This window comes from Poecilia reticulata, chromosome 12 (genome assembly GCF_904066995.2).
Source record: "Poecilia reticulata chromosome 12, P_reticulata-male-v2, whole genome shotgun sequence".
In the NCBI taxonomy this organism is placed as follows: domain Eukaryota; kingdom Metazoa; phylum Chordata; class Actinopteri; order Cyprinodontiformes; family Poeciliidae; genus Poecilia; species Poecilia reticulata.
This window is the reverse complement of record NC_088841.1, coordinates 1,833,036-2,088,985: the sequence shown is the minus strand read 5'-3', so window position 1 is coordinate 2,088,985 and position 255,950 is coordinate 1,833,036. Positions and strand designations below refer to the sequence as shown.

Sequence of the window (255,950 nt, the reverse complement as noted above, 5' to 3'; positions counted from 1 at the left end):
ATCTAACACAAAAGCAATAAATGGTACCAATAAATATATACATGCATGCAAATCATTATAACTAAGCTAATCTAAGGTCAATGTAACTTAATATAACTCCTCAGAGTTATATTATGCTGCAGGAGCTTTTCAGCAGCACCTGGAGGATTTGTCTCCCTTTGCTGCTCCATGCTGCCGTGGAGACTCCAGGATTGGTGAGCACTCAAACAATTGTTGTACTCAAATTAAATCAACAGAAGTTCTCAAAACACAGTATCATTTTCCCCACATTCTCCCTATACAGGAAGGAAGGCCTGTCCCCCTGGTCTGAAAGAATGTTCAACTAAATGTCACAATGAAACTGAAATAAAAAAATGAAACAGAAAACAAATAAATAAAACAACATAATATCAATATCACATATACGACATTCTGCACATGTTCAGCTGTAAAAGAAGGCTGTATTTCCTGGTTTGCATGTGCTGAACCAATGGGACTGCACTGGATATTAGACCTGCATTCTGTGATTGGTTGTTTGTAGAGGTAACAAAGTTGAAAGTCTCTCTCATATCTATTTATTAATTCCAAAAATGTACTATTTTGTCATTTTCTCTGAACATCCTGAGGAGCAAAAGTCTGAAATTGGATGAGTTTTTCTCTTCCTGTGATGTCTTTAGTTTCTATTTTTCTAACTCAACATTTCAGGATAGAGGACGCTGTTTGATGCTGTGCCTGGAGGAACAGCGCAGTGTTCCTCTCGCAGTCAGTTATTTTTGATAGTGAGCTGTGTAAATAGAAGTGATTTGATTCAACAATCCAAAACATGTTCCTGCTCCGACCCTGGAGGACGTCACCCTGGAGGGTTCATGAAGAAGCAATCTCAGTGCAGCCATGAGAGTACTGTGACTTTAATTCAATTTGAATCAGTACAAAGATCAGAACTTCCTGGAATAAGGCAGCTTTGGCATGAGGCCAATAATTCTGTTCAGGTCTCTTAGCAGCAGCCAATAGGATCCCTTCATACCACTGGGCATCCATAAGCAGCTACTCTGTGGCTTTTTCAGAGTCGTCGTTTCAGGGTTTAAAGCAAAAGAAGACTAAGCACCGCACCTGAAGCAGGAAGAAAGGAAAATTGTAAAACTCACCTCATGACCAAAGCATATCAAATCTATGACGGTGTATTAGAGCCGATAGAAAAAAAAACAACTCGGAAATTTTTAGATAAATTTCGGATTTTTTTTTTTCATTTTTTTTTTAGAAAAGCTTGGAAATTTATGAGTTTCAAAAGTAAAAAAATTCTTTCAAATTTCTGAGTTTTTTTAAGGACATTTTTACTCAGTTTTTTCTATCTACAGTGGCTCTAATATGCTGTTGTACAAATCGAATATGATTGTCAAGGTATATGAAGAATATGTTTATCTTCTAAAAGTTATAAGTTATGTTAAAAAAATGTTTGTGGACACATAGTGGACATAAAGTGTTTGCCCTTTCTTCATCTCCAATTGGGTATATTTATACAGATATGCTGTCAGGATGCATTATTTATGGCTATGCATACACATAAACCATTTAATTGTACAATTAAATTGTGCATTTTATTCTGAAACCCTTAAAGGCCATTTTTCTCACTCAAGTCCCAGTAGGAGCGTACCTGTTCCCCTCTCTCACCTGAACCAGGCAGCCACTGTTCTGGTCAGTAATCAGATTACTCTCTTTCTCTCCCTCTGCTCTCTTGTTACTTCCCCACTCTCTCTCCTGTACTGCCATCCCTCAGTATTTGTAAGTTTATTGTCTTTTTCATTTAAAGAACTAACTACTACCTTCCGCCTCCCACTCTGCCTGAATTTGGGTTCAGCCACTGCAATATGACAATCATAGAGCAACTACTGGATTATTTAAACAACACATGTCAGTATTTCTTTGTCAGAGTTGGAAGGACTTGTTTTTCTCCAACATGTTGCTCTCCGGAGAGGAGGAAGCAAACGGTGTTTTACACATTTCTATAAATGTTTATTATTGTCTCATCATCTGTGTGAACAGGTTCTACCCTGAAGCTTTGTTGGCAGCTTGATGTTTGTGCTTCATGATCCGTGACAGTTTCCACGCACAAGTTTGATTTGCACCGACATGGTTGGTGCATCTTTGTTTACTGTGGGAAGGAGAAACAATGTCCGCCCTGCACTGGCTCTCCACTCAAACCAGACTGCTTCCCCCTGCCAAACTCATTTATGTCATTTTGTTTTTAATAATAATAATAATAATAATAATAAAATGCTCCATGAAGGTTTGGCATGAGAGTCTGCTGTTTCGTTTTTAGAATGAAATACAAAACAAAAATCCCTCTCATTCTGTGGGTCTGATCTTTTTATCATCACGTTTTAACACTTCATCATTTCTGAGTCCAACAATGGTAACTATCATCCTCATGACAAAAAAATTCATATTCAGTATTTAAATATGATTTTAAATACTCTGCCTCTGCTTCTTGTTTTCGAGACACCAGTTTTCTCATGTGGAGGGTTAACACACACAAGTTTTTTCAATACAGACTAAAATACGTCAAATGTGTTTTGTACATTTTTATGTTCATGTAATTAAGCTTCTTAAAATCACATAACTAAAATGAACTGTTTCATGCTTACGTAACTTTCACTGAATAAAGTTGTTCCATGCTAATGATGGATGACATCAGCAGTCAGTCCCACTCTTAACCTATTGAAGACATTTAGGATGAAGTTAAATAAGTGACTCAAATTGTAGCATTATTGTTCTAAGAAGGTTGAAACAGCAAACACTTGTTCAACACTTATAGTCACAAGCTCACTCTCAGTACATTGCCTATGTTGGGTGAGACCTGCCTACCCTATAGGCCTAGTATTTAGGTCAGTTTTTAATCAACACAAGACAAGCACCAGAAAGAAAAAGAAAACTTTAAACAAGATTCAAATCATTAATAACTGATAGAGTGTCCTACAGATAATGACTAAACCTTTGTAAAAGGAACATGTAGCTGACGATGCTGTGATAAGTGCAAAGCTTGTAGTTTTCTCTTCGTTGTCTCATTTTCTTACATCCATCCATCTTCATTTACACCCAATTTAACCACAGCAAAGAAGAGAATCTTAAAACCAATCAAAGTAACATCAAAGACTCAGAGATTGCAAACAGAAAATGAGCTACGACATTTAGAGAGAAATGAACAGATGATATTCAAAGCAGAGACAAATATATTACACACACAGGAGACAGTTATAAGCTCCAAAAGCAAACACGAGCTGATGAATAAAAAAGGTAATATAAGTGGATTGAATGACAGCAATAAATATATGAAAAATATAAATTTAGTCTGCAATGTAGATTAGATAAATAATCACATTTATTTTCTTGCTTATTGTTTGATCAGTGTCAAATGAGGTCATCAGAGCGTCTGTATTGTAATAAATGTTGGAATAACTTCCTTTCCTTTTGATAGCAGTTTGCTTTTATTTGTTCTTTCATTATCAGCATCTCAGAGGCAGAATGAAGACTCCTGTCCACTGTGTCCGCCTGCAGACATGTTTATTTTCAGAAAATGAGACTCCAGCAATTTACACTCTGAGGAAATAGAAACCAGTGGGAGCCGAGCACCGCTGTTATTCATTTCAAATATGCAGTCGCTCAGCAGGAGTGCTGAAGCACATGTTCAGTGAAGCCTGCATCGGGTTATGGTTCTGTTTCAGATCACTGAGGCTCCTGAAGCCTGCTGCAGAGACAGCGCCCCCCAAAGCTGCTCAGAACCCTTCAACTTTTTTACACTTTGCCACCACACCAAACTAAAATGTGTCATCTTTTGTTCATTGAAAGCAGGAGCAAGATGCAGTCATCTGTGGCTATGCTAACTAGCTTTAGCATTCTTGGCAGGCTCTGTTGTGCTGAACCAGCTGTAACTTAGCAGAAAGCTAGGGGGAAGGGTCAACACAAGAGTGATTGACAGCGCTAAGACCATCCTTCTGGCTCTGGTTGGTTGTTTCTGAATGAGTTGTGTATTTCTGCAGTTTGTAATATGTGACATTTTTTTCACAGATTGACAACATAATGATAATTTCTCATATCAACATTTCACCCTTTTGTTTGTCAGTAAACTTGATATGAGAAAAGTGTTAGCCAGCCTTTTGTGTCAGACATGCACTAATAACTGCACAGTGTAATAAACATTTTTCTATACAAGTTGCATGATGCAGTTATAAAACACGGCTAAAATAAACATATCAAAATGCAAATACTGGAAACACCAAACAACCCAGAATTATCATAAAAACTATCCAGTGCTTCCTCAGGTAGAAATGGCATTTTATGTAGATAAAATGTTACATCTAATTGACTCAATATTCTGAAAAGAGCATCTCATTTCGGGGAGGAATATCTGAACTGCTACATGACTGAAGTGTTAGTCCCACCGGAAGGAGGCCCAGGGGAAGACCCAGGACACGCTGGAGGGACTATGTCTCTCGGGTGGCCTGGGAACGCCTTGGGATTCCCCCGGAGGAGCTGGAAGAAGTGGCTGGGGAGAGGGAAGTCTGGGCCTCCCTTCTGAAGCTGCTGCCCCCGTGACCCGACCCCGGATAAGCGGAAGAAAATGGATGGATGGATATTTTATTTTATTTTTTATTTTATCCATTCAGTGGTGGACGTGCTGGTCCACTTGAGCTCAAACTGACAGATTTTCCATATCGAGCCAGAATGATGCACTTTCTAGGCACACTGAGCCATTTTACAATAAAGTAACTATTACCTTGAGTTGTCGTAAAAATGCTCTATATACAGTACAGACCAAAAGTTTGAAAACACCTGCTCCAGTGGTTCTTAACCTTTTTTGGGGTACCAAACCCCCCAGTTTCATATGCGCATTCACCGAACCCTTCTTATTCCCCTCCAGCCCCCCTCCCTGACAAACAAAATACTTTGCGGTATTCTGATTTAGTAATGTAATTATATTAGTTGTGTTACCACCCCCACGCCACTAGAGGCAGTAGCAACACCGAAAAGATGCGACTAAGGAGCAGATTAAGGCCCCGTTTACACGACAACGATTTCGGGGGAAAACGGAAGAGTTTTGTTGCGTTTGTAGTGCGCATTTACACCACGGGTGTCAAACTCCAGTCCTCGAGGGCCGGTGTCCTGCAACTTTTAGAAGTGCCTCTGCTGCACCACACCTGAATAGAATAATTAGGTCATTAGCAAGGCTCTGGAGAACTGAGGAGGTAATTAAGCCATTTGATTCAGGTGTTTTGTACCTGTGGCACATCTAAAAACTGCAGGACAGCGGCCCTTCAGGACTGGAGTTTGACACCCCTGATTTACACGAAACCACCGAATGTTTTCTCTGACAACGGCAGATTGAAAACGGGTTCCAGAGTGCGATGTTTCTGAAACGTACCGTTTTCTGTTGTCGAGTAAACAGAAAACGGATCTTTTCTTCCAGAGAATCCCCAGCTCATGCAGAGTATGACGCAAAACATAGCTGCTTCCTACAATCCACAGAAGAAGAAGAAACTACTCACAATGCTGGTGTTACTGTTTCCCCATCAGATTCGGTTCCCTCAGCGTCTCTTCACCGCTCCGCTCCGCCCAGATGGCAAAATACATGGCTGCTTGTTCAGCGCTCTTATCTAGAGAACTACGGACCAGGACCAGCCCGGCTCCAGACGAGTTTAACAGGAGGGGCATCGACTTATTTTGGGGGGCAAAATGAATCTATGTAGCTGAACATAGACAACAACATCAGTAGCATACAGGCTACTTGCTAACAAGCTTAACGTGCTGTATTGATATTAGCTAGTCATCTTCTAGCTATCATCACCTGCATCCAAAAGCTTTACTCAACTCAGTCGGTTAGTTTGGGGGAAAAACTGTGCAGTTATTTACGTTTTGCTGGTTTGCTGCCATGATTCTAACACACACCTGCGCAGCAGCAGCAGGTCTCCTTCGCTGCCTCACAGGTGTAAACCCAGCGCAAGCGTCTCAGCTTTCATGTTGCGTTTGAAGGCGGCTCGGAAAAACAGGTTACGACTTGTTAGCGACGGATAAAACTGTTTTAACTGCTGAAAAAGGTAACAGAGGACACGGATATGGGAAGTGTGTGAACTCCTATTTTATCAAATTGATTTAGGAATAACAGACAGTTGGCCATTCCAAGGTAAAAACAATAAACAGCTTCCAGTCCGGGGCTCGCTACGGACACCGTGAAAGCTCAAACAAGGTGTTTCAGCAAAGTTATCCCACTTTTTCCAACTGCATGCGCCCTAATCAAACGCACACAATGCGTGTTTTCTCTCAATCTATGGGAGAACCGTACCTGAGGGGAAACGCGAATCCACATGCATTCAAGTATAACTTTATTTTAAACACATGCGCACTTTCAAAGTTTCATAGAACCTAGCACCAACTAGGCGCAGCGAGAGCATTGCACGTTTTCAATGTGTACTGTTACTGTGTGAACACAGATCATAATTAGCACGTTTTCGTGTAAACGATCCAACAAAAACGGAACAAAACTTTCGTTTTTGTTGGATCGTTGTCATATAAACACCCCCCTAGAATTTGGTAAAAACGGTGAGTTTTGCTGAAAGACACAGGCTCAAATCCATGCTGAGAGTGGAGCTCCTTCAATCAGGGCTGCTCCGCAGCTCTGATTGGCTAAGCAATGTGACGTGATCCTCTGGAGCAAGTGATGGCAAAGCGGCGTGTCATCACGACTTTACACAAGTGTGTCTTTACCTCTGCGGCAGAGGCTCCACCGAACCCCTGGGGTTCGATCGAACCCAGGTTAAGAATCACTGACCTACTCATTCAATGAGTTTCCTTTATTTTCATGACTATTGACATTGTAGATTCACACTGAAGGCATCAAAACTATGAATGAACACATGTGGAAATATGTACTAAACAAAAAAGTGTAAAACAACTGAAAATACGCCTTATATTCTAATTTCTTCAAAGTAGCCACCTTTTGCTGTGATTACTGCTTTGCACACACTCTGCATTCTCTTGATGAGTTTCAAGAGGTCATCACCTGAAATGGTTTTCACTTCACAGGTGTGCCCTGTCAGGGTAATAAGTGGGATTTCTTGCCTTATAAATGGGGACCATCAGTTGTGTTGTGCAGAAGTCAGGTAGACACACAGCTGATAGTCCTACTGAATAGAGTATAGAGTGTTAGAATTTGTATTATGGCAAGACAAAAGCAGCTAAGTAAAGAAAAACGAGTGGCCATCATTAGTTTAAGAAATGAAGGTCAGTCAGTCCAAAAAATTGGGAAAACTTTGAAAGTGTCCCCAAGTGCAGTCGCAAAAACCATCAAGCGCTACAAAGAAACTGGCTCACATGAGGACAGCCCCAGGAAAGGAAGACCAAGAGTCACCTCTGCTGCGGAGGATAAGTTCATCCGAGTCACCAGCCTCAGAAATCGCAGGTTAACAGCAGCTCAGATTAGAGACCAGGTCAATGCCACACAGAGTTCTAGCAGCAGACACATCTCTGCAACAACTGTTAAGAGGAGACTGTGTGAATCAGGCCTTCATGGTAGAATAGCTGCTAGCAAACCACTGCCTAGGACAGGCAACAAGCAGAAGAGATTTGTTTGGGCCAAAGAACACAAAGAATGGACATTAGACCAGATCTGTGCTTTGGTCTGATGAGTCCAAATTTGAGATCTTTGGTTCCAACCACCGTGTCTTTGTGCAACGCAGAAAAGGTGAACGGATGGACTCTACATGCCTGGTTCCCACCGTGAAGCATGGAGGAGGAGGTGTGATGGTGTGGGGTTGCTTTGCTGGTGACACTGTTGGGGATTTATTCAAAATTGAAGGCATACTGTATCAGCAACCACAGCATCTTGCAGCGTCATGCTATTCCATCCGGTTTGCGTTTAGTTGGACCATCATTTATTTTTCAACAGGACAATGACCCCAAACACACCTCCAGGCTGTGTAAGGGCTATTTGACCAAGAAGGAGAGTGATGGGGTGCTGCGCCAGATGACCTGGCCTCCACAGTCACCGGACCTGAACCCAATCGAGATGGTTTGGGGTGAGCTGGACCGCAGAGTGAAGGCAAAAGGGTCAACAAGTGCTAAGCATCTCTGGGAACTCCTTCAAGACTGTTGGAAGACCATTTCAGGTGACGACCTCTTGAAGCTCATCAAGAGAATGCCAAGAGTGTGCGAAGCAGTAATCAAAGCAAAAGGTGGCTGCTTTGAAGAACCTAGAATATAAGACATATTTTCAGTTGTTTCACACATTTTTGTTAAGTATAGAATTCCACACGTGTTAATTCATAGTTTTGATGCCTTCAGTGTGAATCTACAATTTTCATAGTCATGAAAATGAAGAAAACTCTTTGAATGAAAAGGTGTGCCCAAATTTTTGGTCTGTACTGTATCAAGTATGACTTAAACGAAATTACTTCATAATTTGATGCCTTGAAATTGGGCCTCTGTCTCTTTAAAAACTCCTGCTCTTTCTGAAACTCCTCCTTCAGGAAGTCGTCACAACAGGATTGATCTAATGCCCCGCTCCCATGCATTTTAAAAAGACAAATAAGTGGTAGTGAGTATTAGCGTATGTCACTTTGACCGGCAGAGGTTCTGCATTCAGGAAGGAGGCAAGGCAACAAAATGTAGTCGAGGTAGATTTATTTGGAGCTGCAGCAGGTCACAGTTACACCAACACCAATTTTCCCAGTGAGACAAAGAAGCTGGCTTTTTATACTTTGGGCAAAATCACCACTTATACCAAGTAAAGGGGTGGTCCATAAAGAATAAACGAGAAACAAACACTACTTACACAAACCTAGCAAAACTATAAATGGTACCAACAAATATTTACATGCATGCAAATCATTAGAACTAAACTAATCTAAGGTCAATCAAAGAATAAATGTAACTAAATATAATTCCTCAGAGTATTACCCCTATTAAATGTAATGGTATGCTCCAGGAGCTTTCCCGCAGCACAGAGAAGGACCTCGCTGCAGCAAACAGAAAGGGTCGGGGACGGACCACCATAGACATAATATAAGAGTAGACCCCGCATTGACTGCTCCGGCGCAGGAAATACGGCGGCCATCTTGGAGCGGTAGTCCCTCCTACTTTGCTCAATCAAAACAGCAGAAGATGCCTCAGCACTGAGGGATATTGTTGTTCGGATCTATGGATTATTGATGTGAGGGCTCCACAGACAACATTTCACAAGTAAGATATTATTGTGTATATATTGTTATTAGAATATTACTTTACTGTATTTATGTCCACTGGCGCAATACTCCTCTCCTTGGGCTGCCACCTTATTGTGGTGGAGGGGTTTGAGTGTCCCAATGATCCTAGGAGCTATGCTGCCTGGGGCTTTATGCCCCTGGTAGGGTCACCCAAGGCAGACAGGTCCTAGGTGAGGAACCAGACAAAGAGCAGCCCGAAGACCCCTTATGATGGACACAAACTTTGGACTTGGTTTTCCCTCGCCCGGACGCGGGTCACCGGGGTCCCACTCTGGAGCCAGGCCTGGAGATGGGGCATGATGGCAAGCGCCTGGTGGCCGGGCTTTTACCCACGGAGCCCGGCCGGGCTCAGCCCGAAGAGGAGACGTGGGTCCCCCTTCCGATGGGCTCACCACCTGTTGGAGGGGCCAAAGGGGTCGGGTGCATTGTGCTATTGGCGGCAGCCAAGGGAGGGGACCCTGGCGGTCTGATCCTCGGCTGCAGAAGCTGGATCTTGGGATGTGGAACATCACCTCTCTGGTGGGGAAGGAACCGGAGCTAGTGTGCGAGGCTGAGAGGTTCCGGCTAGAAATAGTCGGCCTCACCTCGACACATGGCTCTGGTTCTGGGGACTCCCTTGTTCTACTGGGGGACTTCAACGCTCACGTGGGCAATGACAGTGAGACCTGGAGAGGCGTGGTTGGGAGAAACGGCCCCCCCGATCTGAACTCGAGTGGTGTTCTGTTGTTGGACTTTTGTGCTTGTCACAGATTATCCATCACGAACACCATGTTCAGGCATAAGGGCGTCCATATGTGCACTTGGCACCAGGACGCCCTAGGCCGCCGTTCAATGATTGACTTTGTCATCGTCTCATCGGATTTGCGGCCGTATGTATTGGACACTCGGGTGAAGAGAGGTGCGGAGCTGTCCACTGACCACTACCTGGTGTTGAGTTGGCTCCGGTGGTGGGGGAGGAAGCCGGTCAGACCTGGCAGGCCCAAACGTGTAGTGAGGGTCTGCTGGGAACGTCTGGCGGAGACCCTGTGAGACGGAGCTTCAACTCTCATCTCCGGCAGAACTTCGAACATGTTCCGGGGGAGGTTGGAGACATTGAGTCTGAGTGGACCATGTTCCGTGCCTCCATTGCCGAGGCGGCCTATCAGAGCTGCGGTCACAAGGTTGTTGGTGCCTGTCGCGGCGGCAACCCTCGAACCCGTTGGTGGACACCTTCGATGAGGGATGCTGTCAAGCTGAAGAGCCTTTTTGGCCTGTGGGACTCCAGAAGCAGCTGATGGGTACCGGCGGGCGAAACGGCATGCGGCTTGGGTTGTCGCTGAGGCAAAAACTCGGGCGTGGGAGGAGTTTGGAGAGGCCGTTGAGACAGACTTCCGTACGGCGATTCTGGTCCACCATCCGGCGTCTCAGGAGGGGGAAGCAGTGCAGCACCAACACTGTTTATAGTGGGGATGGTGTGCTGCTGACCTCAACTTGGGACGTTGTGGGCCGGTGGGCGGAATACTTCGAAGACCTCCTCAATACCACCAGCATGCCTTCTGTTGAGGAAGCTGAGCCTGGGGACTCTGGGTTGGGCTCTCCAATCTCTGGGGACGAGGTCGCCAAGGTGCTCAAAAAGCTCCTCGGTGGCAGGGTCCTGGGGGTGGATGAGATACGCCCGGAGTTCCTTAAGGCTCTGGATGTTGCAGGGTTGTGTTGGCTCACACAACTCTGCAATATCGCATCTGCTTCTTACTCGCATCTTTTCGGGCTTGCGACTGCCTCTAGTGGCGTGGGGGTGGTAACACAACTATTATAATTACATTACTAAATCAGAATACCACAGCTGCACAGTGATGCAGTTGGTAGAGCTGTTGCCTTGCAGCAAGAAGGTTCTGGGTTCGATTCCCGGTCTTTCTGCATGGAGTTTGCATGTTCATGCGTGGGTTTTCTCCGGGTACTCCGGTTTCCTCCCACAGTCCAAAAACATGACTGGTAGGTTAATTGGTCTCTCTAAATTGCCCCTAGGTGTGAGTGTGTGTGTGCATGGTTGTGTGTCCTGTGTGTTTCTGTGTGCCCTGCTACAGACTGGCGACCTGTCCAGGGTGAACCCCGCCTCTCGCCCGAGGTGTTGGCTGGAGATGGGCACCAGCAACCCTCCCAACCCCACCAAGGGATAAGGGTGCAAGAAAATGGATGGATGGATGGAATAGCACAAAGTCTTTATTACTTATTATTAATTCTGGCATTACTGGCAAAGTATTTTTTCATTTTCTTAAGGATTTAGAGCTAATTAAATGACAAACAATACTTTCATACATTGTAAATAATATCTATTTATCTCCATCAGTTATGGGAGGAACAAAAGACATAAGGAGACATGAAAAACAACATGATCAACTATAATAAAAAGACCATTCGCAGTGTATACATAAGAAATTTAATTGAGCAAAAGTCAACAACAAACAAATGAACTAGAAAATTCCTGCAGAAATTTTAAAGGGGCATGCCAAAGTGTGCCCGTCGGCTTTGACGCAGCGCTATGATGTTAAAAATTAGCATTAATGCTAAAGAAAGCTGCAACGTAGTCAATAACTTTTGGAGAGGCAGAAGCATGTTTAATAAACTGTAGTTGTACCATTCATTATGTTAGAATTGATGCATAAGCTAAAATTAGCCAATATGCTAATGTTAGCTTAAATGCTGGCAGTAGCATGTGGAGCAACACGACCATGTTGTTTTAATTTTACTACTCTATTCAGTATACTAAACATGTCTAATTAATGAGAAAATTAGGTAAAAGCTAACTTTAGGTAAAAGTGCTAGTGCACTAGTCATAGACAGTGAAATGCTAACTTTTGTACAAATGCTAATGAACTGCCTTGCTGAGCATCACCGCTCTTTTCCTACGAATCCTCTTCTGCTCTCTCTGTCAGGTTTGTGATCTGTAGCATCGCAGGCGCTGCGTCTGTGCCGCTGGTTCCTTAAAGGAGCAGCGACGTTATTTTCTGTCCATAGACTTTTAATCAACTATTTATTCTTATTTATGTCAGATTTTAACATGGGGGGACATATGTGTAATGGTTATAGTCTTGAATCAGTAGTATAATGCTGAAACACAAGCAGTTGTAAATACCAGTAAACCCTACAGTGCAGTCCTGGGGAGCTGCAGTTCCAGACACTGTTCTGTTGCTATGGTAATTAATCCCCTGCAGCTGTGAGAGCCAAAGAGCGGGAAAATCCTCTTCAGACACAGTTTCTATACTTGGGAGACACCAGGCGTTAGTCTGAAGGACCCTGACAAAAAGCATAAGCCCTAGCAAATTTTTGTAAACATTGTACATGAGCAGGCATGTGTATCTATGTTATGACCAACTTTCAGACCAATAGGGCGATATTTATGCCTGTGAGGGGGATTTAAAAAGGGTTTTTGAGTCAGCCATAAACAGTCCTGTGTGTGTGTTTCATAGAGAAAGATTACTGATTCTGTGAGACACAAAATCTCAAATTTTTTCGTTTTTATTAATTTATGTAATCATTTTAACTCCAATCCCCAATAAAAATAATAGCTCCCTTCTCGGCATCGAGCCGCACGATTTGATACCACTTTTGTGGGTGGGCACGCAGCGGTACGAGCCGCATTAACGGTAATGGAAGAAAAATAAATAAAGAGACATTCTATTAGGTGTAGAACAATAGGTGCCTGCCATGCAATGCATGGAGGCAGTACTGACTTGCTTGTCAGTACTGCTCTCCTTATGCATTGCTATGGCATGCCCCTAATTAGGTACAGAAGAATAACAACCCAGGTTGTTACAACCATGGTTGTTAAACAAAAAATCAAATTTTTGTTTTTACAGTGCCATGTAAATCCGTGTATGGTTTGTTCTTTGGTTTTTTCTTTTCAAAATAAAATTGAAAAAACAAAACAAGTATGTGTTTTTTTGTTTTTTCGTTTTTAAAATGAAATTAAAAAAACGGCAATTGCAAAAATAAAAAATAAGACGAGCTGTCAATTTAGCTTTTCATTATTTCATTGTTGACAATCGGTCTGACGCGGAAGTTCTCTCTGTCCGGTTTACACAGGGGCCGTATCACACAGACACATTATGCTCTGTTCTGCACACTTTGTTTTTCTACACTTGTCCAAAGCGGCATGTAATTAATTTGATCATGATACTTTCACACAGATAGCCTTTAACTCCGACTTTGTTTTATATAATGGCTGCTAAATGCAGCTTCCCATTCATTAAATATCTAAAGGGCTAGTCTGTCCAATTTTTTTTTTTACAAACCTTTAATCTGCTCTGGTTTAAAAATACGCTCAAGCTGCGACTAGAACATTCTGCCAGTCAGGCACGTGCAGAGGGGGGAGCTGGGGGTGCTTGAGCACCTGCCCTTTTTGCTCCTTGCTCCCAAGTGCCCTTTTGGTCAATTTTTTATTTTTTATTTTTTGGTATTATTTCCTAAGCCCTCTTCTGACACATAAAAACATTTGCTAAAATTCTTTGCTTTTTTGTTTCTTTTTTGTACAATAATTGTTACCTTTGACCTTTTGGCCGTGACGCATGACGCAATTGCTTCTCGCGCAGTGAGATAAGGCGTCTAACTGCGGAGCTCAACTTAGTGAACGTTCCAACATTTTTGGTGAATAAAGTGGAGTAGACTTGCTACTTGTCAGCTGACGGAAAACGTTTAAGTATAGTTTCTGCTTCAGCTCGGAGTCGCGGTTTAGCAGAGAGGTAATGAAATACAACAGACACTGACAGGCCTCTGCGTCTGCCTTTCTCTGAAGAACTACTGAGCGGGAGGAGACAGCCAGGTGAGGAGAAACTGTTCTTATCTATCGATTCACTATTTTTATCATTGTGCTATTAGCTAGCTGATAGCTAACGACACTGCACATAAGAAGCCAATCAAAGGGAAGAATATATTTAACACACACAAATAATATGAATTTACAAACTACAAAAAGATCAGAGGAAGGGAATATTAGTAACTGGTATTGGATGATGTCAATGTTTAGAAGATACTAACATCTTCAGAAGTATCAAACTCTCCAGAGAGGAATATTATATTTTGACACACGTATCAAACAGTATATATGCAAACACATTAAACTCTTCATGTGTTTGCATATGAAGAATATGTTCATCAATTTCAATATAAAAACGATCAGAATAATTTTTATCAAATAAAACATTGTGCTCTTTATTCAGAAATGCCCCAAAACAATTAAATAATCACATCAAAAGTTAGAAACTTTCTCTTTAGTCATCTCTTTGATTGCCAAATATATTAATGTGTGTGAGAAAATGTGTCAATGGCAGGTGTTACTTAAAATACTTTGTAGAACGGCACTTTATAAAGTTTGGTCCATTCACTTGTTGGCACATATTCCACATTCAATATGGCGGACACTGTTACGTATCGCAGCAACGGGCCGGCCCGCTCCATGAGGGGTCAACGCATAGACATAATATAAGGATAGACGCCTCATGGACCGCTGTCGCCTATTGTCGCTGACCAGATTTAGGGTGGCCATCTTGGAGCGGTCCACCACTCCACTCAGCTTATGTGTTTAGCAGCACAATGACGTATCAGCGCATTTAATCGATCATAACACGCTTTTTTGTTACTGGAAACCATATTCAAACATCTATCAAAGCTACATTTATAAACAATTGTATTTTTTAAATATGTTTTTAATACATAGTTCAGCATAGTGGCTATAACAATAGAATAGGAATGGAATATTCTGATATTGATGTATGATGAGCATATTACAAAGCACACAGCCGTAATTTATTTAATAAATTATTTATTAATATCAATACATATTTATATAACTATACAAACACAAATAAATAATGATTAATAATGGCACAAATAAATAATGATTAATACTGAATAATATATATTGGATACATGTTTATATGGATGTCTGTATGTGCATACATATATATATATATATATATATATATATATATATATATATATATATATATATATATATATGTGTATATATATATACACATATATATGTATATATATATATATATATGTATATATGTATATATATATATATATATATATGTATATATATATATATATATATATATATGTGTGTGTGTGTGTGTGTGTGTGCGTGCATGCGTGTTTTTCAGCCGATGAGTTCTAGCTTCAGAGTGATTCAGTAGCTGAGATTGAGTCCAAAATCCGATGTGAGATTCATCCGTGCTGCAGTGAATCCGTCTCTCTATAGATATCTCCCTCTTCTTCCTCACATCGTGTCTTTAAGAAGCTTTCAAAACAAAAATGGAAGATTTGGGATGTATCTTACTAGTGAAAAAATTACATATAAATAATAGTCTTTACCACCTGTGTAAACTTTGCTGGTGAATGTTATAACACATATACAAGTTTTATAATATGTGTTATATTGTTTCATTTCTAATATAGGCTGTTGTGTCAGATAATCTAAGTCAATGTTAGAGAATAATAAATTTTTTTAGATTTACGAAATCTCAGTTAGCCTTCATAGCGGGGCTGAACCCGTATTACACCAAGTACTGTAGCTAATATTAGCTGGTCTCTCGCCAGTGGACATAAATACAGAAAAGTAATATTCTAATCACAATATATACACATTTCTTACTTGTGAAATGTTGTCTGTGGAGTCCTCACATCAATAATCCATAGACCCGAACAACAATATCCATCAGTGCTGAGGCATCTTCTGCTGTTTTGATTGAGCAAAGTAGGAGGGACGACCTCTCCAAGATGGTGTTATAGGATGAATTTTTATACAATTAAATTTAGCAAAAAAAATTTGGCTCTGATTCTTCCTGTTGATCCCGGGTTCTCTCGCGTGGCCACGTGTGGGGACAGAAACACAACAATGCGTGTTGACGTCTCAGAATTACAGAATTTAATCCAATCAGAAGAAAGTATAAGATAAAACAGGAAACTGGAGAAACACAGATACAAACATTGTCACCTGAGACAACAAGAAGAGAAATATCAAGGACGTCCTTGGAGAAAGAGCTGGTGCAGAAGTAAACTAAAATCAGCTTTTTCTGAATTATTTCCCTTGTGCACAAACTTTTATACCTGTAGGTGTGTTTTCTTCTTTAATGTATTCAAATAAATACTTGACCAACTGGAAGGCATCTCTGGCTCTTTAGAAAAGTCCCTGTAATTTGTTCACAAGATCAAACACCTTTTGTTAAATAAGGTAGAAGCAGACTCTCTGAATTCATGGTGGTTTATGGTTTTCACAGATCAGTGTGAAAAGCTGGAACTTCCTACTGATTGTTTCCAGACAGACAAAGAGCAGATCAGAGATCTTAGCAAACAATCTGCTTTAACTACAGTAAAATAAGGATCAATAGGTCAGAATATGTTATAAATTTTAAAACTATAATTAGGGTATTTCAATCAAGTCATGTTAAATGTTAAAACTAACTTATTTTAAATTTATTTTCTTAACACTATCCGGCCTCCTGCGGCTCTACAGCCATCTGGGCAAAGAGAAACAGATGCAGGAACCTCACAGGTAGCTGTGAAATTCTGGTTTCTCTCCCACTCTGCCAGGAACAAACCTTTAATACTGTACTTTTAATTCAATAAAAAGTTATCCAAAAACCCAATTTGTTCTTCTGCACTCAGCATCTCCAAAGTTTAGTCCTGATATCAAACAAAAGTAATAGATAATATCAATCAGAAAATAATGAAGTACAATCCCTGTTTCTAACCTAATATAATATTCAAAATAAGAATTAAGACATTCATTCCATATAAACCTAAGTATTTTCTAATACTAAACAAAACATTTTCATTTGATTCTAATATAGCCAGAAATAATACCATTTCAAATACATTCATCATAGACTAAATTAATTCTAAAATAAGATAATACAATTTTTAGTCAAAACATGTTATTAATAACTAAGAAAAGTATCTAACAAATTAAATGTTAGTGATTTAAATCATTTTATGTTATATTCAGTTTTTTGCACCATGTCAGATGTTAGTTTTGGAAGACTTCTCATCCTGGAACCGACCAAAGTTCCCTTTCTCACAGTAATTTAAGTGATACTGTCCTCCACCTTCCTGCATATGTTAATTTATGACCTCCTGTCTTTAATGATAAGACCCCAGGGGTCTGAGCCAAAGCTCTCCTGCAGATCTCTATTCAATACTTAGCCAGCAATAGTTTTAGTTTCAAATCACTAACAGAAACCTGTTCAAAATTAAGAAATTTGTTTTAAAAGGTTTAAACTGTGTTAAACACTAAAAATAGTCATTTTTCCTCAACAATGGCTGCCGTGTTTCCTGCGCCGGAGCAGCCAATGCGGGGGTCTACTCTTATATTATGTCTATGGGTCTACGTATTAATGCCTATGGTATATGCCACAAGAGGTGGTGACGCTTCTCCTGTTTCAGAGTTTTGCGCGATGTGCACCTCGTTTGCGCAGCGTTCGGGAAGCGTATCGATGGGAAAAGGCAGACTGACATAAACCTTTTAAAACAACGGAAACAATTGCGGTATTCCGATTATTGAAATTTAAAAGTGTGTTGTTCTATCACCCCCATTTCATACCGGACCACTTACAGCACCGGTGTTAACGCTATAAAATGAACGCTCTCTATCGTGGTATCACCCATGGAGGGATTTCTTTATTTAAATGGGTTCATTTTTCAGAGGGATACAAAGTGAGGGTATCCTGATTTTAGTAATTACATGTTTATAAGAGCAATTTTCTGCTGTCCTGCATGGAAGCGGGCAGCATCCAGACGGACAATAAAACTCTTTTTAATATAAGTTGCTGCTTAACATGATCACAGAACTGCCAAAACATATGTACAAAAATACCAGACAAAGTGAATCACAGCAACGTCATCAGCCGGTGTAACGCTGAACTGATGCGGTGAAGCTACTAGCAGGAACAGAGCTGCGCCAAGAAGCTACAAACACTGAATAGAAGAAGAGCTGCCATTGATACAGTTGCAGCCAAGCATGATTTAATGTTACACAATACAGTTTTACCAAGTTGCTCAAAGTCTAAACTGGTATTGTTCTGCATTTAAGGTGTAAAGTTTACCTTCGACTAAACGCCCCCCAAAGGAATCCCAGCGCCCCCCTTTTGTAAAAATGTCCGCCAGCGCCCCCTGCCGTCCTCTGAACGCCCCCTGGGGGGCGGTACCGCCCACGTTGAGAACCGCTAATTTAGACTATAATAAGTAGATTAACCCAACGTCACACGTTTTTTTGTAGCTCTCTCTATCAGTATTGTATGTTTTCTAAATCAGTCTACAGAATATTTTCCCCAAAGTTATCAAGACATTGTTTGTAAAATGTGAGACCTTTGTTCTTTTTGGTCAGCTGTGGTTTTGGTCTTGGAACTGTCCAAGCGAGTCTCTTTGTGTTGAATCTTGAACTTTGACCTTAACCGAGGCGTCTTTTATCATGTTATCATGTTTGTCTGGCTCTTCAGAAAGGTTCTCCATTGTTGATGTGAATGTTTCTTTCTGTGGCTCTCTGAACATCCAAAGACTTTAACATAACCAAAATCTGTGTATATTTTTGATTTAACAAGAAGTCAATGACTTTGTTCATATGGGGCCAGTTTGGTTTGGAGAGCTGTTTTACTTTATAAATAAAATCTTTAAAACTTATTTTACTAACTCATGTAATCTTTGTTTTGCTACAATTATTTGATGATTTGAAATATTTAAGTTAGTTAAAAAAAACTAAAGAGAATACATATTAAGTGAATTCTTAAAAAAACCAGATTAGCAAAACAAAGTGAACACAAGGTTTATATTTCTCTATAGAAGATATTTTCTTGTTTCAAAAATAACTGAGCACCAAAGATGATCAAATCTAGATTTTATCTTCTACAAGTAGCAGCTCCTACAGTTTGGTCTGTCACTGAGGTTTTTAGTTTCAGGTGATTTAATTACACTGTTGCAGGAAAAATAGGAAAAAAAATGGTAAAATTATAATGTTCAACATTTCTCAGTCATGTACATCATGACTGGATGATATACTCAAGAAACCTATTACTTCTGCACAGTAACAATATCTGGCCCATCAGAGATCTGACACACACGCACACACAAGTACACGCGCGCACACACACACGCACACACACGCACGCACGCACACGCACACACACGCACACACACACACACACACAAGCACACACACACGGACGGACGCACGCACACACACTCACACACACACACACACACACACCCACACACACACACACACACACACACACACACACACACACACACGGACGGACGCACGCACACCCATGAACATTGAATCCTGAGAGGAGATCTCACTTCAACAGTATATTACTTTCCTGTCCTCAGGCTCAATTCCAATCGAAGCCAGCTGCTGATAAACTGGCTATGATATCAACTGCACAACACACGCCTAACAGACATGCACACGCACACACACATGCACACAGACATGCATACGCACGCATACACAAACTAAAACACCTTGGCTGCCACTGCAGGCATACACACAGAATTACCCACAAAGGAAACTTTTACTTCAAAAGCACATAGGGAAATAATGCAGGATGTACAGATAGTCTCTGAGGCAGGCTGGGGGTGAGGGTCGGGACGTGGGGGCTTGGTTCATTTCAACCCCCATCTGCTTGGGGGGGTAGGAATGATGGAGTCTAGATAGAGCACAGTTTGGGTGGAGCAGGAGATCATGGAGATCTGGGAGGTGGAAAGATGCTGCGGTACACACAGAGGGCAGACATGATTTATGAACAAGTGTTAGTTCTTCTAGATGTTTATCTTGCATTTCGCCTTCACATTCAGTTACCATCTGGTTCATCATCTGACGCACCAGCCTCTGTTCGCTTTGGATCACATGGTTCAATGCATTTCACCAAATGTGATTAAAAAAATCTCCCTTCTATCATCAGAAGATGAAAAACAGTGAGATCTGTCTTGGACAAACTGACAAGAGTTTTCTGACATCAGACATTTTGGTGGTGTGTGAATGAAGTAACTGCTGCTCTGGGTGTGGTGGTGAGTGAATCTTTTGTTTTTACACAACTGCATTTTATTAAATAAAGAATAAAAACATAAATTTTAATGAATTTTTGTATTTATGTCATTTTACAATCTCCTGAAGGACAGAAGGCGTAGAACATAAAACCAGACGTTAAGGAGATGGTATAATTAGTTTTTAATATGATTGTTGATTCAAAAGATATCAGTGTTTTATCTAAAATCATTGTGTTTATGAGCTGCATTCATAATCACCACAAAATGAGTGTAATGAGCCTGTCTTTCTTCTTATGAGAGCATTTTAACAGTTTGGTGAAACAGCCTGACATGAGACAACGACAGGAGCGTTTTGTGAGTGAGGCCTCGAGTACTGAAAGGTGATGAGGACGGAAATGAACCTTGTTTCTACAGCAATCAGGAAAACTTGTGGAGCTGCAGCTGCTTCTTCATCCTGCAGGCGAACATTTGATGTTTGCCTTCATGAAATGATCATAAACTTTAGCTTAGGCTGATTAATTAGCTTTGATTATATTCATCATGTGTAATTTATATATAAAAACGCATCTTCATGCCTATGCATTTGGGAAGGTGATGAGTGACAGAGAGCCTTTACAATGCACTCTGGACATTTTGAACACCTAGTTTTGTCTTAACTGACGCCCCAGTATTTTTCCAGGCACTAGTTAACGATGTCCTCAGGGACATCCTAAACAGATTTGTCTTTGCCTACTTAGATCAGTTTTTCCCAACTCTGGTCCTCAAGGCACATTCCCTGCATTCCTCTGCTTCAGCACACATGACTTCAGTTGATGGTTGACTAACAGGGTGTTACTGAATTGCAATCAACTGTGTGGGGTGTGTTGAAGCAGGGAAACATCTAAAACATGCAGGTCAGTGTGCCTTGAAGACCGGGGTTGGGAAAAACTGACCTAGATGACATTCTGATCTTCTCCAACTGTTTGAACTAATACTGAGAACATGTCAAAAATGTCCTCCAACGACGACTCAAAACCCTTCTTATGTGAAGCCGGAATGAACATGAATTTTATTATTACCTTTCTGGACTTCATTTTATTTTTACTCGGTTCAAATGATGTTTTTGCAATAAAAACTTAACAAGTTTGGAAGGACCTTTGTTAAGGTGTTGGTGCCAGATGTTAGAGCCATGAAGGACTGAATAGAGGAGGCTGGTGTAAAGACTGTTAATCCCACAATGCACTACATTAATTGACTTTCAGTTTCAACAGGAAGAGGAGTCCAGAAAGCAAACCTGTCATGAGGAACTTATAATAAAGGACTAAGGCAACAATCGTTATCTTCCCGTGGCCCTTCTTTGGAAAACACAAAGTGTGCAACCTGAAACCTTCCTTCACTGGCTCCTGGTCACTCCTTGTCCAGGAGCGTTGGATCCAAAACACAGGTGACTGAATTTTATTGACTGGCCAGAGGAATGCTTGCAGAAGGAGGAAGCAGGTAAGAAATAAGGACGCTATGACCAAAAAATTGTGTTAGTAAAGGGATATTTGGAAGGCAATTTTATAATTTTACAAATGTATATGCCTCACCAGGATCAGGGTTTAAATGTTAAAAATATATTTGAATTGATTGCAGTGGAAGCACAGGGCATTCTAATATTCTGTACTCCTCAAATTCACACAAGTCGGTATTAAACAAAACTAAAAATATTAAAATTAATTATCAAAGAATCATTACTCCAATATATTTGGAGAGAGCAAAGCCCAATAATAAAAAAAGATTATTGTGGTGGATGCTCCTACCACCACATTGTGTTAGTATTTATTTCTTTATTAGTATAGTTTATAGTCATTTCATTTGACATATATTTTCTAATGGGTGCACACTTTAGTTAATGTCTGTCTGAATGGTTCATTTATACTTGTGTTTTTGTTTGAGGTGCCACTTATAGGAACCAGCTGGTGGAGGAACCTGGAGCAAACCATCTACAAATTTGTCAAAGACTGAAGGGGGAGCCCCGGAGGAGCTGGAAGAAGTGGCTGGGGAGAGGGAAGTCTGGGCCTCCCTTCTGAAGCTGCTGCCCCCACGACCCGACCCCGGATAAGCGGAAGAAAATGGATGGATGGATGGATGGATGGATGAAGGGGGAGACTTCAAGTTGTTTTTATTTAATTTTGTCACTTAAATATTCACTTGTTGCTTGTGCTAAATTAAAGTTAGTTTTGCTTTATTTGTTTATAGAATGCTTTAGTTAATTTTGTGTTTATTTGTTCTTTTGTTAGGTCAGACCTCCCTCAAGTGGTAGGTTTAGGTCACTCCACCCCTATTTAAGCAGCCTTTGTTATTTGTTTGGTAGCTCAGTTTTTGTTTGTGTTCAGTTACAGTTCAGTTGACCTCAGTTAATTTGGATCCAAATTTGTTATTTATCCTTTGATTTATTCTTGCTTTAAATCTGTATGCTTTGTTAATGATTTTTTGAAGAATTAAATTGAAACCTTTTTCTACTTTGAACATTTTGTGTCCTTGTTTGAGTTTGGTCCCTCACAATTATGCTTTTTTTCTTTCACCCACATTCATGTTACTCCAGATTAGATTTTTTTTATGTTTCAGAAGGACTTCAATAGAGTGGCAAATTGCAAAATAGGAGAGATGGACGTATCAGATCGCTCTACTAGTGATTGGAAAAACATAGAAACATTTTTGGACATTAAATACAAGCTTTATTCACTCGTTCACAGAGCAAATATCTCTGAAGGGGGCGAAGGCAGTAAGAGTCCGCCTTGCAATTGTTGGATCTGCAATTTGATTCCCGGTCTGCCCGCCCTTTTTTCATGAATTTATGGTTTTTGTTCTGCTCTGGCTCCCTGTGGGGGTTTTTTTGTAAGTTTTTTCCTAAATACTCTCAACATGATCCATGCTCTCAGTTCCTGTCTGCATCTTGGTCCATCCACAAACTCATTCCTCTTGACAAAAACTATTGGCTTACAAACTTAACATGTCAAAAATGAGAAAATACAACCAATCAAATAAAAGACCATGAAAAAGGGTATTTTAGGTTGAATTTCTATGCTTATTTTCAGAAGACCTATACACACAACCAGAAGCAGGGGAAAAGTGTATTTTTTCTAAGTGCATTAAATTGACCAAAAGTGATTGAAAATCAAAACTGATGAACGGAAGGTTGGAGATTTATTGGAGTTTTTAGCAGAAAGATAATGGAGCAGAGTGCAAGAAGGTGCTGTTACCGTAGGAACAACTCTTTCATTGGCTCTCTTCATGATTTTTAATCCCCTTAATCTGAGCAGAGTCAACAGGAGACTCTGCTCAGAGTCTCCTGAGCAGAGTCTCCTGTTTTGATTTTATAGGCATGTGTGTATTAAGGCTGTTTGTTTGCACAGCTGTGTACATGCAAATGTGAGTGAAGTCAGAGATTATCGTGAGAAAAAAAGGAGGAAGTGATCTGGAAAAAGTGTTGCGGCAGGAATGAATCCGTTTATGTTTGCCAAGTTGAGAGCTGAAAGGAGTCGTCTTATTTCCGTGGCTTCCTTTCAGCTGCCATCATTTACCTCTGTGGGAGTTGCAACCAAAGACAACATGAGGAGTTGCTGCAAAACTCCAACCTGTCCTACAGGTGAAACAGACAGACAGGCTACAGACAGCCAGTCTAAAGGAAAAGGCTTTTACTGTGACTCATCTCCATGGGCCGCCCCTGCTGGCTGTTTCAGCCCCTTGTTAAAGTGGATTTCTTATCAAATTTGTTTTTCTCTAATACTCTGTCGGCAGTGCTTCCAGCATTTAGAGGCACTGCTGTCATGCCTTTCATACTCTGAAAAGAGAAGAGGCATTTTTTACATTTGACAGAAGCTCTTTCTAAATGAGAATACCTCTGCCTCAGTCAGAACGGGCTGGTGTCATAACGTACAACTAATAAGATCTCTTCATGCTCCAATTTGATTAATATTAGAACTCATAAAAGTCTTAAGGTTTGACTTTCTACTGTGATTGGTAAATTTAGTTCATAGAGTTAAAATCTCTTTGACCTGATTTAATGGATGGTTGTTATGCAGCAGGAGAACACAACACACACTATAATCTGCTCAGCCTTTGTCAGGGTAGAAAACATTCAACTCAACAGGGGGGCACGGATAACTAGAGGGGTATGAATACTTTTCTAAGTGCCAATTTAAGAGAGCAGGAATACTTGTAAGTTCAGCTGTGACTCAGTGGTTCAGATAAACACAACCAGCTGGGTCCGACTGGACAGAACTTCAGCAGATAACTGGCCCACTTAACTGCCTCTATTCCCATACAGCGGCAGAGAGAAGACTCCTTCTGTTGTTCTGAACAGTGCCTAGACAATGTATGCTGATAATAAAGTGCATCAATTGAGGATCTATTCAGGGCATCCACCATATATGTCATACCATGCTAAGTATCACAGATGTATCTGTTTAATGCAGGAAATAAATATGGAACCAAAGCACTATGTTTACTCTGCATTAAATGATGCCTTGATAATCTTATTGGCACAATCATCCTCTGCAAACCGGCAGAGTACAAAAATCTGATGAGACAAAAATCAAAGAGACGGTTACAATAGTAACAATCTTTGTGTTACAGTAACAATATTTTTGACGGATAATAATTTAGCTGTTTGTGAATGAACAGCAGGAATCTTCAGGACTGACGAAATGGCAAGAACAGACAAATTTAGCTCCAGGGTCATTAGATTGTGTCTGATGCTTTTCATCGAGAATTTATATCCACCATCCTCCCACCACCTTTTGCTCATGCACAGACACACACATGCATGCACACACCAAATTGGCATGATAGGAAGCACCCAGTGTGTGTGATACGGGGAGCAGCAGGTTGGTGTTGATTCAATAAGAAAGCTATTTTCTCCCCCTCTGCATCTGGGCTGGAAACAATCAGTCTTCAGGGTGATGTTCCTCTTCCACCTATTGATTTTATACGCACATGCGTGTGTGTTTCAGTGTGTGTGAACGCCCCAAATAATCCTCATTCATCCTCTCGTTCCTTCTCGCTCTGGTCCAGCTGAGTTAACCTACCCAATTGCAAAGAGTGCAATCAATGAGTGTCCACACACACACAAACACACATACTTGGATCAGTGAGTTTAGCTATGCATTGGTTCGGCAGACTCAACGATGGCCACAGTTTGTGTTTACACTGCCACTGCCTGTTGGCGCTCAAAGATTTATGACTGGCTCTCTTGAGACCTTTTCCAGCTTCCTGCTGCTCGCAGACGGCTGAAGGTTGGAGGTTCTATCGGATTTGTTTCCCCTACAAGGCGGCACCGGCTGCGTTTCCATTAACAATGTGCAAAAAATTTTGTCAATATTCCACTAGTGTCCAAAAAAATATTTTTTGCAAATGTGGTGTTTCCATTTAAGGAGAAACAGAATTAGAACCACACGTGAATAAGTTTGTTCATGTCATAAGTCATTAAAAAACATGAGGCCATGATTATCCTTCCTGTCATCTTCTTCTTCATGGTTTGCACCAGTGGCAACATCCAGTAGTTAATCATGTGACTTGTGTGATGGGAAAAAAAAGTGTTTCCGCTGCAGTTTTGCAAAATAAACAAATTTCAACATGGTTAAAAACCACCTCATCTTAGCACCCAAACCTTTCAATCAAAAATGTAGGAAATGTATTTTTGAAATGGTCAAAGTGTCATGATTTGTTGTCATTGAAAAGGAGTAGAGTGACTAAGATTTACGGTGAGGATGAAAACACTTCTTTAAACTCACAACTGTGATCATGATCAGACACAGAGTCGTGAACTAGTAGCACAGAAAAAAAAATCAAAATTTCCAGGAGGGACTCACATGAATGACAGACAGACAGTAAGTGACAAAGGACCAGCAACCACAGAGGACAAGACGAAAGATGTGGACATAATCAGGGAACCAGACACAGTGAGTGCAATCAAAGGTAAGACACTGTATAGGGAAAAACAGAATAGAGGACTGAAAGTAACACACAATCTATACAAAATCCTTAATTCCCACACTTAATTTCTTAATTCAGGATTTCAACCAAAGCTAAATGACAGAGCTGTTCTAGCTCTACCATTTGCCCTTTATGATTTGTAAGTGATATGCTTCACATAATCTGCTCAGTTTTCAGTAACATGAACCACAACATCTAAAATGGTCCTCTGACAGCACCGCGGCCAGGAATCTAATGTGAGCAGTGACTTCATGAAGAATGGAGTCTTTGAGTGTCTCTGCTCTGATCAAAGTGTCATGGTTTTTGGTGTGGTATGAGCTGCAATGAAGTTCACATATTCGTCTGCTTTTTTCGCAGCACGTATACTGTCACTTATTGGAGATGGAATCTGGTGAAAAGACATTCAGTCAGCAGGGATGTTGACTTCCTTTCTGAACGACTTTAAGATGAAGCTGTAGGGCTGAAGCCTCAAACCCCATCTTTCAGTCCCAGCTGTTGGTTTTGACCTGGGATGGTTCCATATGATTTCTAGAACTTTGTGTGAAGGGATGTCCAAATATTGTATGTACAGGTGAAAATGTTCACAGAGCCAAAGAATAGCAAGTGCCTTATTTTCAATCCTATTGACGTCGCTGAGATAACTATCAATGATTATAAGAAGCTTATGATAAAATAATAGGAATTAAATTGAAAGGAATTTAAAGGGAATTCCAAGAAATGCTAGGAAAATGAGTATCAACCTCCCCTCTAAAATGTCTTAAATGATCTTGCTCGTCATTCTGATTACTCACTTTCACTCAAAATTTTCATCTCATTTTCATCCATCACAATTAAACTAAAATAAAGACTGTCTTTTGTAGATACATATTTGTTGCTGTATGTAATGCTAATTTAAAGCTTCTGCAGATAACCTCTGTCACCAAACCAAAGGAGGCCTGCAGTGAAAATCAGAAGGATTTATGTGGAGTTCACCAGTTGGTTCTTTCTGAGAGTAACATGTTTTGGTTCACATCTCTGCAGCTCGCTGGACATTTTCTCTTTCAGCTAATTTTCTGCAACCTGAGGCAGTTGATGTGTGAAAGTCCCAGTAGATCAGCACTTTCTGGAATACCCAGACCAACGTGTGCTAATTATCATATCTAAAATCTCTTTCTCCACCACCCTGACTGCTCACTGTGAACTTCACTGGGTGACATTTGCCCTGTTTAAGTGAATAACTGCACTGAGTAATTTCTATGTGATTAATTATGTTATTGACAAGAGAGTCTATGTTGCTACTTATGTTGAAAACATTAAATTGATCAGTAGTTGAATGGCTAACTAATAAATTGTGAGTTAAGAGGTTCCTTTGTTTTTCAGTACTTTGTCTGCAGATGACATCCCTGCTCTGGATGCCTGTGAGTGGATGGGATCAGGCTGTGAGCAGCGCCTGTACCATGGTCTTCATGTTTACCGCAGCAGCATTTACAAATGTCAGCTTATAATATGAAAAAGCAAACAGTGTTTGTGCGCAGCAGCGGCAGCCATATTAAAATGCTGAGCGCAAGGAAAAATGAAATGACTTATAACCTCCACAGGTTTTCGTCCTTTCATACAAATTCCCTTCAGTCAAAGTCTCATTAAATATGCAGGAGTGGAAAAACAGCATAAGCTCACAAACTGGTCTTCCTGCGTGTGTGAGCGGCCCAGTTTGAGTCCTGAGTGACTGAAGAAGGGCCGGTCAGCGAGACTCAGCGAGCTCTGATCCACTTCGCAAATCACCGTTTTAATCAGCCCAATCAATCTTCACTCTGTCCCCGCTCTCCATACTAAATACACACTTGTGTGCCTCCTCGCCTTCTTCACCACTCTTTGCTGGAACATTTATTTGCGGGTACTTGACTCCCCCCTCACGATGAGCTGGTCTACAAGCAGGCTAATAAAGCGGTTAATTGTGTGGTTGTCAGGGCGGGATTGATTTGTCTGTTTCAACACTGATAACACAAGCAATCATCGCTCTCTGTGAAGCCTCCACACGCCACCGTGCTCTGCCGTAACCACTGACATTTGACAGTTTTTCGTGTGTGTGTGTGTGTGCGTGTGCGTGTGTGTGTAAGAAAAAGACACGCCCTTCTTCAACAAACTCACAATGGCAAAAAGGTCAAATGAAAGTTTATGATACAAGTGGTGGACACACATTAAAGCTGTGGTATGTAACTTTTATTGAAATATATATTTTTTAGATATATTTGTTGAAACTGTCACAGTATATCATGAGACATCATCTGAAAAAATGGACATTTACTTTTTTGCCTTTTCCCAGATTATATCCAATCAGATCAAATCTCAGTCAGGGCCAGGATGAGGGTCTTAATGCTGCCAATCACCCCTCTGTGGCGCTGCTCATTCCCCATATCCCACAGCCCCCTTGCTTTCTGGTACATTGCAGCTAGCACGGCTTGTCATGAATGCTCAGGCAAGTAGCATAGCTAACGATGATGGTGAATAAACGGTTTTCCTGTAACTGTAAGTTGTTTTTACACCTTCAGGACATTTAACAGAAAGTACTTGAGGATGATTGACAGCGTTAACCCCCCTTTCCTGGTCCTGATTGGTTGTTTTTGGTCAGGAGCGGTGCATTTCTTCAGACAGACAGTAACTCATACTAACTTAACAGGGAGAAGATGGAGGAGGGCAATCTTTACATAGATTATCTGTCTCATAACATACTGTCACAACAGGGTGACAAATATATAAAACAGATATGCTTTATAAGATACATACTGCACCTTTAAAACATAAAACTGTAAAGTACCAGTACCAGAAGATGAAATCCACCCCACTTACTTTAGAGACATAACAGATATTTTCTTTTCAATAAACAACATATTCTTGTTTGGATTCAATAAAGTTGGAAACTAAATCATTATAAATATCACCAACTTTTGACTATACAGTTAAGTCAAAACTTGACTGTACAGATTTAACTATACAGTCACTATAGCTAGCAGCATCCACAAATCAACACACATCCATCCATCACACTTATCCTTGCAGGTTGAGAAGGGTTCTGGTGCCTATCTCCAGCGGTCATCAGGCAAGAGGAGGGGTCAACCTGGACAGGTAGCCATTCCATCACAGAGTTAGACAGGACAAATAACCACACGCACACACACACGCACACACACACGCACGCACGCACGCACACACACACACACACACACACACACACACACGCACGCGCACACACACACACACACACACACACACACACACACACACACACACACACACACACACACACACAGGGAGAACATGCAAACTCCATGCAGAAAGACCCCAGGCTGGGATTCAAACCCAGGACCTTCCTGCTGCAAGGCAGCAGTGCTACCAACAAAGACAAAAAAGACCAACAGTTCCTTACTAATTTGTATGTCAGTATGGCATAAAATTAATATTTAGTGCACATTAAAATGATCTCTTGATAAGTTATGTTCTGTGACAGATACATGTCATATGATATCTCAGTGAGTTTGAAGAATGACTGACATTCCACTTGTGATGGAATGTTAACAACTCCACTGATCTCCACTTTACAACTGACTTTAGCAAATTAAAACATTTAAAGTCAAAAACAATGACATAAATGTCACACACTCTTTACCAGTGAAAACAACACTTTCTTTCACACAGGGCCATGCAAGATTGCATATTTTCTCTCTTCATAATAAGCACCATTAAAAACTGCGTTTTGTGTTAACTTGTGTTGACTTTGACCACTTAATTACTTAAATTGGTTTGATGTTCTGAAACACTGAAGTGTAACAAACATGCAAAACAATAGGACATCAGGAAGAGGGCAAACACTTTTTCACACTACTGTATGCCATGATCTCACTTCAGAGGAATATGACTGATATGCTCAGTGATATTGATACAGATTTTGCTGTGAGTATAATATGAGAAATATGAGACTAGATGATTTATTTTAGCCACTGTTCACCTGCTTTGGTTTCAAGATGATCCACAATGAATTCAAACTGATAAAACCAAGTCTGGTTTCAAAGCTTCATGGACAATGTGTCTTATATTATGGGTTTACTGTGAAAACAAAGAATAAATTAAACTGATCATAAACATTTTAAGCTTCTGTCTTGCACATGATGAGTGAATGTAAACCTCTAACCAGCACTTATGTTAATGTAATTGTACTTTGAGCCTTAATTTTTTTTGCCTTGTAGATCAACAGTTTTTTTTCTCCCTTTCTACAGAGATTACAAAGTTGACAATGTTCTCAAACATTCCTCTGGGCAAACAGTTCTCTCTGCCTCATCAGTAATAATATCCTCCATTAAAACATTTATCTCTCTCCATCCACCTTCAATGATCTCTAAATCAAGTTGCCTCTAAGTAGAGATTGTCCTTGCTTTCATTTGTCTTTATTATTTCTTTCCCCCGGCATCCTTCCTGCCTCTCTTATCCATTTTAAATGCTTATCTGAGCCTGACAGGTATTTCCACAGTGGAGCTGCAAATTGTTATGCTGCTCAATCGAATATAATCAAACACTCTCCAGCATAAATAGCTTATATGCACAGTTTAAGGGGCACAGCCACTAACATACACATTGTCTGGTTTGTTGCAGGACATGCAGGAAGGTGCAAAATGAATCCTTATATAAAAACTGGGGATAAACAATCTTGAGAAGCAGACAAGAGGAAAGATGTACCAACTTCAAAAAGCTTCTGCGATCTGCATTTTCATCCGTCCTGTTTTGGATGAAGGTTGAGCTGAAATGGGCTCTGTGAACCGCATTTCCTTTTGAAAAGTCGCGCTAATTAAAATCACCAGAAAACCAAAGAATCAAAAGAAAAGGCTTAAAATGGCTCATTTTCCCTGTGCAGCTTTGAATACAGATTAGCTCTGTAATCCTTTTGTTGCACTGTGCTCAAGCATCACATTGATGGACATCTTGTTTCCATTTTTTACATCAAGGTGTGCATATTTACCTCAGCTGTGAAAGCCTGGGAGCCCTGTGGGTGTGGGAGGTTAAGAACAGATGCTTCCTCCAAAGAGAGATTTTGGTTTTGAAGATGAAAGTGAATTGTGCCGATGAATCTGGCTGCTTTTGTTTTACCTTATATTTACTGTGACAGTTGTCAAAACCAGAGGCCTATTTCACAAAAGAGCTTATCTCCCCTCAGGGAATCCCTTTAAATGCCTCAGAGCGTTTAATTTGAACCCATAAACATTGAGTGGGAAAATGAGATAAGAGAGGAACAACATTTTGCTGTTTTTCTCGTGAAGTCCATCATGTTTCAGTACATTAATCCTGGGGTAAACGGTGGTTGAATACATTTAGACTTTATATCTCTCTAACTTTGCAGTTCCATGGACCGTGTCCGGTCTGACTTTTGGTTTGGTGTCAGCTGAACAAAAACTGATGCAGACCAGCTCATCAGTCCATTTTGAATGTATCAGAATGCAGTGAACCATCTGCATCAGACTGAGATGTTCCTGTAGTTTCCAGGACTTGTTGTCATTTTAAAGAATCGCTGATCTGAGGGATTGAGACCACCAGCAGGCTCAGCCAGGGAAAGTTCACATATCATCACCTTCCTAAAATAATGGCCTAAGTCACCTTTTGCATAAAGAAATTCTGCTCCCACTAAATCATCTTTTAGCAAAAAATGAATGTGCCATTATTTTAGGAAGGCGATGATGAGGACTTGTATTCCCTACAGATAGCCAATCCTGACTGGCTGAAGGGAAGCTGAGATCTGGAAAGATACTGGAACTTAAGCAAACCGATTCATTACAAGGAATGAACAGAAACTCCTTGACAGATATACTTTTGTGTCTGAGTTATGTGTTACTTAATAACAGTAAGTCTCTGTTACCAGGAACTACTGGAGATATCTGTGAAAACCCTTTCACAGGTAGTTTCATACACTTACATCTTTTTGGGCCCTTTGTTGTGACTAAATATTTCATTATAGTTTTATTACTAACAATTAGAGCTTTCAATTTGCCATGGAAAGTTTCTCTCTGTTTGGATGAAATGGGATTGATTTGGAATACATTTAAAGTGACATTGGACCTTTTAAACACTCATGTCTTAATTGACCAGAATAAAAAAAGTGTAATTTCTTTCACAGTTCATGCACACAGCCCTTCTCTTTTAGGTGGCATCAGATAATAATTCGTCTTCTTAGGCAGATCTGTCATCTGCAGGCTCTCTTTCAATGTCACGTCTCTAATTCTTCCCGCATGTACAGCCTCATACTCTGACTGTTCCTTCTCCATGGCTCACTGTCAGGACATTGTGCTCAACGTTGTTGTCCTCCAAACATGCAGAAGCCTGTCTGAGTTGAACAAATCAACTTTTTTCTGGCCAAACCATGAGTGGCTGATGCCCATTGGGATTCATGTTCTTCAGCAATCTCTAACTTCCTGTTGAGTGCAGAGCAGGGAGCAGGTGTTTTACTTGCACATCTTCCAGACAGGCTAACATGTAAAAACTGTTCAGGCTGAATAAAATTAGAAAAAACTTTTCAGTCTGTTTTCCAGAGACGACTTTTGAGTCTGTGCTCTCTTGATAACTATCTGTAGATATCTGCCTCCTGATGTCAGCTGTTTTCACTCATTTTCCGGCAATGTTTAATACGACTATCCTTCCTCATTTCTGTGACATCTCAGCATCATGTGTGTTGTGTCCCCTGATGCCCCTTTTTCACCCACCTGGAAGCAGAACTTTGATTCTCAAAGTCAGTCAGAGTGACTTTGAGTCAGTGTTTTCTGAGCCTATTAATAATGTAAAGAGGATGCGGATCAAAACAATGTCCCAGTCAGAGAATAATCTGCTTTGATTCCAGATCTGAAATAAGAAGACTGAGTTTAAAAACACCTCATTTCACTTTGTAATGATTTTATTTTTTACCTCCAACATGTGTGGAAGTCATTATTCACAGGTTTTAGAGACTTTAGATGAGCTAATTATCGATTGCAATCTCAGGCTTATCTCATATACAGTATATACATATATATAGATCACACATTTGTGCCACTGCTACAGAACGTTTTTGTTACTTCTCCAATGACACAGAAATGACCCGATGCCTTATGCCTGCCCGGGTTTTTATAAACACTAATATCACTGTCGCATAACTTTAATAAATAATATTGTACATACGGGATTTGATTCAGAAACGTTTTCATTCACACAAACCCACAAAAATCTGCCCTTGGGCATCGTTTTAAACCTGCCAAACCCATACGTGGCAATATAGTGCAAAGCAAATGTCCACCAAACAGATTGCTTCAAAAAAACGTTAAGAATTAACATGACGTCTGAAGGTGTGATTGTGGACAGATATAGGTTGGACAACGTTTAAATAACGTATTAGATCCGTGTTTCTCTACCCTGGTCCTCACTGCCCCCCTGCTCTGCATGTTTTAGATGTGTCTCTATTCCAGAACAGCTGATTCAAATGATTGCATGACCATCAAGCCCTGCAGAAGTTTGTTAATCACCCAGAGATACAATTCAGGTGTGTGGCAGAAGGGAAACACCTAAATCAGTGTTTCTCAACCTTTTTTGACCCAGCGCCCCCCTAGCCTTTATCCAGGTCCCTCACTGCCCCCCACCAAAGAATTTGCAGGCTACTTTGCACTGACCATTATTTTATCATTAATATTACTATCACTATTGTAGATGTTTTGATTTTTATGCTTGTTTCTGTATTTATCATCAAAAATAATTTCCCAGAGAACAAAAAAGCCATGAGAATAGAAATTATTTTCACAGGTGTCTACAAAAAATGCAATGAACATTCAAGTTAAAATCTGTAGGCCTAACAGCAGCCAATCAGAGTGTAAACAATATTCTTATTTTGTGCCATTTTCTAGTTGTTAAATATTCCACAAAATGACCAGATAAAAGATGTTCAACATGCCAGTTTAAACTTTGAACTATTTGCAAAACGACTGAGCTCTGCAACATTAAAACATGGATAGAACTGTAACTACATTAATCATAACTCTTCTTCTCTTCAGTGTTTGTCAGTTTCTGGTGGTGCAGCTCTGTGCTGCCTTCAGGAGAATGGGACATCAGAGCATCATCCATAAAATTTCACCCACATGGCATTTATTGTGTAAACCAGAGCTTTCAGTGGTAAAACAAAAGTTCCAGGTCCTTTTAATGCCATACAAATATGAGACAGAAACATGGATTATATCTTTATATAAACTATTGATTTATAGATTAATAGTTTTACTGGACAGAAATTACAAAGAACAAATCTGGTTCTTAATCAAATCCTAATGAGTCAAATTGAAAGTGTCATGGAGTCATCAGCCTCAGGACATTAACACTGACATGAAAAATAATATTGAAGAAATAAATATATCAAATCTAATTAAAAACATAAATAAGTGATCAGTTCTTTACTGTTATGGTTTGTAAGATATATTTATTCTCAGTATTGGATGTGGTCTCAACAAACCCATGACACTTCAACAATATTATTTTACCTTTTATCTGGAAATAGTGTCTGTTTATTCTTGCCATACAGTCTCTGTATTAAGTATTGCTCGAAAGGTCTTGCCATACCAGTTTATTCCTCTGTATTTACTTTAGTTTCTTAGTTTATTGTTGCATTTTGTTCTTCATTCATTTCCATTTAGTTTCCTTTGATTAGTTTTATCCTCTCTTGGTTTATTGCTATGTCCACTTTAGTTTCTTTCCTGTTGCTACATTTATTTTATCGTTTATTGACGCTCACCATCAGTAATCTCCACTCATCACCTGCTGCGCCTCCTAATTGCCATGTTTTTCACATCATGTGTTGATTTTTCACTGTTCAGCGTCGGATTCTCTGTTTTTATGCCATAATTCACATCTAGTTCGTCGCTCCGTTTTATGTCCCGCTTCTCCGGTTTCAGAGTTTTGCGCAATGTGCACATATTTTTTTTTAAGCCCCTTAAGGTGCAGGGCGGTCGGAAAGCGTATCGATGGGGAAAAGGCAGACTGACATAAACCTTTTAAAACAACGGGAACAATTTCTGCATTCTGATTATTGAAATTTAAAAGTGCTGTGTTGTTCTATCACACCAGTTTCATACCGACCACTTACAGCTCCGTGTTAACGCTATAAAATGAACGCTCTCTATCGAGGTATCACCCATGGAGGGATTAATTTATTTAAATGGGTTCATTTTTCAGAGGGATACACACTGAGGGTATCGTTTTAGCTACCAGTAGAAGGAGCGGAGCTGCGCCAAGAAGCTAACAGAAGCTACAAACACTGAATAGAAGAAGAGCTGCCATCGATACAGTAGCAGCCAAGTATGGTTTAATGTTACACAATACAGTTTTACCAAGTTGCTCAAAGTCTAAACTGGTATTGTTGTGCATTTAAGGTGTAAAGTTTACCTTTGACCAAACGCCCCCCAAAGGCATCCCAGCGCCCCCCTTTTGTAAAAATCTCCGCCAGCGCCCCCTGCCGTCCTCTGAACGCCCACGTTGAGAACCGCTAACCTAAAACATGCAGGACAGGGGGGCGGTGAGGACCAGGGTTGAGAAACACTGGTTTAGAATATGCAGTTGATAAGACATGGTACAATGTTGATTGAAATCATGTCAAAGCAACGTGTGGATATATTGGAGCATCATTTGTAATGCTCAGGACCCCAAATCTTCATTTTCTCATGTACGCACTCCATCACAAACATGGAGTTCTCTCGAATCTCCACTTTGGTTGAAGGTTTTGTAAATAATTTTTAGTGATGTTAAACTGGAGTTTTTGTGTGGATGAAAGACCACAATACATAATAATGCATTATGTTTTTACAGATATCCAGCTATGTATGGACTAGACCTTAATCTGTGTGGACCCTCAGTCTGCTCAGATCTGCTCACCTCACTATGCAGTATGACTAGAGAGGCTCCAACTAAGACAAGCCTAACCTACTTTCTGAGCAATTTAGTAAATAATTCGATTTTTATCCCCATGGAGATTGTTTATACTTATGTATGAAATATCTAAAATGACACAGTGTTCAAAGTAACATTCTCTTACCTAATGCAGTTAAATGCTGTGGATTCTACACCCTTTATCACAAAAAACACACTATATACCAAATGGGTTCACATGAAGAATAACATACATCCTTCAGTAGATTGACAAGAGTTTTTGTCATTTCTTCAAGTTTGGACCAATGTAGCACATGTTTATGATACACCAACATGCATGACAATACAGAAGTCCCATAATTATAATTTTCATATCAAACTATTGCACATAAGTCCTTAGTTTTAAATAAGACATGATTCATAAAAAAAAAAAAAGTCAGCCAGAAGCAGCAGGTAGCGGGTGTACTCGGGTTTCTTCAGTATTTTGTGACTGTGTGAGTCTCCCTGTGTGGTCAGTGGGTGTCTATATGAATCACAGAACAAATGTATATTCGGTTTCAGCATTGACTCAGTTTGCTTATACAGTCAGCTGACAGAGGTCATGCAATCCAGATGCTTATTTCTTGGCATCTCATCAGCTGCTAAGCTATTTCAGGCAGGGCTAACAAAGCTCCTGATATGTGACACACAGAAGGTCCTTCTGTACTGCAGAGTCCAGATCAATGTTGGGGATCATATTAACCACAAGTGGAGACAGCCGAGGTCACTTTGGATTCTAACTCATGTTGCTCATGTTTCAGACTGCTTAAAAAAACACTACAATATTTTGTTGCTAATTTGTAAGAGTGCGAAAAAGTCAGGAACATCACCAGCCAGATTTATTTCATTTTTAAATTGACTGATGAACATGAACCACTTCAGGATAAAGTCTCCAGTGAGCTCCACATCAGGGCCTCGTTTCAGAAAGCAGGATAAGTGAAAATCCTGAATAAGTTCTGGGGTGACTATGAGTATATCCTGGGTGTTTGGTTTTCAGAAAAAAGATATAGAAGTTATCCTGAGCCAGCTTACTGCTGAAACTTACTCCATGAACCAACCCTGCATGGTCGCGGTACTGTCTGAGCGAACTATGAGTTGGTCCTACTTTCTAGCTGAAATCTGGCACAAGGAAAGTGTCTGAAGAGGTGCGTCTCTTTCAGGGCGAGCCTGTAGATGTTGGAGAGTAAATGTGCAAACTTCCATCAGAAGAGGGTGTTCACACCCTGATTGGATCATTTCTATGTTAATCTATTTTTGAGCATTACTGTTTTTCGCCACATTCAATTTATCTCTATTGAATTTCAGTCCACACATCTCTCTTATGACACAGTGGACTTTATTTTAAAGCCAACAGGATCCTGTCAGGAATGTAACTGTAGCATCTAAACTGTTAATATATAGCAGAGGTCACCTGTGACAGATGCCTAATTAAAGAGGTGGCTGTGCCTCTCCTCTGTAGCTGTGGGCTGTTTGAGATGAGACACGGGGGTTCAAAGATGATCTTTTTTTCTTGTTTCTGTTTTACTTTAGTTCAGTCCTTTCTTGTTGTTTCTAGTTTATTATGTTTAATAGTTTCTTGTGTCTCTGTTACTCTAGTTTAACTATGATCCTTATATCTAGTTATTGTTTAATATTAAATTAATTTCCCAGGCCCCAGTGTTCTCTCCCTCGCCCCCTCTGTCACTTTTCTCTCTCTCTCTCTCTCTCTCTCTCTCTCTCTCTCTCTCTCTCTCTCTCTCTCTCTCTCTCTCTCTCTCTCTCTCTCTCTCTCATCAGTCTGCCTTCCTACTATCACACCTGCAACCTGTTAGCTAATCAGCCACTCTCCCAGTTCTCTCCTTCCTCTTCACTGGTTCCTCCCAGTTATCTCTCTCTGTTACCTCCTTGCTCCAGGGTGCCTTTGTTTTTGTTCAGCTCTGACTCTGTGATTTTTGTAAGATTTTGATATCCATCCATCCATCCATCCATTTTCTTTACACCCTTGTCCCTAATGGGGTCAGAAGGTGCTGGTGCCCATCTCCAGCTCACGTTCCAGGTGAGAGGCGGGGTCACCCTGGACAGGTCGGCAGTCTGTTGCAAGGCAACACAGAGACAGACAGGACACACAACCATGCACACACACACTCACACATAGGGACAATTTGGAGAGACCAATTAACCTGATAGTCATGTTTTTGGACTGTGGGAAGAAACTGTAGTACTCAGAGAAAACCCACCATGCACAGGGAGAACATGCAAACTATGCAGAAAGACCTCAGGCCGGGAATCGAACCCAAGCAAGGCAACAGCTCTACCAACTGTGCCACTGTGCAGTCCAAGATTTTGGTAATCTTTTTTCTTTTATTTTTCTGTAACCCATTTAACCATTATAATCTACTGTTCTAACCCTAACCTCCACTGATCTCAGTTGTTGCCTGTGCTAAACTCTTAATCCCTGTACCATCATGTCAGCTCAGCATGAAGAACTGCTGCAAAGTCAGCAACATGATGTCTGCGATTCTCCAGACAGTAGAACTCACATCCAGGAGGAGCGAATGTTGCAAGTCAGTAACCAAATGCAATCTAATGGGTTTCTTCAAAAAACTTTTAACCAATTTAAATAATAAATTAAACTTGACTGCATTGGTCGATAACTACGGTCAATTTGGAATTCATGCAGTTGATTTGGAATCAGTATGCATGATTGGATTGAATTGTGATCCTGAGGAGGGTTTTTAATGTAGCAGGAAACAGCAAGACCTGCTGAAAGGAGCCACTGATTTCACTGAGCTGTCAGACGTTAGGGTTCCAATGTTTCCTGTCTTCTAAAGATACATGTGATTTTCATAAATTCAACAGAAACAAACTAATGCTTCATTGTATCATTAACTCGCTCAGCAAATAGCTGAAATCCCCATTTGAGATACAAGCCTTATTAGCAGAAGAATTGCTTTTTGTTTAGCTGGTTGAGCCTGGAATTATAAAAATAGCTCCTGACTCACATTTCAAACACAAAGCAACAGGAAAGTGAAGACAATTACAAATCCCAACAGATACAGTGAGTGTAGGGTTAGTTTGTGGGCATGTTTCTTATTGGTGTGTGTACAGATTGTAGAGCAGTGTAACCTTACTGTAAACACAATCTGTAAACCGGCTGTACGTCTCCCACAGGGAGCAATCAAAAGTCATTCACTTTTAGTATTAAGCCAAATCAGAACAATAAAGTTACTGGGGTGCATTCTTCTGGGAGAGGGGAATTCTAGGCTTAAATATGAAAGGCCGAAAGGCATAAAGTTAAATAATTACATTGTTAATTAAATATGTTAAAAACTTGTGAAACATGTCTTTTTAAACCATATATAAGATGATACTAGATCTAATTGTTTGACATTGATGGCATCTTTTGTAGTCTTGTTGATCTATTCTTTTATTTTCTTGTGCTAGATAAATTCTTTTTTTGGCTAAAAAGCCTTTTCTACAAAGGATTGTTTTAAATTGTGTCCCATAAATAAAGAATTGACAAATAAAATGAATGAAACAATCAAAGTTCTGCCATGATCCTGGCAAGATATTTCAGCAAGACATTAAAAAATACATATCTATTAAAACCATGGATTAGGCCTTAAAAAAATACCAACTGAATTCAATGTTTATGTAGAAAAGAAACAAGCATATTTGTTTGCATTTTGTCAGCTTTTCACAAACCCTGACATTACTGGCTATCCGCCAAAAACACACACACAAGTGGAACCACGTGAGCATGTCTATGTGCGCATGCAGATGGTGATTGTTGATAAAGTATTTGAACTCTTGGATGATGCCGATGGAATAGAAAAGAAATATTAACTTGTCATGGTCACAACTTTTTACATCACTCACACTTCGGATACTGTAGAACCGCTTTAAGATCAGTCATCTGCTTTGTTGCCATGATCGTCGTCAAGGCCATTATGTGGAAGTGCAACACAAACTTCATCTGGTTTATTCAGTCTCTGTTACAGAAACAGAGACTGAGCCATCAACAATGTTTGGTGGCGGTTATCACATGTAGCTCCTGAGCCTATCCTGGCTGTGGTGGTCAGGTTAATAGAGCTACCATCACCAGCCACAAGAGGCCACTGTAAGCAAACTAATGAGAGTTTTGTATATAACAGGAATATTTAAATTTAATCAAAACATAAAGAAAATTTTAAAAAATGTTATAAAACAAGCAGAACATTAGACGTAAATTATAAGTTGTGACAAGACTCAGAGGAAGCAATAAAAATTTATTAACAAACAAAAACCTTTTTTATTTTTGACTGGAACTTAAAATAGGCAAAATCTACATTAGTTGTAGTTTTGCCTTATTTTGCTGCACGTTGAACTTGATGCTATTTTGTTGACATAAATGACTTAAAATGAGTGAACAGAAAGTTTGTTATTTTGAAAGTCCTGACTTCACAATGGAATTCCAGGATCCTGGATGTGAGAATGACTTTGGGATGACCTTATATTGTTACTTGGAATGTCCTTCCCCACCACTTAGCTGGAAGAAAGAGTCCACAAGATGAAAGGAAAATGCTCACATTGTAGAAAATTAAAAATCATCATTAAGAGCCTGTTTCACTTTGTTCTCTGATTGCGTCTTTCAGAAGTTTTTCTTTGTTACACAGTCAAATTGCTGTGATAAATGCAAGAGATAAAAATCTATTATCTGATCAGTGTGTTCAAGGGAAACTGTGCTGGTTAAATGTTAGTTTCTCAGCTTTTGGTTTAATCTGGCCCATTTTCCTCCCAACTCTCCTCCCCTCCATTTATCCACTCTGTTGGATTTGAGCATAGCTCACAGAAAACACACAAAGTAAATGTTTGCTGAGCAGCCTCTCTTTCTCACCTCCGAGGGATGCGTGTTAGACTGACGGAGCGCAGATTTGTTTTCATGTTTCTTCAAGCACTTTAAAGAGACGTCTTTAAAAGAATTGCACGCTAAACAGGCAGTGGTAGTTTCACAGCTATTAAAGCGGTTGCTAGGAAACAGGTTCATCCAGTTTTTGTATGATATACACAAAATGTATTCACAAACAGGCAGATGGAACTACACTGATATAGGCTAGCTGAAGTGTGGAGTAATCTCAGCATTTGGAAAGTAGGGAAATACAATCCACAGGAGAAAATGGGATCATAAATATGAATCATAAAAACTTCCTGGCAAATGCAGTAATTTCCTCTTTAAAACATTTTATCAGCCTTGTAGCAGTTCACCTGGTAAAACGTGTCCTTCTGACATCCAGTACTCCAGCGTTAGCATTGTGTTCCATTCTGATCAACCATTGTGAATTTCTCTTTTTTCATCTGTTGTATTTATTTTGTTAAGCCATTCCTTCAGGGATTTCTTAAATTTAAATGCAGGAAGTCGGCAGAAAGAGACCAAAAGCATTTTGAATTTGGCTTTAATCCGAATTTCTTCCTACAGCAGCCTGAGTCACTGAATCAGAACAACAGTGAGGTCTTCTCTTCCTCTTTCCATCTGATACTTTTCTTCATGGCTGATGGGGTCAGAAGTGATGGAATTGCTCACCTCTTATGTTGTGATTTTACAGAATATTGCTGTTTATTTTATGGGTCTCTTACTTTTTGTTAATCTTCAACTATTTGAGGAACAATAATTAAATGGGGGAGAAAATACAGTTTAAATATTTCATTCACCTTTCTGTAAAACCAGCATCGTGTGACAACATGAATCCCAAAGAATTTGAGTATTTAAAAAGAAAATATTAAAATGAAGATGTCAGGTAGGAAGGGCAGTGAAAAGCTTCTGGTCCAGTTTTAAACAGGCTTACAGTCAATCCATCTTTTCTAGTTTCAGACTTATTTCTATTAACAAACAAATAGAAGAGCAACTTTAACTGAAAACATGTTTGAGCACAGAATGTTCACTTCCTATTTTAGCTCATCGACTACCAGATGCAGTTATATAGTGTTGTTCATTTACCTGTTAGTTGTCATAATTTAATGCCTGGACAGAGAAGCCTGTCTCCTTTGACCTGCTCTTGTTTCTTGCTGTTCTTGAAGCTAATAAGGAACAGAGAAAATTAGTTTTTCTTTGAACTTCTGTAAGAAGAACCTGGAGAGGCAGACAGCCCAGTTTCCTCCCTCCTGCTAAATGTTCTGCCCCCACACACAGCGGGTGCTTGCTGCAGGTTAACAAGCGTCCTTCCTCTTCACGTCCTTGGAACTTCAACACTGAGGAATTTGGAAAAGGCTGCTGACTCAAATCCTATTAAGATTCACCAGGTTGTCAGCTTCTTTGTTTTTTTTTCTCCTTTGATTTCTTCTCAGTCTGTCTCTCACGGTGGGACAGGATCCGTCTTTGCATGGAGAGTGTTGCTTAAAGTTAGGCTTTCATGAACTGGGCCATGTCTACTTCCAAGCCCCACCCACCTCCCACTTCCTCCTTTAACAAGGTGCTGTAAAGAGAGAATACTTTTGAATGTTTAAACAGCAAATGACAATATGATTTTTATTGTGCGTAATATTCTCAACTCCTTTTATCACCTTCATTCTGTTGCCTTCATGTGATCATTGTTTGAATACATCAGTATAACAGAATACTGGGGAGCTGTGAAGTCAAGCTGCGATTGCATTTCATTGATTTGGTGTTGAAAGGTTAGCGTTATGCTAACTGCAGATCTGTCGGCGACTAATTTGATTCGGTGGGTTGCAGAAAGATGAAAGGAGAGAGCTGCCTCCGGTTTCCTCCTCATGATGAGATCTCATTGTGACAAAATACAAAATGCTGTTGAGAGGATGGGATACTTTGCATGCAAAGTGTTTTGTATTTCTTTATTTTGGCAGGTGAGGTCTGAACAGTCGCAGTGTTCAGACCTGCGACAGAAATGATCAAAGCTGTTATGTTATGGATCAAGCGAGTTGCTAAGAATTGCTCGTACGTCATTTGATAGACATACTTATAGGCTGAAAGGTTTTCTTAAAAAAAGAAAAGTAATGATATTCAAGGAAAAAAAATCTGAGGCATTTCAAAAAACCCAAAGTTTCTCCTTCAGGTAAAATGGTCATCTGTTCTTTTGCCCATTTTTCAGCCTCTGAGCTTGATTTATATTTAAATCTTATATGTGTACATAAGAATCATTGTGTAGAACAAAACACACGGAAGCATGAACATATTGTTAAGGATGAGTGTGGAGGAACATATGAAGCTTTAAGTGATAGTGCTCAACACTGATGACTCTTACTCAGCCTGCTGTGTAATCACTGGTCACTTTAGTTTTACATAAATGAACCAGACCAGCAGAGAATCACAGACAATTCTTTTTAATCCAGTCAGATTATCCATCCATCCATTGTCTTTACACCCTTGTCCCTCAGTGGGGTCAGGAGGGTTGCTGGTGCCTATCTCCAGCTAACGTTCCGGGTGAGAGGCGGGGGTCACCCTGGACAGGTCGCCAGTCTGTCACAGGGCAACACAGAGACACACAACCATGTACACACACACTTACACCTAGGGACAATTTGGAGAGGTCAATTAATCTGACAGTCATGTTTTTAGACTGTGGGAGGAAATCAGAGTACCCGGAGAAAACCCAAGCATGCACAGGGAGAACATGCAGACTCCATGCAGAAAGACCGGGGCCGGGAATCAAACCCAGAACCTTCTTGCTGCAAGGCAGCAGCTCTAACCCCTGTCAGATTATTTGTAGTGAAATGCTGCACTAGGTAGAATTAAAAACAACCAAACAGGAAATCAAAATACTGCATAAGAAGACCAATATTATGCAACAAAACAAGAGAAAAAATGTTTTAAATAAAGACTTTTAATTTTATACCCAATGAATATTTAGGTAAACATACAAATATACTTAGGGTACTTACTTTGTACAGCTTAGATAGGCTAGTACTTCTACATTTTTCAGCAACTATAACGTGTAAAAAAACGGTCAGCAAACTGATCCTATGATTTAATGTATTCTTAAGAAAGTTCTGGAGTGACGTGGCAAATCGAGTCCTGAATAACCAGACTGCCATGACAGGCAGAGCCACTCAGTTTGTTATCTTTCACACAACCTCAGCAAAATACCTTGGAGTTTGTGTTTTTAATATGACAAAAAAAAGCGGAAAAAGTTTAAGGAGTAAAAATATTTCCTCAAAGACACGGGATGCTTACACACATTCACATGTACAGAGATGTGAAAATAGCTAAAAGTGACAAGATGAGCATAAAACCCTCATGAATCATTTACTTATGTACAGAGTGGAAATTCTGGGTTTAGTCGTGTATAACACAGATTGTAAACAGCTGGTGGGCAGATAGAATATTGAAACAGAGGGCAGATAAAGGACACAAACAATCCTCTGACAGGAATTATTTCAATATTTGTACCAAAAAATATCTCTCAGATCTAGCAAAGTACTTATATATTTGCTATATTTAACTGTTAATAAAATTAACATCTCTTGCTCTTGTAAATGGTTTTTCAAAATTAAATATATATAATATGGAAACAACTGAATTAATATCACAGAGATATTAAAATGACTTCTTTCTACATCAACATCTGCTTTTCTTCTGGTGAGAGGATGAAGTTTTAATCTTTGTCAGGCGCTTATACTGTTCTCAAACATAATAATAATGATGATGATGATCATCATCATCAGATCTCCACATTCATGTCCTGAGGGAGGGCAGCGATCGGCATCACAATGAAGACAGTGAAATGTCCTGACTTTAAACATTGACTCCTCCCAAAGCCATCTTCCTGCCATTTTCTAAAAGGAATGTAATTTCTTCACAAGTCAAAACAAAAAGCCAAAACAAATCTCTTCGGAGGCAATTTTCAGCTATTTACTTGTCAGCCTGAGCTTTTAAAGATGCCAGACGACTCAGACAGCAGCAGACAAATTACAGACGGACACTTGAGCTGCACACAAAGTAAAGACAAAGATGAGCACAAAGTATTCAAACACAATCAGCCAGCGCTGCATGCAAGCATCATTGAGTCAATCATATCATTGACTGCACACTGCTCTGGGACAATGCTGCACTCACGTCACATCGTTCCAAAACAAAATAACGCTCATTTGGATTTGGACTTTTAGAAAAATCCTAAGAAATTTTTTAAAAAGGAACACGAGTGACGTCTGAAAACATCAGTCTGTATTTCTCAGTCTGGTCTGATTTTTATCATTAACAGATCAAACTAATCTGATGGCAAAATGTCAAGTAAAAACAGCAATGTGGGGCCCTGATTGGGTCACACTTCCTCTGTTTTACCAACAAAGTCATGGAGCCAAGACTGGAATACACAGTGCATCCTTAACCGCTATGCGGACCATGTCCAAGCTTAACACCACATGGCACCAGTGGTTAGCCGCTCTAGCAACCTCTGATAAACACTAACAGCCTGATAGAACAAATCTTGATGCAGACTTGTTGGTCAGTAACTTGGGGAGAGGAGATGAAAAGTTAAAATACTCTCCAACAATTGTCTTGTACACAAGTTCTAATTGACTAACCCCAAGATCACTAAGTCTTCTTAAAAGATAGAGTCTCTAGAACCATTTCTGAAAAATATAGTGATTGTTTTCAGGAAAGTTGAGCTGACTGTCCAGGAATGATCCAAGATATTTAAAATTTGCCACAGTTCCAACAAGTTGGCCATCAAGTGAAACTGGAACCACTTTCAGGTTTTGTTTAGGTCATTTAATTAGCTTCCCTTAGACTTTGGGGTATTCTGATTTAGTAATGTATTTATGTTAGTTGTGTTACCACCACCATGCTGCTAGAGGCAGTAGTACCCCCGAAAAGATGCGACTAAGGAGCAGGTTGTTATGTTTTGAGTTATTCCTGTGTTGTTTCTTTAGTGTGTAAATGTACTGTTTATGTTTTGGTGCAAACAATCAAAAGAGTTTGGGTCGTTGACACCGCGACATTCAATTAAAGCTCTGCAACACAAAATAACTCAGTTGAGTGGTACAGTCGTTACGCAGTGCTCGTAGACATCCATGTTAGAAACGGTCATCTCCTCAGCTGTCTGATAACGTGATACTTCCCTAAGAACTCCAGTTCTCCCTGGATCTCTTTGTCATTGATGGAGCGATACTGACCCCTACTGGCGAATTACTCACACAGTTACCAAACAGTGACTGATGATGAATAACATTGTTTTACCAATATTTTTACTTTTAATTTTTATTTATTTATAACCAAAATTCGAGTTTTTTATGCTCTAACCCCAAAAACACAACTAGTAAAGAACACAGAAAACACCAAACAATGTAAATATACATAAACTATTATAATATAAACTATATGCCATGTTTACATAAGTTATTGTCTACCTGCATACTTCTATATTTGCGCCTTTAAAATTTGCTTTGTCATTTTAAAGATATTCAAGTGTAAATATTCCTAGGTCATGCCTCCTCGTTTCTAAGGAGACATGACCTCCTTAGAGATACCTAAACCTGTAAGTTTAGGTTTCCCATGAAACCCTTTATCAGTCATTAGCCTCCCTACTTCCTGTCACCCATCTCAACAAAACATGACAAGTCATAAATAAAGGCTGAGGCTCGGCAAATGTAAGTCCATTTTGATTGTTTATAACAACATGAAAGCTTTCTGCTTGTCACTCTGAGTGATGGATTGTGGGGAAATCATCCAACTCAGAGGCAATGGACACATGCAGCACATTTCTTGTCAGATGTACAGTAACCTGCAGTCTTCAGCATCCAAGTTATATTGATTATGGATGGGCTTAATTGAGTTTTTAACAATTATTTGTACCATTTCCATTTTCGGGGTGGAGCAAAATGGAAATCACTGAACTTCAGTGATTAAAAAATATGAAAAGAATTAAGTGTATTGAGTAATTTGAGTGCCAGAGTTTGAGTCTATTGTAGTTTTTCTATAATTCACACAAGTTTACACAGTTCTGTAGTTTTGTGGATTACGGACTTTCTGACATCCTTGGAACACAGCAAAATCTCAAGAATAAGCAAAAAGGTTGCAAAAGATGGAAGTGATTTCACTACTGAGCTTATCTGTTTTTGTTTAGTTCCTCTTAGTGGTGCCCAGCCAGGTGCAGCAGGTGTCTGACTGATATTCTGGGTGTTCCTGTACCATCAAGTCTAGGAAAGGTAACAACACCCAAAAGAATCAATTTGTTGCCCCTGAGTGGTGTGTGTGTAGGTGTGTGTGTGTGTGTGTGTGTGTGTGTGTGTGTGTGTGTGTGTGTGTGTGTGTGTGTGTGTGTGATGGAAGTGAGTCCCTGCAGCTGCACATCTGTCCTACTTAGTAAATTTGTTCAAATCAAGTCATTTCTTTTTTTTTTCTTGCATGCTGTGACAGTCCTGATGAGGAAACGAAACCTTTCTGATTGCTTTCATGAAATTGTCAAAATGTGAACAGTGTTGTTTCTCCCTGCCTTGCCACAGTATGATAAAAACATAGCATTTTCACTTTGAGAACGAGCAACATGTCTAAGCTCCCTTTATCTCCCTCTCAGCCTTCATATTTATTGTGAACGTTTCATCTGAAACCAGCATTGCTGCTGTGTTGTTTCTGTGGCTGTGCGTCATGTTCTCTTGTGTCTGCTACCCTTGAAGGATTCAATAACACATTCATTTTGACATAAAGCAAAAGTTCATGTTTTGTGTGCCAATACAAAACTGTCAGTGGGAAAAGAGAGAAAACCTCCATTACTCTGTAATCCCTGCTTTTTACTTTTCTGTGTTTGAAGAATCACAGCGATGGACAAGAACATGAAACTTGTAATTCCATGAATGTCCAAGTCAGCAGTGATTTTTATTGAATCCTTGTCTGGATGTTATGGTCTGCTGTGAAGAGACAAATGTGTCTTAAGGAGGTCATCATTTCCCATCTTTACCTCTTTGATCAATTCTTTTTATACATTTCAATCTTGACTGACCCCTTCAGATCCAGTTGTCTTCTACACATGCCTGCAGGTTTATTTTAAAAGCTCAGCAAAGATCAGAAGGTTTTATATCCTAATACAGAAAGAAACTTCAAGGAAAGAAAATACATGATCATTTTATGAAGTCAAAATCAAGCTCACAATTTGATTTTGACTTCTGTGGCAAATTCTGAGCATGAAAAAAAAATTGTGAACTTAAGTGTGAACTTAAACAGGATGTTTAAACTTGATCTTTTTAAAATGTGATTAATGCAGCTGCAAAATACCTCCACTGTGATGTTGAGGACTGTCATCAGGGGCAACTAGCATTTTGTACTACAGAGTCAAAGTGTTTCTTGACACTTTGACTCTGTAGGATATAATAAATATATAGTTAAAACATTTACATGTATCTATGTTTCAAACTTTCACAATGTAAAGTGTTTCTCAGTCTGAATATGATTAGATTGGCGTTTTGATCTTAAATTCTGACCACTGTGAGTTAGCATTGGAATCAGAGGTCAACTACCTGCAGTGTGCACACCTTCTATCACTGGTTTTCATTTTAATATAGTTGTACGTAGGGAAAATAAAGATTTTGGACTGAATAGCTGCAATATAGCCATACAAACATCTCGACTGTAAAGTAAAAGTATGAGAGTGTTTGGTCTGGTCAGGCCATGGATGACTCCACTGATCTGCTGAATGTATTTTGAGTGTTGATACATAAAAGCCACAGTGCAGCTTTTGCTTTTATTGTCTGTCTCCTGGCTGTCAGCTGTAATTATACAGCAGTCACAGCATCAGTTCTCGGCTCTCAGAGCAGATTTAAAAGCTGGACTATATCCACAACTGCCATCCAGACTGTGTGTGTCAGAAAACATTCATGTGCGCGAGTGAAAAAAGCTTCTGTCAGGACTGTGAGTCGAGATAAAGGTGAAGAATAATGCTTACGTGTGGGGATGAGAGACACATGGTCAGACACAAGGTGAGACTGAAAGACAAACAGGAAGCAAAGTGGTGCTTAGTGAGACAGAGACAGACGGCTGAGCTCGCTTCACTGGAATGCTACGGGAACATAAGGGTAGCATTATAAAGTTAAAAGAGAAAACCTAATTAATGTTATCTGAACGTCCCCTTGGAGGGGAGTTAAAATTAAATTAAATTAAATCAGTGTCAGCACAGTGGAGACAGCGAGAAAGGACCCAATTACAGCTCAAAGCTTTACCTAACGAACATGTCCTACACTGATACTGCTGCACAGGTGGGCTCTGCAGTGTGACACACTGAAACCTGAGGAAAGAACTTTCTTCCTCTGCTCACCATGAAAGGCTTCCATGTATAAAAAAATAAATGCTTGTTTTCTGTGCAGTGGATTCAACATTCCAATGAAGACAGACATAAGCATGAAATAAACTGTAGCTGACAGTAAAGAGATGAAAGTCACATTATGGAGCTGAGAATTCAGGCTTTTCTTTTAGTTACATTGCTGAGTGACTGCCTCAGCTTTCTTGCCATTTAACTGTTTGTTTTTTTTGTTTGTTTTTTTAAATGACTACATCTGAGTCACTTTCTGGTCTCTGTTAGTTACCATTATCTGTGGAATAAACCTGGAGAGAGAAAGGGGGCGGAGCATGTTTGGGGCTTTGGCTCCTCCATAGCAGCTCTTGCAAAATCTTAGTTCATCTTTTTAGGACATTTATCCACTCTTAATAGCTGATTCCAACTTAGTTTAATTTTTCTCAGAACAAATAGATTTCTACCTAAGATCAATCAATCAGACATCAGCCTCAACTCTATAGGAAGCACTAAAAGCAGAGGGCAGATTAGTGCATATAATAGGAAGATGTACTGTAGGGATATTATGGCTGAGTCCTCTAGGATCAAGTCTGTTGTTGAACTCGTATCAGTGTCTGTGACTCCTGACTTGATGAAAACCAGGATATCCCCTGAAGATGAAGCTGATCTATTATTGTCCACTGAGGCAGAGAGGCTTTTATTCAAATCTATACTATAAAATGGGGATAAACATTCAAAATGATTGGCTGTCCAGCTCCACCACACAGCTGCATCCTAGTCTATACCACATATTAGACAGTCTGACTCTTTACTAAGTGAAGATCATCTGACAATAAACAATCAGTTTAAAGACTTTTATTTAGAAATATATACAAAGGAACCCAGTCAGGATCAACAACATTTGGATAATTTCTTCTCTAAATATAACTGAATATACCAACATTGAGTCCCAACTGTGAGGTGAAATCAGATGAAGAGCCCCTTACAGAGCAATAACATACAGAGTGGCACAGCACCAGGCCCAGATGGGTTCCCAACCAATCCTGCATTAAGTATTCCTGGAAGCTTGGCTGTTCTCAACGGATTTGGGAGGATTTTGGGATACAAACTTAACTACAACCAAAACCGCAAGCGGCATTGGAGGCAATCGCAGCGAAGCGCGCCTCCTTAAGAGACTAATATTTTCATTTCAGATTATGTGTTATGGTCATTTCCATAGCAACGACTAGAAGCAAGCTCACAAGGTGAGCTTGTTGATGATGGCATCACAGACTCAGACACAGACTCCCTTCAATCATTCGTTCAGAGTTTCAAAGATTGTCTACAGTTCTCTGTGGAAATGGATAAGAACATTCCAGTCATATTCTTTTTGCCAATCGGATTTGCTTTAGGGTACGTAGTTACCAAAGACATGCAAAGATTATGGGATTATTTCTTACCTGGGAAGGTTTTGGACCAAAGTTGTCCTGGTAGTTCCACGGTTTCGGAAGGACAAACTGATCAAGATGACAGTTTTTGCATTTGCATCGAAGATCGGACAGACAATTTTTGCATTATTAGCTAAGGCAAAGACCAGGACTAAGACAAAGATGACAAAAAGGCTGTAAATAGGTCCTATGACAGGGAGATAGATGTCGTTGAAGGAAAAGACAATTTGAGCATGAAATCAGAGCAGGCGGCTCCCTGCAGCATGCTTGATATCTCTGAAGAACCAGGCAATTTGAGAGAGGAATCAGAAGACGAAACTGCAGACAGGAGAGACAGAACCTTCAGAACCTCCACAGGTCTGCCCTGCAAAGCCGTTCATTATTGATGTCTCAAAGCTGAGAAAGAAGAAGAAGAAATTAACTGACATGTGCTTTATATAGATACAGGAGAAAACAAAACAAAACAGAAGTGGGTGCACAGAGGCTGGGATGCTGCTTCTCCTTGGTTCTTTAGTTCTGGGGATGCAGACCATGCTAGCAGTCCAAACAACATGGCTCGGGTGGTTTCTGAGGCAAAAACCCAGGCATGGGAGGAGTTTGGAGAGGCTTCGAGGCGATTTTGGTCCACTATCCAGTGTCTCAGGAGGGGAAAGCTTTGCAGCACCAGCACTGTTTATGGTGTGCTGCTGAACTTGACTTAGGATGTTGTGGGTCAGTGGGTGGAATACTTCGAAGACCTCCTCAATCCCACCAACAGGCCTTCCATTGTGGAAGCTGAGCCTTGGGACTCTGGGTCAGGCTCTCCAATTTCTGGGGATGAGGTCACCGAGGTGGTTAAAGAGCTCCTCGATGGCAAAACCCCTAGGGTGGATGAGATTCATCCAGAGTTCCTTAAAACTCTGTATAGGTGGTGTATTTGACGTAACTCTGCAATATTGCGTGGACATCAAGGGAAGTTCCCTTGCACTGGTAGACTGAAGTGCAGGTCCCCCTGTTCAAAAAGGGGGACAAGAGGGTGTGCTCCAATCAGTGTTGTAATACTCGAGATCGGTCTTGGTCTCGAGGCCATTTTTTGATGGTCTCGGTCTTGTCTCGGTCTCGGGCGCTGAGGACTCGGCATTTTATTTCAAGACCAGTCGAGACCGCAACTGTGAAAATATCACTAAACATGCAGCATACTATCCAGTTTATTTGTTAACATCTTTGTTTTCAGTGGATGCAAAACGCACCGATTAAAATCCAACCAATAACGTGACTTGCCAATTATGTGTTTATATTACTCCCACTCCTCACCTTTCACTCGCACGTGGTGCTCCAAGACATGCACAGTGGTTTTCTCTCAGCTGCAGAAAATGTCTGTCTAATCATCAGTAATATAATGGCCCTGCATTAATCATAAGAAATCCGATGGCCACAGCTAACTCAGCAGCGCTTCGCTTTCACAGACGGTGGGGACTACGTCTAACTTTTTTTGTCACTTAGAAAAGTATCTCAAAGAAAGGTAAGCTCCGTTGACGTGATGTTAGCAAAGCTAGCTGTATAGCGACACATAAGCATTGTGATGAAAAAAAGTTGTCACTCACCGCTCTGAATTATTGTGCGGAGGTGTTGACTGACTTGTCGCACATATCCAAAAGTCTGCAATGTAGTGATGCGACATTCAGGAGCAGTACAATTCTTCTGCACGGGTCTTTGCTTATTAGATAGGACTGGAGTGTCACTGAGAGTCGTTGTTCTATCAGATTACCATATGCTGTCAGAATAGCATACATCAGAGGTTCCCAAACTGTGGGGCGCCGTGCCATTGCAGGGGGGACGTGGGAAGCCGTTTGGATGAAAAAGAAAAACAAAAAAACATGAACGCTGTATGCGTTGGGTTTTTACTAGAGGTGTGCCGATCTATCGTCACCGATCATAATCGGGCCGATTTTCGTGAAAAAGTGCATGATCGGTGATCGGCGATCATTGGCTCTTGTTGTTGATACCGATCACCTGCATCTCATTTCGCAGCCTGCCTGTGCAGCTGGTCTCCTCTTTCCTTCACACTGCGCAAACGTGCAGCAACAAATCCTAAGCGATGTGGAACTACAGCACTGAGTGAACGGGGAAGTTTGCGTGTTACAGCGGAAAATTGAAACACGTCAAAATGCATCAACACAACGAAGCTAATAAGACATAAAATCAATGCCATACTTGACGAAGTTTAGCTACATCAAGGATCACTGCAGTGAAAAAGACATATGGAGGATCAGATAGCAGGTAAAGCACCGCACAGCTACAAACACTCACCAGGATTAGCATGACGGTCAGAAAGCTAAACAAATAACCCGCAAAATTATTTAAGTCTTCGAGCTGCGATGTAAGACGCTGGTTCTGCTCTCGCTGTTGAACCGCTGCTACGCTACAGGTAGCAGCGGTTTCACAGACGGAGCGCCGCCATGATTCTAACACACGCCGCTTCTGCATCTGCTCCACGTGGTAGTGACTCTCACACCGAACCTCTACTTAAAGCTGCAGCATCTAACTTAAAAAAATACATTTTACATACGTATTAAAACTTTTGCTGTCCTAACATGAGACAGATAATCTCTAAAAAATAATCGATATCCTCCCTGCTCTGCATAATTACTCCGCTCAGTCAGAAACAGCCACTCAGAACTAGTAGTAATCAGCTAGCCGCCATGCTATCAGGAAGTTTTCTTTCAGTAACTCAGGATTGTTTATTGTAATGGAACCTGTATTTGCCTTTGAATGTTAAGTTTTATACTTGAATTTTTTTGGCAATGTTGAGAGGTTTTATTTTGGCTCTTTGCATTATTTAGCCTCTTCAGAGCCTTCATATGTTATCAGTCCAACACATTCTCACTCCCAACTCGTCACATATTGACGTTTTTTCAGGTACCCTCGGCGTCACATATTGACGCCAAGGGTACCCCCTTGGCGTCAATATGTGACTTGAAGGGTTCTCCCATTGAATGTTGTACGGTTCCCTGAGCGTCCGATATTTACGACTTAGGAACGAATAAGATGACGTATCTATTTTTTAAAAAACCTTTATTTACAATGTGTGTGCTAGTTTGAACAGGATATTAATAATATTTACTACATAAACGTTCATAAAACTTTAATTTGGTATTTTAAAATAACTCAGTAAAATATAAAACCGGAGGGTTTTTGTTGTGGTTGTTGTTAAGTTGATTTAAAAGCTTTTTTTTTTTTTTTTTAACTTGATTTAAAATCCTTTATTTTAAATTTACCAACTTAATTTAAGAAAAAATAAGAATTATTTCTTTTGTTATTTCATGCAAACAGTTCTGTGAACGTTTTAATATTTTTGATTGAAATAATAAAATAAGTACGTATCCGGCAAAAACCCATGAAGAAGAAGACGCTGACGTCATCGCATGCGACGCTGTGAGTACAAACCTGAATCTGTCCAAAATGTTTCTGTACTATAAAACTAAAAAATAACTAGAGTGTTGCGTTATAAAGTTGATGATTGCAGTTTTAGGACTTAATGGCAGTCGGACTGTGCCGCGAGTGGTTGAAGACATTTAGACACGTTTGTAACATTTATAAAAGAAATTTACCGGAAGAACTGGGCGGGAAGCTAGCTACATTAGCCTCTTGGAGTCCATAAGCTTCAACTGAACCTGCACTTAATACATTTAATTAGCCATGCTAGAGTCACAGAATTCTTTATAGTCATGCTTGTTGTAAAATTTGAGGATCGATATAAACGCCAGTGACCCTAGGCTGTAATGATCCTTAAAAGTTTGTCTATGAGCCCCTGCCTGTTTGAAGCTAGGCCATTTACTTCCAATTAAAACGAACTTGGATCATTACAGGGAAAGATCTCTCTACCTGTCTATTTTGTTTATTGCTGTTGCAACTTATAAAGAGAAATCAAGAACTTCCGAAATCTGAACATTTCTTTTTTTTTATGTCAACAGGTTCTTCTTTGATCTCATCACCTCACGTATATTTCTGCTCTTTTATATAGCACCCACAAAAGGCACTTTTAAGAGCCACATCTGTTTTATCTGTTCATCATCTTTGTGTCCTTAATTTGTGTATTCTTAACTTGTCAACAGTACTGTCTGTCTGTCTGTCTGTCTGTCTGTCTGTCTGTCTGTTTGTTTCTCCATCTGAAGTCTTTGTTGGTCCGTCCGTCCGTCCGTCTGTTTGTTTCTCCATCTGAAGTCTTTGTTGTTGTTTTTTTTGCACTTTGCCATTGTTTTTTAACTATGACACGGCCCAAATTCAGGCCATGCCCAAAGTGTGAAACGCCTAACCAGGCAAACAGAAAAACGTGTTTTGTCTGCCACCAGAGTCTTTCCACCAAAAAAAATCTAAAAGAAAAGCTGCAGATTTTTGACGATCAGTGGAGGGAAGCTGTTTTAAAGAACAGAAACGTTTCCAGAGTAATATGTTCTACACAAATCGCAGTAAGTATACATTTTTAGACTGAAAAAGTTCTGTTAATGAGCAAAATGTACCCCGTACTCCTCTTGTTAACTTAAACATTCTTCTCTGACTTTTCCATATGAAATAGTTGAGATGTTAACACCACAAAACACACATGACTTTGAAAATATAAATTATTTTATCAATATGTTGCTAAAGATGAAAAACAACTGCTCTAATAGGATGGTGTGTTTAAGTAATTTGTTACATGTTCTTATCAATCGCAGGTACGCAAACTCCATGCTTTAGGCTTCAAGCCCATTTTATTTTTCGCGAAGCAACAATCATCTTCAAGCAAGTGGGTTGCTGACATAACTACACATTTGGAGACCACGGATACTACAAAAAATTTTTTGGATAAGATGCAGAGGGCTTATGAATTTCTTCTCTCTGTTGGTAATGCATGTATGTTTGTGTGAGAGTGTGTACACCTGTAGTGCCTTATATCAGAGAGCGAGAAATACTTATGTATTTTTTCTTTAAAATTATGTCTTTCCTAGGCACACCTGTACCAGTGCAGCCCCAAACCTCTACAGAAGATGCTTTTACACACAAAGAGCAATTGACTGGTAAAAACGCTGAGGACTTCATTAATGAACCAAAGGAGACCACAGCTGAGGAGCAGATAAAGACCTCACCACAAAACCAAGAAGAAACTGTGATTGTGCTTGATCTGGTTCCTGTTCCTCCTCCTCCTATTGTTCCATCCTCATCAGCTTTCCAGACGAAAAGGGCCCGAAGCCCCTCTCCAGCTGCCTCTCCCATAGACCAGCCAGATCAGGAGTCATCTCAATCACCTGCTGCTAATGCCATCTCATCAACTCAGGGTGGCCTATGTGACACTGACAGTAAGAAGAGAAAGCGTAAGTTTTGTTTTCCTCAGTCCTGTGTCTATTGCTTTTACATCCATTGATTTTCTTACACCGGGGGGACCAACTACCTACTTAAGGAGTTCAGCACTAAAATGCTGCTGCTGCCTATCTCCAGCTAGAGGAGGGGGTCACCCTGGACAGGTCGCCAGTCTGTCCAGGGTGGTGACCAGGGCAACACAGAGACAGACAGGACAAACAACCATGCACACACACACACACACACACACACACACACACACACACACACACACACACACATCTAGGGACAATTTGGAGAGACCAATTAACATGACAGTCATGTTTTTGGACCGTGGAAGGAAACCAGAGTACCCGGAGAAAACCCACGCATGCAGAAAGACCCAGGGCCAGGAATCAAAACCAGAACTTCTTCTATCAACTGTGCCACTGTGCATTTAATGTACATTTCAGCTATACTAACTTCAAATTCTCAATTAATAATGATGCTTGTCTTGACCTTGTTTGTGAACCTGTGGACAAGTACACTGTATTTGTTAGTTAAACAAGTTTAACTAACTGTCCTGAAATCATAAACCAAGCCTTTGCAAATTTTACACAAGTGGGGAGAATGAAAAGACACTGCTGGAGATGGAGATTAACAAAGATAGCGACAAAGCTTATCCACTTTGTTGCTATGTTCATTGATTTTTTCCTGACTCTTCTACTGACTGGTCAAAACATCTAGTGATATATGTAGCAACTCTTTTTTGTTGTTGTTTTGGAGACTCTTAAATCAGCATTGCTCTGTCATGAGCAAGCAGCATAGGATGCTTAGATTCCCCGTTGCTCCTAAAAGGACCTACAGTCAGTCTAACAGTTGTCTGTCCTGCAGAATTCCTTTGGCAGTAATCAGAGCAGAGCAGGCCCATTCCAATTTTGTCAATATTACAAAGAAACATTTGCAAATGAGAATAATGCTACTATCAATACAGTCTACAACACTTGCTATTCCAACTCATCTCCCCACTGCCCCGCTGCACCGTGTGGGGCAGTGGGACTGAAAGAGATCGTCATATACCAGAATGAGTGCTGAGTGACAGGGCTGTGGTATTATTTCATATTTTAATGTTAATGAATTTCACTGTAACTATTAGAAAAACCCAACTACCAACTTGAGGAGTCAAGTATTGAAGTGTCAAAATTTTCACAGAATCAGAAAATAATTATACAGTTTATAAGTGACAAAACTTATTTTGGGTTTAGTTACACTTTAAGTATTATTTTTCAATTTCTTTGGCCAATAGTTAAATAATATTTAACTATTAGTAGTTAAAAATTAGTAATATTTAACTACTAATAATATAACTTTAACCTCTGAAATAATTAGAGAAAATGTGTAAGTCCATGTAAAGAAGATTAAAGTTTAGAATGATTAAAAGTCACCACACTAGTTTTCAGTTTTTCATTGTACACACTTAGGCTGTATTTCATGTTTTGTTTTTATAATTTTTTTCTTTTCTTGTCATTAAGGTTGCCGGAAATGTAGTAGACAAAAGGTGTTCCTCTTTGACTCAATCACCGGGCATAGGACAAATGCGGTAAGACTAAAATTGTTACTAATACACCCTCTCAAAGTACATTCCCACCCTAGTCAAAAATGCCATGATACACCAAGAGACATTGCCACATGTGGAGATGAGTAGATGGGGGCAGGGGTGATAATTGGGACTGGTCTGCAAAAATAAGCACATTTGTTTACTCATAAACTTTTTGATCATATTTACTTACTCTCAAGACTCAATTGCTTTCTATTTTTCTTTTTTTATTATAAGGATAAAAAGGGGCATTACAATAAGTCAGAGCAAAACAATTTCACACAAAAAAGTCAGCATTGGCACAGTAACAGAAGCATAGAGATGGAACACCAAATCACATAATTAGGCATTTTATTATAAAAGCCATGATTCACCACTCATCCTTCAATACTGACTGAAGACTCCTTCCACGCTTAAGTATTTTAGAAACACTTTATGGACATGTTTTTGATGATTGCTTTAATTAATTGATTTCTCTTTTATTTTATATGCTGTCTAGGGAAAAGAGGAAGTAAATATTCATTGGTTACCCTGCTCTGCTTGGTGAGAAGTGTTTTTTGCACCTATTAGAAATATAATCTTGCTATGTCATGGGGAAATATAATGGACATGTAAAATTTGGAGATGTATATTACGTTATAATGTCATCAAGCTTTTTGTGGCCTTTTGTCACAAGAGCTTTTCCTTAGGTTTTCAGTCTAGCTGAGATGGCGCCCTACAAAGCATACCTCCCCTGATGCAATCCCTTAAGGCTAATGGCAGCTGCAATTAGCAAACGCCTGCTGGACCAGCTCTGCTGAGCTCATTTTGGGGATTGCTTCTCAGTCCAACGCTACTGAGAATGGCTGTAAACCACTTAATGAAGGTGTGATGACATCCTAAAGCCAGTGTCAGAAGAGGAGGTGCTTCTTAGAGAAACAGTGACCCATTTTGAAAATGGGTCTCCAGTAGACATTGGCTTAAACATGGCTACTCTTCCTGGGTTCTATACATTAAAGTGTGTAAATGACAAAGTGACATTTCTTTTAAGTCTTATTTGATATGTACAACATTTGTATAACAACTGAAGGTAACAGTCTTACTTTATTATATTATGAAAAGGCACTATGGTCCTAGAAATTATTTAAAACTGTTCTTTTTATAATTGATACAAGCTGGAAATTAAATCTGAAACTGTCACTTTCTTTGAGTTAGAATTTTTGGTAGAATTTTTTCAAAAACTAAACCACTATGAGAGATTTTTCTTGTTTGTGTAGTGGTGAAAGTACTGTGCAGTCAGTTTGTCATCGGACACTTAATAATTCAAGATAATATTGTTTGGGACACAACAAGATCCTGTTGTGTCCCAATAAGCTGTTAATTGGGGCAGGGGGTGATTTAGTCAGGGAAAAGTATTTGGCTACAGAAACTCTCTTTTAGAAAGAGAAAAATGTTTACCTTGCAGTACATAAAAATTCCATAACTTGATTTTACTGTTCATCTTTTCTAGTGGGAAAATCTGGGAAGACACATGGGAACCTGCATGTCAGTTCTCACATGTTGCTGTCCCCCAAGAAGAGCCACTTCCTTCAGACAACAAACAAGCAGGATGATGTTGCTTTTTCTTTTTTCTTTTTTTTTGTATTACAAAGTTCTAATTTTCATTTTTTTCTATAACTGCAGTTTCACTTTAGTGAGACGTTTTTTGTTTTATATTGTTTTTGTCATTCACTGAAATAAATGTTACTGTTGTAATGCAGTAGTAATAAGATCATCTTGGGCTGTTCATTGATACGTTTTTGTCATATTCTGTAAAAGCCTTAAGACATGCTGTGACTGGCTGAGTCACTGCATGAACTATTTACTTTGCCTGTATAGAGGTTTAAAATTTTGAACAGGACTGTTTGTACATAGTAAAAGTTGACAGTCTTAAATCCTTTAAACATGGCATTTTACACATTTGTTTTTGAGTGTTTTGAAGGTTGATATGGAATTCCAAATTCAAGTCCATAAAATTTTGTTAAAAAAACATTAATTTCAATATAACTTCTTGGAAGTGTTTTATGCCAAGAAGCTATAATTTCACCATCTGCTTTTTTGTATCATGTATGTTGTCTATCAATATTGTATTTGTAAAATGCTTTAATAAAATTGCTTTCAAATGCAGTACATTTATTTTTGAACACAGCTGCTTTAAGTGCAGTTACTGATGAAGTGGACATTAAAATACCTTTTTAATGTCCAGATCAACTGACCATATAACACATCACACATATATAAATTTAAATAAACCTATGTTGCAAATGTCATGCACATTTTGAAGAACACACATTAATTACTAAGCCTGTAATATATATATATTAACCATTTATATATTCCTGCTCTGACCTGTAACTACAAAAGAAGTCCTTTAAGTCCCGGATGTTGCTGGCTACATTTCCTTAAATGATCCAATGTTATCAGCGCCAGTTTAAATAAAGCTGTTTAGACTAAAGTACCTTGAGGAGAAAACTTTTTCAAACCTGATCTTCCATAATGAAATATAGTTAACCACACAAAATATTTTTGAAACATCACAGCTCCGCAAACTTCTATAAATTCTTACACGGCTGCTCTGCGGGAATTTGAAATGGAATTCAGCCATTGTACGGCAGACAGAGTAAAAGAATAAAGGGACACATCGAGCTCCATCAACACATTGTACCTTACAAGACTATCTCGGGGGACAGGGCACAAATGATCTTTGACAACTTTATGTGTCGGTTGTAAAATCAATTTAGTGGTCAACGAGAAACTGAAATGTTCCCTCAAACTGAAGTCAAAATGTGCATTTGTTATAGTAAGAGTCATAAAGGGATTTATAAACTTTTTTTTGCGTTTGCCCTTCTCAGTGCCTGTCAAGCTGGCCGCCGTTCGAAGTTGGTCAAGTTTGCCATATGTATTGTCTTGAAGGCATGAAGCCAGATTAACTCTACAACCGATTGATTTCCTCTACACTTGCTAGTAGTGTGTGAAGCTATGTTATGTGTTTCATAGATAGAGGATTAGTCACCAGTCTTTGTTGAAGAAGGAAAGAAATTAAATCATAGATCGTGGGAAGTGCAGAGCGAAAACTAATCAAACTAATCACACATCAAATGGTAGTCTAAAAACATCACTATCAATCAATATAAGAAAAATATCTGTAAGAGTATAATTTGTGATCTCTGGAGCAGGCGCTTTGGAGCATCTTGCGCAGTTGATGCGCTTCTGCGATCATTTTCTCCTGCTGTGGAGTGTGTGCGGCATCAGGTCTTATCGACTTCTGATTACTTCATTTTGTAAATAAACCTTTTTGAAATGTTACCTGATCTCAAAAATATTCTTATTGTACAGAAAAAAAAAATTTCAGCTTGGCGACTACAGCATTGAAATAAAATGCACTTAGTGTCTCTGAATCATCTGATGTTTCAATGCCTTATGGTGTTCCGCAGGGCTCAATTTTGGGCCCTCTGCTTTTCTCTCTATTTACTGCCTCTGGGTTCTATCCTTAGGATACATGGGATGATTGTCAGATTTATTTGCCCATGAAGCAGAAGGATGTACATTCTATAAACATCTCTTTGAGTGTCTAGGTGCTCTCACAACTGAAGCTGGTTAGGATGCTGCTGCACGACTTTTGACAGGAACTCGAAAAAGGGAGCATGTGACTCCTGTCCCGGCCTCACTTCATTGCCTGCCTCTATATTGTAGGATTCATTTAAAAATTCTAATGTTTGCTTCAAATCACTGCATAATCTTCCCCCGGCTTACCTCTCAGAGCTTCTTCACCCCTAAATACACTATCGGTCACTCAGGTCAGCAGATCAGCTGCTCTTGGAGGTACCAATATCTAGGAGGAAGCTTAGAGGGGGCAGGGCTTTCTCTGTCATGGGTCCTAAGTTATGGAACGACTTGCCTTTGCAGGACAGAGAGGCCCTTCACTGTCCACTTTTAAAGCTCGTCTTAAACCCATCTATTCTACTTGGCTTTCAAATCAAGCACGATCTAGTTTTTAATTGTACGTTCTTGTTTTTAAACTTTAAGTTTTATTTTTTTATTGTTATATTGTATTTAATGTACAGCACTTTGTATCAGCTGTGGTTGTTTTAAAATGTTTCATAAATAAAATTGGTATGGTATGGAATGGTTAAAAGCCATCATTGTCTGACGCACTACAAAAATGTATCTGCTCCAAATGAACATTTTAAACCTTCTGTCCTTCTTCATTTGTTTTTTCTTTTTAAGATGGAGGATCAGAAAATAACTTATTGGAGTTTTATAATCAACACCTGGCATGAAGTGTGCTTTATCTTCTGAGTTGCACCGCAACACAAGAGGAACATCCAGCAGAACTGTATTGGCTCGCTTTTATGAGAACAATTATAATGGAGGTTCTCGCATCTGTTACAAATCAACTTATATTATCACATGGCCTTAGTTTTATACATTTTATTTGTATGTATGTCTTTAAAATAATCTATGCAATTATAACTAATTTTAAAATGTTCTCAAAAAGTACATAAAAGCTGAAAAACAAATTTCTTAAAATCAGTTTTTTTTACAAACATTTTAATGTGCTCCATTACTGGCTTTTAATAATGCCAGTAATAAATTTATTTATTCAGTAATAATAAATTCATCCGATATCCTACTTAGTAAAGTGTCCACAAAGGTAGATCCATTTTAGTTTATTAAATCATGCTTGACCATTTTTGTGTAAATGCATTTCATTAAAAATCAGAACCATGAGTACTAAATTATCACTGACAAGTATTAAAACTTTGTTACTCATTTTTCTTTTTAATACAGAAATTGTCAGAAAAATTGGAACAGCGCCGATGTCACCAAAGACAAGAAATCGTTAAACCACTATACACTTTGTTTTTTCATTGACTTCAGAAATAACTCAGAGCTGCACATGTTCATAAAAAAAGAAAAGAAAATTAGAACATCCAGAAATATGTTTCTGTTATGATGGTACAGAATCACTGGGACTGCTAAGTGTAGTCTTGTAGTCATTTTTTAAACTGCTAAACAGAAACACAAAAGTTATTACTCCATTTATAGTTAAAATAGGAAATAAAACAATTACATACAGAAAAATCACTTTTACTATTACATGTAAATACAGTAGACACTCAGAAACAAAAGTGAAAAAAAAAGAATGACATGCCAGCCTATGTAATCACAGCTCTATTAAGCCTTTGTAGAAAATAAAAAGGCACAAACATATTAACTATTTATAAAGAAAAAGGATAAACAAAATGAAACAATACCAATTTGTAAACATGAAAGCATAACAACAAAGTGGATGGTATGTTTTGGTGATTTATAAGCAAACAAACCTTACATGTGACATATAAGTCAATCACAAGGAGCTGAACACTGTCACACCAGTGCAGGTCTTTGTCAGCTGTACATGCAGAAATGATTACAAACTATTATCAGAAGCTTCTGAGTCACTATCAAAGTCATCATCAGAAGTATCGTCAAAGCTAACACTCTCTGCTCCAGACAAAGTCTGTAGATAATATTCTCTTGCCTGCAGCTTCATCTGTTTTAAGTGCTGCAGCTCTCTAAGGATGATGCTATGGAGACCTCTTAGACCTTCATCGGTTAGGGCACAGGACGAACCTTTAAAGTTGAACATAAGTAAAAATAACAATTAATAAATTTGTTTAGATGCTTTAACTATTAATATGTTTATACATCTCTTAAACACATACTTTGAAATTTGCCTCTCGATGACAGGTGGGAAAGGTCCTTCAGAGTGTCTTCTTGGGATAATAGAGATTTCCAATGATGGTCCATCTCTCCTACAAGGATGCTCTTTTCCTCTTCCAGTCTCTTTACTTTCATGAGGCCATCGAATGCCCTTCTTTTTGTGGAAAGACTTACAGAGTCTGAAATACATTCATGAAAAACACAAATCAACTCAGTTTGAATTTGTAATTGAGTTTAGGTTTACACCTGGAGTATGTACTGACATTATCTGTCAGGTATGATGACAGTATAAAACATATTAGTGTATGTTTACATACCACTGTGTGATTGCTGCCATGGTAATGTTGTGTCGCCGGACAGGATGTCTTCCAAAGACAGTGCTTCTGTGCCTGCAACAGTCTTGTATTCTTCCAAAGCCAATGCTAAAATGTTTTTCTCATGTTGTATTTTGCGACGAGCCTTGGCACGAGCTTTGTTTCCGTCTGTGTCTTTGTAAAGACGTTGAGATCGCCTTTTGATGCTTGCAGCCAGAACCTCGATTCTGCCTGCCAACGAGTCTGGATCAGTTGTTGTAGATGTTGCTGATGATGATAAATAACAGAGATGCAGTTACATATAAGTACTTTTGGAATGTACTCTAATTTTTAATCTGTAAAAGCTCACCTTCTGCCCACTTCTTAATATCATTGACCCAGTCATCAAGTTGCATCTCAGTCACTGAAAGCTCAGTTTTTAAGGACACCAGATTGTGATGCTGTTTTTGAAGAGCTTTTGTGGCCTGCATTGACAAGTAAAAAAAAAAAAAATCAGAGCACAGCAATTATAGGAATGAACAAAAATCAAAAATTTCACTACCTTCTGGTATTGATGAGTTAGTGAGGTGGCCAAGTTGTCATGTTTTTGCTGGTTCCAGCGCATGGCCATAAGGGTCAGCATATCTGTCCGTCCTGTAAACAGAAAGAAGCCCACAATAGTAGAGTTTTCAGTTATCATAGTTACTTATAATTTCAGGAAACCAATCTTTGGTCTTCTCACCAGCTTTTGACATATGTTTTGTCGTAACAGCGATCCTTGAAAGAAATGCATTGCACTGTTCAACTTCTTCCCCTAGAGTCAAACCAGCACCCTCTTGATATGCTCCACTCCATTTAACCTAAATAAAAGCATGCAAACACAAACAATTTCAACAGTCAAAGATGTTCATGCATTTATGCAAGGTTATTCAATGGCTATTCAGTGTTCCTTACCTCACATTTGAAGTCATGGGCTTTGGCATGGAACACTGAGAGAAATGGCTTCATTTGAAGCAGGTGTTGGAGCTCAGGGCAGCTTTTAGATACTTTTTGAAGATATGGCCAGTACTTGCATGTTACATCCATGCAAAAAAATGTGATCTGTCTGTTGGCCAACCTTTGCTGCAGGTACAAGGGTATGCAAATATCTCACCCCTATACATGTTCAGGGCACAAAGTAGGACCCCATGTCTACACACTGCTAGCTCCAATCCCTCCTCGTCCAGCTTGCTGCTGGATCTGTGAGACATCTCCCTGGCTGCTGACCATTGCCCACCACAAACACCTCTTCCAGAAATCTAGAATGCATAAAATTAAATCAGACATGCTGTCATTACAAGGTATAAGGTTACTGTCATTATAAAGTTATAATCTGCAGTCTTACATGTTTGGTTGATTTGTGTATATAGTCCACAAATTTTACTACATCTTCATCCTTGGCTATGAAAAGGTCCTTAAATATAGCCTGCTCCTCCGATCTGGGAAAAAAAAAGGAATAAAAACACTATATAGGTGTTATGGTCCACAGGTAGTGAACATCACTAACTTATACAAAGAATTGTTATATTGCACACATTATACAATACCCTGATGCATTCTTGAAACGGTAATGCTTGCGGTTTCCATCCACTGAAAGTGCAAGCATATCTGGGGTACAAGCTTGACATTTGAAGGGATCCTTCCTTAACATTTTATCTAACTCATGTCTTACAGCTTCCCACTCGAAAAAACTTTTCAGGAAGCTGTCAGCCGAGATCTTTCCTGTCTGATTTAAGATGAGAAACAAATTTAAAAAAGAAAAATTACACAAGGACATAGGTGACCAAATCCAAGGCATCAAGAATAGGTGTTCTTCAAGTTCTAGGTGTGTCCTTTGCTAAAAACAACTCATTCAATCAATTTTGATGTTATCAGGACTTCCGATGATCTGAATGCTGAATGAATGAGGTGATATTGATTCAAGTGTATGAAACCAGTGACATCAAAATGTTGAAGAACATAACCACTCAAAAATGGAGTCAGACAGACCATCTGGGATATGTACGTTAAAGTACTCACACGGCCAAAGCGGACGGTTCGTTGGTCCAACATTTTTAGAAATGCTTGACAGGAGAGACCTGGTGCTGCCATCTTCATTTCTTCAAATGTAAAAAGCACATCAGTTGCATATAGAGTGGAAAAGTGAAGGGTAGCTGGCCAGTAATCAGTTAAATTTAGGTCATGTACTCCACATGTCCAACTAGCCTCACATCCCTCACAACCCAGCTCTGGCATGCTGAGATCATAACGACCTAAAACACCAAAAAAAATGTAAAAGTTGTAATACTTGGTTATTGTAATGTCAGGTTGACATTGTGTCACAAACAATTTCTTATGGTCTGCAAAAAAATTACTAAATAATTACATTTTGCTAACATTGGTTTTTAATTATATTTTGGTTTTGATTCATGAAAAAAATGAAGTTATTCATACCATTGATTGTGACCACAGTGACTGCCTTTCCTGGTTTGATCCTCAAACACTCTGATGGACAATCACAAATTCTAACTGGGATCTCCACAGGTACGAATCGTGCTAAAGAGATTGACATGTTTAAAATATGAATTCACATAATCTGCATATAAGATATGTAGAACCAGATGAACAAAAAAACAGAACATTCAAAATACAGTCAAAAGTTAACAGTAAGAAAAACACTCTGAAGAGTGTTTAAACAGTACAAATAAAAGCTTACCATCATTACAAAGAGTTGTATTTAAAACATAGGTAGTTGGAGGTAATGGCTGGAAGAACCCAGCTATGATGGTTTCTCTGTTGTGGAAGACATGTCTGGTGTGCATCATCACATCACATTTTTCACAAAAGAAGGGTTGTGGTAGGCAATCACGACACCGAAGTGCAGATGGATTTTTTCCACATTGTTGGCAAAAAGGGGCTGACACACTGTGCTGAGCTGCTATGGTGTTAACCAGGCGGGGTCTTTCTGCTTTCCAACTCTCTGAAAATATGCTTTTTCTTGTGCTCCAGTTAGTGGAAGCCAGAGGATCTTTTGGCACTAGTGGTTGACCTGCAGCATCATTCAGCGAGCTCTGGAGTTCTTGTAGAAAAGACTCTTTTAAAAAATAAAAACATTTTTTAGATGTTACAAAAGTATAGCACATAGAAGCTTATTATATAGAAAAAATAAAATAAGATGTACTACTGACATACCAACAGTCTCTGGAGCAAAGGCAGCCTCACACTGAATGTTAGAGGGATGAGAGGGACATCTGGTCTTCTCACTGTGGGACGCTATAATAATGAATTAAACAAATATAAAAGTAAGGAGTATATCTAACATCTTACTTAAATCCACATTTGGATGTCCAATTCCAATTTAATAACTGTCTTAAATTCCCATATCTCAAGATTCAAATTTGTAGTAGAAACTATTAACTAAAAATTAAGAAAGTAATTTAGATTGTCAGACAAGTGGAGGAAAGACACATTTGTTTGTAACCTTTTGTAATAAGGTATGGTTAATGGATAGTGAACCATTTAAATTATGTTGCCTAAATTATCCAAATTTGTAGGCTATTTTTTGTAAATTATTTAAAGGATGTTGCAGACTGTTTAATAATATTTCTCTATTTTGATGAGCACTGGTGGTTTGTATTTTGTTTTGTTTAACTGTATTTGCACTTTGTAAAGTTTTTTTTGTGTTATGTACCTCATGGGCTGCCGTAGCTAAATGAGGGCAGGTCCAATAAAAGCTGGCAGAATCACTGTATCAATGAACATTCAATGACTTGAATGAACTGTCAAAAGTGCTTGGCACTATCAACACTTAGTCGTCCCCGGTGAAAGCAGAAAGTTTTCACGGTGACTAAAGTAATCAAGGTGACTATGGTGATCAAAATGATTGAGTTGACCGATGATCCACATCAAAGAAAATAAAAAAAACTTGAAATTAATACAAGTGCTGGGGGGCTGCTATGACTAAATACATGTACATCAACTGCTGGAAAAGCACTCACTCTGTTGCAACCACATTGTACTGTGTGTCAAAACAGTAAAACTCCTCATTTTTGTTATATAACTAACCTGTTCTTTGTTATTGAGTAATTTCTAGTCAACATACTCTTACCGTATAATTAAAAACAATTTTGTGTTGGGGAAAGATATCAAGCCTTTAACAGATAAATGTTTTACATCCACTTCTCTGGATGTAAAAGCAAACAGAATTAATTACTTGTTAGAAGAAATATATTTTGCCAAAGTATCAATTAGCATTAATTTACTAATATGTGTAAAAAATAGTCTACATGTGTCAGTGATCATGTTTTGAAAGAAGTACTTACTCTTAGGTAATTGATTTCTTGTTGATCTTGCCCTTTTATAAAGTTTGTTACCATCTTTATTCCTTTTTCTCCACCTTACTGTTGGTTCAGGTATCTGCATAGGTACTTGATCTTCATCTTTCTTAAGCTCAACAAGCAAGTCATCAAGTTGTTGAAGTTCGAGATTTATATTTTGCTGTTGTATCTCAGCATCTAGGACCATTAATGGATCAGATATGTTTGAGACACTCATGGTGAAGGACAGACAGACGGACGGACAGACGGACGGACAGTACTGTTGACAAGTTAAGAATAGACAAGTTAAGGACACAAAGATGATGAACAGATAAAACAGATGTGGCTCTTAAAAGTGCCTTTTGTGGGTGCTATATAAAAGAGCAGAAATATACGTGAGGTGATGAGATCAAAGAAGAACCTGTTGACATAAAAAAAAGAAATGTTCAGATTTCGGAAGTTCTTGATTTCTCTTTATAAGTTGCAACAGCAATAAACAAAATAGACAGGTAGAGAGATCTTTCCCTGTAATGATCCAAGTTCGTTTTAATTGGAAGTAAATGGCCTAGCTTCAAACAGGCAGGGGCTCATAGACAAACTTTTAAGGATCATTACAGCCTAGGGTCACTGGCGTTTATATCGATCCTCAAATTTTACAACAAGCATGACTATAAAGAATTCTGTGACTCTAGCATGGCTAATTAAATGTATTAAGTGCAGGTTCAGTTGAAGCTTATGGACTCCAAGAGGCTAATGTAGCTAGCTTCCCGCCCAGTTCTTCCGGTAAATTTCTTTTATAAATGTTACAAACGTGTCTAAATGTCTTCAACCACTCGCGGCACAGTCCGACTGCCATTAAGTCCTAAAACTGCAATCATCAACTTTATAACGCAACACTCTAGTTATTTTTTAGTTTTATAGTACAGAAACATTTTGGACAGATTCAGGTTTGTACTCACAGCGTCGCATGCGATGACGTCAGCGTCTTCTTCTTCATGGGTTTTTGCCGGATACGTACTTATTTTTATTATTTCAAACAAAAATATTAAAACGTTCACAGAACTGTTTGCATGAAATCACAAAAGAAAATAATTCTTATTTTTTCTTAAATTAAGTTGGTAAATTTAAAATAAAGGATTTTAAATCAAGTTAAAAAAAAAAAAAAAAAGCTTTTAAATCAACTTAACAACAACCACAACAAAAACCCTCCGGTTTTATATTTTACTGAGTTATTTATACCAAATACCAAATTAAAGTTTTATGAACGTTTATGTAGTAAATATTATTAATATCCTGTTCAAACTAGCACACACATTGTAAATAAAGGTTTTTTAAAAAATAGATACGTCATCTTATTCGTTCCTAAGTCGTAAATATCGGACGCTCAGGGAACCGTACAACATTCAATGGGAGAACCCTTCAAGTCACATATTGACGCCAAGGGGGTACCCTTGGCGTCAATATGTGACGCCGAGGGTACTTGAAAAAACGTCAATATGTGACGAGTTGGGAGTGAGAATGTGTTGATCAGTCTGTTAAATAGTATTACCGATAACAGTACAATTTGCAGGATGCCTGTTTTGTTTAGTTTTCTTCTTGGAAAAAGTTATTACAAACAAGTTTTTGTCTAAATTAAGATGAATTCATGGTTCCTTTATCCACACAATGTAACCGGTAGTGTTTATGATTAAAAAAAATAAAAATAATTATGCGATCGGTATCGGTATCAGTGATCAGCCCTCATGGGTGATCGGTATCGGTATCGGCAGGAAAAAACCTGATCGGCACATCTTTAGTTTTTACCTTAGAATGGCCAAGTCTCTGTTATTCCTCTGTCAATTTGATACAGTAGGAACTTCCACACTTCCCATATCTGTGTCCTCTGTCACTTTTATCAGCAGTTAAAACTGTTTAATCCATTGTTAACATGTGGTAATCTGTTTTTCCGAGCCGCCTTTAAACGCAACATGAGCGCTACACGCTGGGTTTACACCTGTGCGGCAGCGAAGGAGACCTGCTGCTGCTGTGCGGAGCTGCACAGGTGTGTTAGAATCATGGCAGCAAACCAGCAAAACGCAAAGAACTTTTCACAGTTTTCCGCCCAAACTAACAGACTGTTTAGTAAAGCTGTTTGATGCAGGTACAGTTAGCTAAAAGATGACTAGCTAGCTAATATCAATACATCACCTTAAGCTTGTTAACAAGTAGCTTATAGGCCAAGTTGTCTATGTTCAGCTACATAGATTCATTTTGCCCCCCAAAAAGTCTATCCCCCCCTCAAAAACACATCGTTCAACTACACAGCTATTTGTAGGGGGTGGGCAGGGGCGCAGGACAAAAAGTTTGGTTCTTGCTTGTTGGTCCTTGGTCAGTGTTCATAGTTGAGCGTCAGGGCATTGCCTCAATTGCTATGTTTAATGGTGCAGACAGTGGTGGTTTCTGACATGAGTAAACACCCAGGGCGTTATCTTTTTAGGGATGGCATGAGACCACTGCGGATCGTAGCACAGAGATGGAAGCAAGCAGAACAAAGAGTTTGTAAAATTTAATATTGGTTAAATTTATTAAGTATTTAATATCTATGTGTTTTTATGGGAATATGGATCTTTCAGATCAATTTGAGAAGTAATTTTGATCATATTTCACATTTTATCATATCATGTAGAGCGCGGCGCTGGTCTTGGTCTTGACTCGGTCTCGACTTCCCTTGGTCTTGGTCTTGACTTGGTCTTAGACCCTAAAAGTCTTGGTCTTGTCTTGGTCTCGGGTTAGGTGGTCTTGACCACAATACTGGCTCCAATTATAGAGGAGTTACAGTCTTAAGCCTCCCAGGCAAGGTCTATTCAGTGGTCCTCTAAAAAAAGTTTTCTGTTTCCAGGTTTCTTTCCGGGTACTCCGGTTTCCTGCCACAGTCTAAAAGTATGACTCATGCTGTGAAATAAAGGACACTAGAGCCAAAAAATACAGACTTTAGACTTTAATATAGACTTTTTTTCTTGATTCAGGGGGATCTACCTACGTACCGAGTTTCACATCTCTAAGACCTACGGTTTCCCCTATCTCACATTAGGGGGCGCTGTAGAGCAGTTTGGCCACGCCCACTTGCGATTCCATTGGAATCCAAAAATTTTCCTCGGGGGAAAATGTTGGTTCAAGTTTGGCAAGTTTTTGAATATGATAAAGTCTCCAAAAGGCCGCATAAAGTGGCAGAAAAATAATTTAAAAAAGAAGAAAGAAAAAATCGAGAAATCTTGAAAATGCAATAGGCCTTGCAATAGGCCCCGCTGCTCCAGTTGTGGAGCAGCGGGCTCCACTCCAGTTGTGGAGAAAGTACTCAAAAAATGTACTTAAGTAAAAGTACAAATACACAGACAAAAATGTACTCAAGTAAAAGTAAAACTACCACATTAACATTTATACTTAAGTAAAAGTAAAAAAGTCCTGGCTTTTCAAAATACTTAAGTATTAAAAGTAAAAGTACTTGCTGAATGCATTACCTAATCCCTTATACAATATCATTAAGTGAACCGATCGTATTCAATTTTAATACATTAGAAATGTAGCATTTTAATGAACAATGCCACAAATAAAGCATATTTTTATTGTGTTTACTTTGTAACATAGTTTAGACTTAGATATGTGATTCTATGCATCATCATTTCAGGGATGGAAACATCTTGTCTCCTGTCCTAACAGCATGAACTTCACTTTTTTTTTTAAATTAGTGGCTTTTATTTTGAAAGAAAACCAACAGAAAGGTGGGGGAGGACATGCAACCGAGGAGCCACGTAGCAGAGTTGTAGTCAAGACCACCTACCCAAGACCAAGTCAAGACCAGCACCCCGCACTACGTGACACAAAAAAATTACGTTTTAGCTATCAAAATTGTTTCTCAAATTGATCTGAAAGATCCACATTCCCATAAAACACCTAGATATTAAATACTTAGAGCTGAAATAAATTTAATCAGTAAAGATCCGTCCAGAAGAATCGGATCGTTCCTGAATGTCATATCAATGCAGACTTTGGTCACAGTGTTGTCCCACATTTGAGACTCCTCAGTCAACATCTCCACACAATAATTCAGCGCATGAGTGACAACTTTCTTTCATTGCGGATGCAACATGTGTGTCTCAGTCAGTACAGCTAGCTTTGCTAACATCACGTCCACATAGCTTACCTTTCTTTAAGCTTCCCTTCCAAGTGATGCTATAAAAATTGGACGAAGTCCCCACCATCTGTGAAAGCGAAGCGCTGCTGATTTTACATGTCGCCATATCTTATGATTTATGCAGCGCTATTATTACTGACGATTAGACAGACATCTTCTCCCGCTCAGAGGAAACCACTGCGCATGTCTCAGAGCCGCATGCGAGTAAAGGTGGAGGCGATGGGTGACAACAGACACTAAGTCACGTTATTGCTTGGATTTTGCGGCGCCACCTTAAGTCCCTGAACTTCACATTTTAAAGGACAAATAGAGCAACGCGACTTGGATGCAACGAGTAACGCGACAGTTTTGTAGAAATGTAGTGAAGTAGAAAGTACAGATACTTACTGTAAAATGTAGTGGAGTAAAAGTAGAAAGTATCCATTATTAAATCTATTTAAGTACAGATACACAAAAATTGTACTTAAGTAACGAAGTACGTTACTTCCCACCACTTCTAATAAAAGTTAATTTCTGCCCAGGAATAAACTGGCTGAAAACTATCCTAACTTACCTTTCAGATGATCAGCTTCTTCCATCTTGGTGTATTTTCACATATTTCAAGCTATACCTGTGTTCATACTACTATCTCTTTTCAAAACATTTAATTAATTAATCTCTAAATTTATCTGGAAAAATAAATCAGTATGTATAAGAGAATTTGTAGAAACACCAAAAAAGCTTAGTGAACTCTCTTGACTGAGCCTCAGCTCATATTACTGAGCTGCCCATATGAATGTTACTCATCTGTGGTTAAAGGAGCAGTTCACCCCCAGCTTGGCTTCAGATTGAATTTACTACAACCAGGCCATATTCTCTCCTTGCCTTACTTTGTGCTTCCCTTCCAACAACAATTAACGATATGAAGGGGGATATAATCATGAGCCAATCTCTGCACATCATAAAGCAATTTAAGAAATGTTTAGGAATCCACAATATCTCCATCTATTCTTCAATAATAAACAGCCACCATGGCTGTGTACTTCAGGCCTGGAAAATCAAAGGTATTTGTAGAAAATACCTTTGCCAGCTTTGAACGACTCTCTGTTAAATACATCAAATACTCATTTATCTTTCTCTCTGCAAATTAGGGATGTCTGGGAAATTTGTCATTTTCCCAGACATCCCTCAAACATTCTGGTTAGACTCTTAGCTGAAGGTCAATCTATTAAACAAAGGAAAAGTGTCTGATATATAGAGAGATTATATAGAGAGATAATAGATTAAGTCAACCCCTCTGTAAATGAAACAAGGGAAGAATTAATTAATGACATGGGGGTTTCATTCTCTGATGTGGAATGGAAGAAAGGTCTTCATAAAGTTCACACATCATCTATCTGCTTGTGATATGTAAACACTAACACAGTTTAAAGTCATAAACCGCCTCCTGTATGTCTGCAACGTGCCTTTTCCTCCCTGCTGCCTCAGCCGGTTATTCTTTTTAAATGGAAAGACACAAAACCGTCAACATAGTCACTGGATTAGAAATCTAAAATTGGAAGAAAATCAGATGCACAATGAATGGCTCTGCTAATAAGCTCCATAAAATATGGAAATCATTAATTCAATATGTGAATATATTACCTGGTCTGGAGTTAGAGATATGCACATCATTTCATATGCACTGTTGATGAGTCCAATGCTGAATTATAAGAGTATACCCTAAGCTTTTTAGTTTAGTTATTTGTTTTGTAGTTGATGTTATATTTTTATAACCCTCATTACATCAATATTAACTTCAAGTCTTTTGGGGTAAAGCTCTATCAGTTTGCATATGTGAAATTTTCTGAAATTTGCCCATTCCTTTTTTTAAACAGTAGATTATCAATTTGAATTAAGTCTGACCTTTGACTGGACTGTTGTAGCTATTGTTGCACTGATGGCATGTTAATAGTTATCGTCCTGTTCAGAGATGAACCTTTTTTGCAGCCTCTAGCAGACGATTTTAACAGGGGGGGGCAAAATGAATCTACGTAGCAACAATAATATTACTCAAGTAAAAGAAAAAGGTACAGTGCAGTAGAACTACTTTTATAACTACATTTTTCCCCAAAAGAATTACTCTAGAGAATGTAACAAGTACTACCCACTTTTGAACATAAACAACAACATCAGTAGCCAATGACCTTTTTGTTAACAAGCTTAAGGTGCTGTATTGATATTAACTAGTCATCTTTTAACTAACATTATCTGTATCCAACATCATTAATCAACTCAGTCGGTTAGTTTTGGGGAAAAAACTGTGCAAAGTTCTTTGTTTTGCTGGTTTGCTGCCATGATTCTAACACACCTGAGCAGCTCTGCAACAGGTCTCCTTCGCTGCCGCACAGGTGTAAACCCAGGGTGAGCGTCTCAGCGCTCATGTTGCACTTAAAGGCAGTTCGGAAAATGGATTAAACAGTTTTAACTGCTAAAAATAAAAGGGACAGAAGGCACAGATATGGGAAGGGCAGAAGCCCCTACTTTTTTCCACTCTGAGGTAAAAACAACAAACAGCTTCCAGTCCAGGGGGCACGGCTGATTCTGTGGGCGGACCACCCATGCTGCTGGGCCTGCGTGTTGGTGACCCCTGCTAGAGCAGGTGACAGCAACAGGATCATCACTGGAGTCTCTGATTGTAAATCAAATGCTGCCTTGTCTTTTTCACAGTGCTGTAAAAGTTTTTAAATGACTTATTTCTGACTGGATTTTTAAAAAAGTATATTTATTTTAAGTTTAAACAATGCATTGTGCTTGTGGACAACATGCCACATGTAGAAATTCTTTTTACTTTTTACTTGTATATTGAAAACACACTGATAAAAAACAGGATAAATGTGATGGTTTTCAGAAACAGAATGAAACCCATGCAGCTCCCAATTAAAATAACGGTTTACAGCTACAGCATCAAACATCTGGGCCAATACCTTTTTCTTCCTCATAGCTGAGGATGTGATGACGACAGTCTGAGTCACACCATGTCAAACACACCTCACCTTTAAGAAACTACAGAATCACATCAGCACAGGATGTCCTTACTCAAAGAAAGAATAAATTGGGCATTCAAATTTAATTTATTTGATTTGATTTTAGATTCACTTCAAAGAAAATTAGATTGGTGGAGTCTGATGGGACAAGAGAGGATATTAAACAAGCAGAGAACCGCACAGTGGATGTCTACATCTGTAGATATAATTACACCTTCATTAAGTGAACAAAGCAGTGTGTAACAGGAAGTGACATCCAACGTCGCGATACAGATGTGACCGGGCACATCAGCCGTTTGGTCTCCCACTGTGTGGACGTGATGGGGGTCCGTATGAAGAGATGAAGCTGGGAAATGAAAGTGGTTCGGGAAAGTTGCTGCCTTCAATTCACAGTCAGCTGAAGAAAAAAAAAAAACAGCTGCGACAGAAAAGCTGCAGAATCAGTTTGGTTGGAGCGTCTGACTCCAGCTGGAGATCATGTACCTACATAATGTCTCATTAAGTTGTGCAGCTGCAGCTGTAAGGCAGCAACACTCCTGCTTAGATGTAATCTCATTACTCAATTTGCTTGCTCATTACTTTATTATTGCTCTGTGTTTTGTGGACTTTGTCTTTGTCTCACTGTGAAACTTTAGTTTCTAGTGCTAGTGACAGAAATGCAATAAACTGTTCAGAATTGTCTTGTAATGGTTTTAGTTTGGACCAAGTATCATCTGTTTTTCAGATAAAGAAATACTGCAGTGAGTAATGAGTAACCTTTTGGAAAAATATGTGTGGTAACACTTTATTTGAAGGGGTGTGGAAAGACTGACATGACACTGTTAAAAACATAACACCTGTCATGAACATAAAGAAATCATGAAGTGTCATTCGGTAAATAATGACTTTTAATGCAAAGTTGCTCTAAAAGTTGCATTAAAGTCCATTAAAAATGACAACTTTGCATGATTTTGTAAATTACTACAATAATTTAATGCAAAGTTGGCATTTTTAATGGACTTTTAATGCAACTTTGCATTAAAAGTGTCATTATTTACCGAATGACACTTCATGATAACAGTCATAAACATTCATAAAGACTTCTTTATGATCATGTTTATGACAGCGTCATGTCAGTCTTATGCACACCCCTTCAAATAAAGCGTTACCATATGCGCTTTTATGAGTAGTTTTACTTAAATGTGTTGTTATTATTATTATTATTATTATTATTATTATTATTATTATTATTATTATTATTATTATTATTATTATTATTATTATTATAAAGAATTGCTACTTTTGATTTAGTGGCTACTCTAGCCACCATGTGTAATTCCACTGAACGAAAAGCAGATGCATATTTAAAGTTTATGTCAAAGTGAGACTTCTTGTTTGTACTCAAGCTTTTTTGCTCTAATGCTGCTGAGCTCAAGTGAATATACAGTAAACATCATACATTGTCACTGAAGGTACTTTACACTGTTCTAAAATACAGAAACATAAACTATTCAGAATTAGGTTTACATAAAAAAATGTGGAAAAAAACCTGCAAAACCTTCTGTTTAAATCTTAGTTTGTATAGTTGGTGTTGACTGTATTATTTCTTTCATCTTAGTCTTTCAGAATTTGCATTTAACTCTACATTTGTTGTCTGTCTGATGAAATCCTTGTAAAAATAACTCAAATGTCATGATTAGTTACTCAGTAATTGATTAGCCTTTTGACTTTTTATTACTTGGGCAATTTTATTTGGAGGGGAGTAATTTTATTTTTACTAGCATAAAAATATCTTGAAGCAGAACTCGTCTTTTTTGAGTAAAATTTTTGACTTCTCCATCCACTTGTCAATACGAAACTGTATTTTATTAAGGAATAATATATGATAAGATCCAATACGGTACTGTACTGCTCTGTATGTGGCAGAATATGATGCACCTGTTAGGAAAATGTGTCACTTGTATTTTTCTCACAAATGTCAGACAATTTAAAGTGGCTTTTAAAATCAACAGGTTTTCCAATTGTAGATTTCTACAACAAAGAATTTCTGGACTAAACATATTTTTTGCACTTTTCATGCTCAGCATGAAAAGTAAACCTTTAAATGATAAGATTATTTTAATCTTTTATAAGCTCTCTGCAAACTCTGGCTATAGCTAAAGAATGCACATGAGTAAATGGCAGGAAGATTTTAGTAGGACACAGGCTAATGATATTGACTATAACTGATTTTAGGTGTGTACCAGAGAGGTTTGGATGCTAAAGCTAATTGGATGATTGACAGCGCCATGACCCTCCTGCTGACTCTGATTGGTTGATTCTGACTGAAAGACCAACTGGTCTATTTCTTCAGATGGCTGTGGGATCATAGAGAAGGCAGATTATCTGTCTCATACTATACTGTCAATACATAATGACGCTTTTAACAAGTATGCAAAACAAAACTTTTATAGAAGTTACATACTGCAGCTTTAAACAAAGTGATTCAACAAAGTTTGATTTTTAGGGTATGTACACTTATTAAACCAAGTTATCTCTTTTTTAATCTCTTTTTGTAACATTTTTAGTTACAATGCCACATACAAGGTGGAAACTTTTGCAAATGAGTCACTGGTTTCACGAACCTGATGTTTTATCAGAGATATGTAGACTTCTAAGAGCCACTGTACAAGATGAAAATATGCAAAGGGCAGTATGTGCTGTGCTTCTTGTATTGCAAACAAGATATATTTCACAGATACCATATACAGATTCCCTCACACATGAATTATTAATGTGGTTTAGTTTGCAGCAGGAGACTCCCAACCATCTGCAAAAATTTGGATTCATGATAGTATAGTAATGTCAACAAGTTTCACAATTTAGCTGTTTCTCGTATTCACACCCATCAGACTTGCCCAGGGCTGCTGTGGCTACAATGTAGCTCTCCAGCATCAGTGTGTGAATGAATGAATGCATAGCTCTTTGGAGTCCTCTGGACTTAATAAAGTGCTTATGCAAAACAGACAAAGGTGCTTTGTGAAAAACCCACAGCTGCTGATTTAAGTCAAACTAAAGCCTTTCATTAAAACTTTAATTAAAACTCTTTAGTCCTGCACTGTCCTTCCAAAACTTACCTTGGCAACGAGGAATGTGTACCAACACACGGTTGAGCACACTGAAAGCATGACTTAAGTCCCTCTTACAGGTTCAGCTATAAAGATTTCTGCCAAGCGCTTTTCCCTTTTTACATAGATTGTAACAGCAATCAACTATAAATACTCAGCTTATCTGTCTAGAATATGCTGTTTAATTAAATATGGATGATGCCCTCAAGCAAAACCTCTGCTCATTGAACCTAGATTGAATTCATGTCAAGTTGAAACGAGTTTCACTTCTTTAGTTGTTATCTGTGGTTATCAGAAGGTCAGTTTCAAAACGTGTCTTTTCTCAGCTGAACAGCCTTTGCATTAACGATATCTGCTCAACTGAGATGAGTCGGCTGTCTGTGGTACATGACTCAGCTAGAGCTTCAGAGCAGCCTTCAGTCCTTATTTTAGGCAACATTCTGGTTAAAATTTGACCTCACTGTCAATGTTTCTCTGTCTCGTCCAGGACAGTCGCTGTTTATCACTGGTCTTTGAATCCTCAGGGCTCGGTGATGAGAACCCTTCTCTTTATAACGTAAACTGGCTGCATTTATGCTCAGTCATTACTTTTGCAGCTGTGGCAACGCAGTTTTCTTTCAAGGAGAAATATTCTATATTCTGTTCCATTCTGCATATTTTAAAACCTTAAATACCTTTTGAACTTTAAGTAGTAGTGTGCAAAGATGAATAATCAGTTATATCTATTTTGATCAGACTTATCAGATTTGTGCTACAAAACAAATGTATGTGCACAACAAACATTGGTTTAGTATTTAACTTGCAGAGAGGGCCAGAGGAATGAGCTGCTTTCTCTAGTTCCAGTTGTTCCTCTGTCACCAGCAGTCACAAACCGTGGTGACTGCTGAATCAGAGCTATCATGTAGTAAACAGTGTGGCCGTTCATGCAGTCTCCAAACAGAAAATCTGTAAAAAGCAAGAAAATGAAAACATATTTGTCCAGATAAAGTCAGGCCCATTGTGTGTATGAAAGAACAGGAGAACACAGAAACACAACACATCTAAAATAGACTAAAAACAAGAAAAACATGGAGTCGCTGAAGCAGGCTGCCTGTTCTTGTGGTGCCAGAAGCAAGATTATTATTGCTTGTTTCATAATTGGTTTTTGTTTTATGTTTTTATCATATAAAGCACTTTGAACTGGCTTGTTGCTGAGATGAGCTATACAGATAAGCCTGACTTCACTTATCCTTGATTATTGACTCAAGAGCTCCTGTTTGATTGCTACATGGTACACATGAGTATTGCAATAATGCCTGTGATTTAACATACAGCTTTTCTGATTCCTTTGATTCAATCAGCTATTTTCACTCTTCTTACTCTGTATGTAGATGTAATTATTACTGCATTTTATAAAATGGTCTATGCTGACTTGTTAAATGGTGCTACATGAATAAATTGACCTCACCTGTATTGTGTTTTCACTCTCCCGATCACTGCTTAGAAATAATAATAATAATAAGGCACTTTGAGTAACAGCTGCCAAACTCTAAAATATGTGGCCTTTTTCATCAGATTGTGATGTGCATGTGAGAATTTCAGATTTATATATATATATATATATATATATATATATATATATATATATATATATATATATATATATATATATATATATATATATATATATCCTGGACAGTGGCTCTCACACTCACTAGTCCTCTGCCTCCTTCCTTACGGCTCGTGTACAGTCTCAGGGTGCTGGATTTGGGGTGGAACCCTCCATGCATGGTTAGTAGCTTCCTAGTCTTAACATCCGTGGCATAGCTGTTTATTGCACGGATCTTGTTCTTGCCATTGAGCTGGCTTCTCAGGACTTGCCTTATTCGGTGGAGGTATTTGGCTGTGGCTCCTTTCCTTGTGACCTCATCAAGGTTGCTATTTGCTTGTGGTATTCCTAGGTACTTGTAACCAGTGGCGGAGTTAGACTTTTAAAGTTGGGGGGGCTAAGGGGGGGCAGGACTACTTCTGGGGGGGCAAAATTTTAAATGTGTGTGTGCACATATATATAATTTAAAAAAATAACCAAACTGAATATTTGGTTATTTTTTAAGCCCCTCTGTCATTTGACATGTTATAATTAACACCTTTAACTGGCGCACATGGAGACATGATAGACTTTACGCAAAGAGTTCATCACAGAGGAAACTAAAATCAATCAAATAAAAGATCCTTTCTGAATATCATCTCATGGACTCTGAACTAAATGCGTCTTTCTGACCGGGAGCTGACAGCGTGTTGAAGAGTTATGGACACCTTGGTTAGGAAGCTCTGTTTGGACAGGTCATTTGACGGGTAACAATATTTCGGGTCGGACCAGAATTATTTGCCTGATGGTGGTTCGGGCTTCTAATGAGTTTACATTTAATGAGTTTGGAGCACACAGAGAAAACCTGAAGAGAATGTGATCTACTTATTGTAGTTTATGTAGAGGAATAACAGCTGACTGTTGAGAGAGGAAAGAAATTAAAGTTAGACAGAAACAAGCGCAGAGCGCTGGGCAATAAATGCGCATAAATGCTCCACGGTTAAACTCCAATTAATCACACATGAGATGACAAACGCCAAATATACAATATATAGTTACACTGCTTACGTTAATGGTGTTTTAAAAACAAAACCAGTAAAAACTTAACTGAGTTAATATGTCAGATTTCCTCCTCAGCCTCGTCTTGATAAGAACAGAGAGCAGTTCACTGGTTTCTGTCCAGACTGTGATCAGCTGACCACTTGGTGCGCAGACAGTTTCAACTTTACGCACAGAGAACATCGTGGAGCTCATTATTAATCAGACTAAGAACAATATCAGTCAGAGAATCATCTCTGATCTGGACGCTTTAACGGACCAGAGACTTTGGAGCTCCTAGCGCAGCTGATCCGCTTCTGCTGGTTTTTCTCCCGCTGAGGGATCAGGAAACGATCAGAGTTCTGTCGTCTTCTAATCACGTCATTTCGTGAAATGTTACCTGATTTCAAAAACGTTCTAGCAGAGAAATAATAAATGTTTCGTTTGATGACTACAAATTCCATCCATCCATCCATTTTCTTGCACCCTTCTCCCTTAGTGGGGTCGGGAGGGTTGCTGGTGCGACTACAAATTGGAAATAAAATTATTTTTTTCTTTGACAGGCAACGAAAAAACTGTAGCGCCACCTCTGCTCCAAACTAGAACATTGTCGGCCCCTCTTCGTTTTTTTCTCTTTTTTGCGGAGGATCAATAAATAACTTATTGGTGTTTTACAACCACCAGGTATGAAGTGCTTTAGCCTTTGAGTTGCACCACAGCTCAGCAACTGAAACACCCAGGAGAAGAATATCAGCTTGTTGTTATGAGTATAAAGGAGGCTGGTATCGCGCCTGATAAAAATCTATTTATTTATGTCATCACATGGACTTGTATAAAGTTTTATACATTTTCTTTTGATATATTTATTATTGTTTTTCTTCTTTAGATATTAAGTTGGCTTAGAATGATTCCAAATAATGTACAGGAATAACCTGGTGCTGTTACATGTCAATCATCTGGGGGGGCCACTAGGGGGGCCAATCAGATGACAGGGGGGGACTGGCCCCCCTGGCCCCCCCTCTGGCTCCGCCACTGCTTGTAACTGTGCTCTATTTCTGCTATTGTTCCTTCTGGGAGTGAGACCCCTTCTGTGTGGGCGACCTTCCCTCTCTTTGTAACCATCCGACCACACTTCTCTAGTCCGAATGACATCCTAATGTCAGTGCTGTAGATCCTGGTGGTGTGGATCAGTGAGTCGATGTCTCGCTCGCTCTTGGCGTACAGCTTGATGTCATCCATGTAGAGGAGGTGACTGATCGTGGCCCCATTCTTGAGTCAGTATCCGTAGCCAGTCTTGTTGATGATTTGGCTGAGAGGGTTCAGGCCTATGCAGAACAGCAGTGGGGACTCCTTGGTATTTGCCACATTTGATGGACATTCAGGGTGAGTCCCATTTTGTAGCAGCTGGTTCAGTTGAGCTGCCAGTCGCTCATGGAGGGCAGTGAGTTTCTTAAGCCAGTAGGCATGGATCATGTCAGGTCCTGGTGCTGTGCATTGCTGTGCATCCCTTTCCCATATGCCTTTCCAGTATTGTTCAGTCTCCAGCCTGGGTGGGTCTGCTCTGTTGTTATTACCCTGCCATTGAGAGTACACTTTAGCTGGTTGGGTGGAGAAGAGCCGGTTAATCCTCCTGGCTTCATTCTCTCTCGTGTATCTCTTTAGGCGGCTGGCCAAGGCTTGGAGCCTTTGTTTGGCAGTTTCGAGTACTTCAGGTATGGGCATCTGGCTGTACATTTTGGGTACTGATCTTTTCATTGCACCCCTTTGGAGCTCTGCCAGTTGACTCACTTCCCTCCTTGTTATCTTGATCTTAGCCTCTAACCGTCTTTTCCATGGTGGGTATTGGGTCTCATGGTTGCTCTTGTAACCAAGCATCTCAAGGATCACTGATGATGAGACTTTCTGATGGTACTTCACTCAGCCGTTGTACCCAGTCTCTGGGCGGGGAGTTGTAGTTGACTCCCTTCTGACCTGGCATCCTGGCTCCTTCCCGTAGCACTTGTCTCGTACCTCGTCAATCTCAAGTTGTGACAGCAGTTGCCGTTTGCAGATGTTGGAACACTGAGCTACTAGTTGTTTGGCAGTTAGTATCCCCTCTGACTAGGATTACTTGAGTAGTAGCATTCCAACAGATCCATGTTTTCACCTCTCGCCCATTTCCGTCTTGTTCCAGTAGCCCATTTTTCATCAGGGTGCTCTGGTTCCCCAGCACCTGACGCAGACCATGTTTGGCCGGGCGACGTCTGAGCCAGCATGTCGTGCTTATTTGTGTCTCTCATGGTATGAGGTAGGCTATATAGCTCCAAGGGTCTTGCCTAAGGACCCACACTGACAGCTCAATGTCACCGTTGTAACTTTTTGCCCCAGCCCCCAACCTGGCCTCGAACCCGGGTCTCCCCGGTGACTTACCTGGTGACTTACCTATTGAGCTATACAGTGAACTCACTAGGCAGAGGACTAGTGAGTGTGAGAGCCACTGTCCAGGATGAAACATCCAAGATCCATAAATACATCAAGGACAAAGCCTCAACGGACGATGTGCTCAGCGAATGTCTCAGGCAATGGGGAACAGAAGACAAGGTGCTGGAAGTACCATCATGGGAGGACAAGCCAATACATGGGATGTACCACCGACAAATAACTGAAGTGGCTGATGTCAGGAAAACCTACCAATGGCTGGAGAAAGCTGAACTCAAGGACAACACAGAGGCTCTCATCCTGGCCGCCCAGGAACAGGCCCTAAACTGGTGTTTAGGGCAATAGAGGCTCAGATCTACCACACCAGACAAGACCCAAGGTGTAGGTTGTGCAAGGAGGCCCCTGAGACAGTCCAGCACATAATAGCAGGGTGCAAGATGCTGGCAGGGAAAGCGTACATGGAACGACATAACCAAGTGGCGGGCATAGTGTACAGGAACATCTGTGCAGAATATGGACTGGAAGCCCCGAGATCAAAGTGGGGAACACCCCCAAAAGTGGTGGAGAATGACCGAGCTAAGATCCTGTGGGACTTCCAGATCCAGACAGACAAGATGGTAATGGCGAACCAACCGGACATTGTGGTGGTGGATAAAGAACAGAGGAAAGCCGTTGTGGTGGATGTAGCAATACCAAATGACTACAACATCAGGAAAAAGCAACATGAGAAATTGAAGAAATACCAGGGCCTCAGGGAGGAACTGGAAAAGACCTGGAAGGTGAAGACCACAGTGGTGCCTAACCCCCAAACTGGAGCAGTGGCTCAAACATATCCCAGGAACAACATCAGACATCTCAGTCCAGAAATGTGCAGTTCTAGGCACAGCCAAGATACTGCGCAGAACCCTCAAGCTCTGGTAGAGGACCCGAGCTCAGAGGATGAAACAGACCACCCGCGGAGGGTGAGAAGGGAATTTTTTATATATATATATGTCATGATCCGTGTTCCTGTGTGTTGTTTTTGAGTTTTTTCTGTGTGATCCTGTTCCCTGTGAGTCTATCTCTGCGTCTTCCCTGTTGATTGTTTCCCAGGTGTGTCTCGTTCCCTTTGATTACCCTCCCAGTGTATTTAGTCCCTCCTGTTGTCTGTGTTCTTCGTCGTATCTTTGTCGTATGTCGTCGTTTGACAGTAGCGTGCGTCAGTTTGCTTTCCAGTAGTACTGTACAGTCCTGGTTTGCTAAGCTCTTGTTTCACGTTGTCAGTTGCTACCGGTTGTTAGTTGTTCCTGCCGTGCTCCCTGACTTGGACTATGTTGAGCAACATTCATCATTAAATTCATCCTCGTCATCACAACCTGTGTCTCCTGCGTTTGATCTCACCACCTCTCATCCACCATTTATGACATTATACTGTTTTTTATTACTTGTTGATAATGTGCCATTTTACTAAGGGGTTAACAAGATCTTGTTATACACTGCAAAAAACACACAATGATATTTGGTCTAGTTTCTAGTGCAAATATCTTAGTACACTTGAAATAAGGCTAAACTTACTAGTAACTTTTCAGCAAGAAATAGGAGCTTGTTTTTAGTCAATAATTCCTTAATATGGATGGAAAAGTACTAGTTCCACTGGCAGATTATTTAACTTATAACAAGACATTTTTCCAATGTTATAAGTTAAATAATCTGCCAATGGATCTGATACTTTTTCCTCAATATTAAGAAATTATTGAGTCAAAACAAGGTCCTACACCAAACTGAAAAGTTACTTCTGTGTCAGTTTTATCTTATTTCAAGTGAACTGAAATATTTGCACTAGAAACTAGACCAAAAATATTTGGTCAGATTTTGTGTTTTTGTAATGTACAAGACTTCACAATATTAAAATATCACAATGTTCCTGGATGACGCCACTGCTACCTCACGAGCTAATTGCGGTTAGCATGTCTTCTCCTGATGAAGCCGTTATAAAATGATTTGTTTTGGCAGAATTTTAAAGAGATATCCAAAAAATAAAGACATCAATTTGTTGAGTTTGTTTCAAAAAAACTTTTAAAATGCAGCGTAAAAGCCTTATTTGAACCATAAATCTGAGATGCTTAGATTTCTGAAGGTTATGTTAAAAAATTTCTCCCAACTCATTGTTTTGAGCTCAATATGGTGTCCAGTCCCTACTTTTCACCATTTTGCAGTTTTCATATTTATCTTAGTTGTATCATCAACAGTTCACTTTGGATCTGCACTGATCACTGCTCAGAATGCGTAATAAAAATGAACACTCCCCATGAAGTCCGTCACACCTCACACACATTCACATACACGTATGCACACACACAGATACACGTACGCACCCACGCACGCACATGCACACACCCACGCACGCACACACACACACACACACACACACACACACACGGTCCTGATGGTTCTGATGAAACAACTTGAATTGTGTTTACTAGAATGTAAACCTTTGGCCTTCACTCTCTGTACATCAAGCGCCAATTCTCCTTCCAACTAATGTGGGTATGATTCACATTAATTGTCTCAGACTAATGTTGTCCAATCACGCGATCACTGATGTATCCTCTGACTTCCCCTCATTAATCAGTGTTAATTATAACTGCCTTTTCTAGTGCTTTCCTTAATGGAATTAGTACCAGGAGACCAAGGTAAAAGAGGTCAGCTTTAGAGAAAATATGTACTTGGATGTAGAAAAGAGCTGTGGCAAAGGAGAAAACTGCAATCAGAGAGGAGAAGTATAAAATGGGAGGAAGGAGTGAGTGTGGACAAGAGGAGGGCGTGAAACAGGAAGTCTGATGAGAGCTAAATCATGGCAGACTAATCCTGAGAGTTTCTTGTAAAAGTGATTTCCCAGCAGACTGCATCTTGTTTCCACTTTAATTACAGACACAGGAACATTTTTGGTCTGACACTGAGTTTCATCCATTATTTTCCTTTTGCTCATATGAATTCTGAACACAGATCTTCTCCCCGTTGGATTTAATAATATTCTCTTATGCTTTCTCAACCTTCTTCTGGTCTGTTTAGATGTAAACCCAGAGCGCCGTCTTCGTGGGAGCTGTTATATCAAGCGCCTCTTGTGTCTTGTGATGTAAGGGTGATTGTGTTGAAGCCAAGCCAAACGCGAGTAAAAAAAGATCCTCCAGTGTTAATGTGTGAAATCTGGCATCAGTCAATGTGTTGCTTCAGGCTGTGACTTGAAGCAGAGCTCCAGAACAGATCCACAGAAAACTTATAGAAACCTGGCAGAATACAGGTCATAACATCATGCTGTTATTTATTTATTACAAAAGGGACAATGCACATCACGTAATGTGCCAGAGTTACTGCCTCAAGCTACAATCAATACAAATACATTATATTACAGTGCAATATAGACACTTCCAAAAAGAAAATAATAATGATGGATAAAAAGCATTTTTTTTAATCTAAAAAGAAATCACATGATCAGTACCAGCACATTTGATTATCAAGAAGCCATACTTTTAAGTTAGTAAAACATGATTTAAGACTCAAACCTGTTTTCGCTCTCTGGTATTTCATACCAGTCGTTCAGCACATTTTCAGCAACAAGACATTCCAGAGTGATTTGCATGATTAGAAAAAATGGTATCACTTTATTTGAAGGGGGGTGAATAAGACTGACATGACACTGTCATAAACATGATATAACACATGTTATGAACATGAATAAGCCTTCATGAATATTTATGACTTGTCATAAAGCGTCATTCGGTAAATTATGACACTTTTAATACAAAGTTGACATTATTTAAAATGTCTTTGTTATGACAACTTGACATTAACCAAGAAATCATTACTGATATAAATTTGTTCTAAAGGTATTACTGATTGCACTTTTATAATTAGGTATCTTTATGTTATTAAAGCTAAAGTTTAAACAGTAATGATTTCTTGGTTAATGTCAAGTTATTAAAAGTGTCATAATTTACCAAATGACGCTTTATGACAACAGTCATAAATATTCATGAGGGCTTATTCATATCCATGACATGTGTTATGTCATGTTTATGAAAGTGTCATGACTGTCTTATTCACCCCCCTTCAAATAAAGTGTTACCGAAAAAATAAATAAATAAAATTACAAGCAAACAAGAAAAACTATACTGCAGTAGCAAATGTGTAGCTATGTACCATCTGCATAGCTGTGACTATTACATGCTATAATCTGAGGAAGTTATTAAACAAAAGGAACCCCTGGGATAAAATTGCTCTTCACAGATAACCTGACAGAGCTTCAGCTTATTTTGCAAAGAAACGTTTTGATGTAGATACAAAACTGGTGAAAACTTCATATGATATATTTTTAGCTGTAATTGCAGCAAATGGAGGCTGCATGCAAAATGCACACCACAATTTTTAGATTCTTGTTTGTCAAAAAAAAGGGAAAACTATGCCTGATTTACTACTTCTGCCATGCATGACTTTGTTTTGGTCTATACCATAAAATTACAGTCAACTTCTAGGATTGTTAAGACAAAATATAAAAACTTCAGTCAGTGTGTATTCATTCGCACAACACTGAACATGATCATAAAACAGATGTACTCCTCAGAAGGACTCTGAAAATCTCTGCCTTGCATCCAGCCCGTCTTACTTTCAGAAAGGTTTCACATGATCATGTAACAAATTCCCTTTTCTGTAATGAGATTCAAATGTTGTCTCAGGAAGTGAACACATATATCAGAAAGTCAGCTAATTGCTTAGATCCTCTCCTGAGGCGAAAGCAATGAACCTACAAATTCAGAGTCAGGATCTGTGTCACCTCAGGTTCATTAAAACCAGAACAGAAGGTTCTGCTTCTGCTGCATCGACTCTTAAAATAGAGAGAGAGACTAAAAAACAGAGTTTATTTATTTATTTTGCTCCATGTAAATATGTAGTATTTGTACCGGCTGATGCAGAGCTCTGAGTTTGTGCTGTAACTCCTTTGATCTGTGGAGGCAAATTTGAGTTAATGAGGAAGTCGCATGCAGCCCTTTGCAGAATTCTGCTGGTTGGATGAACACGCCTCAAAACGAATGGATGATCCATTTTATGAGAAGAAGAAAAGTCCTTGTTGCCTCTGATCTCAAGCTCTGCTTTCCAACATGTTCCCACATGTAAATATGCTGCACTCTAAACCGCATTTCAATACCAGGTTATAGCTTTGCTATATCTCACTGATAAAAGGCTTCACACCAGTTTGTGTGTGTGTGTGTGTGTGTGTGTGTGTGTGTGCGTGCGTGTTCATGTGTAGCTATCCAACAGGGGACATGTGTGTGTGTGTGTCTGTAATCGATTTATATGACGTGTTTCATGTAGTGATGGAGTCACTGTGTATAATATTGCCACTGAGCTTTTATTGGCTGCAGACTAAATAATGAGTCAATTATAGGAATATTAATGTACAATCCAGTGCATTGCTGAACTTAGAGGTAATGGCCAGAAATCTAATGCTCAATGAAAGATTTTTTGGGTCACGCTGTGAGAATCTTTGTGTCAAATGAGCGCTTTGACAAAGTAAAAAATGGATTTCAACTCAGAGCTACCTTTCATTTGTTGAGCAGCCAGCTGATGAGCAATATGCACGAGGTCCAGGTAGACCTGCTGACGTCTCAAACAATTTAATTGCTATATTAGCTAAAAATATGCATGAAAAAGCAGCAGGGATGCTTTTATTGTGTCACACTTTTTAGTCTTGCTTTAATTGATGTGAGTCATGAGCCGTGCAGATGGACTCAGGAGAAATTATTCATAAACTAGAATGTCAACCAAAATGGAAGCTGAAGCTGAAGGATTGGAACATTTACTGTTATTGCAGAGAAGAACTGCCTGAGTCCAACACTTCTCATTCTTGGTTCTGATGACCTGATGTGTTTCAGATGCTGCCAGGCTTCACCAACTGCTTTAGGCTGATTGGTCATTAGACTGTGTGATGAACCTGCATGAAGACCCGCCTCCATTTGCTGTTTTTTTTTTTTTTAGAAAATTGGCTTTTTATTTCATATAAGTACATAAACAAATGTTTATGTAACTTTTCAACCTAATTGTTTATTCATGCTAAAATGAATAAACAATTCATTGTTTATTCATGAATTGTTTATTCATGAATAAACAATTCATGAAGGCATTTTACAAAACATTGACTTGTAGAAAATGCTGAGTAATTATCATCAGACTAGCATAAGCTTGTGTATAGCAGAAATTTAAAATCTGTTTCCGATATCTGGAGTCAAAAAATGTTTTCATCCTACATATTATATTTTCATTAAGTGAAAATAATCATAGTAAAAATAATCATAAATAGCATATAATAAAGCTTAAAAACATTCATTTGTGTAATTAGTCTATACAATGTGTTTTAGTGGATTGTGTGACTGGATTACATTAACTTTTTAATAGTATAATTAATTAAATATGACTCTTTTCTTTCTTCATTGAAGTTACTTGTATATTGTAGGAGTATCAACATTACTCAGGAAATAATAAAATGGACTGTGTGTTAAAACGGTACTCAGATAAATGTAACTGTTACTATCCACATTCTTGTTATCAATGATTTTGTAGCACAATCTGCTTGGTTTCCATAGAAACTTTTTAATGTACTTTTAATAATTAATTGAACATGCTGTATATTTGATAACTAGGATCAATTGGAATATATGGTGTATGTATGACTGAATTGAAAGATTTTTTTGTAAAATGCCTTGAGACAACATTTGTTTTAATTGGTGCTATATAAATAAACTGAACTGACTTGAATTGGATTTATTTGACTATATTCCATATACAGAATCAAATATGGTTTTTGGTACAGTAGTACTTTCATAAAAACACAGTGTCCCATTACTTCTGAGTCTTACATTGCTAAGTTTTCCTTTCAGGACTAATGAAGAGTGATGCATCTGTAGGATTCTTACAGGCAATCCGTCAATCCTGTAAGCAGTGTTTCTGTTCCCTACCGGCACAAGAGTGATTACCTTGTCTGTGTGCTGCATGTCTTTTTGGGCTTTCGTATGTTTTTCCTTCTCCTCTGAGAGCTGATCCTGGACCGAAGATGAATATAAATGTTACATGTTGGGATGATAAACCTGATTGTCGATTCATCTCCATCTCTTCCGGGTGATGATGTTCAACTACAGAGACGAAAGGAGAAAGAGAGGAGAAATCACTAATAAACCCAGGACCTTATAGTAAGGTGAACCCCCACATCAAAGACTGCATTGCTCTGAACAACATTCAGCTAATAATCCCTTCAATTCAACGTTAGGTCTCTGAATTGTTGTTGCTGACTGTAGCTAGAAGCAGCTTATTTAATTTCACAAGAACACATATAAATTAACTGAAAAAATAACTACTACAAAGAATTGACTTCTTATATTATTATAGTAATTATGAAAATACAGAGAAAATTCTTTACAAATAAACCAAAATCTAAAATATGAAGATAAAAATATCTAAAAATAATGTAAAACAAAAAAATCAAAAGGAAGATTTAAGCTATGTGATTAAAATGCAAAGATACTGTTAAACTTTTTTTTAACCCTGTTATGTAGAAATGGGGTCCAACTGACCCCACACAGGTAAAACTTGTATCATTTGCCATAGTCCTCTACGTTTGCCTCTGTCCTCGCACACACAAGGGTTAATTACAGACCACAGGTTCTTATTAAAAAAACAGAAGCAAAAAAATAGAAACGTTTCAGAATAACTTATACATATTAAGAAAACCAGCTACTTTTGCAAAATTATAATACATTAAATTTCTTTTCCAAAATTAAGGAGTCAAATGATTTCAGTCTTATGCAGATGTATAGAAAAATAATAAATTAATTTTATGTAAGTATTCACAGCCTTTGCATATTACTTTACTGATCCAGACATCACTGCATTCATCTTTCACTCTGTCCTGACTGATCTGGTGCTTCAAAACATCCCCATGGCATGATGCTGCCACTACCATGCTTGACTGCTGGGATGGTGGCGTTCCCTCCATGACTCCTGGCATTCACAAAGAGTACAACCTTACTCTCATCAGATCAACAAATCTTGTCTCTTATAGTCTGAGAGTCCTTCAGGTGCTTTTTGAGAAACTCCAGATGGGCGGCTATGTTCCTTTTAGAATAGAATAATATTAGAATTTATTGTTCCACAGAGGGGAAATTCAAGTGGAACAGCAAGATCAAGCTTCCCCCCCACAGGGCACGCCTTTTCCACTCAGCTCCTCCAGACTAGCGGCAGCAGCAATTAGCAAAGGCCTGGTGGAACTGCAACTCTGCTGAGCTCATTGTAGGAAATATTTGTTAGTCCAGCACTTCTAAGGACGATTGTAAACAGCTTAATAATGAAACATTGTGATGACTTGCTGAACTGGAGGTGTGGGAAAGAGCACACTGGAAGGTTCTTAAAGAGACAGAGGCCAATTTCAACACGCAAAAATGGAAACTCAGATTTCTTTTAAGTCATTTTTGACAGTATTTTATGATAACCGAAAGAAACATAGTTACTGGATTGTGCTATAAAACATCTTTATGCTCCTGAAAATTACATAATACAACCCCTTTAAGGAGCCGATTTCCTCTGGCCACACTGCAGCGATCCGCCTGATTGGTGGATCGCTGCAGTGTTGGTTTGTCTGGAATTTTCTCCTCTGTCCACAGAGGAACGATGGAGCTCCGACAGAGACCATCTTGTTCCTGGTCTCCTGCCTGACTCAGATCTTTCTCCCCAGATCACTCAGTTTAGACGACCAGCCAGAAAAGTCCTGCTGGTTCCAAACTTCTTCCTTTTATGAATAATGAAGGCCATGCTGTCCTCACAGGGACTTTCAAAGCTTTGATTTCACGCTTGGTGTTTGTGCACCGACATGCTCTTTCATTCTTTTCTCCAAACATTTTTGATTTTCAGCTATGTCCACAACCCACAAAAACATGTTGGGTTTATGGGGACAGTTTCCACAAAGTGCATAGGCTGCTCTATAGTCAGATAAGATTGCACTTCATACATTTCTAATCTTTCTATCCTTAAAGTATTCCATGAAAAATCTATAATTTCAGAATCATCCACTGAAAGCTTTAGTTGTCTCCAGCTTCCCCAGGAGAGGCTGTTCTGACGACCGGAAAGTTTGAACCTCAAACCTTTTATGACCTGATATGATGCGATATGATATGATATCCTTCTACATGTGTGTAAAGTGAAAGATGCACTTTCACATATTAACCTCTGGCCCAGCCTAAACTACTGGAGTGGTGAGAAGTATAATTTGAATATCTAAAAGCTTCTTCACTTGACCTGATTGTTTTGGTTTGGATCACCAGAAGGTCACCACAGGTTAATTTCTACAAGTGTAAATTACACACACACACACACACACACACACACACACACACACACACACACACACACACACACACACACACACACACACACACACACACACACACACACACACACACAGGATGCCAATTCAGTGTTGTACATTCAATATCTAAACAAACAAACAAAAAACAGATTCTAATGAAATAGAATCTGCTTCCATACATCTCATATTGAACGCCTAGATCATCACGCGGAGTCACTGAGTGCGCGAGGGAGAGAGCGAGAGACACTGGCACGCGCCTTTCTAAGTGTATCTGCGCGTGTCAGGAGGGAAGGAGCGGGGCCGTTTGAAGGTTCCTCAGCAGCAGTCGCACGCGCCCGGTTTGCTTGCGCCAGCGGACCCACGAGGCAGCTGGAGTGGATACGAGACGCGCGTGCTATAGCGCATCGTGCTGCTTTGGAGTTACGCGCGGAGGTTCAAGTCAAACAGAGACATTGTGTCGGTGCGTTCTGTAAGACTTCGCGTGAGAAAGGAAGAGGCAGACAGTCCAAACCCACACCGACAGACAGACAGACAGACCACCTGGAAAAGTTGGCTGGGGGCAGCGCGTGCACGCTCTAAACAGCAACGGGAAAAGTCTTTCCTGTTTGACTCCTGAGGAGCTCAGCGGAATGTTCGCCCCGTGACGGACCCAGCCATCAGTCCTGCGCTGCTCTGAGTCGGAGGGGGTTCGGCTCGGGGATCCAGGCTGCGCTCGCTCCACCATGTCAGTGGAGCCCGAGTAGACAGACAGAGAAAGAGAAGAGAAAGGTGAAAAAGAAGTACAGCAAACTGAGCAGAGGGATTACAGCCGGACACGACATGTTCCTGATTAACATCATCTCAGTGGTGTTTGTGTTGGGTGAGTACACAAGTGGCGCGTGCACACACATACACACACACGCACACGCACCGGAGGGCACTGGGTCTTGCCCACGTGCACTTTGGTCCGTCTCACCCCCTCCCCTCCCCTTCATCGAAGACCATTAAACCCATTAAGATGTCACCCACCAGCCCTGTGGACCGGGTTCAGTGGGGGGCAGCCTGCCGTGTCAGTGGCAGGCTGTTATATGTGGAGAGATGTGGGCTGGAAGCACTGTGACACTTTAGAAACTGGTAGAAAATCAACTGAAAATATTTGCAGTTATTGCATTAACAGCCACGCGCTTGTTGGGTAAACATGATTCCTGTGTAAGAACAGCTAACAGCTTCACTGGATCAAACTTTTTCTTTCTTTTCTCCATCCTGTGTAATTACGGGGCAGCATTTCCGTTTTTAGTCTTCTTGCTTCTCTTTGTCCGGTTTCATTTTAGTTTTATCTCCATGTCTCGTTGCTCTTTTGTATTTGCATAACAATCTGAGCGGATCATTCCCACCTGCTCTCTCTCTCTCTCTCTCTCTCTCTCTCTCTCTCTCTCTCTCTCTCTCTCTCTCTCTCTCTCTCTCTCTCTCTCTCTCTCTCTGAGAGAACACAAGTTTATCTGATCTGATCTGATCTTGCAGTCGCGGAACTCCTTCTAATTTACACCTTGAGTGGATTATTTCATTCTGCAGCAGCTCATCAGATTATACAGGATGATCATGAGACATTAAACAAGCATTTTAAATGCTCTTTAAACTTAAGGAACACTGAAAATAACTGAAAAGAGTTATCTTTTTGAAAACAAAGTACTGAAGTGAAAGTCTTTGCCGCTGTGGTTTTCTCCTTGAGTGAAGTTTAATAGCCGTTGTTTGATGTTGTTGACCATTCGCTCCAGCAGAGGGCACTTCTTGCCCTGTTGAACCATAAAAACAAATCTAATGATAGATAATTTTTACAACCTGAATGAGGAAATTTATTTGTAGGTGTATTATTTTGATGCATGCCATGAGTTTTTCTGCAGGCGATAAAATGTTCAACCAACCACAGAATGATTGTTAGCCTATTAAAAACTGACCACAGCACATGCCCAGAAACCCTGAGACAACACCAACTGTCACTTATAAATGAATTAGATGATTAGCACATGGTTTTGAAATAGAGAAGGAACACAAATAAAATCTAGATTTCTCTCAGAGAAAACATCCATCCATCCATTTTCTTGCACCCTTTTTTCCTCAGTGGGGTCAGGAGGGTTGCTGGTGCCCATCTCCAGCCAACGTTTCGGGCGAGGGGCGGGGTCACCCTGGACAGGTCGCCAGTCTGTCGCAGGGCAACACAGAGACACACAGGACACACAACCATGCACACACACACACACCTAGGGGCAATTTGGAGAGGCCAATTAACCTGACAGTCATGTTTTTGGACTGTGGGAGGAAACCGGAGTGCAAACTCCATGCAGAAAGACCCCAGGATGGGAATCGAACCCAGAACCTTCTTGCTGCAAGGCAACAGCTCTACCAACTGCGCCACTGTGCAGCCCCTCAGAGAAAACAACTTATACATATTTTTGATTCCATAAATCTCAGGTTTATGTTAGATATTCATTAAAACACAAAAATGTGAAACTATCAAATACATCACTCAGCAGCTTTAACATTATCGCTTAGCAAATCAATCATAATGCTATTTTATTGCATTTAGTCCTAAAAACTGACAAATGTTCCTGAGATTCTGCATAACATCTATGACATGCAACGCTGCAGAACCTGTTCAAAAACTGCTTTTATGATCCGTTTTCAAATTTGCCTCCGTCAGGGAGTGGAGGTCTTCACTTCTCCGGATTTTACAACAGATTGCAAAATTAAATAAACATGTTTACTGGCAAAAAAAAGAAACATTAAGTGTAACCACCAGAGGGAATTGTCTCATTCAGATATAATTGGTCACACATGCAGACCATCCATTGATTTACCAGAAGCTGACATGTCTAGAGGGCAGAACTAATGACATGCCAAGTGGAGTAATGGTGTTTCAGGCACACAGTAAGTATGACATTAAGTGCATCTGGTTACTCACCGTTTTGATTGACTGTAGGATGCTTTGGGAACTGCCTGCTGTACCAAATTATGTTCAAACCACGCAACTCATTCTGCATAATAACCTTAGTGCAAAACTCTGAAACAAGAAAAAAAATAGGTGATATTCAGAATCCTATTCTAGTAAGAAGGTTGTGTGCTTTTGCTCTGAGTTTCCTATACAAAATCATATGCAACCAGCTGAAGAACAGAGTCTATCTGAGTAATTAAAGTCAGTGTAAAGGTAAATGTTCTGTTTCTGGTCACAGAGGTTCTTTAAAAAAGAATAGAAAAACAAAGAACATCATGATGACCAGGAATAAAGCAGAGTCAATGTTCAGTTTGTAGTAAGACACTTGTGGTTATATCAGCAACAGATAGTGGTTCTAGAAAGCAGTAACAAAGTATTTCTTATGAAGAGTGTTTCAAACCATTTGCCATTTTTTATGGCACTTTACAATGATGTACAGCTTTTTTCTTGATCTCAACCATATGTCAGGGGTCGTTGTGATTGCAATACACCAAAAGGCCAAAAAATATGGGCCTCAGTATGTTTGCTAGGCACTGTGGAGGGACTGTATCTTTAAAAACTCATGAATAGACTTTGTATTACTGCATATCTCTCTTGAGATTTACTGTCCAACCTTGTTCTGATGACAAATATCACACTTGCAGTAGCTCTATCTGTAACTATCAGGGGTGTATTACCTCTGAAGTGACCTGTGTCTGAATGATTGAATACTATAGTTCTTAAATCCCACTTGGTTTAAATGAAGATCTGTGAAATTTTCAGTGCACTTGTTCTTTTTATTCTTTTTATGTAAACATTCTGGTACAACCTTAACCTAGAAATGTTCACTCATGTTCTTCAACCATTATTTTTAATTTTTTCCCCCCAAAAAACCTGGACCATACAATCATGGTATGAGATCATGGCAAAATTGAAGTGCAGGTATTTTAAGATCTGGGGACTTAAAACTTTATATTTTTTAAAATGTTTTTTGCAATATACCTAAAGTTTTCATTCTGGCTTAATATCATTATAATGTGTGCCATGAAACCTTTAAATTAATGGGGGTTAGGAACCACGAATAGCTGAAATCTGTGAATACTCTAGACTAGCGGTTCTCAACGTGGGCGGTACCGCCCCCCAGGGGGCGTTCAGAGGACGGCAGGGGGCGCTGGCGGACATTTTTACAAAAAAGGGGCGCTGGGATTCCTTTGGGGGGCGTTTGGTCGAAGGTAAACTTTACACCTTAAATGCACAACAATACCAGTTTAGACTTGGAGCAACTTGGTAAAATTGTATTGTGTAACATTAAATCATGCTTGGCTGCAACTGTATCGATGGCAGCTCTTCTATTCTACTTGGCTTCTGTTAGCTTCTTGGTGCAGCTCCGCTCCTTCTACTGGTAGCTAAAATCACGATACCTTCACTTTGTATCCCTCTGAAAAATGAACCCATTTAAATAAAGAAATCCCTCCATGGGTAATACCTCGATAGACAGCATTCATTTTATAGCATTAACACCGGAGCTGTAAGTGGTCGGTATGAAATGGGGGTGATAGAACAACACAGCACTTTTAAATTTCAATAATCAGAATGCAGAAATTGTTTCCGTTGTTTTAAAAGGTTTATGTCAGTCTGCCTTTTCCACACACTGCCTTTTCCACACATTGCGCAAAACTCTGAAACAGGAGAAACGGGACATAAATCGGAGCGACGAACTAGATGTGAATTATGGCATAAAAACAGAGAATCTGACGCTGAACAGTGAAAAATCAACACATGATGTGAAAAACATGACAATTAGGAGGCGCAGCAGGTGATGAGTGGAGATTACTGATGGTGAGCGTCAATAAACGATAAAATAAATGTAGCAACAGGAAAGAAACTAAAGTGGACATAGCAATAAACCAAGAGAGGATAAAACTAATCAAAGGAAACTAAATGGAAATGAATGAAGAACAAAATGCAAGAATAAACTAAGAAACTAAAGTAAATACAGATATATAAACTGGTATGGCAAGACCTTTCTAGCAATAATTAATACACAGGACTGTATGGCAAGAATAAACAGACACCATTTCCAGATAAAAGGTAAAATAATATTGTTGAAATGTCATGGGTTTGTTGAGACCACATCTAATACTGAGAATAAATATATCTTACAGACCATAACAGTAAAGAACTGATCACTTATTTATGTTTTAATTAGATTTGATATATTTATTTCTTCAATATTATTTTTCATGTCAGTGTTAATGTCATGAGGCTGATGACTCCATGACACTTTCAATTTGACTCATTAGGATTTGATTAAGAACCAGATTTGTTCTTTGTAATTTCTGTCCAGTAAAACTATTAATCTATAAATCAATAGTTTATATAAAGATATAATCCATGTTTCTGTCTCATATTTGTATGGCATTAAAAGGATCTGGAACTTTTGTTTTTCCACTGAAAGCTCTGGTTTGCACAATAAATGCCATGTGGGTGAAGTTTTATGGATGATACTCTGATGTCCCATTCTCCTGAAGGCAGCACAGAGCTGCACCACCAGAAACCGACAAACACTGAAGAAAAGAAGAGTTATGATTAATGTAGTTACAGTTCTATCCATGTTTTAATGCTGCAGAGCTCAGTCGTTTGGCAAATAGTTCAAAGTTTAAACTGGCATGTTGTTCATCTTTTATCTGGTCATTTTGTGGAATATTTAACAACTAGAAAATGGCACAAAATAAGAATATTGTTTACACTCTGATTAGCTGCTGTTAGACCTACCAATTTTAACTTGAATGTTCATTTCATTTTTCGTAGACACCTGTGAAAATAATTTCTATTCCCATGACTTTTTTGTTCTTTGGGAAATTATTTTTAATGATAAATACAGAAACAAGCATAAAAATCAAAACATCTACAACAGTGATAGTAATATTAATAATAAAATAATAGTGCAAAGTAGCCTGCAAATTCTTTGGTGGGGCAGTGAGGGACCTGGATAAAGGCTAGGGGGGCGCTGGGCCAAAAAAGGTTGAGAAACACTGATTTAGACTATAAAAATGCTGCTTTTGTCTGTTTTTGTTGTTCAAGCATACCAAAATATACAAATATACCTTAATGCTCACAGTGGAAACCGTCTTGGTACTACAGCACAACATCTACAGTATTCCTTATCTCTGCTCTTGAAGGAATAGCTAATCAGCACCAAGAAAAATGAATGCTGCCTCTGCATTGGTTGCTTTACAAATACCAGTTAAAAGTGTGTCAAGTATCATCTTGCTACCTAGGTATATCAGCTTTATAAGCAGTGTTTTCCTTAGACTATTTTAGAGGCATTTAGCATAAAAATTCTCGAAATTGTATATTTTCTGGTAGTAATTTGGAGTTATGTTCCACTAAAAATTTGTTAATACTGTACCGCTTCCTGTGCTGAATAATGATACGGTGGGATGTGTGGTGTCTGGTTCTGAACACTTGATGATGAAGTTAAAGCTGCTGTCACACTCTGGCCTTTTTCCCATGTATGCTGACATTGTTAAAAACATGTTTCTTTGGCATGAAGTGATGAGGAACATTTTGTGAAACATTAAAGTTACGTCCAACATTTGAAGTACATGTATCACTTTTGTTGGAGTCACATTGTGAAAATATAATGTATCCTGGAGATCAGTTGAGTGGAAGTGTCAGTGTCCTTCTGAGTAATGACTGGCTATATTACTTTTCCATGTTTTTTTATGTATATACAATAAACTGTCCACTTATATTTAAATGCTCCAAAAACGCCCTAAAGTAGCCCAATAATTATCTGAATTAATTAGATAGCAAATTAATGTCTGAAATTTAACTTTTTGTTCCAATTATTGCTTGTCTGAGGTGAATAAAGCATCTTCGTAGCCTAGTGATGGAGATTAAATGATGGTACTGGTGAGTCACTGGAGTGACATTACATTTGCGGTTGCATTGTTATTAATATGCCATGTGAAATCTGTGATGTGTTGTAATCTTTCAACATATCCAGAATAATCTGAGAGACTCATGAGGTAGTGCCTCAGCAGTTATCCTGATAAGTAAAATAACTACTGGAAATAACATAGATGTTAACAATGGTGAGAGAAAATCAATTTATCCACTTGACTTTTCTATATATTTCTGTTTTTATTGATAATATCAATATTTTTATGATCAAAATTACTGACTTCACACATTCAGTGATTTTCCAACATGTATTGCCTGTTGGAATAAATACATGGAAGACCTCCGGGGTGAGTCAGTGCTCTGCCGTGTCTCACCTTAGGGGGCGTTGTGTCACACAGTGAATGAAGCAGACATTTGGCACAAGCCCATTGCTGTCTCTTTTCAATATCACCAATAGACATGTTTAATGACATGTTTCATGTATGCTGGCGTTCCACAGTCTGTCTACTACAATGAAGAGCGCCTTCATGGAAAACACTCCAAGCAGTAGGAGAATATGAAAACCATCCATCCATCCATCCATTTTCTTGCACCCTTTTTCCCTCAGTGGGGTCGGGAGGGGTGCTGGTGCCCATCTCCAGCCAACATTTCGGGCGAGAGGCGGGGTACACCCTGGACAGGTCGCCAGTCTGTCGCAGGGCAACACAGAGACACACAACCATGCACACACACACTCACACCTAGGGGCAATTTGGAGAGACCAATTAACCTGACAGTCATGTTTTTGGACTGTGGGAGGAAACCGGAGTACCCGGAGAAAACCCACGCATGCACAGGGAGAACATGCAAACTCCATGCAGAAAGACCCCAGGCCGGGAATCAAACCCAGAACCTTCTTGCTGCAAGGCAACAGCTCTACCAACTGCGCCACTGTGCAGCCCTAGAATATGAAAACCCACAGTGGGAATAGAACCGTTTAAGGCCACTCTCCTCTTGCCGATCATCCCCCTCAGCCATTTTCGCACTTCTTTGGAGTGGCATGTGTTAGACCAGTGTTTCCCAACCCTGGTTCTTAAGGCACACTGCCCTGCATGTTTTATTTCTCTGCTTTAATATGCTTGATTCAGCTGATTGCAGTTCAGCAAACACTTGTCAATTGAAATCACCTGTGCTAAAGCAAGGTAACACCTAAAACATGTAGGGCAGTGTGCCTCGAGGACCAGGGTTGGGAAACACTGTGTTAGACAGTAGGCTACCTCATCTATCAGCAGTGTTTCTTGAAGAGGCCGCATGCGACTCGTGTCCTAGGTGTGATAGCATGTTCCAGGCTGCACTAATGTTGGCACAGTGAGTGTTGGAACACATACATAGAAAATTACCTTGCTATTGGTTAGGTAACTCAGACAGACAGAATTATTTCCTTGAATCAACAGAAAGGTGAATTATTAATAACTCAAAGTGGCTTGCAATATGCCACATGACAGAGAAACAGAGCCAGCAAAGTGAGCAAATTCCTTAACAGTCAACCAAGTAAACTTGTCATTGATGCTGGGGTCAAAACTCATCACGTTACTGACGACACAGTTGATATGTTGATCAATTATTTAATGCACCAACGTTTAATTTGCATAATTGGATGTTTTCCACCATCAGTAACCCTGAAGGTGAATTTAGCTGATTTAGATTTAGTTGCTCTCTCCAGAGCTAATTAATCCCTGCTCTTGCCTGTTGATTTCTGCTCAGTGATCTGAGCTGCTGGCAGAAACCAGCAATAAAACTTCTATTTGCTGAAAGCTATTTACATCTACAGAGGTCAGCTGGTTGTTGTGTGGGTGTCTGTTTTGGCTTTTGCCAGATGCACAAGGAAGAAGGAAGGTGAAGGAAGGCAGCTGTTGTCTTTGTATGACTGTTGTAGTGATTTGTGTATTTTTAGAGCTTAGGTAAAGTACTATAAGACTTTGGCTTTGTTTGGAGCCTGGAAATAACATACCTGCATACAAAGCTCAGAACAGATTCCCTCCTGATCAAAACCTTTGGAGAAAATACAAGTATTACCTTTCTTTCTTGGTTGTTCAGAAGAAGATTTTTAATTCAAGGTTAAACATGCAAGAATAAAAGGAACAAGAGACAAAACTTTGGATCCTTCCAAACCCATGGAGTGGGGAGAATAGGCAATGCAAGGAATATCGGCTTTCCGGCTCCAAGTGGTAAAGCCTTTTGTAATTTTAACAGAGGAAACAGAAAATACTGGAAAAAATCCAAAAGGGCAATCTGATAGAAAACCCCTACGACTTCTTAAAGAAAAATCCTATCCACTAATACCTAGGAGGCACTATTGCAAAGTTCAATGCACTTTGGCTAATAACTCCTAAACCATAAGTCCTACACTGAAATACTTTATATTAGCTTAAAGCTCGGATAATTCCGTATCACTTTACGTTAAACATGCCTTTTCTCTGCTTTATTACATTTTATTTTACTATAATGCAAGAAAGGCAAAACATAGTTATTACTCTGGTTACTTTATACGCTGGATCAACATTAAACTTACCATCTCCTGACAAATCTAAAGTAGTTCATTCCCAGAATGACAAGGCAATGTGGAGTTAAAAATCACTGTTAAAACAGATACTTTAGCAAAAGCCTAATTTTGTAACATATATTGTAAAATCAATATGAAATCAAATACAAAGTAGAATCACTCACAGAACCTCACTAGAAGATAGAGCTTCATTCATGTCTGTGGGAAATAGACCATTTAAATAGAAGATCCTAATAAAGTTAATATTGTCCCCTGTTTGGACTTGACTTAGTAGCTTCAATGCCTATAAAGAATAAAAGTATGCTGCAATAATTTTTCATTAAAATGTCATCAAACCGGACTGGTCAAATCAGTCATCTTTGTAAAACTTCTAGTCCATTAATGCGTTGTCTTTGTGACAGCGGAAAGACTGACCTCATAACATTAGACCCCTGTCTCCGTTCAGCATCTGCAGAATTTTCTGTGTTACATAACTCCAAATTATTTGCCAGTTTGCTGATTTTTTCATTGAGCATATATAAAAAAATTCAACCTCACGTACTCACTGGTAAATGTGTCAGAGGCAGAAAAATGACTTAAAACGTTTATATTCCATTACTGGTGTTCATGCAGTATGAAACGCAATAAGTGAACTTTATTTAATAACAGTTATCAAACTCATTGCCTAAAAAAAATTACATTTTCAAAACTTAAAAATGTTAGTATGTGTTAGTATATTTTAAGTTTACATGACTCAGCTAACTTGATTGTGAGTGACATTAATAACGGCCTTAAAAAAATTATATTAGCAATGATTTAATCAATCTCTCTTTTAGTTTTTGGTGTATTATTAACATTTTTGCTTTTAATACGAGGGCTGAACATGGATCATTTTTAGATTGAAAACCTAAACAAAACGTCCAAATGAGCTGCACCCGCAGCCTGGACCTGAACCTGGACCTGGTCTGACGCTTGGCGCGCTCCGTCTGCACTGGTGCAAACTGTAACTTTCTGCCTTCGCTGTCTTTTTGTTTATGCTGCAGATGTGTGTGTGTGTGAGTTGGAGCTGGGATCTCCTGGCTGGAGGGAACCTCCGGACTGCGTGCGAGCTTCTGAGCTGTGCAACCAGAACAGTCAGTGCAGCTCCCGCTACCGAATCATGCGCCAGTGTCTGTCTGGCGGGGACAAGGAGCGCAGCACCATGCTGGCCTCCAAGGAGTGCCAGGGGGCGCTAGAGGTGTTGCAAGACTCGCCGCTCTACGACTGCCGCTGCAAGAGAGGAATGAAGAAGGAGCTGCAGTGTCTGCAGAACTACTGGAGCATCCACATGGGCCTGACTGAAGGTAAGCATGAGTGGAGCTAATGAGGCCTCCTGCCTGTTGATGATGTGCTTCAAAGTTTTAGGCTGCGGCTTGGTTCATCTTTTCAGTGCTGAGGTCTAAGATGCTCCGTATCGATTGCTGTGTGGGAGCCTGGCAGTTGTTGCCTGAAGAAAATAGAGGGAATAAAAAATGTTGTTCTTTTTGGTTTGTTTCAAGTTGAACTGCATAGATTTTCTATGTCAGAGTGAGTTTTAAAACAGTGGAGAACTGCTGCACTTATGGAAGCACCTATCACACAGACAGATGAGGAAACCATCAGGCCAGGCCTAGATTTCAGCCACCAAGGGCCATAAACTACAGCAACAATGATGCTAATAACGGTTTGGGCAAAGGAAGCAGTTTCTCTGAAAAAGAGCTTGGTCAGAAGGGTTTCCTGCCCAGTGCCCCACCTGGACAACCGAAGGAACTGACCCAGAGGTTGCTGTTGAGCTGTTCAGAAGCTGAAATAACATGAAAATGTGTGACCCCCTGAACAGGGTCTCCATAAGCTGCAGCAGCAGCACTGCAGTGACAAGTCAGCTGTTTGTTGGACTTGGTCATCACTGCAGCGTTTGCAGTCACCTGGCGTGTTCCTGAGGTTGCTCCACAGTCCACTGCTGGTCCTGCACTCTGCTGCAGTGTGTGTCAGCACCACCCGCACCAGCACAGACACACATACTCATGCACGGCCCGTTGGCTGGCCTAGTTTGGGTCCCAGCAGTGGCAGAGCTCATTAAGAGCCTCTCTCTTTGTTCCCTGTTCCACTGAGGATGCCTCTGTGCTGCTAACAGTTCTCACACACAAACACACACATGCAGGAACACGCAGGCCAGCCAGGAAAGGCACACACACTCTTTCACACACAGAGCTCACATACAACAGAAAGGCTCAGAAGACTGAAACAGCTTCAATGCTCTGGAGTACCGTGAAGAGTTGCAACTCTTGGTGCACTCATGCGCTTCCGTAATAGCAAAGTGTGTGCTTTCCATTGACCATATAAATTGATCAATTTGACATTTACCTATTTGAAATAAATTCACTAAATGAAAACTCTGCAATTCCAAAAATACTCTCATCTTTTGATAAAATGTTTTGGCACGGGGCTCAGATGGGGTTTTTTTTTGGCCATATGGAGATTAAATTATTTCACAAAACTGCAATGGAAACACTTTTTTCACATCACGAGTCACATGATCACACATGATACACAGCCGGATGTTGGCACTGGCTCAAAGAAGACAACAGGAAGTAGAGGGTGAAGTAGAGGCATGTTTTTTGATGACTTATCACACAAACCAACTTATTCATGTGTGATTTTAATTGCATTTCTTATTTTCTTATTTAATGGAAACACTGCAACTGCAAAATTGTGTTTTTTCAACATCATTCGAATATTGACCAAGTTTTGCAAACACTTGTAATGGAAATGCATCTAGTGTGTGTGTTTTATTTCTCGCTATGCTAGCACAGTGATACATTTTGGAGTTTGAGGAGTGCATGCGTGAGTACGTGTGTGTGTGTGAAATTCTGAGGGGTCTCTATAATGTATGTGACTCAGACTGAAAATTACAAGTTGGTGTCAGTCCAGCTGCAGCTAGAGAGCCATGGTGAGATGCAGCAGGTCAGCACACTCTGTTCCACAGCACAGCGCTGTGAGGATGCTGGACCAGAGGGATGTTGGCTTTATTATACTCATGAAGCCCAGTCCCAGCAGAGTCTGTTCTTTTACTATCACAGTTGTGTTTTATAAATAAACACAAATTTTGAAAAAGTATGGACGTTTGTATTTGGTTTGTATTTTTTTCCTTTTGTTAAAATCCTTTGTGGAAAAAAAAACTTTGGCTTTTGAAAAGTGTATTTATTTGTTGTGCATTGATTGCAATTCTTTTTTTGTCAAATGCCAATCACTGACCTTTTAGAAGTCAGACATGCTGATTCCAATTTTGTTGAACCTGTCACTGTCTCAAAAAGTATAGTTTGAGACAGATAAAATGTGAAAAAAAATTGAGCTTCTCTGCCTTCTCCCAGTGCTCCAGTGCTGACTAGAAACACTTAACCAAAGCCTGGAGGAAGGTCTTAGCGCTGTCAGTCACCTCTCCATGTGGCGCTGCTCATACCCCCTCTTGCTCTCTTTTGCTCTCTATTAAGTTGCAGCTAGCACAACCTGTCATTAATGCTCATTGCCACTGATGATGGCAGATAAATGTTTTCTCTAACAATAAGTTTTTGTGCTGCCCTTAGTACATTTAGCAGCGAGTACATGAGCTTGACAGCTCCTGGCTCTGATTGGTTGTTTTTGGTCGGGAGTGGTGTATTTCTGCAGACAACAATAGAAGCTCAGGGAGAAGATGGAGGAGATTGATCTTTTCATAGATTATCTGTCTCATAACATACTGTGAGAACATGGTAGCAGTTTTAACAAATATGTAAAAAATGTTCTTTACAAAAGTGACATTCCGATTATCTATGCTCTTTTAAAGGAAAATAGACATTGTAAAGGTTCAAGATTTATTGCCAGGAAACAGACAACAAATAATCACAGGAACATCAATATTCTTACTTTTTGTGCAAAGCACATTTCCATATCAGTACTTTACACAATTGCGCTTTATAATCAGGTAATCAGGGGTGAAAGTAGTTTTAAATTCTTGGGGGTTCTATGACAAAAGTATATATATATATATATATATATATATATATATATATATATATATATATATATATATATATTAATTCCCTTCTTACCCTCCGCGGGTGGTCGCTTTCATCCTCTGAGCTTGGGTCCTCTGCACATTTCTGGACTGAGATGTCTGATGTTGTTCCTGGGATCTGTTTTAGCCACTGCTCCAGTTTGGGGGTGACTGCCCTGAGGGCCCTGATGACCACAGGCACCACTGTGGTCTTCACCTTCCAGGTCTTTTCCAGTTCCTCCCTGAGGCCCTGGTATTTCTCCAGTTTCTCATGCTCCTTTTTCCTGATGTTGTAGTCACTTGGTATTGCTACATCCACCACAACGGCTTTCCTCTGTTTATCCACCACCACAATGTCCGGTTGGTTCGCCATTACCATTTTGTCTGTCTGGAAGTCTCACAGGATCTTGGCTCGGTCATTCTCCGCCACCTTTGGGGGTGTTCCCCACTTTGATCTCGGGGCTTCCAGTCCATATTCTGCACAGATGTTCCTGTACACTATGCCCGCCACTTGGTTATGTCGTTCCATGTACGCTTTCACTGCCAACATCTTGCACCCTGCTGTTATGTGCTGGACTGTCTCAGGGGCCTCCTTGCACAACCTACACCTTGGATCTTGCCTGGTGTGGTAGATCTGAGCCTCTATTGCTCTGGTGTTTAGGGCCTGTTCCTGTGCAGCCAGGATGAGAGCCTCTGTGCTGTCCTTGAGTCCATCTTTCTCCAGCCATTGGTAGGATTTCCTGATATCAGCCACGTCAGTTATTTGTCGGTGGTACATCCCATGTAGGGGCTTGTCCTCCCATGATGGTACCTCCAGCACCTCATCCTCTGTTCCCCATTGTCTGAGACATTCGCTGAGCACATCGTCTTTTGAGGCTTTGTCCTTGATGTATTTATGGATCTTGGATGTTTCATCTTGGACAGTGGCTCTTACACTCACTAGTCCTCTACCTCCTTCCTTACGGCTCGTGTACAGTCTCAGGGTGCTGGATTTGGGGTGGAACCCTCCATGCATGGTTAGTAGCTTCCGAGTCTTTACATCCATCGTCTTTATCTCCTCCATTGGCCATCTAATCATTCCTGCAGGGTATCTTATTACTGGTAAGGCATAGCTGTTTGTTGCAAGGATCTTGTTCTTGCCATTGAGCTGGCTTCTCAGGACTTGCCTTATTCGTTGGAGGTATTTGACTGTGGCTCCTTTCCTTGTGACCTCATCAAGGTTGCCATTTGCTTGTGGTATTCCCAGGTACTTGTAGCTGTGCTCTATGTCTGCTATTGTTCCTTCTGGGAGTGAGACCCCTTCTGTGTGGACGACCTTCCCTCTCTTTGTAACCATCCGACCACACTTCTCTAGTCCGAATGACATAATCAATCCAAGCCGTGCACAGGTTGGTGTGTCGGGCTTTGCTGTCTCGGGCGACTGTGTGGTCTACAAGAAGTTGGTGGTTGGCTCCTCTGCTATTTATGCCTATGCCCTTCTGTGCCGTGCTCATGTATTTATCCATTTGCCCACTTATCTTAGCCGCTATGATGCCTGACATGAGCTTCCATGTTGTAGAGAGACAGGTTATTGGCCGATAGTTGGATGGGACTGAACCCTTCGAGGGGTCCTTCTGGATCAGGATTGTCCGCCCTTCAGTTAACCATTCAGGGCGAGTCCCATTTTGTAGCAGCTGGTTCAGTTGAGTTGCCAGTCGCTCATGGAGGGCAGTGAGTTTCTTCAGCCAGTAGGCATGGATCATGTCAGGTCCTGGTGCTGTCCAGTTTTTCATACCTGAGACTCTTTCTTGGATATCTGCCACAGTGATGGTTACTGGGGCTTGTTCAGGGAGGTTGCTGTGGTCCTCTCATAGAGAGGTTATCCACTGTGCATTGCTGTTGTGGGACGCCTCCCTTTCCCATATGCCTTTCCAGTATTGTTCAGTCTCCAGCCTTGGTGGGTCTGCTCTGTTGTAGGGGCGTTGGGGTTGCCTGGTGTTGCCACAATTCTCTCTCTCAGGTCAGTTGCTGCCTTGTTCAGCTTTGATGGTTCATTCATTACTGTGGCTACATATCCAGTTTCTGGGCAGATAGTTGGAGTTAACTCCCCTCTGACCTGGCATCCTGGCTCCTCCCCCTTGCCGTAGCATTTGTGTTGTACCTCGTCAATCTCAAGTTGTGATGGCAGTTGCCGTTTGCGGATGTTGGAACACTGAGCTACTAGTTGTTTAGCAGTTAGTGTCGACTGGGGATGTCAAACTAACCATTCCTTCCACATTCTTTGCATGTTACCTCTCTGACTAGGGTTACTTGAGTGTGGCTCATCAGGCCACAGCAAACAGATCACTCAGGTCAGTCTGATGGCGAGAACGTTGATGAAGGGAACGATTTCTCCAATCATCCTAAAGTGCACAGATTGAGAAGGGTTGGAGCGATGAGGAAAAAGAGGTGTCCAAAAGCTCAACCTCTGCTCTGACGAAAGTAGCATTAGAAGACAGGATTCATGAAGAGAGACCTGTCCTAGGGAACGATTTCTCTAATCTCAAAGAACAAACTTTTCCGGCTGGGGAAGTTTGCGGTGACAAGGAGACCGTTGAGCCTAAAAGCTCAACCTCTGCTCTGACGAAAGTGGCATTAGAAGACTAGACCCATGAAGAGAGATCTGTCCTAGGGAACGATTTCTCTAATCTCAAAGTGAAAAGGAGATTGTTGAGTCTAAAAGCTCAACCTCTGCTCTGACGAAAGCGACATTAGAAGACAGGACCCATGAAGAGAGATCTGTCCTAGGGGACGATTTGGCCAATCTTCCAAAAGAGCAAACTTCCCCGGCTGAGGACGTTTACTGAAGAAACCTGACTATCAAACCTTAACTTGTGTGCTGCAGAAAAAGGCAAAAGAAGAGAATATTTACAATGTTTGATCTCCCAACAAATCAGAATTTGCCGCCTGCAGAGCTTGAGATCAAAGGAGCACAAATGTCACGCTAGAAATTCTTGTTGTCCTCTTGTTGACTGACATCTTGTTACATCTGTCGCGCTCCCCCTGATTTTTAGTATGGCAGAGATCTCAGACAGCATGCTTTTTCCCCTGGTTTTGGCATTGGATATTTGATTACCTCAGGAATGAGGAACAGTTTTGACAAACTAATTTCTGGTAGCAATTTAGAAAAAAGTAGCTCTCAGGACGAGTGCACTCTCTCTCGGTATGATCTTTTCGATGCTTTTCATTTTGATGCTTCCCCGGCTGGGGAAGTTTTCTGTGAAAAGGCGACAGCCGAGTCTGAATACTCAACTTCTTCTTTGATGAAAACGGCATTAGAAGACAGGCCCCCTGAAGAGAGCACTGTCCAGGTAATGATTTTTCCAATCTTCCCTAGGAACAAACATGGATACAGATATATGGATATGGATGGATATGTTTATGAACAGTGAAAAACTTACGTCAAGTGTAAGGGAGTTGTAATTACAACTGTCCATCCATTTCATCCATCCATTTTCTTCCTCTTGGGTCGGATGGCGGAGGTAGCAGCTTAAGGAGGGAGGTCCAGACTTCCCTCTCCCCAGCCACTTGTTCCATGTCCTCTGGGGGAATCTCAAGGCGTTCCCAGGCCAGCCGAGAGACATAGTCCCTCCTGTGTGTCCTGGGTCTTCCCTGGGCTCTTCTCCCGGTGGGACGTGCCCGGAACACCTCATCAGGGAGGCGTCCAGGAGGCATCCTGACCAGATGCCTGAGCCACCTCAACTGGCTCCTCTTGACGTGAAGGAGCAGCAGCTCTACTCTGAGTGCCCCCCAGATGACCAAGCTTATCACCCCATTTCTAAGGGAGAGCCCAGACACCGTACGGAGAAAACCCATTTCGGCTCTTGGGACAGCCGAATAATTAATGATATTTAATTATTAATTAATTTAATTATATAATTTAATTATATAATAATTAAATAATCTTTATTATAATAATAAATATAGTAATAATAATCATAATTATATAAATATGAACATATTTATAAGAATATAAATAATATTTTATATTATATAAATACATATATTTATATATAATAAACACATGGATTGTGTTTTTTAATCAAACACAATCAGGGTTTTTAGAATTAAAACACTGTTTAATCATAATAGTACTATTAGTACAATTATGATTATAAAAACAATAGCAATATTATATAAAGTTATATAACAGTTATATTATAACTTTATTATAATTTAATAACATAAAATTATAACAAATTTATTACAATTTAATATCGTTATTATTGCTATTGTTTTTTAATATTAATAATAGTACTAATAATATCCCCACAAAAAAAAAATCCTAATATCCAGTCCATTACAGTCTTATGTTTTTATGGCTTGATGTTTATTTAGCGATTATTAAGTGATCAATGTGGTAGATTAGCTACTGCAGCTATTAGCTCATTAAACACCTGCTGTACTGATGATCTGTCAGAGTTGGTGTTTAAGTCTTAAGCCTTTTATTTTCTAACTGAACTGAAACAGAAATCCACACCACATCTACATGTTAAGGATGTCAAAGTCAAGCTATCATAACTGAACTACTTCCCTCTCCCTCCATATTTTTTTCTTAATTACCTTTTTCTTGACCTGTTTATCTAGTGATAGTGTAGCAAAGCACTGCATCCCTTTGTCTTTTATCTGGCATACATTCAACATTTTGTGCGTTTTATATATATATCAGTGACGTGCGGTGAAGTTCATTGCTTGTGAGGCACTGACTTATGACTTAGACACCATGCATGTTATTGGACATACAGAAATTTCGCCCATGCATACAACGCTGGGGGGCAAAAAGACTAATCTTTTACATGTCATCCATAGCCGCGTTAACTCAGTGAAACTTAAAAATGTATGTATTAATTTTGTGCTATGATCCACAGCAAAGTGATCTGTGTTCTCCAAGCTACGCAGACTTGTTGCCATAGCAACTGACAATAATGCCACTTCATATTTTAGGATTTAACACCAAAAAACATTCGACAATTTTGCACACAGAACAAAACATTTAGTCTGTTGTAGTACGTTTTAGGCTTAATGTTTTATTAATAAATAATTGCTGTGGTAGATTAGCTACCGCTTCTACTTTACTGAATTATTTAGACAAACTGTAGCCCACAAAATGCACATTTCATAAAAAAAAACAAAAATATCTTATTGCTGTCTTACTTTTACTTATCAATGAAATCCATGCACCGCCAATTCTGCACAAAAATATCCGTTCATCCAAAGCCAAGTCTATCCGCAGCATGTCTTTTCTACTCCGTTTGAGAATCATCAAACTGTCTCGAAGCAAAACTTTCAGCTCCGGTGTTGGTCTTCCTTTACTTATCTCCTGCTTCAATTGAAAATCCACTTTAGAAAACTGTTTAAGTGTAGAAATGTAGTCTTTCATGTTTAAGTCGGAATAGAGAAGAAAACAAATATATCACTGTACTTTACTTATTTACTGTATGGCTAGCTCCATGGCTAGCTCACTGTCTCTTACTCTGCAGTTGTGCAGTCACAATATCTGGGATCATGAGCGCCGCCTGCCATGAGGCAAGAGAACTGCCTGCCTCACCTCAAGTCTGTTCTCTGCCGTTTCTTATCGCTCCTCCGCACACAAAACACGATACACACACAGTGACAAAAAACACTGTACATTATATACATAAGCGAAATTATGGAAAATCAGACTATATATTAAATGTTCTTTAGCCATTTTATTGCCGGCGTACAGACAGGACAAAGTTCTCCCATAGAATGGCAGCCAGTGCAGTTAGCGAGAGGTTGCGCAATCCCAGGTGAGGGTCAGCTCACTGCTGCCTCACCGGCTTCGCCTCTGAGCATTTGAATGGGACAATGCGAAAATTCAGCGATTTTTAAGAAAAAACTAATCACAATCGGTTAAGCTAAGTAAAAAATAGATACTTTATATCTATTTATATGAGATTATATATTATAATCTCATTTATATTATTAGGATATATATATATATATATATATATATATATATATATATATATATATATATATATATATATATATATATATATATATATATATATATATATTCATCCATTTTCTTTACACCCTTGTCCCTTAGTGGGGTCAGGAGGGTTGCTGGTTCCTCTCCAGCTAACGTTCCGGGCGAGAGGCGGGGTTCACCCTGGACAGGTCGCCAGTCTGTCGCAGTATATATATAAATCAAATTAATAGTAAAAATGTTAGTTTTTAGGAGTCTCTGATCTGTTGAGATTCATATTTTCAGGTGTGATCTTATTATCTGCTGCAGGCGGCAAAGCATTAATAGCTGAAAGCGGCAAAGGATGTATATATTAAGGATGTATATATTTTAATGGTCATATATGTCTAGCTTTATATATTGCCATCTATTTATAAATGGATTGTAATGCCATGAAACTTTACAGAATGTCAGTGGCTCCAATTCTACAGGTGAATCAGTTCACAATGCATGTTCAACAGCAACATGCTTGTTTATTCATCCGCTCCAACAAATCTCCACTGGATCATGAGTAATGATCCAGGTGACAGGAAGTTAGTTTTGGGTGGGAGCTGTGGGGGACGTGAGGGCTGAAATGATCTCTTTGACCTTTTCCGTATGCTTTTCTTTTTTATTATTTTCATCCAACAATAATTTATAGCCTGAGACCACAGCAGGAGAACCATAGCTGGGGAATACAGACTTATTATTTCCATGTGTGGATGAAGAATGTGGATCATAACATCTTCCATAAGGGAGGAAGGAACCCTGAAAATATGCTAAAATTTGTTTATGGAGCAGAATCACATTGTGCTTAAAATGCTCACTGTGCATTCCTTGTATGTCTTTGGTTTCCTTTACCCTCTGACTGCAATGCTACTGAGCACTAACTCCTGATGGACTACTGAAGCTAATTAGATTGAGGCCTCTGTTACTACAGCCAAGTCGAAAATGAATACTACAAATATTGGTTGATAGAAAAGCCTTTCACAATAAGATATGAGAAGTGTGTTGATATCAACACTAGTGGTCAAAGTGTAAACTACACGTGGTTCATGCAAGTGGAAGTGTGCAATGGGTTGATGGTATGAGGGGCCGTTTAGGACAAAATCTATGTTTTGTCTCTCACACACTACAAAAAACTCACACACACTCAAAAAAAACCTCACGCACACTCAAAAAAAACTCAGATTGCGCATACACACTACTAAAATGTCACACATGCACACAAATTTTATCTTTCTCACACACATACACTGTCCCAACAACTCGCACACGCACACAAATGCTATCTTTCTCGCACACACACACACAAATGCTATCTTTCTCGCACACATACACCGTACTAACATGTCGCACACACACACACAAAGGCTATCTTTCTCGCACACATACACCGTACTAACATGTCACACACACACACAAATGCTATCTTTCTCGCACACATACACTGTACTAACATGTCGCACAAACACACAAATGCTATCTTTCTCACACACATATGCTGTACTAACAACTCGCACATGCACACAAATGCTATCTTTCTCGCACACACACACACACACACACACACACACACACACACACACACACACACACACACACACACACACACACAAATGCTATCTTTCTCGCACACATACACTGTACTAACATGTCACACACAAATGCTATCTTTGTCGCACACATACACTGTACTAACATGTCGCACACACACACAAATGCTATCTTTCTCGCACACATACACTGCACTAACTCGCACAGGCACACAAATGTTTTTCTCTCACATACACAAGACTAAAGTTGCGCACACACACACACACACACACAGTACTAAGACTCTTTTTTTTGAATGTGTGAGAATTGTGACGGAAGAGACGGGGCATAATTTTTTGATCAAACTGCGCATGCGTTGATCCTAAACTATAAGCTTTGATTGTTGACTCACTGTATGTTATATTACTTAGTATATTTGTGCTTTTAAATATATATAGAACTTCAAACTTTCTTGTAGCTTAAATGTACTATAGAAATAAATAAATCTGATTGATTGATTGAAAATAGCAAAATTGCTGTAGTACAATCTGTCCACTGGGTGCCAGCATTACAGGAATTATTAACCGGCGCCAACTAGAGCTGAAGAAGAAAGAGTCCGCAGTGGTGGAGAAAGTACTCAAAAAATGTACTTAAGTAAAAGTACAAATACACAGACACAAATGTACTCAAGTAAAAGTAAAACTACCACATTAGCATTTGTACTTAAGTAAAAGTAAAAAAGTACTGGCTTTTAAAAATACTTAAGTATTAAAAGTAAAAGTGCTTGCTGAATGGATTACCTAATCGCTAATATCATTAAGTCTCCCGATCATATTTAATTTTAATACATTAGAAAACAACCTGCTGAATACTATTAATCAATCATTAATCATTTTGTCTAGATTAATGTCAAGTTGTCAAAACAAAGACATTTTCAATAATGTCAACTTTGTATTAAAAGTGTCATGATTTACTAAATGACGCTTTATGACAACAGTCATAAATATTTATGAAGACTTATTCATGTCCATGACAGATGTTTATGACGGTGTCATGTCAGTCTTATTCACCTGCCTTCAAATAAAGTGTTACCGGCTGGGTTTATGTAGCATTTGATTTTTAACAAAATATTTATACCTGTATTTCATAAAAATAATGGTAGACTTTCAGCATTTATTTTGAAGTATGTTGATCCTGTTTACAACTATGATTTTAATGTTCAAAAGCAATTTTTTATGTTCCATCTTATAGTAATAACTTAACAAAACTGTTTATTTGACTTCAAAGACTAGAGTCAAAATTGCTTTACATTTAATTTATACGTTGAAAATTTGTATTTGTATAGTAAAATGCAATAAATTAGTTGTGATGTACAGAAGATAAACAATAGCAAGCTCAAGAATATGTTTAGCTCTTAATATATAATAGTAAAGGTTAGTTATAAAGACTAGATGACGTCAATTTATGGTCTTAAATTGCAAAATAAAGTCTGCAAATTGATTGCAGAATGGTTTCATTTTTACATCACTTTGCATGAGATACTTTCAAACTAAGTGTTTTGTGTTCTACAACTACATTTCCTGTGGACTTAGAATTTAATTTTGTTTCAAAATTATGTTAAGAATATATTAAATACATTAACTTTAATATATTTTACACTATAATTAACATATGGTATAGAATACAGACTTCAATGGTTTGGAGGACAAATGTATTTGGAAATGTCCAAGGTTTTTTTTAAAAAAAAGTTTGTGAATGCATCACAAGACAGAGTAAAAAGAGAATTTCAGTTTTGGGTTAACTAAATATTGGTAAATTTGACATAAAAACTGTTAAATTATGGACATTTTTTTGATGGAAATTCTGAAAAAAAAAAAATAATAAAAAATATAGAAAATGTCCTGGTAATTCTCTGCCATGATATTTTCAGTGTTTTTTATAGAATTTCCATCAGATGTTTCCCGTAATTTAACAGTATTTTATTTCAAAGTTTTCCATAAAAAAACAGGGAAATGTCCTGGTAATTTCTGTCAGTACACTTTCTCGTTTTTTATGGAATTTCAGCAGAATTTTTCCATAATTTAAGTTTTTTCCCCATAATTTAACATAAACTGTTAAATTATGGCCCACCACCACTTCAGGTGACATTTCCCATATTCTCAAACTCAAAGCTTGACATGTATGGGGCAACGTGAGAGCTCATCTACTGACTGACTACATAAACTAAAAGCTGGATCATAGATATTTTTAATAAGCGTATTTGTGAGCCTGCCTCTTTTTATTAAATTGAAATTAATTTTAGATTTTTGTATGACTTTTTCTCAGATTAACTTAGAAAACGAGTTGTTATTATTACAGGTTAGTTTTCTAAACAACAAAAAAGTATCTGTTAGGGAAGCTCAAAAATGAAAAATTGGACTGATATTGATATCCGATAGTAACACTGCTATCGGATATCAATAACGATTTACCAATTCGTTATTTTGTCAGTTTTTTTTATATGATTACTCGATTAATAGTAAGAATAATCGATAGATTACGCGATTACTAAAATTTTTGCTTACAATAGCCCTAATTATATAAATAAAATAGCATTTATAGGTGGATCGGGAGGATTAATTCTCTCCTTCACCCCCCTCCTTCTACACCCAGACCTCCTCCCCCTTCTTGCAATTCGCTGTCCGGCCGCCCCCCCCACCCAGCACTCAACGGTACGCTAGACCAGCCCCACCCTCTTTGACCCCTCACATATACCTCTACATTGAGGGGGGACTAGTGTACCTCTCCTGGTACACTAGCCCCCCGAATGTCTCTCCTTCGCCCCCCTCTTTCTACATACAGCCAGACCTCCTCCCCCTTCTTGCAATTCGCAGTCCGTCTGCCCCCCCAGCACTTAATGGTTCGCTAGACTGGCCCCACCCTTTTTGACCCCCCACATCTACCTCTACATTGAGGGGGGGCTAGAGTACCTCTCATGGTACACTAGCCCCCCGAATGTCTCTGCTTCGCCCCCCTCTTTCTACATACAGCCAGACCTCCTCCCCCTTCGTGCAATTCACCGTCCGTCTGCCCCCCCCAGCACTTAATAGTTCGCTAGACTGGACCCACCCTTTTCGACCCCTCACATGTACCTCTACATTGAGGGGGGGCTAGTGTACCTTCATGGTACACTAACCCCCCCAATGTCTCTCCTTCGCCCCCTCCTTCTACAGCCAAACCTCCTCCCCTTCTTGCAATTTGCCGTACATCCGCCCCCCAGCACTCAACGGTACGCTAGACCGGCCCCACCCTCTTTGACCCCTCACATCTATCTCTACATTGAGGGGGGCTAGTGTACCTGCATGGTACACTAAACCCCCCCAATGTCTCTCCTTTGCCACCTCCTTCTACAGCCAAACCTCCTCCCCCTTCTTGCAATTTGCTGTCCGTCCGCCTCCCCAGCACTCAACGGTACGCTAGACCGGCCCCACCCTCTTTGACCCCTCACATCTATCTCTACATTGACGGTGGGCTAGTGTTCCTCTCATGGTACACTAGCCCCCCTCAATGTCTCTCCTTCGTTCAATCCTTTGCCCGCCCCCCACCTCTCTAACGATACGTCAGCCCCCCACCTTCTCTCCTTCTTCGAACCCCTTCTAGCCTCCCAGTGGGCCATCGTTCCCTCGGCCTCCAATTCTGATTCTTCGGGTCAATCTACCCGTCTTGCTCTCACTGTAACAACGGATGACTAAAGGTTTCCGGTATTCTCAGATTGAAAACTTGCAAGCAATCTTTAAGGCCATAATCATCCGCTCTGGTAAGTTGCGAAGTTCTGCTGAGGAACAGTTTTGACACTTCTGACAAGGTGTCACTACGTTGGTGAGATTAGGCATGAGGACTCAGAGGTCTGTCGTGAGTCGGAGACAGGTCCTGACTCAGAGACAGGTCATAACTCTGAGGCAGGTCCCGACTCTGAGGCAGGTCCCGTCTCAGAGGTCGGTCCCATCTCGGGGACGGGTCCCGACTCAGAGGCAGGTCCCGTCTCAGAGGCAGGTCCTGTCTCAGAGCCCGGTCCCGTCTCAGAGGCCGGTCCCATCTCAGAGGTCGGTCCCGACGCTGAGGCGGGTCCTGACGCTGAGGCCGGTCCCGTCTCAGAGGCAGGTCCCGTCTCAGAGGCCGGTCCCGTCTCAGAGGTCGGTCCCATCTCAGAGGTCGGTCCCGACGCTGAGGCGGGTCCTGACGCTGAGGCGGGTCCTGACTCTGAGGCGGGTCCTGACTCTGAGGCGGGTCCTGACTCTGAGGCAGATCCTGACTCGGAGACGGGTCCTGACTTGGGGACGGGTCCTGACTCGGGGACGGGTCCCATCTCGGGGACGGGTCCCATCTCGGAGATGGGTCCCATCTCAGAGGCAGGTCCCGTCTCAGAGGCAGGTCCCATCTCAGAGGTCGGTCCCGTCTCAGAGTTCTGTCCTGACTCGGTGACAGGCCCTGACTCTGAGGCAGGTCCTGACACTGAGGCTGGTCCTGACGCTGAGCCGGGTCCTGACGCTGAGGCGGGTCCTGACGCTGAGGCAGATCCTGACTCGGAGACGGTTCCTGACTCGGGGACGGGTCCTGACTCTGAGGCGGGTCCTGACGCTGAGGCGGGTCCAGACTCTGAGGCGGATCCAGACTCGGAGACGGGTCCTGACTCGGGGACGGGTCCTGACTCGGAGACGGGTCCTAACTCTGAGGCGGGCCCTGACTCTGAGTTCGGCCCTGACTCCTCCAAGTCAGTACCAACCTCTGAGTTGACCAAATTTAGAGGCCCAGCTAAGTGTGGACTAAACACATTTGATCCACTCTTGGTGGGCTCTTGCCTCTCTTCTTCGTCTGGATTGTCTCCACAACCCGCAGCCTTTTTGATGAGGCCCCATGCCTTTTGAAGAAAGGTGTCTTTGAGATTGATTTTTCGTGGTCGTGCAAGGGTTCTTTTAAAGCATTCCACAACCTTGTAAATCACTAGTGGGTTGTTGCTTTTGATCATTTTGAAGAGCAGTTCTCTAACTGCGTCTTCATTGCCCCAGAGAAGTTGCAGGATGTCTCGGCAGGCTTTTTTTTCCATTTTGTCATAAAAGACAAAATCTATATCCTTGACTTCTTTCCATATTTTTGGAGCAAGCTTTCTCTGGACCGGTTCGGTGTCCTTCCTTTTGTAATGCCCATAGCTAGATCTGTAACTGGACTTGTAAATCAATCTCCAAAGAATATTTTGAACCATAACTCTCCTTTCTTCTTCTGTTCCATGTCTGAATCCCATCCTGTTTGCGTCCCTCAAAAATTGTTCAGGGTCCATGGTTGCCTGAGTATAATCTTCACTCAGGCAGTTTTCATCTGCGTACAAGTCTTCAGTTGGAAAAAAAGTCTTTCGGATCTTTCTTTTGGTAGACGTGAACATTTTCTCTTTAGGAACAGGATTCTCCAGATGCTTTTTGAATTTTTCCACGATGACTTGGTGTCCTTCTGGGTGTTCCACTAGTGCGATTAAATGCAGTCCACTGGCAAAGTGGAATGCATCTCTCGCAAGACTCTGGAAAATCCTTTCACCAAGCTCTTCTGAAACCTCAGAGAGTACATTCACATTTATATCTCCAATTTTTCTCAAAAGTAAGATCAAAATTTTGCTATGTTGTTCCTCAAAGACTTGTCGGACAAGATGCAGAGTTGGTCCATCTGCAGCCTTTTCAATCACTTCCCACAAAAGTTCACTGAGAAAGTTTCTCTTTTTGTAATCTGGGCTTCTTTGACCAGGATGAACTTTGCTGGACAATGTCTTTTTCACTTTCGTCCAAAAAGAAACCTTAGGTTTCACATCCATTTCTCTCTGTGGGCTTTCGTCGTTCATCTTTATTGTGCTGAGCTAAAACGTCCAAATGAATCTCGAGTTGACTGACTTGTTAACTGATTTGTGGTAACTGATCAGAGAATTAACTGATCAGTTGGTGATGTCATGGACTCTATGACATCATAAAGTCATCCTCAGAAGGGCCTCATGACACATACGTCATTTGACGTCATGCTGATGACATCATTGTCAGCAGCATGGCAACTGTTGCTAAGGGTAAAAATAGCACGCAGTGAGCATGCGCTCTGAAAAAAAAATTAATCTGTGGCCACTAAATGCATTATTCCCGCAAGTCTGAACTGGCAGTGATTTGTGCAGCTTAACAGGAGGGGCCAGGGAACCATTGGCCCCTCCACTTACCGCCCACCCATTTTTATTTGTTATTTGGGTTCCATCTCCTAACAGGCATAGAGCAAATGTCAGGGGAACCACAACATGACCTGGGCCGGTCTATGAGTCAAACAAACCTCTTGTGATGCCCACTGGTGTGTGAAAAAAAAGTAAAAAAAAGGAGCATTTAAATGTTTATGGGGTTATAATAATAATAATAATAATAATAATAATATTTTACTTGTTAACAGGGGTTAAAGATGATGGGTGCAGTAACGGTGTTTCACCGGTATGTGGTGCATGGGAACTCTGAGCTGCCAGTTGCTCTGCAGTTTCTCATAAGCTGAGAGAAATTGGAGTAACAGACTGTGTCTCCCGTGTGCTAATTTACTTGAGGTGAGAATAACCCTCAAGTTTATTTTAACCAGTGGTGGAGAAAGTACTCAAAAAATGTACTTAAGTAAAAGTACAAATACACAGACAAAAATGTACTCAAGTAAAAGTAAAACTACCACATTAGCATTTGTACTTAAGTAAAAGTAAAAAAAGTACTGGCTTTTAAAAATACTTAAGTATTAAAAGTAAAAGTGCTTGCTGAATGGATTACCTAATCGCTAATATCATTAAGTGTCCCGATCGTATTTAATTTTAATACATTAGAAATGTGCCATTTTAATGAACAATGCCACAGATAAAGCATGTTTTTATTATGTTTACAGTATGTGATTACTTACTATGTGATTCTATGCATCATACTTTCAGGGATGGAAACATCTGGTCTCCTGTCCTAACATAACATGAACTTCACTTTTTTTTTGCTACTAGTGGCTTTTATTTTTAAAGAAATCCAACAGAAAGTGGATGGAAGGAAGGTGGGTGGGAGAGGACAGGCAACCAAGGAGCCAGTAGCAGAGTTGTAGTCAAGGTCACCGACCCAAGACCAAGTCAAGACCAGCACCCCGCGCTACGTGACACAAAAAAATTAACTTTTACTTATCAAAATTGCTTCTCAAATTGATCTGAAAGATCCACATTCCCATAAAAAACTAGTTATTAAATACTTAAGAGCTTAAATAAATGCAATCAGTAAAGATCCTTCCAGAAGAATCGGATCTTTCCTGAATGTACCAGCGTTGTCCCATATTTGCAACACCTCAGTCAACACCTCCACACAATAATTCAGGGCATGAATGACAACTTTTTTTCATCGCAGATGCAACATGTGTGTCTACGTCAGTACAGCTAGCTTTGCTAGCATCACGTCCACAGATCTTACCTTTCTTTAAGCTTTCCTTCCAAGTGACGCTAAAAGTTGGACGAAGTCCCCACCGTCTGTGAAAGCGAAGCGCTGCTGATTTTACATGTCGCCATATCTTATGATTTATGCAGCGCTATTATATTACTGATGATTAGACTCGCTCAGAGGAAACCACTGCGCATGTCTGGAGCTTTGCGTGCGAGTAAAGGTGGAGGCGATGGGTGACAACAGACACGTAAGTTACGATATTGCTCGGATTTTAAGGCGCCACCTTAAGTCCCTGAACTTCACATTTTAACGGAAAAAAAGAGCAACGCGACTTGGATGTAACGAGTAACGCGACAGTTTGTAGAAATGTAGTGAAGTAGAAAGTACAGATACTTACTGTAAAATGTAGTGGAGTAAAAGTAGAAAGTATCCATTATTAAATCTACTTAAAGTACAGATACACGAAAATTGTACTTAAGTACAGTAACTAAGTACTTGTACTTCGTTACTTCCCACCACTGAGAGTCCGCTATACAGAACATGGCTAACTCTAGTTCAAAACGAGGCGGTATAGGACCGCAGTGAAGTTAGTTTCAAGTTGGATATTTGATATTCGAGCTACGGGGAGTAGCGGCGTTTAGCTCAAGGTTGATCCTATTTATGAATGCTAATGTCGGCCGGGGGTTGTCCACAACTCCCGACCGCAGCGCCCGAAGGTTTACATAGGGACTGTCAACAAATACACATGTTGAGGCACAAACATTTGTTTTCCATTTTTAGCCATTTTTTAGGATCTTGTTTGGTCAAAATTAAGTGTTTTTCTTCAATAGCTACCAGATCATGTGACCTATTGACCCAAACCCACTTTCAATTAATTATACTGGTCTGTATAGATGAGGCACAAACTTTTGTTTTCCATTTTGTTGCCTCATCTATACAGACTAGTAGAACAATTTCTAAGTGATTCTGAGTCAATACTTCGCATGACCTGGAAGCTATTGAAGAAAACATTAATTATTTAGTATTAAAATGATTGAAAATATTATATGACTTTAAAATGTAATAGATTATATTGTGTCTCATGTAAAAGCATGAATTAGCACTTACAATTAGTTGGTTACAATTCAAGGCATTTATTAACATTTCTTTGACAGGAATGTTTGGTTTGGTAATTTGTTGACAGTCCCTAAGTAAACCTTCGGGCGCTGCGGTCGGGAGTTGTGGACAACCCCCGGCCGACATTAGCATTCATAAATAGGATCAACCTTGAGCTAAATGCCGCTACTCCCTGGAGCTCGAATATCGAATATCCAACTTGAAACTAACTTCACTGCGGCCCTATACCGCCTCGTTTTGAACTAGAGTTAGCCATGTTCGGTATAGCAGACTCTTTCTTCTTCGGCACTAGTTGGCGCCGGTCAATAATTCCTGTAATGCTGGCACCCAGTGGACAGATTGTACTACAACAATTTTGTTATTTTCAATCAATCAATCAATCAATCAATCAATCAATCAATCAATCAATCAATCAATCAGATTTATTTATTTCTATAGTACATTTAAGCTACAAGAAACTTTAAAGTTCTATATATATTTAAAAGCACAAATATACTAAGTAATATAACATACAGTGAGTCAACAATCGAAACTTATAGTATAGGATCAACGCATGCGCAGTTTGATCAAAAAATTATGCCCCGCCTCTTCTGTGACAATTCTCACATTCAAAAAATGAGTCTTAGTACTGTGTGTGCGTGTGTGTGTGTGTGTGTGTGTGCAACTTTAGTCTTGTGTATGTGAGAGAAAAACATTTGTGTGCGTGTGCGAGTTAGTACAGTGTATGTGTGCGAGAAAGATAGCATTTGTGTGTGTGTGCGACATGTTAGTACAGTGTATGTGCGCGAGAAAGATAAAATGTGTGTGCGTGTGTGACATTTTAGTAGTGTGTATACGCAATTTGAGTATTTTTTGAGTGTGCTTGTGAGTGTGCGTGAGTTTTTTGTAGTGTGTGAGAGACAAAACATAGATTTTGTCCTAAAAGGCCCCTCATATGATGGCATGGAATTTCACAGATAAACTCTGCAAATAATCTTTACCCGGAGCCGGGTTGTGAAATAAAAATGTATATGCTGACTAATATTTTATAGAACTGACATGTCAGAATAGAAAACATCTGACCAAAATTGTAAAAATAATTTCTCATTTTGGATTTGAAGCTTTTTAGATACACTGGGCAATAATTGTAGAATCATGTATATTGACTTTTATTTTTTCTTTCTTTTCAGGAAATAGTATATAAATATTGATAAACATTTTTTTTCATAAGTAATTACCCAAATACAATATTTTTTTGTTGTGAAACAAGACAGATAGGACAGTATCATAAGGGGATTTTTCGGTGATATAATATTTTAAACCCTGCAGGCTGAACATCAGTGGTTGTTCAGTGCTGATTTCATGTTGTAAAAATGGGGCTAGGAGCTCATACGTGCAGCAATGGAATATTACGGTATTTAGCTGTATTTGAAACACTGTAATGAGAAGAAGTGATGGTTATTCAAAAACATATTTTGACACAATTTGCAAGTATTTTTGATCAATAATGACAGCTAGCTAAAAATGAATAAGCGGACTTTCTCACCGGCTTCTCTTCTGAGCATTTGAATGGGAAAATGCGAAAAATCAGCAATTTTTACGAAAAAACTCATCAGAATTGGTTAAGCTAAGTAAAAAATAGATACTTTATAGTATAAACCACAGGGTGAAAATAGCAATATAAATGATTTTATTATTATATATTATTTTATATAATATATAATTATATAAAAAAGTGGTCAAATGGCCCCTGCCTGAGCTTATCCTATGCACGTGTCTGGTGGGATTACACTGACCCTGTGTGAGCTGACGGGACACCCCTATCATTTCTCCATTGACCGACCGTGACATCTGCTGCGCTCTTCCTGAGCGTCTTGCTAAGACTGAAGGAGCTAAGAATGAGAAAGCTAGAGCTGAGGGAGGGTAAAACAGTTAAATCTAGTGAAAATGTTTGCCAAAAAGAGAAGAAACAAATCAAATATTGTCACTCCACCTCCTCCTCTGGAAGTCTCAGACACACAACCTGATCCTGGGAACCTCTGTCCTCCTCCTCCAGGGGATCACACGGGTTGACTTTACTTTTCTGTCTTTATTATTGAGTATAATTTGTTATGCAGGTACCGGTATATAAGTGTGTATGTGTTTGAGTGTGTCCGCTGTTTTTGTGGGTTATGCTTTCTAATGTATTTTCTTGTCTTTCGGAAAACATTTTCTATTGTTTTGATGATAGGTACTATTAGCATTAAAAGCTGATAAAGCTTTCCTATTTAATGCATTCAGACATGTTTAGAAACAGATATTTTACACTCATTGTGTGCCACTGTTTTAATGAGATACACAATGTCAGAAGTGTTGACAAATAGGTAATACTAGCAACTTTCACCTCATTATTTTCAGTATTATGGATGGTTTTTTACACGGAAGGGTTTTTTCATTTGCTACACAACAGCTGTTTTTCTCTAAGTTAGGCTGATGTTTGGAATTAGATGCTTTGAGTTGCTCAGACATTTCTTGGCGCTTTATTCCACAGACTAAACTATTCCTTTATGCTTTGTTGTGTGCTTTCCATCTGAAGTCATTTCTGCAGATATATATTAAAGAAGCCTGAAAGTCAAGCAAACCAAAAAATGCATTGTCTAGAGACCACCTAGTAAGAAAAGCAATATTCTACCCTACTTATTGATGACAGGTTGTTCAGCATTTCAGAGGACCACTGGCACAAACAGATGGATCAGAATTGTCAACCTGCTCCCAGGAGAGCGAACAGTGCAAAGCAGCTGCAAGAATGTATTCACACATTTAACAAGGCACAGCAGAGGAAGAAACCTCCAGGGTGACAGCAAACACAAAAGAGATGCAGAAGGCAGAAATCATGAAACGGCTTTCTTTACAGTAACACTTATTTTACACAAATAACCAAAAGTATATCAGAATGCATTATACAAAACCGTATAAAGAATGAAACTTTATGTGGAGCACTTTTCATGCTGCTGTGTGGGATTCAAAGTGCTGACAGCTGACTGAAACATGCAAATAGAAGTGAACTGCTTTTCTAGGTCACTTCTGATTCAGGAACATTCTCACTTGTCATTTTCTGTCTTATTTGAATGTAAAGGCCAACTGTGGGTTTAGCATGAAAAGGTCTAAACTGCATTTCACATTAATTGCAGCAGGGTGCACAGCTTCTCTGTTTCACTCACTTTAAGTTTGTTGTGCACAATGAGAGAAATGTATTTGTCCAATAAAAATAATGGGATTATATAGTATAAGAGCTTTTCATATGTACTCATCTGAAAAGTGTTAAAGCAGTGCACTTTTCTTGTGGGGAGTGGGGGGGGGGGTTAATTATGTTATATGGAAGCACAGATGAAAAGAAGAGTGAAATACTGTAGTTTCCTGGCCAAACCAGGAGACTTGACAGCTCTTCTCATCAGCAACCTGAACTGCTCACAGTTGTGTTTATAGTGTAGAGGTTTGGAGTTGTTCTAACTGGACTTCTTTGTTTAATGACAATAGTATTGACTCTCAATATGCGAAAAACCTCTCATAATTAATTATTAGTAGGCTAATTGATGAGTAAAAAGTGCTGCATAAAGTACGTAGTGCCCTCCCTCCCTCACCTCTCTGCACTCCTCATAAACATCCTTTTCTAGTATAATGTCGATCATATAAAAAAATGCATCAGAAGGAAATCTCCGTAATGAAGTCTTGGCTGTCTTCTCTCTGTGTTTATTTGTATACAACACAGTTAATATCCTGTTTGAATGACGCATTTAAAGCAGGACGCTTGAAATCTGATGGGTTGAACAACCTGTGTAGTACTAGACATTGTTATAGTGCATTTTTTGTTCACTAGTATTGGTGTCTTAATTGTAATGTCATAGTGGTGAATTTAGACTATAGATCCCCACTGAAGGTCCAGGTACGAAATGCGTGGCCAGCCATTCTAATAGTCTCAGTGGAAACCATCTTGGCACTTGTGTGGAAGATAACATCTGCAGCCTTTCTCAGTTCCACTCTTGGAGGTTTAGCCAATCAGTGCTAAGGAAAATAGGCAAGAAGAATTGGCAATTTTCTTTATTCTACTACTCGATTAATCAAATAAATTATGTCAGAATAATTGATAGATTACTTGAATACTAAAATAATTGTTTACAAAAGGCCAACTACCATCCATGTCCTACTGGTGCAGGATAGCTAGGGGAGCTGGTCCCTGATCTAGAGCAGTCAAAAGGCAAGTTGGTCACAAAGACATACAGGATGAACAAGAACAACCATGAACTCACACACAATTAATGCAGCTGATTAACCTCTCAATGGAGGGATTTGTATGTTTAACTTCTACCTATTTTTATATTCTATATCAGGGTTATGTGTGTACATATAAATTCACACATAACCCAAAGGCACAACTTTCTTAAAAAGCCCATCACAATTAAGATGCATTTGTATTGGAAAATAATATGTTTCTGAAAGAAACTCTACTCTATTGAAGTGTGTTTGCACGGAAAATTCAAAACTTTCCAAAAAGAGCAACAAGGTCGGTGTTCGTGCCAGGAGGAAACAAGAACTCATATGACCGGTCACATCAAAGCCTGAAATCCAGGGAGTTTGAGGAAAATGTGAACATGGCTGATGACAGAAGGAGTAATTTTAGAATGTGGACAGGAGGAAATGAAAATAAAGCAGGAGAGATCAGAAGGATCAGATCAGATGGAGGGTGGGGGGTGTTGGGAGCTGAGATCGAACCTCATTTTATCCTTTTCCTGGTTCCTGTTCATTAACTGACAGAATAGTGTCTCAGAGGGAGGCTCACCCAGGATTGGTCTATAAACTGCTTTCTTTGTAGACTTGCTTGTTCCTCTGCTGGAGGTTTGAACTCCGTCCAGAAAACCAGACTTTTTATTAGTTTTTCATCCATTTGGTTGTAAAAACTACAACTTGCAATATATAGTTCTCACTTCATTGTGCTGTTAAAAAATGAAGGTGATGTTTGGAGATCTGGTGCTGGTCTGTCCCACACTGGTTCATCACTTCGACACTAAATATGTTTTGTGTGACGTTTGTTCGTTGATCCATTAAACCCAACGTTAGATTTACTGGTCAATAAATCTTCCCAGGAAATATTGCAATAAACAAGATTGTTTGGAGACCATTTTAAATAAGATATAGATAATGGAAGTTCAGCCTCTCAAAGATCAATAAATGTTATTTTTGAAAAGAACACTTTACACTGGAAGATATTTTAAATATCTCCCCCACACCCTCCAAAAAGAACAATCAAAAATTGAGAAATTGGAAATAAATGTCCCACACAACCGAAACCATAAATAAAATGTAGTATGAATTCTCTTTAAATAAAATAGTTTTTACAGAGATAAAAACACAGGTAAAAAAATATTTAAAAAATATAATAGCATGCATAACCTGTTATAACAAAGCATGGTTACAAGAGTGTTCAGAGATGTCTTAGCTACATAAAGATTCAGGGCCATATCATGCAGAAGTGTTTATCTCAATGTGCTAAATGACCTTTGACCTCATTTGGTCATTTCATCAGTGAGGCAAAGTCAGGTGAAACTGTTACAGTACTGCAAAATATTTGAGCTGCATTTAGTTGTGTCTACTATCTTCTACTCTTTAAGTCAAATTAATTTAGGGAGTTTTAGATTTTGAACATAAAAGTATGAGTTTTTTTCTTGCATATTTTGAAGTAATTATTTGGTTTGATTTGCATCATTAAGTTAAAACTCACGACTCAAGATTAATTAACTTAAAAAACAATGTTTAGACTACGTGTCTCTTGTTGTTAAATCAACTTCATGAACTTTAATTTCTGAGTTTCTGAGGCAGCATGTTGACTTTAATTTTCTAGTTTAACCACCTTCAAATGTTTTACAGTGCAGGCACAAATGTGCATCCTGCAGTAACTTCTCCCTGTTCCACCGGACCAAGTGCTACACTTGGGCCCTGACCTAAACCAGGCATCATCTTGTAGTAGACATTCCACTTTGTGGAAAGGGTCACCCTAAAGGTGACCTTTTTCCTCAATTAGCTGTCCAAATAAAACCTCAGTCAGCTGTCAAAAGCCAGAACAATACTTTTAGAACTTCCAGAAGTTGAAATAAATATTTGGCAATAATTGTTGCCAGTGTAATTAAACAGGTTAATGGAAAGAAAATCTGAATTCATGTTCAGCTGTTAGTCGTGACTGCAGAATCTGACCTTGATGAATGGAGTTTCTGGACACAAGTACTGGTCACAAGAAAAGTAAATCAACAAAGAAGATGGCAATCTAGATCTTTAGGATTTGAAGAGACAAATAAATCTGGCATCACCAGAAATACTGAGAGCTTGAGTTAACAGGAGTTCTTGTGCAGCAGTCATACCCTCACTGTAGCCCTTAGCAGGTCTTTATCCCAGCAGGAAAGGCACAGGGGAAAGTCATTCCTGCTGCAGAGTCCTGCTCTGTTCTTGGTGCCTGTTGAGTAGTGGTGGAGAAAGTACTCAAAAATGTACTTAAGTAAAAGTAAAACTACCACATTAACATTTGTACTTAAGTAAAAGTAAAAACAGTTCTGGCTTTTAAAAATACTTGAGTATTAAAAGTAAAAGTACTTGCTGAATGCATTACCTAATCCCTAATACAATATCATTAAGTGAACCGATTGTATTTAATTTTAATACATCAGAAATGTGCTGTTTTAATGAACAATGCCACAGATGAAGCATGTTTTTATAATGTTTACTCTGTAACATAGTTTAGACTTAGATATGTGATTCTATGCATCATAATTTCAGGGATGGAAACATCTTGTCTCCTGTCCTAACAGCATGAACTTCACTTTTTTTGCCACTTGTGGCATTTATTTTGAAAGAAATCCAACAGAAAGGGGATGGAAAGAAGGTAGGAGGGGGAGGACATGCAACCGAGGAGCCACGTAGCAGAGTTGTAGTCAAGACCAGCACCCCGCGCTACGTGACACAAAAAAATTAAGTTTTACCTATCAAAATTGCTTCTCAAATTGATCTGAAAGATCCACATTCCCATAAAACACCTAGATATTTAATACTTAGAGCTGAAATAAATTTAATCAGTAAAGATCCGTCCAGAAGAATCAAATCGTTCCTGAATGTCATATCAATGCAGACTTTGGTCACAGCATTGTCCCATATTTCCGACACCTCAGTCAACATCTCCACACAATAATTCAGCGCATGAGTGACAACTTTTTTTCATCGCAGATGCAACATGTGTGTCTCAGTCAGTACAGCTAGCTTTGCTAACATCACATCCACGGAGCTTACCTTTCTTTAAGCTTTCCTTCGAAGTGACGCTAAAAGTTGGACGAAGTCCCCACCGTCTGTGAAAACGAAGCGCTGCTTATTTTACATATCGCCATATCGATTTATGCAGCGCTATTATATTACTGACGATTAGACAGACATCTTCTCCCGCTCAGAGGAAACCACTGCGGATGTCTTGGAGCTCCGTGTGCGAGTAAAGGTGGAGGCGATGGGTGACAACAGACACTAAGTCACGTTATTGCTTGGATTTTACGGCGCCACCTCAAGTCCCTGAACTTCACATTTTAACGGACAAAAAGCGCAATGCGACTTGGATGCAACGAATAAACGCGACAGTTTTGTAGAAATGTAGTGAAGTAGAAAGTACAGATACTTACTGTAAAATGTAGTGGAGTAAAAGTAGAAAGTATCCATTATTAAATCTAGTTAAATAAAGTACAGATACACGAAAATTGTACTTAAGTACAGTAACGAAGTACTCGTACTTCGTTCCTTCCCACCACTGCTGTTGAGTTTCTGTCATTCAGAAGCTGAATGCTACTTCTCCATGTTTGGTTCTGGTTCTGGGGACGCAGAGCAGAACCAGAAAACATGAAAGGTCTGGAAGGTTGATACAATAACAACAGATCTTTAATGTATTGTGGTGCTAAACCGGTCAGTGATTTATAAACTAACAGTATTTTAAAGTCTATTCTCTTAGTCAAAGGACTGTAACTGGGTGATGTAGAACTGCTGATGTTCTCTGTCTCCCTGGTTTTAGTCAGAACTCCAGCAGCAGCGTTCTGGATCAGCTGCTGCTGGAGGATTGATTTGTTAGTTAGACCTGTGAAGACACTGTTGCAGTAATCAATGTGACTAAAGATAAACACATGGATGAGTTTCTCTAGATCTTGCTGAGACATTAGTCTTTTAATCCTGGAAGTGTCATCCATTGTGTGTACCTGCCTATCCTTGCAGGGGGCCTGTCTCCAGGGGCCATTGGGCAACAGGCAGGGTAAATCTTGGACAGGTTGCCAGTCCATCTCTGGGCAGCACAGGGACACAGAACAACAATGCACATATTCACTCATTCTGAGAAGAGAGACTATTTTAGAGAGACTAATGAGCAAGAGTCTGCAACTGTGGGAGGAAGAGGTTGTATCTAGACAGAAAGCCCACACATGCATGGAGAGAGAACATGAACATTTCATGTAGAAAGACCCTGGTATGGATTTGAACCAATACTTTCTGTCTACATCACAGCAGGGGGTGTAGATAACCTCACACACTGTTGCTAGAGCTGGTTGTTTTTGGTTTGATTTTTGATTTCCGGATGATTGTTTCTAACTCTTCACTTCTGTGTTCTGCATTTTATCTTGTATCAGGACCTGATTCTAACCCATGTGAAAGTGTCTAACTGTTTTCCTCTGTGCTTGCTTAATACGTAAGTATTAATTAAGTATTAATATTAAATTCTGTGTGAAGATTAAACCAAATGCCAAAGATTTTGGCAGATTTTTATGGAACCCTTGATAATTTCATGTTTGCTTCTGTTGATCATATTTTTGGTTGTGTTACAAAAGTATTCATTAGTGGTGTTGTGATTGATGGGCCACCAATCATTATCTTTAAATTATTTCAAAAAGTAAGTGTTCGCATTCAGTGGTCACTGTCTTTTATTGCCAATCAAAAAACCTGAACTGCCTCATACTTTGCAGCCTGCAGAGGCGCTGTGTGCAGTGCAGTGTAGCTTCCGGTTTCCTTGCAATGGAAAAGTACCTCACAGGGGAAACACGTCAAAATCCTTCAAACTGCAAATTTAATACAACTTTTAAAAATGCGCTCATTGGGCTAGTCGACCAGCCGTTCTCAGTGGAGGAAGACATCAGGTTTTGCTGACTGGTCTTGCTCTTGGAGCCCCCACTGGGGTGTAAATATTTTAAAGACGTAGCCTTGCCCACGCTCCACCAGACCGTATACTCTCACATTGAATGTCTCATTAAAGAAGGTCTCTCAAACTCCAAATTTCAAAACATGGAGCTCAGGTGTCAGTCTTTCTGTAACCAAAAACCCAGGATATGCTCATAGTTACCCCAGAACTTACTTAGACTTTTTACTTATCCTGCTTTCTGAAACGAGGCCCTGGCATACCTGTCAAGACTCCAGTTTTGGCCAGGAAACTACTGTATTTCACCCCTGTTTCCCGCTGTGCTCCCGTATTAGTATTTTCCCATAAATTTCCTGTATTATAGTAAATACGTCACCAAACACCCCCTGGACCTCCCTCTTACCAAATTCTGCAGCCCCACCTTTCACCCCCTCCCCTCTCTAACAGCAGCGTACAGCAAAAAATTTCCAGTATTCTCCAATCCAACTTGACATGTACTGGCCCTGGTGAGATTAGAGATTTACGCCAAAGAACAGCAACAAGAAGATAACGCACTTCCACTCAAATTGATTGGATGCACTCAGAAGGAGATCTTAAATTATTCTGTGATACGCTATCTATTGATGACAGTTTGCACATTATAGCATGAGAAATAACAGAATGCACACAAAAAGCTCCTCTGAGGAGCCACGAATCAACAAAAAGTGTGTAATTATGAGTTTGTCAGTGATGGAGGGCAGTTTGCATTGATCTGCACAGAGAAGTGTTATCCTAAAGGGCATTGATGTGAGTCCAAGCAGCAGGCGGCAGCAGTAGTCATAGCAACCTTGTTCCCTGAACAGGGACATAAATCTACCAGGTGTACCAGTAAAATGAGTCCGCTGCCTCCTGTCAACAACAGCATAACAATAATAATATTACCGTAATAATAATAACAACCACCTGTTGACTAGTCATCATGTGTCAAACTGTTTAAATCAGATAAAGCGCGCTAACATTAGTGCAAACCAGAAGTTACAGTAAAAATTAATTGAATGAGCTTAAGCAGAAATATTGTTCGTCGGAACAACTCCACCTATTTGAGATGCCATCCATCGTTTCTGGACAGCTGTAGTATTTTTTTAGTGAGCTGGTAAAGCTGAGAGTAGCCCGGCTGACACCGTGTGCGGTGGCTGTCTGGTGGAGAAGAAACGGGGTTAAATGCTCAACCAGCCCATCAAACTTGCTAGTATCCACCTTTTGGGGAATGAAGGAATTTTTCCAAAGAAATGTACACAGTTGGTACACTCAGCTATGAACTCTCAATCATCCACAGACAGGCGGCTCTGCACACACTGTCTGTGCAGAAAATGGAATTTAAATTTTTTTTTTAAAGCAGAGCATTTTAAAGAAACGTAAACCTTAAGACCAGAAACTGGTCTGTGCCTGGTTTGTTGTTTTTATTTATTTTTGGTTGTGGTTTGGTTGAGATCCTGTGCTTGATTCATTTTATGATTCTCCTCTGTACATTTAGTTATTGGGGCTTGCCATAGCAATGCATAGGGAGAGCAGTGACTGACTTGAAGCAAGTCAGTCACTGCCTCCATGCATTGCATGGCAGGCACCTATTGTTCTACACCTAATAGAATGTCTCTTTATTTATTTATTTTTCTTACTTCACCGTTAATGCGTCTCGTACCGCTGTGTGCACCCCCACAATGTGGTATCAAAACGTGTGGCTCAATGTCGTGAGGGGAGCTATTACTCCTGGTTGGATTCGGAGTTACCATGGCAACGTAAATTGCAAAAAAGCCCCCCAAAAGCCCCATTCAAGTCAATAGAGCGAGGCGACAAAAAATGAACAAAAAGCCCTATTTTTGAAGAATTTCTGTGTCGTCATGATTTGACGTAGAAAAGCCATTCAAATTTCAGTTTATAGATACGTCTGTGATCTCTTCAAAAGTAAAGACAGTACGTCGATACAAATTACGGTTTCTCCACATTTTGTCTCCAAGCGACCCAAAGTTTTCGATTTTTTGAAAAGTTAGAGTGCGAGGGCCGCTCCGCTAGAATCTGGGAGAGAGTGGATTTCAGACCCCAAAATAATTTCTAACTCTCCCTCACACCCACAAATATCACGCAATTGGCCTCAAAGTCGGTCAGGACATAGATACGCATGCCTGCTCCGGTAAAATGTTTTCAAAATGTCCCTAGAGCTTACGGTTTTCTGTCCAGGTGCTTCCAACCGATGTGGTGCGACAGGACAATTGCCCATGTTTTTTCATATATTTCTGAAAAATGGCAGACCTCAGCGCACAACATCTTTCTCTCATCGCTGTTAATACTGTGAGCGAGGTAGAGATATGAATTGCGAGAATATCGGAGACGACATATATCCCTCTCATACGCTTCAAAAATTTTTGAATACGTGCCATGGTTCCTAAACGGAAAGGAGTTGTTCGAAGTGCTATTTTTGTGAGAAACAGGCTGGCTTAAACAGAGAATTCTCACCCTCTGTGCCGCCAACAGGTGCAGGGCATTAATTACTGTGACAACAGAGCACAGAGCAGAGGAGCTGCTTAGGATTACAAACGCACCATCATTGTAGTTCTAACTATTGTCTGAACACTCAGTTATTAACAGGGGGTTGAGCAGAATGTCAAAACTACAACATGGCGGAACTGTCTGTCACTCACAGCTGCACTTGGGAGGGATTTAATTACCGTTTCAACAGAACACAGAGCAGAGCACAGTAGCTGCTTAGGACTACAAACAAGCCATAACTGTAGTTCTATCTATGGCCAAGACTCAGTTAAAAGAGAGGCCTGCGCAGCATGTAAGGACTACAACATGGCGGAACTGTCTGTTAGGAGGACTTGGCTGGTATTGAGAACTACTTGTGTTTTGAGCATTATATAACTGATTTAACCAAATTACTATTACACATGGGATTAGTGTGGCTATTTCAAATGAAGCTTACTGAAAATTTCAAAATAAAAGCCTTGACAATTTTTACATCATGTAATTGCTCTTTTGGCCATTAGATTACTGGTTTAACAAAACCACTGTTACACCCGGGATTAGTGTTGCAATTTCAAATGAAGCTTAATGACAATTTCAAAATAAAAGCATCAATAATCCTCTCAGGTAAGTGGTATTAGCTTTTATTATCTTTTTCCCTCGAGTTAGTTATAATATTAGATTAGAAGATAATAGAAGATATAATATTCAAATGTTTTCAAAATTTTGCTAGGGCTTATGGTTTTTTGTCAGGGTCCTTGAGACCGACGCTGGGTGTCTCACAAGTATAGAAACTCTGTCTCCAGCATCCTGTCTGACAGAGAGAGCCAGCCCAGGTCCAGATAATGAATTGCCATAGCAACGGGTCCCAGAAAGAGGCATAGAGTAGTCTCACAAACAGGCGCAGAGGCAGGTCTCACAATGCATGGTGGGATGAATAGATATTTCCTCTGACTATTCATATTTTGCTTACATTCAATTATTATTTCTATTAATTTTTCAGTGTGAATTAAAATCCTTAGTATGAAGGTTGAAAAATTTCGAGAAATAAACAATTACGGACAGTCGTTATTTTTTTTTTATTTCGGACCGCGAGTGAGAACCACATGTACGAAGCTTATAAGTCATCAGTCTCGGACTGAAACTCATTGAACATTTGGTTCAGTCATGTACTGTTGCAGTGAATCAGATCGGCCATAGAAATATGGTGATGGATTTGGCAAGAGCATCAGTCATTGAACATTGTTGATGAGCCATGTAAAGCTTAATAGTATTGCTAGGTTATTCTCTGATTCGTTTTAGCTGTGCAAACTATAGCTAAAATGTTTGGTTTAAACTGACGGGCACATTTGGCAGACCCCGTAAAATTTCTGCAGGAATTTTCTCGTTTACTTCTTAAATTTCTATCAGCTGCAAAAAGCCTTAACCCTTTTCTTTGAAGAATTGGGTAAAAGACAGACTTGTGAATGTGAAAATGCTGATGTGAATTCTTAAAACACGAAACCTGTTCCATAAATCCTTACCTTGGCCTTTTCAGCTGAAACTGTTGACTTCACAAGCTTAGTAAAGTAGTTTTGCCTCTAAGGGCTTTTATTGAACAAAACTGGGAGATAAACTGCAGCTGGGTGAAACATTCATACAGTGAATCATTTTAGAAAGCAGCACTTGCAAAGACATTTATGAAACACACAACTTCAGAAGTATGGTTTAGCTGTAATACAATTTTATTTTGTGTCATTTTTATAACATTATGCTTCATTTTTAAACCTTAAAACTCCCACTTGTTGCTCTTGTGATGACAGGAAGAACAATCCAGGTGATGCCACAGTTCTCCAAAATCTGCTCCAGTTTCAAATCGCAGCCAGCTGTGTTTGTTTGAAGATGGAGATTAAAAGGCAGACAGATTAATACATGGTGCGAGTTATAAATTGATTACACAGGCTCACAGAGCTGAATAAAACATCCAGTTTTAAATCATCGTGTGAGATTAAAGGGGGCAGATTTTCCAAAATATCATTACAAAAAAATCTTAAGGCAGAATCATATTTACACTCCTTGCTTCCATCTGCCTGCAGAAAGGAATTTGATTCTAAATTAAAATGCCGATCCGTGTTCAAGGAAATTGAAACTTGAAAATTGGATACTGCAGATGTATCTGAGATTAACGTCCGTGGTGATCTTTCTGAGGGAACATCACAGCGTTTTCATGGAAGCAGGTGTAACAAATGGGATTGTCGTTTTTGTTACAATGTTATTAAAATGAGATTTTCATAGACGTGCATTCTCATTAGGACTCATTAGCAGGTTTTTAAAAAAATCTATTTTGCTCTTGTGCAGTCTTGTTTATTTTGAAATGATTGATATAACTTCTGTTTCAGTTGCATACTTCCAGAAGACTGTACTACAAGTTCATGGAAAGTATTGAAGTCAAGACGGTCCCGATGTTGTCCTTTTTAAGAATTATCTTCTAGAGAAAAGCGTTCACAAAAAGGTTTGCCAGCAAAGCTTAATTTGACCTTAATAAGGAAAGGTCATGAAATGTGCTTTATTCTCATAAGTGAAAGCAAGTAGTACAATCATGGTGCTTTAGAGAACTTTTCCTTTATTTTCTGTACTGAATACATCCATCCATACATACATTTATTTTCTTTTGCTTATCTGTGGTCGGGTCGCGGGGTCAACAGCCTAAATAGAAAGGCCCACCTGAGAAACATAGTTCCTCCAGCGGGTCCTGGATCTTCCTCTGGGTCTTCCTCTGGGTCTTCCTCTGGGTCTTCCTCTGGGTCTTTCTCTGGGTCTTTCTCTGTGTCTTCTCTGGGTCTTCCTCTGGGCCCCTCTGGGTCTTCTCTGGGTCTTCCCCTGGGTCTTTCTCTGGGTCTTCCTCTGGGTCTTCCTCTGGGTCTTTCTCTGGGTCTCCTCTGGGTCTTCCTCTGGGTCTCCTCTGGGTCTTCTCTGGGTCTTCTCTGGGTCTTCCTCTGGGTCTTTCTCTGGGTCTTCCACTGGATCTTTCTCTGGGTCTTTCTCTGTGTCTTCTCTGGGTCTTCCTCTGGGCCCCTCTGGGTCTTCTCTGGGTCTTCCCCTGGGTCTTTCTCTGGGTCTTCCTCTGGGTCTTCCTCTGGGTCTTTCTCTGGGTCTCCTCTGGGTCTTCCTCTGGGTCTTCTCTGGGTCTCCTCTGGGTCTTCCTCTGGGTCTCCTCTGGGTCTTCTCTGGGTCTTCTCTGGGTCTTCCTCTGGGTCTTTCTCTGGGTCTTCCACTGGATCTTTCTCTGGGTCTTCTCTGGGTCTTCCTCTGGGTCTTTCTCTGGGTCTTCCACTGGATCTTTCTCTGGGTCTTCTCTGGGTTTTTTTCAGGTTCTCCTTCTGAACCAGGAGGCAATATAATCGACATCTGAGCCACCTGAACTGACTACTTGATGTGGAGAAGCAGCGACTCTATTTGGATGACTGAGCTTCTCACCCGTTTTATAAGGGAGAGTTCAGCTGCATTGGAAACTCAGTTTGCTTATCCATGAGCTTGTTGTTCCAGTCAGTACCCAAAGCTCATGGCCGTATGTGAATGTAGGAACATAGACCGAGAGCTTTGCCTGTGACTCAGCTCTTTACCACAACACACTGACACAGCCTCCACATCACTTCAGATGCTGCACCGATCCACCTGTCGATCTCCTGCTCCATCTTTTCCTCATTCGTGAACTCAGTTCAGAGATAGTTCAAATCCTGCACTTGTGGCAGTTACGTCTTACACTTTTCTGGCTGAAGACCATGGTGATGGAGGCCCTGACTTACCTCCATCACATTAGCTATGCCACAAACTTTACTTTGGTGAGGACTTTGGTGGTGTTTTTATATCGCCAGATCTGGTTTAATTTGAATAATGGGCATCTATTATGTGCCCATTATTAATATTTAGTTGTATTTTTCTGCATCTGACATCGCAAACATTGGTAAACATAAACAAAAAACTAAACTAAAACTAAATGTTTTTATAATGTTTTAAATACAGTTTATGTATTTGCATGTAGGTTCAAAACATACAACAAAAATGTATGTAGGTTTTGAATTTCTAAATGACTATTTATCGGTGTACTCCATGTATTACAAAGAACATGGATATTTCATAACATAGTTTATGGTAACGGTACGTGGAAGGGATGAATGGATGGCTGAGGGGGGAGTTTACCTGCAGCCACTTGAGAGTATGAAAACAGCTTAGCAACATAAAAGTCAAAAAAAGCAGAAAGTTTGAAGATGCATGTAAACAAATTAGAATAAAGCATTATATTAATATGAAACTAAGCACTAAAAGCATCAAAGTGGCATCGAGCCAAACTGCCTGAAGATTTTCTTCATGGAAGCAGAAAAATGAAAAAAGGAATTCTCAGAAATAGATCTAATTATAAAAACAGGCACATCTTGTGTTCAGAACGGTATGTGCAGACTGAAGTTTCATCAGCCGTCCTTCTGATAAAAAGAACATTTTTCAATATACAATAATTTTTCTAATTACTTCAAAAGTATCAGCTGATAGAAGTAAAATTTGGACAGCTGGTTCAGTGAACTTTGGATGTTTTACTGAAATGGGTTGATTTAAAAAGCTTCAGGCAGAGCTGCTGATGGTGCATGACTCCATGCACTTCCAACACCTTATGACCAGGTTTTATTTAAATAATTGCTCCAACTCGATTGGTAAATCCTTCAGCTAAAAGATCAGGTCAGTTGGTATGCCTGCTAATGTGCAGGTCTTTAAGTATTCTGTCCAATAACTGGCCCTGTGCAGCACCTAATCACAGAAGTGCTTTAGAGTTCAGCCTGTTAAATTACACATTTAACTCTGACGTTGGTATTTAGCATGCAGCCAAATAAATGGCTAATTTAGCAGTCTGACTAATGACTGATGTGTTTAGCATGCGGGCTAATGAGCGAGCTGGAGGCTGATTAGTATTGCTCCACAGAGACACACCAGTGTTCTGTTTACTCATCTCATTCTCAGCTGCCTGATGGATAAACACACAGAAACAGTTACTGGGATTTTGGCAAGTGGGAGTGTGTTTTATACGTGTGTGTGGTTATCTGAGTGTTTGTTGTGGATAGCAGTGAAAAATAAGACTTTGTGCTTTATGGTTCATTTATTCTAGTTAGACTGCTCTGTGGACGCTGAAACCGCACTCATTATAAATTACTTAGTCCATTTCGTAAAGGTAGTTTTGTGTTCAACTTTCAAAAAGAACTGCAGTAAACACGTTGTTAAACTATTTATAGATAAATTAGAAAAAGAAACCTATAGCAGGTGTTTTTTCTCTATTTATCTGTTAATTTACTATTTACAGTGGGTTCAAAAGTATTCACACCCCTTAAACATTTCTATATTTTGTCACACTACAACCACAGACATAAATATGTTTCCTGTGAATGGGGTCTACCACTGTGAAGTAGAAAGAAAATTATGATTCAAAACATTTCTTACAAAAAAAAACAATGAAAAGTGCGGTGTGTAGAAGTATCCAGCCCCCTGAGTCAGTCCTCTGTGGAACCACGTTCTGCTGCTATTGCAGCTGCTAGTCTTTAGGGTTTGTCTCCACCAGCTTTGATCTGAAATTTTTGCCCATTCTTTGCCAAACAGCTCAAGCTCAGTCAGACTGGATGCATTGTGTTTGTGCGTTTGTGAACAGCAGCTTTCAGATCTTGCCACAGATTCTGGATTGAATTTAGGTATGGACTTTGACTAGGCCATTCAGCCCTGGCTTTATGGTAAGGGTGGTTGACCTGCTGGAAGCTGAATCTCAGACATGGTTATATTCAGACATATAAATATGAAATTGTTCAAGGGGTATGCTTTTGCAAGCCACTGTATGTTCAGTGCAGAACATGACAACTTCTTTGGTGACCTTTTGGTTGTAGTGTTCCTACAGTGTATTTATGAGCCACACTCTGGTTACTTAATCATGGCTTTATTAATGTCAGTAAACACACAGAACCCGATTCAGGAAGAATAAACTGTGCTTGCCTTCAGCATCACTGCTCATCATTTGCTCCCACAACCTGCTCCATGTTTTAGGCATGGCGAAATAAAATAAAATAAGTAAATGCTGACAGAAATGCTAACGATAGTTTTATTTTTTTTATTTCTGCTCTTCTCCATGATGTGGTCTCGGTATACTGAGGTCAGATCAAATCTGCTGATGCAGATATGCTGGCATATTACAGAAACCATGTAATTATGATCATAGTTGGATATGTGAAAGAATACAGTGGATCTCTAGTATTTAGTTAGGGACTACAGCCACCCACGAATAGATGAAATCTGCAAATACTTCAGACATCTCTAAAAACAATTATAACTGCTTATTTTATTAGTTCAAACGCCAGATATACTACAATATTCATTAGTGTACATGGTGAAAACCCCTTTGCTCTGTGGTAGAAGCTAACATTTATAGTCATCATTGTCTCTACTTATGGTGGTACAGCCAATCAGCACCAAGGAAAATGAATGGCACTCCTGGATTGGCTGTTTTGCAAACACCAGCCAATAGCATATCAAGTAGCATTGCTTCCAGGTATTTCTGCTTCCCAAGCAGCATTTTTTACGAAAGTTACATTCAGGAGGAAAAGTCTGTTAATAGGTGAATCCATGAATACTGAAACTCGAATAGCTCCAATATTTGCAACAAACAAATTGCACAAAAGCAGTTTAAATAGTATATTAAGACTGAAGCTTACACAAATTCAGATGTTTAACTTCTGATCTCAGAGTTGTCCCTCTGAGGTCAGAAGAGAGCTTCATCTCCATCTAACAGCCTCACAACGATCCTGATCATCTGCAGCCTCACAGTGGAACGCTACCAAATTAATGTTTGCTTGTTCATTTTGGTTTCGCTGACATCATGTCCCTCAGGAAAAGAACTGACGTTTGTGGGTTCTTAGAAGTGCCAGCTGGTAGATTTCAGTCGACCTTGCAAAGAATGCAGACACTCTGAAAATACATCTAGAGAGAACTTCATTTCAGCACCAAAATCCAAACCAAGAATAACTTGGTTTAACTTGGTAAAAAATGTGAATGTGAAAACAGGTTTATACTCTTATTTTCAGACCACTCAGTTTTTTTTTTTTTTTTTTTTGTCTTTGCTAAATTTAAAGAAAGGTTTCATTTGGTTTTGTGCTGCCTGAAGCCCAATGAAATACCAGATGTTCATGACTTCATGAGCTGTTAAAACAACATTTTCTGCTTTGACAAAAGGACTTTTAATACTGCAGAGCTTAAAGTTCTGAATTTGAAATCTTCTCGTGATAGTTTCTTTTTCCTCTGGCAGCTTTGATGTTTGAAAATTAAACGTTGAAACTATGAGCAAAAAATGTTTTACCACCATCTAAATGATTTAGCACAACAATTCTAAGCTTTAGACAGATCTTGACCACATTACTGATAATTATTTGACATATATTCATGAGGCATCAGAAAGTACAGTGATCCCTCACTATAACGCGGTTCACCTTTCGCGGTCTAACTGCTTCGCAGATTTTTTTGTGCAGTTTTTTTCGTGCAGTTTTTTTCACAGTGCATTGTGTTCTGCGTCCTGATTGGCTAAACAGTCTTAGAGCTCCTTCTCTACCTGTGTGCCAATAAAGTTACGGTATTTAAATATAAGTAATACAGATTGGCCATTCAGGAGATGAAAGCTGAAAACTTTGAATGCCAGCTGGAAAAAACCGTAGCCAGAATCGGCGCAAAACCCGACCGGAGGCTTGGATGACGAGATCCATCGCTCTGCCGTAGATACAGCTGTCAATCTCGTGGGGCAGGTTGGAGGAGATTCTTTAATGACATGACTCCTGATCACATTAAGGCCCGATTGATGCACATCCGCTGACCTGAAAACAGGTTTTGTTCTTCGGTTTCAATGTAGAGTATTTAATTATGTTGTATAATAATTGTAAAAACTAAAGATAACTACTTCGCGGATTTCACTTATCGCAGGTTATTTTCAGAGCGCAACCCCAGCAAAAAACAAGGGATCACTGTAACTTCAGAAATGTCTTTAAAAATTATTTGTTTTTCATTGGTTATAAAAATCTAAATGCCATATATCGTTTAATGTCAAGCATGTTCAAGCATGAAGTTGTTCATAAATGTGCCTTCTACCAGACCTGCTGAGGTCAAAGGTCTCTGATCGGTTTTATTAACGGATGGCTTTGTACCATCAAAGTAAGAGCTGTGTCTGAATCTTGGATAACGTTGGGGTTCCCAGCTGACTATGAAGTGGCTGACACAGCTCTCAACCACCAGATGGTGGACTGCTCCATCAGTATGATGGGTCAGCCTGAACCTAAGTTGAGCTAGCATGCTAGGGTCCTATTCAGCAGTGATTTTTGCATGCTGGTCAGTCTGGGGCTCCCCGTCTGTCATGGGGAAGACAGAGCGGAGGGAAAAGCAGAGCATGTACTTCTGATCTCCCTCCTCTGATCCTGAGATATGAATCATGACTGAGAGGATAAGGTCTGAAATACCAGCTGCTGGGGAAGGATACCTGGCTTTTCCTTCCGCTCTCTGTGACACCTCAAATGATCAGATTGTCACAGGGATGAACGGCTGCCGTTGTGTATGAATAAAATGCATTAAAACTGGCGCTGCAGGTGTTTTTTTTTTAAATTTACTTTGTAATTTAACGTCCTGAAATTGGATCTCTGCCTCTTTACAAACTCCTGCTCTTTCTGAAACTCCACCTCCAGGAAGTCATCACAACATGGCTCCTCTATTAACCCTTTCACAACGTTTTTACCAGCATTGCTCTGAGAAGTAGCTCCTAAATTGAGCTTAGCAGATGTGCAGTTCCAGCAGGTGTTTGCTAATTGCTCCTGGCTAGTCTGAAGGAGCAGAGTGGGGGTTCAGAAGCTTGGAAACTGCAGCTCTGTGGAGGCAGCACTCAGTCCCACCAAGTGTTTTGCACAACTGAATGGTTGCCATGGGAGATTAAAGAATTTCTCAAACATGCATGAAACATGCATGATTCCCTCATTAAAACCTTGGTTATTAATTAGGTAATAACATGTAAAGCTCAATAAAAGTCAACTTTACGTAACACTGCCCCTTTAAGGGTGCCCCGCAGGAAGAAGCAAGAAGCAAGGCTCTGATCTAGGATCACCTTGTGTTCTTTATGTTATTATCAAACCCAGAAAATATCCCATCAAAGGTTAGGGTCAGCCGTTTGATCTGTGACTCATCAGCGAACTGCACAGGGAAACTGCACTGACCCTCTGCCTGCAGACAGCATCCAACCAGCAGATTAAAGCTGCTCCCTCACAAACATACACACAGATTTAACAACATCAACAGAGATATGAGCTCACAACATGAGTGACATAAAAACACACACATAGTAATTACAATGATTAGACCAGTAATGAGTGTCAGTTTGTTCCTTGCATGCACACTCATCATTATCTCCCAACATTACACACACACACACACGCACCCACACACACACACACACACACACGCACACACACACACACACACGCACACACACACACACACACACACACACACACACACACACACACACACACACACACACACACACGTGAACACGCCACCGTGCACAGAACTGACCGGAGTTATTTGGTTAAACTCTGAAACATTGCTAACCATGCTGAAGCAGCTTCTGATGAGGATGGAGGAAGGTTTTAGTTCAGTCCAGTCAGGTGGTTTGTTGATGAATAAGAACATGACTGCTGCTCCGCGCTCCTTTAGATTCAATAAGAAGTAAAAGCCTGTAGGAGCAGCAGAGAGGAGTACAGCTACAGACACATTAACAGTCTAATACACAGGCTTTGTGTGGTGCAGTTGGTTCCACATGCAGGCATGTATCATCACATCTTCATCACCCTAGTTGTGTTCACAGATATTTATCAGCTTTTAAAATAGACAATAATATTCATTCAACATATCTTGCACACTTCACACATTCAGAGCACACTTGTCTGTTTATTTCTCGCTATTTTCTTTATTCCTTTTTGTACCCATTGGAGTACCAGGTTCATCCAGCTGTCTATGAGGTCTTCAAACCTGGCTTTGAGATACAACCAGCAAATTCAGCAGCTGTCCTGAAAACCTGCCCTGTTTTTCTCTTTTACTTAACATTGATTAGAACCTAGAAAATTTATCTCTTTGTTGCATTACTCCAAAAAGGAATATTTGTCCTTTATTCTCGGGGTGATAAATATAGTCTCTCTTCTTTTTGACTGGCTTTGGGTTTTAACCCTTGTGCGTGCGAGGACTGAGGCAAATGATACAAGTTTTACGTGTGTGGGGTCGGTTGGACCCCATTTCTAAACACAAGGGCTAACTTTACATGTCTACAGTTCTTCATTTAATCTGAGTGTCCAAGCATAATATTCACATGAATGCTCACTCAGATCCATGTTGTTTCCAGAGGGTCAGATCCTTCTGTCATTTGCACTGTGTGGTGGATTTCTGCCAATATATGTAAATTGTTGACATGAAGTGTCAGTAGGTAAGTGACAGTGAGGTCCAACAGAACCAACACTGAGGTTCTTTCACAACTTTAGATACAACTGTACTTTGTGCAAAATAAGCTGGCAGTCAGTGCAGCCTTAACGCCTCAGCTCTGAAGCCACATCTCTTCTTCTGTCACAGAAAAGACAATGAGCTGAGAGAATGTCACAGGCTAATAGAGTGAACCAGGAAGGTCTCCAAGTTTGATTGCAGACACACAAACTCAGGAGATACAATCTAAATAGAGAGTAGGAGAGAATCACCCTGAGCTGAAGACAAACAACTGTTCCCAGATAGCTTTAGATAAGCCATGTTCCTGGTGTCTGGCTGAGAGAGGTCTGATTTCTTTGTTTGCTTTCCACTCTCACAATGTGACCATTTCAGTCTGTTTGCTGCTACAGTTTTACAAACAAAATGCTCAGCTGGAGCTTTGACTGCTTGTTTCACACAAATTACAGGATACCGTTAATCTGAGTTCTGATCTCTGCAGATGCATTAACAGCAGAACTAAAAGGAAACAATTAAAGGAAGAATCCTATCGTCAGTATCAAAGCAAAGGTTTTAAAGGGATCTTATTACACCTGATAACTTCATTTTATATTCAGCAATATGAAACAAGACTGAATCGTTTAGCCAGACAAACAATTAAAATAAAGTAACCTCATTTTTTTCCAGCGGTTTGAACATTTTATCCTCCTGCGAACAGCTGCAGGTTGAAACGTTTTGCAGATCCTCTTCAAAACTTCAACGAGTCAATGAGCACAATCAGACCTGCAGGCAGCAGAAAAGTGCCAGCCATTACCTTTTCCACAACCACACCGGACCTGAGTGCTGTGTTTTCAGGTGTGTGTAGAGCTTGAGTAAGCAGAGCTGCATGTGTGTGTGCGTGTGCATGTGTGTGTGTGTATGCCCACAGGCTAAATGTACATATTACAGCTTCATACATAAACAGCTTGTGTGTTTACCAGCTCTGCTGTTGCTGCTTGGCCCCCGGCTGGATCAGCTGTGCTCCTTCACATCTCTGCCTCCTCATTGATACATCACTACAGAGGCTGAAACACACACACACACACACGCACGCACACCCCCACGCACACCCACCCACACACACGCACGCACGCACGCACACACACACACACACACACACACACACACACACGCACACACACACACACACACACACACACACACACACACACACTCCTTCTGAGACCCTCCGCTGGTTCCAAGGTGGCTCATTATTCAGGAGCAACTGAAATATTCATCAAGTGAAACACAGAGTGTTATCATTTGCTGTGTGAGTGAGCAGAGGATTTCAATAACAATTAGCTTTAAATTGCACCTTTGCTCTTCATGTCTATTTATTCCAGCTCTTTAGTCACCTCGTAGGGTCAGTGCTCATATTTTTCAAACATTTCTCAGCGCTACCTCATACATTGCCATGCTAAAATATTCACACCCCTTGAACTTTGTCTCATTGTGATTGTGACAGCATGATGGGAAACTTTAATGTATTTACTTTCATGTGGCTATCAACACAAAGCCTAAGGCTTTATGCAAGAAGCGGTTCTTCTGGGGGCTCAAATTGCAGTAATAAATGTTTGTTGCTGGTGAATCAGACATGTTGTGAATGGAGTTCTGTAACCTTGTAGAATGAAATGGCTAAGAATGTCTGCTCCGTGCAGACTGACATGGGAATGTGTGAGTGTGTGTGTGTGTGTGCGTGTGTGTGTGTGTGTGTGTGTGTGTGTGTGTGTGCGTGGGTGTGCGTGTGTGTGTGTGTGTGTGTGCGTGTGTGTGTGTGTGTGTGTGTGTGTGTGTGTGTGTGCGTGTGTGTGTGTGTGTGTGTGGTATATAAATGTTGTGCCACTAAATCAAAACGTGCAGTTGTAAATACATGCAAATAATGTCTGAGATTTCTTTTCTTTGTGCATCAGTGAATTTACCACCCGTAAATATTTGTAAAAATATTTTTACAAATATTTATATTTGTAAAAAATGGTTTGATTAAGAAAATATGACAATGGACTATTTCAAGGATAAATTATGTAAAATGAGCATTCATTTGGAAAGTTTTTTTATTAAAAAAATGGTCTGCAGAAAATGAGGCATACCACTCTCAATAATCTGTGGAAAAATGTATTTAGCAACAAAACACTTCTAATAATTGATGAGAAGCTTAAAAGAAAACCATATTTATGATCCTTAAAACTCTGAAATTTCCAAGTTTTTTTCTAGAAAATTTCTAATTAATGTCAAAACAGATTAATGTCTGTTTTGAGAATCTGAGTTTTTTTTTTTTGTTGGTAGAAATGTACTTTTAAAAAATGTTTTTAATACAATAGCTGTAACATGCCATCATACATTTTATGAGGTTTTCAGATGAGTAAACATTGATGGAATGTTGACCTGTCTGCTCTGGTCCTTGTTCTCTAATAAACCTCTGAGGCCAAAACAGAACGTCTGCTTTTATACTGAGATGATCCAGATGGACTCTAATTAATAACATTCGAAGCCATATGGTTGCATGGAATTTTATTTAAAGGCATCAGAATTAAGGAACTACATAGAAATGTACTTTGCTATTTTAAAATATTGCCTTACAGAGCACTACACACACAGTATGCTTATTTGAGTGGTGATGGAAAGTTGTTTGTGCCGTTTTTCAGCCTCCAAGCTTCAGATTGTTGAATGTTGCTGAGGAAAGCAGAATAATTTTTCGTTTTATTTTGGGTCTTAAAAGTCATTTCTAAAAGGAGGGGAAAGCAGCTCCTCCAAATGTGGCTCCTGTCAGTAATTCCAGGCTCAGAGCAGCACTCTCCTCAATACCCCTATTTCTTCTTTCATCTTCACTCAGCACCAATCTATGGACATTAGCTCAGCGGCTAGAAATAGGCAGACGTCTGCATATCAGCATTTATTTGGAGAGGCGGCAGAAATCCGTCCACCACAGTTCACATTTCTGAGAACAGACTGGGTTACATCTGGTGTCTGAGTCCTAGCACACCGGGGAAGACCAGAGTGCCATTGGACTGTTTGTTGGCCTCTCAGAAAACACTCAGTGAGAGTGAGTTAGCTGGAACTCTGCGGGTGTGATGGTCCCGTCGCTGTGAGCAGAAGCATGAGCCGAGCCAGAGGAGCGGCGGGAGGCTGTGTGCAGCTAAATGCCAGACTAATGTTTATGGGTGGTAAATGACTGCAGGGGGAATTCAGGCCAGCGTCGATACAAAGCCGGAGTAAACAAGCCCTGCGGTTGGCCGGCACGCTAAAGTGTGGCGCAAAGATTAGAGACAAAACTGTGAATGAGAACAAGTTGTTATTTGGAGATCCTGGCTGCTGCCCAACGCTCCCACACACTTCAGTAGAAATGTCATCTGAATGCAGAGTGAATAAGTGACTCTCTGCTGAGTGTTTACCTGCAGGATAAAAGGACATGTGGGTTAATGGAATCCTCAGAGTTGCCCATTTTAGCGGCGAAAGTGGCGGTTTGCTCAGCTGTGGCTCAGAGGACGTTCGGTCGCTCTGATCTTCCACCGCCAACACACTCTGGACAAGGTCAGCCATCTGTCCACTAGGTGTCTGGAGTGTGTCCCCGGGGGCAAGAAATTATCAAGAACAAGAGCAAAAACAAGGTTTTATGTAAGATCTAAAACAATGACAGTAAACAATCAGAGCTTTACCTTCTACAACAGGTTAGATTGTAGCTCCATCAGTAAACCAGGGCAGCTCCCTCTGAGTTCAGCTCTTGCTCTTCATAACACTCCTTATAACACTTGTTGGATTAACTACATGATGTAAAAAGGGATTTTCCTCCCAATATGGAGAAACATTTCTATTTACATTTCCGTTTTTCGTCACACGGACTACGTTATATAAGTTGTTAAATGATCTGAAATATTTAAGTTTGACACAAAGCCAAGATAATTAAATTAACTATAAAACTGAGATAATTAATGCATTAATCTTTAAATTTGCCCAGACTATTCCAAGTATTATATTTTCATTTCTTCTAATAAAATCTTTATTATTAGCCACAGTATTCCTGATCTGCAGACTCCAGCTGCTCCAGCTGCTGGTGATGCTGGAGCCTGTGACAGAAAAAAAGTTAGTCAGATTCAGGGTGCTGAAGATGTCTACAGAGTGCAAAGTTTTGGTCTTCTAACCCAGCGAGAACAAGTTCTTAGTATTCCCAAAGAATTTGGAATTGAACCTGGTGCAGCTGGTGAAGGCTTCTGTCACCTCATGGTGTTCATTCAGCATCACATCCAAATGAAATGTCTGATTTTTAAACAGAACGTAGCTCTGGATTCTCTGAGATCACATTTGTTTTTAATTGGCACTTGATCAACAAAGAGAATTGAATTGATTAAACCAGCAATCGTATTTGTTACTTTCTGAAAAGATCTTTAAGTACCAGTTCTTCTTTCACTTCTCCCAGGTCAATAATCAATGAACAAAAGTGCAATTCCCCAAGTAAACTGAAAACTGTCTGCTGTGTTTTCTGATTAAAGCTGAACCGAGCTTCTCTCAAACTGTTTCCTCCGTCATTTTCTGCTTGGATTGTCAAAGTTTTAAAAATTTATATTTTTAAATCATTAATGCCTTCGGAGAACACTTGCTAAACTGATTGACGCACATTTTTGTCTTTTGTATGCCATTGTTATGGTTATTAAATAAATAATCTAGAATAAAATGCCACTATACAGAGATGAGCAATTGTTTTTGGCTTAGGAAGTGGTGACTCATGATAATAAAAAAACAAATACCCTTTACTGTTATCTTGACTAATATTCCAAGTACAGGTGGGGGTGGTCAGGTCAGAATAATTTTTTCGCCCCATAAATGTCAAACAACAGAGAGAGCCTCACGGATCATACAGAAGCTTTTTCATGTTGTCAGAGTAATAATAATTTCTTTGGTGTAAAAATTTGCATAAGTTGCTTGGAAAATTGGTTTCCAAATAACTAAAACTTTGCCTCGATCACCTGCTGATTTCTATTTCAGAAACTTGGCACTGTGATATGAAGGAATTCTGTTTATGTGAGTATAAAAAAACAACAGGCATAAATTATATGATAGTGGAAAGGAGCTTCTCACTATCTTTGGGTTGATTCCTTATCAGGCCAATATTATAACAACATAGCTGAGGATGGAACTTGTCTGCAAGTCACAGCTCCTCAATAGATCTCACCAGGTTACAGCTCTGTTGTTTTCTAACTAATCTAACAGAACTAAAGAGAGACGAAGGAAACAGGGCTTTGCTGTTTCTCTTACCTTCTGTGATGGGTTGAAAATGCTGCATAACATTTGTCTAATGGTCTGGATGTTGATTTTGTTGAATGTTAACTGAGAATACAGAGATCTCTACATGACTAGATTATTGTAACAGACTGTATCCTGGTTTAATAAGAAGTGGCTAGTCCATCTTTTAGTGGTACAGAATTCTGCTTCTGGGTCACTGACCTGCTCAATCAGCAGAACCATATGACCTCTGAACCCTGTGGAGTCCGAGGCTGTCCACCCAACTCCACCCCAGACTAAAAGCTACACCCAGAGAACACATCAGTCATCAGACACACAGACTAAATTTACCAAACCCTCACAGATTTCTCAATCATCCGTCCCATCTGCTTTATCTTAATCACAGACCCTACAACATGCAACCTGGATTTCATCCTACATATAAATGACAGTAATCAAGTTATATCTGCAGATGAATATTCAGACATTGTAGAATCAACTGGATTTCAAAAAGTAACTAACCTGAATTCAAACCCAGTAGGAACTTTGGTGGAGGCTTAATGTTCTTTCTCTGGAGAATGTTGATAGCTGTGACTGTGAGTCAGTTTATTGCAGACTCCATGTCACCATTTGAAATATGTGACATATCAGAGTCAGTATATGGGTTGTGTTTCTGGAGCTGAATCTGTCAGATCAGACAGAGATCAGAGAAATTTTGCTTAAAATGATTTTTTTTTCCTTTTATCTCAACCAAAACCTCAACCTGCCAAAGCAATCTCTCTGCTCATGTAGCTCTGCAGCCACTAACGCACGTTTGCGTTTGTAAGTCATTCTGATTGGTTCCCTGAGTTTCCCTGCTTGCTTAATGTCAGCACGGTTTCTGCAGGAAGAGAGGAGCTGATGATAAGCTCTTAGCCATCAACTTTTTCTGGGAGATTCTCCTGAAGTGACATTTAGTCATTTTAATGTTCTGTTTGTCTTCCTGCTGAAAACCAACATAAAGCACCAACAGAGCAGCAGCAGGAGCTTCTGATGGCTGAGTGGGAAAACAGAAATACAGAGTGGGGAAGTGGGGAAGCATATATATATATATATATATATATATATATATATATATATATATATATATATATATATATATATATATATATCCCAGCAACAACAACAACAACAACAGCAATATATATATCCCAGCAACAAATACAATCAAATACAACAAATACAATCAAGTGTCTGTGATAACTTGCAGTGAGTTTTTTCCAGCTGTCGAGGAATTTTGGTCACTCATCTTTGTTGTAATTCATCCATATTGAACAGTTCTCTAGCATGAACAGCCACAGCTTCTCACAAGGACTCATATCAAGACTTTGACTAGACTATTTCAAAGTCTTCATTTTATATTTCTTCAGCCATTCAGAGGTGGATTTGCTGGTGTGTTTTGGATCATTCAAAGTTTCAGAATCAAACCTCGGTTTATCTCTGCAGCATATTTCAAAGTGCTTTACATCATAAAAACATAAGAACATAATAAAATCACCATGTATCCGACAGCCACTGATTGTGAAAGCAGTAAAAAGTATTACATTTTGTCAAATGCCATCATCAAAATTGTCAATACACATCAAATATTTTGATCAATATTCCAGTTATTTGACTTGATCGTTGTTCTGCTGCAGAACCAGAGTTGGTTTCAATTCAAGGTCACCAACAGATGGCCAGACGTTTTCCTTCAGGAGATTTTGGTCAAAAGCTGAATTCATGGTTCCATTTATCACAGTGAGTGACAAATGTCCTGAAGGAGAAAGCCCAAGACCATCATACTACCACCACCGTACTTTACTAATGGTTATGTTCTTTTTCTGAAATGCGTTACATTTATCCCAGATGAATTTGGAATACACATCTTCCAAAACGTTCAACTTTTGTCACAGCGGTACAGAGAATGTTTCTCCAAACGTCTTGGGGATCATCAAGATGTGAAAAACTGAGATGAGCCGCATGTTCCTTTTCCCTCAGCAGTGGTTTTCATCTTCAAACATTTCTGCCCAGCCTCGTTCTTATGGTTGTTTGTGACCACAATAATCAATTGGAGCCACAATAACAACTTGACCATAAACTCCTGTTGATGGTCAACTGTCTGTTCTGTTCAAATCACAAAGAGCACAAGTCTGACAGCAGAATGCAGAAAAAGGAAACACAGTGTTACAATGGCCCAGTCAAAGTCAGAGACATGCCCTGCAGGATGTCCTGCAGGGGTCTTCTGTGGAAGACCCCTGATTTAGGCTGCGTTTGAAATTGAAAGTGCGGATTAGTTTTTTCTTTTGCCCTTCAAACTGTTTTTGCAAAGTTCAAAACAGGTATAGAATATAAAAAAAACCTTATTCAGTTCTAAGGTCTGAAAAATGTGAAGTTTTTGAAGGCATTTGTGGCCAACACCAGAGGCTGACAGGAAATCTGGCTGAAGTTGTTTTAATATGCAGCTGAATCTTGCAGTGTTCTCTGGTTTTCACAGTTTCTTCTGTATTTCCTCCCGGATTTTTTCTTTGTTGAACAAATCTGCCAAATGTGTGTGGTTAGCTTTTTGTGTAGTACAGGTCAACCAGCATGTGTTTCTTATGTTATGTTTTTGGGCTCTAGTGGCCTTTACTGACAGCTACCAGATAAGACACAGGCAGAGAGAAGGAGAGACGAGCAGCAAAGGAATCAAGGTTGGGAATGAAACCCAGGAAGCTGTTAGCCTCTGAATGTGCAGGGCAGCTCTCTGCTGCTGCACCCTGCGATGCCCCAGCACAGCGTTTTAAAGACATCTCCATGTTGATCCAGATTTTTGGGTGGTTCAGTTGTTGCTGACTAGTTTGTGCACCTGCTGAACACATTTCCTGTTTCCTGTTTCTCAGGTGAAGAATTCTACGAGACGTCTCCATACGAACCCATTCATTTCTCGGAGGAATTCAGACACGCCTCCATTATCTCAGGTAATACTGCTTTGCCTGTGTGTGTGTGTGTGTGTGTGTGTGTGTGTGTGTGTGTGTGTGTGTGTTAGTGATTCTGTGTTTTTTCTGTAGGTTTGAGACTTACTAACACACGCACACACATTCAGATGTTTAGGTTGATGCAGCAGTTGGCATTCCCAGGCCGGGTGGGATCAGCCAGCAGCTCATTCTGCTGGTTCCTTCTGGGAGCGACGGAATGAATGACTTTGTAATTACAAACGTCAGCAAGAGAAAAATGAGACCATGAGGCTAAAGGAAAGCTTTCATGAAGCCTTCCAAAATGTACTTACAAAGTCATCATGGATGATAACATCATAGTGTCATTTAGCAGGCCAAAGATTTTTGTTTTACAAATGAACCATAGGTCTACCTATGACCTGGTTAAATGTTGCAGCTCTGATGAGACTGCAGCCATGACGATGAGACGTCTGATATGAGACAAAAAAAAGAAACAAGAACTATAGAGTGGAACACATCTGGACCATCATAACAGGCTTGAATTAATGAGCTGATCACTGATGATGGGACATTATGGATTTATGTTAACATCTGTTTGATATGGAACCTGATGAAATGTTACAGATGTCATCTAAAAACCAATTTTATTCTGTCTGATTTGAATTTGTGTTCATACTGCAATAAAAGCAAATATGAAACCATTGGGAGCACTTGGTGTGCCATATAGTAGAATAGAAATGAACTTTATTGTCCCACAGAGGGGAAATTCACTACAACAATTTTGGGCAGCAGTGTTAGGATTTCAGTATCTATTTATAATTATATAGTGCTGTGTCTTGATTAAAATTTTGAATTAAATTAATTGCAGGGTCTGCAGTTAATCATGTGTTAATCAAAAGCCATATATCAACAAAAAAGGATTTGTAATTTATAATTGAGAAGATAGACATAAGAGCTCAACAACAAAGTTCTACACCATCAGTTTGGAGCAAAGTTTCATTCTCTCCATTCTTCTTCCCAGAGTTTCAGGAAACTGATCATTCAAGGGGCTTCATTAGAAATGTGGACTGTGGACGCTGACATTAGCGTTAGCTGCTACTTAGCATTGTGATGCTAGACATGTACTTTTAGGCTCAAATAGCTTTAACAGTGTTACTCCTTTTAGCACAACCTGAACACAACAGCAGTCCATTCAGATTGTTTCAAAGCAGAAATGAACCCTCAGTGGGCCGAGAGAAACCTCTTTGTCGTCCATTGCTGCTGTTTGTGGATGTTACTTGTGCATCAGATTTGCTAGTGGGATGTCTGGAGGAGGAAGAATAAAACACATGAACATATGGTGAAACATGGCGGTGGCCCACCTGCAGCATGTGGAGGCCAAAACAGATCCAATCAGATCGCTGGAAATCCTCAGGGAAAATGTCCTGCTGTCTGTGAGGAAGATGATGGTCAATGCCATGCCCAATGGCTGGGTATGGCATTGTTTGATATGAGGAGTGACTCAGAGATCACCAAGGCTTGGCTTCAGAAGAAACCAAGCCAAGAAACTACAGAGACCATCACTGCTGAAAATCTCTGGAGGGTTTGAAAAATGTGGTTGCAACAACAAACCAACAGTGTTAATCAGCTGGAGGGCAGGAACACTGCTGGTCAGTGAAACAAAAGGTTGTACTAAGTACTGAACATGCTACACATGGACTTGCTCAACAATTTTAAGATTGTATAATTGCAATATTAAAGCAATTGAAATATTTATATTGTTCTTTGCAAACAGATATTGTTTTTCTTGAATTAAATGTGCTGGTGGCTACATTTTAGGTGCAACTGTTTAGTTCACAATAGCTGATCCTGATGATCATCCACCAAGGAAGGAGTGGAAATTTTAACATTTCTTTTGTTAGTAAACATTCTCTGGAGTACCTGTGCTGTTTTCTTGCTTCCTGGTTTGAAAATGTGACCTTCTTAGAATAGTGCAGCTACTTTCAATGTCACACAAAACATCTGCGCAGGTGTTGTGTTGTATTTCACTTCCGGACACTGTGATAACAAGAGAAAGTGTGGTGCTAGTGAGCTCAGCATGCTGTCAGATTGATCTAAATTCCACCTTGTTGTTTATGAGCCTGCTGTTTTTATCGCCACATGAAGCCAGCTGCATAATAATCTCATCTATCAGAGTTCAGTCAGGCGGCATCGATTAAACCACTTTTCAAAGATTTGATGTGTTCGGTCCCATCATTTTCCATCACTAGTTAAACCAAAGCAAACATGTGACGCCAAGGCAAACAGAGACCGAGTAGAATGTTAAACAGCGTGAAGTTTTGACGTGTTGATGTGGCCTTCACTTTCTGATTGGCTGTGCGTCACTGAACCTGCTTCACAACTCGTGATGTGTAAGGGGTTCATGCGCATTTTGGAAAAGTGTTTAAATGTCAGGAGCCCCGAGCGATACGTCGTCATTTACACTCTCCATGTGTGTGTTTTTCTGTGTTCAAACAGCTGTGAAATAGACTTGCAGTTCTGTAAATTGGCCTCTGCTCTCTGAGATGAACACAAGTACAAACACAGTCAAAGCAGGAGAGCTGCAACCAATGCAACTTCAAAAGCACTTTGTGTTTTTATCTTCAACACACACACACACGCACGCACGCACGCCTGCACACACACATGCACATGCACACGCACACACACATACACACACACACACACACACACACACGCACACACACACACACACACACACACACACACACACACACACACACACACACACACACACACACACACACACACGTTGATAGTAGCAGGTATATATTTATACCTTTTAATATATTTGTTAATTCGAGGTCCAAAGAGCTTCAGAGAACATAACATGCATGTTTGATGATGCATGTGCAGGACTGTTGCAGGAACAGTCCGTGTTGCTGTTTGCAGTCAAATCAACTGTCAAGCAGAGTGTGAAAGCGTGATGTGAGCATCTGCAGAAAGCCTGTCTGCCAATATCTAAATGGATAAAGAGAGGGATGCAAAGAGAGGGGGAGTGTGTGTTGGGAGGAGGGCAAGATGAGAGGATAATGCAAAATTGTGTTAAAAGGCAGTGGCAGAAGAAAGAGCACCGGAACATTGAAATAAGTTTCAGACAAGAGTGTTACGAATTGATTGGAGAGCAAGGCTGGGCATAACAAAATGTTTGTGAGTCTAGAGTTGTGTGTTTCTGTGTGTTTGTCTATGAAAAACAGTGGGCTGTGTAGAGCCCTAAACGCAGCAGCTAGAAGATGTGAGTGAGGGGTAAATAGAGTTGTAGCCATTACTCATACAAGCTGCTGCAAACATGGTTGGGAAATTTAAATGTCAGCACTGAATCCGTAATGTTGTCCTATGCAGCTTTTAGCAAATAAATGGAAGTTCAGTTCCCACATTGTTTCATAATTTGTTCACATCGCTTGTGAGAGCACACACACAGTTGAACCCAGATATTTACATACACTACATGCTTTCTGCCAAAGTTAGAAGTTTACATCTTCTAACATTAACATGCTTCTACATCATATAAAACCTACTTGATGATGATGATGTCATGGCATTTTAAATCTGTGGTTACATCACTAACTGGACATCTGGCTAATTAATATTTCCACTTCTGTGGCTGTATTCTAAGACAACACCTCAAACACACTGCTTCAATATGTGATGTCATGGAAACATGAGAAATCAGCAACACCTTCACTAGTCTGGTTGCTTCATGGGTAATATCTGTTTAAACAAGTATCTCCAAGTATAAACACCATGAGGATGTTTCATCACAGGGAAAAACAAAGGCACAAAACTATTCATGCACACACCCATACCCAGGGGTAATTTAGAGAGACCAATTGATCTAATAGTCATGTTTTTGGCAGGAGGAAGCCGGAGTACCCAGAGAGAATCCACACATGCACAGGGAGAGCTCAGGACCTTCTTGCTGCAAGGCAACAGTTCTACCCACTGAGCCACTGCTCAGCCCCACACTGCATTTGTGTCAATTCTATTCCCCTCATAATTGATTTGGAATGCAAAATGTCCTTTTTTAACTCTGTAGTAGAATTTTTCATTGGTAATCAGCAGCAATTTCCCAATCCTGAAGAGAAATGTCTTCTCTTTCAGTTCTACGTACCAGCAGAGGGAATGTGGAAGGTTATTAGCCAGTGACACTAAGACGCCGAGCTGATAGAAGCTATGTGAAAAAAGAAAGAACCCAAAAGGCTCAGTGACCAGTGGGAGAGGCATTGGTTCAATAGAGTGAGATATTAGTGCCAAGAATATGACAGCCAGCACAGGTAATGTGACACTGCCAGGTGTTAGAACAGAAAGCTGAACAGAAAACTGCAGAGGTAAAAAAAAAAAAATAGAAGAAGAAGATAAGACTGACAGTAAAGAGAATCAAGAGAACTACTTCTGAGCTGGAAACTGTAAGAAAGTCAGCTCAAGTCCCTGTAATGGGATTTTCACCAATCATATGTAGCAGGTGTTCACCTGAGCCAACTTACCTATTCTTTGTCTTCATTGATTTACTTAACATTATAACTGATAGTGTGATCACAATGTTATCGCCAACACAAGATTTTCTAATATTATGCAGCCATAACAATAACAATAGCTGTCAAATACACGCAAAAACCATACTTGTAATATTCACAAAAAAAGGTATGATCAGTGCAGCTTAATTGTCAACAAGATGATTAGAGTACATCATAACCTAAGCTGATACAGGTCATCTGTTCAAAATTCTGATATGAATTGTGATTTTGTCCACCAATTTCTACCTTGACTTAGTGAATAATGGAACATTGTGGCTCTGCTTTCACATTGTGGTTCATCCAAACACTCAGATCCAGATGCAGATACTTGTGAAATGTCTTATTTCAAGTAAACCAGCCACTTTATACATCATGCACCTTTTTAGGGTTAAAAAGTCAACACAATATAGAAATATTGACTACCACTCTGCTCTTTTTTTATTTTCAGAGGTGCTTAACCTCACTCTGTGGTGGAACATCTCAGAGTGTTCTACCACAGAGTGAGGTGTGTGGTTGTCAGGTACATGTACCTCACATGTAGCTGAGGTATATGTGACACTCTCACATGTACTTCAGCTGTCTTTCCTTATCTGGCAATACTTGCTTCAGTTTCGATTTAAACTTTAATGCAAAGAAAGGAATGCATAATATTTGAATATATTTTATTTATGTACAGTCTGGCTGCAGGAAAGTCAAAATATCCTGAAGGCCCATGCGGAGTTGGACGCTCTAGATCAGTGTTTCTCAACCTTTTTCGGCCCAGCGCCCCCCTAGCCTTTATCCAGGTCCCTCACTGCCCCCCACCAAAGAATTTGCAGGCTACTTTGCACTGACCATTATTTTATCATTAATATTACTATCACTGTTGTAGATGTTTTGATTTTTATGCTTGTTTCTGTATTTATCATCAAAAATAATTTCCCAGAGAACAAAAAAGCCGTGTGAATAGAAATTATTTTCACAGGTGTCTAAGAAAAATGCAATGAACATTCAAGTTAAAATTGGTAGGTCTAACAGCAGCCAATCAGAGTGTAAACAATATTCTTATTTTGTGCCATTTTCTAGTTGTTAAATATTCCACAAAATGACCAGATAAAAGATGAACAACATGCCAGTTTAAACTTTGAACTATTTGCAAAACGACTGAGCTCTGCAACATTAAAACATGGATAGAACTGTAACTACATTAATCATAACTCTTCTTCTCTTCAGTGTTTCTGTCAGTTTCTGGTGGTGCAGCTCTGTGCTGCCTTCAGGAGAATGGGACATCAGAGTATCATTCATAAAACTTCACCCACATGGCATTTATTGTGCAAACCAGAGCTTTCAGTGGAAAAACAAAAGTTCCAGATCTTTTTAATGCCATACAAATATGAGACAGAAACATGGATTATATCTTTATATAAACTATTGATTTATAGATTAATAGTTTTACTGGACAGAAATTACAAAGAACAAATCTGGTTCTTAATCAAATCCTAATGAGTCAAATTGAAAGTGTCATGGAGTCATCAGCCTCATGACATTAACACTGACATGAAAAATAATATTGAATAAATAAATATATCAAATCTAATTAAAACATAAATAAGTGATCAGTTCTTTACTGTTATGGTCTGTAAGATATATTTATTCTCAGTATTGGATGTGGTCTCAACAAACCCATGGCATTTCAACAATATTATTTTACCTTTTATCTGGAAATAGTGTCTGTTTATTCTTGGCATACAGTCTCTGTATTAAGTATTGCTCGAAAGGTCTTGCCATACCAGTTTATTCCTCTGTATTTACTTTAGTCTCTTAGTTTATTGTTGCATTTTGTTCTTCATTCATTTCCATTTAGTTTCCTTTGATTAGTTTTATCCTCTCTTGGTTTATTGCTATGTCCACTTTAGTTTATTTCCTGTTGCTACATTTATTTTATCATTTATTGACCACCAGTAATTTTCACTTACCTGCTGCGCCTCCTAATTGTCATGTTTTTCACATCATGTGTTGATTTTTCACTGTTCAGTGTCGGATTCTCTGTTTTTATGCCATAATTCACATCTAGTTCGTTTCTCCGTTTTATGTCCCGCTTCTCCTTTTAGAGCTTTGCGCATGAATTCAACTCACTGACTCTTCTGTAACCTCATACATCAAGAACTCAGCATGAAGAACGGATAATTCTCCACAAAACTAAAATAAGTCAATTTTGAGATGCCAAACTTTGCATGACAGACATTGAACTCAGCACAGACACTGCGCTTACTGCATTCTGGTGAAAATAACACAACATACACTATTTGACATGCATTTTTTTTATCATGAGTCAGCCCCATTCTGATTGGATCATAAATGATCAAAAATTAGGCCTGTACTGAAAACGCTGGCATGATGTCAGCGAGTGGGATCTCATCTTCAACTCTCGTAAAACTTACCTGTGAAGTTTATTTTGAAAATATTTGTTTCTCTTCAAGTAGATTCACATTTCGAGCACTTACTAATCATATAACGGCTTCATGTAGTGGTGTGACTCTCCTCACTTCACTGTGCCAGCCTGAATGAAGGAAGAGGTGAGCTACCTTAAGTTGACGCCTCTGACAGGTTTAGAGCTGTTTTTGCTGATTTTCATTCAAAAGATTTTCATTCAAAACACTGGCATCTCTCAAAGCTGATTAACAACATAAGTGATTTAAAATAGAAATTGTTTTTATATTCATTGCAATAAAAATGAGCAATTCTAAAATTGATGAGACCCTTCTCAATAATCAACAGGAAAATGAAACTGACAGCAACTAAACCCAAATAAAAACATATATCTGCTGAGCTATGAATAAATGTGGACTTAGATGTTTCTCTGATATGTATTTAATATTTAGAAAACATTTGTATGTTTTTATTTTCAAAGTTTTACAGAATTCTTGTTAACTTGTAAAAAAAAGTCTAGTAGTTTTACGTTTTTCATTGAGCTTCACTTCAAATGTTGCTGTAGTTAAACATAATGACAGTAATTTAATCTATTTCATGGTGTTTTATGAACATTTGCCTGTTAATGTTGGATCTGTACTCTGATGGTTTATGTAATTTTCTTCCTGGTTTTTGGAGTCATTATCAAAATCAAGAAAATATGTGGCAATAAGCATAAAGGTGTCATGTAAACATTTCTACAATTCTAAAATCTGCACTTAATTGCACTATTCTGATCCTCTTAGGTACCTTACCTGATCACTTAAGTACTAGATCTTAGCCTACTTAGAAAGCAAGAAAGGGATTGCAAAGGGAAGCACTGTAAAGAAATCTTAGAAAAAAAGGGGACAAGGAGAGGACAAGATGAAAGGTGACAAGAAGAGACTGGATGGGATGATAAAATGAGAGGAAGTGAAAAGGAACAGGAAGAGAGGTGGAAATGACTTGGGGAGAAAAGATAAAATGAACAAAGGCAATATGGGACAAAAGGAGGAGAGGAGAGCAGGGGAGGGGGAGAGGAAATCTGAGACGAGAGCTTGAGAAAGCAGAAAGCAAAGGAGAGTTGATGGCAGCAGAAAAGAGAGCAGAGCAGATAATCTATCCACAGGGGAGAGAGGTAAGACGTTTCCTCCTGACACAGCTTCATCCGTGTGTGTTTGGTCAGGATGTGGTTCACATGGTGACCTAAACACTCAGTTTTTTGGGATGTCAGAGGGAGATGCTCTCTTCCAGACATTTGGCACAGTGGATCACAGAACACAGGAGCAGAACCTTTCTGGGGTGTTAGATATTTCTATGCCACAAAATATTTAGGCAGTTCTAAAGACAATCTGGCACTGGCATGTTATATATACTTAATAAGGTGGCTGGTGAGGGACTCATTTCAAACAATTTTTAAACCAACATCAACTCTGTGAACTGATTGGACTTCTTTGTATTTCTCTAGTCTCATATTTTGCCTGGTCTGTTTTGTCTGTTTTAATCCAGTAGTTTTTGTTCAAACGTTCAAATGTTTCTGGTGGTAATCTCAGTCTGTTGGTGTTTCAGTGGTTTCCCATCAACCTGCTCAGGACTTCAGGTGGAGGTGTTCCACTGGGAGGTGTGGTGTGGAAAAGTGAAGTCATCCATCTGCATTGGCTGTACAGCAACAATCCATATCCAAATCAGCTATAGTTATGATGCCTTTTCTTTTCCAAATAGCACATGTATCATCTAACAGCCCAGGTCTTTAAGCAGGAGGGTTGGCGAATCTGATTGGTTTTAATATTTGCAGTGTGTGACCAGCTGAATCTATACTGAGAACAAGTTACCTGTAGGTGATCTTTAGTTACTAATTAGAACATTTCTGAACATAATCGGTTGGATTTTACTAAGGGTATCAGAGTAAAGGGGGCACACTTTTTGGGTTTACATTTGTAAAGAATTTTGAAAACCATGTCATCTTTTTTTCAGTACAGTTTAGGGTGTTTGTGCTACGTTTTGTTGGTCTGTCACAGACATCCCAGCTGTCTGTGGTTGTAAGGTGAAATGTGGATGTTTTCAAGGTCAGATTTACTTTTGCTAGGACAAGCAAGCAGGTGACACCTGAGGTCAGCGGGTTGTTGTTGGCCAGAACCGAGTTAAACATGGCTACTTCTCCCTTGTCTTTCACAGCCTGACCTCTTTTCCTCTGTCCTCGCTCGTCTCCAGTTCCAGTCCCTCTGTCTCTGCTCTCCTTTACGCCCACCTCCTCCCTCAGTTCCGCTTCTGACCTCGTTATAGCCTGTTTCTGCGGTGTGTAAATATATATCTATAATAGACACAGAACCTTGGAGTGTTTTAATAAAACATTGTGTGAGTGCATATATGGGTATAAGTGTGTGTCCCACATACACACCGGCGTACGACTTTGACTCCACATCCTACTGAGGCCGTGTGTGAGAAAGATAACGGGACAACCCAGGGCAACTCTCTAATTGGCCTACACTCCTGCCCCAAACACTCAGTCTCTTCTTCTCTATATATATCTGCTGCTTTTCAAAGCCGCCCTCCCCCTCTGCTGCGCCTGCTGGAAGGGAATCACATAATGAAGTGAGAGCAGAGACAGACAGGTGGAGGGGGGAGGGCTCAGAGGTGGTGTCTGGGTTGAGAGGGTTAAATAGTGATACTGACTCTAATATGAGTATCAGACTAAACAGGCAGCTGTGTGTCCAGTTTGTGTCAACACCTGGTCCTGGTCTCTGTTCAGTGCTGAGTTATATGAGCTGCTGTGGAAGCATTTTGAGATGAAAAGGGATTTAAACATTGAACAGGAGCTCTGGTTTAGTTTCCTGTCCCTGGCAGAGGGAAGTATACTTTTTGTCTGCTTATCTGTAATTTATGAAAGCCTATTTTTCTTCCAGTTTAACAGTAAATTCTTGCACTTTGCAGTTCATAAACAAGACTTATAGTCAGCTGCCTTGACTTCTATGTAAGGAGTTTTCTCTATTTCTGTCAGATGAACTCTTCCATCCACAGTTTCAGCTGCTGGGAACCTTTATTATTTGGTATGAACTAGATATTCCCATCCATCAGATAGATAGATAGTTAGATAGAGTTAGCATGTGGATTCAAGTTCATCTGATTCATAGGAAAAGAATCTCTGACCAACCGTTTTATGTTAGCCTTGTTAGCTAGGGGGTTCCTATGTGTTTTTATGGATGTTCTCACCATGTTAGCAGACTTTAAAACTTTCAGGAGCTGATATTGCTGTGTGTTATTGCAGCGCTACAGCTGGAAGTCTGAATGGGTAAGCTAGCATTGAATTAGTATTTTTTAATTATTCTTTTTTAGTAGCGATCATATTAATATATTGATTATTTTTGACACCTCCAAGTGTATTTGATTTGTTGCAGGATTGAGTCCTGCAGAGTGAGAGCTCTGTTAGCTCAGACCTGTTAGCTCAGACCTGTTAGCTCAGACCTGTTAGCTCAGACTGCTCTGTTAGCTCAGACCTGTTAGCTCAGACTTCTCTGTTAGCTCAGACCTGTTAGCTCAGACTGCTCTGTTGGCTCAGACCTGGTAGCTCAGACTGCTCTGTTAGCTCAGACTGCTCTGTTAGCTCAGACCTGGTAGCTCAGACTGCTCTGTTAGCTCAGACCTGGTAGCTCAGACTGCTCTGTTAGCTCAGACTGCTCTGTTAGCTCAGACTTCTCTGTTAGCTCAGACCTGTTAGCTCAGACTGCTCTGTTAGCTCAGACCTGGTAGCTCAGACTGCTCTGTTAGCTCAGACTGTTCTGTTAGCTCAGACCTGGTAGCTCAGACTGCTCTGTTAGCTCAGACTGCTCTGTTAGCTCAGACCTGGTAGCTCAGACTGTTCTGTTAGCTCAGACTGCTCTGTTAGCTCAGACCTGTTAGCTCAGACCTGTTAGCTCAGACTGCTCTGTTAGCTCAGACCTGGTAGCTCAGACTGCTCTGTTAGCTCAGACTGCTCTGTTAGCTCAGACCTGGTAGCTCAGACTTCTCTGTTAGCTCAGACCTGTTAGCTCAGACCTGTTAGCTCAGACTGCTCTGTTAGCTCAGACCTGGTAGCTCAGACTGCTCTGTTAGCTCAGACCTGGTAGCTCAGACTGTTCTGTTAGCTCAGACTGCTCTGTTAGCTCAGACTGCTCTTTTAGCTCAGACCTGGTAGCTCAGACTGCTCTGTTAGCTCAGACCTGGTAGCTCAGACTGTTCTGTTAGCTCAGACTGCTCTGTTAGCTCAGACTGCTCTGTTAGCTCAGATTGCTCTGTTAGCTCAGACTGCTCTGTTAGCTCAGACCTGGTAGCTCAGACTGCTCTGTTTCACTGTCGACAGAGACAAAGAAGACAGCCATTACTCCTTAGATTCATCCAAACACTGACAGCTAGACGTTGTGTTTGTGTTTTACAGTCTTAACAGCTGAAGACAGATGGGAACAGTTGCAGTGCTAAAACTACTGGACTTCAACAAATAATGAAAAAAAGGATTAATCCCAATTTAAGATGTTTCAGCTCTGTAATCATCTCACTTTTACTAAAATAAGAAAAAGGAAAAACCCTATTATTTTTCCTGTTCTTTCTCACACACACACATGTGCACCCCCACACACGCAGGGGTGTATAGTTGCTTTTGTGCATGATATGAATAAGTAACAGTCTTGAACAGCAGGAAAGGTTGGCTGCCAACACATTTAAGCTGTAGCATTTCAATCTTAGGAATTGAAACAAAGGATATTATTAAATCACAATTAAACCACTGACTGGATGAATTAGGACGGCCCTTGGACAGAATGATTCATTTGGTTTCTACCACAGGTAAAATATTTTCATCGTGTTTTGTATTTTGGATAGGTTTTACTACAGTTTGTTTCTTCAATATTGTTAATGCTGCAGGTTTGTGTTTGCAACTCACCGATTTATAAGTTGGTTAAGAATTTGTCTTGACTTTGAAAGGTGTGTGTTTAGGAGGAGTTATTTAGATGAGGCTTTAAATCTTTGAGTTCTTACATAGGTTTGGGTATTTTTGCTGATTTTAATTTGACAAACAACAAGAACAACAGCAGAGATGCTCTGATCAAAGATTTGTGGCCGATTGTACAAAGCTTTGACTGAAATCTGTCTGTGTGTGGAGCAGTCACTGTAAAGAATGGCTTCCCCAAATTAAAACAAGGACAAGAGGAATTCGAGTTAACATTTTATTTCCTCTGTCATGGATTCACACTCCATGCATTTCAATACAGTAGCTTTAAAAAGTATTCAACCCTTAGTAGTTTTTTGTTTTGTTGCTTTTAAATATCAATCAAGAAAATGTTTTTAACAAAAAAAAATATTTGTCAAAGTGAAGATTTGACAAAGACAAGAAAACATACGTAAGTGCATATTATAAGCATGTGAAGTCTCCATGGCAACCAGCTGTTAACCGGTCAGCTCTCCTGGTGTCTGCAGAACTCTGGATCAGCTTGTTCATTCACAGGTTGAGGGAAATGATCCAAAGAATGGATGCAATGACGTCCTGTGGTAATCAGCGACATTTCCCCTGAAATTTCAATTCCTTTGGTTGGTTTTTGTGAGCGTGCGCAATATAGAGTCTGAGCTGAGAGTTTTCCTTCTGCAGTGTCTGTGACGACTCTCTCTGCAACTCAATGTGGGAGTAAAGCTGCTATGACAAAAAGGAGGTCTTTTAAAAAACTAAAATAAACCAAAAAAAAAAACCTCTTAGATGATTTTGATACAGGAACTACAGTTTATAACTTCTGTAGAGCCACAGAACAGTCCATGGAAAGGTTAAACCTCCAACAGTTTTAATAGGATTTTAACGAGTCAGTCTTCAGGATTCTTCTGCTTTTGGAGTTACAGGGGGATAAAAGAAGGAAGGACAGCTCTGGACTAAAAACCTGGTCTTCTAGTGATAAACTAGAGTTTATTTCACACGGCTAACGCAGTGAAACTGGATTAGAATTCCTTCAAAGTCAGAGGAAGTTTGTCACATAAATAAAGACGTGTCCCAAAGAGCCACCAAGCAGCAGCGCTGGAAATGATCCACCTTACCACATGAACTACTTAGAACCCTAGAGCTCTTCCTTCTTATACACACACAGGTGTGAACAGATGTTAGCATTTGAAACTCTTTAAAGCTTTAGATTAAAGGAAATATGAGCTGCAGATTGATTTATACTGATATGACTGAATTATAATGTTGGGGGAAAAAATGAATCCTAAAATTCCTGGTGAATAAAATCCAAAGTACTATCTGCCTACACCAGGGCCTTTATGGGGAACATTTCCAGTCCAACCTCTGGTATTTGTGAGGGTTAGGGACCACATCCACATGTAAATACTATATCCATACATTTATCAGATGCTCTCTAAAAACATATTTATATGCCAATTTAAATACCAAATGTAGCCTATTATGCACTAATAGACACAGAAGAAATTTTCTTGGTACTAGAGCAGAAGCTCAGATTCACTGTCTTCCTTATTTCCCTTCTTGGGTAACAGCCAATCAGATCCAAGGAAAACCAATGGAAGATCTGGATTGGCTAGATCGACAAGTAGCGTTAGTTTGAAGAATTTCAGCTTCCAAAGCTGCTTTTTCTTTTGAATATTTTACCAAAAAATCCACAAAATCCAATTAACTTTACTGAATCCTGAACTCAATGTTTTTACCCTGATAAATTCAGTGGAAATCCAGGGGAGTAATACTGGCTCCAAGGCTATCCTGGAGCATAGAAAAGGTTCCAGTAGTGACCAGTGGCGTAAAAAGTGGGTATGCAGCGCATGCAATGCATAGGGGCGCTGCACCAGAGGGGGCGTCAAAACCCCATCTGGAGGGGGCGGCGCGCAGATGATGTCTTCGCATACACTTCAGCGCGCCTAACGCTTCTTCACCTTGCGCACATAACGGGGTAAATGTAGCGAGTTTTACCTTTCATGTGTCTTTGTTGGGGTGGGTGTAGAGCGAGCGTATGTTTTCTACACTCCTAAACCCTGACGTACCTTCCTTCGAGGGGAAGGGGGGGCGCCGATTTATGTTTTCGCATCCACCTCAATAATATGTAGTTGCGACCCTGGTAGTGACCCTAATGTTGTCATTTTCCTGCAAGAACAACATCCACACTGAAGAGTGTTTTGTGTGGTGGGAGCAGGAAAATCTTAGGAATATTATACTTGGGTAAGAAAAGATTTCTTGTCTCAGCTGCTGATACGTGAAGGTGAGTTGATTCTGGCCACCAGCCGATCCCCCAGTTAATCTTTAAACAGCAGAGACGTTGGCTTAAAAACTGATAGAAAAATAAAATGTACCACATTATTTTTCTGTACTGTGCTTTTAACCCGCCTAAAAATGTAGGGAAGTGTCATTGTAAATCTAAGAAGTTGCATTACATGACATAAGAAACCTGCTTAATTATAACAATGGTAGATAAAAAATCATACACTCTTAGAAATGGCTGTAAATTTACGGCGGAATTCCAGCAGTAAGATACTGTTAATCCAAAATACAGTAGGACATTGTCAATTTGATGTCTTCTTCTTTTGTCACAATCAAGACTGACTGGCAGTAAACTACCGCAAAATAATTGTAAAATACAGTTTTTTTCCTAGGCAAAACATTTTACTTGTATTTGCATCTTAGAGAACCAGCATTTAAAGACAATATTAAACGGAAAGAAAAAAATACTTTCCATAATAAATCTTTTAGGGAATGAATCAAAATCTACAGAGCATAATCAAAAATGTTTACCAGTGTTGGTGTTATATGTTAAAAATACAATGTTAATTTAACACTTGTTTAGTCAAATTCAAAGATAGGTTTGTCAGTTTCCCTAAAGAGATGGTGTTTGATAAAGAGTTGCTCCCACAACTCTTTATCAGAGTTGTGACGTCACATGTTTGCCCTGGAGACAGCAATATGGTGTCTTGTCTGGAGGTTATCATAACAAGGTAAGTTCCCTAAACCTATTAAAACATGCTCTTTTTGTTCTTTCAGTAGCTAATTAATCCTGACAGTAGGTTACCGTCGTCAATGCAAGTACGGTATAGATACTGTGAAAGAACGGTAAACTTCTGGTGTCTATAGCTGCCAGTATTTTACCGTTCTTTTGAAAAAACGGTAAAATACTGGCAGCTATAGACGCCAGAAGTTTACCGTTCTTTCACAGTATCTATACCGATCCTGCATTGACGGTAATTTACTGTCAGGATTAATTACGGTACAGCTACTGTGCATTTACAGTAAACTTCTGTCGTCTATAGCTGCCAGTATGTTACTGTAAATTTACAGGATTATTTCTTAGAGTGTACTCGTATGTGCTGTGCTGATATCCTCACATTGCTCTCCACTGCTGGAAGCAGCTGAAGGCCTCCGTTTGCACAGAGCATTAAGCTAAGTGCCTCCAGCAGTTAAGGCCTGCTTCATTTCACAGAATCAATAAGCTTAGATGTGAGATGGTGTTAGTTGTCCTTCAGAAACCAAACATGCTCATTTAACCGAGTGCATTATGGCAGGACTCAGTGAAGGGGATACAGGAATTATTCATGGGAAGAACACATAAAGAGCTGTGGGGGAGAAGCTCTCTGTGCATCCCTGAACTCCTCATGCACTGCTTTGGTTAACAAGTGCCTGACAAACCTCTGCGGTGGTGAGTTGACTTCATTTAGATTCCTGAGCAGAAGCTGCTCGCTGCAGGAGCATGTTCTCTGGAAGCGTGGTCCCACTGGAAAGCCCACTTGGTTTGGATGCCAGGAACGGGTCAGGGGTTCTGTAGGGATACAAGCATGTTCTGGTTCTGCTTCTGGTTCTATTTCCGCCAGAGAGCAAACATTCACAAAATTCAGATTAATCTAAGAGAATAACTTTACAGAATATTGTATATTAGCAGAACATGTTAGTTCCCGAGTGTTTCAGCTGCTGCAGTCAGCCTGAATAACTCCATCACTTTAGTCGTCAGCTTAAGTTTGGAATGAAGCAAATGGGTTTAGAAAATCTTTTGATTCATTCGTTCACCTGCTACTAAGGGTGAGCAAGCTCTGCCCTGGTGGCGGCTAAGCCTGTCACAAAAAGCAGTGAATTAGTCGCATGATAAATTAAAATGAGTTGGATAATTTCAATTCTGATAACATTTTTGAAAGACAATTTAGTTTACAAAGATATCGTTGTTAGTTTATAAATCACTGAACGGTTTAGCACCACAATACTTTAAATATCTGCTGTTGTATCAACCTTGCAGACCCTTCAGGTTCTGGTTCTGCTCAGCATCCAGAACCAGAACCAAACATGAGAAGCAGCATTCAGCTTCTATGTACCACAGATCTGGAATAAACTTCCAGAAAACTGGAAAACAGCTGAAACACTGAGTTCCTTTAAATCTAGACTAAAACCCACCTGTTTAGAGTTGCTTTTGAATCATAATCAATGAAACAATCGATATTTGGATGTGTAACAACGACACTTGACAATTGTTGACTGTGTTCTACAACCCTGTAATTTTTTTTCTGTGTTTCCTGCCTGTGAAATGGGTCATTATCATTTATGGCAATAATTTCTTGGACAGTCTATTGTCCAGTAAGGTTTGTTTTATGGCCGTCTTTAGCTCACTGCTCAGCAGGAGTCAGTCTTGGACTTCCTTTAAGCATCTTCAGTGCAGATCAACGTTTCACTGGTAAACTGTCAATGATCCAGAAACGATTCCTTCTGACAACATTCAGTGTGGTAATAATTACACTGACCAGGAGGTTTCTGTTCACCTGAGTTCACAAAACAGCAGATTGTATTCAGCCAGAGCAAAAACAGAAAAAAAGCTTATTACAGAGAAATATATTTAAATATGCTCATTTTAGAGCAGAATGTGGACATGGAGAAGACTGTACTTACTTTCATATTAAGCAATCTGATCCTATTAATTTAGTAATTTCAATGAATCATTTAGATCTGATCTAACTGTTGCTATAGATCTTACAGTGCAGCAGAGAGTCGACTTAAACGATTAAGATGAAGATCTGGGATCATTTAGAGAGGAAGAACCTTCAGAAATAAAAGGTTCACCGAGTATAAAATGTTGATTAAATATCCAATCAAAATCTATCACATCTTCTCTGCATCGCTGCACTGCTTATTATAGCAAGAGGGAAGTCAATAACATATCACTGTAAATCACAGGGAAAACATTGTAAACATCATCTGTGATAATGGAACATGGAGAAACATCAGCATCTGTTTTCACATATCTATACAGAAATCTGATGGACCTTTACAGTTCCACTCAGCAGCTCTCCTCTCCTCCTGCACCGCCTGGATGAAGCAGATATCTCTGTCATTTCTGACTTCCAGTAGATCCACTTGTGTATAAATAATTAATGTGCTTAATCAATCAAAATCGATTCATGGTTAACCAGAGGAGGCACACATTCCTTTGTTATGAAAGAAAACATTTTATAGGAGAAAGCCTGTGTTTTAAGTAAAAAGGTAATATCTGAATGTAGAGACTGGACATCTGGTTCTCATTTTCCATTTTGTTTTCTTTTCATTAATTTGTAGCTTTTTCTACCAGCTCAAGAAAAATACAAATAGTCAGTTATTCACTCCTAGCAGGGCCGTGCAGAGACCACTAAAGGGGCAGGTGCTCAAAAAAAAGGGGCACATCTAACCTCATTCTAGGACAGAATATTAACAAAGCCACACAGCTTTAAAAGTTTAATAAACAATGATAAACTACAAAATTGTGAGATATACAATCAAAGCTAAGGAAAATCTCTATACAACTATGCATATGTAAGATATTTTATTAGTAATTTTTTTCTGCCGGTCTATTTTGTTATAGGAAAGTATTGCAATATGTAAATCAGAGCTAGACCACCAGACATATTTTGTCTTTACAGAATTACACTATTAAAAATATAAACAAGGGCACAATGCAACCTTTTAGTGACTGTAATCTATAAAACAAAGAGCTGCCTGTTTGCTGCAGTGGAGATGAAGATGGTCCATTCAGGAAAGCAGAGCTGCATCAAACTTTAACGTGGAACTGCAGAAAAAAAACAAAAGCAAATATTTAATTGTTAATGCATGTCACCATGAGAAAAGCCTACTGAGTTTTGCTTAAAAAAACTTTTTCTTTAATTAGGAGGAGGAGGAGGAGGAGGAGGAAGGTGCAGTGTGTGGGATTAGGTTTCCTTAGGATGACTTTAACCTAAGGAAAGTCATTAAAACATTATGGTTCAAATCTCAGCTTTTAGACAAAGTTTAAAAATGTATTTTTCTTTAAGTATTTAATTCTTGACAGATTCTGTTATTAAATTTCATCCAGTGAGTTTTTTTGCACACTTTCCTGATGATAGAGACTGACTTCAACCATTTTGTTGAGGAATGTGTTCCTTTAGGATCACAAACATGAAGACCTACTTTGTCATGAGAAAATGTAATGTAATGTTTGAAGAAAAAATAGTAATTTTTCTGTCTTTAAAACTCCTGAAAAGCCTGGGTGTGACTAACGTGCTCCAGTGTTTGGAGGTAAGGATGCAGAGATCGATTTATTGTCTTTTTTGGGAGGTTTCATGATGAAAAAGCTCAGTAGCTTTGGCCAGATCCCGGTGAAGTATTTGTAGTAAAAGGAAGTCAATACTCCAAACGGATGCCACGTTTCTGCGGTGCAACTCAAAGGCTGAACCACACTTCATACCACTTCATACCAGATTGTGGTGGAAAAACACCAATAAGTTATTTGCTGACCCTTCAAAAACAAAGACCCAAAGAAATCTGAAGGGAGAAGTTAGATGGCAGATTTTTGAATAACGGTGTCAAAACAATTCTGTCCTAATTACCCATAAGTTTTAAAATGATGATTATAAGATTTAACTGCATTTCATTTTCATTCTGTTTAACATTTAACAAGCCTGTAAACACACAGCTACTATACAGTTTAGGGCTTTGTGTGTGTGTGTGGAGGGGGGGGGGGTGTGGATGGTAAACTGCCAGTACATGTTGAATTTCTAGTATAACGTTTCACTACAGTCGACTGTGATAAAATGCTATACCAAGCTCTACATTTCTTCTCACTGAGTAAATCCCTACATTCAGAAGACACAAACAGGCAGTGTGTGTGTGCGTGTGCATGTATGTGTGCGTCTGAGAGTGTGTGATCGGCCTAACAAGCTCCAGGGAATTTTTCTCTGTGTGAATGTGTAAGATGCATCAAACACACATTAACTGTGTTGATTTTCTATTATTTAAAGATGAATTTGAATGAGGATTCATGGCTGCAGTCTCACTGTCGGCTTTTCACCTGAAGCACAGAAATGAAGAGGACTCAGGGGTGTTGCTATGTTACTTATTTGTGTTCTATTTTTTATAAAATCCCTGTTTGTAATAAGTGCTGTGTTCTGTTGCAGTAGATTTGTATTATTTTGACTTTTCACAGTGATCTTATTGTTTGTGGTATAAAGCAGTCAGGTGTGATGGGTTAGAACGGTGACCTGTCTCTCTGTCAGGCCTCATCTTTCCTTTTGGTGCATTTGAAGTCAAATCTGACAGGCTGTCTGATGAGTTATTATATATTTCAGTCATCAAGAATTTGTTTGCCTCCCAAATGTACATTTATGAGAGAAGTTTATGACAGTTTTGCTTCAAACACGTCAAGTCACATTTTTTATGCAAAAATTCCTGTTTTAAATTCTGGACTAAAAATAAATAAAGTTCCAAGCAATTTACTTCTCACATTACTCTAAGATGAAATGAAGCAACAATTTCACCCGTGGTTACCTTCTGTAATCAGTGTAAGGAAAACAGTTTCTTCTTCACCTGAACTCATCCTCACTTTACCCAGAGAAGCAGGGACATTATTTTTATGGCAACAGTAGAAGTTATGCAGCAGAAAACAACCTTGAGCTCAACTGACTTTCTACTGGGCTGTTTTTTTCTGGCCATCTTTATTTATTTATTTCGAAGAGACAATGAAATGTAAAAACAGAAAAACATAAGACAATCAGCTCTTGGGATGCAATTTTACATAATTTGTTCGAAAAAGGAGCAGGTGAGATTTACAATTCTATGATTATTGTTAGTAATCTCCTCTCATACTCATCAACATACAAACATTTAAGTCTCCACACAGCAGATAAACTCTTCGCTTCTCATCCTTAAATGCACAATTACTTATATATTTTTAATATCAACAATAGCATTTTTGGTCTTTGAGACAACCACCCTATACAACATATTTCCCAATAAGATTTTTTTTTAAGATGGCTTACATTTATACTTTGTTTGAGCTCATCATTTAGTCCATTCCATAGACCGATCTAACTCTTTTTGGTTGTGCTAATACATAGTTGTTTTTGTTTGTTTTATTCACTTCTGAAAGTATAAACCCCCCAAATATGTGTCACATTTTTTGCACAATGTGAAAAGTTCTGGTTTCTTACTTTGAACATAAATTGTACAGTTTTGAATTTTACAAGGCCCAATAATTTCAGTACATTTAATGGATTTAACTGTTCTCAGTGTGCAGTGACTGTATTATATAAACTAAACAGAGATTTGTGGTCCAGAACAACTTATTAACTTCTGGAGAGAAGTTTCATGGCCAGATAAAAACTAAGACTGAGGTGTTTAGCTACATTGACAAAGGTGTTCATCAAGCGGCCGACATCATTCCATGGGGCAGGTTGTGCTACAACCAGGGGTGAAAGTAAGGGGGTACGGCAGGTACTGCGTACCCGTAAAAGATTTAGCGGGGGCACGCAGTACCTGCAAGAGAGAGGAGCGACTGTCTGCTGTAAAAAATCAATGGGTTCACTGTGCAGCCGTGAGTTCACCCACTACTCAGCCGTGACTGATTAGTTTTTCAAGAATGATCTAAAACACGACTTAATCAGTTAATACATAACTTTTTTCCCATTTCATATTGTTTCTGAACTGTTCGTGCTTTGCTAGAGCAGGGGGGCAACACGTCGATCGCGGAAGGTTTTGAGTCGATCTCGGCATTAGGTGACAAACTGAACGCCGCCAGGACGCTGAGACCAGCACGTCCTCCTCTGACTGGCTTAAAACGTTTGTAACTTTATTAAAGAACAACAACAACAAAAATTAACAAAATGTGCTCAAATTAATGATCTCAGTAATTATTGTGTCAACAAGGTGTTGCGCAATTCTGTGCGTTTCGGTTCCATTTCCAAACGAGCAGAACAGGAGTTTAAAATTAACTAATCAACCACCGCTGTGTTCAGGGAGCTTATTAATGATCGCAAAAATAAATATCAAGCCTGAAAACCTAATATTGTAACGGACTGAATGTTATGTTTTTAGCGTAATCTCTGGTCGGCTTGTGGGGCGCAGGAAGTTGCCATGGCAACAGGTACGAGTGGTTTTGAGTTGATCACCTGTTCAGGTTGTTTTATCTTTGTTTACCTTTGTCTTGGCGCATCACAGCCGCTGTAGTTTCTGAACGTTCAATAAAAGACAAACTTGGACAAATTATCAAGTTAGTCTGTGAGTATAGGTCATTTACAACAAACATCAAACACGGTAAATGTGTTTCATTAAGTATTTAACAAATGGCTTCTACCGCGATAATTATGTGAAATTAATTGTCTAATATAAAAAAATTGTTTGGTGCTGTCGGGCTCAGAATCTGAGAGGCTTTTCCTCTATCAAACAATTTTTTTTGTCTCTTATTGTGGAAATATTGATGTTGATGAGACTTTCTCCAAAATTATAACCTCTACTGTTGAAAATGAGGCTCTAACATTCACAAATGACAAATAAAATCCAGTCCAACATCTGGTTTGAGGTGATTCCTCTGGAACCTGTTGGAGGAAAAATATCCCAGCTTTAACCTAACAGAGCTCTGTGGCTCCTCCTATCAATATGAGAGTCAGGGTGAGGAGGCGCCATGTTAGGAAGAGAAGTGGAAGCTGCAGGATCTTCAGAACAAACAAGTCATGATGGTAGGCTACTGATTATCCCTCTGTCTGCACACAGGATCAATATAACCAGTTTAAAAGCTAAAATGAATGGTTATATGCCAGACATGGAAAACTGGGATGCATCCATGCCATGATGTTCAGGATTTAGGTCTCATCTCAAGGTGTCAACGTTGCAGCCAGTGGGCTGAAGGAGGAAATACAGCTTTATTTTGTAGCAATTCAAGAGCTTCCAGCTTTTATCACTTTGCAAAAAAATTAATCAGCACAGAAACTCCAAAGCACACAAAGAAGCTATATATATATATATATATTTTTTATTTTTTTTTTTGTCATAGCACCCCCAAGAATTTTAAACTACTTTCACCCCTGGCTACAACTTACAGATGCATAAAGTAGACTGAATAATGAATAAAGAGGAGCACTTCCTCTGTTCAACTCTCCCTCAAATCAGTTGCAAAATGACTTCACAATTGGGTGTTGAAGATACATTATTTAATTTCAAAGGAGCTTTTGAAATGATGAAGCTGGCTGAGATTTAAGCTACATTCACACAGCAGGTCTTGAGACTCAGTTCCAAGTAATTCTGAACACATTGTCCGAAAGAAACAAAAATCAACCACTAACCTCCTACTACTTCCTGTCGTTTTCTTTGGCGTTTTCACCAGTGGTAACATCCGGCGGTTGATCACATGACTTGTGTGATGTGAAAAAAGTGTTTAGATCCGAATAAAAAACCACATCATCCAAAAACTTTTTACCAAAAAACGAGTTTTTTTTTTATATTACCATGTTTATATTAAGCAGATTTATTTTCATAATTACAAGTTGCGCAATTCTATGGTTAACTGCACACAGAATTATGGGGAATTAACCACACTGAGTAGATGGTACTTTGGCTAATCATGTCCTCGTGATGCAACTTGACCACATGCAAGTTACTTTGTACTTATGAGACTTCTAACAACATTTGTTTTATGTTTTATGTCTAGTTTCTGACAAAAGGCCCATAATAAATTCAAACGTCTTGTGCTGAGTTCTTATGTTTTATGTTTATTATTCATCCCACACTGCAAACAGTGCAATTCAAAGAAAAGCCCAGAGTTAGATTACATTCATAAGGTCAATGTATATCCTGACCAGAACTTGATGCAGTTTAGAATAGCACACAGTAAAACAATAACAGCCTGTTGGGTAATTGCAAAGTAATATTTAATTGGTTTCAATTATAGAAGGGTGACCTTTTAAAATAGCATCTAACCCAGTGGATACATCTCATTACATGGCAGATGAGACTCACTTCATTATGTGCATCTGAAAATAATTATTTTTTCCCTCACAAAAAAATAAATAGTAAAATTAATTCCTCTCAGTACAGTCATGTGGCAAATGGCAATATTTTTATGAGAGATGGACCGAGTGATGTTAGAGTCAGAGACATAACCTGTTATTTACTTTAACAGTGTGAGCTTTGTAGGCCTGACTACATTACCACCTGCCTTCACCTCTTAGTAATCTCCAAACTAAAACCTGGAGGCACTGTTTATATTTTTACATGGGGCTCTCTATGGTAGTTGTGTGCAATTAATGTCTAACCTGCAATGCAGAATTCCATCATTGTCTTTGTTCTGATTGGACAGAGGCAAGTTTTCCTGAGGGAATTAAGACAACAGCTAATCCAAGGTAGACCAAGACCAAAGTGGATGTCTGCCATCTTAAAACACTTATTAACTTTTCCAGTTGTGTCACTGTTGCTTTAAGAATTACAGTATATTATTTACACCAACCTATAGGCTTCCTTCATGTTTCAACATGTGAAGCAGATTGATGAGGCTGCAGGAGATATTTGCCCTTTAACAGATTTCCTCCTTTTATCTTTGCTCTTCTCACCTTTAAATATTTTCAATCATTAAATAAATCATGTACATGTTTATGCTCAAGGGTTTGAGTGTGTAGTGTGTCTCTGCTTTCATCTTTAGCCCCGCCCTTTTGATGCCCTTTTTTCTCACTTCTGATAAGACCCTATATAGGCGGACGAAGTATGTTACCCATAATTTTTTACTGCATGTGATGTTTTGAATTAAAAGGCGGAAATATGGCGATGTGTTTATTTTGTCATTACTGAAAATTTAAAGAAAATAAAATGGCAAGCCACACATTAGTAACAAAAAGTTTCATATGATAAAAAAAGAATAGTCACTAACTGATGAAAGTGAAACAAAATGTTAGAAATGTAAGAGGAATTTCAAACCTTAAATGAAGCTATTAACATATAATAATACAAAGATTGAGCTTTTATGTTGCAACATTAAAGCACTTCCTGAAATAAAATGATTTCACTTATTTGTGTATTTAGGTTTTATTTCAGTGGTTCAGACATGAGATCAACTTAAAAAAATGTTTAGAACTTTTTTATTTTAAACTGAATAACAATCTGTAAATATCACTCAGACATCCCGGCCATTTCTGTGGAATTTTCATTAGTCACAGTCTGCCTGACACCTATGAAAAGTACGCATCTAAAATCACAAACCTTCCTGTTCTACCGCCCTTCTCTAAATGAGTAGTTTTGCCTGCTCTTAGATGTGTTCTTATGTAGATTACAGCCAGGGCAACAGGATAAAAGAGCGATGCTGTTTGCAACGTTTCACTGCTGAGGGTAACTTTGACAGGAGAAAAAAAAGGAATTGTGTTGCAGAACTGACTTTGGAAAGGGAAAAGTAGAAATGCATATTTTGTTCCAATCATGTTTGCCTGGAATTGTTTCAAAAGATGTCTGTTATGCATCTAAATTGTGTAAATTGGTATTTCCTAATTTCACAATCAGAATCATTTCTACTGGCCAAAACTGTGTGAGCAAATCCTTAAATTTGACTTTATTTTCCAAAACTCACAGCAAACAGACATTAGGTATAAATATAGAAACTTTAGAGTAAGTAAAGCAAAGAATGAAAGGCACAGTACGTTCATTAATGTGTATGCACAACCCTTTTTTAATGAATGAAAAGAAAAAAGATAAGTGGTGGTAATGCATGTGTTTTTATTTAGTTGAACACAAATACAGTTGAAATCAGATATTTACATAATGTGGTCATGTTTGGTTTTAAGGTGGATTCAAGTGCAGGAAACTAGCAGAGCAGAACACATTTTTATAGAAAATAAACGATGAAACATGCAGCAGAGAACAAGCAAGACCAAACAGTGAGAACGGAACAGGAACTGGTTGGCTGCAGGAAGTGATTCCATGGAAAAACCCAAAAACAATGAAGAAAGGAAACTGTCTAGCTTGATGGAGTGGAGAATAACCTGGGAGCCAGAGAAGAATAACAGCTGCACAGGGAGGCAGGTGAAGGTAAGGATAGATAGAACCAAAAGAGCAGAGGAAGGGAGGTAAAGAAATGCAAAAGGCCTGAAACCAACTGCAACAAGGAAACAAAAAACATGAATCCAAAGAACAAATAACAATAAAGGAACACATATGGAATCAATTAAAATGGCAAGTTCTAAAGAGGCGACAGCGACATGCTATTGTTTATGAATGTCAAAGTCTCATTTTTTTAGTCTCCCTTTTGGAGAAAAGAAAAATTTGTATTGGACAGCACAGTACATACTGAAAAAGCAACAAAATCAGCAGTGTGAAAAGTTCATGCAAAAATCTAAACACACCAACATTTCAGTCATCTCCTGTCAACTGGTCATGTTTTATCTCGATTAAAAGAAGTGAACAAATATTTAGTCATTGCATAACAGAACCCTGGGGTACATTCTCCCAAACTTAAATAAAACACAATGTTTCATATTCATTTGAATGTTTTTCCTGTTTACTGATGATCTGTTCAAACAGCCCTTAAAAGCTGAATGTAATCAGGCTTTTGTTTTACTCCACTAATTCTCTCCTCTCTGTGGATTTCAGAAATAAAGACATCCTTCACAATATTTTGCTGGGAATAATTTCCAGGTCACTGGCAGCAGGACTGTGGAAAAAGGGGAAGAGGAGGCATAAATTAGACTGATGACATGAACCTGATGATAATTTACACAAAATACCCCTGTTCATGCAGCCAGTAATGACAATTTAACGTCAGCCAAAACACAGTTCTAAAAATGTTCAATCCTCCATTAACTCTGTCAGACAGCCCAGAAATGTGTGTCTGTGTCAGTACATCTGCCTAAATTGTCTTTCATCTGCGTACTCTTTGTTCAGACTCATCCTTGTTGAAGACGAGGCCCTGCTCTGAGGCAGGGAAACCCTGTAACCCCTGTGTGGATGCAGCTAAAGCCTGTTACCTGAACGAAACCTGCAGACGCCTGCGATCAGCCTACAACATTATCTGCAACAAGGGCACGCCCCCACAGGCCCCTGCAGCCAACCAGGAGCCATGCAGCAGGAAGAGGTGTCAGAAGGTAGGCACAGACATGTTTAATGCTAGACTCTGAAGCTGGTGCACAATGCAGTTTGAGTTAGCCACCACTACTCTAGTGTCTGGTACTGAAGTTCCAGTACTAGCCTGGAGCAGTACTGGAACTTCAGGTCCAGTACTGCATTGGTCTCAAAGTAGCCTGGTAAAAACCAGCCCCTTGTTCTACACTTGGCTTCATCCAGAGGGTCTGGGCTCTCGACTGCTGACAAACGATTGCTTCCTGGAGGCGTGGACTCTGAGAATTTTAAATTTAAAAATGTAAAACTTCATCGAACTGGCACATGTGTAATGTGCCAGTTTGATGCTAAGAAGCTTACCGGAGATCTCCACTGAGAAGAGAGGAGTGTCGATCCGAATGAGGCTGTTGATGTTAATCAATATCTTATATTGAAGCGTGACTGAACACAGACTGAACACCTTTGTTCACGTCCTTCGCTGCCATTGCTAAAACTACAGACAGACTATAATTCTAAATACATGTTTTAAATACTTTGTAACTCAAATTGTATCTTTGTTTAATTATATGCCAAAACTAAAGTTATTTACTTCTCCATCACTATCTTGCCTTGTTTTTCCTTGGATTTACATTTTTGGTTCTACTCTGGCTCCCTGTGTTCTGTGTGTTTTTGTAAATGTATTAAACTACTTGCCACCTCTGCCTCCCTGCATTTGGGTCCGTTGTCATTATGACAGTCAGTAGGTGAATGGGATTTTTGACACTCAGTGCAGCTTACATTCAGTACAAGGTTATTTATCTGATGCCACTGGGTAGAAGTGTCAACAACTTATTCAACCCACACTCTCTTTATACACATGGAAAGTATGTGTGTAAAGAAAATGGTGCTTTTCTCAGAAAAGAGACCAAGTCATTTTATGTGATAATAAAAATGGGTAACTCTCCGATGGGAGCAGAGCAAGAGGTTACCTCACCATGCTTTCACTGTGATTGTGTTTTCACGTCGTTGTGTTATATGAAACATGCTTTGTTGTGTGAGCTCGGTCTTCCCTTGGGAAACTGTGTGTTGGAGGAAATAGAGGGACCGTCCTTGTTTAGACAAAAAACAAACTTTAAATAAATCGGCAACTTAGGGAAATATTCTCCCTTACACTAAATAAATGCTTAACGTTTTATTAAAACCTAAAATGTGCTTTTTTATTCAGCCTCCTGAGATTACCTCGCAGAACCATATTGGTTCTAATATTTTGGAATATATCTGTACCAAAGTCTTTGTAAAACATCACTAGCTGAATAAGACTCTCTTACTGTCATGATCCGTGTTTCTGTGTGTTTATTTTGAGATTTTCTGTGTTTAGTCCTGTTTCCCTGTGAGTCTCTGTCCTGTCCTCCCCGTTGACTGATCCCAGCTGTGTCTCGTTCCTGTAATTACCCTCCCAGTGTATTTAGTCTCACCTGTTGTCTGTGTCCTCGTTGGATCCTCCTCGTTATCAGTGTGTAGTCTGCCGGCACAGTTGAACTGTGAAGTCCTGTGCCGGCCTTAGCTCATCGTCTCAGTCTTTGAGTCAGTTGCTACCGGTGCTGAGCCTCTGTGTTTTCCGCTCTGCCATGCTGCCTGCTTGTTTTGGACTGTTCCGAGCATCTATATTATTAAACATCATCATCTTCACCATAACCTGGGTCTCAGCGTTCTATCCTCACTTCCACCCACCAAACCATGACACTTACATCCCCTAAAAGATTTTCTCAGTATTTTTTTCAGTATTGTGTTTCTTTCTTGATTTTTGACCTTCATATGGAAAAGTTAATAAAACAACTTAAACTTAAAAAGACTCATTAATTACATCCTAGCTCCCATTAATTGTGTAATACATTGGTAATTATATTTTCCTTTCTTCAGGGTAAGACCAGAGTCTATGAAGACTGAGACAAAATTGAGAGTGTCAGAGTCCCACACAATAAAATGTAAAACATGATCAAAAGTGCCTCTCAAATTGATCTGAAAAATGAGGGTAGTGAATTTTGGTACAGGGGCAGATTGCTAATGTTACCTAGCTTGCTTTGCTAATATCACTTACACCTTTTTTGTACGTTGTTTCTAAGCAGTGCAGAGAAAGATGGTCTTAGTGCTGTCAATCACACTGGTGTAGCTCAATGTGCTAATAACGGAGAAACCTCTGTTGATCTGCTGTCATCAGTGGCCATGCTAACTAGCCATAGCAATCATGGGTTTATTGTGAGGAACAAACTGTAGCATAGTAGACACAAAGGTTGATTGACAGCACAAAGACCCTCCTCCTGACTCTGGGGTTGTTTCTGACAGAGCGGTGTATTTCTGTAGACGGCAGTATGACCACAGGGAGAGGCTGAGGAGCTCAACGGCTTTACAGCTTATCTGCCTCATACTATACTGTCATGACATAGTAATAGTTTAAACAAAATATGTAAAAAATATCCATCCATCATGTAACACGCTATCTTTGTTATTTTTAAATGCGTTATAGTAATAACATTTATTTTGACATCATTTGCTACAGTGTTTCATTTTCCTGCTGACAGCCTCCTACATTTTAGTGTTGCCACTGTCATGTTTTAAGTGGGTCAGTTTTCCATTTTGCAAGTAGGCTAAAAGTTCCAGGGCCATGAGTATTTTACAAGCCCATGCATGTGTGTGTGTGTGTGTGGGGAGGGGGGGGTGCGTGCGTGTGTGTGTTGTAATTAGCATCAGTTGTGTTTCCCTTCCCTGTCAGGTTGTTATTGTAAATAAGAACTCTCTGTTTAATTGAAGGCTGAATGAATTTCCTCCCGGTCTCAGGCCCTGCGGCAGTTCTTCGAGCGGGTCTCATGGGAGCTGAGCTACCCTCTGCTGTTCTGCTCCTGCCTGGACCAGGCGTGTGCTGAGCGCCGCCGCCGCACCATCATCCCCTCCTGCTCCCACCAGGAGAGGCATAAACCCACCTGCCTGGAACTCCGACGCACCTGCCGCTCCGACGCCCTGTGCAGGTGAGCTGCACTCAGCGGCCAATCAGGCATCATCACACCGGCACTCATTCCCTTAACCCAGACTGAGTCTTTCCCACTGATTTTAAACATATCTTGGGAGGAACTAATCAGCGGAATCAAAAGTCGAAGAGCTTAATTGTAGCAAAATGTCCCAGCCTCTCAGGTCAAATTTGCACATTTGATTTATGACTCTTCAGAGGTTGGAAGAGGCACGAGAAGCAGCAGCTAAAGGAGCACAACACCTCTCAGTGATGGCAGCCAAGGTGCCCTTCAACTGAGGACACTGTTGGTTGTTTTTCTTTGTGTGACTAGGCTGAATGAGTTTAGGGTAGAAAGGGAGAGCATCTGGAAGCCTCAAAGCTTTTAAAGAAGAAGAGCTTATTTCTCTTCAGTTGCAGTTTTTTTTAAATGCAGTATTTATTTTTGTAGACAAAAACTGACAGAGAAACAGTTACAGTGAGGAACCAGTACTTCCAAATTCAGTGGGAAGGATTTAAAAAGAGGACCAGATTTTCTGCTGTTCATGTACATGAAGTATATAAGGATTTATTTGGAGTCATGTGGAGTCCATCGTCTCACATCCTGCTAAGCAAACAGGCCTCCATCGTTCAGCTGTGTATTCATGTGAGAGAGGCTCACTCTGTTTAGTTTGACGGTCACAATGAATAGAAAGTTCTTTGCTACTTTCATTTTCGGATTTCTAGCAAACAGACAAACTGATATCTGTGGAAGACTTAAGTTGTTTTCAGTAGGCACACAACAGCTGAAATGTTGCTAAATTGAAGCAATTCAGCAATGGAGTGAAATGTGTCTTTCTGTCACTTTCTGAATACCTTCTGTTTAGATTGTACAGATTATTTAGCTGAAAACATTTTATTCATGTTTTCTATTCCCTGTTTGCTTTGTTGAAATTTTAATGACATAATTTCATCACAGTATTGCTGGTGACTTACAAAGTGTGAGAGATCTGCCCCCTCAGCTGACAACGTGTTGAAGAGTTACAGACAGAAGACTGTAACGTCTGTCTGCAGCTCCTTCTGCAGCTGGTGCAGAAGGAAACCCCTCATTCAGAGAGTCGACTTTTGATCACATCACTTGTAGAAATGTTCCCTGATTTCCAAACTTTGGTTCAAATGTAGCTTATAATTCCAGTGGCAGAGTGTGGATTCAGCCTCCAGATCAACATCCAATCCTCTATAAAAGTCGTCTCTCTGAAGCAAAAGTCCCAAACCTCATGGCAAAAGCCTCTGCAGCAAAGACGTCTGACTAGTGGGGCTCAGTTCAGGTCCATGCAGACCAGGAGGGAGATGAGAGGCTGTGTGTTCACTGCAGGTCAATCATTCAGAATTTAAGGGCACAGTTCGTTGTTTAACTGTAGTTACTGGTTTTTGTCATTGTGCAGAACAAAGTTGCATGTTGATGTGAGGTGGCACCTTGTGGATTCTCTGTTCAGCTTGTTCAGACTCAACATTCATTAAACGGAATGAAAATTAAATACATTTCAATATGTCACAGTAATTTCAAAAATGTTATTGAAAAAAGTTAAAATTGGGTAAAACTAGATTATGATAATTTCAGTCAGAATGACGGACAACTAGCTCAGCCTGAGGTGTTCATTCTGCCTGCAGGTCTCATGGTTCAGCCTCTGTCTGTCTGTCTGGCTGAAATCATTCCCTTAATGCTCTCTTTTCCTTTGTAGATTTCCAGGATTTTGCTCTCTGGTGTTTAGATTTCAAGTCAGTAATTAGAAACACGAAATGCTTGTAAAGATGTGTTTTCCATCTGCAATTAGTTGCTCCAGATCAATCGCTGTTTCATGGCTCTAATAACTCAGGACAGGCTTTTAAAGTTGTGGGATCTTCATCAGCATGTGAAAGCAGCATGTGTGGGAGTCCGAGTCAAACTCTGTGATCTTCTAATGTCTTCTGAATAAATATGTATTACCTCCCCTGCAGCAAAGGGCTCGCTCTCACAGAGAAGGTTAAGCACTTAATACATTCGCTTTCTGAGTACACTTAGGCTGGGTACGTTTTTAACAGTTTTGCACATCATTTTGTAAATACATGGTAATAAATTAAAAGCATAATTGAATCTGCCATGAAACACAGAAAATAACTTGATCATAAAGTAATTTCCAGTCATTTTGGCATTTGTGGGGAATTGAGAAGAATTGTATTTCTAAATATGGACACTGACTGTGTCTCAGCCAAGTTTCAGAGTACATCTTGATTTAAGTATTTATTGATTTAAATATGTAATTGTAATTAATGAATGCATTTGGAACTTTGAGATCTAATCTCGGACATGAGAGCTAACACTAACAACACAAGGAGAAGGTTAAACACAGGCGGGTTACATGGAGCATAGGTGTGAAATTCAAACTGGAAGACTAACTTAATCCTCATCTGCATCATCCAATCGCTGCATCATGCGCTTCTACTGCAGCTCTCAATGACACTCAAGTCCTATCTTTTAAGTAAAGAGCCGTTCAGAAAAATTGGACTGTTCCTGAATGTCACGTCACTATATTGCAGACATTTGGTCACAGCGTTGTCCCATATTTAAACAAGTCAGTCAACACCTCCGCACAATAATTCAGCGCAGTGAGTGACTTTTTTTCATCACAAATGCTTATGTGTCTCTGCACAGCTAGCTTTGCTAACAGAGCTTACCTTCTTTGAGCTTCTTTTGTAAGTGACCGATTTCGAGTACTACAACACTGCCACACACCCTATGGAGGAAGCTAATTTTTTTGGTCGCTTGTATCTGTGATTTTGTTCTTTTGGTCCTGACTCAGAGCTCATGACAATAGACGAGGGTATGCCTCAGCTCTGTCTTCACCATGACAGACCAGTACAGCATTCCCATCACTACTGACACCACACCAATCTGCCCATTGGCCTCCCACTCCAATATTTTCCACCAAAATCATTTTTAACATTCTCCATTTCAGATAATAGCTCATGCAACTCAAATATTAAACTTTCTTCTTTCTGTTTCATATACATTTTTTGATAAAAGGGTTTCCAGGCTTACATTGTCCCATTAATTACTTGATAGCTACTTTAGTTGCATATTTAATAAAATGTAATTGACTTCAACAAGCTAAGAAATAAACTTGAAAGCAGAGAGTCATGTAGGAAACACACTGACTGCTCTGTAAACATCTGCTGGTTAGAGCAAAGTGAATGAAGTGTTCTAGAAGGTTCTCTGTCTGAGGCTTAGAGCAGAGGCCAGGTAGCTGCCATCACGGCAGCTGTGGTACAGCTGGTGCATTGTGTTTGTTATTCGTTTCAAGGTGTCTGTAGATACATGTTATTTAATATGAAACATTAAGTGGAAACTTTAATGTGTGGTAACTTTGAGTGAATTTGTGTTGGTGTTCATTTGTGTGGTTAAGGGTGCATTCAGATGTGAGGGGGAACTTATATTTCATTCCACAAGTGATATTGTTGCACACTTAGAGCCACATGGTGCATTGGTGCATTTACCTGAAGAAGCTGGTTGTGGGAGGTTTGTCACCTTTATTCCTCTGGAGTCGATGCAGCTATTGAGGTAAAGTTTTTTTTCTTTTGTACTTATTATGTATTTTAATCCTCTATTTTTTGTGAACTAATTTAGGTTTGTGTTACCTTATTTCCAGTTCTGACAGGATTTTTTAGGAGCTTTATAAAGACATGTCCACAATAAATGGTTGAAACCAAGAACTGCGTTCAGCCTTGATTAAACTTGAGAGGAGTAACACCAGGCTTTGTTTGGATGCTGTAAAAGAAACAAAAACTATCACAAGCAGACATCATATAAGATCCAACCATAACTAAAGACCAGCCAAGCCTCTGATGGTTTTAGTAACAATCTGACATGCTGTTCTGCCTGAAAGCAGTTCCTAAAAGACTCCACATTTGATTTTCCTATTATTACATATATTAAATATGACTCCCAGAATATTAAAGTCAAATTCAGCAAAAGTAAACTATAATCTTACACAGCAAGGGGGTCCATCACATTCAATAGCCACTTTAAGCTGAGTGATGGGGCTTTTAATATGTCCAAATTTCTGTGCTTTATTTTAATGAATAATGCCTATTTTATGTCACATAATAATAATAAATCCTGTCTTCTAATAGAAATTAAAAAAAAAAAAAATATATATATATATATATATATATATATATATATATATATATATATATATATATATATATATATATATATTATATAAGTCCCTTTCAATTGGGTTTATTTATTCAAGTTGTTTTAACTGAATAAATAAATGAATAAAATAAGAATGAAGTTAAATGTAGCAGAGCTTGTGTGGAGAACCAGGACAGGTGACAGGTGTTCCTCAGGGCCCCTCCACTCACACACAAAGCTCCACAGACCTCACACAGGACACCAGAACTACAGAGCTACAGTGTGGAAAAGAATGTCAGCCATGTTTTAGTATGCTGACGAGTTTTGGACATTAAAATCTCACAGTTGACTTACTGGTACTGTAATGTTTATTGAACCATGTGCAACATATTAAACAGCTCTGATAAGAGTTACAGTAGCTACTTAGCACTCAAATACAATCCTGTTGGAAACAGACGTCTCTGATCTGAGCACATGTTTCACAATGAACAAACTATGGCTGAACATAACGCTAGTGTAAAGTTGGGACTAAGGCTGAAACAAACAATCATTTTAGTAATTGATTAATCAGATAAAAACACTGGCACATTCAGCAAATTGTTTATTTTACCGCTTCAGTTTTGTTTATACAATATTAGAAAAACTTTCAAAAAATACAAATAAACTAAAGTTTCAATTCCTCTCTTAATAAGAAAATAATACATTGACTAAAATGCATTGTTAGTAAAAACTTGATCATTTGTGGCAAAGGATTCATCTGCAGCTAAATAAATCCTGCTGACACCAACATGTGACAAGCTGCATCTTTTCTGCTTGACTTTTCAATACAGTGAGAGCTGATCTGGTGATTATTTCTTAACTAATTAATTTGTATCTGGATAACCAAAGATGCTTAACAGAATATTTTGGCTTTTACCAATTCTGAAGCTTGACCTTCCCTTAGCTGTGCAGATGTGACAGGAAGTCACACCTGTATGTATGTTTTGGGTAGAAAATATTTATCCAAATAAAGATTTTTCATTTTTCTTTATGGAAAAATACATATTTTTTTGTACAGTTTTAGCGTAATTACTGCTCTGAGTGCGTCCTTTCAACAAATGGTCCTATGTGAGTCTGTGTCCTCCAGGTAACAATCAGTTGATTATTAAATTACATTAAAAATTTTTTTCAATAATCGATTCATAATGATTAGTTTGATCAATCGCTTCATCTCTAGTTATGACAGTCAACACGTCTGAATTTGTGTTTTTAGCATAACATGTTTTTTCTAGTCCAGACTCAAGTAAAGTAGACAGAATGATGAAAACACAACTGAAGGAGTTTTGCTTAAACTGCCAGCTTTGCTGCTGTTAGTGCTGTTTCTCCTTTGTGTTTAAATGAATGTGTGTGTTGTGTTCAGCATTTAATATTGCTTTGTGTTTTTTGCTCAGTGTGGATATTTTTAATGGAAACACATGAGTGATAGGCAGAAGAAGAAGCTAAAAACAGATGTTCATTTGTTCCCAAACCAACATGAGCGGCTCCCTTCAGGTAGACAACAAAGCCCCGTGTGACAGATAACAGCTTCGCCCTCAGTGTGGAGCATGACTCATGTTTCATTGTCTGGAAAAGGAAGCTCAAAGTAAACTCCTTCAACTTTTAGCCTCCATTAACCTCAAATGGGTTTTGAAGAGCCGCATAAATCCTACGGGTCTGTGGGAACTTTCCGGCGCAGGAGGGCGTCCGGCTCCTGCTGAGGCTGAGAGGACGATGCAGCTGTGGGGAATCACTCTGACTGACACACACAGTAATTAAATATAATCTCTGTCAGAAGTAATGGATAAGGGACCTACGAACAGCAAGAAAAGTTTTTTTTTTTTTAAAGAAGTTACTTAGCATATTAAATAGAGCCTAAGTCACACCTGTAGCTAATCTTTAATAAAAGCAGAATGAAATAGCAGTACTGTCAACGTTCCACATGAGAAGGTTCAATTAGGGTGTGAACAGTATTATCATCCTTAACCTCCTTGTTTGACAACCAATTTTTAGTTCTCCAACCAGCTTCCTGTGGTTTTCACATATTCTGGGTGCTTGCTGCTGTTCTTTCAACCCAAACCATTCAAACCTTCTCAGTCAAGCTTCTCACATCCCTGATCGTACTTTAACTTTGACAAACCTCAACACACGCCACGCCTCCAGGAAGCAATCATTCCTCAACAGCTGAGGGCCCAGGAGCTTTGGACGAAGCAAAGTCTAGTTTTTACCAGGTTTCCAACAGATTGACTCAAAACCTTCCTAAGATCGGTGGACAGAACACCCCTGCTTTAGATTATCATCTGCTGCAGTGTGGTGTTTCACTACGTTTTGAATGTGTAGAACTCCTGTAGAACTATGGAAGACTTTCTTCCATATTCTTAACCATACTATTCTGTGTTTGTAGGACAGTTGAGATTGTTTCTCTGTATTCTTTCAGCTCCAAACCCTCTTTATTCATGTCAGACCTGGTAGCAGGCATCTTATTCTCCAACATGGACAGACGGTCAACAAACTCTCGTGCAGGGAGGTTAATAGCTCACTCTGAAGAGACCCTGCGTCTCTCAGAAAGCCTGTTGCCTTTGGGTCTCCATTCCCCCTACAGCGACCCTTCACTTGAGTCTGAGGCTGCAGTTGGAATTGAAGGTCATGTGGTTAAAATGTCGTTTGCCGCTCTTTTCACCTCCCCTCTCTTGCAGGTACTGCGTGCCCCCGCTAAATCTTTTAGGGGTACGCAGTACCCTGCCGTACCTCCTTACTTTCACCCCTGGATGGAGGTCTATCTATTATCTGGACGTGCAAAGGGCACAATTTCTCCTCTTGGAGAAATTGGAAACCCTAGAATTTATAATCAAGTTGTGACAGTTTAATTTGTGGTAGATTTTCTAACAGTGAAACATCAGAGATTTACAGACATAATTCACCTAAAAATCATTTGTAATGAACGTTTCAAACTTGATGAAACAGATCTGAGAATTCATGCCGGGAATGCAGGCCGGACTTTGAGACATCCTCACTCAGGGAAGAGAGGAAGCCCTTTTCAAGATGACATTAAACTTTTCAGAGTTGATTTAATAGATTTTTTGACTTTGTCTGTCCACACAGCTAAAGGAGGGTGAGCTGCCAGAAGTACCTGCTGATTACCTTGAGGGGGTGTCTGCAGCACTCCTACACAATTATCAGAGGACTGAGGTTCAGTCGCTGCCTCTTGTGAGCAGGAAAAAAAATGTTCAGTCATTACTGAATGACAACAGTTCAGAAAAGGACAGTAAGAGAGAATCTGGTTCTGCTTCTGACCTGGAGGTGTCACAGTCATGCTGCCTGCTAAAACTGAACCTCCTTTTGAAAGGGATCAGAAAACAATTATGTTTATTCTCAAACTTTACACCAATGAAGTGAAGCATCTCAGTCACTCATGTATGATAGTGGGACAGAGGGGGCGATGGGTCGATAGACTGAAGCCTCCTCTGCAGTGATGCTGCTCTGTTTTGTACATGTGAGGAAAATAAAACAACGCTCTTGGTCTGCTGCTCAGTTCCAACCGTCACTTATGGCAGTGAGATGTGATCACTATTAAAAAAAGACAAGTGACTAATTTAGCTGTACTCTGTACAGTTCAGGTGGTTTTCCTAGCTGTAGTGGGTGGGATCGTCATAAAGATGAGCGGTCAATGTCTGAGAAGTAGTTTGATCTGACTGACACCAATGGAGGACGTGGAAGCCATATTGCTCAGTCTGCCATTATTCTTAAAGTTGCTGTTGGGTTTGGAGTTCTGATGGAACCTGGATGCCATTCCGATCTGGAGGGATCTGTCTATTATCTGGACAGATATACATCAGGTATCTGATGACCACAAGATGATTAATACCCATACCTAATTTAGATTGAAATTAATTTCTTCATGCTTTTTAAATTTAAATAAGGAACATTTATACATTTAATTAATATTATTTCCTTTTTAATCATAATTTTATTTACATTTAAAAAAGAAAGTGCATATCAAAAAATATGCACTTTACATCTTATTTTTTATCAGATGTAAAGTGCAACTAACCCCCAAAGTTGCTGATAAACTCTCTGAATTGGTTATTTAGGTTTCTACATATATATTCCTGTGCAAATTTTGACATTTTTGTGTACATTTATTTAGTTATGCAATTTTTTTAGCCGTGCTGGGCTCCTCAGGATGAACAGTAATTTTTCTATTAGTTACAGCGGTACAGCTTTGTGCAACTTTGTCACAAAATGCTGTTCTGTTCATGAAGGTCATCAGTCACTTCTACAGCAAAACATTTACACAGCATGATGCTGCCACCCCCTTACTTTACAGTTTGGAATTATGTTAGTTTTGACAACCTTCCCTTACTTTTTTCCCAATATGAAAATGTTTTTTATGACTAAGCTTAGTAATTTTAGTTTCATCAGACAACTAGACATGTCTACAGAACATGTCTAGGTGGCTGATGGCGGCGGCTCGGCTCCCCTCGCCGCCGCCATCAGCTCTGGAAAAGCCCCTTTACAACTAATTGTAAATTTTGTGTGTGAATTTACAAATAGGATTCTGGCTTTTAATGCATCTTTTGAAGTGATGATGGTAACACTTCATTTGAAGGGTGTGAATAAGACTGTCATAAACACCTGTCATGAACATGAATAAGTCTTCATGAATATTTATGACTGTTGTCATAAAGTGTCATTCGGTAAATTATGACATTTTTAATACAAAGTTGACATTATTCAAAATGTCTTTGTTATGAAAACTTGACATTAACCAAGAAATCATTACTGTTTAAACTTTACCTTTAATAACATAAAGTTACCTCATTTATAAAGTGCAATCAGTAATAATTTTAGAACAAATTTATATCAGATAAGCTGCCAACTCCTCTCTTTAGACACTAACACAACCTTATATGAGCATTCCTGTTGGGTTTCTTCTGCTCTGGAAGTACTAAACGTTCCACAGATGCCAGAGCCCAACCCAACCGACAAGCAAATCATTTTGACCCAGATCGGGATCTGGCTACTGACCTAAACTCTACACAAGGATGAACCAGACTTGTTTGGGTCCCTACATCACTTCTGCAGGGAATCAGAGGGCTTTTAAAAAGGATTAAGGAGTTTTACATTAACATTTAGAGGCCATTAAATGTGTCAAATTGTGCAATGATGGATGGATGGATGGATGGATGGATGGATGGATGGATGGATGGATGGATGGATGGATGGATGGATGGATGGATGGATGGATGGATGGATGGATGGATGGATGGATGGATGGATGGATGGATGGATGGATGGATGGATGGATGATGTCATTGCAGTGATTGGATGATGCCTGCAGTGTGTTGACATGTGTGACCTTGTTTTCTCCTGGGTTGTGTGTGAGTTCACATCGGTCTGTTTGGCGATCAGCTCCACCAGTTTGAGTCCATGTTGTCTTTAATTAACAGTCCCACAGTGCGCCTGCTTATTTGCAAATTTACATATTTGCATAGCTTATGAGCTGCCGGTTGCCACTCTCACTCAGCATCAGAGTATCTTGCCCTCGCTCGCCCCTTTTCTTCTCCTGCTCCGGCCACATGAACACCTCACCTTCATCCTCATGTTAAAAATGTATCTGCTGCTCATCATCGCTCCTGTAAACCAACAGGACACTTTCAGATGAGCACAGAGGAAATGAGACGAATCAGAGGATGTCTTTGTGTAAACTCCCCCTCCCACCCACACACACACACCCTGAGAGAAAGTGAGCAGAGCTGCTGTGTTACCACCGTCCTCTGTGACCTACAGAAAAGAGGCTGCTATTTCCATCACGCCACCACCTCACCTCACTGACCGTGTAATGGAGCGCTGCCGTCACTAGATTGGCTCCCTCGCCTTAAAACACACTCATCGCCCGCTCCCCGCGCCGCCGCCATCAGCTTTGGAAAAGCAGTTTAGCTCAGCATGCCTCAGCGCACGGGGCAGAGTGTTTCTATGCACAGAAGCGTTGTTAGAGCGACGTGCGTCATTTGATGGAGGTCATAAGGAAGCCGATACATATAAATCCTTGCATTTGCCAGATGCGTCCTGATGGAAGCTTCCAACAAGTCTATTAGATGTAAAGTTCTTCATCCGACCCTGCAGAAGGTCTGAGAGGGTCACCTCATACACATTACAAAAACATTGTTCCTGGAGTGTGTGATGGCACAGGCTGCACACACGCTGTGCACACTAACCCTTTACATGTGTTAGGAGCCCCACACACACACACGCACACGCGCACACACGCGCACACGCACACACACACGCGCACACACACTGCAGGTTTTCACCCTGCACTGAATGTGTGCACTTTGCTTTCGATTACAAATTCCGTTGAATGTCAATGCATTAAAATGAACTGCTGTCGTAATTGGAGTTAAATATTTAAGTGGTTGAATATTGACCGGAATAAACTCAAAATGAATAAGGATACAAATGCAGAGGATGGAAACACGCTTTTCACCATTTGACATCTCTTTATTTGCATCTGTCCCTCCAACACTGAAGAAGCACATGAGAATTATTTAGACATTTCACACTCAGATCACCCCAAACTGAACTTCCCCTGGTGGCAAATACATTTTGATTCATTTTATAGTTTTTACATAATTAACTTTAACCTTTAAATGAAGGTTGTTCCAGTCAGGTATGTTTGTTTCATTGGCTCTGCGGTGATGTCACACACTCTAGCTTTTGGTGCAGTGAGTGTGAAATATTGAAAAACACATAAAAATATTAAAAACAAATATTTTTGTCTTCCTTCACCCAACAAGCCTGGAGGTGGGGCCGGTATGACTCCTTGGTCAGCAGTAATGCCTGTCCACTGATCCATGCTGGGGTCTCTATGGTAACCAGCTGTCATGCTGGCAGATGAATGGCGGTTTGTGACTGCATCAGGTGTTAAATCAGACATTCAGCTCTGCTTCAGGGTATCTGACAGCAGATGGACAGCTTTGCATTCTGGGAGAAATGCGTTTGCTGACAGCTCTGCTGGTATCAGCTGAATTCACACACTCTGTACTGGAAAAGGTAAACAATACAACTACAGCACTCTGGATTTTTTTCTGGTGTACATGCATTTATTTTGTATTTGTAAATATTCCATCATGTTATAGTCATTTTAGCATGTTATTGATCCCAATTTTCCCCAGTTTACCCAGTTTACCCAGCCCCCCCACCTCCCAGCAGGGTTGTTGCTGTTTTATCCTCTGCTGTTTAGCTGCCTGCGCTTTTGAATTTCCATTTTAATAATCATTTCTGTCATTTTATCCTGTGTATTAGTTCACCATTACTCTCCAGCTTCTTATTTTCCCCGTCTGTAAGTTTTACAGAAATACTCATTGCTTTTGTTGACCTGCATGATCCCGATATCAGGAAGTTTTAGACTTCATGATTTCTACATGATTTCTTTCTGAACCTGGACGAACCTGTTGGCCTTTCTAACTCCACCAGCTCCTTGCAAATCAGATCATTCATATGCCCAGCACTGTCCTGCATGCATACTAAATTTTTCTAAATTGGAACATTGCTTTTTGTCAAGGATTGGTAAAGTCCACTATCTTCTCACATTTGATTCTGATTGTACAAAAGTGGAGTTTCATTTTCACAGATTAAAAACCTCAAAGTTCTCCTTGGTTTGGTGTCACAGAAATATTTAAGGAGAGTTCTGTTTCAGCATTCAGGGAGACTCAAATAAATATTTGATGCAGTGTCACTGCATCTAAAATGTAAGTGCACTCAGAATAAAGCAGCACATGCTGAGGCATTCAAGTGTTTAAATTAGAAGGGAAGGTGTCTCAGGTTGTATGTGGCACAACGTAAGGAGGATTCTCAGAAAAGGACAATTCCTCTTTATTTCAGCCTGTCTTCTGAATTTGACTTCTTCTTTCTCTGTGACTTGTGTACTTTACTTTGCCTCAGGAATGTGTGGAGTGTTCCTCTTTACTCTGGAGGTAACCAACATCCCTGAGTCACGCAAACAAATGTTCTGATTTAGCAGGAGGTTGTTCAAGAGCCAATTCATTTTTTAATCAAAATTTGTTCCGTTTTTGTGTTCATGAATATATTACCAGAGGTAGTGAATGTTTTCAATCCTTATCTGAATGAATGGCAGGACCCTCCACTCTTCCATAAGTAGGTCAAAAATAACCTGCGCTACAATCAATGCATTTTGATGCTATTTTTGTCACATTTATTAAGAATTATCATTTGTACTAGTGCATCTCCAAAAAATTTGACTTCTGTGTAAAAGTGCAGTCCTTGCACTTTTACGCAAGAAATATTGCATAAAAGTTTCACTCACAAAGTGAAACTGTCATTTTATAGAGATTAAAATATTTCAAGCTTTAATGATTCTGGCTTACAAGAAAAAAAAACAAACAAAATTCTGTGTCACATTAGATCAATGGATGTTTTAAGTACAAATGTCAGGAGATGTACACTGGTGAGTGCAATTGTTAGTAAAGGTCAGAGGTCGCTCTGGGGAGCCCTGCACTCAGGCCTGCACTACTTAAATTCTTTAAATAAGAATTTAAGTAAATTCTTACTTAAATTTTTTTAGATGTACTTGTATATACTGACGTCATTTAAAGAACAGAATCAAATGTTCCAATGAAATTCCATAAGAAATGAATGCAGGTCATTTTTGACCAACTTATGGCTATATCAGTTAAAAATGTATCGATAAGATAATGTATGAAAACATGTAGAACACTTCAGGATGCTCACAAGGCTTCGACTTGGTTTGAAAACAAGACTTTCACCACGTACAGTAAGTTAATATCATCATATATATATATATATATATATATATATATATATATATATATATATATATATATATATATATATATATATATATATATATATATATATATCCCAGCTGTAATAAATATTACACAGCTGTACTTCTGCAAATTAGGTAAGCACAATTAGATAACTTTAAACATACTGTGATCATAATTACATCACTATTGTTGATGCCAAATGAATAATTGCAACATTTCAGCAGGTGTGTCATAAATGATAAATGACACTACACACTGTTATTGTGGCTGTGTATGTTCTGTAGTTCACAGTGTGTGTGTGTGTGTGTGTGTGTGTGTGTATGTGTGTGAGCATCTGTGATGTGTTTATCTCTGTTGTTGCAGGTGTGGAAGTTAAATCAGAGCTCTCTTGCTTCTCACAGGGACTTATGAGTTTGGGTCAAATACAGAGAGGATGAAGGCATCACAACATTCACACAACATTCTCCCGCCCGTACCCATCAGCTGCTTCTGGAGTCCCACAGGCCAAAAAGGCCCGGTAGGACTCTTTCTTCAGCTTGACAGCATCCCTCACCGAAGGTGTCCACCAACGGGTTCGAGGGTTGCCGCCGCGACAGGCACCAACAACCTTGCGGCCGCAGCTCCGATAGGCCGCCTCGGCAATGGAGGTACGGAACATGGTCCACTCAGACTCAATGTCCCTCACCTCCCCCGGAACGTGTTCGAAGTTCTGCCGGAGATGAGAGTTGAAGCTCCGTCTCACAGGGGACTCCGCCAGACGTTCCGAGCAGACCCTCACTACACGTTTGGGCCTGCCAGGTCTGACCGGATTCCTCCCCCATCCACCGGAGCCAACTCGTCACCAGGTAGTGATCAGTGGACAGCTCCGCACCTCTCTTCACCCGAGTGTCCAAGACATATGGCCGCAAATCCGATGAGACGATGACAAAGTCAATCATCGAACTTCGGCCTAGGGCGTCCTGGTGCCAAGTGCACATATGGACACCCTTATGCCTGAAGATGGTGTTCGTGATGGATAATCCGTGACGAGCACAGAAGTCCAACAACAGAACACCACTCGAGTTCAGATCGGGGGGGCGGTTCCTCCCAACCTCGCCTCTCCAGGTCTCACTGTCATTGCTCACGTGAGCGTTGAAGTCTCCCAGTAGAACAAGGGAGTCCCCAGGAGGAGCACTCTCCAGTACCCCCTCTAAGGACTCCATGAAGGGTGGGTAATCTGAACTGCCGTTCGGCCCGTAAGCACAAACAACAGTCACAACCCGCCCCCCCACCCGTAGGCGGAGGGAGGCTACCCTCTCGTTCACCGGGGTGAACCCCAACGTACAGGCACCCAAATGGGGGGCAACAAGTATGCCCACTCCGGCCCGACACCTCTCACCGTGGGCAACTCCAGAGTGGAAGTACGTCCAGCCCCTCTCAAGGAGACTGGTTCCAGAACCAGAGCCATGCGTCGAGGTGAGGCCGACTATTTCTAGCCGGAACCTCTCAGCCTCGCACACTAGCTCCGGCTCCTTCCCCACCAGAGAGGTGACGTTCCACGTCCCAAGAGCCAGCTTCTGCAGCCGAGGACCAGACCGCCAGGGTCCCCTACCTTGGCTGCCGCCCATAGCACAATGCACCCGACCCCTTTGGCCCCTCGGACAGGTGGTGAGCCCATCGGAAGGGGGACCCACGTCTCCTCTTCGGGCTGAGCCCGGCCGGGCTCCGTGGGTAAAAGCCTGGCCACCAGGCGCTCGCCATCGTGCCCCACCTCCAGGCCTGGCTCCAGAGTGGGGCCCCGGTGACCCGCGTCCGGGCGAGGGAAAACGCAGTCCAAAGTTTGTATTCATCATAGGGGTCTTCGGGCTGCTCTTTGTCTGGTTCCTCACCTAGGACCTGTCTGCCTTGGGTGACCCTACCAGGGGCATAAAGCCCCAGACAGCATAGCTCCTAGGATCATTGGGACACTCAAACCCCTCCACCACGATAAGGTGGCAGCCCAAGGAGAGTAAAATTGACTTAAAATAAATTTTACTTAATTTCTGTGATTAACGCCTTGAAATTGGGCATCTGTCTCTTTAAAAAAAAAGCTCCTGCTCTTTCTAACACTCCACCTTCAGGAAGTCTTCACAACATGGCTCCTCTGTTAGCCCTGGAATAATGTTTTTACCAGCATTGCAAGGAGAAGTGGCACCTATAATGCGAGACATAGTTCCAGGAGGAGTTTGCTAATTGTTGCTGGCTAGTCTGAGGAGCTGAGAAGGGGAGTCCCAGGGAAAGAGAAGCCTGGAAGCTGCAGCTCTGAGGAGGAGCTGCATCTCAAAGGCGGCACAAGGTCCATCTGGGAGTTCAGCACGGCTGAACGATTGCCATGGAGGCAATTGTTCAAACATGCATGAAAAAAATTGGTAACACTTTATTTGAAGGGGGGGGTGAATAAGACTGTCATGACACTTTCATAAACATCTGTCATGAACATGAATAAGTGTTAATGAATATTTATGACTGTTGTCATAAAGTGTCATTCGGTAAATTATGACACTTTTAATGCAAAGTTGACATTATTCAAAATGTCTTTGTTATGACAACTTGACATTAACCAAGAAATCATTACTGATATAAATTTGTTCTGAAAGTATTACTGATTGCACTTTAAAAATGAGGTAACTTTATGTTATTAAAGGTAAAGTTTAAACAGTAATGATTTATTGGTTAATGTCAAGTTGTCATAACAAAGACATTTTGAATAATGTCAGCTTTGTGTCATAATTTACCGAATGACGCTTTATGACAACAGTCATAAACATTCATGAAGGCTTATTCATGTTCATGACATGTGTTATATCATGTTTATGACAGTGTCATGACAGTCTTATTTCACCCCCTTCAAATAAAGTGTTACCAAAAAATGTAAGCAACACTCCAAGTATGTTTTTGATAAGGGAACAACATAACATGATGTATACAAAAAACTCTATTTTGTATAAGACTTTAATTAGGAGTCAGCTTAAGACCAGTTGGTCTTCTATCAGTCCGATTCTCTTCCATCTGCCTCAGTCTGAATCGGTCATCACTTCCTGTCTGGTATCTTTCACTCTGAGGTGGCAGGTTGGCTGCCTGAAGGTCGTTCCAGTCTGGACTGGTCTGGTTTAAGCTTTAAGTTGTCAGAAGTGCATCATTTTGGATCAGTGGAAATGTTGGAGACTTTGTGACTGAATCTGTCTAAATGAACCCCGGAACAACTCCAAGACGGGTGTACACTAGGAATACTGGGAAACCACTGGTGGTGTGACAACAGTTACTGTTAATCAACATGTTTGCAGTTACATGAGTTATATTGAAGAATGCAATCAGTGGAGCAGGAAATACCTTTAACAATAATTACGTTTTTATTATTATTAGCATTATCCATCCCTTCATTTTTCACTTCTGGATCAGCCAGCATTACAGCAGTCATTGGGTGGAGGCAGGGCAGACAGGGTCGCTAGAATGTACTATGCGGACACCCACAAACACACACACTGCTCTGGTACAGCAGAGAGGGGATGGAGAAACAGAACGGATAGTGTCAGCTTGACCCTCTGAGATGGGAGTGGAGGTCTTGGATGACTGTCGGTGCGGTGATGACAGGAGAAGATGAACTAGAGCTGAGGCAGAGGCTACTTCACATCCTAAAACGGTTCCACAAAGAACATTCACATTCCTAGTGAATGTCATGGATTTTCTCTCTAAATCTCTGCTGCGGTGCAACAACTTCTGGGCCTTTGGTTTCCTCTTGCTAATTGCTGCTGGCTAGTCTGAAGGAGCTGAGAAGGGAAGACTTATGAGTTATTTAAAAATGTTTATTTTTTTATGGATTCCCCTCCAACGTCTCTTCAACTCTGGCAATTCTTTTAAAGGAAAAACCTGACCTCAGCAGACATGTTATTTCCCTGGTTTCCTTTTCTTACATTTATTTAACAAAGTGCTTCTCTAACCTTCTGCCACTCAGCTTGGCTTTAGAGGAACACACCTTTCCTGCCACCTCACCCAAACAAGCTAGGAAAAACTGTCACATGGAATTTTAATGGTAAAATGTTAACTGGTCTGCACTTATATAACACTTTATCAAGTCCAGAGAGCTCCAAAGCGCTTCAGACTACATCCAATCATTCACGCATTCACATGCTGATGGTGGTTAAACTACATTTTAGCCACAGAGGTGAGGCAGCGCCACTGTCTGACAGAGACAAGCAAAGGGATTGAAATCAGCAACCCACTAGTTACTGGGGCGACAGAGCCTCAAGAAGGTAGACAAACAAAAAATATAAAAATGTAAATACTATGTTCATATGATTATTTGGGGGGGGGCAGAGGGGTGTTATTTGTTTTATTTTTTGTTACTCTTTCTTGTTGATCCTAAAAAAGTCATCTTGTTTTCATCTTATTTTGTCCTTCCAAAAATAGCATTTTTAATTTAAGTAGCTTTACTTTACTGAGGGCTCAGTGAAATGGCTCTGTAGCACTTTATTTGAAGGATGTGCATCAGACCGCAAAAATGAATGTTTGTGACTGTTGTCATTAAGTGTCATTTGCTAAATAATGATACTTTTAATTCACAGGTCTTAAGCACAGCCCTTCAAATAAAGTTCAACCAATAGCTCAAACACACACATACACACCCACACACACACACGCGTGCGCGCACCCACGCGCACACACACCAAATGATCTATATGTCTGCACTCAAGCCTGTCACTCTGTATCACTGTGCAGATCTGCAGCCTCTAGTGAACACAAACTCTGCCATGTGTTTTAAATGAGGAGCTCTGCCACATGTTGAACATCTGTTTGGTACCTAACACCTGTCCAACCTTCAACATCCCATGTCCTCTCTAGACAGGCTGGACTGCTCCTAAACGGATCCACCCTGTCCTCCTCCTAGCCTCATGCCTCATGGTGGAATCAGGATGAACTATCCTGATTGTCCTGTTTCAGTTGCTGCCTTTTTCATCTCATCCCATTTCAAAATGCAGAATCTGAAACGGAAGAAAGAAATCACACAAGAAAAACTCGAGGTAGCAGAAAGGTACAGATGAAAGAGAAACAGAGACAAAAAGAGGACAGGCGGTAAATGAAGCTGAGCAGCTGCACAGTTATTGGCTGTGACGGTTTCTTGTGCATTAATATATGCATCATATAGAACAGTGGTCCCCAACCCCCGGTCCGTGGACCAATTGGTACCGGGCCGCGCAAGAAATAGTGAAATATTTCCGTTTTATGTATTATTTGAGTCTGGAGGATCTTTTATTTTAAAAAAGCGGATTCTCTCGGTTACTCGCGCGCCAACACTGAGGCCACAAGCAGCAAAATGAGTAAGAAACAGATCAGATGTCTTTGTAAAGTTTATTTGCAAAGGGGAAAAGGCCCAGAGAAGAGACAGGAGAATGGATTTATCCCGGACCGGTAGGTGAGTCCCACATTACAAGCCGCTCTGCGTAACATGTGGCAACCGGCTGCTAATGAGGCAATGAAGCTTCAAACTGCTTCACCACGTAGAGACCAAGCAGGCTGTGGATATAAACAACACTTCAGGTGTTACTGTCTCCCATCAGTCCCTGATGGGACCGTCTGGTTGCAGAGAAACAAGCTCAGGGCTCCCGTTAGTCAGTATCGTGAGTTAAAGTTTTCACGAAAGTAAAATGTTCGTTTTTTGTGGAGTATCTGTATCTTATTTTGAAGGGATATGTAAACGTTACCATAGCGACCAGAGTCAGAGCGTTTGGGCAGTGGTTGAGAGGAGATGAGTAGAGCTTGTGAGTCTTAAGTCTGGTTTAGACGGCAAGATTTAAGAATGTCGGCCGATTCTCCAAACCTCTGTGACCACAGAGCTGATAAAAGTCCAACAGGTTCGATCGGTTCGTGTCTCCAAGGCAGGAGGAGCAACACAAACCGATTCCAGTCACAAACATTCCAATTCCAGAGGATAATCCAGTAAAACCCCCAACATAGAGGGAATTTAGAATAACCAAACACGGATGACGATGTAGAAGCAATAGTGATAGTTTGTGGAGTCATTTTAAGAGATAAAAGACGTAACAAAAAGAAAAGGCGGTGGATAAAAGACGACGGGAGCAGCCGCTGTATTTGCTGCACTATTGATTTGGAGTTGACTATGTTTTTTCATAGTTAACATTTTTAACTGAATAAACATAATAATGACCTTTAGATTTAATAATAAACATTTCCACATATCATCTCCGATATCCACTGGACTCAGTTGCGCGATATGTCAGCTGTTTGGGATTCCCCTTTGTTCTTACGTCACCGCGCTTTTCTTTCTGATTGGCTACCTGTCACATTCAGCAGGTCGTATTCTCGTTCCCAGACAGGAAAAACCCCACATGTTGCGATAAAAACTCCAAGACAACCCAAATTGGGCATATTCAGAATTTAGCGGGAACACCAACACCAGAACAAGTTTTGTTCTTGTCTCTTACCTTTTTTTGTTCTTGTTTCTTGTAGCTTCCGTTTTAGGTAATTGTGAGGAATGTCAACTCTGCAGGAATTTCCATACTACTAACTTTTCCTTCTGTTGGTGGTTTATTGGATACATGGTCGTCTTCCAGATTCGAGTTCTGATTCTCAGCCAAAATGCGTCAATGTCATGATAATAAGATGAAGTGATGACTTCTTCAAGGTTCAGATACACACCTGAATTTCCAAAGGACCTACATTTGGGCTCTCTCAAAATTTTTCTCCAGAAGACTTTGAGTCATTTGTACGAACAAAATTGATGAAGGATCTAACAGATGGTCACTGCCCTAGCTAACGAAAACCACATTTTTATGTACAAAGTGCCAAAACTCCGCTGCCGGCTAGTGAGAGAAAGACGCAGGGAGAAACATCAGAGACAGGCAGAACTGGAAGATCTTTGAAATGACAATGAAGCTATTGCCACTGGCACTGGTACCAAATGTGAAATCACAGACCTGACTCCTGACCAAAGACCACACCAAACACAGAGCATGTCAACTACATACCAGATCACGCAGCCTGACCAGAGGTATGAGTCATTTATTGTTCATTTATGAAGCTGAAGGTGACAGCAGCAGCACAAACACTGGCTTCTTCTGCCAACTCTGTCCTCTGCCTCTGTTTGGTCCTCCTCACCTTCATTACCTCTGTGATTTCTACATTCCCGTCGATTACTGGTTCAAATTGAAGAGGATTAATGATGTTACTCATTGCTGTTTTGGCTGGACAAAGCTAGCGCAATCGAACCTCGCATATGCCATTTTCCCAGAATGCACTGCAGAGTAAACAACATGATGACGTCCGTATGACAATGATTTATTTAAATCCATAAAAACCAAATGACCTATAGTATTTTTTGTATTGTTTTTACATCTAAAATAAATATTTCTCAAATAAAGTCTATTGTTTCCCTTTAAAGTCTAAGTCGATGAGTAGACGTGGCCCTATTCACCATGAAAATCTAATGAAAATAGAAAGTTTTGAAAATTTTATCACTTTTTTGTGTTGCAGCAAACATTGCATCAAGTAGAGTTTAATTTAAAGATAAACTTTAATTTGAATTTATTTAACTTATTCTTGAATTGTGGTCAGGGAGGCGGGTGTGTGAACAAAATTAGTGCAAGAGCTGCAAATGGCCCCCAGGCCTCACTTTGAACACCCTTGGCGGTTCTCAACGTGGGCGGTACCGCCCCCAAGGGGGCGTTCAGACGACGGCAGGGGGCGCTGGCGGACATTTTTACAAAAGGGGGGCTCTGGGATGCCTTTGGGGGGCGTTTGGTCGAAGGTAAACTTTACACCTTAAATGCACAACAATACCAGTTTAGACTTTGAGCAACTTGGTAAAACTGTATTGTGTAACATTAAATCATGCTTGGCTGCAACTGTATCGATGGCAGCTCTTCTTCTATTCAGTGTTTGATAGCTTCTGTTAGCTTCTTGGCTCAGCTCCATTTTCCTGCTACTGGTAGTTAAAATCATGATACCCTCACTGTGTATCCCTCTGAAAAATGAACCCATTTAAATAAAGAAATAAAGAAATCCTTCATGGGTGATACCACGATAGAAAGCGTTCATTCTATAGCGTTAACACGGTGCTGTAAGTGGTCCGGTATGAAACGGGGGTGATAGAACAACACAGCACTTTTAAATTTCAATAATCAGAATGCAGAAATTGTTTCCGTTGTTTTAAAAGGTTTATGTCAGTCTGCCTTTTCCCCATCGATACGCTTCCCAACCGCCCTGCACCTTAAGGGGTGAAAAAATAAAAAAAAGATGCGCACATTGCGCAAAACTCTGAAACAGGAGAAGCGGGACATAAAACGGAGCGACGAACTAGATGTGAATTATGGCATAAAAACAGAGAATCTGACGCTGAACAGTGAAAAATCAACACATGATGTGAAAAACATGACAATTAGGAGGCGCAGCAGGTGATAAGTGGAGATTACTGATGGTGAGCGTCAATAAATGATAAAATAAATCTAGCAACAGGAAAGAAACTAAAGTGGACATAGCAATAAACCAAGAGAGGATAATACTAATCAAATGAAACTAAATGGAAATGAATGAAGAACAAAATGCAAGAATAAACTAAGAAACTAAAGTAAATACAGAGGAATAAACTGATATGGCAAGACCTTTCTAGCAATAATTAATACAGAGACTGTATGGCAAGAATAAACAGACACTATTTCCAGATAAAAGGTAAAATAATATTGTTGAAATGTCATGGGTTTGTTGAGACCACATCTAATACTGAGAATAAATATATCTTACGGACTATAACAGTAAAGAACTGATCACTTATTTATGTTTTTAATTAGATTTTATACATTTATTTCTTCAATATTATTTTTCATGTCAGTGTTAATGTCATGAGGCTGATGACTCCATGACACTTTCAATTTGACTCATTAGGATTTGATTAAGAACCAGATTTGTTCTTTGTAATTTCTGTCCAGTAAAACTATTAATCTATAAATCAATAGTTTATATAAAGATATAATCCATGTTTCTGTCTCATATTTGTATGGCATTAAAAGGATCTGGAACTTTTGTTTTTCCACTGAAAGCTCTGGTTTGCACAATAAATGCCATGTGGGTGAAGTTTTATGGATGATACTCTGATGTCCCATTCTCCTGAAGGCAGCACAGAGCTGCACCACCAGAAACTGACAAACACTGAAGAGAAGAAGAGTTATGATTAATGTAGTTACAGTTCTATCCATGTTTTAATGTTGCAGAGCTCAGTCGTTTTGCAAATAGTTCAAAGTTTAAACTGGCATGTTGTTCATCTTTTATCTGGTCATTTTGTGGAATATTTAACAACTAGAAAATGGCACAAAATAAGAATATTTTTTCCACTCTGATTAGCTGCTGTTAGACCTACCAATTTTAACTTGAATATTCATTGCATTTTTCATAGACACCTGTGAAAATAATTTCTATTCCCATGACTTTTTTGTTCTTTGGGAAATTATTTTTGATGATAAATACAGAAACAAGCATAAAAATCAAAACATCTACAATAGTGATAGTAATATTAATAATAAAATAATAGTCAGTGCAAAGTAGCCTGCAAATTCTTTGGTGGGGGGCAGTGAGGGACCTGGATAAAGGCTAGGGGGGCGCTGGGCCAAAAAAGGTTGAGAAACACTGGTGTAGACAATAAAACCATGAAGTGCTAAATGTTTTTATATCTTGAGGCCCATATAGGGGATTTTATGTAAACCTTGGAGGCTGGGACAGTTTATCAATCTTAAGTAACTGTAATTAGTCGCCACAAAGCAAATATTGAACAACCCTGAATGTCTGCCTGTGTGTTTTAAACTTTATGCCCTTTTCTGCATGCCATTCAATGATGCTATTTTTAAATAAATCCCATCCTCATGTCTCATCAGCTCACATATAAAACCCAGAATGGGAAACAAATGACTGCAGGGGTTTAATGTTGTATGTCCAACATATGGTGTCCCATCAGTTGAGCTTTGACTGCAGCTTATTTATGGAGATCATTTTGGTGATTTATTTCCCTCTACAGCGATTTAATGTCACCCAGAAGATCAACACCAGCTGCTTGCTGTATATTTAGCTGCTAACTGAGGTCCAGCACTATTCTGAAGCCATTTTTATTGTTTATTTGAATATTAATCATTTACCCAAGTACTCCATCTGTTTATATTATTTTAGTATGCACATACCTGTGACTGCTAAGGAAGTCTAATCTTATAGTAACATCTAAGGATATGTTAGAAGACTTCATTGCATTAGTTATTACCCTGTTATAATCCAACAATGTAATAAAACAACTACTAACTAACTACTAATCAAAGTTAGACTGTCAGATAAGGGCAATGTTTAGAGTCAGATCAGAAAAGATTCAAATGAAGCAGAATATCTTAGCAGGGTTTAGACATTATTCTTTTAGGTGGAGATGTTGTATCCACCTTCCAGACCTGAGAGGTCTGGAAACAAACACGGAGAAGCAGCATTCAGCTTCTAGACACCACAAATCTGGAACAAACTTCCAGAAAACTGGAAAACAGCTGAAACACTGAATTCCTTTAAATCTAGACTAAAAACTAACCGGTTCAGAGATGCTTTATAACCACAATAAATGAAGCATTGACAAACATATTTGATGATTCTGATGATGGCACTTGTGAAAATGTAATGTTTGTTATTGATTTCTTAATTGTTCACTGTATTGTGCTTTTTTTATGACTTTTTATTTTGTGTTTTTATGATGTAAAGCACTTTGGACTGCCTTGTTGCTGAAATGTGTTATACAAATAAACTTGATTGATTTATTTCAAAAACAACCCCCCAAAAAAAAGATTCAGTCTGTACTGCTAGGTTTTTGTTGTATTAAAATCATAATAAGGGACTTGCTTCAAAGATTCCTAATGTTTGATGATTCAATACACTGATTTCAGAAAGATTTGGGTCTTATAGTATTTTTTCTAGTTTTAGTTAATACTGAATAAGTCTGAGACCTTCATTAACAGGTTTTCTTTGATGATTGGGTTTGATCAGTTTGCTGGCACCGTGGACTCGTGAAGAAACACTGCTGACTCAGGCTTTGGCTCAGCTACATAACTAAAGTTTAGTGTCTCCATCAACAGAAATGATAGATCTCTCAAAGGGTGTCGCAGACATAGAAAACCACGAGTCAAATCAGGAGCTGAAGAAAAGGGAAAACTAATCATGGGAAAATTAGGCATATCGTCTGCTGGTTCTGGTCCACTATGCTTTCTGAAGTCCACAGTCCACCCTGCAATCTACCTGGACGTTTTAGCATTTCGTGCTTCCATCTGTTGGAGGACCAATGCCATATTAACCCCTCCCATTATCATTTCTCCATGTGCATTTCCTGTGTAAGTTGGAGACTGATGTCTTTTTGTCTGGTTACTGTAGGTCTCGCCTTGCTGATTTTCACATGAACTGCCAGATGACATCTCACACCGCCACCAGCTGTCCCTATGACAACTACATAGGCTGCCTCATGTCCTATGTGGGCCTCATTGGTAAGGCTACTTCAGATTGCTTTTCTTCAGGGGAAGAGACTGAAAAGAGACAGAAATAAGTCTGAAAGCGTAGTTTTTGGGTGAATGCCCCTGCTGGGCGGGCCCATTTCTCCTCAGCAACTACATGCAAACAAGTAATAGGAAAACAAGTTTATGTTGTAACAGATGAGCCATCTTTGCTGTACTGAGCTTTGAGTCATAGGCCATACTCACATAGCAGGTATTGATTCCCAATTCTGTTGAGATGTGTAGTCAGAGTCATGAGCGGTGGAATTGGGATATAATGCACTTTAGTGACACAGACTTTCATAACAAATTTTTTTCAGTCTTTGTTTATGTCCAGATTTAACATGTCTAGCTTAAATGTGAATTAACTGCAACGTGGGTTTTGGGTAGCTCCACATATGGAAGTGTCTCAAATAATTTTCTTTTAGGGAATGAATATATCAGAATTGCGCTAATCAGTCTGCTGGGGAAAAGTTGCATTTAGGGATGAAATCTGAATTGGGATGCATCGTGAATGTAGCCTTATTGTCCAAATCAAACCAGTGCAACAGCAGACCAGGGTTTCCACCTGACTGTTCCTTGTGTTTAGACATGCCTGAATCAATCAGTCAGCAAATTGAACTTTATTGAATCAGGAGAATGTTTGACAGATCTATTTAGCTTTTACAAAAACTGCAGGATTCTTGAGGTAAATTTGAATAATGCTGCAATTTTTGTTCTGATTACCATTTTGCCATTATTCCTGTTCCCCAGCTGGCTCTTATCAGCCTAATTCCTCAACCATTTCTTGATCCTTCAGTGTAGTGTTCACAGACACATTGCAAGTGATTCATTTGTTCTCTGTGAATCATCCGGTGATATTATTCCTAATTTGTTAAAATCCTCTTCAGTTTTCTTCCTGGATAATCTTCATCTCAGTTTTCCTCCCCCTTCCTTCTGGTGCTCTGTCGGAACACAGGCTCAGACGTAACACCGAACTACAGCGACAACAGCCCCACCAACATCACCATCAGCCTGTGGTGCACCTGCAGGGGCACGGGTCATCAGGAGCAGGACTGCGACGCCTTCCATCGGGACTTCACCCACAACACCTGCCTCAGTAAGTCTGTTGCTGGGTATAAACCAAAGCTACACAGAAAATTGCAGCACAAAGTCATTCAACAAAGACTAAGTGAAAACATTTTTATAGAGAAGTCAGGATTACAGTTGGACAGTTCCTGTAGTTAGCAGCTAATGAACAGATTTTTTATGCAGAAGAGATGCTGAGAATACAGCTGGCTTCCTATCATCCACATTCCTTTTTGTAGCTCTTCTTAAGGTTGTTACAATCTTTTGATTGATTCCAGTACGTTGATTATTAAAATCCCTCTTGGAAAATGTATCTGCCTCGAAGCTTCGTTAAGTTATGTTTTATTATTTAGTGCACCGTGTTCCGGCCGGGTCATTATTTGTATTGCGCAGCGCTCTCACTTCCACCTATGAGTTGTTGACGAAAGCTAAGTGTTAGCAGCATGAATTAACATTTTCAAGTTCGTTCTGAGAGGATTTTATTGATTGATAATAATGTCTGGTTTAAAACCATTCTTTGGGGGACAAATAAGCATCCTCAAAATAACTGGCATGATGCCTGGAGTACGGCAGCCTCTCTCCTTCCAGAGCTGCCGCCCAGGGGCCGGCGTTCAGAGCGAAGGGCAGGGAAGAGCGCTGCAAGTGTATTTATACAGGTGAGCCAATAGACTGAACAATGTGGGGGGTGGGCTGTAGATGAAAATAAATTTCATATCATCCCGGTCTCAATAAATGGGTGGCGGTGCATAGCTTCTAGATGTGTTTCTCTGTGTGATGAACGAAGGTGTCAAATCCTGCCGCTAACATGGACACAAAAGCTATAAATGTCTGGGCAAGGTGAGAGTTCATCTGTTAAATTGACTGAAAAAATATATATAAATTAAAAGCTAGCATATAGACAAGCGTATCTGCGAGCATGCCTTTTTATTATCAAACTGAATATAATTTTAGATTTTTGTATAACTTTTCTTCAGGTTGACATTTAAAGTGAGCTATTATTGTTACAGGTTAATTTTGTAACCTACAGAAAAGTAATTGTTAGGAAAGCTCAAATATGAAAAATTGGACTGATGTTGAACAGTTCTGTCTGTCCAGAACAAAATGCGCTCCTCAAGCTCCTGTCACTGTGACGATCATAACACTGTCATGATGGGTCCTAATTTCTTTCCCACATACAAAACACCACCAGGAGAACAGATAATCAGGTAAATTAAGTTTACTTGAACAATGATGAAAAATGAGAATGCATGGTTCTTGTTCTTGAGGACAGCAACCAGGGTCGTCTGTACTCTGAAGAGCAATGAGAAAGAGATGGTGAGCTTGAGGTAGTCGGAAAGTGGAGCTTCAGGAAGAATTAGATTGATCTTACGTGAAATTAAGATTATCTTCCGCCAGGGATGTAATACAGTAGTTTCTGGGGTTTGGTCTCCTTGTGGAGGTCCTTGAAGTGGTCCGGGTTCCAGAGTGGAGTTTTGACGGGGTGAGTTCTTTGGAAGATGGTGGAGACTGCAGTGGAGGGTGGACAGGTAACTTCAGGTGAGGAGGAACGAGGAACGACTGCCAGCTGAGAAGCCAGGAACGATTTATGGTTTATCTGCAGAGACAAAGAACGGACTCGAGCAACCAGTGGGTAACAATTCACGGCGTCACTAGGAGAGAAATGCGGGAAACCAGGAACTTGGGCTTCACGGAGGTATTTCCAGAGCATCACAAAGAAACACCTGAGAGAGATGCAACAAGAATATATTACTAGAAGCAACTTCAGAGAAAACAGAGACCCAGTTCAGAAGGGCACAGAGTACCATTACTGGCAAACACTCAGGCGTCGAAGTGCTGGCAGTCTGCTCCTCATATACTCCTGGATGATTAGGTGATGAATGTCAGGTGCACTGACCTGAGTCAGCGGGCACACCCTCCAAAGTATAGCAGCCTCTTTGCACCATCTAGTGCAGAGATTCCCAAACTGCGGGGCGCACCCCCTAGGGGGGTCGCCATGCCATTGCAGGGGGGGTGGGGGGTAACGCGGGAAGAGGTATGGATGAATAAAAAAAACAACGATGAACACTGTATGCGCTGGGGTTTTACCTTAGAATGACCAACTTTCTGTTATTCCTATGTCAATTTGATACAGTAGGGGCTTCTGCACATAGTTAATACGTTGTAACCTGTTTTTCCGAGCTGCCTTTAAACACAACATGAGCGCTACGATGCTTGTGCTGGGTTTACACCTGTGTGGCAGCGACGTAGACTGCACTCAGGCCTGTGTTAGAATCATGGAAGCAAACCAGCAAAAACGTAAATAACTTTTTACAGTTTTTCCTCCAAACTAACTGACTGAGTTGAGTAAAGCTGTTGGATGCAGCAGTGACGTGTGGTGAGAATCATAGCTGGTGAGGCACTGTCTTAATCATAATCAGATTTCCCATGCAAGTTATTGTTTACATAAGAAAATTTTGCACATGCGGACAATGCTGGAGGGCAAAAAGGCTATTCCTTTACATGCCATCCATAGCCGCGCTGCCGCCGTAGAATAATTCCGTTAATGCAATCAAACTTGGATGTAGATATTATTCATTTCGTGCTGTGCTTCACAGCAAAGGGAAAAATAGTTAAAGAACAACTCAAAACCACGTCTCTCTCGCTCTCTGTATCTGCGCAGCTACAAGCAGACTCGTTGCCATAGCAACTGACAACAACGCCACAAAAATAAACACTCAGATATTTCCCACACAAAGAGCAGAACATTCAGTCTGTTGCAGTAGTATGGTTTTAGGCTTAATGATTACTTTATGATTATTAATTAGTGATTGCTGTGGTAAGAGGAGAAAACTATAAATATATCACTGCACTTGACTTTACTGCATGGCTAGCTGCTAGCTCGCTGTTACTGTCTCTTACTCTGCAATTGTGGAGTCTTAATGTCTGGGATCATGAGCGCCCCCTGCCTTGAGGCAAAAGAACTGTCTGCCTCACCTCGAATCTGTTCTGCTCGCTACAGCTCGCTGCTGCATCACCGGCTTCACTTCCGAGCATTGAATGGGAAACTGCAAACATTTAGCGATTTTGAAGAAAAACTAATCAGAATTGGTTAAATTACATGAAAAATAGGCACTTTTTAATACAAACCACAGGGTGAAAATAGCAATATAAATTGTATCATTATATATTATTTTTCCACGATGACAGGTGCCTCCCCTGACCGCACCTCACTGGAATGCAGGTAATGTTAGCTAAACGATGACTAGCTAATGTCAACACAGCACCTTAAGCTTAACAAGTAGCCTCTAGGCTACTGACAATGTTGTATATGTTCAGCTACTTCAATTCATTTTGCCCCCAAAATAAGTCGATCACCCTCCACAGCCCCCACCACTCACTCACATCATTCAACCAGATAGCCTCTCCATTTTGGTAATCCACAGGGGGGCCCAGAGAATGTTTGGAAACCACAGGGGGGCCCAGGAGAAAAAGTTTGGGAACCACTGATCTAGTGGAAGGAGAGGGAAGCAGCAGGCAACAGAAAACCCCCCAAAAGAGGACCAAAACTCCGGTTCCCAATACACAGCTGTTTAACCTGAGGGAGGTAATGCACACCCAAACTTCATCTAGCTTATTGGTGATAGACCTGGCGTTGTCGATGAAATGACTGGGCAGAGCCGGTCTGTGTGGTTTGCCCCATTTCTGTTTGCCGTAATTCCTCAATCTACTGAGTCGCAGAGGGGTGATGGTAAAAACCTCCTCGGGCAAGTTTTGCTTCATTGACTGTGGATATTTCAACATTAATCTAGTCAATATTATTTCTAAACACTCCTCTCATTCCCTAAGACATTCTTCAGTTCTGTTTGAGGCTGATATATCAGCACACAGAGCAAATAATGAAGACGAAAGGTCAGATCAGGTGGAGGAGGAAAACCAGAACTGAGACAATGTGTTCAAGATCCCAAGACACTTTCTCTAAATATCAGTAAGCTAGCTGCGGCATGTCGTCTGGGCCCTATATCAAACACCAACTGAACACACAGAGCAGCCGCGCTAACGGGTTGGATGAACACGGATCTCTGAAATGCTGAAGTCTTTCCCACAGAACCGGTGTAAAGCACTGAATGAAATCAACATTTTTTTAATTAAAAAGAGAAACAGTTTTCTATGGGAATCAGGTATGTTTAATTCAATTCAGTTTCATTCAATAAGACTTTATTAATCCCAGAGGGAAATTAAATGTTGTAAATAATATTATCCAATTTTCTTCAAAGAGCTTTTAAAGATGAGAGGAGTCACCAGAAATAGTATTTCTGCAGCAAACAGGAGGATTTTATAAGCAGTCTTTGCAAACTCTGGAAATTGTAAAATATTAAGTAAGTATAAATGTATGAATCGGGACAATATGATAATCTACTTGGATATCACACCTGCATACAAAGTGATTTATGGCCCGGCCCACCGCCATCAAAAGATTTTGTTCAATTAAAGTGAAAGAGCCATGATACTTTCATTGTTGGTGTTTTGAAAAAAACTTAATAAATGATCAACTACTTTACATTTTACCAGATTTGACCAGTCAGAGCAAACAGGAGTGTAGAGTCAGAAGGAATCATTTCAGATTGAAGACAGAAGTTGGCAGCAACTGTCCAAATGTTTGAAGGTGATCTCTCATGTAAGATCCTTGTTAGAATATCTTGAATTTAACAATTCAAGACATTGAATTAAAGATCATTTTAAAGAAAATCTAGAATAACAAGTTGCAAGAGAAATGAATATTCCAACATGCATACAATGTGCGCTTACAGTTAAGTTTATGGACAACATGGAAAGTTTCATTATGTCGTTTCATCCAACTGTATTAATGAATATAGCTCAAATTGTGGCAGAATAACAAGATGCTTGCTTTGTTGCTGAAGTGCACTGTGCTAACACACTGTGATGGTGAATATTACTGTAAAAATATATACATGCTAAACTACATAATAGAGTAGAATATACTTTGATTCTCGAGGAGAAATTGCTTATTTGCAGACAAGCTACTCCAGCCGGAGGTGTAAATGTTAGTAAATACAAATATAACTATAAGCAATATAACATTTATATAAATATATACATACTTGTAATATTGTGTTTTAAATATGACTAAATATAAAATAACAACATCAATAATATATAATACACTCTAACCCTGGTTTAACACTGCGCAGCCATTCCTGACCAGCCTGGTATACACTCCATGCTGCTCCGCTCCGCTGCGAACCCCAGAGGTTCTCCAAGACGCATGCATGAGGAATTAAGGATCACATGATAAAGCCAGTGATGAAAAAGGATGTGTGGGGTTATATAAATATACTGTGGATCTAAAATTCCAGAATGTATTTTTCTCTGTCCATTGGTCTCACATGATCATCCTCGACAGATTACTTAGGTTTTCTGAATAAAGTAAATGCAATTTTTGGGATTATGTGTATATTCATGGCTATAAATGTTACATTTTGAGTATATAGCCATATACTCATTAATATATCTAGAATTTTAAGGAAATGTAGTCTGTCGTGGTTAATTCTTTTGAAAATACAGATGTTGTGCTCATTATAATCGTGTAGATAGGTTGACTCCGTGCTTGTTCTGGCGACAGGCAAAAATAGAATCGGTTCTAATTTTGCTACATAGAGGTGCAAAGTGTGCAGACACTCACTGGCAAAAACTGGTGAATAATAAAAAAATAAATCACTGATGAGCCTGATCCCATCGTCACAATGAAGATATGAATGCATATAAACTTCAGGAATTGCTCTCTATCATAAAAACAATTGAATATTTGGGTGTGGATGTGCTTTATGCTGCTCTGACAGTCACTGATACACATGTTTATTTTCCACCTCTTCCATGAATCAGTGTGGATGAGAAGACAAGATAATGTTGGAATTTCAGTGCTGTCCATCAATCCTTCATCCCACCAACCTCATCAACAACTTTCCCAACATAAACAATTCTACTGATGGATTACTGCCCCACTAAATAGCCTGGCTCATTTAGATAACTAAAGAGTCTCCTTTGTTTTATTTCTCTATCTATTTATTTTTCTCATCAAGGTTCATTCCACATCTCCACCTGCCTAAACGGCTCCTGGAACAACTTTATTTGATATTCAGGTTTGTCCTTCACAGAGCTGGACAATGATTATCATTTACTCCTCATCCATGTTCCACCATCTGGTGGGGTTCCTCAGGGTCGTTATGATAAAATAGATCAAAGACACCAGAGACTGATTTCCACCACCTCCACTAACCCGTCCTTTAACTTCTGTGCCTCTTTCTCTCTTTTAAATTCAAACTTTGATAAAATGTCTGATTAAATATGGAAATCACAGCCAAACAACCATTTCTCAGTTCGACCCATTCCCCATTATTCTGGTACAATGTCTGGTGACGGTTTCTGTCTTTTAATAATTACAGTAATCCTCTCCTCCTTTTCCCCTGTTGCTGTTCCTTGATTGCTCAAATTAGCCACCATAACCCTGAGAAATGGTTCTGGCTTGGATGGCATCCTGGACAAGCACCTTTTTCAGTGACATAGAAATCAAAGTACAACTACTGGACTTTACTCAATTTGAATACAAACAAATATTGGACAACAGAACAAGTCTTAGTAAAAGCTGCAGATGATCAGAGGTTCCTTGCTTCTTGTTACATGCTGGTCATGGAGATTTTACCCAACCGGCAGAAATAAACACGCTAACAATGACGCTAGTGAAACCTTTTTTTATTGCAGACTGTGTACACCAATCCTCAAAGCAATTGTATGAACAAAGGATGACAGACTGCTCAAACACAACTGGTTCTAAATTAAAAGAAGTCAATCTGAGGAATGAAATAACATCTGCATGAATGTTATTTCATGCAGATGAATATTTAAGTCAAATAAGAATATTTAAGTCAAATAAGAACCAAACATAACAATTCATCACATACCAAGACAAACTGAAAATGTTTTAATTTGATCCCAGTATTTTCTTATTTAAACACCACATTTCCAAACCCCATTATGAAATCCCCATTTCATAAAAGGAAATGGGAACTGCACAATTACAGGAAATGGTGCAGTGTGTGATGCATGGTGTGGGCACAGCTGCTGGGAAAATAGTGTAGGTAAGTGATTATTCTGATAGGCCTATCGGTTATAGTATAGCTTTTCACAGAGAGAATGTCAAGATGACGTCTGTGGATGAAGACACACACAAACACTCCAAACCAAAACAGACCAGTTGAAAACCCAGTTGCTGTAATGTTATTTAAATTAGCTGTACATATGCTTCTTCAACATCAACTATCAAATATCTACAACATAAATGGAACAGGGGCTCATTGTTATGCCTCCGTCACACAAACCATTGGCAATTCAACTTTTAAGGGTCACCAAAATGTTCACCTCTTAATTGAAAACCACCTTACTTTGAATAATTGTTTAGGTTGTGTGTAACATCCCTCATAAACTTCCTCTGATTAGCTCTTCATCATGCATTGAATGAGCAGGAACAGGCCTGCAAGCTGGGCCAGACCTGGGTTCCCTCTTCTCTGTTCCTGCTTTCATAATGCAAACATCCACAAACATGATCTGAGTTTGTCAGATACTTTACTCTACCTGTCATTGTTACCTCAGCAGTTAGAGGCTGGGTGTTCAGTCATTCTGCTCCCATCTTTGGAATCCTTTACTCTGATCTCTTTGATTCCTGTTGATATTGATTCCTTGGGCATCACTATATTAAAAAGCACAGAAAACAATTGAGGGGGTTAATATTATCAAGTGTTGATTTTGTAACTTTTTTTGTTGAAACAAGTTAAAAGACTCTGAGGAAACTGACTGGTTTCTTCCCCTCAGCGTATTTAGTGCTTTAACACTGAGCTTGTCAGTGAAGTTTTCAACAGTGACCTGAATGTTACATTAACACTTGAACATGTCAGGTGCTGCAGAGAGATGTGTTCTAATGCAATATTAACTTTATCTCAGAGGACTGTGATCATTAATCTTTCACTGAGCTCTTCAAAGTAGGTCACTCAGTGTTTTCTGCACCAACCTTTGGATTCCACAGCCTTAAATTAGCTGAAGGAATACCTTTACCTCATGCTTGCTACTGTATCGGTCGCAGTTCAGTGATTTTGATTTAAGTTCATGTATGAATTAATTCACTATTTATCACAGCAGTTGAAACCAGAAGTTTGCACACACCATAAAAAACCCACATCTTTCTCACTGTCTGAAGTTAAATCAGACCAATCTTCACTTGGTTCAGGTCAGCTAGAATTATCAAAATGATTAAAGTGTGCTAAATACCAGAAAACTTTTCTGTGTAACTTTCTTTAAATTCAGAAGTTAATACATTCAGTCAGGGATAATTGTCTTATAAACCATATGACTTGCATCAAATCTTTTGGGTTTAATTTCATAAACATCTCATAGATTAACTGACACATTTAAGTCAATATGGACAGACAGCTGTGCATGTAAGGTAAATCTAATGTGCAACAATTAAAAAAATCTCTTTAAATTGAAATTTGTTTGAGTTTTAATATAAAATGTTGTTTTATATTGTCTTCTCCAGTATCTCGAAAGAACATCATGGATGTATCTCAGACAGGAACTACAACTAAAAACCTTTAATGTTGCATGATGTGAGATAATCTCTTCTTTCATTTGTTTTAATCTAAGTAGCACAAACAACAGATTCTTGTGTCTGACTGTGGCTTTCTCGATTTTGATTTGCATTAATCTCCACATCATTAGTCTGAGCTAACATGTTGTTTATTTCCAATGACTGACTGGGTAAAAAGTTTAAATTAGTTCTAATTTAGGCTTTTTGGGGTTTTCTGTCTAAGTGGATAAAAGTCTTGAAAAGGATTAGTAATGAAAGCTTTCTGATGGCTGTTTGTGTGTGAAATAGAGGCTGGAAGTGACACACTGAATGTGTCATGGAGAGCAAACAGTCATTTTGTTGTCACAGTGATGTGGCTTTTAGCATGAACAAGAAGTGATGAAAGAATATTTGTGGTGCAAATCTGAGTGTCTAACACGGCCAAAGCTTTCTGAGCTCCTCTCTCTGTTTGGCCTCTCAGAAAATGCCATCCTGTCATTTGGTTATGGATCTGAAGGAGCTGCTCCTCCTGTAACCGAGCAACCGTCCACTTTCCTGCCACCTGATCACCCCATCATCTCCAAACCGGCTCCCTCTCTGCACGGCAAGGCCATCAAACCCGTAGACGCTGCCTGCATGTTCTCCACCTGTGCCAACCTGCAGGTGAGTAAAGAAGCTCATCTGATGCATCCAAAACGTGGAGACTGATCAGTGCTAAAATCAGGAGGATCTGCTCTCTCATAAGGAGTCACCACAGCTTGTTAGTGTTCTATCACCAGACAAAGAACACTTTAACTTTGTAGGATGTATCATTTATTTGACTAGAAGAAATGCCCAAATAAATGAAGAGGCACAAGAAAAATTTACAGCAGCTCCATATGAAACAAGAGTTGAAGGTTCCTGTGAAGTCTTACACACTATGGAGATGCATGCAATATATGCATACATTATACATTCAAAGTCTATGTGGAGGCACGTTTCCAATGCATCCGATGCTCCACATAGACTTTGAATGTAAACCAGATGTACCTGATGCTCAAAACGTGTTTGGTGCAAACGCACCATTAGGATGACCCAATCAAGAGTTCTTGACTCAAATGTGAGGCTACCTGTCTGACAGTGGAAAGCTGGCGCACATCAAGTTATGAACAAAATGGCTGAGAAAAAAAAAGAGTCAAGGGCTGAAAAAAAAGAGTCAAGGCCTAGTCAAAGTCCTGTCCTTTAGGCTGATTTAATGGATAAGGAGGGTCCGTCCACTCTTGTAAACATCAATAAATAGCAATAAAAAAAATTGATTCCAAATTTTTCTATAATATTGTGAGAAAAAAATACTGTTACTGCAGCACTACAAGTTGCCTATTCAGTGAAATGTGACACCAATAATAAATCATGTGTTGCTGGTCTGAGATCACATATTGACATTAATACATCTATAAGGGCGCAAACATTGTTTTCTGATGCTCAAAACCTTGGAACCAAATAAATGAAACGGTTTATTTCTATTCTTTACAAACCTCCAGATTACCTGAGTGTCCAAGAGGCAGGCTCACAAAGTGGGTTCATTTGCTGGTGTAAATCAGGTTTACACTATCCAACTGCGCTAAAGCTGTTCTATTTGCTCAAGAGATTAGAAAAAGAAGAAGCGTGTTTGTGTATTAGTTGAACAGGCTCCTCTGATGGTCTTATAAGTCCTCTTGATGCTTGCAAATCAATTTTTTTTAACCTTCAGCTCTCAAATATCCTTTTGTCCACAGCAGATTGATTTGGAAGGGGCTCCCCCCTGTGGGCTCGTCATTAATATTTCACAAAGATCTGATCATGGAGTTGAATTGGGTGAACCTCAAATAGAATATGAAAAGAATACCGACTCCTCAGCTTAGGATGTCATCGTCCTCAGTAATTCAGAGCTGAGGCTTCTTCACCACACACTATCAAGCTAATCATTTTTCATTCTCATTTCTTAAAACAAGAGTCTTCTGGTTGTATGATGATTTTTGTCTGATATATTTTTCTCACAGGGAAAGGTCCATAGTGAGTTTGAGTCTAAACTAGTAACAGTTCACTCACAGATACTGACTTATAAAGCTTATGCAGACTAAATTGCCCTCATTACTTTCAAAGTGTTTAAAGCTTACAGTAATAATTTACTGGGTTTGCAGACAGAGTGTACAGTTCCAGCCAAAGTGTAACTGCAGTTGCTGTTGGCTTTCTGAAATGGGTTTTAAAGCAGAATCCATCATCTTTTTAAAAGTAAAGGTTATTTCAAAGGCTTAAAGGCCTTCCCTCACCGCTCTGCACTTCTTTCTATGTTCTGTGATTTTGTGACAAAAAATAAGATTTTGACTTTAGATGAACAGTTAGTGTGTGGGTTCCTAAGAAAGTCAGTAAATGCATTGCAAAGAAACAAAAGTATTGCCCAAGGACACCAAAAGAGGGCAGTGTAGTTGGAGGAAGACATCTGTGCATGTTGAGGCCCAATGGCTGTCTGCCATTAATGTCTGTCAGTAATGAAGACAACTATTCCTACTGTTGCCTGGATACACCAGTGGCTGGATGAGAAACCCTGAAGGTGGAGCTAACTAACCAGCTGACTCATCAGAATCAACTCGGATACGTAGCTAAACCCAGACAGCTCTCTTTACAGAGGAGGTTCTGTTCTGCAGCAGCATCATTTTCCAAATATCAAAGCATGGATGTTTTCACCATCTGGCTAAAAATATAATAAGGAAAGTGTCTTTGACATGCTTACGTTTATTCAAACTCAAAGATGTATTAATTTTTATTTTCTGCTCATTTATATTTGTTCTCTGATAATAATAATAATAATAATAATAATAATAATAATAATAATAATAATAATAATAATAATAATAATAATAATAATAATAATAACTCTTCAGTGATTTATAAACTAACAGTATTTTAGAGTCTATTCTCTCAGTGAAGGACTGTAACTGGCTGATGTTCTCTATCCTCCTGGTTTTAGTCAGATCTCCAGCAGCAGCGTTCTGGATCAGCTGCTGCTGTCTGAAGTGTTTGCTAAGTGTTAGCTAACTTCTGCCAGAATGCCTCTATGATTTTACATTACCATAAGCAATGAAATGTAGTCCCTGTGGCTGGTTTCCATTTGGGACAGCTTCCTGTTGTGTTTGCTGTATATAGGAAGATATATTATGTAAAATATTATATTGCATTTTCTCATATCGGTTACATATTGAGATACTAGAAAGCAGCATAAAAATGTGATCCCATGCTTCAGAAGCAATTTAGGTTTCAAGCGTTGTGCTCCAGGTTAATCTGAAATTCTCCTTTCTCTTTCCTTAGGGCTTGTAACTCAGTGTAGAATCTTGACACAACTTTTCCACATTTACTTGAAAGAATTGTTCTTTCAAGTAAATAACACTTTTCAGGATACAGTTGACTAATTTTAGTGCTAATGCATATTCCTAGATAGTTTAATCGTGTAGGAGCCCATCGAAATGGTTTGATGAATGCTGGTTTTCTCTGCTCACAGGCACTTAAAGACATTTCTCAATTTCTGTAATTTACCGTATAATCAGATATTTTACCAAATTTGTTGATACAGTCAATTGAAGCCAGTACATACTCTAGAGGGTCTGTCAAAGTCAAAAGAATATTATCATATTTTATGTTGTTTTGTCCCTATTAATATGCCTTTAATATTATGACTTTGTCTAATTGCAACTGCAAGTGGTTCTATAGCCAAGGAGAAAGTCAGCAGGGAGAGAGGACCTCCCTGCACCGACCCCCTCATCAGTCCAAAAGCTGCAGACCAACGGCCATTTATCAAAACGGATGCTGTGGGCTTTTTATAAAGAAACTTTACACAGTTTATAAAAATTTCTCTAACCCAAATCTTTAAAGAACTTTGAACAAGCACTTTGAATTGCCTTGTTGCTGAACATGTGCTATATAAATAAAATTACCTTACATATATACATATATATCCAGTTGAAGGGCTTTTCAGCAGCCAGTGAAACGATGATGCCTACTGGTTAGTATTTGAATATGGTCAAGATTATGAGTAACATTAATAGTATTATTTGATATCAGTCACTCCTTTATCAAACCAGTTTGTCTACATTAAGGCTCTACTTCCTCCAATCTAGTGGGCAAAACCTTGGAATTCTGACTCTCAATCTAACTTCCTGGTTGACGTCACATGACATGCAGCTGGTCTGTGTCTCCACATATAGAGACACCCACTAAACACTCAACACAAGAACTGTGTTCTGCATGCAAGGCGCCTCTTAGAGCTTTCGACAGTCATAAACTTTGTATTCTGAATTTTACAAAGACACCAAAAACATTTCTTAACAATGTATCAGGAATGAAAAATGATAAATATTGTAAAAACATCAGACAGACTCACTTGAAGACCTTATCGGTTTCCTGACCCATATTACAAAATGTTGCTTTTTTATTTTTGGACTGTTGCATCCAAACTACTGCAAGCCTTTTTCAAATGTTTCTTTCCCCTGTAAAGTGGAAACATTCTGGTTCTGGAAAATGAGGAATTATTTGCTTTGACTGTGATTTACATAAATATAGATATTTCTGGGGTTTCTCCTGAATGCGTGGAAGATGCTTCATTTAAACAGGATCAAAATGCATCAGAACAGAGAGATCTGCTTGTTTTTGGAGCAGATCTGATTCTAGAATTGGGTTTCCCATCATTTAGCTGATAGCTTTGTGCATCTGCGATTCTGTCAGAATTGATTCATAAAATACCAAATTATATTCTTCATTTTACATTCACCGTTAAACATAAAAAAAATCTGTGAAGAGTTTTTGGATGTAATGAAGCTAGCAGCACAGCTGACTGTGTGTTTTGTCTCTGTGTTGTGTTTTGGTGGGCAGGAGCTGAGATGTGTGTGTCTCTGTCCCACAGCTCATAGCTCATAGTCTGTTCTTGATTTGCTCGTCTAAATCCAGCCCTGCCTCCGGGTCGATAGTGTTTCCTTTTCTGTCCAGCCTGCTGACATCATGGAGCACAGAGGTGCCAGAGGCTGGTCCTGCATAAAGTTTGTTTTGATTGTTTTTACCTGCCTTCAGCTGACATCACCAAGATGCAGCTCTACAACCTTGTCAGCCATGTGGTATTATGGCACTAGTCCCATTTACAAAGAATACTACAATACAGTAATATGTTTTTATAAAAGATAACCCTGTTTATTTTATGAGTAGAAAAGAATTGTTAACAGATAAATGTAAATATGAAAATGATTTTTTTTAACACCCAGTCAGTCATGAAGGATAACCCCTCATACTGAACCCAGTTCTGGTTCTGCTGCAGGTTTCTTCCTGCATTAAACTCAATAAACTGAGCTGAATGCAGTTTACTGCACTGTTTGATATGTGGAATCAGTTGGAATGTCTGTGTGATTGAATTGAAATCACTTTTTTGTAAAGTGTAAAGACATTTGCTGTGAATTGGCGCTATAGAAATAAAATACAATGAAGTGGACTGCTGATATCTCCTCTTATATCTTTGGGGCCTCATTATGGAAATAATATATTGATATATTGTGTTTTCTTTCACTTGAAGTTTCTTTAACCATGAAAACTGAGGGCTGTGTCTGTGTGCCTGGTTTGCATGAACTCAGTGCTGGTTTGGGAAAGCTCCAGCCACAAAGCCAATCTGGACCTCGGCTGGTTGGAGGCATAGCAGAGAAAAGCAGAAACACTGAACAGGAGAAAGTTTTATGCCATCCCTGAATTCTCAATTACCAGCACTAAATACCGTCAAAGACCTTATCTAATGAAAAAAATTAAAACAATGCAAAAAATGTCAACCAGTTAATGGCTTTTCTGTTGTCATATCTGGCCTGTCATAGTCTGCAGCCCGGCATGAACAGGACGAGTAATCACACCAGCACTTTTCTGAAAAGTTCTTACGTTTTCAACTTGAAGCTTTAGAAGTGACTGCAAATAGAAGTCCTTGTTTTAAAAACATGGTGAGTGCTGGTATTTTTCTCCTTGTGCTCACATTCACCTGAAAAAAATCTCATGACTGAGGAACCCAGGTGAAAAAAAGTATACTTTAGTATACTTCATACTTAAATTTGTAAAAGTACACTTTGAGTATACTAATTATTAAGTGTACTACCTATACGTATATCTGACGTATACTAAAAATACACTTGTACCAATTTTGAAATTAGAACTTTAAACACACTTAAACATAATTGTACCAAAATACACTTTTAATATAGTAAATAAAAGTAAACTTTAAGTGAACAAAATATGAATGAATATGTATGAATTTTAAGTGCATTAATTACTATTTATTAAAATTGCATACAATAAAAAAATGATAATCATGATGTAATTTTTAAGAAAGTACCCAATCAATTTTCAGATGTGTGATGTAAAACCTTATAATCAACGGCATTAGCTCCAGTTCACACTCCAGACCAGATGGTGGCGGTATTGCACACTTTCATTTATTTAAAAAACGCCACAAAGAGAAGAAAAAACTTGAACGCAGGGAAGATAACAGACGCTGTTCAAATTCGCCATTTCTACTCGCATAATATTGCCTTATAAGTAGAGAGGGCCTTGACAATAGTTACTAATTTTGGTAAATTCAAGCTGGTGACGTCATAGTCCGAGTTAGACAACAACACAACGGGACAACAACCGATAGAAATGAAATGTGTGTCACAAAAGGAGCCCCGAGGGGCGAAGGCTGCTAAGTGTTGCTAGCTGGTGGTAAGTTTGCTTATTAATTATATTCATTTAATTATAAACAGTGCAGTAAAGATATATAACTTACGTTTGTTTCTTAAATAATTATTTTATCAATTGTATTGTGACTTGTTTGATTATTACTATAGCAATCATTCAGCTTCATGTTAGAACTGCATGGAGGTTGTTTGTTGCGACTTCATAAACTAACCTGGTTTATAAGACAAAGATACTTTGATATTGTGAGGTTGTTGTTCTAACTCGTTCATCAATGTTTTTATCTTCAACATATGTTTGCAGTCTAACTAAGCAAATGAAGATGAAAGAGGAAGCCAGAGAAATCAGGTGTTAGAAAACCTAAAGACTTTCTGTCTCAGAAGAGGCTCTGACTCCACCAGGTCACCAACCAGCTCTGAGGATGAACCTTCACATCGTCTTCATGATGTAAGTTTGTTTTTTTCAATGAGGAGCTAGCTACATTTTCAACAACAAAACCTGTTGTTACCAACACTAAGTGCTTAATAAACATGATTTGATTTAAAGGTAACTGGAAATAATTTTTTCTCTTCTTGTTTATCTAACATTTATGTTTCTTTTTTTTATTTGTTGTTGATTTTCAGGGCCCTGTGATGGACTGGTGACCTGTCCAGGGTGAACCCTGCTTCTCATCTGATGGCTGCAGGAGATGGGCACCACCAGCCCCCCTCACCACCCTGCAAGGATCAGTGTGTTCAGAACATGGATGGAAAGATTTTAAGGTAGTTTGTCTCCTTAAGTCCACACTTAAAATAGCTTCATAGTTAATGCCAACATCAACTGATTCTATGACATTGCTGACTTATTTTTTCTACTTCTAACATATACAGACAAAGACACCCAAAAATGTTTTTCCACCCCAGGCATCTGGTCCCAATCATCAGTTCTTATGATGTCACATACATGGCGAGTCCACAACGTCTTAAAATTGTAAGTATTATTTTTTTATTTGGCATTTTTCTGTCTTCTTTAAAAATACAAATGCTTTCTCTGTTTAATTGCTCTATTGTTCTTTTTTGTAGGTTTCGGTAAGGTGCAGTGAACGGGAATGTTCCGTCGTTGATCCTCACTGTCATGTTTTACTGTCACACTTAAAATTTCATGTTCATGTGTTCACTTTTGATCTGTAAACTGATAATTTATGTAAAGTTCATTTAAGTTGTGAGTAAAATTGGACAATTTTAAAATGTCGGTAATAAAACAAAATATTCGAATTACCTTGGGCATCTTGTGTAATTAATCTTTCCATGTAATTTTAGCCTAGAACAATGTAAGTACTGTAGTGTAGTTATGCATGTCATGTACAAAATATGTACGTAGGAATAAAGACTTTCACGAGTAATTAAAATTGTAGTTTATTATCAATAGCAGGAAATCAAAAATAAAAATTAAGTGTAATTTAAATACTATTTAAATACTACTAAAGTATACTAAGCACAAAATTAGTTGTTCCAAAATAGTACAGTTTAAGTACATCGATTAAAGTATACTAAAATATGTTAAAATTTAGTATACTAAAGTATACTTTTTTTTCACCTGGGAAGAAACACTGATACTCACTCAGGAGGAAAAAAACTACTTAGAAAAAAATTTACTTATCATCCAAACCATTTTTTTTCCCACCTTTTCACCTGATTCCTCATCTTTCCTGAAGTTCTGTCATTTTTTCTTCTGTCCTCTTTTCTCTGGGCATCATCCCATGAATATAAAATAAAATGACATGTTTAAATTTACAACAATAAGAATCACTGTTAATAATTTCACCAGAACAGTTAAGGTCAGGCGGCCTGATAAAACAGTGTGCTTAACTATTTGTCATCATCGTGCAGAAACTGTTTTGATATTAAGCTAGGATCAAGTATGTGCTACCATAAAGAGCATCTGATCTGTTTCTGATTCAACACATCAGTGTTGTGACCCACTGATACACAGGCCTTATGATGAGTGTGTGGCTGTGCCCACTGCTGTGCATGATGCTCCACAGACCCTCATAGCTCCACCATCTCATTCTGACTTAAACGCTCCTGATATGTTTCATGGTTGGATGCAGCATGCCTGCTGCTGTTGTTTACACTGCTGTGCACAATGTGAGACTTACACAACTCTACTATTTCTTCTAGCTTCTGTTAATATTTAGAATGAAGCTATATTCTCCTACATTGTTGACTAATAAAATTAAATATTTAGCATTCCAAGCCTGTGGAGCAGGGAATCCTGTTATAATTGTACAGAGTTCTCATCATCTGTTATTAAGAGTTCCAAGCCAAAGGAAGCAAGTGGATGGCCCATGCATACATAGCCGTAGGCTCGCTCCAAGGTCCCTCTAATCAAAACGAGCATGTTCTAACTACAGCGGGATCACACTCTGAAGCCTATCTGGTGAGGTCTAGTCTGGGGTTCTGGAGAAGAAGGACCATCGGATAGTTGAAACTCAGTTTCAGGAAGAGCAGTGTTGTGTAAACAGAGGTTCAGGATTTGTAACAAGAGAAAAGGTTAAAAGAGTACAGTTCATTAGCTGGGACTTACAACATGAAAAGGTAATGTTAAGTATTCTGAGAGTAAAAAAAGAAAAAAGCATGAATTAACAATTGTATTGTTAAAAAAAACATTCTTTTAAAGTAAATATGATTTAAACATGTCAAAGTCAAATTTATTTGTGTAGCATTTTAAAAAACAGGTTTTATACGGCACCAAAGTGCTGTACAAAACGATAATAAAATAAGTTGATGAAAAGAAAAAGAGAAATGTTACAAGGAATATAAGAAACATGACTGTCTTTGGTCATTCTCACTGTCTTTGGTCATTCTCACTGTCTTTGGTCATTCTCACTGTCTTTGGTCATTCTCACTGTCTTTGGTCATTCTCACCGTCTTTGGTCATTCTCACTGTCTTTGGTCATTCTCACTGTCTTTGGTCATTCTCACTGTCTTTGGTCATTCTCACCAAAGACAGTCATGCAGATGAACTTCATGCTAGTCTCTGATAGACCTGGATGGACAGTCAGTGTGTCTGTGTGTTCTGATGCTTTTCAGGATGGAGGTCAGAAGTGCATACCGTCTGAAGACTACAGGTGTGAGGATGTGAGTCGCTGATTCATCCCCTCAGTCTGATAACACATAATTATGGATCAAACATGGTTTATGATACTGCATAAATTAAGAACGCACTTTATTAGTCTCTGCTCACACACAGTCAGTGCTGATTGCTAATTTTTATAAATATATCATGAGCTGTCTGCTCATTTTGACAGCTTGCTTTCAAATATGTTCTATTTATTTTTTTAAGCTACCCTTAGATTTACAAATTAAATATAATTGATTTTTAAGAATAAAACTGAACTGTGATGGACTGTTCAGAGGCGGGGTCCAGGGTGACCCCCGAGTCCAGGGTGACCCCCGAGTCCAGGGTGACCCCGCCTCACTGGAGGCTGGATTTAGGCATCAGCACTCCTCCCAACCACAATGGGATAAGGGTGTAAGAAAATGGATGGATGGATGGATGGATGAATAAAACTGAAAAATTAGTAATTAATAAAATAACAATGCAGTTGGAATGTGTATATTTAGGAACCAGGTGTTATATGAGGAATTGGGAATAAGGTGAAATTAGCTCTAAAAGCCAACAAACACATCATTTACTAATTGTTCAAACAATCAGCTTATACTGCAAAGCAAAATAATTTCTTTAATAGAACAATGTTTCAAAAAACTTTTGCTAAATTAGAATTCTATAACATCTGATAATTGATTCTGTTAATGTGTTAACAAGCCGTCATAGCAGAAGATTGATTGACTACCAAGATGCCTGGGAAAAACGTGTATAGAGTCACAACATGGTGGACAGTCATGTGGCGTTGTGGTGTCAGATCTGGAATTAGCTGCTCAGCTAACAACAACAAAAATATATTGACTGTGGTGCCAGTTAGCAACCCCTCCATGTACACACAAATAGTTCTTGGAGCATGCTATGGTCGATTGTGGCATGAACAGCTGTGTTAGCAAGAGCAGAGTTTTAGCATTCCCAGGAATCTAGTGTTAGCAGCCAGAATAAACAATTACAATCTTACCTGCTTCTATGGACTATGCAGTTATTTATGTGGGTAAGCGAGACGAGTCACATCAGAATAAACTAATGCTGGTGACGGAAAAAGTGACTCTGCGCCAGTAATCATCTTTCCAAAGCAGATTTTGTATATTATGCTAAAAGCTTCCAGCTAATTCACAGCAGAACAAAACAAATCAAAACTCAATGAATATTAATTGTTTTCCTCTACTTAAAAGAAAATGAATGCTAAGCAAAAAAAAAAAAAAAAAAGGCTAACCTGAACTTTAGGACAAATTTTGAACAAAATAGCATCTGGTTTTTGGAATTTTCTGTTTGATCACCAGGAAGGAGCAGACCTGCAAAAGGCATTTTTCCCTCTAACACTTCTTTTTTTCTTCTCTCTCTGCTCAGACTTTGTTAGCCCAGGGGTCAATAGACTCTCAGGAATCGGTGGGACCTAAAAGCAGCAGCAGCCAGCAATCAGCGCCTCTACTCCAACACATTTCTGTGACTGTTTGTGTGTCCATTCTGCCAGCACTTCTACACTTCATGTCATAAATTTGAACTCACACACATCCAGACATAACCACATACACACAATCCTAAATGTCAAGCAACAGATGTCGAAGCATCCACTACGGCCTTTTTTTGATGAGTGTCTGGAGCCGGTCCAGATGAGCGGTCCTTCTGCACAACACAGTCACACACCGGCCATGGGAGGGAGAACGGAAGCAGCTGCACTTTCGCGTGTTGTATGTGATTAAAAAGAGGAATCAGAAACACAAATAAGAGACTCTTGGGACTCTGGTTCACAGTGACTTCACTTTCAATGCTCTGAGTCTTCACGGTGTGTGTGCTCTCTGTGCTCGGACTCACTCCCCCAGGCCCGTCTGGATCTGAGACAGCTGGGCCGACAAACACTGGAAGCGAGCACATGACTGTGTGCACACACACTCACACACAATTTGATCAGAAGTGTTAGAGTTGGCAGCTTCAGAGAGAGGAGAAAGAAACGACAGGGAAGGACAGCTGGGACAGATCCTTCCATGAGGTTTGTCAACTCAATTTATCCTCCCTCAGACCTCCCTAGTGGCAACAAATCTACACAACATACAAACATCACACAAGCCCACCTACATTTATCCTGTCATTTTCCCCTTAGACCTACTTAGCGGGTAAACAGGGTTCCCACATGGACACAAACACTCATGCTGTACACCAGTGTGCTATTTGTGGGTCTTTATCTTCATTTTGTGGTCTACATCTTGTACAAATTTCATTCACTGTGGAAAATGAAAAGTAAAAAGTCCAGTGAATGAGTGTATGCTTCACCTCAGTGTTCAACTTTGTGTGTGCGTGTGTGTGTGTGTTTGTAGGTCAGTGTGAATGTCTGTGATGATTGTTGACACATCTGTGCATGGAGGCAAATAAATGAAGGAACAGGTGGAACTTTAATCAGATGACAAACAAACTGAAACATGATGCGTATGCACAGCTTAAAAATGGTCTAAATTCAACTTTCATTTACAGCAGTTAATTGATTCTTTTCTAGGAAAATTTAACTACATAATGAAAAAATTCTGTTTCAGAGTGCTTTAAAGTCAAATGTCTTTGAAAATATTACTTTAAGTTGATGGCTAAATAGTGTTTTAACCAAGTACACACATTTATTTTTAAAAGCAAACAGTTCATATGTTTTACACTGGGTTCTGTGGTACAGTCGCTTCACCTGCACCAGTTCTCAAACAGACGTCATCTTTAAACACTTTGCAAACAAAAAGCGTTTAATCAAACCATTCAAGCAATGAGGCTAGAGGGCTCTTTTGTGCCCAGGCTTCTTGTCGAGAAAATTTTATCAATTGTGTTGAGAAATCAGCTGAGGAGATCCATGATTTGCAATTGGAGAGATGTGCAAAGAGAGACTCATAAAAGACAGCACAGGACAGAGAGCAAAAGCAGGACTGACTACTTTTACTGAGAGCAGGATGAAACCGACTGGGGGCACAAAGAACACAGACACACTGATCCTGGAGTACTTTGTATGTTAAAGAAAGTAAATAGTTAATAGCAGTAAAGAATCCATGAGTGGCTTCATCTAGGAGAGAAACACAGCTAAGCAGATAAGTTCTGAGTCAATAGGATGAGATAGAGCGCATACAGTTAGTCCAAATAGAGTTTCAGCCAACAGCATAGTCTGGGAGAGACACTGAAAGTTAAACACTGAATGAGAGGACCTGGTGCATCATTTATACAAACCCAATTCAAATCATTTCAACCTATATTCATTTGAATTCACTACAAAGACAAGATGTTTAATGTGCAAACAGAAAAACTTGATTGTGGTTTTTCACAATAAACGCTGCCGGCTCTTCTGGCCCAAACTCATCTGAGATGGACTGTTGCAAAGCGGACAAGTGCAACGCAAAGCAAGCAACTTACGTTTCCTTTAATAAATGATGCGGGGGTTTTATCCTATGATGAGCAAAACACTAGACTGAAAAGTTTCCCCACTGTGGGATTAATAAAGGAATATTTTATCTTATCTTGCGTTGATACACATCCATACCTTTGAAAAACTCCACAACTAAAAACACTATCTGACACCAGTTCCTGTTTGTTTGTTTCATATGCCATTAAATCCTGAGAAGCTGACACACAAAGTAATAATAACAGGCTGATGATGAAAGAAAACCTTCCTGACTGTGTCAGAGCTTCCTGTCAGATTGCCTCAGCTGTTCACAGTGTTGAGTGAATAAACACAGTTGGGTTGATGCTTCACAGCAACCAATAAGGTGAGATTCTTCAAATTTCTGTGATCAGCTTTGTTCAGTCAACATGTCTTTGGGTATTTTGAACATTTCTTGTCTTTGTCATATTTCCATAAAACTGTTCAATGTGTATGTTTGTGAGTGTGTACTTTACCTCTGGCCTCTGTATGGAGTATTTTTTATGTTTTGTAGAAGCTACAGACTGGTCATCAGCTCAGTGTCATGGTGGCCGTTCCCTCCTTCAGAGAGGGATCAGTTTCTGTTGTTATGGTGTTGCCTTACTTCACTGTTTTTTATTACCTAAAAGTAAAGATGGTTCTGAGTGAAGTGACACTTTTCCAGGGTGGAAGTCTCAGCTAAACACACTGCTGTTAAATTAGGAAGACATTGGAATGATCTCCAAAGAGGGAATTTTGATGAATTAATAAACCTACATTTTGTATCGTGACCAAAGCTTGATATTGCTTTTATCTAGGGGTGCACCGATCTACCGACCAGCCCATTTATCGGTGCCGATTAATGGCACCGATAAATGGTGCCATTTATCTCCTTAATTTTGGGAGATCAGTGATCAACCAATCTTATCTACATCAGAAGAGGTTTAAAAATCAGTCACTGTCCTCTTCTGCTCTTCACTGAGAGCTTTGACTGACAGACCAGCCCACCAGGTCATGTCTGCATGTCTGCAGTTAACAATATTCACCCCAATGTTGGCAACTCAGCAACTTTATTGCTATATTTAGCAACATTTCAAACAAATAAAATCAGGTCAGGTCAGGCTTTTTAAAGATCAGTTATCAGCAATCATCCAGAAAACTGCTGTCGGTGCACCCCTACCTTTATCCATACACTGGGCTAATATTTCACATTATAAAGGAATCAAAGTCAAACCATTTGTTTTCTCACCAACTGATAATCCTACAAAACTCGTGTGATCCTTGAATATTTAAGGAACAACATTTTTTGGTCTTGCCATATCTTTTAAAAAATTTCAGTTGCAACTGACAGGGTAATCCACACTAGTATTCCCCAGCAGAATTTCTTCTTAAACTACTTGGTGTGATGTTTGTGCATAATAATAATTTAAATTATTTATTATTTGTAAGATTTCGTGACCCACAGTGGAAAAAGCTGTTGTTTAGTTCCCAGTTACATGTTTTACTTGACAAAACAAAACATATTGAGCACATGTTTTGTGATAAGGATAAGTGAGTTCCTATGTTTTGAACTACGTTGTTTTGTGATCGTCCATTTCTCAATCAAGTACCCTAAGACTGACAAAGCAGTGTCATCGGTGGCTGATTCTTTCACTTTCACCTTTATTGTTCCCATACAAAGTTGAAAAAACCCTAGTGGTAATTTGAAAGTTGTCTAGACTAAAATGATCTGCTTTTATCTCACATTGATTGGTTATTTCTAAGCTCAGCATTTCTATGTGATTTTCATAAGGAGGGAAATGTATAAAAATTCATTTTCAAAGTTTTCCAGTTGTTGAAATAAGGAAAGCTGAAAGTACAATATAGAAAAGTGTTTGTTCTTCTGACCACAAACTGCTACAGACTGCAGCCTGGTTCCTTCCAGCTGTGGCAGCACAAGATGGCCTGTAAGCAGCTGTCAAACATGTACAGCGGCCATGAAAAGTATTCACTGCCTGGGATGTTCTATACCCTTTTTATTTATGATCAACTTATTAGCTTTTTTGACAAAAAATATTGTAAAGTAAAAATGCATTTCTGTAAAATAAGGACAATTAAATAAAATTTTGTAACATAAAATAAAGGATTGCATAAATATTCACCCTTTTGAAATTACTGACCAAATTCAACAGCGATCCAGTCAATTGGTGCTAGAGTTCTCAAAATGAGTGTTCTCAAAAGTATACTACAGGGACGTTAGTTACAATCATCCTCAAGAAACAAAAGGAATATGGTCCATGTGTAAATCAGATCATCCTCACAACCAGAGTGGCAGTGAAAGAAGAACACTGGTGAGAGAGGAAACAAGGTCACCATGACTACACTGAGGAATATGCTTAGAGGCAAACTCCATGGCCAAGTGGAAAGATTTTTGGTCTGACGAGACCTAAAGCTGAAGCTACACCAACACTCTGATAGTGAATTTGGGACTGGACTTGAACCAATCCCCACCAACCGGCAGAGCTGGAACAGTTTTGTAAGGAAAAATGAAGTAAAACTGCAGATGGTTGAATCCTATCTATATTGACTCCATTCTGTGATTTCAGCGAGAGATGAATCTACTAAATACAAATACTAAATACTGACCTTTAGGGGTGAATATTTATGCAATCACTTATTGTATCTGACATATTTGTGAGTGGTAAATGAGCTCTATGTTTTTAGTACTTTCCCCAGTCCAGAGGAGTCTTAAGCTCTACTTGAGACAATGGTGGTTGGAGTTCCAATCGGGGGGTTGCTGGTTCAATTCCCGCACTGTCTGTGTCAGTTGTTGAGCAAGACAGTCCATCTATCCTACTGACAGTGGCTACTATCCAGCAACTTACCACCATCAGTGTGTGAATGACTGACTGCAGTGTGAAACTCTTTAGGCTCCTCTAGAGTTGATAAAATGCTGTACAAGTACTGGCCATTTACCACTGACACTACATTCACATGTTGATGGTGGTAAGCTATTTTTTTAGCCGATGCAAATACAAAATATTTGTACTTATTATTTTGTAGCAATACCCCGCCTCGCGCCCGGAACGTTAGCTGGAGATGGGCACCAGCACCCCTCCTGACCCCACTGAGGGACAAGGGTGAAAAGAAAATGGATGGATGGATTTTGTAGCAATCAGTTCTCTCTGGCAAATGGATTTTCTTGTAATTTTTTTGTCAAAAAAGCCAAACAATGTGAATCGTAACTGAGTTGTAAAAGAAAAAAAAAGGTAAAACATCACATGGAGTGAATACTTTTTAAAGGCAATATGAATAGATTTCATTACTTTATTTTTATGTTGGCACCATAAGCTATTCTTATCCCCCTGGTATCACTGTCACTGCCTGCTCCTTAAAGCATCTCTCCCAGGAGCTGCTCAGGTCCAGTTCACATTGCATTTGGAGTGAACTGGACTTCCTCTTAAAGTCGGACTCCCACCTGGGTACAGCTCCAACACCTCTAAGTTGCACCTTAGTTCTTTTGTCCTGGTTGCTGGAACACAAAAAAATCTGACAGTTTTTCAGATTGCAAGATACATACAAAGATAAATCCTTTCAAAGGAAAACCCTGAGACTGTAGTAGCTTTGAAGGGGAGAATGGCGGAAAAATCTGAAGAGGCTCTCAGAATTTATATGCATCTCAGACAAGTGGTAGTCTAGGTTCTCTTATAAAATGCTGGGATATTTTCAGAATTCATGCTGCTTTTGCATGAGAGAAGAACAATTTTGTTTTACTCTGCTCGCATTAACTGTTAGCTCGAGTTTTTAAGAGACGTTCAACATAAGGATACTAACTTTTGCACCATTGACTGGAAATAACCTCTGAGCAGAACCCCAATTCAAAAATCTGAAAGCCTCCATGTATGTTTGACTAAAGGACATATCATCTTCAAGTTTGACACCAAATCCAAAAGTCTACTCCATTCTAATGGAACTAGAGTGGACTGAGAAGTTATTGCTAATTTGCCCAATTGATACCAGCAGACTCAACTGCCGAAAATGGCATTGAAACACTTTTTCTAATCCAATGGACAAAACAGGACCAAAAGCTGCCTCATTGTTTAGTTACATTCCTGACTGTTAATATCTACTGACATATTAACAGTTATGGAATCTCAATGATGCAAATATTTTTAGTTTGCGTTTGTGTTGTGTAAAGTGATCAAAAGCGACTGTTAGCTTCCAAGAATTTATTTACTTTTCATCTAGCTCATAATAAAAAAAATTGATAGGTAAAGAAGTTATTGCAAATAATAACACAGAACTTCACATTAAAACATCCAAAGTAAAGCAAAGACTGCTGTCATGTCTGCACTTTATAATTATTGATATAAAATATGTGTTCAAACAGTCCCAGTAGCAGATTGCAGTCTTTAAGATGACCTCACCATGTTAAATATGATGAAAAGGTTATCCACAGTAATTGTGTGTTAATTTGTTGGTTATCATTAAATCTATATTGTAGTTAATTTTTTTCTCCAGCTGTATTTTTGCTATTCTAATTTCCTCTATTCAGAGAAGTTTAAGTGGAAAAAGCCCCATTTTTCAAATAAAAAACTACATCTAGAGTAATGATCTGAAGACTGGGGAACAACGCTCTCATAAACTGCTTTAAAATGTTTCAGACTAATGTCTGATTTTGTTTTGTTTGATTTTGCTCTCACTAACAGGTTACAGGGTGGTTCCATTCTACAGAGATAATCTATAGTCTACTTAAGATATTTACTTTAAAAACTCAAAACTAGTGCTTTAAAAATAGAGTGGAGCATCTTCTTTTCTAATTTGCTTTCTGGGGAACTAAGGATTACCTTCTCAAACAAATCAAGGTATTATATATAGAGAGGTGACAATCAGCAGGTGTTGACAGTGCTGAACCTTGTATTACAATCAGGAAGAAAATGTTTTTAAAGTGTTCTTAGTTTTCTATTTCCCTTTTTTAGGGTGTGTTTCTTTTTTTTTAGGAGTGTGACAAATTTATGAATTTATCCTCTAACTTGTATTTGGACATTATTGATAACTTAAAATTCCAAAAATAGATCTATAAGTGGAGGATAAACTACAATTGGAAGCATAGATGAAAAAATGCACTAGGATGCCAAAACGTTAATTCATTCGCAAATGTTGAGCAAAAGACATTTTCGAAAATTATAATGAACTATTTTCTATTGTTCTTTTAACTAGTCAGCAGCTTTGTCTGCTACAGCCATGACATGTTTACATCATTTTAAGCTAATTCTGCATTCTTTAATCACTCTTACAAATTTACAAAAAAAAATTCTGGAAGCGTTATTGGGATAAAACTATATTTTAAAACCCTCACTACTAGATGTTGAGAAAGAAAAGTTAATTTGCATGAATGATCCCAGTTCCAGCAGGCTATCAGCAGGGATTTCCAGTCTGGAGTCACAGTGACAGGAAGGCTCATTGAGTGGAATGACAGTGAAGTTGTACATTTGCTGATCTGTTGTAAACTTTAACAGCTCTACGGTGTAAACTAAAATATGTGTCTGGAGATCTAAATAAAGTAACATCTGTAACAAAAAAATCCCTGTTTTCTTTGTGTGTGAAAAGATTCACTTTTTCCATTTGTAGTTTCAAGTAAGTTTTTTTTGGTAAAATATGGAGGAACACTGTCCTTCCCACACTCAAAAAAAGAGAGATATTGGACTTAGTTAAAAATGTTCCACATAACTCTTTCTACTTATGCACTGTTCACCCTGCCAGTGATTTTTTTTCTCCATCGGTTTGAGTTTTCAGTGGTGCTTGATAAAGATAACTGGATCATATGAAGAACCATGTTAAGAAAAGCCGTCAGCTCTTCAGCAGGGAGCATAAACTAAATAACAATAGAAGGAATAATAACAGCATACTACAGTGGGAGATTAGAGACAAGTTAGCATCAAGTTGGATGAAGTCTGCTCTGCTACACCAACAGCTGCTCTACGGGATGACAGACTTCAGCATTGATGCAACATGTTCCTTCTTTCTGCTTGACTCCCTTTTATCCCTAATTTTTACTTTTCTAGTTTTTCACTTACCTCAACTATTTTGAATCTTTTCAGGAGTTCCATTCTGTTTTTCACTCACATTTTAACATTTATTTAAATAGAGGTTCTCATTTTTTCAGGGAGTTAAAATGTCAGCAGAGACCAGAGTCATTTGAATCAAATTAGTTTAGCTGTAGTAATTTCATCCTAATGGAAGCAGTTATACATGTTTATTTAAAAATCACAAATTACTCAAACTGGAACAATTATTCACGTATTTAGCAACACCAGGCTGGCACACAGACTTATCCTCATTTTTTTCTCTGTCCTTTTTTCTAACTGACCCAATGTTTGTCTGCCTGGATCCCAAGGCAGCCAGCAGATGTACTGGTGCTGCAGAGACCACCAGTACATCTGCTCTACACACACCACACATGAACCTCTGTTCCAACTTAGATCAGAGTCATTCACTTGGTACTAATCTGTGGAACTGATATAAAAATAAATTACAAAGAAACTTTTCCAGAAATGATCACCGTTTTTTTTTGTGTGTGTAAGGTTGCATTAAAAAAGCAAAGCAGAAAGTCAAGTCTCTGTTAACTTTCCATAAATACATTCACAACAAAAGCCTTAAAAACAGCCACAAAAGATGGGGCAGTTTGAACATAACTGGTGTAGAAACAGGGCAGGAGTGACAGCATCCTGGGAATCCAACATTCATTTAGAATAATGGTCATCAGGCATTGGAAGGAGGTGTTATGACAGACAGCTGTTTCAACAGATATACGCACTCAAAGCTCACGAGTGAATAACAGACGTGTAAAAAATTGGCCTTTTCAACTGCTTGTAAATGGGAAAAATGGAATCAGATTAATGATGCAGATCAGAAACAGAGCAGAAATGCTGAGGCCATGGATATGACCAAAATGGAATATTTTTCAAATATGTTTTTTGTCAGAAATGGTTCTTTACCACTGTGGTAAATTCCAGGCCAAATAAGTTCAGCAAAGCGTTTTAACCCCTCGGTAGGGAGCTGGTTGACTTCTGCCAGCTTGTTTTTGTTACAGATTCCTGAACGTCAGATATTACAATAACTGGAACCATCAGGATCATCAAATCTGCACAAACAAATGAAGAAGAACATCTTAAAACTGAAGATGGATGTCACTCACTTTTTTTCAGCGAGTATAGTTTTGTGTTAAAGTAAAGTATGTATGTACTTTTTCCTGTTTCTGCAAACACAAAACTTTACAGGCAACCAGTAATAAACAAGGTATGCTTTGTTTTCTGACGGGAAGACATTCTGTTGTCTTGATGGCAACAAACATCGCTGCAGAAGTGAGAAGTTTACTAAATGTGTTTCAGTTGAGCTGTGAACCATTTTTCAGACAAATCGCTTTTCAAAATCCAGCCTTTGACTAGATACTTTTGTTGCATGTAATTACCCAGCAAGTCGATGCTGACTGTGATGTGATAGAATCTGTCAAACTGGCTCACAATGAAACTGATTACTGAGGAAATGGGCATGGACTGTTTGTGCTGGTTAGACATTAGAAGACAGACAAAATAAAGGAACAGATTCAATGACCATCCATGTGATACGTGTGTGTGGGTGTGTGTCGTCAATTCACAGTGTTTCTCTCAGATTTTTCGGTCTGCATTGTGCCACAGTCCTCTGTATAATCCTGGCTCCCATTCCCAGGTTCTTGTTTAGATCCTACCAGTCGTCTGTTCACCCAGCCATCCGTCTCTATTGTATTCATTTCTAATCCAAATTCATACGTCACATCTGCTTCACTTACATCTCAATTCCTGTAACTCCTAGTCCTATTCCTCTTTTTTTGTTCTTTATCTTCTTGGATTATATTTAATCTTACAGATATTTTTATGAGTCCATCATAAAGACTACATGGAAATTACCTGAAGATGATGATCTGATTCCATATTGTCTGTTTCATCTGTGAGCTGCATGGTGGCATAATTGTTGCCCCCAACACCTTCAGGCCCCTCACACACATATTTTATTATTTGTTTGAGAATGCTATGAATTTTGATTCAATAGTTTCAGCATAAATGTAAAAAATTTAAATTGTTTAACTTTTAAATTTAAGATTTAAAGTCAAGTTGAAGTTACTTCAGGAGAGTGCAAATAATAATGTTCATAGTTTGATTGTTTTGTTACCATAGCTACTATCTTATGCTATACGTTTAATCTTTGTGTTTGAGCTTGGTTTGTTCGCAAATACATCTCTGTAAATTACAATTATCACTGACTACTTTTAAAGGTTAGCCAATTAAACTACTTCCTATCTCTCAGATTCCATTAATCTGGGAGATAATCTACGTTGACTATCATCAGCTAGTGGTGCTGATGATAGAGGCTCCATATTCTGGGAAACACTAAACTAGACAATAACACTTTAGATATACATTTATTTTTACTGATCTGAAGCTGTATTTCTGTGGCTTTAACCCTCTGATGCTGGGTCCTTTTTGACCAGGTGAGGTCATCTTTTTGCAATATCTTAGTAATGAAAAGTTTTCATCACTTCATATTCCAGGTATTCCTCAAGAAACATGTTACTGATATCATGCAATTCACATTTTTAATTTACCTTTTATACATTTTAAGAAATAGCATGTTTTATGTTACTACCCCATTCTTCCGTGAGTGGGTCCAAAATGACCCGCATTCATTTCCTATGGAATTTAATGGAAATCTTTGTTTCTTACTAACTGTGACCGTCAGGAAAACATTTTTTGTGAACCAAACACACTGAGACCTAAGTGTCACCCCTGAATAATATTGTTTTACACAACAAGAACTCTTACATATAAGTATTATCTTTATTTTTTATGTCACAAATGTGTGTGTCAATCATGAGTACTGTGACAGTTTTATTGTCATGAATCAACATATTAGCCTTCTTCAAAGTTAGCTAACACTAGTTATCTAACTAACTAGCTAACATTACCACCTATACTTTATTGTGCATCTTTATTTGTGTGTGTGTCTGTGTGTGTCTGACACCCTGGATGAGAAAACCAAGAGAGAGAGTGTGTTGAATGACATACAAAACCTGTTGATCAATGTGTTCAAGGTCCTTTCTTTTATCATCTCAATAAATAAAATAAAAATTCATAGCTATAGAAATAAATGAGCCAGAAAAGTACAGAGTGCCTTCTTTGGATCGGGGAGGTTGTTCTGTCCCAAGTGGAGGAGTTCAAGTATCTCAGGATCTTGTTCACCAATGAGGGAAAAATGGAGCAGGAGATCAACGAGCAAATTGGATGGATGGATGGATGGATGGATGGATGGATGGATGGATGGATGGATGGATGGATGGATGGATGGATGGATGGATGGATGGATGGATGGATGGATGGATGGATGGATGGATGGATGGATGGATGGGTCACACACATACACACACTCACATGCATGATACACATATAATAATAAAATAGAGACAGTAATGTTAGCTGGCTTGGTTAGCTAGCTAGTTTCAAGAAACATGCTCTTTCGTACCCCCCCATCCCCACACACACACACACACACACCCGCACGCACACACACACACACACACACACACACACACACACACACACACACACACACACACCCACACACACCCACACACACACACAGACACACCCATAACACATAATGGATATTGATATTGTCCATTATTGACATTTCATCATTGCTGTTGTAAAATTGCTGCTGTTGTCATTTTGTTTTAAAAATGTTCTACAAATTGTTCTAAAAAATTTTTAAAAAGTGAAAAATTAAAATATTTCAAACATGAAATAACTCTTGTGTGAAATAAAACACAGTAGAAAGTATTATGCAAAACATTATTTTGAATCAAAATGACAAAAGTAGCATAAAAACACATTGTTTGTAACCCGGGTCAAAAGGACCCGCTCACGGAAGACTGTATAGTCAGTCACTCACACATCAGAGGTTAAGATCACAGAAGGATAGTTTACTTTATATGTATATATCCTGAGTTATAAAACATTACCATTTAATAAAGAATGTATTTTTTTCACATAGCTAGAGCTGTCTATGGCCATTTCCATCTCTAACTGTTGATTAACTACATATTTTAAAAGCAATTTATTTTCGGTTCTCCAGCTCCTCAGAACGTTGGCTGGTCTCTCCCCCTTCAGCAGCACTGAACAGGTTGGTAGGGAGAGAGGTGAGACTCTAATTGTGTAGGACATTTACTGTAATGATTTATGTCAGCTGGACTTGCAGGGACTGTGTCACTGCTCCACCTTGTTTCTATCAGGACGCAAAGGCCAGGGAGGGGACAGCAGGAGCCGCCATAATCAGCCACCAGATAAGGTTGGGAGAGCACAGGCGAGGCTGCAGGCTGTGGTTAATCAGAGTTGACACCCCGGACAATGCAGCCACCTCCAAACAGAATAATGAACTATAAATTTGGCCTGGCGTCGGTAAAGAAGTCCCTCTGACTCACTTGTAATCTCACAGCCCTGAAACTTTGCTTGCAGCTCCGAGCTTTTACACGTTATCATGCTGTGTTTTTACCTGAGCCATTATTAGATTTTGTGTTTAACAGGTCTTTCAAGAGCATTTAAAACAAGCCAAACTCCTGGTAAAGAAGCTCTGTCTGCTTCAGCAGCAACTTTATGATTTACAAAACTCTCCAGATTTCAAACAGTTTTTACAGATACAGTCCTGAGGGTAACCAATCAACGGCTAACATGCTAGTTCTATTCAAGCTTAAAGCTTATGGGAAATTGCCTGCACTGTAAACAGCCATCCTCCACTATGAAGAGAGAAGAACGAATCTGAACGAGGCTGTTAATGTGAATTCATTATTGGTCAACACGGACTGGACGCTTCGCTCACTTCCACCGTTACCATTGATAGAACTACAGACTATGATTCTAAAACAGTGCAGAAAATCAACGTCATTGTTCACAACTTCTCTTTCTGTTCTGCTGGAGGAATCACCTTCAATGGGGACAAAGCTCTGATGGAGCAACAGAGGGATATCTGAATCGAACAGAATTTCATAGGAATGCAAAGGCCAGAGTATAAAACACCCAACCTACTGCAGGCTGAACTGTAGGCTGGGTGCCAGAAATGTGCTAAAAACTGAAAAAAATAAATAAAAATCAATTTTTGGTCACAAATCAAATGAGATCCTTCAAATAATACAGATACAGTTACATCACAAACAAAATATTGCAAACATATCTGAAGATTTCGTAAACAAACGATCATGCAGTTTTCCAGAAGCCTTATCATCTTTACCCTGCTGCCCTGCCTCTGGATTCTCTTTCATTCCAAAGACAGAGAGTTTAACCTGACGGCTGTAGTCTTGAATACTTTGCTGTATTTGCTTGGGGCAACAAAAGCTAGCTGTGCAATTGAAGCAGTGAAGAGCTTTTCTGAAGTGATTCAGAAGTTTTTGGTATTGAATCACCATTTGTTTTGGACTTTGTGTTGTAAAGCAATGCAAAGAACAAATTAAATCAGCTCTAATAAATGACAAATTGTAACCAATCACAATCTAGTCATCAAGTAAAGACACAATTACAGAGTCATTTGCAAACCATATAATGTGTCTATTCTTAGTTTGATTCTGGCACTCATTGGGATGTAAGATGAATAAAAACAGTGAAAGGACACAGCATGGGGGGAGCAAGTGGAAGATAAAAGCACAGAAAAAATACCATTAACCTTCACTGAATTAAGTGATAGGGGCAACAATTCAGTATTCTGTGTTAAAAAAATCAACTTTTTAAATCTCAATTAGTTACAAAATGGTGCTCAAGTTTGACTCAAATACTGCAGACACAAACAGTGACTCTCTGCAATGCCATAGAATAATTGTCTATAAAAAATATTTATTATTAGAAGCTTTTGTGTACACAGAATGAAAGCACAGTAGTTCATCGTATTAAATCATGGAAGTGGCTTTATTGTGCCAGTGACACCTGAACTCCTGAAAAATCTTTCTTACCAGTCCAATATTCTTACTCCCCTCTACAACAATCTTCTGTTTTCCTGTGTAAAAACACATACATTTGTCCATATCCAGGCTAGTTGTAATGGTCTGTTTATTGACCAAGTTCCACTTTCTCTAGTGTAACATGGTGAAGGGTTTGGATCCGAGACAACTTGGACAAAGAACTCATCTCCACGGAGACATCATCTATACCCAACAAAATGAAGATGAAGCTGGGTTACATTACAGATACCTTTATAAATCTTCACATATCGGTAGGAGAGTCTGGATACCAGTTTGTACCCAGACCGAGTACAACTTCAGTTTAGGTAGTTGCTAATATTGAGTTCAGATATTGAGTAGTTGACGAGGTGGTATTTCACGCAACAACGTTTTAAAACAAATTAATTTTGTTTGTTTAATAAGCCTACAGTTTTATTACTATATCATGAATAGAGCATGACATAAAAATTGTTTAGTCTTCCAATGCTTTATCAAATTACTCATTAAAAGACGCACTTTTCTCCAACCTGACATTTGGTCTGGGTCAAAATTATTAGCTTGATGTTTTGGTCAGGCTGGGGCTTCTGACGTTCATTTAATATTCCTGCAATACATATACAGAGAAGGCCAAAAGAGAATGCACGATAAAGTTTTGTCAATCTACTTGGTGTACTGTAAACAGGGGCGCGATAAAGGGGTGAAAAGTGATGACAATTCTAGGGGCCCTGACCAGCAGGGGGTCCTCCACAATTTAATTATTCATATTTTGTTCATAGAAATAAAATTAAAAAATGGGGTCCTGTCAAATACAAAATTAATCATATTGGGTTTTTTTAAAGATTGTTTTTAGCCGTAAAAATTTTATGTTACCCCTCCCAGACAAAAAAACACACATCCGTTTTTGCCCTGAATCCCCCTGGATCTGCATGAAATGGTTCGTTCCTGCTTGGAGCGCTAGACTGTGACTCTGTACAGCTTCCACGAACGACTGAAGCAGTTACTATGCTGCTAAGAAAAGTTATAAAATCAGGTTTTCAAAAACAAAATAGAGAGAGGGAGAGAGAGAGAGAAAAAAAGGCAAGAGTGTTAATTTATAACCCAGTTTTCTTCAAGAGAGGTGAGTAGACTGTGTGAGATTATCAACTATTTAGCATAGTTAGCTTAGCTACAGACTACTGTTTGCCTCCATTTCACTAGCATTTAATGAATTAAGGAAAAAAAAATTACCAACATATTCATATATTTAACTTGTTCCCTGTGCCTTTTACGACTTAACAACAGAGGAGTCAGTCAGCAGCAGTTATAACCCATGTCCCTCCTGACCTGTCCTCTCCTAAGCGAAATTAAAGCTGCAGTAACTTTTATAAAAATATTTTTTTTCACAAATATTATTTTTAAATTGTCATTATGTTGTGACAGTATGGTATAAGAGGTAATCTGTGAAAAATCTATTTTCTGTTTTCTCCCAGTGCTAGAAACAACCAGTCAGTGGCAGGAGAAATTTAGTGCTGTCAATCACAATCTCATGTGGCGCTGCTCATCCTTCCTCCCCCTTGATTTGTGCCGTGCTGCAGCTAGCTTAGCACAGAGCTGTGCAGATTCAAACTGTGAATTCTCAGTTCAGTTAGCACAGCTACCAATGACGGCAGATAAACGGTTTCTTGTAATGCTAAGTTGTTTTTCCACCATTAGCATATTTAGCAATGAGTGAATGAGACTAATTGAGAGCGCTAAGAGTGTCCTACTAGTTCTGATTGGTTGTTTTGGTCAGAACGGTGCATTACTTTAACCAGTAATAGTAATTCAGTAATCCAATAGAAAAAATGTAAGCAACCTACCTGCATACTGGATTTGGACTTTTGGATGTTAAATTCATGAGCAGTAAATATTGTGCTAGTATCATTATTGAACCAAAGAAACCAAGGCAGATGCAAGCCTTTAAAATTGTGACACTTGTGGGTCAAATAGACTCATAAAAATTGTAACAGCAGCTGTGTGGGGGGGCCCAATCAAATTTTTTGTAAGGGGGCCCAAGATTCCTGGTGGCGCCCCTGACTGTAAATAGAGGAGTAACAGTACTTCTTTGTCCAGGTTCTGTAGATAAAGGTGACAGTCACATGAAAGACACAATCAGTTGTTTGAAATTACTAGACCTCATTTAACTTCAATCGCTTCCTCTTGGTATCTGGAAATTATTTTTAATTTAATTGAAAAAATAATCTCATGGCCAAATAGCCACTTCAAGTATAGTCACAAACTATACAAATTATTGCTAAATGCAGGAGTTCCTTTGTCCTGTTAAGTAAATTAGAAAATAAGTGTGACTGTTAAAAGTTTGGAAATTCTTCAATATTTAAATCGTAAATATTTCACCAATCTTATTAAAAGTGAAGACAGGAACATCTTTTTCATGAAATAACTGAACTCTTCTGGCTTCTTCGCCACCTTGTTCTGATCTTATCTAGCAGTGCATTGTGTGGGTAAGAGACACTCTTATTCTCACTGCCAGGACAACAGATTAAACTGATAGTCCCACCTTTAAGCCCAGCAGCTGATAACACTGATACTGATAGTACTGATAACAAGTCTCAGCAAAACTACAAGTTCTCTAAATATACAAAAAAGACTTATTCAGCCACTGATTATACCTTCAGAAACTCACGAAAATATTCTGCGATACAGATGACAAATTGCATTTTTTATTTTCCCCTTTCCCATCCTTTGTAGTAAATGTCACCTTTAAACAAAACAAGCCTGTTCTGAAGCAAAGGCAGCATTATGATAAAGTTGGCCTTGATGTATATGGACAAAGAGGATAAAAAAAATGAGGAAGGCAACCAGGAAGATGAAAAAGAACAAATAAAGGAAAAGTGAAAGAGGAGTGTTGCTGCTCTACACATTTATCCATGCAGTTAATAGCAATGCGTGCCTTCTGTGGCCCCTGTGAGCCACAGACATTCTTGTTTCCTTGAATAATGATTGCGGTTAGTGGAGCGTGCCAGTACTTTCTTGCATGCGAACACTTGCAGCTCTGATCAATGACTAGTTAAAAAAAAAGAAAAAGTACTGACACACTGAGCTGATTCATTTCACACAAACATGCAGTGACCTTTTTGGTTTTTTTTGGTTTTGTTTGTGATGTAAACAGGAAAGTGTCGGTTCCAACAAGATGTATGAATAGAAATGCTGCTGTTTGTTCTGCATTGCTCTTTCAGATTTAGAGTAAATGGTTTGCTAGTGTTTGGACCGTGGGAGGAAGTTGGAGCACCCAGAGAAAAGCTGAGCATGCACCAGGAGAACATCCAACCTCCATGAAGGAGGTTGAACCTACAACATGTAGGTTGTAGGTTCAATTCCAGCTTCCTCCTGCCTCATGTGCCTCTGGGCAAGGCACTTAACCCTAAGTTGCCTACTGATCTGTGCATTGATATATAAATGGGTGAATGTGACTCTACTGTAAAGTGTTTTGAGCCGTCAAAATGACTGGAAAAGTGCTACATAAGTTCAGTCCATTTAACATTTGAAACTGACAATAATAATAATAATAATAATAATAATAATAATAATAATAATAATAATAATAATAATACATTTTATTTGTAGGCGCCTTTCTGGACACCCAAGGTCACCTTGACATAAAAACAAGCAAATTATAAAATACATACCGGTAATAAAAAACATAAAAATACAAACAAGATTTATAAGACAGTACAAAGATAATTAAAGGTTGTATGCTAGTTCAAACAAATGGGTTTTGAGTTTGGACTTAAAATATTACAAAGACTCGATGTTCCGGAGATCAGGTGGGAGTGAGTTCCAGAGTTGGGAGCAGAGCGGCTGAATGCTCTGTGACAAGACGAGCAGGGGGGACGGTGAGATGGACAGAAGAAGAGGATCTGAGGGAACGGGTGGGTGTGGCAATGTGAAGGAGGTCCGAGAGATATGAAGGTGTGAGGTTGTGAACTACTTTAAAAATTAGAAGAAGTATTTTATAGTTGATGCGATATGTGATTGGAAGCCAATGGAGCTGTTGTAAAATAGGTGTGATTTAAAGGGGTCTGCACTGCAAAAACTGAAATCTTAGTAAGATTAAATATCTTAAATTAAGGAGATTTTTCTTGTTTTCTTTCTGACAAGATAATTTTTCTCACCAAGAGGGATTTATGTAAGAATATTTTTCTTATTTTAAGTGTTTTTGTACTTAATTATCTCAGTAAGATATAAAAGCTTAATGTTAAGAAAATATTACTTATTATGAGTAAATATGTGCTAGAATCTAGAATATCAATATTTACCAATCAAACTTCAAGTCTAGAACTTATTTTATACAAGTAAAAATTTCTTATTTCAAGCACAGAAAGCGAAATCACATACTTAATTAAATGTATTCAGATAATTAAAACAGACTATGTCCAAATGGAATCCTTTGTGTTATTGTCAATGAAAAATTAAAAAAACCCATGAACTTATATTCTTGTATAAGTTGGCAGAGTGTACAGGAAATTGTAATTTAATATTTAAACGATTGACATTTAACACAACAATTTCAGAAACAATATCAGTTTATATATCAAGATAATTCTTGGCATGTTTCCATCTGCTAAGGACCTTCTTAATCTGATCTTCTTGATGCAAGATGTTGGACCTCTTACTGACATGTCATGAAATTTCTATTGATGTGTGATTTGAAATGGCTGGTATTCCACACAATGAGATTAGAATCAACAATATTGATTCGCTCAATGTCATGATAAATATTTTAACTTTTGGTTTATATTTCAAATTCTTACTTTATAAGTTACTAATATTAGTTTGAACAATATTTTATTCATCATGTTTGTAACCCCTTTTATGACATCATACAATCCACATGGGAAAGCGCCCAAAATGTCAGTGAGATAGTATTAATGTTCGATACAACAGATTTTCTTTCCGATCCAATACAGAGTAAAATTTAAGCTGGTATTGGCAATACAGATCCCATACTTTGTGCAAAAGACAATTAATTTGTTTCTTAATTAAATAAAAAATAAATGTAATCCATATCTTGGCTTCATAAAAAGAACACAATGTACTCTGATGCACTCATTTTAAACTCAGAAGTACATTGAGAACAATCTCGTTTACTATAAGCTATTTTAATTCAGCAGAAATATACAAAACATATGAAAATGGAGTTGCAAACTAAAAAAAGAAAATGAGTAAAGTAATAACCCTACTAAACACATCCTTGTTTAATTATTAAAACTACTATAAAATGACAGCTGAAATAGCTTCATGTCACTTTTTTTATAATCTGTCAACATGTTCATTTCTGAGTGAGTGAGCGTCAGCAGCACGCTGCGCTTGGGCATTACGTCCTTACACATTACATACTCACCAGGCGGAAGAAAAAGTAGTTCCCATTAACAACGTTTCATTTCGGCAAGATCTCAATAATTTAGTTACTTTCTAACTTGCTCTTGTTAATCTACATTATCTCAAATTACTAAAGTGTTGAAAGTATTGATCCTTGGATCTGACAATAGATTTTAAAGAATTAAGTTCTGGTATCGGAAGAATCGATATTTCAGTATCAATCCGCACATCACTAACGGCAACGCCAGAGATCATTTAACTGCCCTGATTAACGGTTGATTCAGTTGTAACAGCCTAACTAAGCTTTTATCTACTGTACTTTTATAAGATTTTCTTTTGGCAAATTCTCTAATCTCGGTTGGACATGAATGAAGATGGAGGACTTTTTTACGTGTATAGACCCTACAGCTGCTGTACTGAGAGGTAAGTTTAAAGTTGTCTGTCTTTCTAAGATAAGCTAACTGAAGCTAGTTAGCATGTCGTGATATGCCAATTTTCATCCGCGGTTAAAGAGCCGCTCTTGTGAATATGAGCTTTGAACAGTTATTAACCACAATAGCTGTGGCTTAAAAATATCGACACGAGTCTTGGTAGCTTCCGTTTTTTAACATAGCTAATATGGCTTCTCATTCGTAGCTTTTGATTCGGGAAATGGTTAAAGAGCAATTCCGCCTAGTATTTCACTAACTGAGGGTGTTTGATGTGCTGTAATTTAAAAACTTAAATGCAATGAGTCTAAAAGCCTAGGTTAGATATTCCACACTGTTACCAGGATATTTTAAACACTTATTTTTGATTTGTGAATTTAAGTAGTCCTAGTTTGATTTAATTAAAATAACTTTCTTGCCATCTTGAATTCATGTAATATTGTAATTGAGCACATAAACTAAAATAAGACTTGTTTTATTTTTCAAGTAAACCAAACTGTTGCCATGGTGAAGCCTATGCCAGACACATCTCCAATCACGTATTGCACCATCTACAAGAAACTTTGGGAATTGCAAGTGACGGCATCCTTCACATTCTTGAGGTAAGAAATTCATGATACTGATTCATCATTACACTGATTAGTCCCTAAAACGTGGTTTGTTTTGTGACTGTTTTTCTGTCTGTGCTCCAATTAGCAGATGACCCAACAACTTCAAACAAGACCACTTTTCAGCTCTGTGGTGATCGTGAAACCAACTTTCTACTGGCCATTGGAACCATGCCTGCCCTGATCTTCTGAAAGGAGGACATCACAGCTACTACACCTTTCAGCATCCGTGTGTGTGGCCACTCCTCTCTGTGCTGCTGACAGACGTCTTGAGAACGCTGTCCGTAACTGAGGCAAGACTTCCACATATAAAAGGCTATGGCTTACTGGAAGAAGTTCATTGCGGGGGAAGCTCCTATTGTTGACATCTAATCCCAAGATTTTTTTTTTGCTTTGGACAATTTGGTTTGCTTGACTCTTAGTGCAGCAGATGTGTCAGATCGTCATTGTTCTGTCATTTTACAGGATTGTTTCAGAATCAGATGCCCATCCAGACTTTAAATTCTGACCAGTAGTCATGTTTTATTGTGTTTATGTGAAACTTAAACGTAATAAAGATGTTAAAAGTAATTGAACTTATGTCTTCATTTCAGCAAGCCAATAACATCTCTTGTTCCAGTATTCACAGGATCAATTTTTGGATTTTTGTCTTAGCATAAGAACCTTGAGTAAAGCTGTGACAAAATATATATTTTAATCCTATGCAACAATAAAAATAAACTAGATTTAGGTATATCACTGCAAAAAGTCCCCTTTCAAAAACAAGAAAAAAAAAGTACAAAAATAGGGTATAATTTTCTTAAAATAAGAAAAATTATCTGCCAACAGAACAAGAAAATTTATCTTGTCAAGATTTTCCAAACAAAGAAAAAATATCTAACCAAGATAAACCTACAATATCTTAAAATTAGTGTATTTGTACTTAAAACAAGCCAATTTTACTAATACAAATAGAATATATGAGATATATTTTCTTAATACATAGAACATTTGTCTTAAAATAAGAAAATTTTACGCTATTTTAAGAAATTCAGTGTCAAGTAACATTTTCTTTACTTGAGATAATTTTTCTTAAAATAAGATAATATATCTTACTCGTATAAGTAAAATTGGCTTGTTTTAAGTAAAAATACACTAATTTTAAGATATTGTAGGTTTATCTTGGTAAGATATTTTTTCTTGTTTTAGAAAATCTTGACAAGATAAATTTTCTTGTTCTGTTGGCAGATAATTTTTCTTATTTTAAGAAAATTATACCCTATTTTTGTACTTTTTTTTCTTGTTTTTGAAAGGGGACTTTTTGCAGTGGTGTAATGATATAAGCAGCTGAATTTTGAACCAATTGTAATTTATGCAGAGTTTTCTGTGGCAGACCAAAAAGTAGAGAATTACAATAGTCTAAACGAGATGTGACCAAACTGTGGACCAGAACAGGAGTGGAGTGCGGAGTGAGAGAAGGACGGAGACGGCGAATATTTCGGAGATGAAAATAAGCTGACCGAGTGATATTATTGACATGGGAGGCAAAAGAGAGGGTGCTATCGAGGATGACACCCAGACTCTTAACCTGAGGGGAGGGAAAAATGGAGGAGTTATCAACTGAAATGGATAAATTATCAAGTTTACTTAGTATTGAATTAGTACCAATTAAGAGAAGTTCAGTTTTACTGGAATTTAATTTGAGGAAGTTAAGAGTAAACCATTGTTTTATTTCAAGAAGACAGTCAGTGAGGGAGGAAAATGGAAGCATGGAATTAGGTTTGGTTGAAACATAGAGTTGGGTGTCATCCACGTAGCAGTGAAACTGGATGTTATGTTTGCAAAAAACATTACCAAGGGGGAGAAGGTAAATGATAAACAACAAGGGCCCCAGGACAGAGCCCTGGGGAACACCTGAGGAGACGGGAACTGAGCGAGAGGAAAATGATTTTAACTGAACAAACTGAGAGCGGCTGGAGAGATATGAACGAAACCAGCTGAGAGGTGTATTTACAATGCCAAGAGAGGATAATCTGTCAATAAGGATGCTATGTGAAATTGTATTAAAAGCCGCAGTCAGATCAAGGAGAAGGAGTATCGATAATAAACCAGTCAGCAGCAAGAAGGAGATCATTTGTAATTTTAAGAAGCGCTGTGGAGTGGATGGAAGCCAGATTGGAATTGTTCATATAAATTATTGCTGGAAAGATGAGAATGGAGTTGAGCAGCAACTGTCTTTTCTAGACTTTTTGAAATAAATGGAAGATTTGAGATAGGACGAAAATTATTGAGTTCATTGGGATCTAAACCAGGTTTCTTAAGTATTGGAGTTATTGCTGCAGTTTTGAGAGCCAAGGGAACAACAGCAGTAGTAAGGGAAGAATGTATAATTTTAGTGATGAGAGGGGACAGAGAGGGGAGGGTCACTTTAACAAGAACAGTGGGAAGAAGATCTAAATGGCAGGTTGAAGATTTAGATTTTTGAATTAATTTGGTGACATCATCAACAGAGGGAAGGCTGAAGACCGATAATGAATTGGTAGGAACAACTGAAACTGGGACAGGTGATGTTAAGGTGAGACTGGGTATAAGTTCCTGATGGATAATTTCTATCTTAGAAGTAAAAAATTATACTAAAGTGTTACAAAAATCAGAGGTATACAGGTGGGGAGGAAGGGAATCTAGTGGTTTGGTAATGTTTGCAAGTACAGAAAATAAAGTTTTGGAGTTATCCTTGTTAGAATTGATTAAAGTGGAGTAATATGTTGATTTGGATGAAAAAATTGCATCTTTGTATAGAAGAATGTGACTGGAATACATGTCTCCGTGAACAGTGAGACCAGTTTTTCGGTACAGTCTTTCAAGGCGACGTCCTTTTGTTTTTAACTGTCGAAGAGTGGAATTAAACCAAGGTGCAGTATGAGTAAAAGAAACAGATCTGGTTTTAAGTGGAGCAAGATTGTTCAGGATGTTGTGAAGACTTTTGTTGCAGTGAGCCAATAGTTCATCTGTGGAAGAGAAATGATCAGCAGTAGGTAGTCTATTAATACAATGTGATAAATTATCCAGGTCAATGTCCTTAAGTTTACGGAAGGTTATGTCACATGGGGGGTTAGATTTAGAAAGTGAAATATGAACTCCAAATGATAAAAATAAATGATATGAAAATGGCAGGGAATCCGCTTTACAGTCAGTGGGTGTAACTCCTGAGCAGCAGATTAAATCCAATATATGTCCTTTAGTATGTGTGGGAAAAGTTGTGTATTGCTGAAGTCCAAAGCTGTCCAAGCACGATATGAAGTCTTTGGAAAGTGGAGACTCTTGATTATCAATATGAATGTTAAAATCCCCAATAGTTATCACATTTGGTGAGATTGTAGAAAGATGCGCGAGGAAGCCAGCAAGCTCAGAAATAAAATCCTTATTATATTAAAACTAATAATAAAAAAATATTGAATATTAACCAATGACAATCAGGAACTGTTTGTGAATTGTGGTTCAACATAATCTTTCCAGATTATGTTGAACAGTAGATTTAAAAAGATATGTTTTTAACTGGCCTTTAAAGGAACATATGCAGTCTGCTGACTGACTTCTTTTTTCTCTGCTGTTCCATCTCTCTGTCTCTCTCCCTCAGCCTGAGTGCTGCACTTCATTCGTAATCAGTCCTGGTCTGTTGTTCCCAGTTTTTACAGTGTTGAACTTTATTACACACAACTGTTTGTGATTTGTTTGTGCCACTAGTGTTGTTATTCCTGTGAATAAATTAAATTTTAAATTGTGCATACACTCTGATGTGTGCTTTCTCCCTCTGTGGAGATCTTAAAAAACAAAGTAAGACTTTAAGGAAGCTAATTTTGGATTAGCAGTCTGGTTTTTGGTACCAGAGGTTAGAGCTGAAAATAACTGGTCTAGCACCAGCTTTATTATTATTATTATTATTATTATTATTATTATTTAGTTTTTATTTATTTATTTATTTTAATATTGCATTATCTGTCCCAACTTTTTTCTCATTTCCCTGCTTTTCCACCTCCATGTCTGTTGCATTTTAAATAAACCCACACAAAAATCTTCTGGTTCTGGACCCTACCCGCTCTGAGGCTCCAGCAGCATCTGCTGGAGCGTCTCATGTGGATTAGTGACTCATGGGAGAATATCATCTCCATTGCTTCAGATAACACCTCTCCAATGTTCTTTTTTTCCTGCAAACACGTCTGTTTTTAAGTTAATTAGACAGCGATTTTATCTTTTACCTCCTAAATTATTCAGTGTTTTCTCTCACTACATAACATGATAAAACAAATTAATTGGAAACACATTATTAAATATTTAAGGAATTTTCTATGGTGAGTCCTATTACAAAAACAAAAAGCTGTTCAGCACTGAAGAGAAAAAAAATCAAAACAGCAACTATAATTAATGATTTATTTCCAAATACACATTACAACATACTGTAACACACTTTACTAAATGTTTTTAGGTGCAGGTATCCTCATCATGCCTGGGAGTAAAAGAACATTTTGTCTTTGCTATCGCTATAGCAACAAGTCAGTGGTTTGGAGGGGGGTTAATTATGAAACAACAGAGAGAGGGGGAGGGCAGAGGAACACAGAGGCATGCAGCAATAAATAAGAGCAAAGCGACTGTTTAAACAGGCTGATTCTGCTGCCTCTGCCTCATTAATCCTCACTTTGATGCTTAGTTTGCCCATCTGTTTGCACTGTAGTCTGTGTTCCTCACAGTGTAATGTGCCAATCAGAGAGCCAATCATAGACAGCAGCTCCAGTTAGGAGAAAAAATCACTCAAACAAAAATACACAGACACAGTATGCTGGTCTGATGAAGGAGTTATTTTAAGGCTGCTGAAGGGAAGATGTTTGTCCTGCTTGGGACAAACTTTTTATTTTTTTTTTCATTTCATCTCAGCACAAAAATGTTCCAGATTCTTAAGAATACATTTAGGCAGCCTTTCAGAAACCTACAACAAACACTCCAAGGTAGGAGAAGGTTTTCTAAATTCACCATACCCACTGCTCGTACCCCAAAAACCTTTTTTATTGTTGTTCAAAAAAGCAAACGTACTTCAGACAGCTTAGAGACTCTAAGAATACAAAGTCAAATGAAAAGCTTCCAATTAGAGAGCTTGAAACACTGAAGTAGGACTTGAACCTGTAAATTGTAATTTGACAAGTGGAACCAGAAATGGATCCATCAGAGACTTTGTGGCCAATTTCCATTCAATGATTTTGTACAACTTGGACCCACTAACACTGATTTCAGTATTCAGAACTTCAGAACATTAAACTACAGTTTATTTTGAAAAGATTAACAATTCTCTGACCTATGTATCTTGTGATTTTGGAACTTAGCAAATAGAAATAAGTCTGGTAATTCTTAGTGACTTAAAACAAAATAAGTTTGGTCTGATTCAAATTCAAACAATGATACAACAAAAATCAATCTTTTTCTTTGGTGTATACAAGATTCTGGTTTCAAATGTTCTGTTTTCAAACATGTGTATAAACTGAAAAAAAAAGATATGTTTGTTTTTGTCTAAGTCAGCTCACAGTTACAGAAATGTCTGTCTCTGCATCGTGGATGCATAATACACAAGGATCTTATGAAGTCAGGACAGAGTTTCCAGGGTTTCCTCCAGAAGCCTTGCTAAGCCTGTTGGTCAGGGTGCCAGGGAAGTCCAGCTTGGAAGTTGAAGACACCTGAAGAAGTGAGAGTCTAGAGTTTGGAATAGATAAGCATTTAATTTTTATAATGATTAAAAAGTTAACCTTTAAAAAAAGAGGGGATGATGTGGACTATGTTCCTTGTTCTTATTGCATTTCACTTTTGCTTAAATAACTCTGACACAGAGCCTTAAAGGCACAAGAACACAAATTGCATGGGAATATCTGCAAATGGGTGCTGCTAAAATGTCTCTATAAATTCTTCCTTCTCTTTCTGCTAACTACACACACTATTCTATCCGTCCTCGGGGCTCAGCGTATGCTGCATCACTGCTCAATTCTCAGTCTATTTCAGGAACATCAGCATCATGTTACTATGCTTTTTTCTGAACATCAGTGTTCAGTGGAATGCAGACTGGTAATCTATCCCTGCAGGATTCAGTTCTGATCACCCTGGTCGTCTGTGGAGAGGCTCAAAGTGAATCATGATCACTGACGCCATGTCAGAGGATTTTAATGCAGTTTGGAGTTTAATTTCACAGTGAAATTACCACATAGCTCTGTTTTTAACAGTATACTCAACATGTACACATACAAAAATACACACAGTCTACGAGTACAATCCCAATACGTAGACATGTTTTTAGGTCTCAGATACAAAAGAAATACAGATTGATGTTCATGGCAGACTATTTCTGGGTTTGACGCCAGCCTGAGGTAACAGTGTTCAACTGTAGAAGTTGGGACTCCAACATCGCAAAGCCCATAACCATTGGTTGCAGCACCTCTCATGAACATTGTTTAAGGATTTGCTTTCCATCAGCAAACACCATTTTTCATTTGTTCAGCTTAGAGTTGCAGGTGAAACATGTAGCATGTGTCTTGTACATGTGTCTTGTAAAATAAATATGTTTCCACCATACTTACTACCAGTGTTGTGTTCACCTAACCCGAGACCAAGACAAGACCAAGATCGAGGGAAGTCGAGACCGAGTCAAGACCAAGACCAGCGCCCCACGCTACATGACACAATAAAATGCAAAATATGATCAAAATTGCTTCTCAAAATGATCTAAAAGATCCATATTCCCATAAAAACACCTAGATATTAAATACTTAATACATTTTACCAATATTAAATATTCCATCTACTGTATGTGCTACAATGTGTGATGGTCTCATGCCATCCCTAAAAAGATAACGCCCTGGGCATTTGCCCATATTGCTCATGTCAGAAACCACCACTGTCTGCACCATTAAACATAGCAATTGAGGCAATGCCCTGACAGTAAATAACGCTCAACCATGAACACTGACCAAGGAGCAACAAGGAAGAATAACCAAACAGAAGGCGCTCATCGTGACTGTTTTCACTCTCTCTCCCGGTACCTGAAGCCAGGTAGTCTGACACCATGGCACACATTACAGCTGTCACTTTGAACAAAAACAGTCAAAGAGCAATGTGCATTCTGTGCGTGCTCTTTCGTTTTTGTGCTTTAGTTATTTGTTAATTTAAATATCAACGTACATAATTAAAAAAAAATAATGATGCAGTGTACACAGAGCATTACAACAACAAAGAACGGGTGTTCTGTCACGTCAGATCTTCATACGCTTAGCTCAGACATTCATACGCTGTCATTACCATATGATTTTTATTTAATCAGCAACATAGAATTATGTCGTAGATCGTCATACACTTTGTTATTAACAGTTATATGGCATCCTGACTTAGCGGTTAAGTAGGTTAATGAGTTTTACACTGGCGTGTGTTGTAGTTGCCTGCAGCTGCAGCTAGACCCTGCTTTAAATACACTTTGAAACCATGACAACACATGTATATCTATATAATTATCATTGAAAACAATTTAATGACTTATTTTCGTCATAACTTGCTGCGTAAGGTGAACTGACAACTCCTCTGACGGTCGGACTTCTTAATGCGCTTGCGCGGATGCGCTTGATACTCACTGCATGTATGCTATTCTGACAGCGTATGGTAATCTGATAGAACAACGGCTCTCTGTGAGTGACACTCCAGTCCTATCTAATAAGTAAAGAGCCGTGGAGAAGAATAAACTGTTTCTGAATTTCCCATCACTATATTGCAGACTTTTGGACACAGCGTTGTCCCATATATGCGACAAGTCAGTCAACACCTCCGCACAATAATTCAGACAGTGAGAGACTTTTTTTCATTACAAATGCTTATGTGTCTCTGTATAGCTAGCTTTGCTAACATCACGTCAACGGAGCTTACCTTTCTTTGAGCTAATTTTCTAAGTGACGAAAAAAGTTAGACGTAGTCCCCATCGTCTGTGAAAGCGAAGCGATGTTGAGTTAGCTGTGGCCATCGGATTTCTTATGATTTATGCAGCGCTATTATATTACTGACGGTTAGACAGAAATCTGCCGCTGAGAGAAAACCACTGCGCATGTCCTGGAGCGCCGTGTGCAGGTGAAAGGTGGGGAGGGGGAGAGGGGAGTAACAGAAACACGTAATTGCTTGGATTTTAATCGGTGCCTTTTGCATCCACTGAAAACAAAGATGTTAACAAATAAACTGGATAGTATGCTGCATGTTCAGTGATATTTTCACAGTTGTGGTCTCGACTGGTCTTGAAATAAAATACCGAGTCCTCAGCGCCCGAGACCGAGACAAGACCGAGACCACCATCAAAAAATGGTCTAGA

At 39.3% G+C, this 255,950-nt stretch overlaps 3 protein-coding genes and 5 long non-coding RNA genes across 9 annotated transcripts; 4 read left to right on the top strand and 4 right to left on the bottom strand.

Annotated features, from left to right (window-relative positions):
• The first annotated feature begins 54,929 nt into the window (after positions 1–54,929).
• LOC145554261 (uncharacterized) lies at positions 54,930–59,797 on the top strand. Its single transcript, XM_081613791.1, has 6 exons — positions 54,930–55,208; positions 55,455–55,623; positions 55,728–56,090; positions 57,588–57,655; positions 58,152–58,195; positions 59,142–59,797. Exons 1-6 carry the CDS (start codon positions 55,008–55,010, stop codon positions 59,242–59,244), a joined length of 948 nt encoding a protein of 315 aa, XP_081469917.1. The 5' UTR covers positions 54,930–55,007; the 3' UTR covers positions 59,245–59,797.
• A 2,635-nt stretch (positions 59,798–62,432) lies between these two features.
• On the bottom strand, positions 62,433–64,153 carry LOC145554416 (uncharacterized). The gene is made up of 4 exons (XR_014090380.1): positions 64,040–64,153; positions 63,694–63,957; positions 63,379–63,555; positions 62,433–63,286 (listed from the first exon to the last, which is right to left on the bottom strand). It is a non-coding gene; the product is annotated as an uncharacterized LOC145554416 (long non-coding RNA).
• Positions 64,154–64,236: 83 nt separating this feature from the next.
• Positions 64,237–66,326, bottom strand: LOC145554278 (uncharacterized). The gene is made up of 7 exons (XR_014090300.1): positions 66,142–66,326; positions 65,728–65,960; positions 65,256–65,434; positions 65,054–65,147; positions 64,624–64,967; positions 64,412–64,529; positions 64,237–64,323 (listed from the first exon to the last, which is right to left on the bottom strand). It is a non-coding gene; the product is annotated as an uncharacterized LOC145554278 (long non-coding RNA).
• An 83-nt stretch (positions 66,327–66,409) lies between these two features.
• LOC145554277 (uncharacterized) lies at positions 66,410–69,192 on the bottom strand. The gene is made up of 3 exons (XR_014090299.1): positions 68,010–69,192; positions 66,880–66,960; positions 66,410–66,781 (listed from the first exon to the last, which is right to left on the bottom strand). It is a non-coding gene; the product is annotated as an uncharacterized LOC145554277 (long non-coding RNA).
• A 23,711-nt stretch (positions 69,193–92,903) lies between these two features.
• Positions 92,904–233,756, top strand: gfra2b (GDNF family receptor alpha 2b). Of its 2 annotated transcripts, XM_008423127.3 has the most exons (10): positions 92,905–93,535; positions 103,097–103,396; positions 152,488–152,565; positions 178,645–178,844; positions 181,633–181,820; positions 206,192–206,301; positions 207,266–207,406; positions 216,471–216,652; positions 225,769–225,816; positions 227,192–233,756. In XM_008423127.3, exons 1-10 carry the CDS (start codon positions 93,496–93,498, stop codon positions 227,336–227,338), a joined length of 1,434 nt encoding a protein of 477 aa, XP_008421349.1. In that variant the 5' UTR covers positions 92,905–93,495; the 3' UTR covers positions 227,339–233,756. The 2 variants fall into 2 exon arrangements, with proteins under 2 accessions (XP_008421350.1, XP_008421349.1); XM_008423128.3 differs by lacking the exon at positions 225,769–225,816 and having other exon boundaries at positions 92,904–93,535.
• LOC145554297 (uncharacterized) lies at positions 136,290–137,224 on the bottom strand. The gene has a single exon (XM_081613849.1). The coding sequence runs from the start codon at positions 137,222–137,224 to the stop codon at positions 136,523–136,525; it is 702 nt and encodes a 233-aa protein (XP_081469975.1). The 3' UTR covers positions 136,290–136,522.
• LOC145554048 (uncharacterized) lies at positions 218,863–223,953 on the top strand. Its single transcript, XR_014090086.1, has 4 exons — positions 218,863–223,144; positions 223,321–223,458; positions 223,567–223,666; positions 223,759–223,953. It is a non-coding gene; the product is annotated as an uncharacterized LOC145554048 (long non-coding RNA).
• Positions 233,757–246,485: 12,729 nt separating the features above from the next.
• On the top strand, positions 246,486–248,164 carry LOC145554391 (uncharacterized). Its single transcript, XR_014090360.1, has 3 exons — positions 246,486–246,981; positions 247,474–247,588; positions 247,683–248,164. It is a non-coding gene; the product is annotated as an uncharacterized LOC145554391 (long non-coding RNA).
• Positions 248,165–255,950: the final 7,786 nt, after the last annotated feature.

Excerpts from the sequence above, each read along its gene's own strand:
- LOC145554261 (XM_081613791.1), top strand. The coding sequence starts at position 55,008 with ATGACACGGCCCAAATTCAGGCCATGCCCAAAGTGTGAAACGCCTAAC. Across the intron at positions 55,209-55,454 it reads TATGTTCTACACAAATCGCA|GTACGCAAACTCCATGCTTT; the intron begins GTAAGTATACAT and ends TATCAATCGCAG. Across the intron at positions 58,196-59,141 it reads TGGTTACCCTGCTCTGCTTG|TGGGAAAATCTGGGAAGACA; the intron begins GTGAGAAGTGTT and ends CATCTTTTCTAG.
- gfra2b (XM_008423127.3), top strand. The coding sequence starts at position 93,496 with ATGTTCCTGATTAACATCATCTCAGTGGTGTTTGTGTTGG. Across the intron at positions 93,536-103,096 it reads CTCAGTGGTGTTTGTGTTGG|ATGTGTGTGTGTGTGAGTTG; the intron begins GTGAGTACACAA and ends TTTATGCTGCAG. Across the intron at positions 225,817-227,191 it reads AAGACTACAGGTGTGAGGAT|ACTTTGTTAGCCCAGGGGTC; the intron begins GTGAGTCGCTGA and ends CTCTCTGCTCAG.
- LOC145554297 (XM_081613849.1), bottom strand. The coding sequence starts at position 137,224 with ATGTCGATTATATTGCCTCCTGGTTCAGAAGGAGAACCTGAAAAAAAC.